The sequence below is a fragment of the Tetrao urogallus genome, assembly GCF_951394365.1.
Source record: "Tetrao urogallus genome assembly, chromosome: 2".
Classification (NCBI taxonomy): domain Eukaryota; kingdom Metazoa; phylum Chordata; class Aves; order Galliformes; family Phasianidae; genus Tetrao; species Tetrao urogallus.
In genome coordinates this window covers 87,337,406-87,624,193 of record NC_136814.1, presented here as the reverse complement: position 1 = coordinate 87,624,193, position 286,788 = coordinate 87,337,406, and the positions used below count along the sequence as shown (strand labels likewise).

At 38.2% G+C, this 286,788-nt stretch overlaps 3 protein-coding genes across 5 annotated transcripts; 2 read left to right on the top strand and 1 right to left on the bottom strand.

The window, feature by feature from the left end:
* Positions 1-70,671: 70,671 nt before the first annotated feature.
* Positions 70,672-189,490, top strand: MCPH1 (microcephalin 1; the record flags this gene model as incomplete). The annotated part of the gene is made up of 13 exons (XM_079550864.1): positions 70,672-70,758; positions 73,180-73,298; positions 77,059-77,134; positions 77,672-77,792; positions 78,084-78,224; positions 79,785-79,877; positions 82,505-82,708; positions 89,462-89,574; positions 99,350-99,387; positions 102,471-102,633; positions 108,555-108,632; positions 188,053-188,290; positions 189,435-189,490. The coding sequence occupies exons 1-13, from the start codon at positions 70,747-70,749 to the stop codon at positions 189,488-189,490; spliced, it is 1,452 nt and encodes a 483-aa protein (XP_079406990.1). The 5' UTR covers positions 70,672-70,746.
* On the bottom strand, positions 113,408-154,988 carry ANGPT2 (angiopoietin 2; the record flags this gene model as incomplete). Of its 3 annotated transcripts, none has more annotated exons than XM_079550861.1 (9): positions 113,408-113,568; positions 114,976-115,106; positions 118,336-118,502; positions 118,948-119,049; positions 125,529-125,659; positions 127,660-127,892; positions 129,450-129,571; positions 132,500-132,655; positions 154,710-154,988. In XM_079550861.1, 9 exons carry the CDS (start codon positions 154,986-154,988, stop codon positions 113,408-113,410), a joined length of 1,482 nt encoding a protein of 493 aa, XP_079406987.1. The 3 variants fall into 3 exon arrangements, with proteins under 3 accessions (XP_079406987.1, XP_079406989.1, XP_079406988.1); XM_079550863.1 differs by lacking the exon at positions 154,710-154,988 and adding an exon at positions 133,538-133,558; XM_079550862.1 differs by lacking the exon at positions 132,500-132,655.
* Positions 189,491-218,820: 29,330 nt separating the features above from the next.
* On the top strand, positions 218,821-272,703 carry AGPAT5 (1-acylglycerol-3-phosphate O-acyltransferase 5; the record flags this gene model as incomplete). The annotated part of the gene is made up of 8 exons (XM_079532622.1): positions 218,821-219,039; positions 233,547-233,616; positions 233,820-233,935; positions 239,182-239,271; positions 247,523-247,613; positions 257,647-257,808; positions 270,793-270,916; positions 272,478-272,703. 8 exons carry the CDS (start codon positions 218,821-218,823, stop codon positions 272,701-272,703), a joined length of 1,098 nt encoding a protein of 365 aa, XP_079388748.1.
* Positions 272,704-286,788: the final 14,085 nt, after the last annotated feature.

Below are 286,788 nucleotides of genomic sequence, written 5' to 3'. Positions count from 1 at the left end.
GTAAATGGTAACTTGCAAAAGGTAGCCTGAAACCATAACAGCCAGATAAGCACAGCTTGCTTAATTTTCTTTTCAAAAGACTGAAGTATAAAATAGAAAAACATATATCACATTCTAACTAAGCAACAGATGACAAAGTGCATGGAAGGTGCTTCTTAAACTCAAGTTGCCTGCAGTCAAATATACATAGAAAATGCATTTTCTGGAACCTGATCACAAAGGAAAATTATTTCCATTAGGTCAGGCTGATGTGACGCTTCTGTTGACTTACAGGTTATAATTTAATCACATCTGCTATATTCTGAATTACTTTTAGGCTCTTGGATGCAAGCACACAGTGGGAGCTAGCATGAGGACATTGTCTGTAGGACACAGGAACTTATTCCAGAAAGTCACTTTCTAGTAATAATGCATAGGACCCAAGCAAGATGTGGTCAGTGTAGATCGAGTATTTGATCCCGGACTGGCCATGAATGCAGATGTAGCACACTTAAGTATGCATTGTATGGCTTTCATGTATGATGTTAGTATTGTTGAAACTAATGGAGTTATTAATGAACCTAATCACTTGATCGTACCAGACACAGAGAAATCCTTCTTTTTTTTTTCCCCCAATAGTGTGCACTCTCCTGCTATTTTCAGTGGGCCACATGCAATACATTTAGAAATACGCAGAGTTCTGCCAGTGGGCTTGTTTAACAGTTTGCATTAGTCTACCTCTTGTATATGTCACTCGTTACAAATTTCATTAGCAAGCATGAGAAGTATTGTACCATTAAACTTCCTCATGTCATATTCTCCTTTTCTATAAATGTCCAGAAGAATCCTGTTGGTTTTTGTTAGGTTTAGACAAGCAAGCCTCAGGACACCCTGTTTCCCTTGCATAGCCCCACACAGTTACAGCTAGCTTTTGAGTGGGCATTGCTAAGCATGTTTTTTACTGAAGGAGATGAGCCCTTTGCTTCAAGCTCTGTAGCATGTAATAGCTGCTCTCAGTGACAAACTGCTCTGCAAGTTTCTGCCTCCCTGACTTGCTCTTTTCCCTTTTCCCACTCCTAGGAGTTTGTGTTTCCATGCTCTCTGCATGATATTCAATGTTCTCTACTCAGAGCCCTAGGTCAGCTGCTGAATGATTGGAAATGTGGATGGACAGATATCCTCTTGGGCAAGGCTGCAGAGCAGATTTGGCAGATTATTAAGGAAGCTTTTCTCAGGAAGCAAGAGCTCTTCTCTCTGTTCATCACACAGCCCACCAATGTTTTGTTTGGTAGGAGAGGATTAGAGAAGCAAAATTTCTCTCACTGCAAGCAAAAATTGGGTTCATGAACACCTGAGGAACCTGAACATTCACAAGTCTATGAATCCCAATCAGATGCATCCTAGAGTCCTGAGGTAATTGATGTAGCTGCCAAGCCACTCTCAATGATATTTGAAAAGTCATGGCAATAATGTGAAGTTCCCCGTGACTTGAAAAAAGGCAACATCACATCCATTTTTAAGAAGGGTAAAAAGGTCAGTGTCACCTCTGTCCTGGTAAAGATCATGGAGCAGGTCGTCCTGTAAGCTACCCTAAGGCTCATGGATGGCATGGAGGTGATAGAGAACCAGCATGGCTTCACTAATGGCAAATCCTCCTTGACCAACTTAGTGGCCATTTATGATGTGACACTGCATCAATGAACAATGGAAGAGCCACTAATGTCATCTATCTGGACTTCAGAAAGGCTTTTGACGTGGTACCCCACAACATCATTGTCTTCAGATTGGAAATATATGAATTTGATGGGTGGACTGTTCAATGGATGAAGAACTGACTGCAGGATCAATCCAGAGAGTGATGAGGAATGGCTCAATGTCTGGATGGAGATCAGTGATAACTGGTGTTCCACAGGAATCAGTGCTTGGCCAGTACTCTTTAACATCCTCATCAGTGACATTGACAGTGGGGTCAAGTGCACCCTCAGCAAGTTTGCTGATGACACCAAGCTGTGGGATGTGGTTGACACACCAGAGGAATGGATGCCATCCAGAGGGATCTAGGCAGGCTTGAGCAGTGGGCCCAGGTGAAACTCATGAGTTTCAACAAATCCAAATGCAAGGTCTTACAAGGTCCAACACCTGTTGGAGCACATCCAGAGGAAGGCCAAAAATTGCATAACATTCCTTTTTACACAATTAATTGGACACAGATGCTTAAGTCAGGGATGCAGATTCCCTTCAGGAAGTCACAGACATCAGATGTCTGATGTACTTTGATCCTTTACTTGATCAAGTCCTTAATCTGTATACTGAAAAATACCATTTTTATCTTACATAATTGTATCTTAATGAATTTGAACCTGAAATTGTAGCTTTAAGCAGGCATTTTATGTGTCCTGTATACTGGACACAACACTTTAAAATGTCTTTCAAGCTAATAAAAAATAATGTCAATACCATCACAATACTCCTCACAATTTGAATTCATTTAAGCTTTGACAATAAAAGAAGGAAATGAATGAGATGGAAGCAATTACAACAACAGGCAAGCAAACAGCAAACTCTGCTCAGGAGGAGCTGCCAGGCTGCTTTCTATCACTTTCCACACTCAACTTTCTTCAAGGACTACTGACTTATTAAGTAGATAGTTTCCATCATAGCTTCAACAGCCTTGCTTAGATTCCCAGAACTCTCTTCAGCAAAACAATATCATTTTTCACTTACTGAATATTCAAGGACTAATAATTTAAACACAGGGTTTTTTTTTTAAACAACAGAAACTGCTTGATCTATCATAACAGAAAGCAGGTTACTAACTTTTTCAAAATCTGACTAATAAAAAACTCACCTATCAAACACAAAGGTTGTTTGACCAATAGGGAATAGATGAAAGTGGGAAGAATCTAAGCTTAAAGTACATGAAAGGAAGAGAAAAGATGGAAGAAGAAGAGAGAGGTGAGAGAAATAAACTTCGTAAATATTCTGGGCTCTTTCCAAGGCAAACACTGAATGCATTTTGGCTCCATCAGTTTGAATAATACTATGGTGATCAACATGATTCCTCACAAGAATTTAGGCAGATGCACATAGAAATTTTGCAGCATGAGAGCTTTTTTATAAAAAACAGGATGATGGAAAGCACTAGCCAGGATCAAGCAAAATACATCTTCAGCAACTGTTACATTTTTGTTTGCTTGTTTTTAAGTAAAATCTGTAGTGTGGTAACTAGTGGAGAATCACTGTTCCTCACTGAGTCTTTTGCAATTTGCGTAAGTGTTATATCACCAATATCACATTTTAGCACAATGGTGCATAATTTCAAATCTAATTTTAATGTCATCGACTCTGTCATAAGTGGAAAACAGAGGTGAAAGACTAGTTCATAAAAAATTAATGAACTTACAACAAAAATCGTTATGACAAACATTAAAAGCTGACAAAATCCATGAGGAAAAAATGTAATACTCTATTCTGAAGATAATAAGAATAACTGAAATGTCAAGGCCAATAAAACTGTCTCTAGTTTAAGTTTTCAACAACTTTTAAATTTCATATTAAATTAGGAATAAAAATGCAGAAGGATCTAGATAAAAGCAGTACTGTTGCTTGGTAATTAATGAATTGACGTGAAGAAGCACTTGGACTAAATACACTCCTAACATCACCATAAGCACATTCTTCATTTAGTCTGAGATTAACATTGTCACTGACTAAAACATCACCACCTTGGCAATGGAATATAGATAGTTTTTTTTTTCCATCAGGACTCTTCATGATAAACCTATCTCTCATCTGCCTATATATATTATTTATTTTTTAAATAAAGACATTGATCCAAAAATAATCCTGAGATCTTTAAGTGCACAAAGAACATAGCACTATCAAATTACTGGTTTGGAGAAGGTATCATTGAAAGCTTGTGCCATGAGATGATTAGTTTTGCTTCCATCTTGTTCAAATTCACTTTAAAATTAAGGTGTTTGGTTTTGAATTTATGCCAAACACTGTGACAAAGCATAGGCTGCAGCTGAAGCATCAGGAAAGAGAAAGAGAACTGGGAGCCATTAACAAAGCAAAATTGTAATGGTGAAAAATTGAAGTAGAAGGCAACATATTAAAAGAATCAACTATAATGGTTGTTATGCAGAGCCTTGTGATGGTGCCATTCTACATCAAGTAATAGAGAAGGGAAGAATTTTCTCAACAGTTTTGGAGAATGGAAACAATTTGGACATGAGTACTTTAACATAGCTTCTCTTCTTTCTGTAAACTATTGCAAAAAAGGCAGCAAAATATGGTTTAATAACACAGAGTATTAATTACAGTTTTGATGTGAAGATCTATATAAAATAGAGATGAGTATGTCATATGAAATAAGTAAATGCAACGAGAAAGAATTAGGACTTCCAAATGGCTATAAATCATATCTCAGAAATTATCTGAAAGTAATACAAATCGTGGTGTCCTATTTCCTTAATGTCATTGAGGTGATCTGTTCCATTTAGATATACAGAACCAAAAAAAAAAAACAAATCAGAAAAGACAGACAGCATGTAACAGCACAAATGCACAAATGTTGGCCAAAGGTGGCACTAAGTAAAGGTTCTTCCCTCTCAGTACACAATGATATATTTTTATCAGATATAAATTGATATATTGACGCAAACAACTTCCTAACAATCATGAGAAAACAACCTAGATTGAAAGCAGGAATTTGTACCAACTAGTTCTTTATCCCTGCAGTTAGGATTTTTTTTTTTAAAAGAAGACTAAATAGAAATTGAAAATTGAGTTGCCCTTTCACTCTCGCAGCTGTCATATCCTAACACAGGATATAACAAATGGACAAAAGCAGTAAGAGGAATCTTGTACTCTTGTTGATTACAAAACTCTCACTTGTGCAAAATGAAGAATGTTTGTTGGGCAAACACTCTGCAGATACGCATTTTTATTCTGTTTTACAAATTCATTCCTGAAGAGATGTAAATTATGTGATTATAAAGGACTTGTTACAAGATTAACAAAAAACAGCAACCAAAAACAAAATAATCTCATCAGTAAGCAACTGGAGGTTAAGTGTCATTCTTGCTGAATTAAGATTCTCTCAAGTAGGTAGAGAGCTGTGAGATCCTTCGAGGATATTTTGTTTGAATCCATCAAGATACTTAGAGGAAGTCCAGTTCATTTGCATCAGTTGATGGGTCTACATTTCACATCAGATAACCATCCAAAACCTGAGGTGCTCAACTACACAGGAAGCCCTGGATTTGATGTTGTCCTCATCTGGCTGTCCCAATGTCTTATTGCATTGTGTGGTACAGCCTGTGGGTACAGCCACATCCAAAAGAAAGAGAAAGGAAGGAAAGCACTGTTCAGCAGAGAATGGGAAGAGGGAAAGAGACTGTAATTTAGGATATGAGATAGGAAACGTGGGCTCTTCTTTTCACTTAGAAGGATTTTTGCTTTTGATTTTTAAGTAGTTCTTAGAGTTGTTCATTTCTTATTGCTGCTGTTTGGTTGTTTTTTGTTTTTTTTGTTTTTTTGCTGTTGTTGTTGTTTTGAGGAGGAGCGTGTCTTTTGTCCAACAACATTTTATATACCCAGGATAGAAGATGTGGAGCTGGTATTCTCTCCAAAGCAAAAAACAATTTAGAATCAGGTTAATGGAAAAACTCTCCAATTGTGAAGCTACCATATGAAGCAGGCACTGCTACACATGTGCTGATAGTACATGGTATAAAGTTTTTACACATGCCTGGCAAGCCAGATCCTTTCAGGACTTTGCAATCTGTTCAACCAGCTCAAAGGTAAATGCTTAGCACAGTGTAGTTCTACACATGCTCAGAAGATGAACTGTCAGATGAACTGTCTAAAGAGCTACAGGTTCAAGGAGCTAACAAAGCAGGACGGAATGCATGGTGCATATAAAACTCAATGGGGACTAAATCTTACTGCATGAACATACTGCAAAAGCATATTAGTATAGCCTGGATTACTGCAGAATTAAAGAAGTCTTCAGGTAATTTTTCTTTTTCCTTCTCTTTCTCTCTCACTGTATTTTGTCATTGTTGTTATTAATTGCCTATAAAACTTTAGCATCCCCATTTAAAAAAAAAAGTAACAACATAAAGCAAATTTCGAATGTGCATTAAAGGTAAATCATCAAGGAAAATTGTGTCTTCTCTAATAGGAACTAGAAAAAAAAATATTAAAAAAAATAGAAATATAGATAAAACAAAGCTAATACCAAATGTCTAGAGTGACACCTGCTTTTATAAGCAATAAATTGTAAGGCACACCAACCAAGACGGCATTCAAAGGGAATGTGTTCCCCAATTCAGTTTGAGAAACATAGTGAAAGCTATTTTACCTTTGTCAAATAATGTCTGCACTTCAGCATCCACAGCAACAAGTATCGGAACTCAAATGGAATCAGTTCGCTCTTGAAATAAATTACTTGCATGTTCCTGCATCTATGATTACTATTAACAGAAGAAAGTTTAGGATCTCATGAGCTGTCAAATATATGTATACACAAAAGATCTTGAAAGTGACATTGCCAAATTTTATTTTGTGCTTTTCAGCACACGTAATTGAGAACGGATTTCAGACTTATGTCTTTAGACACAGAATAAAATTTTTTTTTAAGTATTAGCCTAGTCAATATTTTACAGCACTAATCTTTATTTTATATTACTATTTTCAGTCTGTTATCATTAGCAATATTCTCATTATTATTGTTCTTGGTTTTGTTCCTATCACTTATTCTGAAAAACTACTGGATAACTTCGTCTCAAAATATTTAAGCTCATCTGCCCTAAATTATCACTTCAAGAATAAGAAGTAACAAACTTGTATGTTGATAACATACAAAACATGAGCAATGCAAATTCTACAGGTAGGGGGTTCAATCTGACTAAAGCAATAATCCTAAAAAAAAAAAAGGATAATTTAGAATTAGGGAAGGAATTATGATGAAAATATTATCTTATTGCACTCACGGGCACAAAACAAGATGAATTTTTATTTAAATTGTATTAAAATGTCTTTTGTGAAAACAGACTAAAAGAAATTAGGTAGCTGATTTTTAGAATGGAATTTATTCTTCATAAGTTTAAATATCCACATTTTCATATGAGCTTCTCAACTTGTCATTCCCTAGTATTCGATACTGAGCAACTGATATATTCAGGGAGTCATTCATCTGATCTATTTCTGATGTGTACTGTAGGATAACACACATCACACCCTGGGGAGATCTATTTCTCTAGAATGACCATAAAGAGAGTTTCAGGTGACTAATTCAGGAAGTACTATAATTATATACATTTGTTCAGATGAATCCCACCCTGTCTTCATGTGTTCTTGAAGAGGGATGTGATCTAGCTTAATGCTAGGAAACTTATAAGAACATACTGAGCAAGTAGTTTAGAAGAAGAATTTAAATTTCCAGGATCAGCTGGTAAGAAATTACCATAGTCAAATCTCCCCTAAGTTCTGAAAAATGTTTCATTATATCATAAAATTAATTTTTAAAATGAGCTTATTAGCATAGAGTGGCAGGCATCAGCTTGTAAAATGCATGAAGACAACCTGAAATGGTAAACTAGAATCTATAAAGAGCACTTGGACTAATCATTGTATATTCAGCTATGAGAAATTAAAAACATCCACCAGAAAGTGCAGTGACACTTGCTTCTTGGTCAGTATTTGAAGACCACGTAGAGAAGAAAGGCTTTTATATCACTGAATTTGTCAAATGCATTCCTTTGACTTTCCCTGAAGGTGTTAGGCCATCATAAACAAATCCTGAATCTTTCCAGAATATAAATGTAAATTCAGAGAAATCCTTCAGGAAAGTACAAATGACTGGATTTGCAAATATGCAAAAAACTCTAAAATCAAATGGTACGGCATATACTTAGTATAAGACTGTCAGTGTATGAGTTCCTACTAGTTAGGGCCTATTCATCTGCTGCAGGGGATATCCACTCATCTACTATGGAGTAGACATGAGTATCAACAAGCAGAGGAGGAAGTTGCCCAGACAGATGCCTAGAGAGGTTGTGGAGCCTCCTTCTATGGAAATACTCAAGACCCATCTGGATGCCCACCTGTGTGACCTGTCGTAGGGTACCTGCTCTAGCAGAGGGGTTGGACTTGACAATCTCTTGAAATCCCTTCCAACCCCTGTAATTCTGTGATTCTGTGAATTGTACTCTCTGATTTGGGAGGGTTCAAGGCCACATTAGACTAAATTAACTTCCATGTTACTTCCCAAATATATGATTAAATGATTTTTATGTGCATGTATGCGTATGTACAAAACTATTCTGATTTACAAATTATGCCAGTTAATTTCCGATTTTCAAGGAACAATGCATAATGAAAATGTCCTAAATGAACTAGGAACAAAATGCAAATAGCTATGGCTAAATGAATGTAAAAAGTATCTTTGACTCTGCAACTTTCCTCTTGTCTAACAGCAAAAATGGTATTACAAGAAGGGACTAAAATAAATCATACCACTTTGTTTCTGATGTATCTCCACACACAAAGTCAGATATAGGAAGTAATTCAACTGCTTATAAATACTGAGCTATCTCCATTTCCATTCTTCATACAAAGACATAGTTCTCAAGTCAGCATTTCGTGTCTAGATACTTCTATCAGAACTACCAAAATTTTAAATAATTGACTTGATTATACTTATTTCTCTTTTTCTCTACATACTTCATTTAGGCATTCCTTCTTGCCATCACTTCCAAAGGGATAGATCAAAAAAATGAAAAGAAAAATCTGTATTCATCTTATATCAGAATTCCTTTATACAAATGATACATACTGAAAAGGCAGGATCTTGAGCTCAGGCTAATTAGACATCTCAAGATTTAAAAAAGTGTAAAACCCAGGTCATCCAAATGCACTGAAAAATATGCTAGTAATTTTATGCTGGGAGAGCAATATTTTGTTTCACAAAGTTTGAAGATAATACATAGAAAATCTCTAACATGCTTGTGTGTATTTAATTTGGAAATACAGGAGTAATTAAACATGTAATACTTTTCTCAATTTGAAAACTTGGTATTATAGTATAAATAACAATATAGAATGACAGCAATGAAATAAAAATACATTTTTAAACATTCTTGATCAATTATTTTTTATGAGAACAGTAATAACACTGTTGTGTTTGGAGGTTTTTTACTTAATATAATTTCATGGACCATTGCTCTGTACTAACAAATAGGAATTCTTAAACTCCTGTTAAACCATAGAAACAAATTTGTACTTATCATGAGAATTATATTTTCTGTGAGACCTGTTTATGACTTAATAGCAGCTTCTACCACCATAGTCAAACTGATTTCAGCAGTATTGCACTTAATATTTTTTAGTGTGTGACCAAAATCACTATTTAGTTGTGGTTCATCAGATAAATCTGGGAGACAAAACAGAGCACCCTATGAAATACGATGAATAAAATGATCTCAGCCAAAACCAGTCCAAACAGCTAGGTTTAGACAACATAATTCCACTTGGGAAAAATTATTTATTAGCATTAGTATTAACATGAATAGTAGTAGTATTTATGTCTGAACTAGTTTTATTAGGGTCATTTCTAGTCAGTAGGGAATAGTAAACTCTTTGGGATATAATTTTTATGAATTATCTTTCATACCTACACCTAGTTCAAACGACACATTACAACCAGTCTTTTCCTTGCACTGGCTATAGAGGAAACCCTAGAAACCACCTGCACCCTGTGCTTTCAGTGACTTTTACACCTACAGAACATATAATGACTTAAAGCATTATATTATCATACAATTCAAGTAACTCGCTTCAATCTGTCTATTCTAAATGTTTTGTCAGTACAGCACTGCATGTGGAACTTTTTTGGAGGAAAAGAGTAGAGGGGTAGTTAAGAGAGATTTGCTTTCCACTGATAACACATTTGAAGAGACAGTGAAGACTCATAACGAGGATGAAGGATGTTACTTATTCTGCTTCACCATGTATTACACAAGAACGTAATTGCAATGATGCTACAAAAATAAAATATGCCAAAAAATGTGCAGTATCTCCAGGTGCAGAGTAAATGTATGAGTGATACATGAGACAAGTGTCAGTCTTGAATGTACCTCTCAGAAGTGGTTACAAGGATATGCTCTTAAATGTGCCATTTGTGATCACATGCTTATTTGTAAATGAGGATTTGAAAGATTTGTAGATAAGTATTTTAATATAATACTCTCTTTCCATCAACGTCTTTTGTTCAAATCTTTGTTTAAAGACATGCAGTGTGTCAGCCTAACCCCCCACAGATACTGACTACATCACATATCCCAGACAATTGCCACCACTAGCAATCCAGCCAGGGAAGTCAAGCTCTGCTGATGAGTCAGGGGTGAGGTTTGGTGAAACAAAGTGAGCAGTGCAGGCTCAGCTGAGGACACTAATTCCATTCTCCTATCAGATGTACATTATTGATCTCAGCAGTCTGAAACAAGAGTGTGTATTTGATGCAGCTGACAGCAGCCTTCCAGTTAAATTGCTTTTCAGCTGGCAAACTATTCTGTGAGCTTTGTTACAAAGAACATCAGTAAATGCATGCTTTCTTTTGTACTTTTAACCATGGTTAAGACAGTGAGTAATCTGAACAACTATTTAAATACTATTAGTCACTGCCTTAAATAGAGGCTGTCTTTGGTAACAGCTGGTAAGGAAGAATGCACCATGCTGAGCGTGGCCTGCTGTTCCCCCAGCAGGATGTGTCCAACTGCACATGATAGAGAAAAATCAGCAAGGTCCATCGTAAGTATAGGCATAAATTGTTTGAGGAAAAATTATTCAGGAACAGTGTATTGAGATGTGCAATACGCTGGTCCAGGTGATTCACAAATTTCAACTAGTCTTACAAGCTCATTCCTTTCTGTTCATTGTCTTTCAAATAAGTAGAAGAAAGGAAAGAAGACAGACAAGAAATCTCTTCTTAAAAATGTAGAAAAGTGAAATATCTCCAGTGAAATATTATGAAAGAGGGAGATCTAGAATTTGAGAATATTTAATTCATCCGTATATACCCACTCCTTATAAAACCACTCATGCTGCATATCTTTTTAACACAGTATGCAGAAAGAAACTGGGCATGTATGAATTTATCCCATCCTGAAAGAATTCTTAGATAGTGGTATGAAGAATGGGATCACAAACAGGCAAAAAGTGAGAGAAACCTGAAAGAAGAGAGGTATAAGAACTACACAGGAGTTCAAGGGGAAATAGTGAGGGTGAAGTAAGAGGGTCTGAGGAAACACAGCAATTAGGAGCAGCCTTTGAAAGGAAAAGCCCAGAAGACAAAAGTAGACCTCGTAAAAGGGAATGCGAGGCCTGTCAAAAGCAAGAATAGCACTTTTATATACTCTCCAATGAGAAGATATTTCATGCATCTGTGAGTTTCTTGCAGGAAGTCTTTAAAAGATAAAGAAATATCCCATTGATGGAGACAATTATGGGTGTTACTATTGAAACTACTGGGCACAACACTAACAGCCTTACAAAGAACTCAATATATTTGTTTACACAGCCTATGTGTTTACCTGAGCAGAGGCCATGCTTTTATTTTGTATATACACAACAGGGGCCTCATTCCTTAACTAGACACTGTCAGTGGTGACATACCAATGATAACCAGCAGCATCAAATACTGCCAGCAATTGAATGTCAAAACTTAACTACTCCACTGTTCCATTATTGGTTGTCTAACTGTGGCTTTGTGTCTACCCACTTCATCTGATGGGAAGGAACTAGCACAGAGATATGCTCAATGCTCCTAAGGTGGTTATAAATACAAGGAAGAAAACAGCAAGAATACATACTGCAAATTGTTACTGTAAGTTGGGGAAGAAAAAAAAGGAAGATGAACTAAGATAAATTAAGAGCCAATTTTCAGGTATTCTTATCACTGTAAGTACATTGTACAGTGATACTCTGCAGAGGGCTGAAACATTCACAAGCAAGGTCTAAAAGTTTAGGCTATTCTATCATTTCCAAATTTGTTGTGTGGCCACTGCTGTTAAATGGTTGACATGATGCATGACCCCAGCAGAGGATAATAGCTCAACATGCTGTATGAAGCCCACTTGAACTGCTCTGGCAAGAACAAGTGAGTTATTAATTATCCCACAGCTGAATCTATTGAAGACTTATTAACGCTAATTCAGAAGAAAGAGACTTGTTTTATTCCCAGCAGTGATGGAAAAGCTAAATTAGACTGTTATTAAAATGCACCTAATATTAAGGCCAAGCCTCTCAAAGTAATGCAATTTTAAAGTGATATTAGTAAGATTATCTGAAATATCCTTGACTCCTCTAGAAATATTACCGTAGTATTACTATGCAATTATTATTCATTGCCAAATCAAACTTTCTTTTACTATGACATTTAGAATAACCTTTAGAGCACCAAAACTTATCTGAACTTATACCAGCTATTCATGGCCAAAACCTAAGTCTGCTGGTTAGGATTTCTTTAATGTTTCTTTTAGATATTCAGACTGATTACCATATAAAAATCTGTCATGAATTAATTCATAAGGAATTAAAGAACACTTGCAAAGTAATTCATGAAATACTTTAAAAAAATTACTATCACCAGCAATTTAAAAATCGCTATCAGAGGAAACCAGAAAGCAGAACTGGCATTAATTATATTAATATTAAAGACTTTTTCTGGGTTACAAAAACCAAGAGTAAACAAGAGCTTTAGGCTGGAATTGGAAACAAAAGCTGGAAATATGCTCTGTATTCCTTCAAGAAGTTTGAAAATCCAACAAAATGCTACAAGGTTAGGTTTATTTGTATATTTGCATTTAAATAACAGCTTCCATTTTAATTGTGCCTTTTTCATCTGAGCAGGCATTATTTTGGGATAAAAGCATCTTTTAATGTCTTTTAATTAATAAAAGCAAATCAGCAAGGACGATATAGCAGCTTGGAAGTCTGTAACAAACTACATTTTTTCAATTTACTGGAAATGTAAGCATTTAAATTTGTGAATATATATATTTAATTTAAAATCTATTTTACATATCTAATAATAAAAAAGATTAATTTTACTTTAAGGGTTGTCCAGTCCAACCTCCATCCCATGGACGAGATATCTCATGATCAGGTTTCCCAAGGCCCATCCAACCTGTCCCAACTTAGTCATCGTTTAAACAAACTTTACACCTTTAATTTAAATGTGCCCTTGCACGATTCATTAATCCAGCCTAGCGCTAAAACGTCTAAAACAGAATTAGCTGAAAGTTGCTGTCTTGAAAACTGTGCAGATGATGCACAATATTGAAACTGTCAGTGAACCTTGTTTTTTAATTGAAGTTTCCCAAATTATTTTTCCTGTCTGATACAGCTCTCACTGAATCATAGAATGACTTGGATTGGAAGGGACCCTAAGGATCATCAAGTTCCAGCCCCCCTGCCACAAACAGGGTCACCAACCTCCAAAATCAACCCCCAGTTCAGGGGTCCCCTTCAGTAAGGCCCTTCCATGACTCCTTTCTTATTCATTTTTAAGAGAGATCTTTTGCCTGACAGAAGAGAAAATGTTCATTTCAAAATGAAATAACTTTGACATTTCTATCATGGCTTTCTTGCATCCAGATTGAAAATGTTTAATAAGGATAATGATCACATGAGAACCATGGGCAAAATCTGCTGTTGCTGGCTGGACTGACATAATACTGTATTATGGTATGTGGAGTCAATCATTTGTAACACTCAAAGCACTATTTCTACAGTGGTTCTTTAAGTAAGACAGAACAATCACTTTTTAAATGTGAATAAATGTTTTGAGAAAAACAAAGCTTTTCCTGAGCTCTTAGGAGAGCTACATAATGAAGTGATTATGTCTGGTTGTCTATTAAAAAAAGTTCCTGGTACTGAATAACTTTGAATATCCAAAACTGAAGCAGCAAACTCATCATCTGCAGGCATTTCCAAAAGTGGCCGTGAATTTTCAAACTGATTATAGCAATCTGACAGAAACACTTTAAAAAGCTTGACACAGCAAACTGCTGAGCGATTTTCCTAAGGTGTTGCACAGACTCAAACCAATTGTTTTCAGGGAGAATATGGCTACTCACTGGATTTTAGGAATACTCAGCATTTTGCAAGATTTAACTCTGAACATCTAATTGAAAGTCAATGTGAGTTAGTTTCCAAAATACAGCATCTCTAAGATATTTCAGGGCTTGAAATCAATGGAGTCAGCTAAATGCCTTTGAAGCTAAGAGTTTTCACTTTGCAGAGTTCAGTGCCACAATGCCTCCTACACAAATGTCCACAAAAATGGTAGGATATACTGATGTATTTACATGCCTGCCAACTTCTGCAAAAGTTTTGTAACTGTCAAAGAAACAGTGAACTGGGGGGGAGGGTGGGACGTTCTTAGAAATAAGAGTATCATTTATGTGTGTCATTTGTAGAGCAAGTATCACAATTTTTCATTGTTAAAGAAAAACTAGATTGGAGAGAATGATATTAAGTTGATATTCAGAAATGACAAAAGAAATGTGGTTTAGCCATCCAAGTGTGTTTGAAAAGTAAAACAGATGCTTTTTGGCTATTTCATCTGGAAACAGTATACTATTACTAAAATCTTTGGTTTCACTTTGATAAAGAATGCATCACTACAGTATTTTTCATAGACCTTAACAGAAGAGCAGATGTTACTCTGTTTCCCAAGAGCAGTCATTATATGAAAGTCACTGAATGCCTTCTTTGTTTCAGTTTTTACTGCTAAGACTGTCCCTCAGAAATCCCAGACCCTGAAGGCAAGAGTGAGGAAAGGAAGACCTCCCCTTGGTCAAGGAAGATCTGGCCAGAGGTCATCTACACAAACTTGATGCACACAGATCCACAAGCCTCAATGGGATGCATCCACAAGTGCCAAGGAAGCTGGTTGAAGTGATTGCCAAACTGCTCTCATCATCTTTGAGAGGTGCCTGAAGACTGGAGGAAAGCCAATGTCATTCCAGTCTTCAGGAAGGAGCAAGGAAAAGGAGCTGGAAAACTATAGGCCAATCAGCCTCACCTTTGTCCTTGGGAAGGTGATGGAGCAGCTTATTCTGGATGTCATCTCCAAGCAAGTGGAAAAGAAGGTGAAAGGAGTCATCAACATGTATTCACTGAGGGAAAAATCATGCTTGACCAACAGGATAGCCTTCTATGATGTCGTAAGTGGCAGAGTAGACGAGGAGAAAGCAGGAGAGTAGTGGATGTTGTCTACTTTGATTTTAGCAAAGCTTTTAACACAGCCTCCCTTAACATCCTCATAGGTAAGATCAGGAAGCATGAGATTGATAAGCAGACAATGAAGTGGACTGAGAACTGTCTGACTGGCAAAGCTCAGAAGGTTGTGATTAGCAGCACAGAGTCTGGTTTGAGGCCTGTAGCTATCAGTGTTCCCCAGGGGTCTATACTTGGTCCAGTCTTGTTCAACATGTTCATCAGTGACCTGGATGAATAGGCAGATTACACCCTCAGCAAGTTCACTAACGATATGAAGCTGGGAAGAGTAGCTGATATCAGAAGTCTGTCTTGCCGTTCACCAAGACTTGCACAGGCTCACCTGGATTTGGGTGGAGAGGAGTGTGATGCCCTTCAACAAGGGCATAGCAAGTACAGAGTTCTACATGTGGGGAGGAATAACTGCATGCATCAGTACAAGTTAGAGGCTGACCTGCTGGAAAGAATCTATGCAGAGAAGGACCTGGACATCCTGGTAGGCAACAGTCTGGCCATGAGCCAGTGGTGGGCCCTTAAAGCCAAGAATCATAGACTCATAGAATGGTCTAGGTTGAAAAGGACCACAATGATCATCTAGTTTCGACGCCCCAGGTCACCAACAGGGTCACCAACCACCAGAACAGGCTGCCCAGAGCCACATCCAGCTTGGCCTTGTATGCCTCCAGGGATGGAGCATCCACAACCTCCTTTGGGAGTCTGTTCCAGTGCTTCACCACCCTTTGAGTGAAAGATTTCCTCCTGTCTAACCTAAACATCCCCTGTCTCAGTTTAAACCCATTCTCCCTTGTCCTATCACTACCCACCCTTGTAAACAGTCATTCCCCCTCCTGTTTAAATGCTTCCTTCAAGTACTGAAAGGCCACAATGAGGTCACCCCGGAGTCTTCTCTTTTCCAAGCTAAACAAGCCCAGTTCCCTCAACCTTTCTTCATAGGAGAGACTCCAGCCCTTGAACCATCTTAGTGGTCCTCCTCTGGACAAATTCCAAGAGCTCCACATCCTTCCCGTACAGAGCATGACCATCAGGTCAAGGGGACTCATCCCCCCTTTCTTTTCCCTGGTGAGGCCACATCTGGAGTACTGTGTCCACTTCACTGAAGGTCTATAAAAAATGATTAAGCACCTAGAGTATCTTCCTTATGAGGGAACGCTGAGACCTGGAACTGTTCAGCTTAGAAAAGAGAGGAAATCTTATCAATGCCTTTAAATATCTAATGTGCAGAAGTCAAGAGGGTAAGGCCAGGCTCTTTTTTATGGTGTACAGTGTAAAAAAACAAGGGGCAAAAGGCACAAAATGGAACACAGGAAGTTCCATGTGAAAATGAGGAAGAATGTTTTTTCTGTAAGGGTGACAGAGCACTGAAAAAGGCTGCCCAGAGAGGCTGTGGAGTTTCCTTCTGTGGAGATATTCAAAACCTTCCTGGATACTTTCCTGTGTAAACTACACTTTGGAACCTGCTTTAGCATCAGGATAGGACTAGACTATAGTCAGAGGTCCATTCCAACCCATACAACTCTCTGCTTCTGTGAAATTTGTGTACCATCTGGCGGAAGACAATAAAAAAAACCCATAGCAGTGCAATATCAAAAGAGCCTGATAAGACATTCACTAACGGCCCCAGCTAAATCCCTCACCCTCCATGACTTCCACCTTGAGTCCTTTCTAAAGGAAGTCAGAGGTGAGGAGTCATTCATAACCACACATGAAGAAATTAGAAGTGATTCTGCCTCTAAAAGTCTACCTGGTGGATGTACCAAAGTTTTCCCCAGAATATCCCTCAGGAACTCTCTCCTCCACTTCTACTTCTGATAGCACAGCCTCTGCCTCATGTCTGTTGGGCAGGAGAAAAGGAAAGATCACAATCCAAGGGCTGATAATTAGAAAGCTGCAACACTCTCCTACAAAGAAGGGCTGGGGGAGCTGGGTTTGTTCAACCTGGAGAAGAGAAAGCTCTGGAGACACCTGACTGCTGCTTTTCAGAGAGCTTATAAACAGAAGTGAGACTGACTTTTTACACAGTCTGATATTGATAGGACAAGGGGGAATATTATTAAACTAAAAGATGTGAAAAGGAAATTCTTCATAAAGAAGGTTGTGAGGCAACAAAACATGTAGCCAAGAGAAGGTGTAGATGCCACATCCTTGGTATTCAAGACCAGGTTATCAGATAACAGGAGAGCTGGAACTAGATGACCTTTGAGGCCCCTTTCAACACAAGCCATTCTGTGATTCTGTGATTAATCTAGCAGGCAACTCAGCACCACAGTTGTTTGTTAAGTTCACCCAAGTGGGATGAAGCAGAGCACTAGGAACAAAATAGAATTTGTGAGTTAAGATAAAAGCTATTTAATAACAGGGAAAATGAAAATGCAAACAAACAAAAAAATGCACTGATAACTATATTCATACAGTACAAATACTCACCACCTGCCAAACAGTGCCCAGCCAACCCCCTCAACTGGTAACCAGCACTCAGCCAACTCCCCCCACCTTTCTTGTCTTCCACGTGATGTCAAATGGTAAGGAATAACCCTTGGCCTAATTCAGGTCACTCATCCTGGTTCCACCCCATCCTGTGCTGCTGCACCGTAAGGGCAATGACTCTTCCACCTAAGTCATTTGGCTTAGTTCTTTTCCCCAGGTGTGCTTCCATGACAGAGCAATCACCAAAACATCAGCATGCTAGTAATACTGTTTTGGCTGAAAACAGTGTACTATGGTTCTATGACTGGTAACTCAAAAGGTATTGACCTTCAAGGTGATTGCTCAGTAATCTATGCTGTGCATGTGCTAGGTCTTTGCGAAATACTTTGGGCATTTGATGGCTCTGTTAGTCTTCTGACTAACAGAAGTGCTCTGCACTAAAGCACCATTAGCACAGTCAGGCCTTGCTAGAGCCAGGGTTGCCCTCCCCTCCCGAGCCCTGGTTGAAAACCTGCTCAGGGCCACGAAGCCCATAGAGTCCATTCACAGTTAGGAGTTCACAATATTTATTCTTTTTACAAAAGAGCATCTTAATGCTACAGTTGAATTAATCTGGGGGAGGTGTTTTCTCATATAATCCGAATTCAAATTAGACCACCTTTCTCATTTTTATTTAAAACCTGCTGCTTAAGTCAAATGATTTTAATGTGATCTTTCTTGACTCGATCTGAATACTACTTTTTATTGCAAAGTATATTTTAGGAGACTTTTAATCTGACTTTAAAAGGAAAAGAAAAAGTGAATGAAATACATGTAAACATATAAAAGTAGACATTAATCATTTATGCAATAAAATGAATTAAGGTACAATAGGATTATCTCAATAACTATATTAGGATCATAGCAAATTTTGTTAACAAGATCCTACATGGTTACATGTGGTTTGGTTTTGTCCAAGTTTCAGCACCTGACAAAAATGAGCAGAGCTGTTGCTCTCAGCAAATAGAAACTGGAGCACTCAAAAGTAGCAGCAGTGCTGGGACACATCAAGCCTAGCTCTGGTTCTACCTGCTCTACCTCATCAGCCTGCAGAGCGTGGTGCTCACTGTGAGGGGTTGTGGCAGCTGTCACTGCTCTGTTCTTTCCTTCAGGGACATTGCATTTGATTTCAGATAATGCTCCCATCAGCTGCCACTAGAGCTTCTCTTCACACATGCATAGCATCCCAGCAAAGTTGTAAAGTCACAGTTTAGCGCTACATGTTTGTGAGCTTAGGTCTCAACTGAGAACAGTAAGTCAGATGAACCCTAATGGGTGAATCTCATCACAGTAAATCATGCCTAATACTGCTGATGGCTGGGCCTGCTACATATGTTTGGGACTCACCACACAAGCTCACCTTGCAGTCTTGTCTGGTCAGAAACTATGACAGGAGAGAACTCAAAACTTCAGTTTAATTGTCTGAAAACTGACTTCAGCGAGCTCCCGTGTGCAAAAATACTTATCATGGCCCAAACAGGTGACTAGCCTGTAAGAAAGGGCTCATGCTATCTTGGGAACACGACTAAACTGCCTTTAGCTTTCTGTATGTAGCTAGAAGTAATGTGTTTGCGAGAAACTGTTCCGTACGTGTAAACCAGTCTCCTTGCTTTCTGTGAATGATAGAATGTTTTGGGTTGGGAGGGATCTTTAGATCACCTAGTTCCAGCCCCCTGGCATAGGCACCTCCCTCTAGACCAGGTTGCTCAAAGCCCCATCCAGCCAGGCCTTGAATGTTTTCAAAAAGAGAACATCCACATCCTTTTAAGTGTCTCACCACCCTCACAGCAAAAAATTTCTTCCTAATATCTAGTCTAAATCTGCCCTATTCCAGTTTAAAGCCATTTCCCCTTGACATTGCTTATTATGATAAGTGATGCTTTATTTTCTCCCTCTGTTATATATATATGACCACAGTACAGCCGCCACCAATATCTGCTGGGGGCAATCCCAGGGCAGATATTATACCTGTCAGCTGCCACTGGTACCAAGAGCTTGGCAGAGACTGACCAGCTAGCTGCTCCCGTTTACCCGAGTACCTCTCTATTAAACTGATGAATGTTAACTTGACTCTGTGTAGTTCCTTTGGGATCAGTAGTCCTCATGCAGAAGTGCTGGTGTTTTTGCATTACTGCTCCACTTTTCTTTCACCTTTTATAAATAAACAGGAACAAATTATTTCTAAGTGAAATAGAAATTCCATTGAGGATTTCTCACATAGTTGTGTACTGAAGTAGTATTTTTAATGGGTCCAGTTTCATTAATCCTATATATCCTATATATTTATACAGTAGAAAATATTTGAGGAATACAAAGACAATTTTAAAACAATCTAGCTGCATATATTTCCAATTTTCCTCAGTACAAGATAGTCCTTAAATAAGTACACATGCTTGTGAATGTATAACTGAAAAAAGTTAATTTGAAAAGCTTACCGGTTGGAGAAAAACACAGAATAACAATTTCTATTTGTGTCTTATTATTTGAACTGCATTTGAATGAAGCAGTTCTCTTGTCAGTATTTATTTATACTGTGCCCAAAGGTGTACTATCTGTTTTTCAATTGCTTGTCAATATGTTTATCTGTTAAAAAATCAATCTTTTCACCATTAAATCCACTGTTGATGATAGATTTTATACATTAAAGTGTTTCGCTTTACTGTTGCTTGTATATTTTTCAGAAGAAAAACAAAGCAGCCATCTTGTACTGCTGTAACCACCTGACTGTCTTCTTCTATATAAATGTAAAGTATTTTTAATAAAACATATTTTATAGGTGGTTTGAATCACAAGGGATCAGCAGGCAGTTCATTGTTATGCCCGTGAAGATGTAAATAGTACACATTGATTTTATCTTCTGCAGTAATAACAGCAGTAAAAATTCTTGATTGTTAAAAGCTAAGGTACTAAGAGAAAGAAGAAAAATAGGAAAAAATAAATAAAAAGGAAGAAAGAAAGAAAGGAGCAAAGAAAGAAAGACAGACGAAGAAAGAAAGGAAATGAAGTGTAAAAACAAGTTGTAGATTTTTTTTCCTTGCTTCTGGCATTAAACACATCTCACCATCCAAAGAAGTTTTGCTTCTACTTTACCTGTTCACAAAAATCATGTCTAATGGCTTCTACAGACTCAGATGACAAATGTAAGACTGCATTCCTAAACAAACTGTGCATTGCAAGAGGAAGTAGAGAACCTCGATCAAGCAGTGAATGAGGAAGAGGTAGGTGCAGAGAAACAAAAGAAAAAAAGCAGAAGCTGATGAACGGCAGTGAAATCTCAAGGAAGTAATGTGTGCATCTATCGGAGGGTGGAGTTTGTGTTGAAAGAAAGGAGAATATATTCAGAAATGCCCTTGATAAATGGATCCCCATGTTTTATCTAAAGCCGTAAAGTATATTCTGCAATGAAAAGTGTTGAGGAGGAGGCTGAAGCTGCAAAACATTCCCAGTCTTGCTCACGAAAAATATATTTTCAGAATCAAACACAGGAGGCTCAAAATGTTATATGCCTTTTCATATTAGCAAGTGGTATCTGCAATTAGATTTACCTCTAAACTACATAAAATAGTTTCACAGATTTTTGAAGGATTACCTGACAAAATCCAAATGGATAACAAAGCCAGCTTTTGCAGGGAGCTAGATGTCACATAGCTCTGCATTCAAGCAACTGATCTAATAGAAGTTATTCATCTCAGGCATTATATAAGCTGTGGAAGCTGATAATCACGCCACAGAATTAGATGCTAGGGTTACAGCTGCTGATCTTTAACTGTCAAAGTTTGCAAATATTGGTCTTTGTCTACAGTACCACCTAGTGTTAAAAACTCTTATCTTTGAGCTGAAAAGAGCTGTATTGAACTCCATCCATTTTCTTTCATCTCCTTCGTCCAAATCAACACCAAAATATGCAGGAAGGGTGCCAAGAAGGTCTTTTGTGATGGCAAGCCGAAGGCAGTGTGTCTTTCGTACTTCTGTTTACTTAACAGAAACAGAATTTGGGGTCTGAAAGGACTTTGCAGTTCTGGCACATCTGACATAAGTCCCCCCAGTGTTATGCATAACTGCAAGTACCATCACATAAAGCAGCAGAAATGCTGTCAGGCTTCTTCACATCAAGAAATTACTGCACAGTGAGCAAGGCTGCATTTGTGGGCAAGCACCAAAATGGGACTCCATAACCTGCAAAGAAGAGATGCTCTGTTTTTTTACACTAAGACAGTCCTTATGAAGAACAGAACAGAGTCAGCAGCATGCTGAAAATCCACTTTCCTGCTCCCCATGTGTTAATTAGTCCAAATATACGATAATTATTTTTTTCCAAAATATTCTTCCAGACTGCTGAGGGAGGTGGTCATGCAAAGAGCCTGCCTCCTGCCTATCCATCTGCCCAGGAAGCCTGAGTGAGATGGGCAGAAGACATGGGCAGCCCAGGAGACCAAGCAGCCATGTTCTTGCCTAGGCTGTTAAACAGCAGCCTCACAGCCCTGGGGCAGGAGGAGCATGACTTGCTGGCCCCTGTGCTGGTCATGCAGCTCCTGAGTCTGGCACCCTGGAGCCAGACAGGTGAGCAAGGTGCCAGGAGGCACTTAATCCAACTTAAGCATGGCATGCCCTTTTTGGACATGCCCCCACAAATCCTTTCTAGCAGAAAAAGGATTTGCCCCAGAATTTCTTACCAGCAATGTCTGGGGCTTTCCAAAATACAGTATCTAGAAGGGAAGTTCATAAAGTGATAGTAGGCACAGAAAGCTCACCACATGCATTCAAATTAAGCAAGAACAGATACAGCAAATGTGAAAGGATACACAGCAGGCACATTTAGTAAACCAGAATGGAGTGTGACTACTGTGAACTCCCTAGAGATTCAGCCAGCCTAAGCACATACGCCTCTTGTTAGAACTCCTGTGACTAATGAGTAACTGCCAAGGCAGCTCCATGTATATTTTATGGATTTACTTATAAATTTAATACAAGAGTGGGCCAGAGGAACGAGATAAAGATTAAATATACAGCAAAAATTTGTAGCAACATCAGCTAATTGCGTAGCTGAGGCAGGAGGTGTTAATTACAATTATAGATGAGGCAGCTAGTAATTCACATTAGTGAGCATTGAGCAATTATCAACCTGCTAGTTTTTCTTGCTACTCATAATATACGTGTTTTCACATTTCTGAAGGAACATAATAGCTGTATTGGACAATGTAACTGAACAGTAATGGATATAATGCCTATTTAGGTAACCTACAGCTGTGATGTTCAGTATTATCACAAAGATATTTTGTTTCATTTGGAATAAGTCACCATCCAGAGAGCTAACATTTCTGCTGCTAGACTTGAGTAGAAAAAAGACATTACGGACATTTCACAGATGGACAGAAACACTTCGTTTCTAACATTAAGATTTACAAACACAAATTAACCTTGGCTCTGGACCTGAGGCAAAAGTACTGTTTAAATTATGCACCAGTAAGAAATTAAATCTTAGAGTATCAGCATCAGTGCATCTCTTTTGAAGTGATAAATTGGAAGAATTTCACTGACGTTCAACTGAAGAAATACAGTCTCTGACCTTGGCAAATGTATTATTTCTGTAAGCTTCCATCTGGTTTAACATGGCTCGCCCAAGAGAGGCCATACCATCATTCTGGTGGCAGCCAAGACAAGGTGTCTTGAAAGAAGGTATTAAAGACAAGATGACCTTTTCAGGATTAGGACTCAAGAGGACTTTGTGCTTGCAAATCATACCTATGTTCTTCACCATGTATCAGATCCAGTGGCAAAGCAGAGGATAATGCGTCACTGCATGGCTTCTCAAGGGAAGGCAGAATGCTGGTTTAGCCCACAAAGCCGGTAGACAAGGGGTTGTTCAAAATTATGCTCCATTGACAGAAAGCAAGGTGTTTCCAGTTATCCTGATATTTTACTCTGCGAATGCTTGGTGCTTTGTACTATGCACACTATAATACAGAGAAAATCCCTTTCAGTCAAATGGGAGTTCCTCATCTGAAAATAGTCTTCTTTGGGATGAAATTTACATGTTTGTACTGACAGGATGCTCCACTGCAGTTCCTGGCTGAGCCTTGCTCTTGATCACTCAGGCCTCAAACAAATGTTAAGAAACACTATTAATTTCATACTGAAGCAGTATTTGGTCACATTTTGGGCACACTTTCCATATATTAGTTCAGTCATACTGAAATTTAATACAATATCAATTAAATATGCAATTATTGTCTCAAAAACAGCATCTTTCTGGACAGATGTTTACTTAATAATGGGTACAAATGGGATATTACAACAAAGCTACAGATTTTCTGCTTGTTTAAGTACAATTGAAATTTAATTCAGTTGTGGTAGGTGTATCAAAGGAAAAAAAAAAAAAAGGAAATCCCAGGTTAATGTACAAAACAAAATTTTGCTATATTAGGAATAGCATTTTCTCACTATTTATTGCCTTTAAATATTTGTAGACTTCAGTGGAAGGAATAATAGCAAGAACCAGGTAAATATTTTGAACAAATTCTACGACTGTTTACTCAAATTTTAAAAGAAATTTGTTTGAGTTGAATTTGCACCATTTCTGTGTTTCATTTCTGGATTACATTCAGCAAAACCACCTGCCCAATAGAAGATTTATGTATTACGTAAGTCAACATAGCTGCTATTTTGAGAGCTTAGCTGAGATATAAAGGGAGCGTGCACTTCACTCTTTCTATGCAGCAATAAATACACCTAAAAATATGATATATCTATGTGTGCTTCTTCCTGTAAGTACATATAGGCTATCACCCTGTCTTAATGTGGGATTTTTTGATCGGCATGATTGAAAGGAACTGATCAAATAGTATGAAAACATGTATCATCCTGGACATCCTAGGTCCTGAGAGTTCTGAGAGTAGAATGGGAGCCACATTAATGCCATAAACTGATAAATAAATTGTAATTGTGGAAAAGTGTTAAATATCCAGCAAGATTTTGATACCAAAATAATTTTCTAGACTGATTTGTCAGCTTGAGGAATGATACAGACACAGTGTGTGCTTTTCTCTCAATAAATTTCCAGACAAGACAGTTGCATTTTCGAGTCTAAATGCACATTTCCATCACCCTTGTGCTAAAAATCTCAGAACCACCATGATGGGATTGGGACTCAGCTGAAGTCAGAGCAGAGGACTGCAAATTGATTAAATACCATTTTGCTGGAAAATAACAAACACAGAGGAGTTGTCTCACTCTTAGATCATAGAATCATAGAATCATAGAATCACAAGGTTGAAAACGACCTATAAGATCATCTAGTCCAAATGTCTCCTCATCACCATTGCCACCACAAGCACTAAATGCACTAGATGCCCCAAGATAACTCAAGCAGTAAAGACAGTTCCTGTTTAGTTTAGAGAAACATGAGAAAGGTCTTGATTGGCCATAGGAAATTTCTCTCCCATTTCTTACTCCTTTTCCCAGATGGCGTTGCACAGTAGTTTTCATCCTTTCTCAAATCTGCTCCCCCAGAGCACACTCAGCATCACTCATGGCACAGCTCTGGTAGTGATGAGTCCTTCTGGGAGTCAACTTTGATCTGACATGGGGCAGCTGTTGAGCTTTGCTCACAGAGGCCAACCCTGTAACACCACTGCTACCAAAGTCTTGCTATTTAAACTTGTAAAATAGATTTTGAAGCGTATATACAGGAAAAGATAATAGAGATTACAGTCCTGAAGAAGAGTCACTTTTGTGCATAGCTGCACTGCAGTCACCAACCCATGCCACAACACGAGAGCCAGATATATTGTTCCTTCAGTGGAACGTAATTAATACTGATACTTCTCTTCAACAACCTTATTTAAATACATTTAAAGACTATAAACAATTTCAGTAATAACAGTTAAAAGCTAATGTATATGATTTTATCCACAGAAGCTCAATGAAATTTTTCAAACAAAATTATTTCTATCACATGAAAATTTACACAGACAGCAATACAGCACAACTATCTCTGTAAGCATAAGATCCTTAACACTTTTTGATATTAAGCATAGATTGAATTCTTAATTATTATGTGTTATGAATATCACAATTTAAATCTGATTTTAAAAATAGGTGCAAATATCTGAATATGTGTTGTATTTGTATTTTGTGAACTAATTGTCATCACTACTTCATTTAGCAAGATGTGCATTTCACCTATGCATGCCCAAAGCCTGTTTTAGAGGGGTTCATAGAGACTGAACATCAGTTTCCAGTAATATCTTTGTAAAACTACCTTTGCGTCCAAACCATATGCCTCTTTTCAGTTCAGGTTTGCTTCCTTGCTCCAGATGTTATTATCCACTAGTTAATGCCAATTCTTCCCAGCTGACGATGTGGCCCTAAATACAGCTTTTAAAACCACCGCACTCAGACAAAGCATGTACTTGGAAAGGAATAGCCCAAGTTTGATGCATAATTTTAATGCCATCCTGGGGCACTCTCTTTACTAGACATTCAAATAGCTACTAACTAGACCATTTAATGAGTTCTTTATTTGGCCATCTATCACAAACTCTTTGAGGAACTCCTAGAGCAAAAATGCAGTTAATTCACTTTTTTAATGGGGCCATCAAAGGAAAGCCAGTTCTCCAGTAATGCATTATGGACAAATACCTAAAATCTTTCAATTACATCTGATACTGTGATTCACTTGCAGAAATTCTAGACATAAATTCCAGAGGAAGTGTAGGTGTCATCAGAAGGGGACATGTGAGAGGCAAGAAAGTGTAGGGTCACTGGGGACTTTTCTCTAAGTCACACGGATATCTTTCACTTGTGAACATCACATAAAAAGTGGCAAAATTATCATTGCTTTTTTAAATCACTGTTGCTTTTTCTGGGAGCTTGGAACATTTCCATTATTAACAATAGCTCCAGTATAATTCTCACTCTATGACAGCACAGATGACTCCAATCTGCTGGAGATATTCATAATTTTCATTTTATTTATCTAGGCAGAGTTGCAATTGACTCGGCTTTGCCAGATGCTATAAAAAGAAGTAGCTCAACAGGAAAAAGCTATACCATACCTGAGGAGTGATATGGAGTAGCTGAAACACTGAGGACAGTCCACTTCCAGATGAGAGCTGCCTTGCTGTGCTAGGAAAACATGCCCTGAGGTGTTAAGTTCAACTCTAGATAGGTGTTGAGTAACCTCTTCTAATTCTGACTCCTTTTTCAATTTAGTTCATTTCTCATTTCATTTTGGTATGGCTCAGATTTTGCCATCACGGAGACATCTGTAGAAGACTGAAATCACGCTCTAAGTGAATATAAAGCAGGAAAACATACAAAAAATAGTCCATAAATCATTGCAGTTCACTGACTTCTAAAAAGATTAATCCTGTTCATTCAAATCACTCACTCAAATCAGAAGTTATATCATAGAAGATAAAAAGAAGAGACAAATTAATTTTGGCCAGAAAGCTATATAAATGTAGTAGGACCATAAGGAATATTTTTCCTATGTATTGCATAAAATCTTTTGACATTCTGAATCCCGGAAGCTTTCAAAGATGATAACATGAAAAAAAACCTAACCACAAGACAGCAATGGAGGTAATTTTAAGGTTTTTGTTTTTTTTTTAATCATGCTTATTTATATTTTCTAGATGCAAAATACAGCACATATTCTTACTAACTGACCTCTGGGATTCTCAGTGGCTGAACTTACAACTGTACCTCAGTATTAATCCTGTCCAGAAGATCACAGCACATTGATCACTGTTAGTGTTCCAAGTAGGAGTTAACCTGAGTGGTGTAGACCCATGCTGTGTGCTGCTATCATGCTGCACATCTCCACCAGCCATGGGATAAACTCAGCTAGCTTGTGGTATCAGAGAAGCCTGCAGGCAGCACCCCCTCAGTACCAGCTACTATACCACCTGCTTGACCTTGCCCTTACCTAAAAGTGCAGCAATAAATTCTCATATAAACAGCATTTTGGTCTGACTGTAGAAATCATGAATAGAATAGTTGCCCTTTAAGAAAACCCTATAAAATCTCAAAAGTTGAAGACAAGGGGAGATTTAGGTTGAATATAAGAACAAAATTTTCTATAATAAGGATTGTGAAGCACTGGAACAGGTTGCCCAGAAATGTGGTGGATGCCCCCTTTCTGGAGGCACTCAAGGCCAGGCTGGATGAAGCAACCTGGTCTTGAGGGAGGTGTTCCTTCCTATAGCAGGGAGTTTGGAGCATAAACTTAAAGGTCCCTTCCAACCCAAACCACTCTGTGATTCTATGGTTAGATTATCTGTGTAGGTTCACTCTGAAAGTAATTCCTCCTGGTTTTTTTCCATGGAAACTACCATGGATACAAGGAGCACAATAACACTGTTTGATAGAGCAAATTCTCAGCTACAAAACTACATAGTCACACCATTAGCTATGCATTTTGGTCAGTGATAAACATGTTACTGCATGCTGCACTCATAAAGATCTGCACCTGTGGTGGTGATCCACTGTCACTGCTGCCACTTCTGAAACGCAGCACCTACCGTCTCGCTGTGCTCACATCCACTGCTTGCTCTCCATAAACAATGAATGTCAGTGCCTGACATTTTTTCCACTTGGAGGAATTCCATGCACACCTTTGTTTCATATGCCTGTCCGTGTCAGACTCCTTTTTGTCAGGCTGCCCCTCTGCTGCTCTTTGTCACATGGCAACAAAATACTATGCTACCAACATCCACCTCTGATGTTGTGGGTCAACATAACAAAATAGGAGGCATTACTTCAAGACAGACCTCATATATGACCCTTTCTCTTTACAGTGTGAGCTCCAACAAATGACATTTAAGGGATACTTTAAAAACTCTGAATGCCTCTCTTTCCTGGACCATAATACATCAGCAACTCCTGGTACAAAAAAAAATACCGTATATTCTTTCTATAGCCTACTGTAGGAATTAGGATTTGATTGGTTTATTTTATTTTATTTTTCTATGTTTATGGGGTTTCATTTCACTTCATTTTTCAAACCTCTTAAATTTTAACATAAATAAGTTACCAGCATAAGTGAGGTGTTAAAGGATCCAGTGGTCATCATTGTTTTTTCTGAGCATCCAAACTTCAGTTTTGCCAGCAGTAGGAAATAGAAATGTCATTTTGCTTTAAATCCTTGGCACTTAGGATCGCAGCATGTCCAATTGCTGGCAGAAAGACAGGCAACTGAAAAGCCCTGACACACTGTAGTACAGGCATCCATCATTATGTCACCTTTTCCTTTCACCTTTTATTAAAAACTAAATTAGAAGACTGGCTTAAATGTTATCAAATTCAGACCAAAAAAAAAACCTCTGGGCACAGACCTTACATGCAAATTTTGAAGCAGAAAGAACAAATTCTAAGGATTTATTAGGATAAGACATGGAAGATGGCTTATAATGAAAAGCTACTACCTGTCTTCAGTAAGTGACAGTGGTGTGAAGCATTATTAACAGCTCTATTTTTACTAGGGGAAAAAATAGATGAAAAAGAAAAGGTGCACGAAGTTTAAAATTAAAGGTAATGTGAGAACTAAGAGAGCCTAAGAGAACTCTCTGAGAAATTTCACTCCAAAAGTTTAGAAGTTGTAGTTAAAAGTTGCTGCTAAAATAGGAATTATTTTCATATACGAGAGGCTAATTGGAAAGCTCTAAAGTAAAATAAACATTCCATTTTTTCTGGAGCTTACCTTTTTCACTATTATAATCATTCAGATGCAGAATGAGGCACTGCTGAAGATTTAAGCCCAACTGAGCATACAGAGGAGCACAAACACTGTGCCTCAGGTTCTTCTCTTTTCTTCTCTCCTAGTTCATGGGATAAAGAAAAATAGATCCAGTCTGGACCACATCCAGTAGTAGACTATTAGCCCTTGATGTACATGCTCAGTCATTTCAGGTAGGGATCTGCAGGCAGAAATAAGTCCATGATTACACAAGACAGACCTCCTATCCCTACCACTTGCTTATGATATCGACACAAAGCTTGTGACCATTCATGCAAGTCTAATAGTTTGATATGGGTATTTTTACAAAATGTCACTGAAAGCAATGAAACTTTATTTTCTGATTTTTTATATTTCCTTATAGAAAAGTCAGACTGCAACATAAAATATTCAGAGAAGTTCAGAAATTATTTCCATCCACCACTGGTGTTTGACTGGGGGGCATCTTTTTTTACAGAATTTTTGTTGTTAAAAAATAATTTTAAAAATTATCAATCAAAACACTTGTGCTCCTGACTTTTCTGAAGCCCCTCAAAAGCAGTGAGAGAGGAAATGACAGAACAGACAGCATCTCTGGGGTGTGTGATGTTTAACCAAGGCAAAAACAGTGACCTAAACCAGATTGTCTTTATCCTGGAAATGACAGCCATTACTCAATAGCAAAAAAATCACTTTAGCTTACTAGCAATAAAAGTTAATGATAAAAAACAGGAAAATTATCTATGGCTTGTTTTCAAGTAATTAAATAAGCCTTTTTGAAACAAAAAACCAAAATCCTTTCCAATAATATAAAGCCTACATTTATAGGCTCTTGTTAGTTTTTTTTTCAAACCCTGGAAACATACAAAGTTTAACATCCCATGAAATACTGGAGCACAGAAAAAACGAAAAGACAAAATCCATGTTGGTCCTCATAACTTCCATCTCCTCCAGTATAACTCATACAATTTGTATAGTAAAATAAATAGTGATTTCTTCTTCCAAAGGTAAAGATGACGGCAAGAGAAAAGGCTTTCTATTGTCTTATAGCAACGTGAAATCATATGTAACTGCTGCATCTATAAGTAACTCCAAAAGCAGTATGTTTAAAGGAACTGTTTCTAGCATGTAGTGGCATGTACTATGCACAGCTCCTGTCTCTGTCTGTGATGCTAGCAATCAAATATGAGGGGTTTTTTTCTAATGGGCTTTTTTTCTAAATTGAGCACATAAAGCAACTGAATTCACTGAAGATGATTTATATTATCCTAGCTCTATCACAGAGAGTACTCCTAAAATAACCAATTTAGAAAGCTAATGTGCCCTACAGAACAAAGCAGAGAAAATATAATGAATTTGAACTCTACAAAGCATTTTTCTAAAGATCTCAATATCTCTTTATTAGACTACCTCAGCAAGATTAATCTTATCAGAAATCTGACTGCTTTCAGAATTGGCTGGAATTGCCATTGCTTGACTACGAAGCAGTGAGATGCAGACTGTTATTTTAAGCATGGAATGATCATCAGCTCTTCTGTATTTACTACAAATATGACCTGAACTTTCTAAGAGGGCTTCAACCATTGTTTCGCTAAGAAAAGAGTGAACAGAAGATGGGTTCTCAGAAGGCTGATAACAGCTCAGAAGGATCTGCTTCATGGCTTGCTGTTTGACCTATTATGTACGGTGTATAGCCTATTACAGACACACATCCAGATGTTTCAGGATAGATTTTTCTTGTTGAGAGCTGGTCTCCTTTACAATCTCTGTGCCACTATAGCTGTATTGCCACAACGTTGGAAACCAGACCCTTTCCAAAGTAGTCAGAAAACTTATGTCCGCATATACTAAGTCTTGAAGAAAAACAGAAGATCTGTAGAGTCCAAAGGTGGTGCTGGGGACTGGATATCCATAGCTCTTTTTATATTGGACTTATCTTGCTCTGGTCTCATTGCCCCCACTGCTCGTTTATGCCTAGACTTGCTGTTTTTATTTCATGTAAATTTGCTTCCTCTCTAAGTGACATACAGTCCATTACATCCTTTCCTGCTCATACAAGAGCTCATACAAAGCTGACTTTGCAAGAGTGTGTCATAAATCTGGTATACAAGTAACATCAATAGTAAATAAATAAATATTATTTCTAAACAGGGGCAAAGATCGTTGCTTGTACACTGTTCTTGTAAAAATGATAGATTTATTCATCCTACTGTAGACAAGCAGAGTTGCTGACATTTAGTGCCATTTCTGTATTTTCTGAATTTATTAGCATTATATAAAATGCAGAATCAGCCACCCAATGCAGAAAAATTTTATTTGTTGGATGTTTGGGTTAAAAAATGAATAGATAACACAAAGGCTCCATATGTATGTGCATGTACATAAGACTTTAAGCTATGGTTTGCACAGAAACAGTCGTTAATTTTAGAAATCATCCAATTATATTCTTCCACAAAGCTTTGAGAGTGTAAGAGTAAGCTCACATGTATATGGGAAAGATAAGTGTATTCCTCTGCCTCACAGATATTATTTATATTCACTAGTACAGTTCCCATCATTTTTACGTAATTCAATGCATTGTAATGACTTCTAAGTAAATAAATACTTAAAAACTAAAATAATCAGAGAATTTCAGACAAGAGCTTGGGGAAAATTTTTGGTGAAACTTTTACTGTTAGGGAGAACCCATTTATCAAAGTCTTTCGTGGGAACAGCATGGATGACACTTACCGGGAAAGGCTTTTGATATCTAATATGGACATGATAGAAATACAGAAGGAAATGTAGGCAACAGAAGCACTTGAAACTGGAGTTTATTCTCTTAGCTATTGCTTTCTTTCTATGTATCAATGCCTTAAGAGCCCATCTTTCTCAGAATGTTTTTTCCTATGGGTGATGCTTTTCTTACTTCTGTAATTTATTATTTATTAGTCCACGGAGAAAGAAAGACTATTACACATAAAAAAGCATGAAAGCAGTGGTCTCCAAACTTTTTTGATTATGTACCTCTATCAGGAAAAGAATTTTGAGCATGCATACCCAATATCTGTATGTTTATTAAAAGCTATTTACATTTACTAACATGCATAAAACACACATAAAAATAAAACAAACTAAAAAGAAGGAGAAAATCACTATTTTAAATTGTATTGTATTTCATTTCTTGACAGTACAAACATATTTTCTTCCTGCACCCCAGGTATTCTCTTGCAAATCCCCTGAGGTGTGAGCATACCCTGATTTGGAGACCAGTGCACTGGAGTACTCCCTTCTAGATTAATAAGAATCTAGAATCATAGAATCTAAAAGAGTGGGGGTTTGAAGTTGGTTTCCCAAATAAACCTCTTCAAAAACAAGTCAAGGCTTTGTTATGATATTTAAGATGGTTGTACTACCAGCCTGTTTTTCAAATTCTGTCACATCCCTAGAAGGAATGCATGTTGTCCTTTCAGCCATCGTGATTCTTAGTTGCTTGCAAAACAACTTACTAGATTTTCAGTATGGAGAAATCGCAGTGACGTATCTATATTCAGTAAAATTACTCAGTAGAATGGCTTAAAAGGATTTATACTCCTGTACTTCAATAACAGCAATAGTTACCCTTGGACTGTTCTTATTTCCTGTCACATTTTATAAATACTCAAATTATTCATTGCATAGGTAATCACTTTCAAATTTGCACACATGAGAGTTTTAAGCTGAAAGATAAATGCTTAGTACTCTAAATCCTAAAAAGCAGATCAGTCTTTCTTCACTGGGTGCCTGTCTATCCCTGCCTGATTTCCTAGATGTTCCTTCTGAGTCAGTAAAATGTATGCAGATTGCCTGCTCCAGAAAGATAAGCACCTCCTTCTCTTTTTAACATGCTATTCCTAACCAAGTTTAACATGCACAAACTCAACCCCTACCCATCTTATGGGAAGACTTAAAAACCAGTTGTAATCAGCAATACGACTGATTTCACTTGTTATGATGGTAGGTTTTGTACCATTTCTGTAATGACAAGCTGTTAGAGAGCTCACCTAATAAATAGTTAGGAAATTGAGCAGCCTGAGCTCATCCCAAAAGATGTGGGATTAACCATCTGGCTTAATGTTATTGTGAAGTGGAATATATGCCATCTGCCCTCAAAACTAAGATGCTGAAAACAGAAAACAGTTAGGTGGGCCATGTAAGACCTGCTCTCTAGTGGGTAGGTGATTTGTGTCATAGAAATTTCTAGTTCCAAAAGTGGCCTGGAGCATGAACTGAAACTCTCTTTTTTCACAGTATGTATTCCCACCACTATAACCAGAACTATCTGTGCTCAGTTTTCATCCAGACCTTTGATACTCTTCACTGCATACGGGTTTGGATACAAGAGAAGGCACAGAAAGTTCATTTACCCATACTGGAAAAGAAAATAATGTTATTTCTGTTGAGTACATTTTAAATCATATAATACATACATATGAAAAGCTGCTAATCTCAAGAAAGTGTAACTATAAGCTACCATTTTAGTACATAGTTTTGAAATCCTAGAGATGTCACAAAGTCATATCAGTAACAGCTATCTTTGGTAATCAATTAACACTATGAATTTTATGCTGCTGATATTGTCTAGTCATTTTTCAGTTTATCAGCAAGTAGCTCATTTTGTTATAAAGTTATCCTACTGCACCAGGTAACAGAAAGCTCATTCCAGTGCTGTACTGATAATTTGGAGTTCTTGCTCCCCAGGGGAAGACTGCTTTCTGGCAGGTACTGAGTACTCTGCCTGGCATGCCTTTTAGATATGTAGAATCACAGTGCTGGCTCAAAATATAGAGAAATTGTGTTACTTAGAAATGAAATTCTGGTTCAGGTAAGTTCACATTGCTTCTGTTATTGCCTTCTCTGAACATTTGGGCTAGTATAGCCTCACCTATACAAAAGCCCAGAGAAAGCCATCTCTGAGTCAGTAAAATCCATGTATTTTTGTTCAGTTCTAAAATATGAATTGTCTTAATTAGAACTAGAAGTGGAGACAGGTTATCTTGTATTTCAGAGTTAATAAGAAAATGCTGGACTAGTGTTGGCTGACTGATTGTAGCCTCCATAAGAGATTGTAATCTCAATTGTAAGAAATTTACAAATTTCTTAAGGAAGAAAACATTCTAGTTCTACACAAACTGGAATCCAATCATGTGCTCTATGACCACTCTCTAATGTGAAGGATTGTGTTAACAACCATTGGCGGGTACAATGGATAAGTCATGAATACACCACCTGTGCTTTGTTTTGCCATCTCAATATTCGTAGCAGTAAATAACCCAGTAATTCACTTTGCTGCAGAATCTTGTCTATGATACTACCAGGTAAAAGAGAATTGCTTTTAGATGGATGGATTTATTCAAGGATGACAGGATACTTTTCTCCCATACCTGACTTCCTGAGTCCCCATGAAATTATGAGCAGAGATGTCTGATGGCCAGTATCACAGTTGTATCACACAGCTTTTCCTATCGAAAAGAGCTTCATAAACATGAATTAATCACTTCAGACACCATCAGAGTATAGCAGTATACAGTTTGGGGAAAACACGTTAGCACTTGTGTATTGTCTACCTACACTACAGCGATTAACCTCAGTATACTCTATGTGTGGACACTTACAGGAATTTGCATATTATATGAAGTCCTTGTTTATCTTGTTTGCATTCATTCTGTACATTCATTCAGTGTAACTCTTCCATCGACACTCAGTTCCAATACACAAAAGCTTTCAATTTTCACTTCCACTCTGTTCTGCACTGGTGTAGCCTCACCTCAAGAATTGTAGCAGTTTTGAGCATCGCACTACAAGACATAAAGCTATTAGAGAGCATCCAAAGGAGGGATATCCTGCATGAAGCCAGGAGGTGGACTCAGTGATCCTTGTGGGTCCCTTCCAAATCATGATATTCTAGGATTCTGTGATTCTAAACTGGCATATATATATGTATGTATGTATTCTTGCCACATCTGTCTTCACTTATCCGATGTACTCCACCTCTTCCATCCACACTTTCATAGAAGCCAGTCTCTGTCTCTGATCTTCCGCATGCCTGCCTCTGATCTTTCATAAATAAATACAACTATGATTCCTTCCTCCCCAGGGACTATGGAGCAGGGGAATTGCAAATGTTGGAAACAGAGATGAGCAGCAGGAAATAAATCAAAAACATGCAAAGGCTACGAAGATCATGGAAAAGAAGACAATATATTAGGTGAGCAGCAAAGGATTCAAGGATAATCAGGAGTCTATTTTATGAGTACAAGAATTCTTAGAAATAAAAATTGTTTTGTTTTCAGAGAACATCTCTCATTGACTATTGTTCAAAATACATATACATGTACGTATACATCATGCACATTTGCCTCATAAGCTGTGAAGCTCAAAGAAATATTTGATGCTGAGAAAAAGAAAGCATCTATTGACAGAACAATGTTGAGCCGATGACCAGAAATTATGGTGCTTTGTCTCACTGGCTGGAGTAGGAGCATTTACTGAAGAAATGTTAACATTTCTAAACATTAGACAAAGTCCTGATTTGTCAAAAGTGATTGTGGAGGAAATATGGGAAAATAAAGAAAGCACACACAAGTAACAGACCGCTGCTTTAGCACACCCTTGAGCACTCCAAAAGACAGCTAATGGCCTTTACAGTACGCCTCCAGATGAGACTTGAAGACATCTACGGCCTTGCATCATGTCAGCGCAGAAACTGGCGACAGTTTTTGAACCTATTCAGGGACACATCTCCTGATATGGCCTCCTCAAACTTCCATGGTTAAAATGTCTCATAATGCTAAATCCAGAATATGCTCCATGTTATTTCCATTTGTAATGTCAAAGTTATACAGTAAACTAAAACGACATTTTTCTGTTTTAAAACATTTTCCAGTAGTGAGCCACAGATCTTCTGTGACAGTAACTGGCACTGTGGGTTTTTTTCAGATCCATTTGCAGAAAATTAAATATGTGTTTTATATCCTCTTTTATGCTTAACATAATGGCAGCTACATCAAAAAGTTAGCACAGACTGATCCAAGATTTCCTATGTTATTCTCCAGTTGGCTAAACCATCAGTCCCAGAGAAATTATTTCAAATAAATATAAATGCATTTAAACTGCTTTCTCACTGAATAGATTTGTTTTATTTTTCTCCCAGAAATATTACCTGCAATCTCTTTCTAGAAGCAACATCTTTGCTTCAAGTGGCTTCTGTAGTATTTGCAAACACTTCAGACAAATGGGCTTTGAGAATACAACTGAAAGTACACCAGAGCAGTGCCATGCAAAAATAAAAGCTAGTTTGATTATGGCTTGAACCCCACCACTGTCATACTGATAACTAACTACCTTTCTTCATTCTTATATTTTTGTAACACCTCAAGTACAGGTCACGTTCCCTTTTCAAGCTCAAGTCCATTCCTGATTTCACAGCTTTCATTCAGTTTCAAAATGAAAGCAGATTCCACTGCCTAAGAAAATTTTCTCCTTGTCTAATGCCAAATTTGTGAAGATTTTTTGCTAAGTATCTGCAAAGACTTCAGTTCTTCCTCTTCAAGTCACTCACTGTATGCTTGCCCATTTCAAGCAGCCATTCTCCCATTTCCTGCATAGATTCTAAACTGCTTAGAGACTTTCTTTTTCTGGCTGGTACACAGCTTGAAACAGATAATGAATGATGTGCACAGAGGAAGCTAACATATAATATTAATATTTTTTCCAGGAATATCAAGAAAGGCACTCTTAGGAGGAGTACTTTATAATGTCCCACTGAGGCTTTTCATTAGGAAGCATGCCTTCCACTACACTGGTGCTAGAGATGAATCACCAAAAGCATCCAGGGATCTTCTTAAGGTCTTTCTAAGGGATCTTAAGTCAGGCAAAACTATGTGATAAGAGAAAAATAAGAGGCAAATACAGCAAAGCAGAAGAAATAAAATGATGAAAGGTGTTTGTTTTTTTTTTTTGTTTAAAAAAATAAAACAACTTTTGCTTATCATAGAGCTACTCCACAAGCATTTAAAATTTTCTATAACAATTATTTCATGTTCATGTAGAATGATTTGGGACATAAAGAGCTCATTTAATACACTCACTGATATAGTGTTTAAAAATTCATGAACTCACTGCATAAACCCCCATATTGAAATGTATGCTAAACATTCTTCCTTTCAAAAATCTATGCCACACCTCCATAAAAGACAATTGGGTAGAAATTGGAAAAAAAACAAAGTGCAAAGGATGAGGTACAGAATTGTTACAGTAGAATAATTACTGGTTTAAATTTGCACTGAAGAAAATAGTTAAATAATTACGGAGATTTGCAAGGTAATTTATTATATAACATTAATGCATACAACACAGTGGTACATAACAGGAGCAGGATGTGCACCGTGCTTACCATGTTTGCACATTATTGTTCTACAGAAGTAACAAAATAGATTTGCAATTTTGGTTATCTTTCTAGATGGAGTACTCTAAATATCAGACATTCTTTTTATATTTGAAGGCAGCACTAAAGAGAAGAGATCAAAAATTACAGTTTTCCTCTTTTATTTATTTTGCTAGCATTAGGAGACTCTAAACATGGACCAGAAAAATACTGTGCTTGTAATTGCACAGCAATTAAAAGAAGAGAGAGAAAGAGAAGAAAACATTACTGAATTTTTAATCTCATAACCTGAACTTTGAGACTTGATTTTGATTTCATAACGCATAGCTATATTGTGCTTTTTCACTCAGCTCAGACTGCAAAAGACAGATGCACTTTGTAGTCTCCTAGGACTACTCTTCTCCAGGCTGAATAAGCGGAGTTCTCTCAACCTTACTTCATAGAAGAGGTGTTCCAGCACTCTCATCATCTTCGTGGCCCTCCTCTGGACCTGCTCAAATAAGTTCACATCCTTCTTAGCTGGAAGCCTCAGAGCTGAATGCAGTACTGCAGGTGGAGTGTCATGAGAGTGGAGTACAGGAGAGAAACTCCTCCCACATGCTTCTGGCCACACTTCTTTTGATGTAGCCCAGGGTACAGTTGGGTTTCTGGGCTGAAAACATGCCTTGCTAGTTCACTTTGACGTTTTCATCAACCAACATCCCCAGGTCTTTCGCTCATGGCTGGACTCAGTCCATTCTCTGCCCAACCTATACTTGTGATTGGGATTGCCCCAGGAAATGTTATCCAGCAAGCTTGCATATTTGGTTCTATATGCAACCTCAGCAATTTTTCAACATTAAGTCTTGAAAATCCTGAAAAATTGTGGATATGTTCAACATATCACAGTGCATCAACAATATATTCAAGAAATTTTAGCTCTGATGGACCTTTAATGTGATGAGAGAAAAAAAAACAAAACACTGTAAAAGTAATTATATAGCAATAACTTAATATATTACTGCCTGCAGATGAACTTCTTAAATGCAACTATACCTGTGATTTGTATGACAGCACAAATATTTAAGAAAATAAAAATACAGATCCATGAGGTAAGATAGCCATTCTGTTAGTCTGAAAAAGTCCTTCAGAAGTTTCAATAGGAATACTGTTTGCTTAAACCTGCCAAAATGAGCGTTTTCATCCCCGTGGATCTTTGCCTACTGTGTGCCGAAATAACTCCATGAAAACAAAATTCTCAAAAAGCAGAAAGCATGGAAGAAAAAACGTTATTTTAATTACCACTCAATAGAAATTAATGTTCAATTTTATTGAGTCTTTCTTCATTCTCACCATACTCTTGTGGAAACTACTGTTCTACCTTATGTACCAAAGGTTTTCTTTTCTTTGTGTGTATACATACTATTTTCGGTCTAACCACAAAGAGACACTACCAACGAAATAGCGGGTTTCAGGAATTTTATAGAACAAAACACTGAAACTATCCAAATCAGAATAATCTCAATATAGGTATGCATTTCCACACAAAATCTGTGGTATGTTTATCATTTTATTCTCACATTCAGCATGGTAAACCATACACAGTTGTCCCTTCTTGTATGTCACAGAACAAAACTGCATATACCAAGGATGCACTGAGATTCTGGTCCAGTCTCACCTTTTCCACCTTTTCCCAAAAGGCATTTACACTGTCATGTATAAAATCTCTGTTGTGACCATTTGCACAAAAACTGCATTAACTATTGCTTTCATTTCCTTGTACTTCCTGGATTTACAAGGAATATAAGATATGTCAGGCAGCAGAGGAGAGCATATGTATAGCATATCTGTTTCTCTTTGACTCACGTTAGGAGTGGAAAGCCAGGAACTCAGTGAAAAACATTAGAAGTACTGAACATTGAACATTATTTTTGATAGCATAAAATTAAAAATTTCAAATGGAGATATGAAGCTTTTGCATAGATATGAGAAACATGACAACACCGCTCTCACTAGAGCTTTATTTTGCTTTTTCTGAATGTATGCTTCTCAATCTACTCTCCCATGCTCAGCTGCACTAAAAACTTATTCTAGTCTGATGATGGAGTATATCTCATGCCTAAAAAAAAGCAAAAATACACAGCTGTGAGCATGGGAAAAAACTACCTGCCAACTCAGTTGTAAAGGTACAGCAGGAGGGTTTTCTTCCTCCCTCTGAAAAAATGTGAATTGGGTTATGATTACTTCATGTGGAATTTTATCCTATAAAGTCATGCTGCACTGCCACATTTCATCAGGTTCTTATCAGTCTTTATTGGGTATCTAATGACACTTCAAAATTGCATGGTGACCTTCCCTTGAAATTCAGTAAAATTAGGAAGTCTGACACTGTGGTAGTAGTCTCCCCCTTTTTAAACAGAAAGCCTAGTTCTGCAAAAGTTTCAGGCAAAAAGCTGCTATCCAAAGAAAGTTTTGTAAAAAAAAAATAATACTGATTAACTGTTTGCTTTGTCTTTTGTTTTGTTTTGTATAGGCATCATCGTTTCAGCAACATATAGCGCAAACAGATTTTAATTTGAAAGAAAAATCTGATTCTGATACCTGATATTTAGTATCTATGCCTAGATAATCTGAAAGGCAATTTGGATGTTGGATTAAAAGTTACAAGATTTTAAGAAAATAGTGATGTGTTCATGGTAAGTTGAGATACTGATGTTTACAGGCTTGGGTCTGAAGAAAATCCAAATATGTGACAGAGATTGTGACAGTGAATATCTATAGCCCCTGGACTTACGAAGCCCACAAGTGTAACTTGACAGTATGCAGCTCAGAAACCTGCATGATGCAGATTAAGCAGGGATTCAGCATGTCAGCACTTACTGGTGTAAATTTGTCGGCACAAGGAAGCTCTGAGCAATGCCTAAAGCCAAACTTGTCAGTGTTTTTTTATTTCCAATAGCTACAGTAGAAGTTTGTAGATTGAGGAGGGCTTCCCAAGCTGCTGCTCTTTCCAAAAATCACTCGAAAAAAAATTACTCACAGTGCTAGAATGTGTATTGAGTCATTTGGTTGCACTGTTAGAACCTAGGCTCAGACTATAGACAGTGTGCTTTCTCAAGGTGGTGACAAGCTTCACAGAGCCCACAGATCCTATATCAAGACATTATTCTTCTCATAGTTTTCCTGCCTTGTCCTGTCTAGAACTACTTGATCAGTTTGGGAAGACTTTAGATGTTTTAGATGTTGATAAGCTCCAGAAAAACTGTTACTTTTAATATATAAAGTGGACTTTGTGTGAAAGCAATGTGGATTTTTTAAGAGCATTAGATTTTATCCTCACTCTACTCTCACTTAAGTCACAGTGACACCAGGGACAAAAGTCAAGCAACTGACAAGTATCTTTTATTACACCGTTTTAACTATTTACATATATATATGTGGTTAGTAACTACTAGTCATAACTGTGCAAGATTGTATATAAATACAAATAATGTGCTGGATATCATATAGCACAACTGTATATAAAAGCATGCATGGGCCTTGGAGAGTAATACCTATCCTTCAGTGAGGTACCACCTGGTAATAGTTACAAACAGGTTTCTTAGCCACAGGCAAACACAAGATAAAATAAAGGCTAATTTTACAAAGCTCAGAAAAACTTGAGCACAGATAGAGATGTTTAAAAGGATTCCAGATGATGGCCTCACCAATGCACTGCACGATGGCACTAATACTTACCCTTCTCTACTGTAAACAGTTTACTGGATACATCCTTGCTTTACCTGTCCTTTTCACAGATTTGTCCTATTGTAACACCCTACCTGATCCAGATCATTCTCCTTTCTTGTGATTTCCAACCCCTGAGGAAGCCCCAACTTTTGGAAAAAAATTACTGTCATTAGTCACTAAATAAAAGATTTGGCACTTTTCATTACTAAATATAATCCAGTTCTGAGCCTTGAGTCCTTCAGATCATCCAAGTTTTTCTTTGCGTTGATAGTACTTCCCAAATTTTGTCATCAGCAGGTTTCATTATCTCAGCATTGTGGTTTAATTTGGCAGGCAACTAAGCACCACAGAGTCATTTGCTCACCCCACGCCCCCCCTCTTCCCTTGGGATGAGCTGCCCAGAGAGGTTGTGGAGTGTCCTCTGGAGATATTCAAAACACATCTAAAAGCTTTCCTGTGTGACCTGCTGTAGGGAACCTGCTTCAGCTTCAGGATTGGGCTCACTTCCAACCCCTAGGCCTCTATGATTCTGTGAAATACAGTTAAACCAAGAACACAGTTAAGCCTACAAACATGCCAGTCTATATCCTGGAAAGCAATGACTAAAAAGCATACAAGAATCCTCGTAGATTAGCAGCTAAAGATAAACTCTGTTACATTGCTATCACAGTGCCATACGCAGTACTGTTGAGAGTAATCCAAGGAGACTGCATCAAGGTCTGCAAGTTATACCTAGAGAAAGGTGAAAATTCAGCAGTATAGAAAATAGCACAGGATAATTTGAGGGTTGAAAGCCTTTCAGTGAGAGACAAAATATGTCTATCTGGTTTTCTCAAAAAAAACCAACAAAGCTATGATCTGATTACAGAATATAAGTGCATTTGCAGGGAGAAAACACCAGGTGCTATAGGCTATTTCATCTCAGAGGAAAGCAAAGCAGGAACCGGTGTCTTGAAGTTGAATCCACACAAATTAATGAGAAAGTTGTGACACAAAATTTCAGTTATAAGAGTGTGTAAACATTGAATTTTCCTATTACTGCCAAAAATCTTCAGTTAATGATTGGATCCATTTCTTAAAGATTTGCTTTAGAAATGCAGTTTGAAATGCAATGATCTGTTTTGAACAACTAAGTGATCTAGCAAATTTGACCTTAAATTTATGCACTGCACACAAACTACAATATAACAACTCTATTATCCATCAGACATTCTCACTATTTCTAGACTTTACCAAAAGAGTTGATATAAATATTTTTTCTATTTAAAAATACTGTTAGTGTCACTTTAATCTTTCTCCAGCAGTAAAATAAATCCTCTAATATCAGCAGTATAACTGTGCAGACATCTAAAGAAGAGTGAAATGATCACTAACACATTTTTGAAATGTAATAATTACATATAAATTGCTTTTTCACACATTATACAAGTGCAAGGTCTGATATTTCAGAAATGCCGTGATTGATAGCAAGGACTTTACACATCCTATTTCCTTTCCAATAATATGCCCTACCAGTGGTATACAGCTCCCACTTCAACATTGATGGATCACAGAATATTGGATCTTCATCCTGTCACTGGTACATTACAGAATATTGCCTGCCCTGGTCTTCAGGCCATATTGACTGAAGTTAGCATTTCTGGTAGAAGCAGAACGATTGAAACATTTCTTTAGGAAGATGATCTTTCCCTGCTTTTCAAAAAAAGGGCATTTTGAAACTAATCAGTAGATTAGAATGTTAAAAGAAATCCCACCAAAAAATGTATGGATAAAATGGAGTAGCAGGAACATGTATCATATGGAATTCAGTCTTACAATCACATCATCATCTCTGCGATATGCCAGACTCAAGAAAGTATGTGTTTAGACCTTAAAGTCAATGGAAAAAACTGAACTGCAAGTATAGAACTATTAACTATAGCAATATTTATTATATAGTGTAAAAAATGACATAGTGATTTATGCCTGATGTGGGCAGATATTCATATAATTTGTTTAGAAAAAAAGCAACAGATTGTGACAGTTCTAGTTTGAGAACAAAAAATTACATGAATTTAAACATAAGACTGCAAACAATGACTGTTTCTCAATACAAAGACAATTTTTATTTGAGAAGGAAGTAGATTGTTTTGGAAAGACACCATAAGTTTATTAAAGTACTTACTTAAATAGTGCTAAAACAAAACAGTGGAAACATTGGTGGCGTTAAGAAATAGCTCAGGGTTGTTTTTTCCAAGGACTAAAAAATGGCTAAACTATATTCCATTCCAAACATACATTTCCAATTGTGTCCTACAAATGAGAATAAAACAAACATTAATATTTTCATTCTTATCCTCTGTCCAGCCACATCATATTGAATCACAGCAGTGTAGAGGAATCCCTGCATCTCACCAAGGAACCTAAATGCAGTTACTTCCTAAGGACTATACAAACAACCAGCATTCAGGCACACAGGTTTGTATGAGAAACAAGGACGAAGAAGGGGCCACTGCTGCAGAGTTCATGTCCAGAAATTTAAATATCCAAACCCACTCTCCCTTTTCAATCTCTTTTTTTTCCTTTTTTTTCAGTGAAAGAAAAGGAAACAAGGCTCTCACCCCTTTCTGAGAGAGTTCTGGTAATAATTCCACTATGGATGAGAACTCTTCCTAGTGAAATCATTTAGTCACAAAGACTAAGGGAAATAAGGGGTTATGTGATATCACAGATACTTGTCAAGAATGAATTACAGTGAAAAAAAAAATTGCAAGGAGCAACAGAATGTGGATTTGAGCAACAGTTCTTGGTTTTATCAATTAATTCAACAATACCAGACACTGGGGGGAAAATGTGTCTTTTCATTTGGCTTCTCAGATGCTGATCAATTCTTAATTATCTTTAACTGTATTGACCTACTCCCACTGTTTGTGCCATATGCACTAATGAATGACATTCTAAAGAGCACAAAAAAGCAAGGGATTCATTTATTATTCACTTCATATAAATATATACTGTTACCCCTCTTTTTACCTATGAGGTTTGCCAAACTTTGGGACTGGCAAACTATTTGAAGAGATGCTGATAAGGAAATAAGGAGTTTCTTTGATGCAGTCCTGTTTATTTACATCAAACTTTAAGAAAATATAAAATCCTTTAGTTATGGTAGCTCTTTGGTAGTTCCTCTCTTTTTTCCTCTCAGATTTCTGCTTTAGCAATACAATAGCCAGAAAAACCTCAATAGCCTTTCATCTGCTTTTCTTTCATACTCAGAAATACTTACCCGCATTTGGGACTAAGCCTGCAGTTTTGTTCATTGAAGAGCCTTAACTGCTGTTTTTCCCCCACGGTGGCTGTGATTCTCTCTCTTGATGCAGAAAACAGTATCTGGCGGAGGAGGTGAAAGCATTGAGAGGTCTAAGCACAAAACATGAGAGGGAAAGTTCTGTTATGCAAGCAAATAGACGACGTCACTGTACATAAACAGAGAGAAAACACAGGAAGCAAAGAAAATATACTTGAAGAGATGAAACAGAAAACGGAGATTCATTAGAGCACTTATCCCTGTTCACAGTGCATTTTCTCCCATGGTGCTCATTGCCGTGTGCAAAAAGTCCATGGAAGATAATTCCTCTTTATACTGGAAAAATTTAGAAATGAAATTTTTTAAAAAGATAATTTTTTTCCAATGCTGAGAAAAAAGGGAAAGGATAATCTGAATTTGTACTTTGTTCAGCTGAAGATAGACATGCTTTTCTGTTTTCTGCTCTCATTTTCCTAAACTAACCTAATTTCTCTTGATCAGAGATTGAGTGATTCATTCTAGCTTCTGCCAAATATCATGGCAGCCAAAAATCTGTCAGAGCCTATCTTTTCCATGCTCTGCTATTCCTATGAGAGCAACTGGGACAGGTGCTTGGAGAAGGCTTTTCTGACTTTATGGAAGGGAAAGTTGAGGTCCTTAGGTCATGTTTTTTTCTGCAACTTAATGGTTTCATACCAAACAGGAATCTGGCTTCAGAATTGTGATGGATGACTCCTTTGTCTGATTCGTTGATCTGGATGGAGCAAGATAAGTGAGAACTGGTCTAGCATTTCAAACTAAAGTCTGTCAAACAAAGAAGCCTTTTTTCTGTTGATGTAAATAAGAAAGAAGGTTACATGGAGTAACATCAAATACACAGACAACTCAACAGGGTACCTACAAGTGTTAAGAGAATGAAAACAAATCATGTTTTCAGAAGAAAAAAAACAATCAAACAAAAAACCTGCCTGATCATTTGGAGTCTGCTTTGATATACGACGTGTGATTTGAGTTGCTTGGGTGCTTAAACTATGTGCATACCCTTTCCTGGATTCTACTCTAAGAGTAAAGTAACTCTAGTTCTCCTGGGCAAATATAAATGCAATAATAGCTTTCAAAGACTGCCAGATAATAACAACGTGCCAGAAGACAAATCACAAACTGAACTGAAATAGCATTTGTAGTGTCTTGACAAAATCAAGAGTTGTTCCAAGTACTTTTCACAATCTAGGAGTTTAATCCTGAACTGTATATGTTTTCAGAATTTAGTGCTTTGAAAGGGATAAATTGCTCATCATCGATCATCTCATTCACAACTTTGGAATGTTCCAAGGATAAATGCAACTTTGTGTGTGGCAAGAAGAACAGTGATAGCACAGTTTACAGTTTCATCTCTGAAACAGAAATTCCATTTCCTACTATGGATTTCCAATGTTTTAAGTATATTTAAATATTCTGTACAATAGAATTAATCTCTTTGCAGGCATATGTCACTGCATCAAGGCCGATATGCTTGCTTTACCGCATGGGAGAAAGAATGTGCTATTTTAATTTTCTCTTTATTGCTTTCATCTAAAAAACATTTTCCCCTTCTGGTCCATAGCTACATACATAACTAGGGTTAATGTAACCTGAAGAGAACATGAAGGCTGGGGGAAAGTGAGGATGTATCCACATGAAAACACAGTGGCAGAGGTTCTTGCACTTCACCACTAAATGCAGAGTGAGTGGTAGCTTGTATCAAGTGCCTGCGCACAGATGGATGCAGTGCAGAACGTGATCAAGCAGAATTAGAAGTTCTTGTATATCTGCAGAGAAGTGATCTCACTGGGATACAGAAATGTGGTGGGATGGCTCATGTGACTCAAGCATTACGATGGCTTTCCACACAGATTTTTTTCATTCACCCACACTTTTCAGGAAAGTCTGACTGAAAACGCAAAGAGGAACAGTTGAGCTCCGTGTAAAAGAGTGGTTCAAATACACAGAGCTGTGCCCTGAAAAGAGTCATTAACAAGTCAGCTGGAGAAGGATGGCATCCATGGGAAGGGCCCCACATAGAGCAGGTGCAAAGAGTGACCATGAAGGAGCATCAAAGATGAATCATTATGGACTGACTGCAGCCTCCCATTCTCCTATACAGCCTCAGGGGATGAAGTATAAGAGATGGGTGGGTGGAAGGTGGCTTTAGTTTGCTCTTGGTTCTCTCTGCTCTGGTCTGTTAGTAATAAACAATAAATTATATTAACCTCCCTATCCAAACTCTCTTTCACTCATGGCAGTTAATTGGTGAGTGATCTCCCCATGCTTATATCATTCCTTGAGCCCTTTTTCACATTATATTCTCTTTTCTTTTGAGAGAGAGTGAGCAAATAGTGTGGTGGAGTCCAGCTGCCTGTCAGGATGAAACCACATGGCACTTGAGGGGTTTTGAATCACTTTGATACATCTGGGTGAAAGCAATCCAGCAGGTTTCTGGACTGTTGGCAATTTTCTGGTACAGGGGATCAACAAACTGACTAGGTAAATGCTCTAATGGACCTTTTACTGACACTGAAGTAGGAACTGGTATGAAGGTCAAGGGCAGCCTTGGCTGCAGTGAACTGGATATCATAGCACTGAAATTCCTGAGAAAAATGAGCACAACAAACAGAAAACCCTAGGCCTGAGAAGATCAAACTTCAGTTTGGTCACAAATCTGCGTGGCACAGGAGACAGTTTCAAACAAAAAGGTAAGACTTGGGGAAGAATCTATATACCTGTCAAAAAATATGGCAAAGGTATTGTACACAGAAGGAAAGGTTTTCTTAACTCTTAATTTTGAACTTCAGGAGATCATAAAATCAGAGACTTTTTCTATCTTCATTTCTCTCTCTTTGACCATCGGTTGAAATCCCAATCAAATGAGTAAAAAAATAATAATTTTATGTATTTAAATATTAACACTGACTTTACAAAAATAGTCCTTTTCCTTACTTTTATTTACCGATTAATCATTTAATTTTTCTAGGAAACATTTGGGCCCTTTTCTAAGATACTTAAGGCAAATAATATATATTTTAAATTTGCTTGGATACAAGTACAAAATCAAATCTTTTGTGAATCAGAACTGATAACAGAAAAAATAATTTTCTGCTATAGTGCAAATAAGTCAAATGTTTAATTAAACTTGTTTACACAACACTATATATGCAACCTAACCACATCATATTACTACTCTAAAATATTTTATATCACTCTCAAGGTCTTTTAGACAAGAGTTCAAAGATAATTTTTTGCTTACTAGGGATATTTTTTTCCTATTTATGTGCCTTGAATATGTACAAAGTTAACTTTGAAAGAGGTGATGCACTCCCTCTGTGCTTTCCATATTGGGAAAAGCATTTTGGATATGTATGTTTTATCTTTATTTAAAAGGATTTCGCAAATAAATTGTCTCACACTTTTCTTCATGATCAAACGAGAAAAGACCTTGGCAAGCCAGGATCAAAAGAAATTTAAAAATAATCCCATAATAATTCGTTTTAGCAAAAACAAATACATGAAGAAGTCAAATAAGACTGAACAGACAGATGGCAAATAAAAGTCATAAATAAATAACAACAAATTTCTGACTGTGCATAAGATGTTTCATACAGTACAAAGAACCTACTGAGAAAATCAGCTGCAAATATTGCTTCTATTCTTTTTATGTAAAACAAAGCTTTCTGCTTATGACTGAACAGTTCTTCAGTAAAGATATGTTATTTCTTGGGATTTGCATGGACATTTTTGCCTCGTTATAGCTAATATGCTGGATAGGAATGTCCTTGGATTCAAAAATTAAAAGGCAAACAATAGATGCCGAGATGCCAGCTTCCTTAGTGCAACATTTTTCATATGAGTGATGCTCCAAAAGTAACGCTTCCTATTTTATTATGTTGGTCTTCCACATCAGAGGCAGATGTTGGTGGTGTGATAGTAGAGGTTGAACCTTCCAACCAACATTATGTTAAATTTTGTTGCCATGTGACAAATGGCAGCAGAAGGGCACTCTGGCAAGTTGGTGTCTGAAAAGGGGTGGAATTGAATTCCTCCACTGACATTCATCGACACTTACTGAACAATTATGGAGACCAAACACTGGATGTGAGCACAGTGAGGCAATAGGTGGTGCATTCTAGCAATAGTGACAGCGACAGTGGGTCACCTCCGCTGGTGTAGATAGTTAGAAGTACAGCATGCAGGCTCTTGTTCATCACTCACAAAACTGAACAGCTAATGGGGGTGACTATCTTGAAAAATAGTGTTTAGTATCTGAGAATTTGCTCTATCAAATAGTGCTCCTGTGCACTTTGTATCTGTTATAGTTTCCATAGAAATAAATAGCAGACGTTACTTTCAGAATGATCTATGTCAAAACAGAGAAACTGATAAGTATTTAAGTTCAGCAATTGATTCAATATTGAATGTTTCAAAGGCTGTGCCCTTGTCCTTAGAAAGTGTGATAGCACAGTCATATTAGAACATCAAGCCTGCAAAGATTTAGGGATACTTTGTTTAGTGACTAATAGTACTGATTACCATGGAATTATCAGGATATAAAAGCTTATTTTGCTCATTATGCATGCTCTAAGGGAATAACAATGCTGTAAACATTCAGTAAACTCATCACTGTAGTGATTGTAGCCAATCAACTTGAAGTGACAAACTCATCACTGTAGTGATTGTAGCCAATCAACTTGAAGTGACAAACTCATTGCCAGATTTAACTTTCCATTTTAAATAATCTCTGATATACTCAAGACAATCACTATAACATTGCACAGAATTCAATCAACATCAAATAGGGGAAGAGTGACTTTTGTAGCAGATGAATTTTAAAGCTTTGTGAGAAAAATCTCTGTGGATTCTTGTGAAAATCAAAAGAGAGAAGAAAGTTCTCCAAGCAAAAAAAATGAGCAATTTAATTAGGGTCCAGCTCTGAAACAGGAGCCGTTCAATTAGCTATAAAGAAAGCCTAGGGAAAGATACGTTTTATGGACAATCTCCTCTGTCAGTATAAAATTGGAACCCTGGCTGCTGGAATAGTTATTAAGGCTTAAGGATCAAAATCTTAAATCAATTACCATTTGGCCTTAAATAGAGAGAAAAAGGAAAACGAAATGGATTAAAGTACACAGTGAATAGTTACAAACAACTTCTAATCCTAAACTTCAAAATAATGAGTCAGGAATGCATTTCACTGGATGTCCAAAATGATTTACAGTTTCATCATTCTTCTCCAATATTAATATTATTGCTGATCCCTGAGGCTGATGTCAGACTTTTCAACAGATACTGTTCATACGTCTTCTGCAGTTTAAAGTCTAGGACAACAAGTAACATCAGAGAAGATAGAAGCTTAAGATCATATACACATATGCTACATGTGTGCCATATTATTTACCCGTATCTGACAATTTCTGGCATTTTTATAGATAAGACTGGTGTGACAACTTGTTATTTAGGAAGCCGAACATCTCCCATTACAGTGTTCTGCATTTAGCTGCGTATAATCTTGGGGAGAAAAAAAAAAAAAAGCGCATTAGTTTCAATTGAAATTCTTTGTTATTCCATGGCGAAACTTCAGGTAAACCTTTGTCAGGCTGATTACACACCCTCACCCCCACCCCACCATGAGGATAACTATACAGTAATTTATATTATAACTCAAATGAAAGGTACTATGAAGGCTATTTTTTCTTTAAAAATTTAGTACTCAAGTGCTTTCACTTAAGGCTTCCAAGACATGCCTTATCTAACTTCATGCAACTATATCTAAAAGTATCCAGGCCGAAAAACTCAGTGTTGCCATTTTACACATGCTCTGTAGAAACTTCTGAACTCAACAGCTGTGGCCTGGAGTTGATGCTTGCTTTGTTTGGTGACCCTGTTTCAGATGATGCAGAGTAATGCTTCCTATGCAGCTACTAGTTTGGATGCCAGTGGACTGCAAGTAATTGAACAGCAAAATTATCTGTACATAGAGAGTGCTGTCCTCTGTGCCTGCTGAAAAACTGCAGACATTCAAAACAGGAAAGAAGCTGAGCCTAATTGGGTTGGCAAAGACATGGCAAGACAGAGAGAGAAAAGAGCCAGGGGACGCAAGCAAGTGCAAAGAAAGGATGAGAGGGGATAGGAGCAAAACTAGCTGGCAAGGGTTTGGGGCTGTGATTGGGTATATGGAACTGGAAAGGACGTGTGCAAAGCAATGGGACATATGCCAGGATGAGCTAGTGTGCTGGAGGGAGCTGCTGTAAGGCAAAGAAACTGGAGAAAAGATAGAGCATGACTGGACAGGAAGGGATGGGTAGAGATTATAGCCAATATCTGCACTGAGGGGAACTGTTGGATAATGCCCTGCTGTATCCTGCAAGGATGGAAAAGGGAGAGGAGAATTTCTGGACAAAGCCCATTTGTCCAAAACATTTGTCCTAAACAGTCTCCTAGTTATGCAGTAAATTACTTAATAAAGGATTGACAGACAATGCAGTCACATGGACAGGGAAGCAATTGCTGTTATTTACATGTTAATTTCAAAGCTCTTATCATAACCTCTCAGATTCTCAACTTGTAAGAAGATGCTGGAAAGGAACTCCTGTGACCTTAGCAGCATCTGAAAAATTCTGTATTTGTGTCTTCTGCTTTGAGTAAAATTATACAGAACTACATTTATCCTTCGGAAAATAACACACTTCTCAAGCACAGGTAGCAATACCATAGCAATTTCTCATTTTCCTATTGTGTACTGGAGCTGTATTTATCTTTCCATATGATCAATACCAAATTTTACAGACCTCTGCACTAATGTGCAGTGACGTAATAATGCAATAATGTACAGTGTCAGAAGTAAAAGTGTCAATGCTGCTTCACATTACAAGACTAACAGACAAACTGTTAGACACTTCGAAGTATTTTCAGCAACTTTAAATTTTATTTTTGATATGTAAACATGTGGTAAAACACGACAAAGAGAAGGCAGCTTTCAGTGCTATAAAGTTTACACAGACCAAATCATTTTCTGTCTTAGTTTCAGCTGGGATTGAATTGTTTTCTTCAGAGTGTATGGAATGATGCTACGTGTTGGTTCAAGGAAGAAAAAACAATGTTGATAACACACCAGTGTTCATAGTTGCTGCTATGCAGGACTGTACAGAGCCAGGGCTATTCTCACTGAAGGGCCAAGAAACTGGGAGGGGATGGAATTAGGAAACCCAAAGGGATATTCCATACTATTTAAAATACCATTATGCAGAGGAGTTTTGAAGGGGGTAGGAGTTCATTACTCTCTCTTCTGCTGCTCAGGAGGCTAGCTAGGCATCGGTAAAGGGATGGTGAGCAATTGCATGTGCATCACTTGTTATATACTTTTATACGTACGTATATATTTGTCATAATTATTATCTTTTCCTTTTCTTTGTCTCAGTTTTATCTCAACCCATGAGTTCTATTTATATATTTTTTCTGATTCTCTGCCCCATTCCTCTGATAAGGTGCTTAGCTACCTGCTGGGTTAAAGCACAACATTTTCACATACATGTGAGTGAGAGGAATAAAAGGCAATATATCTCACAGGTCAAACACATTGCCATGAAATACCCATACAGACACAGTAACTTTTATACATTTGTTCAAAACGTTTCAGCTTTCTGACAAAACAGTTGAGAAACAAATTCTAAATTCCTCTTTAAGATTTCCTTTCTAAACTTCCAAAAGAATTTTCCATTTTCTAAGTAAGAAAAGGTTTATGAGCATCACCAATACATCACCAATATCATGAAACACTGTCACTGTCTCACTGTCTACTCCATTGCATCAGTGTGTTTAAATACAACTGCTTAGGCTCAGCATGCCCATTAATGTTGTTGTGCAATATCACACCTAGCAAAATCTGAGAAAGTGAGCACAACCCTGAGCACTGTGAGAGGTGACAACACATAATCATGTTTCATGTAATGTACGATCTTGAGTACATTGTATATTGAGTACATTATATATTGTATATATATATAGACACATTATATACATATTATATATTGTATATATACATATTATATATATGTATATATACATATTACTATATACATATATATATATTGTATTATATATATATATTGAGTACATTGAGTACATAGTAAATTATCAGAAAAGAGAAAAATCTATTCACTCGTCTTAAAATAGTCTTGCATTTTAGGAGTTACTTGTACTTAGAGAATTTTACATTGCAATTGTGACTGTAAAGCTAATAATGGTGTAGTACTGAATTCTCTGTTATGCTTAAAGACTTTTTTTAGCTTTGGTCTCCATTCAAATATTGTTCCTGTTGCAAGTTTGTTTTTTTTTCCAGTTTGTATCTGGCACTGCATTTTTAAAAAGTCACATTGGTTAATTTTCTAAAACCTCAGAGTAAATTCTTACAAAATGTCTTCAATGAATTTTTAAAAGGCATGCTACTTAAGTTACGATACATAAATGTGGGGATAATTACCATGCTAAGCATCCAATTTACGATATGAGATGGCTATAAAGTTTTGCAAAGCAATTGTTCTATCTTTGCTAAATTATAACCTTAATTGTAACTCACAAATGTTTCTAGGCATCTGTAGCAAACATTATGAACAGGATGGTTCAGAATGCACATTTTTTTCTTTCTTATGTAGTTTACCTGTCTTGCAGCTCTTACAAATTTCAAAGCAGATGAGCACCATCTAGTTGTTTCTACACCAAAGCTGCTGCCCTTTTATTTAACTGGATCTACTGCTTTTGACAATATTCGTTTTGGGGATTATAAGTAAAGAGAAGATGTTAAAGACTGTATATTTGTATATTTTAAGGCATGAACCCCCTTTGTATTAATACCTCTTTCTATATGAATACAAGAAGATATTCAAGCAAGGAAGAACTCAGTCTATCAGAATTTGTTTGGTTCTATTGCTTGTGTGGCAAGCAGGATTTGATGGCTAGTCAGAGCCTCATGAATCTGTAGGTGTGACCTCAGGAATTCCTTTTACTGTTCTTAGTGATGTGAGTGAGAGCTGCTGGCACATTCTGCCTCTGTCAGATTCCTCAGAAAAGAGGAAAGTAGCAGAGGAGTAAGATACAGATTGCTAATGTGGGATAAATCTCCATTATGGCTTGTGAAGATTTTTCTTGTTGTGGGTCAACACAATCAGGATTTTTAGAGTTGATGTTAGCAGCACTCTCTTATTGAATGCTGCATAGGTGCAGACTGCAGAGAAATGCGGAGTCAGGATCTTTGCTGTAATCAGCTCAACTGCAAACTAATACTGCAGATTATCCATACAAAATTAAAAATAATAATTTTACCTCTGAATTCTACAGTTTGCTCCATCTTCTGTGACAAGCCCTGTGGTTACTCCAGCTCCTGCAATGAACAAGCCCTGCAGCTGCTCCAATCCTCACAGCAGCCTCTGTGGCTGCTCCAACTCCTGTGATGAGTCCTGCAGTTGCTCTGACCTTTTTGACAGACCCTGCAATTACTTTAGCCCTTCTGATGGGCCCTGCAGGTGCCGTGATCCTCATAACGACACGTGTGGTCACTCCAATCCCTGTTACAAGCCCCACACTGGGCACCAAAATGACTGCTGTAGTTTAACCCAGCAGATGGCTTAGCACCACACAGTCGTTCACTCATTCCTCAACTGCCAAGTGGGGTGAGGGAGAGAATTGAAAAAACAAAAAACAAACAACAAAGTAGAGTTTATGGGTTGAGATAAAACTATTTACTAAGATAAAGAAAAGGAAAGGGATAATAATTATGACAAATTTATACATATAAATGTATATAACAAGTGATGCACATGCAATTGCTCACCATCCCTTTACCAATGCCTAGCTAGCCTTCTGAGCAGCAGAAGAGAGAGTAATGAACTCCTACCCCCCTTCAAAACTCCTCTGCATAATGGTATTCCATATCATATGTTATATCCCTTTGGGCAGTTTAAGTCAGCTGTCCTAATTCCATCCCCTCCCAGTTTCCTGGCCTGGCTCTGTACAGTCCTGCATAGCAGCAACTATAAACACTGGTGTGTAATCAACATTGTTTTTTCCTCTAGAACCAAAGCATAGCATGATTCCATACACTCTGAAGAAAACAATTCCATCCTAGCTGAAACTAAGACAGAACTATATAGCTCTGCCTATAAAAGAATCTGTCAGGAGAACAAAGAAGGTCATTGCATCATTTTTACAGTTTCCCAAATGAAAATTATCTTCATTCTGAAAGACTTCCTAAGGCTGCATATCAGAAGGCACCTGGAGACCTACATTATACACTGGACATTAATTTAAGAAATTCAAAAAGGCTGTAACACACAGAATAAAAACTATCTCTTTGCAGGCATATTTCTTTGCCCTTGGCTGCTAAAATAAAATAAAATAAAATAAAATAAAATAAAATAAAATAAAATAATCCAAGTTTCAAATTAAACAGGCTCGATCATTGGACTGAAATGAATAAAATCAGCTATGTATTGACTTTTTCTCAGAGACAACAGAATGCAAGAAAACCAATGTGGAGAAATATTCATAAACCTATGGACTTAATGATGAAGTTGCGATGGGAAAACAAGGAAAAGCACAAAGCCCATCACCGTATGTTTTCTTATTAAAGTAGAGCCTGTAAGTATTATTGGTTGAATTAAGCTTGAGACACAATGCTCCAAGCCATTCAAGCTAGAAGCTTGCCTTAACCAGTTACATATCTCATTTCACAAAAGTTGGTAGCCCAGGAAACAGACAGATGCTACAAATTCAATTCTTTGAAAGACTTGCTAGGAGCAGATTTTCATGACTCCTAATGAGGTCATGGTTTAATATAAATTGAGCTGAAGCTTTATAGCATTGGAAAAGAACATTTGAAGTTAAAATCACCAAAATGTATTTTCATGAACCAATGCTATCAGTAGGAATGTTCTTCTTCAGGTTTGTTTCTCTAGGAACCACTAAATTAGAGAGATTTCATTTAAAACCGTGGATGTCATTTTTTGTCAGCAACTTAGAACTCTGCTGAACTTTCATAATCTGCATCCTGGAAATTATACTGACCAGCCAGACAAATAAAAATACAAATAAACAAACTCAGTAATAATAAACAAAAATACGAAAGACCGGATAATTCCATCTTTAGTAAATACACTCAATACATTTTACAGAACTTTATTAAGACCACTGTGCCAACACTCACCGCACTTCTTAAATCAAAGCCTGGTAAGGCTGAATTAGTTAAAAAGAGGAGAAAAATGAAGAGAGGAAATAATTCCATATGGACATCAGTCAGCAACCCCACTGGAAGTAGAACAGTGTGTCAGAATATCAAAACAAAGTCACTGGCAAGTCTCCAGGACAACAGCTGTACCACACGTAGCAAAGTCATACATCACAACAAACAGTCTCTGTAGGAACACAGACTATCTAAATAAAACCCCAAATGTTCCCGACTCTTTGCTTCTTGGGAAAATCTATAATGTCAGCCAACACTCCACTGGGTTGTTTTTCAGCCCGTGGTGTCCCAGATCTCTATGCGCTTTCTGCATCCACACAAGTCCTCCAAGAATCTTTCTGAAATCCCAAGCAACGGGATACTCTTGTGCAAGCCCACAGATCTTAGCAAGATGCAGATAGGCTTTCCTATTGCTTTATCAATGCATTTGTCTGTACTACACAAATTAGTTGTTTATCTTCACTGTCACTGATCTTGTCGGTTTTCCATCCATTCTGACCACATTGTATTATAAAGCTAAAAAAAAGGTCACAGGACTGGGGAAAGTCAAGGAGTACGAGCCCTGCCAGTGCTTTAGCTACAGAGAAGAGAAATCCAGCATGGAAATATGTCTATTTAATCTAATTTAATCTATTTAATTTAAGAGAATACAGTGTAGATGTCTCAAGAATTCAGAAACACCACAGATACATGAAAAAAAAGTAAAAATTAGTCCACTGGGGGCAGCAAGTTTACACTGTAGCAGCTGGATTTTATTTATTTTGGGGAAGGAGAGCTGTCAGTCCGGAAGAACCATCAGGGAACAAGTAAAAGCCTAGTGTTAAGCTGTGTGTAGGGCTTCAGTTCTCTACCTGAGCTATGGGTAAACATACCACAGGTGCCTCACTTTCTGTTCAGATGACATGGACTGCTGCAAGCTGCTGTTTATTCTTGAGCCTGGAAAAGGAATGCCATAGAGCTGACATCTTTCCCACACCTTCTTCTTCCAGTGCTTCATTGAGCTGCTGGCTGAGGACTAAGGGGTAGGAATCTGCAAAGGAACTGAAGTTGCTGCAGCTGCTGTTCCTTGTCCAAAAAGAAGTTCCTGGGCTTTTTTGTTTATTTTCAAGAAGGAAAAGGCAGGACAACAGCAAGGTCAAAGAGTGTTTAAGGAGGTGTTATGACAGTGTGTATAAGGAAAGTGCATTCAGCATTATGCCAAAGGAGGACAGACAGACCTAATCTATTGGGAAGTAACACTGATTTTTAATTATTTTTTCAGTGGTATTCAAAATTCTTAGTTAGCTCAGCTTACTGTTACAGTATTTGTTTAAATAAAGATTTGGTTTAGACACTACGTAGCCACTACAGTGACCAGAGAGAGACATGTCTCTCAGGTGATGTAGAGAAGTGAAGGTGCTGACAGGCAGAAAGCAGCAAGGACATTATGGATGGTGCCATGCAATGGCAACACATGAAATTTTACACTTTGCGTTTCTGCTACTGAGGAAAGGGCTTTCTTCTTTCCTTGTGTGCTTAAAAGAGAAGTCACACATTCACTAATTAGTGCTTTTGCTTCGTAAGTGCAGTTGGCCCATTTAGTAAGTATATTACACAGCTGATCATTCCCTCTATAATTGTGAGATCTTTTTTTTCCCCGTGAAGATTTTTTACTAATGTTTCTGAACAAGCATGGCAGAGAACAGTCACTGCCAAAGTCTTGTCCCTTACTAACAATCTTACCTGGACCTCAGCCACATTTCTTCTCTGCTACTGTCCCATTTTTGTGAACCCCTCTTGTTCTCTCTGCGTCCTCTTTCTGTATTGTGAAAACTGTTCATGGGAGAGGAAAGCTCTCTCTCCTTAAAGAATATGTACTACTCCATCCTGTTTACTTCACATTCAGACTGACCTCCTGGTCAAAACAGAAGAGCTGCACCACTTTATCACAGTAAATTACAGCCTCTTGAAACAATGAAACTTGATATAAAATATTCCTGCTAAGCATAACAGGACATAAGGGCACCCAGAGAAAAAGTAATGAATGAACATTAGCTAATTAATTCTTGTAACATTCCTAAGGAAGTGGGAATGATTAAATCAGACTGATAAAGCAGATGTATCTCATAACATATTGAAAATACATTATTACATGTTTCTCACATTAAAAAGTAGAAGTGTTTACATTAACTCCCCTCAGCAGCACCTTGCTGGTACCTGTTCACATTTAGCAGTGAAGCAGTGAAATCTTCGGTCATTATCTATGAATCACTTTGGTTACCCCTGAATTTAGCAAATAAGGTTTTTATCTCTGTTGGTCAGATAGCCCACTTTCAGAGTAGAACTGCAACACTCCTAAACTATTGCAAAAATTGCTAGCTGTGTTTCCTTCTTAGTTTCTAGGAGACTTCTGAAGCTCAGTTAAGACTGCAAAGTTATATAAGAATAGTTTTTAAAAATGAAGAAAGTGCTTTCCCTGAAGCATTTCAGACTGATGATTCTTCTGGTTTTCTCTCTGTAACCAGAAGCATTGTTCAGCTTTGATTCATGTAAAGACCAACTTATGGTGTGCCTCTTCCTTGTGATGTGGTGGATATAACTTAATTTTCTAAAACTCAATATGCTTGTTTTAGTACCAAATTTTTTTTTCTTTATTATTGCTTCTTTTTTCCTTCCAGATTATGTATGTTTCTTATCTTCAACAATCAAGCATAACTTTCACTTTGATATATGTCATACTCTGACTTCATAGTACAGATGAAATGCTTCTGATGTAATGATCACAGACAGGTCTGGGATAAGGACATGATTTTTCTTTTTCTCTCTGAGGCCAGATATGAATAAAGCCCTGATTTTTTTACTTTTTTTTTTTCTTACAATCTGGAAAAACACTGATCATCACTAAATAATGCAAAGACCAGAGGCCTTGTTTAACACTGCTATCAAAAAATGAGACTGTAGATGGTAATATGCTGTCTTTGTCAGTGAAGCGCAGTTAAGATTCTTCTCATTTGCAAGATCTCCTTCTGACCCTTCCACCTTTCTCTAGATCAGATCATTAAGATAACACTCAAAAATAAGTCTTGGAGAAGACAGTACCTTTAACCTCAATACAGACAACAGTGTATCATTAATGTCTAACAACTTACTGCCAGTAAGCAATGGCTCCAAACAACAGTGGAATTCACATGGGTGAATGGAAGATGTAATTTCTTAAGCCTTTTTCACCTTCAAAGATATTTTACCATGGATGTACTTCCTTGAAATTATACACCCAAATATTTCAGGTCTTTGCATTTGAAACAAGAGGAACCAAATGCTACCCTTGCTGTTGTCATGAAGTTCAAAAATGCCCCTGATATTTATCATTCTTAGAACTATAATGAATAGTAGAGTTTTTGAACTTCTGGAAAGAATACATCATCCTAGTATTATTTTCCCTGTGCTTCTGAAAAGACATGCTGGATCTAAAGTCCTTCCCTTGCTGGGGCTTTCTTTATTGTTACATTCACCAAAAAGACACAGATCTCACTCATGCCATTGTTTCTCCTGAGCTTTGCTGCTTCTAGAATTCCTCTCTGTAAAAACACTTTATCTTTTCCTCAGCCTCAAGAGACATTCAAATCCTTTATATAACCCAATACATTGTCAATAAGAACTTTTTGTTCCAACAGGAAGGCAAAGAAGATGAATTCTACACCTTTGAGTATCTCTCTAGAGCATGAATCCTTTTACAACCCCATTTGAGGCTTTATATACTACTTTTTATGCAAGTATAGTAAGTATAGCAATGTATGCAGTTGCTTTTTGTCTCATACAATTTTTCTGCTGTCTGCAGGTGCTACATGAGAATGAGAATAAACTATTTATCTGCTCCAACATTCTGCCTTCCTTGAAAATGTCATGTTCAGCACTGATTTTTCCAAACCAATTAACAGCTTTAGTCGCTCAATCCCAATGTCTCAAAATATCTTGTTTCAGAAGTAAATGGACAATGTTTTCTAACACCATCTGCAACTTAGAAAGATAAAAGAAGATAACAAAGAGCATGAACAAACAATGAATTTGTCATTTGTACATACTTTGCCTCTTGTAAACAACTTTATCTCTCTAGTCAGTGAGAAAGGATAATCAATCATTCATTTGCTTCTAGGTAAGAGCATTTACTTTTTGGCAATCACTAGACAAGCTGTTGTGCTGTAAATTAACACTGCACTTCCATACTGACTTCTCTAAAGGCCTGTATCTTAACTGCAAAATGTTCAATACAATTACCAAAACATAGGTGCCCAAAATTATTTTTAAAAGTTCAATCACAAGTCTGGAATCTGCTCTTCATGCCTAAGCTTTTAATGTGAGACAAGATGTCTTCAATATCTGCGTTTCAGACCTCAATTTTTAACTTACCAAAACCAAGGTGAAAACCTTATCTGGATGAAAACAAAACAAAACAAAACAAAATTCAGAAAAATTCAAAAAATTCAAAATTCAAAAATCAGAAATCAGAAATTCAGCATTTTGTGCTGGGCTGCACGAAAGAAAAACTAACTATTCCAGCTGACATTTCTTTACATATGGTAATGTAACATATATGAATTAACATGACAGAGCAAGAACAAAATAATCTTCTCAGTGTTTAGCTTTGTGTTATACAATATATCAGAACCACATTATGTAAAAGAATACAGGAAATGAAGTTGCTAGATAGTCAAAAAAATGTCAGTCTTGGACTTCATCCAAAATACTCTTTGCTGTAGACCCTTGGTTACCTTATAAAAGCCAAACAGCAGTCTATCAGTGGCTATCAGTGGCTTTCAATACTTTCCAATCCATGGATTTCTAAAGTTTTCCAGTAGATATATATATTGTTTTAAATTTTCACATCCATGGATTACTGTATAAATAATACTGTTCCTATTGCAAATCCCTAAGAAATTATGTATGTACCTACAGCTCAACAGAGTAAAAACACTGTCATAATAAATTTGTGTAAGCATTCTGCAAGCATTGCATCTGATCACTCTTAACGGGTGAGCACTCTTCTATCTTGCTTCATATGTTCTGAATAGACTGACAAATTTGCTTATTTTTGTGATAGGTTTTGTTGTATTGTGATGATCTAAATATATTCTCTCTGTGCCTTAACTGCGAGAGGAATTTGAATCCAACTTCAAAAAGCTGAAAAGCAAATAAATTAATCTTTATCGCTCCCAAGTCTCCCATCCACCATTTCCTTCTTCCTTATAATCCATTTCTGAATTTCTTTCATTTAATATTAGATGGGTTATATTCATTTCTGGCTTCACTAGAATTACATAAGGATTACTTTGACCTTTGATGACTAAAGACATGTGATGAGCAATGGAAACAATCAAGACAGTAAATGGTAGTTCATCTAATATTTGTCATATGTTCTGGAACAGTAGCTGCTGGCCCATAATCTGCTTGCATATGTAACTGTACTGTGAGTTACACTTAGTTCTGTTGTGCTTCTTCCATCTACTTACTTTGATAACACGTAAAAATAACTAAACATAGCTAGAGGCATGCAAAAACATTTTGCACCTCTTATTCTAAACACTGTTCAGATGTATTTGAATAGGAGGGTGAAATGAACAAGCAGAACGAAAAAGAAAAAAAAAATAAATGTTTCCAGACTAACCATTTTATTAAATGCACAAAAAGGCAATAGGTAATGGGAACTCCAGTTGACTCTATTTATACTGTTCATAAATACTACACTAAAAACTAAGTGCTTCATAATGTTCTGGAAAACAGCAGTCTCTGTTCAGTTCTTCTCTAAAAGACCAGGTTGTTAGGAGTGAAGGGTAGAAAATAGTTTTTATTCCATCTTTAGAACATCATCCTGGTCTACAGCATAAGGTGAAAGATGTCATGGAATGTTATGGGGGTGCAGTTCCACACTGCCTTAAACTGGTCTTTGTCTGATGTCTTTCAGTCCCTTCTCAATCATGTCACCCTGTACCTCAGCTCACATGGGCACTGTTGCTGAGAAGTCATGTGATGATCTCTTTCAGGGAGGTGATCTAGCTGAAAATTCATAGATTTAAAGAATAAGTTTTCTTGGAAGGGATTTGTGAGTTTGTCTAGTCAGAAATAACACTGACAGGAAAACATTTTTCTTTGGTTCCTGGAAACCTCTGAGAACTGTTATTCCATAACACTCCAGGGCAACCTGGTGCACAGCTCCCTCAGCTTTTCCTCACAGGACAAGTTTTCCAGCCATCTTGATGGCTTTTCACTGAACCTGCTTCAGTTTACCCATGTTTTTCTTGTACAGTGAGACCCCAAACCAGATTGCATTATTGCCAGAGATTGTTCCTGCCCAGGTTTAGGACTTTGGATATATTCCTGTTGAATTTAACAAGGGTCCCACTGGCCCATTCAGGTCTCTCAAATGACAGTCTTACCCTCCCCAGCTGGGGTCATTCTAAGATTTAATGGATTCCTTTCCTACAACATTAAGACTCTCACAAATTTGAACTTAAGAAACATAGGAGTATGTATTCTGGGTCAGAGTTTACCCATTCAGTGTCCTTTCTCAGGAAGACTCTCAACCTATTTATGGCTTCAGGATTTTCTAAACTAATCCTACTTGTGATATATTTAGTAGGCCCCATATGCTTTTCTTCCAGCTTCCATTTGAATTCTGTGTCCACTTTCGGAACTCAAAGCATCTGTCTGCAAGATCTTCATTCTAAGTTCCTCTTTCGCAGGAAAAAAAAAAGAAAAAAAAAATAGCACTTTCTGTTGTTTGTTCTGCATCTGCCTTCCACTACTTTCTTTTGATGCCACTGCTTCTTTATTGGGAAGAGAGAGCCACTCTTTTCAGTTGTACTCTCCAGGCAACTCATCATTCTGTAGGCACAAACTGTATCTTCTCTCGCTTGGCTGTTTTCCAGTCCATTTCCAGGTCCATTTAATCATATGGAATCTATTCCATGCTTTTAAGTATGCCAGTCACACTTTTCTGAACTTGAACTTAAACCTTATTTAACTTGGGAAACAAGATCTGCTGACAGGATGTGGGCAAACTATACTTACACATATAATAGTGTTCCTAGTCTGTTTCTGAAGTAACAGTAGCTGTCTATGTCTTTCTATGTCTACTTCATCCACAAGACATGCCTGAAGCTCTACACTAGAGAAGTAAAACACTTTAGATGCCTTCAAATGAGCTTCGATGATTCATGTCAGGAAGATATAAGAAATGTACACCTCCTACTGTACTCTTTATGTACTTCTTCAGGAGCTGAGTCAGCTTCTTTCCTGCCTCAATTCACAACCTGAACTCCAATCTTACCCTACCATCACTTTTCCTGAGACTCACATAAACTGTGGAGCTCACAGAGGAGGTGGAAATTTTTTAAATTGCTCTCACATGTACCACCAAGATGAGCCTGAACATACCCAAAAGGACAGTATTTTTAAATAGTATCTTTGGTACTGATTTACCAAATAAGAATAGAATCATTAAGTATTTTGGATACACTTCCTTAATGCTATCTTCCATAGTGTACATCTGCATCTCCACAAAAACTGGATGAAAAGCATGGGGTCTTTGGTCAGTAGTCCAGTACTTCATTTCTTGAGAATATCATAAACCTTCAACAGAGAATTTTATACTGAGGTCAGATAAACTAGCTTTTCCACCCCTTTACAGCTGCTATCATAGCCTGAACCACAGGCAGTAAAAGCTGTCTGGAGGGCAGATACATTAGCTTTCCACAACAGCATGAACAACAGAGACATCTGCTTATTAGCATGTTGTCAAGTCATGCTCTCAGTTATATGATGGACTGTTATTTTTCAGCATGGTGCTGTGTTTTTCTTCTGTGATAGGCCTTTAGGATCACAGTATGTCAAAGACATTGTCTCACTGGGTGAGTTAAAATTTACAAGGGTATGTCTCTATCCTATTATCAGCATTTTGCAGACTCAAACTAAAGCTAGTGCTGTGTCAGCAGATTTGTTATGGATCTAAAAGGGGCGATTTCTTAAATTACAGGATAGAAAGAGAAAATAAAATTAGTGTCTCTGCCTCAGCTGAAAGAAAAAATAATAACTGTTTTCTCTTTCCTTGAAAAAGTTCTCACACTAAACACGTCATTTTCTCGATCATGAACATCAGCATTAGAAAATGAACAGCCATCTCGATGATGAGAACATTTAACAATTTTGTGAGACTACATAATCCATAATATTAGCCTTCCTTTAGGACAAGAAATAAATGTCCCTCGTAATTTTGTCCACATACAGTCAAAGATAAATAAGAACTACCAGTAAAGGTTTTTGCCAATGATAAATGCTCATCTATCTGACAAGCTCATGCAACATTCTTTTTCTAATATTGTTCACAAAGTTACTTTGGCTATTAAAATTTTTGTTTGTCTGTTTGTTTGAATGCTTTACCGCTACGTACTAGCACTCCACAAAACATATACTAAAATAAACAGAAAAAATATGAGACAAGAAATTCCCCTTCTGTTTAGACTGAACTACTACACAAAACAGAAAAGCTCTCATTATTCTGTGGAATAGAATCATAAAGCCAATGTTGGCAATCTCAGGAAGCACTCTGCTTGTGGAGAAGCAATGAGACTAGAATTCTTCTGAGACTATTGAGGCATGACTCCTCTATCTTATCTACAACTGTTCTGCACAAACTATTGCCAGCATGAGTGTCAGATAACAGTTCAGTTTGAAAAATGTCAGAGTATCCTTTCACCTGTATAGCCCCAATTTTGAGCTATATTAGCACCATTCCGGTTAGTTTCCTGGCCTGTAATTCCACTGTGCGCCCTCAAAATTCAGTTCTAACCAGTCAGAGGTGGCTACTCCTGTACCCAAAGATATCTTTCTGCTGCAAACTTGTCAACCATGATTTTCCAAACTTTTATCTCAACTAAGACAAGAGAAAGGAGAAAGTATTTGGGGGGCAATAAATGGCCCGCAATGGAAGAGAGAAACAAAAATTGTCAATGACATAACTTAGGATTCCTGTGATCACACAACCATAGTATCTGGTTTTGCTAAGGAATTTTTTTTCTGGACAAAGGTAAAAGAGATTGAATCTGCACTGCTGAAATATGTAGTATTATGTAGAGTTTGATATGTGGTACATTGTTACCTCACATGAAAAAGAAATGGAGTTGTTCAAGAAGTTAAGCTGGAAAAGTGTGTGGGGTAAAATAGTTCATACCAGAGGGAGAGCCAAAGACAATATTCTAAAGGAGATCCTGAATGATCCAGTCTTAATTCCACTAAAGTTTTAGATCCAGCTATGATTCAGTCTACTAACATTGTTACTTTCATTATGAGCTTGGAACTAAAGTGTGTGTTAATGAAATTTTCAGATGGTTTAAACAGAGGCTTTATTAAAAGAGATGCAGACTGGAATATAGAAACAATTGGATGAGCTCGCATATTGGAATGCAATGAAATTACAAACTAATAAACAAGCAGCTGCAATGACAGAGCTCACTAGCTGGAAATATTAGTCTATCGGAGTACAATCAAGTGGCCATGAGACAACATACATAAGATTCTAGTATAGATTATGTAAAGTTCTAGAAGTTCAGTACTAACATAACAGTACATAGCAACTGACACACTACAGCTTTGTATGCTATTTAAGAAAGCCACCTTCAAACAGCAAAAAGAACTCACAAGAACAGTTAGCTTTACTGATAAACTGAGAAGCCCATACTGACAGAAGAGATCATAATGGTTTAAATGGACAAGCGTAACTGCTTTCTAGAGCTTTGTCCATGAAGGCAGGGTGCACATTTTGCAGCCCCTCTAACCATTCATTCATATCTCTGCACCTATAATAGCCAAGAAGCATTGCAGCGAAGACCTTTTCAAGTACATTCTGGTTTAAAAACACCCAGGTGCTGTATATATAGATTGTCTCACCAAGATTTGCTACTATGGGGTACTGCTACACACCCCAGCCTTTTCAGTTTATCTGAGATTCATGGTTGACACTTGGAAATTTAAGAATGGACAAAAATAAAAAAGGATCAAAATGTTGTTTGTCGTAGTTGAAAATCAGCCCACAAAACAAACCAGTCAACCAAAGTACACCTACTGATAATAAACAAATCTAGACTATACTTAATATGTACAAACTGTCTTAATTGGTCTAGATATTTTGCATATGATTCAGTGTGAGTCTTAAGAAGTAGCCCACCATATGAACCGTGTTTCAGAGGAATGAGTCTTGTCCTTGTGTTACAGCCTTACAGTAACCTTCTTAAAGATCCCTTCCAATTGTAATCAATCAAGGAGAGGGAATATTCAGAATTATCAAATAAGTACTTGAGAATACTGCTCCTCTTCATTAAATTTAGTATAACTGCTCCATTGTTGCTTTGTTTTTCCAATTATTTTTTCAAGACTATTTGGATGTTTAGGAAATATTTAGAATTTCGTAGGACTATAAGCTCTTAGGAACGTGATCTACTCCTTCATTTAGGAAGTCAAGTGAAATGCTACTTTAACTGGTCTTCCCTTTTTAGGTGTAACAGACCTTTCTACACTTTGCAGTATTCTGTAATTTTCATGTTGTACTGGCTGTACAGAAATCACTCCAGCTTATGCTACAACCCCTGTTTATGTACACCATGAAATTGTGCATCAACAAGTCTAGCAAGTCTGTTAAGTGGGCACTTACATTAAGTTTATTCCTCTGCCTTTCATTGCCATTTGCAGGAGTTCATAGCCTCACAAGAGCTAAAACATCCTCATGTATTCAAACTGATAAAATAGTAACTGCAAAAATGTATTCCTACTTTCTGCAAATACTATGGAACAATGAATGCTAAGGAAGAATTGAAAGATAATATTTGCATAAGGACTACCAACTGCTCATGAAAATGTGAATTTTTGCCATTAACAGAAAATGAAGTTCTCACAATGCCTGAAGCAACTGTGAGGTCAAAATTTCAACCATTTAAGACAAAACACCATACATTCATCGGATACTTTTGGTATTGTACGTATTTGTCTCCATCACAAAAAGGTGAGTAACCCAAATGCAGTGTTCTTTGATGTCTGTTCTGGTAATGAGCTGCACCAGATTCCTATAGTCACTAACCTTCACTGTCTTCACCAACTAGGGAATAAGAGCATACCACTCTAATTGTACATTTCAGCATATTACCCTCCAAAATCTATTTAGAGACAGAATTTTCTCTGCTCACTAATTTCCTAACATCCCAGCTTCGTTACATGCTTTCAAAGTCCATTAAAAACAGACAGATGTTTTCTTATTCTACCCATAGTTTAGGAACGGTTCTGAAGGAAGTACTAGTGTAGCACCTTTATTTTGCATCTCTATTGCCACAGAGCACATCCAGTCTAGCCTCGAATGCCTCCAGGGATGAGGCGTCCACAACCTCCTTGGGCAGCCTGTTCCAGTGTGTCACCGTCCTCTGTTCGTAACACCTCTTCACACGCTTCCGCCCGCAGCCACTTTCCCATCACCCCTCCCGCCACAACTCTCGCTCCAGCCGTAGGCGGTGACCCGGAAACACCGCGCAGGCGCGGCAGAGCCCGGCAGCACCGCGCAGGCGCCGCGGAGCCGCGCGGAGGAAGTTTGAACGGTGGCGGGTACCGGAGCCGCTGATGGAGTCTGTGCTGAAAGGTAGCGGCCGGGCTCCGCGGGGGCAGCCTCCGGGGCTGCAGCGGGCGCCTCCACGCGGCCTTCCCTTTAGGGCTGCCGGCCCTGGGGCTGCGGTGAGGGCCCGGATGGCGGCGGTCTTCTCGTTCCTGCGTGGCCTTCTCTGGCGTGGCTCGCCCCGCAGCCGCAGGAAGGAAAGGGACGGGACGGGGCGGGCAGTGCCGTGCTGCCTCGCGGCCGCTCCGGGGTCCGTGTGCCCGGGCGGGCGGCTCTCGGTGCCGGCGGCCCTCGGTGCCGGCGGCCGTCTCTTCCTGCCCTGCTGCTGCTGCCGCCGTCCTCGTGACGCCTTGGGCCTCGGCTCGGCGAGCCTTGCGTCTTGCGAAATTTCTCCCTCATTGGGTGACCCTGTTGGTTGTCGCTTTCCCACTAGATGCCACCTTTCAGGCCTGTTAACCTACCTCTTTCAAAGCCCTTCTAGCTCAAAAAAGTTCTGGACTTTCTGGCTTTCCCTTATATCTGCAATACAAAAGCTACAAAGTGTTTTCTTTGTTGTTTCCTAAATGGAGCAGTTACTGTAAAGCATCCCTTTGGTCCTACGGCAGTTCGTGCTGCTTTGAAGAGAACTTTCTGAGTTCCCAGCATGGCATTCACTGGTAGGTGTGGACTGCAGCTGTGAAGGTTTTAAAGCGTTTGATGAAGAAGAAGGAGAAGAAAACCTTGGTTGTTTTGGATGTGGGCACAATATTTTTCACAAAAGAACAGCCAGCAAAAAGCTGTCCTGGTCAAGTGCTAAAATGAACTTGGGTGAAATGAGGGAATTGGTTAGGCTTATGGTCCCATCAGCATCTGAAGTTAGAGCACTGATAGTCATTTATTTCCATCTGATTTGGCTAAGGAGGTGTCCTAGGTTTCCTATTTCTTTTATGGATTTAAAACTTAAGCACTAGGATAGGCTCCCCAGGGAGGTGGTTGAGTCACCATCCCTGGACGTGTTTAAAAACCATTTGGATGTGGTGCTCAGGGACATGATTTAGCAGAGGGTTGTTAGAGTTAGGGTAGTATGTTAGGTTGTGGTTGGACTCGATGATCTTTAAGGTCTTTGCCAACCTGAGTGATTCTATGATTCTAATTTGTAGCAATTAAAAAAATATTAATCTTTATGAAAGTACTGCAGTTAGAATGTAATTGTCTTTTACGTTTAAGAACATGGATGACATGTATGAACTTCCAATTCATTAGGTAATGTATGTAACTCCTAAAGAAATGCCACCTACAGCTACAACAGATACAATTACGCTATTCAAAAGAGCAAGTTCTTAAGTACAAAATATCAAAATATTGTACTGCAACATAGTTACCACATTAGCTATACATTTTGACAGTGATGAACAAGAATCTGCATGCTGCAAATTGGAGGTGACCCACTGTCACCGCTACTGAAACGTGCCACTCATAGTGCCCGCATCCACTGTTTGGTCTCTATAAATGTTCAGCAAGCATCAGTGAATGCCAGTGGGTGCTTTTTTTTTTTTTTTTTTTTTTTTTTTTTTTTTTTTGCATGGAGGAATTTAAACCTTTGCTTCATACACGCTCCCCATCAGAGGAGACAGTTAAACAGTTTTTGCTGAGGATGAACCTTTTAAATTTAAATCAAAGCTTTAAATGTTATTCCTGAGCTCTGAGTGTCACCTGGCCTGCAGTTTGCTTTAAGTTGGTTTTGGTGAGCTGGCATTCTTCCAGTTTTCTGGAATTTTCCTGATCTGCTATTCAAAAGGGGAAATTGGTATGGTGTATGGGAACTGCTGAGTCATGGCCTGAACCTCTGATTAATCACCTGAGGCGAGCCATGAGCCAGCCAGAGGAGCACAGGTGAAGGCAATTCACCTGTGCTGCCGGAAGGGGTGGAGCCAGGCTCCACCCCTCCTAGACCTATTTAAGAGCTGGCTACCAGAGGGGAAGGATCTCTTCTGGAGATCCCCTCTCTTGGTGTCTTCTGGTGAGCTCAGCCGAAGGGTAAGCTCTTCCGCTTATTCTCTTTGTGATCATTGTCTACCTTGCTTGATTCTCTCGATTATATTGTGATTACAACATCTTGATATCTGTTGATTAAACAACTATATTGCGATTATAGCATCTTGATTATACAGTATGGCCAATGCAACTATAGGTCATCTGAAGTCACACTAACAAAGGGATTATTGAAAGTTTCATTTGCTTATCCTTCTGTGTCAGTACATCTGGGATTGTGGGGTTTTGGTGGTGGTGGTGGTTTGTTTTTGTTTTGTTTTAATTTTTTAAGACTTACTGAGCCAAGACTAATTTATTCCTTAGAGAGATTCTTAATCTGATTGATGAAGTAAGCTGCTCATGTGCAATATATCTAAACTTCTGTAAAGCAGGTGACGTGAAAATTTGTTAGCCTTTGTGATAGATACTTAATTTCAAGGTGATTTTATGTGTAAAGGTGGAATTTTAAGTCAGTTGGAAATGGTTATTTCTACATATTTTTATTGAGATTTGCTGAAAGGGTAATTCCATATTTATTTCTACATCTTCTGTAGCTTGTGTTATGACAACTTATCTTAATGTTTTTTATTTACTTGAAGATTAGCAATGATTAAAACCAGCCATGGAAAGATACTGCTTTGCCTACTGAGTTTGTAATGTGTTCTAAAAAGTGAGAAATTGTTTAATGAGTGCCAATCTTACTAGTTCATTGCAAGTAATTTAATGGGCAGAAATACTCAAAAAAATTTCTATTGGTAATACCTGATATATTGTTCAAAGCTATTCTTGCTATTGAGTGTGTATGAAGGGAGTATTAAAGTAAATTATTTTCTGAGGGACAATTTAGATATTTAAGTGCACTGTGGTAAAACTAGTTATTGTTTTTCCTCTTCTGATTCCAGGTATATGTGCATTTGTAGAGGTTTGGTCATCTAGCAGAACAGAAAATTACTCGAAAGCCTTTGAGCAGCAACTTCTTGATATGGGAGCAAAAGTAAGGAAACTATTTTGAAATTAATAGAATAGGAAAAATCTTAATTACAAACTTAGCTTGTTCTGCTTGTGTATTACTTTGTAGTAGGAGTTTTTAAAGGGTGGGAAGGAAAAATAATCATAAACTTGAGAATATATGATTATGCTTTAAGATTCTTATTAGTGGCAGACAAAAATACATATAAAGCCTTCTTAGGGATACATAAACTTCTGTGTCTGTTAATATGCTATGAAGTATTGGTCTTGCTCCATACTGGGGACAAACCAAATCTAAAGGTCAAAAACCTAAGTCATTTACATGTTGCTTTCTTTTCTATAACTTGTAGGCTGCTGGTCCGTTGTTACTGCAGTGTTTTCTAACCTATGTACTGTGACATTCTTCTTTTCAGTCTCCAAGAAATGTAGTTCATTTGTAGGAAGTGCTTGTAAAAATACATCTAAGAGTCTTTGCATATGTCTTGGTGACTTTTCCACATAAAATATATTTGGGTTGTAGATGCAAAATTTAAACTAAAAACCAGCCAAACAGGCATCTTGCCTTCCTGCACATTATTACTGTTTAGTGGAGATTTTTTTAAAGCGCACACTATGCTCTAAATAACACTTACGTGAACTCCCAGTGCCTTATAAGTGGGCATATGTAGATGTATTTCATGTATCTCATGTCATCTACATATGTAGATGTAATTTAGGAAGTTTTGCTAATGTCCCCAAAGCCTCACTTCTTATATGAATTTAGCTGAGGTAGCATGACAGAACAGCAGAACAACTCTTTTTATTGTAAAAGCAAATACAACTCACAATAAATAATTTCACTAATAAATTCTTTTGATGTTGTTATTTTTGGGGTTTTTTTTTTGTTTGTTTCTTGTTGTTTTTTTTTTTGGCTGTGCTGTGAAGTCTATTAAATTATGTTCTGATGGCATTACATTTTACTCATGAAAAATGTGATAAGGCTTCACAGTTGTATTTTGTTGATCTGAAAGTAGCTTGTTAAGATAAAAGGTATATAGGAGACTGTGGAGCTAGGTGAGACTATTGAGACTATTCACCAGGACCAAAAAGGAATGATCCTGTCCCTTCAATATTTAGCTCCTGGCTGGACACTACCTTACCTTTTGTTGGGCTGAGCATATGGTAGTGTACTGGCTTGGCTTATTCTGTCAGGAAAGAAAATTTTGAATTTTTGTGTGTTTCCCACTGATGGTTGGTTCAGATGTACCAAATTGAGGCCAAGTGATCAATGAATGACCTCCAGGGTCAGAGATGAGATGAAAGAGAGGACTTCTGCATGTAACTGTACCTTGACTGATGGCTTCATTGTGAGAGGGAGGCCTAAGGTAGTGATGCTCCATAATTTGGTGACAAAGCCTTATCAAACATCAAGTCTCCTTAGCCTGTGGGCTAAAGCATGAGCCTGGTAGCTAGAAATGACAATACATTTGTATCTGGGAGTCATACATTTTTCTGAAAAAGACTTGTTTTTCCTAGATACTTACATCTCATGGGTGTTGTCTTTTGAAAAGCAGTAAATCAACTTGCTATCAGAAATGTTTGGAGAAGCTGAATAGTTTTATTAAAGCCAAATATAGTGAGGCAATTGAGCTAAACATCAGAGAGCTACACAACTCCTTATGTCTGACTGTTGAGGAGATGTTGCTGTAAAATGTGAATTATTAACTTGATGATTTTGGTATATTCACAACAACTGATTGAACAGTTTTATATTTAGAAATGTTGTTTGTAAAAAATGGAACATCTGGGACTGAAAGCATTATCATTTAGTTGCTATTACAAGTTTGTAACTGAAGATTTAATCAGTTTTGCATCACAGTGAAAATGTCAGTTGTGATGTTAGCTATGTTAACCTGAGTTTCCTGTATTTCTCACCCTTGTTTTTAAAGTGTTCTCTCACAGTTGTTTTTTGGTAGCAACAGCCTTCCCTCAAAACTGGAAGTGATTACTATTATTGAGAATTAGTTTAAAAGATGATGTTACCTGTATTCTAAGTTTGTGAATTCTTTACTAAATGAAAGATGCAACTGGCATTTCTTTGGATAGTGGCAACTAACTTCTGTACTGATGGTTTCATAACAGTTTCTGGCTACTTAAACAATAATGCTGTAAGATTAGTGATACAGAAAGAGTAGGGAAATGGAAATGGTAGCACAGAGAAAAGAAATTATGAAAATAAAAGGCTACTGTAGCCCTCCAGCTTGTTTTGCATTGACAATCAGACTTGGGCTTTGATTGCTTCGGGCTTTTTGAAAATACAGAAAAGATCAAAGCTATCCTTGACATACTGTTTAGAATAAGTTCTTATGCTAGTGTTTCAGGCAAGAGAAACAGACCACTCCATCTAGTTTCATTAATATTTTCTGATTTTCAGACTCAAAGATGAGCTCTCTGTTTACTTCTGCAGGTTTCAAAAACTTTCAACAAGCGTGTGACACATGTAGTCTTCAAAGATGGACATTCAACTACATGGAGAAAAGCACAGAACGCTGGTGTAAAGATTGTTTCTGTACTCTGGGTGGAGAAGTGAGTACTATTGAGCATAATGAATGTGACCTATTCCACAAAATTCCACAAAAACGACCTGTTTTTTATGTACCTGAAACATTGTTAAGTCTATGAGTAAATGATAACTTTCTTATGACATTTTTTCTATTGTAAAATGTGTTACTTCTACAGACAGATGGTGTATTATCTATTGAAAATGAGTGTGTTGAATTAGCTGCATGGTATATTTGTTTAGTGTTCCACTCCTTTGCTCTCAGATGGCATGCATTGTCAATGAAGACAAGATATTTATGCTGAATTGAGTTATTCCATTTCCATACGAAAAAGTACATTTCATCAGGGACAAAAATGAAGGAAGTATTTGTACTGTTTCTCAGTCTCTAAACAGAATATCTGGTAGCAAGAAAGAAAAAGATCTCTATGTAGTCTGTCTCTTAAGACATTTGTTAGGTTCAGCATGGCACTGCTTGAAGATTCTTGACTACCATAAGGAAAAAGTTATATTAAAAAAAACAAAACAGCCAAAAATTTGAACATCACTGCCATTTTGTCTGTAGTCCGTAGCATCTCCTCTGTGTTTAAGAAGTTGCTGAAGCTTAACTTAAATTTCTGATAAAGTTTAAAAACATACTACTGGTTTTTAAGAATACACATATGTTATATTCAAACACTCCGATTCTTAAATTGCTGTGATGATGGAAATTAGAATATAAGTGAAGTAAAAGGGCCTTTTCTTATCAAGTAAGTATCATGTGCTTAGAGAAATAGCAGTCTGAATAAGATAAAACAGCACAGCGCTCTGCAGCTTTGAGATCAAGCTTTTATGCCTCAAGAAACTAACTCTGTCAGGATGCCAGTACCAAATGAAAAGTTGTGACAGTGTCTAGAAGGAAAATGTAAGCTGTTCAATAGGAAACAAAAAGCTAGTATCTTCCTGACATTCTTAAAAGTATTCCTAGCATCAGAGCAAGGTTTTGGTGTATGTCTTCTTGTAACTGGAGAAATCATCTGATGTAGAAGATATAGAGATGTGCTTTATTGAGGTGGGGGCAATGATAATAATGATGAGTGAATAAACTTCTCTGTAATCTTTCTCCTGCCATACATCCCTGCTTTTGCTGCCTGTGCATCTCCTTCTTATCCCTCAGCTTGACCAGCAAGCCCTTGCTCAGCCATGCTGGTTTCCTGCTTCCTTAGACTGGTTTCTGAAACATGGAAATGGTGAGCTTGTTTGATCTCAGAACGGTGTCCTTAAAGAGCTGCCAGCTCTGTTTTTGTCCATAAAGAGAGCTTTTCAGGGGATTCCATCCAATAATTCTTTAAACAGCTGGAAGTTCGCTTTTCTAAGGTTCAGGGTTCTGACTCTGCTCTTTGCCAGGCCTGTAACTTTCAAGATCACAGACTCAACCAGGGCATGTCACTACAGCCCAGAATGCCTCCAGTCTTAACCCTTTAATGATGTCCTTTGCACTGGTGAGCACCATTTCCAGTAATGCTTCCCCTCTGGTCAGTTTGTCTTATACCTGGTCCAGGAAGTTATCTTCAGTGCACTCCAGGAGTCTCTTGGATTGCTTGCAGCCCACAAGTGTTGCCTTCCTAGTAGACATCAAGATGATTGAAAACTTCAATGAAAAAAAGAGCTGGTGAGTGTGATGCTTCTGGTAGCTGAAGTGAGAAGGCCGTGGATGTGTTCAGAATGATGGCAGAAAATGACATCGAGAATGACTGAAAGTATAAGATTATTTTCTCACAAGATGTGATTTGAAGAAACAAGAATTATTCATCCTGGAAAAGAGGCAAGAATGGCGAGTCAGAGATCCCTCTTTCATATGAAAACAGAGGTTAATATAAAAATGCTGAACAGGGAATGAATGTATATTATTCCTTCTCCAGTAGAAGAACTGGGGAATTCACATGAATTTGACTGGAGACAAATACTGAGAAAATAGTAGATGGTTTTTAGCAAGATGTAGTTAGGCTGTAACTCCTTGTAGAATCAATATAGACTGCAAAGGTTTATGTGGATTTATAAAAAATCCTGAAGCAATTAAGCAGTTTTATCAAAAAAACCAAACAAACAAATACAATGTTGCCTCAGACCATCCTTATACTATGAATATGTAGCAAAGCAAAATGGGAAAGTTTGACTGTTTTCTTATATGCTCTTGGGTATTGTGATATTGATACTATGTGGTATTTAATCCAGGCTCTACTCTTTGATATTTGAGCCCTAAAAACACCAGACAAGGAAGCAACTCATCAACAATTACTCCAGCATTTCCTGATTATTCTGCTTTATGCCAAGTATGTTCCCACTTGACAGCTGTTGAACCACTACTTATGAACCGTTCTGCATGTATTCCACTGTTATGTTCCCCTGAGTAGTACATAAGCCTTTCATAGGAACATGCCCTTTGGCTTGAAAAACTGTAGTATTTGCTTTTCTTTTAAAAAAAACTAGCACAAATTATTAGTGTCAGGGCCTGTGTGAATGTTGCCTCTTACTTAAGAGTGCTCTTGCCAATGATCTGCCTGAGATAAAGCTTCTGCTCCATGAGCATGCTTGAGCATAAACTGAATAGATGTGGTTCCATTGTTTAACAGGAAGTAATATTATCTGGAAGAAAATTTGATGACCCCTGAAATTTCAAAAAATTAATAAATCCAGAATACATTTCTTTAAAAAATGAAACCAAACAGGTTTAAAATCATAAACTAGATTTTAATAATAGCCACAGAAGTTTAGCAGGCTGATTATCATTTTTAATTGGTACTCCAGACAACTCTTAAACTCTGTGTTAGCATTTACAAACATGATCATTAAAGCGATTTGACACTAGGTGTCACTAGAATCACAGTCTTCTAAAGGAATTCCAGTAGTCTGCAAAGGTTTTGGCTCCTTTCCGTAACCAGTTTTATTACAGAAAGCATGGTTCAAGAATGAAACCTTACCAGTTCTGACTAAAATATATCTTCCATTAACATGCTGATAATCAAGTTCTTGTCTCAACATCATGCATAATGTGCAGGTATATGATAGATATGTATGATATTCCAAGATAGCACGAGTCCCGCTAATCTCAATTCAGACTTAAAATTATTTAAAAAGAAATCTAGGGGTGGAATATCAGTTTGCTTATTTTTATTTTTTTTAATTAAAAAAAATATAGAGATAGCTTTACTTCACTGCAAGGGGCTGATTGTAACATTGTATATACAAAGAGAAGACAGAAAATGAAACTAATTGGTAAGAATTGAAAGCCAGGATCAGATGAAACTCGTGATCTTGTTTACTAGGAGCTTTATCCTTTCTTATTTTTCCTGACATACTGTAGTTTGTAGCTGAGTCTTTACTGCCATCAGGATGACAAATAACAATTAAGTATCTCATTAGCTACTGCAGAATGAAAACCTAGAATCCCCAGAAAATAAATAAGAGGCTAAATCTTACACTCACTTGGTGAGTGACTTGGTCCAGATTGACTTCATTCAGTGATTTTTGAATGTGTGAGGGAATAGTATAAGTGTATTATCTTTAAGCTTTAGGGCACCGATACAGCAATTTAGAGAACATTGTAAGGACAACAAATTGTCATGTCCTTTATTTGATTTGTAGTTGGAAAGTTGTTGGGGTTTGGGTTTTTAGCATTGCAGTAGTTATGCTAAGAATTCTTGGAAAGGGTTTAATGAATGCTGAACTCAAGTAGTTGTTTTTTTTTTTCCAGCAAAAGTTCTCATTCTTAAAAACTAAATATGACAGCTCTATTTTATTACACAGATGTCGAGAGACTGGAGTACGTGTTGATGAATCTTTGTTTCCTGCAGTATACAATAATGAGGGCTTACCACTAAAAGTGAGTAAAACTCTAATAGCCTGACCTTGAGCATTTGAACAGTTGATTTTCAGAGCTTCCTGTAAACTCTGAGTAGGTTTTGAAAGATAATAATTGAGTGTTTATATTGGTGTATAAAGAGGTGAAGATTTAAACAACGACAAAATGATCTGCTAATCCAGATCAGCTAACTGCAGTGTACCTTGTGTTTTATTGAGTTGTGACAAGTACTAAAATCCTCGTTTTGAGGAGGAAAAGGCACAACTTTTGAGCAGTAACTTTGCTACAAACAAACAAGAAAAAAAAGAAAAAAAAGTTGATAGCTTCATCTCCCTTTTATTAAAATCTGATTAAAAATATCTATTAATCCTTTGTCATTTTATATTACAATTTGTTTTGGAAAATGTTAACTTTGCAATTATGTAGAACTGTTAAAGAAGTGATTATAAACCAGTGTTAAACACTGATCATAAATACTGTGTTAAAATGGTAGGGAGAAAGGAAGTCTAGTTAGGAGAGGTTTTAACCATATACTTGATAGTTTTACATGTCTTCTAGCACAAATGTATGCAGCCAAAGGACTTTGTTGAGAAAACTCCAGAAAATGATAGAAAACTGCAGAGAAGACTGGACCAGATGGCTAAGGAATTAGCTCAACAAAGGATAGGAATTAATGCAGGTAAGAATTTCTTTGGACTAGTATTCAAATATCTTAGTTATTTCTTGGAAGCCCTTAAAGTTAATGAATTTTTGAGGATTTGTTTCTTTCTTTCTTTTTATGTTTTTGTGCACATCACTGTAACGGATAAAGTTGATTTACATTTTACAGAATTGTTTGCAAATTTGTGTTTTGTTGGAGTTGTTTTTTTTTTTTTTAAACAAAGCAGTACTCAATCTGCAGCTGTTGTAGTACAAATTGTTATTAGAAATTATTATAAGTAATTAATAATGTACAATATTTTTTGCATAGAAACTGATATACCGGTTTTACTGTTTGAAGATGATGGTTCACTTGTGTATAGCCCCGTTTCTAAAATAAGAAATCAATGCAGTGAAATGGAAAGAAGAATAAATGAGATGAAGGAGAAAAGAGAAAATCTGTCTCCTACAGGTAAGAAGTTAAACTTTATTTATTCATGAGCATACACAAATGGACACCATTTTTATTGCTGCACTTTTTGCCATGCTTTTTCTGCTGTCTCTCGGATTTACTCTTACTGTACTTTTCTTGAAATATTTAATTACCTAGACTCAGAATGGAAATATCTGAATAGAATTGTGTAAGATAAAGCCACTGAAATCAGTTAGCATTAATCATTATGTCGGTAGCATTTTGCGAGACAATAGCCCATAACTCATGTGAAATGAATGCTGACTGTTCAGAGCTTTGAATCCCACTAAAATGCAAAGGGATACTGATCTAAATGATGCATGCAGAACGGGTGCTGCTTCTTTCTTTTACAGTCTGGAATTAGAGCTGTCACTATGCCTATTTTGTACCTGATGCTTTGTTTTATGATTTGACCTGAATGCCTCTTAAATATGATGATTGAACCTAAAATTTAAGTATATTTTTTCTTTCTAAGTCATTTGGATTTGAACTGATCCTAGAATCTGTAAGTTCTTAAAACTCATCTCTTGTGTATATTCTGTGCCTCTGACCACCATAGCTGCAGGGTCACTGCACAGTACTCCCTTCTTCTCAAGTTTTGCATTTCTGTATTGAAAGTGACATAAGATGACAAGGAAGACAACTTTAACAAAATGGAATTTCTTAATCGTAATACAAATAAGGAATAATAATGACTAAAATAGACTTTTAGGTTTGTAATTTGCTATTATAACTTGGTTGAACTTTATAGCAAGATTCTAAATCTTATTTCCTATTAAATTCTAATGCAAATCCCATAGTTAACAAAGATTGTAATGTTATTACTTCCACACCAACAGTTTGAAAAGGAGTTCCAAAATGCTAAGGCACCTGTTCACATGCTGAAGAATGGGATTTAAGTAACAAAAAAAGACCTAAGTGAATAAAAACCAGTTGACTTGAAAATGCAGATCTTGGTGACTTAAATCTAGACTCCAGTTTTCAAATAATTTATCAGTGCTTGTGTTGTCTCACCGTAGGGAAAAATCTGTAGCATTTGAAGTTTCAAGAAATCTGTCAAACAAACTGTCATTTTATGCCTCCAAATAAAATTTTGAAAGGAAATTATAGAAGCAGTTATACACTGATGAAAAATTAAATCTTATTTATTTTAGCATGGCTTGTATTTGTTTTTTCTTGCATTTTTAAGGTAATACTTCCAAGGGTTTTGAAAAGCATTTCTGCTGTATGGAGACATCTCTACTAGCTGTGGAAGTTACCAGATTCTTTGGTTAAAACATCTCAACTGACTTAGAAGCACCCATAATGTTTCATCAGTAGTATTCTTTCATTTCAGAAAAATATGGTGCTGAGTTTTCTAGAAGAAATTTGATTCATTTGAAAAACATAATAAATTTTTTGTGAGTAAATAAGTTTGAGATACTGTTAAGCAGTCTATAATTAGTTGTTGAAGCACCCACATCTCTTAAGATTGAACTGTTTTTGAGATATGAATAGATGGTGTAGAAACTTGTATGTCTGCACGTAGAGCTGACTGATTTATCATTTGCAAATTCCTAGCTTCCCAAAAGTTTCAAGCACCTCTATGTTGCTCACAAGGAGACTGCCCATTGTCTACCTCTGTAACTAACTCAGAAGACCCATTATTGCAAGGTAACTATCTCAACTTTACTTACATGTTAGAGAATTTAAACATGATACATGATCTGTATATCTTATTTTAGTATACTAATCTATCACCATTCAAAATAGGACTTTTTATGTTTGTTCTGTTACTTATATTTAAAGTTGAATTATTTTAGTTTTCTGCTAATTGGCAGAATATGCAGGAGTAATTCAAGGAACTGGAGCAAGAGAAGTCACGCTGCGTAAATGTTGTGCCTTACTGCTGCATTGCCTGTGTCACTTTCTTGTGTGACAAGTAATTCTACTCCTTGTTAGTGCCTTCTTGTTCTGGCATGCTGTCAGTTTACTGATATAGGAATTTTGCAGCACTGCATTAAGCTCCCCAGGGAGCCACCATCACTGGATGTGTTTAAAAACCGTTTGGATGTGGTGCTCAGGGATGTGATTTAGTGGAGGGTGATTTAGAGTTAGGGTAGTATGATTAGGTTATGGTTGGACTTGATGATCTGTAAGGTCTTTTCCACCCTGAGCAACTCCATAATTCTGTGTATGGAACAAAGAGTTTAGTGATGTGATGTGAAAACAAAGTGAACTGAATAAAAAATAAAACTCACAAAACTGATCTGTCTTATAAATTTTCAAATGAAAAATCTGAAAACCTAATGCATTCTCCAGCTTAAGTATTCAGAAAGTGACATATATTAAGGTTCTTGTACTCAGTGCTTTAGATTTTAGTGTCTGTGTTTTGAGGTAGTAGCAGGACGTAAGACAGAGAATGATTGTGAAAGTTGTTAAGCTACATCTGTGGGTTTCTTAACAACATTAAGAAATAATGTCCACAATGTGTGGTGTACTTCATACTGCATGTCTACTGTCAGAACAAAAAGATAAAGATGGATTTTAGTAGAAAAGTAAGAAGTCAGCTTTTGGAATTCATAATGAAGACCATTTGATTGGACTGCCTTCTTCATTCTCCTCCACCAGAAAAGTGTATATCTTTTTTTTTTTAAATGTTGTACTGACATCATACAGAAAATCTGTCATGCTGTCTTATATGAGAACAGAGGCAAAATCATACACAGTGGTATCCTGACACAGCTAGATATGTCTTCATGCAATTTCAGAAAGAAGTAGTAACTTGATACTGGAAGTAGCATAATTATATCACTGAACTCTTTTATCTCAGTAAATTGGTTGTGTGCTGATAAGGTTAAACATCGATTTGAGCACTTTACCTTGAATATGCCCCTGTAGCATTACAGCTGCACTATAGATTTTTATATTACAAGGGATGCTTTGAAAGTAATGCGCTCTATTTTATTATGTTGGACCACGATGTGAGAGGTTGAACCTTCTCACTAGTACTCCATTACATTTTGTTGCCATGTGACAGATGGCAGCAGAGGGGCAGTCTGACAAAATGATGTCTGACATGAAGTGTGTATGCAGCATACATGTGTCACTGAATTCCTCCAAGTGGAGGAAGTGGCACCTACTGACATTCATCAGTGCTTGCTGAACAGTTATGGAGACCAAACAGTGGATGTGAGCACAGCAAGGTGGTATGTTTCAATAATGATGCTGTCATAGCAGCTGTGAAATACTGGGTCACTCCTGCTAGTGCAGATTACTATGAGTGGAGTACGCAGGCTCTTGTTTGTCGCTGGCAATAATGCACAGTTAATGGTGGTGACTATGCTGAAAAATAATGTGTTGTAGCTAAGAATTTGTTCTATGAAATAGTGTCCTTATGCTCTTTGTATCTGTTGTAGTTCCCATGGAAATAAATAGGAGCCTTTACTTTTGGAGCTATCCTCTATATCCCTGATAATAGTCAGTGTAGTTTCCATCTCTGATAGTCAGTCATGGTGACCCTTTGTTTGTAAGGCTTATGAGAGTGCGTTGGTTGACATTTCAATTGCAGCTTAATTCAGAATGTACCAAAATATACCATATGTTTAATTCATTATTAATATTTAGTGAGGAAATAAGATTGCTGTTTTCCCTGAAACCTACAGCAGCACTAACAAAGGGAGTACTGCTGAAACTTTGCACTCAACATACATTTGTTGTAAAAATAGAGTATAGAAAATTGTATGGAACATCTGGATTCTTAAAACTGTATTTTCAATAATCAAAGATGCAAGCCTATTTCAGAGGAATTTACTGTGAAGAGTTATGAATGGTTTCTTTTTATTATCTCCCAAAATAATTTCTTTAGAATAACTGAAATATGTTATCTTTTTCCACATTGTTTTCTTTTATTACAGTACGTAGATTGTGATATTATTGTGTATTTAATTTCTTCATAACTCTGGGAAAACTACAAGAAGATGAGCAAAAATGATTATATAGATTCCAGCTAACTCTATCAATATAAAATCATGCTGCTTTTCTCACACATTAGAGATTTTCTCTGCTTTGTTTTAAGATAGGGTTTGTAAATAACACATAGGAATACATGATAGTAAAACCTATTGCAGCTTCTCATCAATATACCTTGTTTCTGTTTAATGACTTGGTCACTGAACAGTCAGGTAAGTGGCTATATCTTTGCTTTCTCCTTTCAATAATTTCATATGTGTTTCACTTAGAAATTTTGTTCTGTTTCTGTTTTCTCAACTGTTTATTTTGCTACTTTTCATATTTTACAGGAGAAAAAAAGAAAGACTGCTTAAACTCAAGCTGTGATGACTTTTTCGGAACTATTACATCAAAGAGACAGAAAAAAGACGTAGAAAACATCTGCGATACTCAGACTCATACTCACGTTTCTATGAGTGCTTCAGTGAATTCTCCCTCATGTGGCTGTGACCAGAAGAGCTTAATCCAGAAGCAATCTAGCAGAAGAACCTTAGGTAAAAAGCAGATTTTGCAGAATACTTTGCATGATAATTTGTATTTAGAAATAAAAGATCTAGAAAAGTTTTCAGAACAAAACCATAAGGATGGAAGTACAATGACTACTTTAGTTGCAAACAAAACTTATCTTCTGCAGATCAAGGACTTGGTTCGTACTGCTCCTTCCCAAAAAACTGCTGAGTTAATTACTGTTAATAGTGCTTTGAATGACAGTCTCTCTAATTCACTTTTGAGCAGTGAAGAATTAAATACACATTCATTTGATAGAAGGCTTCCTTTTGGCAGAATTGATAGTCTTACAGAACACAGAAAAAGAAATCAACTACAAACACTGTCTAGTTTTAAACTGAGTGCATCAGGGTCTAAAAAGGTGTTCTTGCACTGGGTTACTATGGATAGCAAGGATCTGTGTACTGTCGATGCTTCTTATGAGGACTTCTTTTTCTCATCTGATTTGAATAAAGTCCAGCTACAAGGTCTAAATTAGCCCCGGAATCCTCCTGAAGTTTCTTGCAAAGAATCTTTTAGAGGCATGGGCTCAACTGATAGGTGTTTCTGAAAGCTACATACAATTTTGAGAGAGGTAGAAAAAAGTCTTTTAAAGCAAATTATGCTTTAATAAAGTAGTTTAAACTAGCTGAACATACAGAAATAGTGCCATTAAATTGTATGTCTGATGGTGAAAAAGCTGAAATTGCAGGTCTAGATTAAATTTTGAGAACTATCTGCCTCAGTATGTCCATGCCCATCCTACAGAATCAGCATGAATTGTCATACTCACACTCCTGGTAAGTCTGTACATAGAGACAGAAAACAAAACAGTACCATACTGCATTAGAAGTACTTGTACAACTAAATGCAAAATGTCATTCTCAATGGAAAAATGCTTGAGAATTACACTAAAAGAAAAATATGCTGCAGTCCAGACTTTTACTTAAATGAGTGTGTAGGAGCCAAAAGAACACACATTTGTATTCTCATATACTGCAAGCATAAAGTCATCAGGAGAGAGGGAAATTGGCTTATGAAATGCAACCAAACTGTGAGCTGCCTTCTTCCTTTTACAGAATGCTTGGCATTCTGTAAGCTTTATGCTGCTATTCAGGCTGAAAGAGCTGGGTCTGTTTAGCCCAGAGAGGGGAAGGCTTTTGGGAAGCTTGTTCACTGCCTTTCAATATATAAAGGAATTTATAAGAAGTAAGGTGACACACTCTTTAACGTGTTCTACCCTGGAGACATTTGAAGTCAGACTGGACCAAGCTCTGAGCAGTTTGATCTAGCTGTAGATGTCCCTGTTCATTGCAGGGGAGTTGGACTGCATAACCTTTAAAGGTCCCTTCCAACTCAATTAATTCTGTCATTCTGCTCAAGTCTTGTTTAAGGTAGCAAGTTCTTCATCCTTTTAATGTTATGATACTTGTGTAAACTGTCTACAAGTAACTATTAAGCATAGCATTCCCTGTTAAAATTATTCTTATTTCACCATTTAAAATTACTGTTAAAGGCACAAAATCTCTAATGGGAAATAAACCCAACAATTTCTAACTTTTGCTATAATGAAGAGTGATTTTGACATCTGAAGGCACACAGAATCATATAATACTGAGTTGGAATGGTCCCTAGAAGATTGAGTCTATATCCTTCACCTGGGGCAGCTGAACAATGTGTGAAGTAAGCATCTCTTTCAGTTATGGCTTTGTTTATATGGAGCTGATCTTTGCTTTTAATAACAATTTTAAGATTATTATTTATACTTGAGCATTCTTAATTTAGTTTAGCATAAATTCTTCCAATGCAAATATATACTAGAATGTTAAGTCTTGGCAACTCAGGAAAATTCTATAATGGTACTGTGAAAATGCTCAGTTGCGATAATTTTCCGTTAGGCGAAGATCTCGGGAAAGCAACAACGTTTTTATTTGTTATTGCAATAGTGGGCACGTACACCCCTGTGGCAAAGGAGAAAACAGGCGCTTGATCAGCGACACACTTCTCATTATACACTTTTTCTTTTTCCTCCCATCACGGGTAGTTACTTTCATGTTGCCCTATTGGCTAGGTACTCCAGGTTTACAGTCTAAGCAATACATCCACTTTTCCATATGAAGTCTATCACCAATCTATTGTTTTTAGGATCATTCCATACATTTCTATGGATACAGGAGGATAATATTCCTTGAAGCTGTTATACCTGTTTTATTCTGTACCAGGCTTCCTTAGTCTGCTCTCCACTTTTGCTTCTCTTACTACTTATGAAAGCCATGTTTAATTTTACATTTATTTAACAGTCCTCCCTTGTGTATTCCTTCACAAAAGCTCAACATTATTCATGTTTTGATCACACTGGGTATTGCTAAAGCCTTCTGGAATTTATTTCTTACCCTGGCCAGGATGTCCTAGTCTCCGCTCTATTCCACTGCTCAACATCTTTCTTGCAAACAACCACCTGTGCATTCATTGTAACCTACACAGCCATTTTGTAAGAGTGTTAGAAGTTCAGTTGGGGCCTATACTTTGCTGTTGGATGTATCTATTGCAAAAACAAAAAACTTTCACGAAGCATCAATGCATTATATAAAATTTATTATTTAAAGGGCAGAACAATTTTGGTTTCACGCTTATGAAATCCATTCACTGGAAATATTACAGGGTAACTGTGTATTTATCAGTGGGAATTGAGCTGACTTGCTCTTTTGGGTTCTTTACATCTGTGTACATTGCTATATGATATTTAACAAACAATAAAATAGATGCAGGTTTACATTATATAAGTGTACCCACAAATGTATGAACCCAATTAGAGTTAATTCTAAATCATGAATTCTAGTGATGAAATTGAGACCAGTATTCTAGCCTGTTACACTTTTATTGGACAACTTGTTTAAGCTCACAGATTTTGGAGGAGAGGATTAAGGAATGGTATTCAGCAAACAAAAGTTACCAGACACTTTTCTTTTCAATCCTTTCTGGTTACAAGCTCATATGAAAATAGAAGAGATCAGTAATAAAAACTGAATTGTATTTTCACTGTTAATGGAAATTTTGTGGAAGAAAATTAAAATCGTGTTTTAAACTTCTAACTGTGACACTGTAAAATGTAATCATGAATATTGATTAAATATGGTTTTAATACGTTCTGATGTTTATTTTCTAATATTTATTTTCCTTATTTCACGTCCATGTTAATTAGTAAATAAATAGTAGATTGCTTTGTTTATATGTTTTACATGGTTTGAAAATGGGTAAATAGTATATTATTACTTACCCCTTACATATGTATGGTTAGGAGTGATAAAATGTTCATTGTAAGATTGACTCAATGTCTGTATATGTTTAAATATCTAGCATTTTTCTTGCCCAGTTTTTAAGTTAGTGGCACTCCTACACGTCTTTAATGACAAGATGTAACATTTGATAAGCATTCTCTTTACAGACTAGTTTTACTCTTTGATTTTAAAGTAGAAATTTAACTGCTGGGTTTGCATGCCTAGATTTCTAGCAGTTGCAGGATGAGCAAAATGGTGGCTTTGAGTTTAAGCTTATGGATATACAATGTTGCTGTTGTGAAGGTTGACAATCTGTGTCATTAGCAGATTTCCTTGTCATTCATGTTTTAAATCACGCCCAGCCTGCAGGTCACATGACAGCTAGAAATGCGGCCCCACAAGACTGTAAATTGTTACCATTATCATGTGATTTGAGCAATACTTTTCATGAATATAATGTGCATAGCTTGAGTACAGGCTGCATAGGCAGCAACAGAATGCTATGAGGGGAGGGCACAATGCACTGTTAACTCAGCCTGTCACACTCACCACTGCACTTAATTGAGTCAAAACCAGCATGCCTTACATATGACACGCATGCCACTTGGTGGGTAAAACACCGTGATTGCACACAACTGCCTTTGTGTGTGCCTGTGAAGATACCAATTTTTGTCATTAAGCAGACATGTAAATTTTCTTTCTTAGTTAATAAGCTTCAGCTTGTCTTATTGTGTATAACAATTTCATAAGTTAGTAAGTTAACATGTTTATTAGTTTCCCTAAAACAAGGTCAAGTATCCCTCTAATTTTATGTTTTTGTTGCCCTTTTTTATGCTTTAATACGGATATTTTTTTTTTAAATATGGCCCAGGCAGGCCGTTGGACACCCATGTTATACATCAATTTACCTTGAAATCAGTTCCGTCTGCTTACAGACCTTTGAGTAGGGTTGATGATAAGATAAGCTGGCACATGAACTACACCATTTAGAACGCTAATACTTAAATTCAATGAATTCCCATGACTTAATGTCAAAGCTGTAACAATAAATAATATTAGTTAAAGAGTACAAGACTATTATTATTATGTTTTTAATCATCCTAAAATCACTTAAAGTTGAACTGGATCTAGCATTGTTTCCAGTCTTGACAGTATATTTAAGGCTTAACTGAGTCAATTTAGATATTTATAGTAAATATGGAGAGCAAGATTATCTTAGTTGGCCGAAGGACATGAAGTAAGATCAATTATAGTTTAGTAGGTGTTGTTTAAGACTGAAATAAGGAATTGGAAATATCATTATGTTATTTAGTACAAAAATGATCAAGTTTGATTTAGATGGGTGTGTTTTACCTGAGGTTCTAGGTCTAGAATGTTGAGATAGGTGCTTAATTCATCTAAAATACTGTGCATATCTTTAAAATTAAATTTAATTAATTAATATCATTTTACTTGTCCTTTAAAAACAGTGAGGAATGAAGAAAAGTTATGCTTGGTTCCTTGTTTTTTATCTTCACAAAAACTTAATTGTAATGTATTAAAACAAGAAGGACAACTATTTCAAAATAGAGTTAAAGGTTATTTTGATGTTGAATTTATAAAGTCTGATGACACTTGCCATAAAAGTATAGAATAGTAGATGTGACGTAACTTAATTGCAGTGACACTTTAAGATATTCATAAAGGAGAACACTACAGATAAAGCTTATAATAAAAGTTTATGATTTTACTGAACAAAAACTAGCACATAGTATCTAACCGTTACTTGCTTTTTAACTCAAAATATCAAAGGGATTTTTGAAGATAATATTCTGTTTCTAAACTTCTCACTGGTGATAAATGATCGTGAATGATGAGAAACTTAAATTGTAAATTAAAGCCATTCTGTTGTTGTAATTTGTTGTAATAATCGAGAGACATCTCAGTTATGAAGATGTTAATACCAACCACTGAGCAATGTTTTAGGATTTAGAAGACCTAATCACACAGTGCCATGAGTTTGCTGATTAAATTTATGGATAATAGTGAGTACAGTTGCTTCAAACAATTCTCTCAACCTTATCAGAAATGCCCTAGGAAAAGCTACTGAAGGTGAAAACCTTACTTTTGACTGAGCAACTGTTTCTTAAAAATAATAAGAATAATAATAGTGAGCAGAAACATGGGCAGGGGAAGTAGGAACTGGATGGCCACGAATAACCCTTACTTATGTAGTATGCAGGGTCCTTGAGTTGATAATTTAGAAGATGGACTTTTCCTGCTGTCTTGTAAATGCAGAGAACAAACGAGAATGAAGCCAAACTAGAAAGAGGTCCAACCATCACTGGAACTTTAATCCAAGTCTTTGGATTTAAATCTAAGTGGGGCAAGAATCCCCAAGAATTTTATCATTTAGAAACAAAGTCGACAAATTAAATTTAGTTAATTTAAAAAATAAGTAATGAGAAATACTGCTTTTCGTCGTATATTAGAGTACCTTCTCATGGATGGTGCCTTTTTCTAAATAACAGGATCTATACGCTTGCATGTGCTGTCAATCCTTGCCTGCTAACAGCTTGCTTGATTTGTTTACAAACTGTTGTTTGAAAACACATTTTGGACCCTCAGGATATTTTGGATAAAAACAGTGTGTTCTAAAAGCTCTCATGTTTCAGTAAGGAATATAAAAATATAGCACCAGTGCTTCCAAAATATTTCTTTGTGTATTCACAGAAATGACAAATTTTAAACAAAAAGCTGAGTTGCTCATTCTCTATTTGTGATTAATATGCAGTACTCAAAATATCAGAAATTACAATTAGTTTTATAATTAGTTTATTTAGAAGATGAGAAACTGAAGGATAAAGTCAAGTGCTCGTGTGTCATTTTTCTTTCCATAACTGCAACAATGGAAAAATAACTGGGCTCCCCAGTACAAAAAAGACAGGGATCTGTTGGAAAGAGTCCAGCGGAGGGCCACGAAGATGGTGAAGGGCCTGGAGCATCTCTCCTATGAAGAAAGGCTGAGTGAACTGGGTCTGTTTAGCCTTGACTTTTCAAGACTGAGAGGAGACCTGATCCAGGTCTATAAATATCTAAGGTGTGGGGGGCAGAATGGCGAGGCAGGACTCTTTCAGTGGTGAGTGGAGACAGGACAAGGGGAAACAGCTGGAAACTGCAGCAAAGGAAGTTCCGCACAAACTTCTTTACAGTGAGGTGACGGAGCTCTGGAACAGGCTGCCCAGGGAGGTGGTGGAGTCTCCTTCTGTGGAGATGTTCAAGACCTGCCTGGATGCCTACCTGTGCGACCTGGTGTAGGGAACCTGCTTTGGCAGGGGGGTTGGATTCGATGATCTCTGGAGGTCCCTTCCAACCCCTACAATTCTTTGATTCTGTGAACTGATGCAATTTTTTAAGTTAGATTTTTTTAAAATTGTTCTGAGCTCTATAGAGTGTGGCAGTTTCATTTCATGTTTCTAAATTTGTATTATGCTTGCTTTCTAGGTGATGAAAATTGCGTGTCAGAGTATGATGTTACTTATGGCTCTTGCAAAGTTTTTAATGAACAAAAAAATAAGCACAAAGGGATGGTAAGAAAAAACAGAAGACTCCAAAAGGTCAGTTTAACATATTGTTAAGTTCTTTTTGAAGAATCACTGAGTGCCTTTTTACCTACAAACAGAATATGCATGGTGTATGTATGTTTAAAAGAAAAAACAAAAACATTTCCAAACCTTACTTTCTTTGAAATGTTATGTGAAAGTTGCTCAAAAGCAATTTATATAGCCACTTAACTCAGCTTTCTGAAAACATGTGGTGGCAGTCATGTCACTGCATTTTTTTTTCATATATGTATAGTAGATCATTCACTATGGCTGTCTCTGAAGAACATTCCATATTTCTTCTTATATTCTTATAAGCTCTTATACTCTTATAAGCTCTTATATTCTTATCGCTCAGTCTGGATAGGAATAAACAAAGTGAGATGACTGGGTCAGCACTGGATCTTAAGTTTAATTTGTCTTCTGAAAGTTATGTTAGAATTAAATGCAAAACTGATAAGCAGGAAAATAAATAGAGTTTTTTTCATCAGTACTATAGTAGCAAGGTGTACAATTAAAATGAATGCTGAATTGTTTAAAAAATGGGTAGTCCTAAGGCACTGAAAGATGTAATGACGTGAAACAAATTGACAGATGTTTCATTGTTCTGTTGGTGGAGTTTTGAAGAGTTTGATCTTTTTTTTTTTTTTAATCCTTTTACTCTGAAGTTGTGAGCAGATGCCATTACCAGGCTGTTCAGCCTTTCAAGCATCTTGAAGATAGAATATTATTTTTCATGGCCCAGTCATCTGCTCCTGTTCAAAATTACAATTTGACTTCCTGCCTGTGTCTTATTGCTTGTTGTTTTTTAAACTGAGCTGTGGATATGTCCCTGTTCATTGCAGGGGAGTTCTACTAGATGGCCTTTAATGGTCCCTTCCAACTCAAACAATTGATTCTATCATTCTGTGAAAGTGTTCACCTTCTTCTTCTAAATACATACAGTCATATCAGTTGTAAAACTAATAAGAATTATATAGAACATATAAATCAACTTCACTCTTCATCTGTGTCCTACGATAAACATTTCAAGAATGTTTCCTCATTAAGCTGGAACACCTGTCCAGAAAAGTTTCATTTCCTGTAACAGAAATCTTATGAAAGCTGCTAAATATGTATCCATAAACAGTCAGTGGCCGTAAGGCTGTCTGTGAGAACGACGCTTGGAGATTTGTTACATTTATTGGCACTCATTCCCTCTTCTGAGTGTTTACACTACGAGAGCATCGCATTGTAGTACTAGTTTTTTGTTTTTTTTAATGAAGGATCCCAACATAACTATCACACAATGAAAAAGAAGAAAAAGCAATAAGAAGTTAATTTTTAGTTGTTACCCTTTTTCAAAGAAGAGTTAAAACTTTGGCTTTACAGAAAGTGGGATGTTTTAATGTTTTTCCTTGCTTTGCTTGTTGCAAAGCCTGCTTTGTGAGGTGTTTGCTGGTAACAAACACTAAGCAGTAACTGAAGAAAATTCATTTCAGTGTTTTCAGATAGCTTCTTTCATATCCATCCATTTCACCGGGTGATTTGATTTGAATGTCTGTGACACAGTAACAAATGCTTTATTTCTTTTTATAAGTGTGCTATTATAATTTTAAAGATTTCCAGTTGCAGTTTGTGCAAATTAATATTGAGACAGTGTTCCTTTTTTCCTGGTTGAAACGCGAGAAGAACTTTACAAAGTGTGTTACATTTAATACACCACTTGACTGCACTGAAAAACAGCACTTGCTATTTTCTCTCCTTCCAGCAATTGTCTGTTAATCTGTATTACACAGTTATTAATGTTCAAGATCTCTTACTCATAATTTATATGCATACGTACATACAAAATTTATAAAGCCAGTATAGGAAATCCCTAGGAAATTCTTATTGAAGAAATTTTAACAGGATAATGTCTTGGAGTGAACTATGCTAGGTATCTACATTTTTATAAGTAACTAAATTACAAAGCTTCTCTGGTACCAGTCAAACTTCTTTCAGGAAGCTTCCTAAAAACAAACCAAACATGATGTGAATTTTTAATAAATATAATCACATTTTTGCAATGGCTGCAGCTTAAACATTATAACACTTTGCCTAGTGTTTGATGAAGTGACAGTGAAGTTAAGTTAGAAAATATTTCCTTTCTGAAGTAAAAATTATGAAATTCTTCTGTTTTGTCTTTTGACAGAAGTCAAAATCAAGAATATCTTTGTTTAGCTGGTTCTTTGTCACAATTTAGATTGCATTCAAATTTCCTTTTCTATCTATACTATTTATATAGACTTGCTTATTTCGCTCTTTAACACTGAAGACTTCTAATCATAGCTACTGAAATTACATAAATTGTAAACTAAGAAAAGCTCTGAAGACAAAGCAGTTTTAATGACAATCCCAGACATGTTAGGGGAAGATAATAAATACTTTTAGGAATCTTTAATGGAACAAGTGTTTTGTTTAAAAAGAAGGAAAAAAAAAGATAACTAACAGTAACAAGAGTTTCTGTGTGTTGTTAACATTGAAGTCTCTAAAGGCGGATTAAAAAACATGTTTTAAAAAATGGTCTGTATGTAGTTCCTCTAAAACTTCCTAGTTTTTAGATCAGTCATTGAGCACAGTTCCAAAACTGACACGCTCAGTCGATCAAGATATATACTCTGATTTAATGCCTGTGAATGTCAGCAGGTGGCTTCCCTGATCCAGAAATGTCAGTGTGTAATACTGGGTTGCAGGGATAGAAGCAGTCCTTTACATACTGTGGTACAGTTTTCGAAGTTTTCATGAAATGAAATGCATAATCGAGGGATAATTATTAAGTATCTTGATGGATAATTAAAATCGCATTTTGTCAGAGAAGGCAGTATGGACTTCATAGAATCTATCTGCAAAAAAAAATAAGAGTTCTTCCATGATAGTCAGGAAACATTGATGGTATGGACCAAATATCTGTCGCTGTAATTTTAGGTGTAACTGTTTTGATCCCAGAATGTTTGATGTTCACAAACTGCCATATATGTCATATATGAAGTAATCCTGAAAGTGCCTGACTAACATTAGCTGATGACAACTGAATAGTTGATTACTGTTTAAATCTAGTTGTCTGCTTGGTGCAGCATAATATTGAAAATAGGAAATAAGATTTTGAGCAATCTGCATTGTGAGACAATACAAAAATAAGAGGATTTAATGTTATGAGTCACATTATCTTTATTGGACTGCCTGAAATAGGCCACTGAATGGAACATTGAAATCCAACAGGAAAGTTTATTTTTACTGATGAGACACAACTTATGATGTTGCTATAACCAAAATGTTGCTATGTTCATTAGTTTGTTTCAAACATTCAGAATTTATAGTAATATTGACATTCAAGAGCAGAATATAAATGAGAAATGTTAGTTATTGTTTCATACAAATGGAATTTGCAGATACTCATTTGGTAAGATTCAAGAGATACAGCTTCCTCTCAACTCAAGTTCAGAGTGTTTCCTGCTTCCTCAGGTACACTTACAGCTACTGTTCACACTTAAAAATTTGCTGTTTAGAAAACTGCAAATGTACCAAGACAATGATATAGGTCATTGTTAACATTGCAATTTGGTAACTGGGAAATTGTTCCACAGTCTTCCATACAAAAAAAAAAAAAAAAAAAAAAAGTGGATATGAGTACGAAAGAGAGCAGAAAATCCTAGAATCACAATTTCTGTGATGTACATCTATGCCATCTCCATACTTTTCCTTAGAAGTCTATGGCATTCTTGAATCTGATGGTGGAAGATGGATTGAAGATGGATAGCTTAGGATGGCTTGACTATCTGAAACAAGTGGGTTACAGTCTTGTCAGCAGAGTATTTACTGAATTTTGCATTCTTAGATCACAACACAAAGCTAAAATTAATCCAGCCTTGATTTTTTTAGGGACTTCACACTGCTGTTCAGGAGTATATTCACCAAAAATCCCAGTCTCCTCGCTGTATGCTTGGCAATCTTCAGAACATAAATCAACCTCACTACGTCAATGATTGCAACGAGTGCAAACTCATTATCTAACAGTTGGATTAAGCAAGATGATTGTTTAATTCTTAAAATATTTCCATCTCTAGAGTCACTACAATGGAACTGTCTCTCTTTGTGCCTAAGTTACTTCTGTCCAGTGTGTGCATGTAGTAAATTGTACATCAAACCACTGGGTTTTTTTCAGTGAAGTAGCCTGTGCAGATACCTCTTCTTCTGATCCATCCATGATGTGTGTCCATTGACCAAAATGGAATAGATGAATGATGAGGGATTAAAATCAGGCCGTTATTTTCTCTGAAGCTACTCTATTGTTGCAGATTGTCTTTGTAACTTGGTTTTTAATCTTGCAGTGAGGGCCCAAAGTATCCCAGCTCAAGATTTTTGTAGTTCTTTTAGTCTGACATATTCAGATATCTGAAGAAATTATTCACTTCATCAGATTTGGTAATGAAAGCTTAAATGACTTTAATGTCTGAACAGACAAAACAGATTTACCCCTGTACTGTACTCCTGTACTTAAATTTTTGTTGAAATTGTTCAGACGGGCACAAAGTATTTTTGTTAAATTTAATGGCAAGGAGCTGCATGAAAGGTTCGTGCTAATTGACTTTGAGATTTCTGGTTGCAGACAAAGGTGTGGGAAGGAGAATCTTTGTTACTCTGCCTTCCCCCTTTGTCTGTCCCTGGAAAGCCTAAATCTCTGGCTTTACCAGATAACCCTATGAAACTGCAAAATGCTGTGAAATCCATCCTTTGTTGAAGAAATGAATACAACGTGGATTTTTTTTGTTTGTTTTGTTTAAAACATGTTAGCTATTACAGATGCATGTAGAAAACAGAAAATATCAGTTAGTTGTAAAGTGTGTCAGCATTAGGGTGAAATCAGTCTGAAGCTGTTGATCAACCTTAATCTTGCCATCAGTATTTCCAGGGTTCTTTGGCATTGAGGGAAACGTAATTCTCAGATATATAATTTCATTTTAATGTTTTCTTGTTATAGTTTACATTGTGTGTGTTGTTTTTTGTGTGGTGGGTTTTTTTTGTTTGTTTGTTTTTGTTTTTGTTTTTTTTTCAACCTTCCTCATAGTAGTTCTGATTTGGTTAATGCTGGTACATTTTTCACATCTCATTAGCACCAAAGCAGAAAGCAGAGGTCTTGCTTTTTAGTCAGGAAATTACAACTGTAACTCAATTTGCAGACAGAGAAAACTGGAAAAATGTCGTTATCAAGAATTGATGATAACTGGAGTAAGGCCAACCAGAAAGTAAATTATAACTTTGAATATTCAATGTTTAAAACTGCCGAATAGAAATAATTCACTATAATTACCAATTATTCTCAGCTGTGAGCCACTATTATATGAATAGAATAAATTAACATAATTTATAGATTGTTTCTAAAAACAGCTTTAAAGTTTTGTATCCTCTCCTTCAAACTTTCCTAGTAAAACAAAAAAAGAATAAGTGAAAATTAACCCAATCCTTGATAATTCACATGCTGCATCTGGCTCTTCTTTGGCTCCTGTACTAGTCAGAGGGAAGAATGTGACTCCTAGAATACAGCTGTTAAGATCAACAGAATGCATAGGAGTTCTGAATCTATTTCAGAACCACCTGATGGAGCTACAATAGCCAAAAAGTAAAAGGCTAGGATGACTACAAAATGCTTGTCATAATGCTCTTGTACTCTCCCTTGCATTATATTTGCATATGAATGCACTTCTTCCCTTTCCCTCACATTCCAAAAGAAGTCGTTTGTCCCTAGCATACTGGCCAAACTATGCATCTTGTTGAGTTCTGAAGTTGAAAGTCTTTTTTTTTCACCCATCACGGTATACATTTGATCTTATTAGAGTATTTCAAGGCCCATTTCTTTCAGAACTTGTCAAAGGTGTAAGAGATTCAGTCTAAGGAATACACGATTCAGAAGTTGTATTTATTCCTTGATGTCCATCCTTGGAAGAAACCAGAGGTCTATGTTCTTGACCCAAACAACTCATGACAGTTTTTGAAAAGCAGGTTGTACAAAACAAGGCTTTTCTCTTATTTTCCTTCGGCTCCAAGAAGCACCTGCTTAAAGTTAGAAAAAGAAAGGAATACATTTTGAGGTTGGATGCTTCTTTTGTGATGTGGGGCAGTTCAGATACAGGATGTATCACGCTGTGTTTCAAGAATTGAAAAAAATAACAAACACTGCTTTCTTTGAGGTATTGAAATGCATGTTATGTATTTAATAGGATGTGGAGAAATCTTGTTGACAGATTCTAAAAAGAAATATTTAATGCAACTGTAGTCTTAAGAAACATATAAAGGAAAGCGGAGGCATGTAAATGTTCTATAGGAGTCTTAATACAGCCTTCATTACAGATCTAAAACACAATCCAGAAATAAATGTGCTCTCATTTAGAAAACAGATGTGCAACTCCTCTTGATTGAGAGAAAAAATGATAAATTTTAAAAGGTCTTATTCATTTAATACCATTTTTTCAGAGTTGTATTAATAATAATCCTGCTTCAAATGTGCATTAGAATACATAGCAATGCTCACCAGATGTCTTTTTGCTAATCAGAAAAGAAAATGCTAACTCAAAACATATTTTGCAATAAAAGAAAAATGTAAAATAAAAACAGGCGCAAGTAGCATTGAAGAAAAATTGCATAGCAAGAGAGGGAAGAAAGCAATTAACTTGAAAAATGTACTACTGAAAATTAAAACAATTTTGCTAAGTTTTCTGTTTGGTAACTGCATACAAGTGTATTAAAGAGAACCGCTTGTCTAATTGAAGCAATAAAACAAAATGTAGAAAATGACCTCCCCTTACTTGCAAAAATACGCAGTTTTGAATGAAGATGAAAAAGTAGTTTGGAAGAAATTAAACTTATCCCAATTTCTACCTCCTGTATGCATGTTTCTGCATTCTTGAATCTTTGAATGGCGCTGATGACACTGACAAAACATCACGCAGAACATTCAGTATACCATCTTGTTTGTTGTGTGATGTAGCATAAAGGCTGCAGTTAAAAAGCAGTGTTTTCAGGGTCATGTCAGGCTGCAGGTTTTCCAAGTTGTGTGGGTACAGTATTTTCACTTCCCTGAAGATAGGTACTAAGGAACTTCTAATGAACATTTGCTCTCTGAAGCTGAAGAAACAGCTGTAGGATCTCAAATTGCTCTGGCCTTGGTTAATGTAGTAAGTCTTTTAACAAGACTTTGTTGCTTTGGCAAAATCAGTAGTCTGATTAATAATCTTTTCATTGTGTTTATTTATTAAACATGAGAAATTTTTCTGCACGTTCTGAACAGGCACATCAGGATCTTGCTGTAGAGCTAATATTACACAAGGACCCCAAGAAACTAGTGCAATTATTTTGTGTGGATTTAATTCCAGACATGAAATCAAAGGAGAACATTGTGGTCATGCTGAAGCATACGTGTTCAGTATTGATTGGGTTTCAACCCAGAAAGAGTGGACAGAGAATACATTGCTTCAAAGCCATGTTCTGTGCCTTTCCAGGATCCCTTACAATTACTGATTCCAGGATCCCTTGAAGTTGTGTAGATCTAACAAAATGTGTTTTGACACTATGAGGTACATCCTCACTACTGTATAGCATAGCTCCACTTGCAGTGCTCCATCCCTGGAGGTGTTCAAGGCCAGACTGGATGGAGTCCTGGGCAGCCTGGTGTAGTATTAAATGGGGAGGTTGGTGGCCTTGCATGTGGCACGGGGTTGGAGATTCATGATCCTTCAGGTCCCTTCCAACCCTGGCCATTCTGTGATTTCAAGCTTTTCAGGCTAGCAGTATGTTAATAATCAGCATTCCAAAAGTACTGAGTAAAATTTATCCCAAATAAGTATTTAAATTTAAAATTTTCATCCTTTCATCATTTGAAGTTTTATTCTGTTCTATAATTGGTTATTTTTGCCTTTTCATAATCAATTTGTCAAATGAACATTTCAGTTCGGAAGTACTGTAGAGCTTACTGTTGAGCCTTTACACTTATTTCTTTACATTTATGTAATACTGTCTGAGCAGTTTTTTTTTATCATGAGTTTTAAAAATATTGAATATGCTGCATAATTTGTTTCTCAATAATTTGTAGTTTCTCAATATTTTATGGGATTTATGGTATTTATCCACTTCACCTACAGGATGATATTAGCATCTATACATTGTATTTGTCATCTTTTTAAGTCATCTTGACCATGTAATGTTTCTGAATAATGTTTTTTGGAATGAAGCAATAGTGCAGAAGTAGAAGAATAGCAGGAAGTTTTTCATCCAGAGGGTGGTGATACACAGGAACAGGTTGCCCAAGGAGGCTATGGATGCCCCATCCTTGGAGGCATTCAAAGCCAGGGCAGCCTGGGCAGCCTGGTCTGGTGGTCGGTGACCCTGCTCATAGCAGGGGGGTTGAAACTAGATGGTCTTTATGGTCCTTTTCAACCCAGGCCATTCTATGATTCTGTAATTCTGTGATATTAGTCTTCAAATGTAATTCCAAAGAATCCATTTGTAAATAAGACAAATTGCTTGAACACTTAAGTGGACAACGACTCTGCACTGATAAGAGAGGATAGATGGTGTTGCATCATAATATCTTCCTCCTTCTGTTCTATGATTCATTGCTGAATTTTTCTCAAGTCATTTTTGAACTGTGCTATCAAATGTAATCTCAATACGTTACAGGAAGCCAGATTTTAGTATATTGGAGTGAGGTTAGAAATGAAAATGAATATTTGTTATGGAGTGGTACCTAGACAAGAAACTTGAAATTCATGGCTTGATTTTTAAGATTAGGAAGAGTTGTTTTGAAATTATTGTAGAAGTCAATTGATATACTTTTTCTACAAAACTAAAATGCTAACATATACATTCTTGTACACATTTATGTAGTTACAGGTAATTCTTAGGCTTTTCTTACAGGATTATGTCATGTTGATCATTTTATGTTTGTCTGATCGTTGTGCTCAGTTTATGTTTCTCTGATACTGGTAAATAATATTCTGTCCTACTTTTGTGCTTGGTGGAGGCCTTATGTTTATTACTGATGATGGAAGGATACCTCTTCTTCTGTTTTCTATAGTACTAACTCATGAAACAATGATTTAAAATCTGTGTGAGACACTCTTTGCACATAAGCTAGGGGATTCTGCTGGGACTATGCTTTCTAAGGTGACTCAGTTTTGCTCTTGTATGCATTTTTGTAATCTTTGCGTGTACCTTGTTAATTATTACTCAGTCAACTTTTATTCGTTAGGCATGATTTAAGAGTGAAATACTGTATATTCTTTAAAATAAGCAAACTCTTATTTCTTCAGTATCTCAGACGGATTTTGTCTTTCTTTCGTAAGAAATGGAAATTATTTTAAATTACAGGGTTTCTTTGTTGTAGTTAAGCTGCCTTTTCATCTCAATCTGATCAAGAAAAGAAGAAAGCAGAAGACAGAAAATACTATTTTGTGTGTGTGTGTGTGTGTGTGTGTGCTGTGCTTGCTGTGCTACTCTTGAAATCTGTCACTTTGTTTTAACTGATGAAAAACTCCATTTTTGCTTTCTCCTACTGGATGCTCTGATACCAGACATTATGAAGGGGTTTCTTTCCTTCCACATCCTTAATGTTTAATATTTCTAGTATATATGTCAGTTAGTACTGCCTCTTCCCAGAATGATACTGTAATTATCAAGTAGTTCAATCCTTTTAGTAGTACAGTTAATCAATTAAGTTTTTTCAAAGTAGAAATGTTTTCAGGCTTTTGATGTTTTCTTGTTTGCTTCATTTTTTTAGCCAACAAGGACACTAGTCATGACGAGCATGTCTTCTGAGTAAGTATTAAAAAGTATTAAGTATTAAAAAGTATTTTTACTTTCTCATTAAGTTTAACTTAAGTTTTTATAATCTTTTCATCTCTATACAAAAAGGAATTTGTCTTTGGGCCATACAATGAAGTACTTCATTCTGTCATGCTGGCTAGAAGTACCTGTGTATATCATTACTGACTACACTTTGTAAGAATGTGTGCGTATCTGTGCTGTTATGGTGCAGACTGGAATAATGTTTCCATTGGCCTGTAGGTGAACTCAGCAGGGCTTCAGAGCAATAAAACCAAAGTCAATCAAATTTTGATTTTTTTTCTCAAAGAACTGTAAGAGTTTTTTGTAGTAAATAGTCTAAGGATGGAGTTCTGAACCTGGCTTTTTCCCCATATGTTGTAACTGCTTAAAAAGACAAAAGAACAAGAAGTCTTAACGATCTGAAACACCAATTTAAAATATTGTCATTCATATCTTCTTTTTTGCTGCTGAAGAAATACCAGTTCTAGGCTTTTCAGCCATTTTGTTTCAAAACATTAGAAGCAACTGCAGCTGTGTGTTTGTGGAAGAGTTAATATTTTTCTGGCAGGCTCTTATCATTCTCTTAAAATTTTTACATCATAAAGACTTCCAAGAAAAACAAAATTATGTATTTTCTACTGTATTTTCCTACAGTTTTTTGAATTATTTTTCAAAAATTAAGGTCTTATTTCTACTACCCACAAATCTCTTTCAGTGCTGAAGTAATTAAGTCATGACAGTTACATAGTAAGCAATCTGAAACAGTACTTAGTGGCTGTCCTCTTAGAAATACTTTGTAAATGGTAGCAATTAACCAGTATGCTACTATAAATGTCAGAAATGTAAAACAGTAATAGTATTTTTCTTGTATTTAATATGAGTTGTTTCTATTAATGCCAAGACTACAAATGCATTTTGCTAATCATGTCATAGAGGATCATTGTGAGGGAGGGAAAGATAATAGCTACAGTCCTGATAAGGATAGTGGAAAACAGGCTGTGATGTACCTTAAAGGAGACCGCAGATCTTGGCAGCTAGGGAAAAAATGTTCTTCTGTTGAAAGAGGTCGTTAATAAGTTACTTCTTTTATGTTGATACATGCTGACTCTTCCTAGAAACAGTGTACTATTTCATAAAATAAAAATGTCTGTTGATTAAAAATTTGCTTTTCTTCAGAACTTTTTCATCAATATTTTGCTTCTGACTGTCCGCAGTTAAAGGGATTAATCATGCTATAGTGAAGGTGAAGGTAAAGGAACTGCTTCTGAAAGAACTAAAAAGCATAAAATAGTCCTCAACAGGACTTGAACTGGCTCAAATCCAGTTCTAATATCCAGTAGCTACAATTACAGAAGTAGTTCATTAGAAATTTTAAGATGCATGAGTTCAGTGGTTTCATGGTATCGGGTTTTGAGAATATTTTCAGTGCTGCTCATTGATACGCAGCCAGTAGCTACCTATTTTTTTGAGTCACAAATTTAGTGAAATTTTGCTGTAATTTTTTCAGCTGACTGAAATACAAGCTGCTGAGTTTTCAGTGCAGTTGATTAAAATACCTTAGATTTGAATAATGTAGAAGAGGATTCTCTCCTCTCACCTAAGAAATTTCATATGGACAAGAAAGAACTGTAGTTTCAGATATTATATGGAGTTGCCTCTGCTGAGCATTTAGCTTAGGCAGAGTTAGCCTCTGTGAGTAGCAGTGTTGCAAAAACTTCACTTGTAGGCACTGTCTAGTTAAAAGTCTTGTAATAGTAAATATTAAACATATAGTCAAGACCAAAATTCACACTTATCAGTGGCAGAAGTTAGGCAGTTAAGTCAGTGGTTCAGTTTTTAACTGTGTCCACATATGCTATCACCATTTCACTTCTGTGAAGTTAATTTTTGACACTCTTTGTTTTTACTGTTCCTTTACTTGCTTAAATTATTCATTCATTTATTTATTTTAAAGAGATTGCTACACTGAAGATGTTTTATTAGAAAAATAAAACCACTGAAGAGGTTTTATTAGAGTTCCTCTAAGTAGCTAGGATATTTGGGGATCTATAACTGAGCTCTTTTTGATAGAGTAAAATGTAGTGAGAATCAAGTAACCCCAGAGGCTTCAGAAGATGTTCTGACTGTTCTCATTATACCTGTTTTTAACCTCAGTGTTTTACCTGTGACTTTGTTCAAGGTTGAGCTAAATTGTTTTATTTTATGTAGTAAGTTATAGACAATTTCAGTAAGTCAAAGGGGGGAAAAGGGAGGGCACTGGCATTGGGCTTTCCTGTATTATTTATAACAACAATCTTTAGTTAAATTGTTCTGATTAAATTGTTCCTATGCAACAGCTTTTTTCTGGGGATACCAAGAGCTCATTGTTTTCATGATGAGGTATTATGTGCCTCAGTGTAACCTACATGTTAGAGAACTCAACCTAGCATTCCAGTTTTAGGTGGCCATTCTCTATTTTTTTATATGGCAGTCCATGTGGAGGTAAATTTATTTAAAGATAAGTGATTTTTACAATTGAAACACTGACTCAGACATAAAGATATTAAGCCAGAACTTTAAGACTTCTCTCTAAAGTTAACATACAACTTTATTTGAATAATGAAAATATGGTACTTCCAAATGACATCCTTTGAAGAGTGCTGCATCCAACTGTTTACATTTCTTAGGAATACTTCTTTTTTTTTTTTTTCTTTAAAGTACAACAGAAACAATCAAGAATGAGCCTCTGTTGTACTAGGCATTATACACAAACAGTATGTTAGATAATTCCTGACTCAAAAAAGCTTCTATTTAAACAAGCAAGATAGATATGGGGTATAAAAGAGCTTTGATATGCAAGTAGATATGATTGTGTGCTGACAGAAAAGGGTCTGTTTGGACTCTGTGGAAGGGCTAACAAATTTTTGTCTAGCAAATGGGTCAAGTCTGAGTGAGGGAAGGATAAGAAGGGATTAGTGAAAAAAGACAAGGTACAAATGTAAGAAAATCTGGGATAATTTGTATGTGAATGTTTGCTTCCACAATCCTACCTATCCACTCAACATTGTATCTTTTTGTCTTTGTGCTCTTTTTAGGAAACAAAGTGTAGTAATTCAGGTGGTGAATAAACTGGGAGACTTCATGTTCTCAGACGATGTATGTGAAACAACAAGTCACGTAGTTACAGGGAGTCCTCGTCGTACCTTGAATGTTATGCTGGGAATTGCTCGTGGGTGTTGGATTGTTTCTTATGAATGGGTAAGAAATACATTCGAATTTTACTGCAAAATAAATTATGCTTATTTTGTATAGCTGGAATGTCAACCATATTTTTGTCCATGCTGTGCACAATGTTGCAATGTTCAGATACTCAGGCTTGGAGTTAGCTGAATTTGGGAAAATTTGGTTTTTTTTAAAGCTCTGTGTTACTATGGATGTTGTCTTTCAGTATTCAATCTGACCAGAATATTCCTGTGTTGTACCTCAATGTTTATTTTAGAAATGCTTGAAATCTCTCCATCCAATGGTACATGCATTATTTTTGGACTGATTAAAGGCTAAACAAAGCATTTTGACTCAATGTTAGCCAAGTCACATTATTCAGTTGGAACTTTTTATATGCTGATTTAATATGATTCTGTTTTGTTCTTAAATGTGTATTGTGTTCAACATTGGTAAACATGAAGAAGAATTTTTAGGTATTTTCCTGCATGATGAAAACCATTTAATAATAAGGAAAGCTTGTATATGAGTAATTTGGAGGCTGTATAGTTTACAAAAATGATTCCCAGATATCCACATCAAAGAATCACCGCATAACCTCAAATTTTTTTCTGGACTGCCATGTCTTTACGTGTTACTGGTAACTGTTTCTGTAAATAGAAGATAACTGTGAATTTCCGTGCTGCTTTGGCAGAGATACAGTTACATACACTTTTTTCATAGCAGCCCATATGTTGCCATGTTTTAGGCTGATGATCAAAATAGTGTTGATTACACATCACTGTTTTAGCTGTTCCTTAACAATACTTGCACAGCATCAAGACCTTCTCTTTTTCTGTCATTACCACCAACAAGTAGATTGGGAGAGGACACAGCCAGGATAGCTGATCCAACCTGACCAAAGGGATAGTCTTATATTATAGTCATATAATGTCATACTCAGCTATAAAATAAAGAGGAAGCTTTCCTAAAGCATCCATTGCTTGAAGACTGACTGGGTATCAATTATCTGGTGGGAATGATTACATCATATTTGCATATTTTTTGTTTATTTTTTAAATTTTATTTTATTTTATTTTTAATTATTTGCATATTTGCATATGGGGGTTGTACTTGGGTTTTTTTTTGTCTTTTTTTTTTTCTTTTCTTTTTCTTGCTTTTGCCCTTCTAACTCTCTCTCCCATCCTGTTTTTGGGTTGGAGAGAGTTGAACAGCATCTAGGTGGGAGCTTTGATCCAGGATCAAACCACCTCAGAGATCAACTGCAAGATAATTAATTTGACATCACAGATGACAGACTTTCACTTTTCCTCATATTTTCAGAGCTTCAAAATATAACTGTTGGAAATAGATATTCATCTACAGTAAGGGATTGTAGAATAACTAATTTCTTTGTTCCTTTTTTTTCAATAAATACTTTAAAATCATAATATGTATGTAGTTATTTAAAGAAGCTGTTGTGATATCCTTTGTAGTTTTCAGAAGTTCTTGGTGATTGACTTTCCTTAGAATAAAGGATATTGCATGTTTGATCACTCTAGTTAGCTAGTAATGTGCCTTTATGTCTGAAAAAGACCAGTAGCATCTTTGTCTGCTTCATCGTATCTGTGCAAAGGGGTTCAGTTAGACAATCTGGTAAATAAATGTCGTATGACATATGAGCACTTTTATTTCTGATTATGTTGCCTTCCAGGGAGCTTACTACTTGAAGGGAGCTTACAAGCAGAAGGAGGACTGACTTTTTACATGGTTTGATGGGTATAGGACAAGGGAGACTAGCTTAATGGTTTTAAACTAGAAGGAAGTAGGTATAGGTTAGATGTTAGGAGGAAATTTTTTACTCACAGGTTGCCCAGAAGGGTTGTAGCTGCCCCATTTCTGGAGGCATTCCAAGCCAGGTTGGATAGGATCCTGGTAGCAGCCTTTCAATATCTAAAGGGGAGCTACAGGAAAGAAGGGGACAAACTCTTTAGCAGGGCCTGTGGTGACAGAACAAGGGGAAACAGCTTCAAGGTAAGGGAGGGTAGATTCAGGTTGGATATAATGAAAAAATCTTTTACAATGAGGGTGCTGAGGTACTGGAACAGATTGCCTAGAGTTGTGGTTGATGCTCCATCCCTAGAGACATTCAAGGCAAGGCTGGATAACGCCCTGTGCAACCTGACCTAGCTGTGGTGTCCCTGTTCATTGCAGAGGAGTTGACCCTCAGAGGTCCCTTCCAACTCTAAGAAATCTATGATTCTATAATTCTAAGTCAGAAGCAAACTTTCAGTGACTTAAAATGGAGAATTATTGCTTTTGTATTCCTGAAAACTGAATGTTACTGTTAGTGCTGACCTAATTATTTACTGCAGAGTCTGTTCATGAATCTGTATCTGTATCTGATTTACTTTTTTATCTAGGAAAGTAGATATGATGCCTTTGTACTCAATTCCAGAGCCACGATAGACGAGCATTAATCCCTATTCTGTTGAGATAAACAAAATTGATCTCTAAACAAAATTCTGTAAATACTACAAGGATTGATGGAGGTTATTACTGCAAAATTGGCCTGGAAAATAAAATGGGATTACTTAATCATAATTAATCTTTTGGGGTTGTTTACTCTATTTTTGTTTTCTGTCAGTTACTCATAGTATAAACATCATTTCAGTACTATACAGACATGATGTACACATTATAGAGCTTGGTACATCTGTTGCAACTTGAGATTACTTATGAAGAAATTGTTTTCATGCAGGCATGTCTCAAAGAATTGTGTTAAAATTTCCAGTTCTCTTGGTTCAGTTCAAGTTGATCATGAAACGAAATGGCTTAGATTAACCAGTCTGTTTGCAATAAGTATATACAGCTCTAAGTATAAAGCTAACAGATTTCAATATTCTCATTGTAAATTATGAGTATTAGTTGTGAAAAAGTATACGTAAGTGCAACTTAAATTTTATATCTTATAATGTTACAGTCTTAACTGAATGTTTTTAAATAAATGTACTTTTCTTGGCTAAATAGAATAATGCATTATTATATTTCAAATTACTTTATAAATCCTTGACTTGCTGATCTACTCAACTCATTTTTAGGTTTGGGATGCTATAATGGCGATAGAAATTATTTTCACCTTTTGCAGCTGTTGCATTTTCAAATATTTGGTTGTGAGTTTTCTGAAAGTAAACATAATATCATTTTGATTTTTGTAATAGTGAAGTTTAACAGTGAGAATAAATGAAGATGCACACTTTATTCCACGGTTGTCTGCAAAATTGAACACCTCTGCTCCCCACACAAGTAAAACACTTTTCCATATCACACAAAGACTAGCTTTTGTAGCAGTTTTTTTAAGAGGTTGCGGGTTCCCCTGTGTAGTGGAAATGCTAAGTCATGTCCTGAACCAGTGTTGATTCCCACCTGGTGGGAAGGCAGGGCCAACCCAGGGGAATTCAGGTGTATATAACACACCTGACTGACCGGAAGGGGTGAAACTAGGATCCACACCTTCCCAGACCTCACTTTAGAGTTGGCTTTGGAGGTATAGGTATCTTCCTGGGATCCTTGCAAACTTGAGGCCTTCTGATAGTAAGCAGATTCTTTCCTTTGTTCTTTCCTGTGTTCATACAGCTGTTGCATTTGAGCAAGTCCTCTCTTGCTGCAGTGTAGGACCTTGCTGTTCTTCTGTCATTGCTGCTTTTCCATCATGAGATGTCCTGAAAGTTGTCAAGCATAAACTACTTTAGACTGCAAACTACACAATTTGTTTCTGAAAGCATTAAGATCACTTTCTAAATTCAGTTTGCAACTTGCCTCTAGTAGTACCACAATTTGGGTAAAATAGCTCTTTACAAGAAAGTCACAAGCCTAATTATATGTTGGGAAACAAAATTTGCATTACTACCTAACAATCAGTCTGCTTAGCTTAAAGTCTCATTTTGTGAGCTGTAATACTCTAAAGTATAACATGTATCATGCCAACTTTTGTCCAAGTGGAACATCTCATAGCACATATTTTTTTGAAATAAAATGTTATATTTTCATTGGAAACAAATAATATATGGATTTGCATGGCATTTTATTCCAAAAGAATTTTTTTTAAAAAAAAAAGGGGGGGGGGGGGGGCAGGGGAAGTTACAGTTATTTGTGAATCAAGCATAGGAGAAATTCCACCTATTGATGAAATTAGATTTGTTCTAAGATGAATAATGGCAACAATTTGATGATGCGTGGCTGTGCTAACAGTAAGAAATAGACTTAATCTGTTTGAAATGACTGGAGAATTATTATGCAAATGGGAAATGATCCCAAGCACATGGATTTACTTTCTCATGAAAATCCATGTACCCTATTTTTTCGGTATTTATATATTTCTTGTTAACATAATGCTACTTGTTGCTGTAGGAGCAGTAGGTATTAAGTAGTTACATTTTTAAAGTTGAATGTATAGATTGTCATTGGTGGATCGTAATTTTTTTTTACTTGTAATTAAGGCTTGCCAAATGGTAACTACAGAAATGGTATTGGGAAATAAGAGTATCTGTAAAAGGGTAAGGTTCTTGAATCGTGTGATAGGGAACAATTTCGCAAAGAATTTAGTGGTCTTTTACACATATGGGAAGCTCTGTGGCATCAGTTCTTGCTGAAAAAGCCACTGAGGAAAATAAAATTTTCCACCAGCGTGCCCTCTAGAATTTAGGTAATCCAGAAATCAGTAGGAAAACACCATTGATATGACATCAAGGCAAACCCATGGTAGGAACCTCTATCTTTTCCTGTAAGGATAGTCCTCTTAACAATGGAAGGGTAGTCACTGAACACTCCTTGCAAGATTTTTGAAATTAAAATCTGCAACCCAAAATTATATATTTTTTAAAAAAATCACTGAAAAAAAAATCAACGTAAAAAAAAGCTTTTACAAAAAAAAAAAAAAAATTATTTCAGTGATTGAAAACAACCATTTTAAGCAGCTGGTAAAAGATACCTAGAATGAGATCACAGTTCAACTACTATATTCACTTGCTCATCATCTCAGTAGAGAAACTTTCTACACAAGCAAGAAGGAGTCCCAAGGTAGATAAAAAAAAATGTCCCTGCATAGATTAAGTATTCATTAAGTATTAAGTATTTTTTAAGTTATCCATCTTGTGATGGCCCTGATTAAGAACAGAAGTCTGAAACTTGTCCAAAGAGTTAGGATCACAAATCTTTCAGGGTCACATTCACCCAGCATTTCAGAGCTCAGAGTCAAATGCAAACGATTGTGTATTTTCCAGACAGTCAGTACTCTGTGATGGTAGGAACCTTTTTATTTGCAGTCTATAATGTACAGCTGGCAAAGGAAGTTAGCAAAGAGAAAGTCAGCTTTTCTTCTTTTCAGGCTGAAAAGAATGTTGTGTAATCCTGGTCAGTAGTAGGAGTTGATATTGGACATCTTCAGTTATGATCTAGATGATGGATGGAGGGAAGCCTCAGTAAACTTGCAGATAATACAAAGCAAGGAAGAGTGTTTGATATACTCTAAGAGTGTGCCCATTCAGAACAACCATGACAGGCTGGAGAAATGAAGCAACAGGGAGGCCCCATGATGTTCAGTAATCAATTGAATCAAGAGAACATAACTCATATTATATGGGAAATGTTGACATTCTTCCCTTTTGACTTCCTGTTTCAAATCTTTATTCTGATGTGATATATAATAATGCAAAAAGTTGACTCTTCTAATAAATATCCTTGCAAGGTATTGAAGTGTAATGTGGCTATACATAGAAATATGACAGGTATTTTCATCATTTGATTTATTCATACTTTGAGATTGCTTGATTTTACAGAGAATCATTTTATTTTAATAAAAAAAAAAAATCAAGCTATCTATTGTAACTGCATTATTAGTTTTAATTTCTTTAATAAACTCAAATGGTTTGCTTTTTTAGAAATTATAGATTTTCTACTTATTATTTGATTTATGTTAGGTTCTGAGTTCTTTGGAATTTGGGCACTGGATCTCGGAGGAACCATATGAACTTTCTTCCAACTTCCCAGCTGCTCCTGTAAGTTTAATTGCCCTTTAAGCTTGTTAACATTCTTTTGTTTCTCTGAGAAATGATTTGCCCTGTACACAGGTTTTGTGAGTGAAAATGGCATATAGAAAAAAAAAAAACCAAACTGTTAAAGAAAATGCCGTAAGGAGTTATTTTCTACATTGTCTTGTACTTTTTGAAGTGTGTACAACCACTAACTTCTAGAGAATTCTGCAAAACCTTTGGTATGCATAGAAAATATAAAAGATTGATTCACCAATTAAAAATTGAATCAATTTGCTTCTTTCTTAAGTACAAATGCACTTTAATTTGTGGCTTATTTGATTACTATCTTCACTTGAATGAGATACTGGAGAGAGATGTTATTGCCTTATGAGATGTCTCAGGTCATGGTGTCAATGTTTTCAGTCCGGAAATGACTTTGAGGATCTAAAATTACTGTAGGCTTCTAAAACTTTTTTTTCCTGTCTTTAATTCTCACAATACTGTGTTACAAACTAATGCAAAAGTGTTTTTGTTGAAGTGTGGTGTATCTGTGCAGCTCTAAGTGTATCTGCACATGTTGTAGTGGATTAGCCACTACTTTAATTTTGGATATAAAATATTCTAGCAGGTTAGTAGTTGATTGCTGTAAGTTTGTCAAAAAGTTTTCACATTTTCTATTACACTGTTGCAGCTAGATAAATATTTTCTTATCTGCTACTTGTTTCTCAAAGTTTCTAACAGTCTTTGAAGAAAGAACATTTAATTGAGGTTGAATTTTATTACTACCATAGTTGTATTGACTGCTAAGGAGTTATTTTAAATGTTCTTTCTAAATCTGTATATTTTTGTAAACTTATGTGTTCAAGGTGAAGTCTTTATTTCATGATTTTAAGCTCTAAGTTCTCAAAGTGTAGGGAATATGTAATAGTTTTCCTGAAATAAGCCCAAAGAAATTAATCATCGATTACAATTTTGTGTATTTTTCTGAAGAATTCAGTTTTTATATAGCAAATACATGAATGGCAGTGTTTAATGTGAAGAATATATTAGCATGTTCTTTTCCTTTTTTTTCTGCATTTGTACAAAAAAAAAACCCAACACTATTTCAGGCCAAGCTGCTTTGAGTTTTCTGTTTCTTCTCAGACCACCTTGTCTCCTAAGTATGTTATCAGTAACAACTTGCACGGCATTCTTTGGAAGTGATTCCAGCTGGTGTCAGTTTCTAGATTCTGTTTACAGTTTTTATTCCCAATGCAGAACTTCAGAAGGGTGGAGAGATGGTGAGGAGATAAAATTGAAGGAGGTATGCATTGCTTTTTTGCAGGGTGCTTTTGTTGAGGAACAAAGTTGGTGTTGAAAGTCATACTTCCATCACCTTCCCAGTCATTCCTTTCTTGAGTCATTCTGGAGTCCAACTGTAATAGATACCTTATATTTAAAGATAAGATCATAATATGAGCTTGGATGGAGTTTACACGTCCTTTCTTATTATTTCTTCTTAAGAAGCAATATGGAAAATGAAAGGGTATTCTACTTTTATGTACTGTTTATTTGATTAAAAGCAGGAAGTAAAGAATGGGTTATATTACTGTTGTATTCTGATTGTTTGCACCGAATCCAAAGAAATTGTTGCAGTCATCTTCCTATAGTATTCTTTCTAAAATATCCTCTTCTTTCTTTACTTTGATATTTCTAAGCAATGCAATCTCATTTAGATAATGTGATGATATCACTGTAAAACTTATTTACTCTAAAATTTTACATTCATGTTAATGAATAACTGCTCTAGTCTAATGGTTGGCAACTTCGCCCATGGCAGGCAGGTTAAAACTAGATGACCTTGAGGTTCTTTTCAATCCTGGCCATTCTATAATTATATTTTAAAAATTAATTAAAAGTCTTGTTAAACAATTGATCTGCTAAAGATCTATCTCAGCATCTTTGATGAACTGTCGTCAGAAGGAACCTTTTGCTTCATGTTTTTCCCCAGCAAATTGAAACTAACTATGCAGTGTATAGTTTTGTACCTTTGTTTTCTTACTAAAACAATGATGTTTAATAATCAGAAGTTGGCATCTTTTTTCTTGGCCAGGTTAAGCATGCGTACTGTGCCAGACTCCACTACATTTCGTTAGAAGATTTTTTTAGATTATTGGGCTGAGTGTGTATGTTTACTGTCACAAATATTGGGAGTATTTTCTTTAGTCGTCTGATGAAATGCAGTGAGGGAGGAAGCATGTTCTTTCCATCCCAATTTTATGGAATCATAAAATATCCTAGATTAGGTAGTTCAATGCCCTGTTCTAAGCAGATCTAATTAGATGAAGATACTCACGGACTTTTCTGGTCCACCCTCATGGTATTAAACAAATAAATAGAAGTCCTGCTAAGTAGAATTTCCCAAATTCCAACTTACATTCACTGTTCCACTACAGTACTCCTCCAAGAAGGGATCTGGCTCTGTCTTCTCTGTATCAGATAGCTGTAGACAGCAGTAAGGTCTCCCCTTCCCCTTCTCTGGTCCAGGTAGAAAAATGCCGTCTCTTTTTTGTATGTCATATGCTGTAGCTCCCCTACTAGATTGGTCTTTACTTTCATGAATTTCTAAGAAATTAATTTTGTGAAGTGTTTTTTAGACTGACATCTGTATATCCTTAAAAGTTTCCAGGAGAAATAATAAATTACTTGAACCGTAATCTTAGATACATTGAGATTATTGTGTACAACTCTTCAGATGACGATCACAGAATCACAGAATCACAGAATTGTAGGGGTTGGAAGGGACCTCCAGGGATCATCGTGTCCAACCCCCCTGCCAAAGCAGGTTCCTTACAGCGGGTCGCACAGGTAGGCATCCAGGCAGGTCTTGAACATCTCCACAGAAGGAGACTCCACCACCTCCCTGGGCAGCCTGTTCCAGTGCTCCGTCACCCTCACTGTAAAGAAGTTCCTGCGCATATTTGTGTGGAACTTCCTATGCTGCAGTTTCCGGCTGTTTCCCCTTGTTCTGTCTCCACTCACCACTGAAAACAGTCTGGCCTCGCAATTCTGCCCCCCACACCTTAGATATTTATAGACCTGGATCAGGTCCCCTCTCAGTCTTCTTTTCTCAAGGCTGAACAGACCCAGTTCACTCAGCCTTTCTTCATAGGAGAGATGCTCCAGGCCCTTCACCATCTTTGTGGCCCTCCGCTGGACTCTTTCCAACAGATCCCTGTCTTTTTTGTACTGGGGAGCCCAGAACTGGACACAGTACTCCAGATGAGGCCTCACCAGGGCAGAGTAGAGGGGGAGGATCACCTCCCTCGACCTGCTGGCCACGCTCTTTTTAATGCACCCCAGTATGCCATTGGCCCTCTTGGCCACAAGGGCACACTGCTGGCTCATGGCCAACCTGTCATCCACCAGGACACCCAGGTCCCTCTCCGCAGAGCTCCCCTCCAGCAGGTCATCCCCCAACCTGTACTAAAATGAAAATGTAAATGAACGATTGTTCATTTACATTTATTAAATTTATTTAGAATCAGTTCATGAGGTAATATTGGGAGTATTTTTTATCTGTGATACTCCTTAGTAGTGGAGATATACATTTTTGGTGAAGAACAAAGGTGGTGTTGCAAGTGGTAGAGTACTCTGATAGCAGTTTTAACGACTTCCAGTATGAAATGTAATAAATAAAAAAAAAAAAAAGTAAATGTTACCCAGTAGATGAATTTATTCACATTGTGTCATACACAGAGGGCCTACTTCTTCATGGAGAATTTTGAGGAGGGGGAAAAAAAAAGCAAACCAACATTATGTTCTTAGGTAACCTTCATATTTTTTTCCTGTTTTTTCAAATGTACTAATTTGTTTCTTAAGACACAAGCATAAATTGAATTGCATCAAAGAACATCCACATAGTTTTTAGATTGTTTTTACAAAATGTTTAGATGGACCATGGTACCATGTGATAACTGATTGTGATAGGCAATCAGGCATCTGGTGTTACTGTTATTGTCTCCCTTTATAAAATACTGGTCAGTTATTTTGTGGATACTTGACAAGGAAATAAAAAAGTGCAACCATCAGAACAATGTAAAGAAACTCATACTATATTATAACTTGCAGGGATTTTTCTAAATTAAAGATAGTGATCAATAAAACTGGAAAAAAATAGTGATTTTGTACATGGCATTTTCCAAGAATAAATGCAAAGTCCTCTGTTAAATAAAGTAATACAAACTATTGGAAAAAATCCCTGAACAAGTGTAAGAGGTTAAGAGGCTATGGGGGAGAGAATGTATTAAGTACTATATTAAGCTAATTACAGAACGATATATTTTTATGTACATAAACAGCAAACATACTCAGAGAGATAAATAGTTCTAGATCTAGGTAAGTTTTATATTAGAGTAATGTTTGAAGTTCAGTGACGAGGCAAAATGCGTATTTCTAAAACTATTTTAGATATTTTTCACAGTTCCAGTTATTCACTAACACATACATAATATAAATGATCAGTAAACCACAGTCCTTCAGTTGTCTGACAGTTTCTTGGATATTCTTTTTATACAGTCATTTGGCCAAATCACTGTTATATCAGTTTGGTGCCTTAGGCTTTGTGTCTAGTTGAATAATATGCGCTTTAACTGATCAAGACTATTGCAATTCAAGGATTGGAATGAGCTGATCTCTTCAGAATGCTAGTGCATGTTTTCTGGGCTTGAAAATGAGAGTTGCAGATGTGTTTATATGCTTGGCAAGTAAAGTCTTTGAAGACTATACAATACAAAATTCACATAAGAATGCAAAAGCATTTAGAAATCTGCTGGTCGAATCATCATAGTCGTGGCTTTGAGAGAGTATCCTGAGCCTTTCCAGTAGTACCACTTAATACCATTGAACTTGTTGTTGTTCTGTCGTAGTGGATAATACATTCCATTGAGGTTAGAAGGACCACATGCATCAAACCACCACCCTGCAAGACCAGAACACAAAGATAAATACCAGCAAATGAAAATGTCAGCACAGATAGTTTTTAAAATAGCATACATGAAGCTTTTAACACTTTATTGTCCCAACATGAGAAACAAATCCAAATCCAGCATTTCGTTCTCACGATTTTGAAGTGTTAATATAAAAGATTTACCCCCAGCCCAGTATGGAAAGGTATTAATTACATATTCTTAAAGCTTAATGTAATTCCTAGGAGTTTAAAGTTGAAAAGGGAAGGTATTCAATCTACCTTACTGATGTCAGCTTTTATTGACAATTGGAGGGTAGAACTTTACTCAAACTGTAATGATATTGCATTTTCTTTGCTTTTCATCTGCCCTTTTGTAAATTCTTGTCCTTCACAGATGTTAATTCCTTTCTTAATTGTTTTTAGAGGATTGATTCAGTTATTTGTTTTAGTTCTATGTGCAGATCAGTTCAAAACAACTGTGTTGAAACTTGGTAAGGAGGAAAAAGCAGCCCAAACTTATTTTGCATCTTTATGGTCCTGACCTGTTAGTTGGTCATAGGGAAAATTTATTTTTATTAATAAGATAATATTTTTATACTTCTGTTATGAAGGCGATAATGTGCGTGTTCTGTTTTACAGGGCAGCAGTCCAATTATCTTTTTGGATCAACTGAAAGTCTTTTTGTGCTATAGGGAAACAAAGCATTTCTTAAGAGATAACAGGAAGAGAAGTCAAACTTACAAAAGCAGTTGTTTGCACTACAGAATGTGGAAGGCCAGATTGACAAATTATAGAGTGACTTGTGTAGCTTAAGGTAAAAACTTCATTGAAAACTCCAATAGCTTATGAACAATCACTACAGAAGCGTAGATGCCTCTCACGTGTTTTACCTTTAATGCATGTATTGACATTTCATAATTGTATTGAAATACATAATTAGATACTTGTACCCTTCTGCAGCACATTCTGTGTATTCATCAAGTCTGGGAGTTTTCTGCTCCTTTGAATAGCTAGAGAATAGTTAGATTTGTGCCTAGACAATCAAGAGCCATTTCAGAGACTATCTCTAAAACAAATTTTGAAGTGCTTTAGGTGTTTTGATGTTTGGGACTCTGTTATCATTCCTTGGAAGAAGAATATGCTGCTGGTCTTCTTAGTTTCACAATCAGTCTTTCTTGTACTCTAGCTTGAGAGGCTGCTTACTTTTTTCTCCCCAGATTTTAACTTTCCATTTTACTTTAACCACTGTCAAATATTTGTCAGAATATTTCATTTGGAGTCACCACACTAGTGTTTCCATCAGTTCTGGACTTCTTCAATAATCAGAATTTACTAAGTTGAAATTATCACTATTTATCTCATAGACAATTCCAGTGCCAATAAAAATAGGAAGACTGAGAAACAAAAAAACATTCCTACCTCCTGTTAGCATTTGTGAACATTTGCAAATACATTTGTCATTGTCTGCATCCTTTGTGCTAAAATCATTTCCTGGTTGGCTTATACTACTTATTTTGCCTGCTGTCCCAGTAAGCCCTTTAAGGTGGATCCTGTAGAAGTGAGGAAGAGAAAGACAAATATTACATTAAAGTTGAGCATTCACTGTTATGAATGGTATCACAGCATTTTTTCATGAATAGAAATGGTCATCATAATACCTTGATGAACAGCCTCCATTTGTAGAAATGAACATTTTGTTCACGTCATATTAGAAGTAAACAAGAGCAGATAGATTATAAATTGTTTTGTATATTATTTCTTAATGTTTCTTAATATTTTAAGTGCATTGTTTGCATCTTTTAATCAAGTTTGAGAGCTTAACAAAAACTTCTTTTGTTTCTATTTTGCTTTTAACACAATATGGCAATCTAGCATTACAACTTTGCAGCTACGAGAGATAGGAACATCTCCTTGACTTTCAAATACAAACTAGTACTGATGCTTTAGGATCTTCTAAATGTTTCACTTTCCACTTCCCAAATTATCCTTTATTTTCACAACTTCCATAGGTTTCACTAGGTTGGATCTTCACAAGTATTTCACAGAATCCCAGAATTGTAGGGGTTGGAAGGGACCTCCAGAGATCATTGAGTCCAACCCCCCTGACAAAGCAGGTTCCCTACAGCAGGTTAATAGTTTCACTTACCTGGCAAGTTAAGCTCATATCTGCTCATATCTAATTGTATCTTGTCTGTATCTGCTTGTATCTACTACTTGTATCTGCTTATGCACCCTGATCTCTCACAGGGGTAGAGAGATTGGGATGCTGAACATAGGAGGCAGTTACACAGCTCTGACCATGTTATGCAGTTGTGGGTGTGTTGAACTGAGTGGACTTGAACCCTCTGCCCCCATATTAATTCTTTGCTGATTGCATTTCTGCATCAAAAAGCTTACCCTTCTCACAGTTATTCTACCATATGTATGAGAACCAGCTTCTCCCCAAATAGGCCTTGATTTTGTATGTCATTCTCTGCTTATGATAGATACTGGTTTTGGTAGTTTAACAGATTGTTTTAACCCGTTTTATATTCTTTTTGTGAAAACATTAGGAACAAATGAATTTCCAAAGATGTGCTCATTACAATTTTTCTCTAAAATGTCGAAGTTAAATATCCTGTTTTTCCTAAAGGCAAGTTTAAAGCTTTATATTCAAACACTGATCCCGGTAAGCCAGTTTCAAAAGTATTGCTAAATGTTCTGAGCAGAAAGCATGAACCCAGACCTGAATTGCAAATATCATTTGAAGCCTAATGCGGGCAAAGATTTATTCATCTCAGTGGTTTTAAAAATATGGCTTAGAAAAACAGGAGATTATAGTCAATTGATGTAAATTGAAATGAGGGATTCGGACTAGATGTTTTCACCCTGAGGACAGGTGAGCAATGGAGCAGTCTATAAGGTTATGAAGGCCCATATCAATAAAGCCTTGAGCAACCTAGTCTGATATCAAGTAGTTGGCCTCAAAACAAGTTTGTTCAGAATTCAATTCTTCTATGGTTCTATGAAATTTTAATTTTATGAACCAACTCATGATCTTCCAGCATTCAGTTGTTTTAATATTTTAATGTAATGAAAGTTGCCTTTAAACGCTTTCTTCCTTTTTTTTTTAATTCATGTTAATCTGTTCTTTAAACCGCTGCATCGATGATACATTCCATGTTTGGTTGCATTTTAAAACAAAGAATCTGTTTACTGACAATCATCTTAGTTTTCAGTGATTGTTTTTTAGTAATGTAACTGGACAAGGGCAATGACCTATTTCACAAAAGTTGTCTTTGTAAGTATTTTAATGCGTTACTTAAAAAAAAAAGTCTCTGCTGTTGATTCTAACTGTTCCCAGATGAAAAAAACATTTGCTTTGGAGATGAGACAGCTGTGTACTGCTAAGGCATTAAGACCTTACATTCAGAGTGATGGAAATTCCGATAGTTTTAGATTGCTTTGCATAGAAGACTTGAGTTGAAGTAACAGCTTCAGTTCTTTTGGGTGTCAGATTGACTTTGTTTACATCAACTAGATGTTAAGAGATCTCGGAAAAATGTAGCTAACATAGCTATTTTTCTCTATCCAGCTTTGTGAATCTGCAAGATTCTTATGAAGAAACATTTCCTGGGCCACGCAGTAGGAAATTATCAGTTATTCTGTACACTGTATTTCTCCTGCGTCTAATCATACTGTATGTACTGCTTTGACATAGAGCCTGCAGAATGAAATATGAACTGCCCATATATTTCAATTGTGACTGATACTATTTTATGTTTCATTTCTAACCAAACAGGAAAAAAAATGTGAAGCTTTACATTTTGAAGCGAAATAGGAGCATTAAAAAAATGTGCAATAAAAATTGCTTTTTAAAATGATAGTTTTATAGGGAATGAGGCTGGACATTCAGCATTAACTTTATTTTCATATGTAGGAGCATTATTTTTAGAGAATCAGGACAGTGGATTGTGGAACAATAAGGTAACATTACTGTGCTCAGAAAGCTGCTATTACCAAATGACTGAAGTAGAAAATCTCCTTCAAGTTTTTGTCTGTTTTACTCAACCACCTTCCAGAAATCTATTTATCCCTTGGAATCATGATTTTATATTCTCTTGCATTCTTAAAGCCATCTGCAACATTAATCTGGCAAATTGTTTCCCTTTTTGATTTATTTTTTATGCAAATAACAATGATAGACATTAATTCTACAGAGTAGAGTTGGCTTCAGATTCTCTTTAAAAACTCAGGAATTGTTTAATTTTATTCTGTCAAAGAGATATCTAACTAATAGTCTAAGCCATACCATTTAAAGACAATGTAATTCAGGAATAGTATTTAGGATATATTTCTTTAAATATAGGAGTTAACTAGCTGCATGAAGCAAAATTCTGTTCAGATGAGAGGAAAAGCAAATCTAGAAGTTAAATTTATCTAAAAGTTCTCTTTGAAAAACTATCCTATGCTGTGTTTTAAAAAAAGAAAAAACCTATCAGGGAAAACCAGCCCATCCCCCCCACCCTATCTACTGCTGAGCTTTAAGTGTTATCATGTGCATACGTAAATGCATTAATCACTGTAGATAGCTGTTATTATTCTCTGTTAAGAATATACTTGGATGGATCTTCATGCCCAGTGTGTGCTAGTACGCATACATTGTTTCCCTTGAAATAAAATATTCTTTTTAATGTTGTATGGAACAGGTTAAAATAGAACAAGCATGTAACTCATGTACACAGTTTAAAATAATCACCAGTTCATTTTTTTATATTCAGTTCAAATTTTTCTGCTTACCTGTATTTTTGTTCTTCACTTGCTAGGTAGAATTGGTCATACAAAGTATACGCTTCATTTCCTTCCCAGTCTTTCAGGATTATTTTAAGAACATAGCGCTTCTGATTAGTTAGTTGAGAAACAAACTCATTTCCTAGCCAGTACTCCCCAGCAGGATCACCAAACCCCTGTAATTCAACACATGAAACAGGGTTACTTTCTTCCTTTGAGTTTGAAGAGATCCCTTGATCAGTTTTTAACTTCAGTCGGCTAACTCATAATTTTACTGGATCTGTGAAGGTTAAAGATCTTTATCTGAAATAATGTATCAGAGTTACTTAATAGACTTGGGGCAAGTTGCCAGATGAAACAACATAAGTAACTTAAAAATATAGACGTATCAGAGAAGAGTTGATGAAAGGAAAATGAAGTTTCTCTTTAAAAACAAACATCACACTTGTATAAATAGTTTGTCAAAGCAGACTTACTACTCTGACACTTTAAAAATGAACATCTAAGGATAAAGACAGTTTTCAAAACCTGCTTATGTTCTAAGGATGCTATTTGTATTACTTTATCAGCAAATTTCAGATTATAATATCCAATATTAATGCCTCCAAAAACATTGCTTACTATCTTGTACTCTTTCCATGTCCGGTGAAAATCCACACTGCCATCTTCACGTCTCTGAAGAACTGTCCAACCTCCTCCATTGCTTTCCATGTCACAGTAGGCCTACCAAAGTAATTACGTAACAGTGTAAGTTCCTGCACTCAAGTGAAAATGATAACAGAGAGTATATGCTTTATGCAGTTCTCCATGCTGGCAAGTTTTAAAGCGTGTAATGTGTATTAACCTGAAAGTGTTGGTTTTCATAATTTTCATACAAATCGTTTGTGATATCCAAAATGACCTTTTGGTGGTATTCTTTCTAAACAAAATCATTGTCACAGTGTACCTCTACATGCCCTAAAATCATGACCGATTTGCGCTGAAGCTATATATGTCTTTCTCATCCTCCTCCACTAGAGGTGTTCTTATTAGCGCTAGCAGTGAGACTCTGGAACAGACTGTGCATACCCCCTCCCTGTAAGCATTCAAGGGCAGGCTGAATGGGGCTCTGAGCAACCTGGTTTAGTTGGAGGTGTCCCTGCATATAGCAGGAGATTGGAACTAAATGATCTTAAAAGGTCCCTTCCAACTCAAACCATTCTATGATTTTAGTTCTTTGAACTGATAGGTGTGCCAGAAATGTTTTTGAAGGGAAAGTAAGCCTCAGAGCCACTAATATTAAGCATTTTAGTTTTTCATCAAGTTGTAACATATAGGAAATCCAAAGCAGGTACTGTTTTTTAAGGTTATATGTAGCCTTTGTTCAACATCAGAGAATTGTGCAAATTCTCATGAAGGTAAAAAAGGGAAGAAAGTGAGCTGGATCAAGAATTAGCAGTTAAAGTATGTCATGTTAATTAAATTTGACTGAAAGCAGCAAACTTAATTTGTACCGCTGCATGTAATTTCTTATATATGAACTTTTTTACTAATGTCTGTATTTAATGACTGGTAATGGTTTGGTAATAACATAGAAATTGAACATAGTAAAAATAAAAATTGCCTTTGAAAAATTTCTTTGAGCATGTTATCTAAATTTCAATTAATCTGCAATTATTACTTTAAAGATATAATGCCTTAAAATAACAAAATATTTTAGTTCTAAAAAAACTGCAATATTCTCAAACTGGATGTCTTAAATCGGGTACTGGCTCTGAAGTGAATATTTTGTATGTGGATGGCAAGATGATTGACTTCTATAGCACTACGTACTCTTTGGGATAAACACTGTGGTAGTGGTGGTAGTGAACATTTTTTTCTAAAAGTTGAAAGCAATTTTAGTAGGAACTGCAATACAATATAGAAAATTTGAGAGGAGTGGACTCTTCTTATCAACAACGATGGCATAAATTGTATGTAAACATTATCGTATATTTCTTCCACACACAAAAAAATTTGTCAGTAAGTGCTTCCAAAAGATGCCAGTTAGATGTTCAAAATGGAAATTCTTTTCTTTATTGGGTGGAAAATATGGCATAGGAAAAGGGAATTTAACAGTTTACATTGATGCTGTTTAGAGTCGTAATAGATGTTGTGAAAGGTAAATTGGTGAAAGATGATTACTGTTGTTTGAGATTTCAGTGCGTGGTTTCCTGCTGTTGTACTTTACAGTTGTACACTTGCCCCCTTGCAATAGCTAAAAAGTTGATATTATTTTTACCATCTGTAAGTAAAATAATATGAAACATTTTGCTTACAGGCTTGGCTGGTATTCTATAATTTTATATATTCATAAGTATTTTTAAGGATGGAGATAGCCTATTTGGTACAATAAAGATTAAGGAAAAGATTTGCTTAGTTTAAAATAAAAACAATAAAATGCTGTTTTAGCCAGTAGGTGGAATAGATTCTTAATGATCTCTCTATGTGAGAGATTTAGGGAGAGGAAGTATTTATTTGTACTAAAAAAAAAAATCATTTTTCAGTAAAATGATACACATTGGAGGCTTTCTCTAACTGTCATTTTTAAAATACAGTTCTTCTGACCTTTCCTTCTACCCTAGGTTTTATATTCTAAAGGAAGAAATGTAACATTTCATAGAACTAGTAAAAATAGATATCAAGATTAGACAGGCAGCAGGAGTCTTCAAACAGTTGCCAAAATGAATAAAGAGATTAGCATCTCAAATTACAACCAATTGGCAGGGGACAAACATGATTTATCCTGTGTACTGCTTCGGTACTTGCAGTTCTAGCAGTTGAAGCACTGTGAAAGTTGTCCTTCTGTGATGAATTGACAGCATAAGTAGAAAAAAGGTAATGATGTAACCTATCTGGACTTCTGCAAGGCCTTTGACATGAGCCCACACCGCATCCTTATCACTAAATTGGAGAAAGATGGATTTTAAGGTGAATACAAAATTGGCTGAATGCTCTCAGCCAGAGAGTTGTTGTTAATGGCTCTGTGTCCGCGTGAAGGCCAGTGATGGGTGCTATCCCCAGGTGTCCATCTTGGGACCAGTGCTCTTCCACAACTTTATCAGTTCCACAGAAAGTGAGAGTGAGAGTACTCTCAGCAAGCTTGCTGATGACACCAAGCTGAGCAGTACAGTTGGCACAACAGAAGGGAGGGATGTCATCCAGAAGGATCTGGACACACTGAAAATTGGGCACATGATAATCTAATGAGGTTTAACAAGACCAACTGCAAGGTGTTGCACTTGAGTTGGGGCACTCCTAGATAATTGTACAGACTAGGGGAAAAACTATTTTAGAGCAGCTCTGCCAGAAGGTCTTAGGACCTTAGGAGTGTGGGAGATGAAAAACTTAACGTGAATCAGTAGTGTGGGCTTGAAGCCCAGAAGGCAAACTGCATTCCGAGGTGCATCAAAAGAGAGGTGGTCAGCAGGGTGAGACAGATGACTGTCCCCCTCTGCTCTGCCATTGTGAGGCCCCATCTGGAGTACTGCATGAAGGTGGGGGCCCCCAGCTCAAGAAAGATTGGAGCTTTTGGAACATGTCCAAAAGCAGATCACAGAAATGATCAGAGGACCGTAGTAACCTTCCTATGAAGAGAAGCTGGGGCAGTTAGGCTTGTTCAGCCTTGACAAGGCTCAGGGGAGACCTGATATCAGCCTTCCAGTACTTAAAGAGAGCTTGTAAGCAGGAGATAAATCAAATTTCTACACAGGTAGACAGTGATAGGACAAAGGGGGAACGATTTTGAATAAAAGAGGTGTGATTTAAACTAGATGTTGGGAAACTTTTTCCCTGAAAGAGTGGTGAGGTGCTGGAACAGGCTGCCCTGAGAGGCTATGGTTGCCCCATCCCTGGACATATTCAAGCCAGGTTGGATGCAGCCCTGTACAACCTGATCTAGTGACTGATTTAGTGGTTAGCAACCCTACTTGCAACACACAGGTTATAACTAGAGGATCTTTGAGGTCTTTTTTGACCCCAGCCAGTCTATGATTCTGAGAGAGCTAAAGACAACTGTTTTTCACCTTCAGCTGAGGATCAGTGCTATATTTTTTTTAAATACTGTAAGATGCATATAACTAAAAGTAGTCCTTACTCCAAAGATATAAGTGTTTTCAGATCCAGTCTCTGAATGGTGAGACCACCTGGGTTATCAGGATGAATAACCAATACAGTTTTCATACCACTGCAGCTGTGGATGTTTCACTTTGCATCACTTTGCATCCCTTCTGGCTGTTTTCAGAGTGTTTTGGAGTTGTGTTGCTCTTAAATTGCTTTTTAGTCATGATGCTCAATGATTTTGTATCCTGCTTTATTTCCTAGAGATATGACTAGATAAAAATTGCAGCCTTATTTTCATTGTAGTGGAAAAAAATAGCTGCATGTCTGGTTTATTGTGTAATTTATCCTAATACCAAGTTACCAGCTGAAAAGTGAGGTGACCAGACTTCCAAAACTCAGAAAAAAAAACCCTTATCAAACCACCACCTACTGTCGTATTAAAGAAGCTGCACACACACCCGTTTTAGTGCTCATGTCGTATGTGTGTTTTAGTTCTAACTCCCATGGAATGGGCTCCTTCTGGAGATAACTAATCTAGTGATCTATGTGATCACTTATTAGAAAAAATTATGCGAAAATATGTTTGCTGATAAATTCAGGCTTGCCTATATCATTTTCTGCAATGAAGTTTTGTTTAAAGAAAATGGCTTATTTGAAATGTATGAGTTCTGCAATGAAAGCCCTGCTCAGTGGTGGTGGGAAGGGAGAACAACTCTGACACTGTTTTAAAGATTTGGTACACTATTTGGTAATGGTTGTGGTGGTGGTTAAGCCTAACGTAATGGAGTCATCCAGGCTCAACTGTTCTAACTATAATCAGGAGGTTGAGTGGTTCAAGTTACTGCTGTAAACATGAAGCCATTGACTTTTCATGGGTTTGCTTCTGCTGTTTTTCCTTATGTCAGCAGTCTCTTGCTGTTTTTCCTGTGTTTTTAAAAGGACTTAGCTTTTGTCCTGATGCAGAACAGGAAAGTTTGAAAGTATTAACGGAATGAAATAATTGTCTTCCTCTCAGCTCATATGCAATACTTTAGTTTTATATTATGATGGGAGACAAATTAGTAGAGTGAGATCAGTTACACAGCTTACACAGAAGTTGTTTATAAGCTTGTTGAGAGGTCAGAAGGTGTTACAAGAGGAAAGGATGAAAACATAAACAGCAGTGCAGCACTTTTGGCAAATGAAAAAGGTCATTTTGTTTCCTAGTTAGTGTGGCTATAAACAGTTGAAAATGGTATAGCATGTTGATTATCCCTAAACCTTCTCTTCCCTTTGACAACTCCTCTTATGAATTTCTATTTATAGTAAAGCAAACAAAAAGTCTCTATCAGATTAGAACTTTTTAGGTTTTTTTTTTCAAAAAAGTCAAGCTTTTTTGTCATTTTTATTTTATTGGAAGTAGGCAGAATAAGATTAAAATTCTTTTAACACTTAATTAAATTTAATTAAATTACTGTGTTGAACCTGTTTTTTCAGCCTAGTGAATCACTGCTGTGAAAATGTTGCAGGGTTTTTTTTTGTGGGGTTTTTTTTTTTTTTTTTTTTTTCTGTTTCTGGCCTTCATGTTCAAAGGTAAACCATTCAATGCTTTACAGTCTAGGAAACTGTTTCAAGAATACAGTATTTTAAGTTTCAGTTTGGTAGAAATCTGAGTTGCTTTAAGTTCTCAGATCATATAAACTGACTAAAAGTTTGACTTTGCAAACACAGCGTTTCAGACACTCAGAAATTACCATTCTGCAATATGGCATGCACTTGTGTCTGCTTTTAGAAAATACTGATGCTCTTTGTACTTGAGAATAAAATTAGAACCAAAGGTGAACTCTTGAGGCAAGTCGTATTAGGAGATTCAAGGAATGTACCTTGTACTGAGATGTCTAGGAAAGACCACTGCAATCTTTTCCTATAGAGATGCAGTAATTTGCACTTAGAGTCGTCATTGTAGACATCTATGATATCTAAATACCCTTTTGCTTCATGCATAATACTACACTCTATTTCATCTTACATAACTAATTTTCTTGTGAAACAAATGCGTCAAATATAGATGAGGTTATTCCAAAGGAAAAGCAGTCTATTTTCTAGAGACACCAACTTGCAGATACCATTATTTCACTAGATGTTATCTGCAGAAATTGTAGTTTTTGTGTTTTGTGGATCTTACCCAAACGAATGGCTTATTTCCTTTAGTTGAGAACTTCTAAGGGTAAAGATCACAACGTCTGGCTTGGGCTAGATGAAATCTTTTTAACCAGTTATTTACTACTACAGTTTTACCATTTGCTTTTCCAAATGTTTCTTCACTTTTTTTACACTTTGTGCTGTTTTTCCTTTTTCTGGGCTTTCAAAGATATTGAACTACACCCATTTATGAACTACCACTTATCTTACCTTTTATTTAAGGCAGTCATTTCAAGGGGATTTCTTAATCACCTTTTATTATTTGTGCTGATCTAAACTGAATCTCACACATGGGTTCAGTACTAATAGATTGCTTACATGACTACATGCCCCTGAAAACTCTTCCATGTCCCTTTTTTCTGAAGTCTGATATTAACTCTTTTTACTACGTGAAGGGCACTGAACATGTGAAGAACTTAGAGGAAACGGGAGAATGTTGGCCCACCTGGCTGCCTTAAATGCTAGTTTTGACTTTCTTTTTTTGAGGTTGTTGTGATCTTCAGCTTGAGAAGCTGCAGAGGAAGTTCTAGTTCAGTGTGATATCTCATGGAATGCTGCGTTCTTCTAACGTCCAACAATAAACTAGCTGTTAAAGTATAGTCAGTGGTCATCATGTCTGTAAAATACTAATAGGTGATATACATTGGTTTGTCCTGATCATGGGACAGGAATATCTTCCAAGAAAAGGACTATTTTATTTGAGGGCTTTCATGTGTTTTAGGCTGTCGTTATCTGTGCCATTCAGCGTGTAGGGCAATTGTATTGGAGTTGGAGATTTGATAACCTTAAGTGCTTTCATCTTCCTTTCAGATACTCGCATCCACATCAATGACTGCCTACATGAAAAAATGCTAAAGTAGCTATTAACGAACCCTTAAACTAGCATGTTTACTAGATCAAATAACTTTTCGACACATACCATGTATTTATAGGCATCCTACCTTCTTTTCCTGTGCAGTGTTAGGAAATGTTAAGGTGTAGATCCCACTTGTTGTGAGTCCAGACTTGAAAGCTTCAGCACAGTCTTTGAAGCTGATTTGCTCCTCTTTAGCTATGAAGTTGTTCTTAGCTGCTAAAAATTCAATAAAGAGAGATAATTAAAATTTACTAACAGTCAGTTATGTAGTCAGTTTATAGCTTTGCAGTTCCAAGCATATGCCTGGTTCTGAAAGAAATGACAGATTAAGTTACTAATTATGCTTTACATTATATTTCTAAGACATTTTATTCCAAAACAAGCATGGTTGCTTGACAGGTAGAAAAGTGTTGATGCTGAGCAGAAACAACTTTGTAAGTACCGAACTAAAGCTTGGCACTTCAGGCCAACCGAGTCCTGAAACATCCCTTCTGGAATTCGTTTGTGTAAAAGATACACAATGTGTAAAAGATTTTAATATCACTAAGCCTTCTTGTTTTACAGAACATCTTTTTGTTCAGTTCTTTATTAACTATAAAGGTTGGAATTTCCTGACATTTAGCCTGCTGACTGATATTTCATATTTGACCCTTCGGAGGTTGGTTTTGTGTATTTTCCATTTTAATCTAACAAACACAGCCAGTTAGTACAAAGCTCTAGTTGCTATATAAGTATGTGCATGTATTATAGTTGTTTAATATTCTGCTCTCTTTGGCTCACTTATTCATTATTTACCTGTTTTCATGTTTTGCCTTAAATACAAAAATAACACGTTCAGTGTTTTAATTGCTTTTCCACACTCCATTGTTTGTAAACTGTCTTAGAAGCTTTCCCTGCTAATTTTGTCTTTTTGGCAAACGTTCATTATTTTTTCCACTCTGGCTTTAATGGTGGCCTAGCCAACATGACTTTGACTTGTTTACTTATTTGTGCAGTAGCACAGCAGATAACATCAGCAGATAACATGTACAGCTTTGCTAATTGTATTTAAGGGAATTGTGCCAGTTATTAACACACACATACAGAAAAAAAAAAGGAAAAAAAAAACAAAAAAACCTTGGGATTTCACTTTGTTTAGAAAACCTGCAACATCATAATACTGAGGACTTTTTAAAGTGAGGACTTAAAGGACTTTATTTTTTAAAATGAGTACTTTCAAACACCCTTTTCCTTTTCTGATCCAGCTAGAGTAATGCAATACAGTCCATTAATACTGCTTTTTAAGTTGTAATAACTATTTAAGAAATTTCCTAGTATTTAATTTTAAATTCCTTTTTTTTAGAGGTGGCTTGTGGATTTCTGGCTCAGATAGCTTTAAAGGCAAGGCTCTTTTATATAGCACATCTCTAACTTCTAAATTTGTCAGAGTTCCATATCGGACATGAAGACACATTGGACATTTCAAGATAAGAAATTTGTTCATATGTTTAACGTTTATCTATAACTTTCAGAAACCTTTTGTGGTTTTAATGGAGGATGTGAAACTGCGTAAATGTGGAATCTATGCTTTCCTTCAGGACTGCCAAGCATATAAGGAGTGTGATTATTGCCTGTAAAATTTGTTACGCTGAGTGATTTTTAGATAAGTAGGGAAGATTTGCTTTAAGCCTGGAGGTTTACTACTCAGGTCTGGTTCTTTCTGTAGTCTGGGGCATATGTAGGTGCTACCACCAGTGCCATTATTTTGCCTTTAATAGCCATTATAAATTGTCCTTTCTTTGATCAATTCTATGTACATTGAACAGTGAGAGGTGGCAAAACCAGTATTCGTGAGCCAGGAATAAAGGCTTTCAAGCCTGTATCATGCGTTCTAACCTAAGTATGTTGTCAAGAGAAAATGCACTGCCAGATGAATGAATGCTAGGTGAGATGAATGATATATGGCGTTGCTGTAGTTTGCTGAACTACTGGAGAGCTGAGTAGGTGTAAGGATATAAATCACAGAAGATGAGCAAGATTATGAAAACAAACCATGTAAATGTTTGTTGTTGTTGTTTTTTCCCCAGAAAAACAAGTCAGTTAACTCAGATGCAGAATTTAAGGCAAAAAAAATACAGTTTTTGGGAAACAGAAGTATGAAAAAGTGGTAATTAAACTGAGTTTCTATTGTACACAAGCTAGGGAAGGTCACTCTTATGATATATGTGTTGACTTACAGTTTGGTGTAGATATCATAGTAAGTAAGTTATGAACAGTCTCCATCAAATCATGTTGCTGTTTTTGCAGAACAGAGTTGTTTACTGTAGCTGTAACTAACTGCTTTTCTAGTTCTTCTATAATGGAATTCTGTCTGGCTACTAGGACTTGAAGCTGATCTTTTTCGTCTTTTATTGACTTCAGCTGAAGTGTGTGCTTGTCTTCCATCTCAAGAACTCTTTTTTCTAGAAAGCTAAATAAAAGATTACAGTTAGGACCTCAGGAAACAATTCTGAGCTGATGTGAAGAGCATTAAGCCTATTGCAGGTATACTTCAATTTATTATAGAACTAATTAGAATCATAGAATTGTAGAATCACGAGGTTGGAAACGGCCTGTAAGATCATCTAGTCCAACCATCTCCTCATTACCATTGCCACCACAAACTAAACCATGATTAGTTCATAAATAAGCAATATTATCTAGTACAGTTGTATCGTAAGTTTTTGAAGTGCATCAGCTGGGTCTTAATTCAACATTAGGAAATGAAAGATATTGTTTAGTCCTGAAAAAAGGATAGTAGTTGTAGTAGTACATGAAGAATCAGTATAAAATGATTGTAGATCCAAAGTAACTGTTGGTTGGGAGTACAAAGTGTCTTGTCTAATCTCTGTGAGAATGGTATTCATAGTAGTGAAGGACTGCATGTTTTTATCTTATTAAAAGTCAAAAATAAGTTAAAAATAAACCTTTAAACTTTTCAAATATCACGTATTACAGTCATTGTTATATTTATATAAAAATACATTAAAATATGTAATTATAAAAATATATTTAAACTGTCTGTTAGACAATGTTCTTTATAATATGCAACATATATAATATGTATTATAGTGTTAAGACCTGGAAGAATGCAAATATTCTTTATTCGTCTCCAGCATGGGAGGTGGCCTGAATGGGTGATTAGGTGGAAAGTTACTGCATCGAATCTGGTGCAGACAGAGCTAACACTAAAAGATGCACAGCCAGCCGTGTGAAATTTGCCCAATGGACAATATAGTGTCTAATTAGGTTGTCTAATGGACACTCAGGACAACATGGAAAACGTGTATCATGGGGCAAACCTTTAAAAAGTATTTCTCTGGTAATAAACTAATGAAATAGGTTATAATTAGGGCTTCTACAATCTGTTTTTCTCTTCATTCCTCTTTGCACAGCAGAGGTGTTTGAGGACAAGAAGTAAACTGACTCAGGGAGTTAACATGATTGAAAATTCATCTGCTTGTCTAGGTGAGGATAACCACCAGTACTCTTGTCTTAGTAAAAGCATTTCTGATTCTTAGATCAGCTTCAGTTGTCACAAAATTAGGCTTTCAATTCTAAGGACAATTCTTGAATTGTGATACAATTGTCATTTAATGAAACATGCATTTTTTTTCCCCTCTGGAACATAATCACAAATTTTCTCTTCAAGTACTGTGTATGAAAGTAGAATTGTAACTCAAACAAGTAAATTTACTAAAGTTAATGTTCCTCCCATAACAGAAAGCTGATGCAGTTGCATAGAAGAGTGGTATAAAAATAAGTATTTAACTGAGAAATGAGAATTGACAAATTTAATCAGCATTTTGCAATTTCTAAAAACAAAATTTGAAAAATGTCACAATTTTAGTAAAAAATTAAAATTTGTACATTGAAGTTTAAAAAAAAAATCAACACAATAAATATAGTTCTAAAACCAGTAAAAACACACAAGCACTTCTAAAAGTACATGAAGAATAGCATTTTATCAAATTGATAGGCTGCTTACCTGTTTTTTTCTTGTAATTTAGTTATCTCGTTGGTCTGAACAGAAATCTGTCTTTCTAATTTATTTGTTGAAAGGGAATGTTCCAAGAGCTGAAGTTCAAGTCTGGTTGTCTGGTTTAGTACCTAAATAAAATACATAAAAGTATTTGAAAATCAAGATACATCTTTTAAACCAATTGTAATTTTTTTATATTGTGAAGTTGTATGTAAACTTATACTGCAAAAGTCATTTTCTGAAAATTAAATTTAGGCACAAATGCTCTCAGAATTAGAATGAAGAAGAATACATGGGTTTCCATAATTCTGTTGTTCCACTACCAGTTATCAATAGTGTTTCAGTAATATGCTGCATTTCTGACCAATGATTTAGAGTTACTGTTTACATTAGTTTTACTGTTATACCTTCCCTTCTGTTATAATGCTCTTGTTTCATTACTGGAACTATTATGGTTGTTAATAAAAAAATAATGAGTTGTTTTCTTCACCTACTGTAGAAAGAAAGCACTTTGCGTATCTCTCACTAGTGGAAATCTACTAGTTCTCTAAAACCATTAGTTCACCCTTAGCTATTTTCCTCAATCCCAAATTATATTTTAAAGTGTTTAGCACGTGGCTACATTTGTCAACAAATTCCTTGCATTTTAATATCACCTTTTGTATATGGATTATTTACTGCCTATGTTTATTTGTCTCCAAATGAAGAAATTAGGAAACATGGAAAGTGCTTCTGTTTTGTACTGGACTGCACTACTTTGAGGCATGTTTTCTAGAAATACTTTCTCATTGTTTTAAAACGGCTTTTTTAATTTAGTAGAATTTGGCTTTCATTGGCAGGAAGAATTGATTAGTCATGTCCTTCATGTTAAAGTGTCATTCAGGACATGATTTCACAATTAACTGTAACTGAAAATTATTGCCAAAAAAGTGTCCTTGAGAGAGCAATTGTTCGGTTAATTTCCTTATGTTGTTAATTAAGACCTTCACCCAGCCACCAGTAATTCCAAGCAGAAAAGGAAAGTCTGTGATGATTTTCTTCCTCTAAGCAGAAAATAACTGAATAATTTCCATCAAGTCATTACTGTGAATAAATACATTCTCTCAATGTGTGCAAAATACTGGGCTGCCTAGTACAGTTAGAAAGTTGAATCCACATCTGTGAACTATGAACTGTCCATTTATCAAAGAATTCACAAATGCTCATGTTAGGCTTAATAGTATATTTGTATTCACGGGATGAACTCTACAGACAGTAAATTGCCTGGCAAGGATTTTAGGTTTTATGCATTAGTAATGTAATATAGTATGTGCACACATTATGGTCACTTGCCTGGGGATTACACACACTTAATTTTCCTACCATGTTAGCAAAATTACAAATACATACCATCCTACATTGATTAGATTTGTCCTTATCTTAAAAAGTAGAACATATTAAAAACTTGCATTCTATTTCACGCAATGTCTTATTGTAGTTAATACTTCTCAGTTAAAGATAAATCTTTCAATTTTTTTGTTGTTTGAAATTGTTTCGAGATTAACATACTGTAGGCAAGTTTACTTGAATATAGTTTTCCAGTAGCCGCCACCTAATTATTTTTTTTTCTTAATTCGTCTCTGGTTGGTTGGTTCATCACTCTGTTAAACAAGAGCACTAAAGTGCATTGTGCTGGGAATGATCTGGAAATGATCTGTTCCTTCATTCATAGCATCTGTGAAAACTCTCTTTAAAAAATTACATTTTCATTGATAAGAATTTTTTTAAACACAAACAAAAATTCAAACAAAACAGTTTAGTAAATAGAACAAAGGCAAAATGGGAGGGAACCCTGTTTGCTAAGATCTGGCGGGGAGAGGTGAAAACTGAAGAGCTATACAAGAGTAGTATAAAAGCATACTGTTACCAAAGTGTATGCTTGAACCTACTGTAGTATTTTAAAAAACATTTTCTTTGAAGATGGACCAATGTAACAATTGTCTTCTTAGACAATCTTCAAATCCTCCCATAATAGAAGTCTTTCATGTTACCAAATATTTATGTTTTCTTCAGATGAGTAGAGGTGTTGATAATCATAGAAAATCCCATGTTGAATGGGACCCACAAGGATTGTTGTGTCCAACTCCTGGCATGTGAATGAGCAGATGAAATATTTTCCAAGTTTAATGAAAAGAGATGCCACGAGGTTTAAGGTTAGAGCATTTTTGGAAAAAAGAAAAAAAGAAGTATGGCTACATGAATGGGTTGCTGTTATAGAACAAATACACAAAAAATCAGTTTTATCACCAGCAAATTTAAGGAAGATGCATTTCTTACAGATTTCCCTCCAGCTCCCTGCTCGTGTCAGTGCTGACTCTGCAACTGCACAAAAGTTTCCTGGAACAGGTTTCCCAAGGAGGCTGTGGATGCCCCATCCCTGGTGGCATTCAAGGCCAGGCTGGATGTGGCTCTGGGCAGCCTGGTCTGGTGGTTGGTGACACTGCACATAGCAGGGGGATTGAAACTCGATGATCACTGTGGTCCTTTTCAACCCAGCCCATTCTATGGTTTTGTGATTCCTGAGCCATGGGCTTTTTCCAGCTACCTGGACAACAACATCACCAACTCCACATGTATCTCTCTCAGAGATGAATATATTCTTCCTAATTGCTGTTAGCATACAGGAAAAGAAGTAGCTGATGTACAGGGGCTTGCACTGGGAAAAGAAGGACCTTTTATTGGAGAGTGATTGTGATTTTCAAAGTATCAGAAAAGAATGTTAGAATGGTGCTGAGACTCCTTAGGCACAGTCGCAAGCCCAGAGTTTGGCAATAACCAAAAATACCCAGTAACAATTACCTGTTAGTCCAGACAATTTAACTGCAGTGGTAGTGCTCAAACACAACACAGCATTTCCACATGTACAGACAAACAGGTATCCACACAGGATACTTTCATTTTTACATAATGATTGACTTTTAATTGATGAACTGCATGATGTAACACTAACCTGCGTTAAGTTTGGTTACAGGCGTTTGGGAAGCAGAAGCATTTTTAGGTTGAAATTCTTTACTTACTTGTGCTTCAACATCTGTTAATTTGCGGGTCTGTTCAGCTGTTTGATTTAGTAAGTTTGTGCCTATTTCAATCATTACTGCAGTCTGGTTCTGCACTGCAGTTTGCTGGATCTCTACCATTTCTTTCTTCATACTGTCTTGGATGTAATTCTCAAGCTACATGGGAAAGGAAAAAAAGAAGATAGTTGCATTCTTTAAATGTTGGAAGGGGGGTGGGTAGTACAGTAAGCCTGCTGTCTGCCTTGCTAAACAAATTTGTTTTTTTGTCCTTGTCTGTTTTCCACTTCTGCAAAGCTTCCCAACATTATGCTCTGTCAGAGGAAGGGCAAAGATGACAAGGAATGTGTGGCCATCTATTTTCTAAAGGCAGGAACACAGATTTGCTGGAGGTAGATAGAACTCAGCGGTGAGAATGCTTGCAGACACTGGGAACTTCTTCTATGGTAGTGCTCCCACCATTGTAACCACCAGAGTGGCTTCACCAGCTTTGGCAGCGATGGGAATTTTTTAGAATACAAAAGCTTAGCAGTTTAGTCATCTTCCTGTATCCAGACTCAAATATTTTCAAGAGCATTTTTCATCACACGACTTGATGTCAGAGAAGGGGTCGAATGTCATTTAACACTGATGAGCGTATTTTTATCAGAGAAACTTTCAAATAAAGACATGAAACAGTAGGAAAACCCATAAATACTTTAAATACTTATTATTTTGGAATGCAAAAACTGTTTAAGATACTTGATTCCAAAGTTATTTCAATGACTAAACTAATGAGGCTTTTTTGGTAGTCACTTTATAGAGGAATATGCTGCTTTCAAAGAAAGCAAGGAGAAAATTCAGTTAGCATTTCATGAATTTTTTCTTTCCATACATCCTGGATTATCCAAAGCAGTATGATTTTTCTCCATGCTTCTTTAAAATCATATTCTTGATAACTCTGCAAATACTTCATAATACATTCATGAGTCAGTTGCTTATCTTTAAACTCTGTTAAAAATCATTACTGTTGACAGGAAATTTCTAGAACTAAGCTTCTACCTGAAATATCAGTGATGCCATATTTCTACTGCTACCACGTTCAGAATTATGAGCCTAAATTACTTCTCTTTCTAAGGAGTTAGGTTACAGCACTAAGAAATAGATTCTTTTTCACTGTCCTTCTAGTTAGCTTTTCCAAATTATAGGTTAAAACTGTTTCATATCTAGTGCTTCAGTGATGTATTTTCAGAATCTAGTGAATGTTTTTTTTTAAAGCGTTGGGAAATCTGAATCTACATGCATATGCCTATATTTGAAGTCAAGTCTTTCAAAAGAAAAAACAAAAGAAATGAAACCTCGCTGGTAAAAATGAGTAATTTTTAACAGACAAATTCACCAAAAATGGATGTTTCCGTGGCTGCTGCAGAAATCACAAAATATCCTTTCAAAACGTGAGAATTGTAAATCTGTGCAAGAGAAATTAAAAAATAATAATTTCTGACAAGATATGGGATATGTAAAAAAGCTTAAAAAAATAGTTGAACTTAACAGTAGTTTAAGCAAGCAGAAGTATTTCAAAACAGTAATTTTAAAAATCCTGTTTGCTGAAGGGTCTTTATTTATTTTTTTTTTACCTATTCTTTAGTGCTTCTGGGGGAAAGTCAATATAATACAACTAGTAGACAAGTTGCAAAGTGATCCTTGCATGCACTGCTGTGAACCATAATTGCTTAATACAAGACTGAATAATGAATTCAGCTTTCTAGTGTCCTGGTATGGATTTTGTTGTCTGTGCATTTCGTTGAAAGAGTTCTTTGAGGAGGGAAGGTGATAGGGAAGATTGATTTGAGTTTGGGGGAACTGAGAGAAATGGACTCCATTTTGAATTCCTTTCTCTGTGCTCTCCTTAAAATGAGCCAGCTTGATAGCTTTCCTGTATCCATTATTTATTAAATAAATACTGCTCTTGTTGATTATTTCTTGGAGCTATACAAATACTAGATCTTAAAGCAAACCTTTTGATAGTATAGTTAGTGAATACTGAGTTCTTTCCTTTGCATTTTAATACAACTAAAAATTTTACTTTGGATGCTATTGTACTGACAAAAATAAGTACCTAAAGACTGAGAGTTTGCAGCTTTTGCTCCTCAGGGAAGACACATAAGTAAGATCGCTCCAACACAACAAGAGAACGTGCTAAACTACAAAGAGGATGCTAGTAAATAATAAATAGCTAGCATGTATGCTTTGTTTAAAATCAACATTATTTTGTTTTTGTCTAATGTGACCAGATGTTTAAAACACTATTTGTTTGTTCACTCCATTCTTTGAACTCTGGTGATCTGGAACGCACAACAGAAATTTCTGACTTGGCACAAGCTTTGACCCATATCTGTTAAAATGCTGCTGTATTTACCACTCAGCTATACTTCAAGAATTAAGTAGCTAGCATTTTAAAAATAGCTTTTAGGAAACAGTAGGTGTTCTTTTTATGACAAGATTTTTGAAGGCTAGAAGTCAGCATACAGTCAGTTGATTTGGAGCATGATAATTTGATGAGGGGATCTTCAGTTTTCATCATATTATGGCAATTCAAATTCTTCCCTATTCTCCTGTTACTCCTAGATATTCCTCATTTTCAAAAGCTTCCCTGCCAGGGATGCATCTAGTTTGATCAAACATGGTAGAATTTTAAACTTTACTACAGTTGATTATAGTGATAATTTCAATAGTAAAGCAAAACAATATTTAGTGCAACGTAGTCCAAGGAGATGTGCAAGAATATGAAGGCTTTTAGATAAAAATATATAATTCTTCACCAAAGTTAGATAGTGCTTCATAAAGACTGAGAACAATTAATGTGTCTTCTCTGAAGGGGCTGCAGACATGGGGATTAAACAGTCTGAGTCATGATTAACTTTAGAAACGGAAACTGCAAAGTTGAACATCATTATGGGCATCTTGGAAAAGACTTTTTACTCTAAATGCACTTCTGTTAAAAGAAAATGAAGGAAAATCTCCAAAATCAGAATGCATTTGATTTGCTTCAATACAACATGCATTTCCACTATTAAAAAGTATTGAAAATATAGTTTTTCATTTAGGAAAAAAAAAAGCCCACAATAGAAATAAAGGAAACAATAAATAGTTCAACAGAGTTATCAAGAGCTTTGATTCTTTTCCACTTCAGTAAAAGGAATATATTATTTCAATAGGTAATTGTGAATATTAAACCTTGTTCTTGAAGGTTGGTTTCCTGTTCACTACAGGCAGAGATCAAAATGAGAATCTGAGCAAGGTCATATCTTCAAATAGGGTTACAGAATTGCAAGACTTCTTTGAAAATGTTATCACTGAGTTATTCCAAAACCTACGAGAAAATGAGTTAATTCTGGGCTTAAAGGTAAGGTAAACAAGTTAAGGTAGGCTTAGGCAATTCCCTAGCTAAAGCTCAGAGCCGTAAGGTTGTTCTGATTACAGTACACAAAACCTGTGATTACAGTTTTAGGCATCTGGCAGTTCTGGTTGCAAGATTTTAAAGCCTTTGTCAGTGTGCTTGCATCTTTACAAAGCTGTCTTGTTTAGGTACACAGATCTGCATCTTTGTATTTGCCACGTATCTAAACACTGCCATCTGCTTTTTCCAAATATTGTATCTTGAATGTGATGCATTCTAAACCATTGAAGTATCATTCTCATGGCTAAAGCTTAGCAGTTTGTCTTCAAACCTGTTTTCAAACTGAAAAATATTAAATAGACAACTTAGGGAATATGGTATCAGGGCTTACTTGAAAGTATGAAGTATCTGTATGTATAATTGTATGAACATCAAAAGAGATTTATTTTAAAATTGGTGGCCAGGTTCATTATCCGGCTCATTTATTCTAATTTAAAGCAACATGAAACATCAAAGTTATATGGATTAACTAATTGTTTTTTTCCCCTAAAAGTCCTACAAGGCATAACTTCATAAACCCCTTCTGTTCTTTCCTTTGTATTCCCTCCTTTCTTAATTTTATGCATCTCTGAATATACACATCATGGAAGTCTCTTCTCTTGACCCTGAATGGGTGTATGCACCCATCTCTATTGATTTATAATCCATTCCTCTTCTTCATACAATGTTGAAATGCAGAAATAGAAAATGTTTACACTCACACTTCTTTTTGGTTTTGTTAGGGGCTGTTTTTATTTATTTGTTTTGGTGGCAGGTGCTTACTTTCATCTTCCAATACGAATACAGTAATTACCGGGGGGATCATGTCCCATTGATCTGAGCAAGAGCAGTACATATTCTGGTTGCATACTCTCAGAATGGGAGGCCGTTGTATTTTCTTGCAAGTGGAAGAATATTGCAATATATGCTCTAGCTAAGGCAGCTGTGGCTGAATTTCACCACTAACACTGAGGAATTGCAGATATTTTGAAAGACAGCAGTTCTTTGTGACAAACGTCTTTGTAGAGTGCTCTTTATCAGCTCCTGTCAAGGAGTCTGCTTCCTTTATGAGCAGTAGTGTGGTCAGAATTCCTGAATGAGAGAGAATGGCTTGGGTCATTGACAAGAAGGAAGGGGATAAGAATATGAAATGTTTCAGCTCCTATCCAACAGTTTAGGAGCATGGCAGTTTGGTTTGCACCATATGTCTGTCTTCTACAGTATTTTCCTTCAATTTGGAAGGTGCACTAGGAATTATTTGCCAGAATTCTCCTTTGCTGCGTGACTCTTTATGAAAAGATAATTGTTAATCTCTTCTTAATTCAGTGAAGTCTAAGGCTTTAAAGTTAATATATGTTAACCTTCATTGCACGATGGTTACTTTGTAGTAAATGTCAAAACCTAACAGCTGACTTTTAATGATGTATCTTGCTTCAGAAAATCCATAAATACTGCCAAAAAAAAAAAGAAAAAAAAAAAAAAAAGAAAGAGGAGAGAGGGAGAGGAATATTAATCAGTATCTAATCTGAAAGAAAAATTGCTTGTTTGTTGAGATTCAAAGTGTAGTCATTGCAGAGAATGTGCTGTTGTCACGTGGTGAAGTGACCAAGGGATGGAGCCCATGTAAATCGTCCATATTTGTTGGTGGTGTGGTGACACTTGTTAATTTGGTGTGGGGAATTATTTTTGCTCATGCAAGTGAAACTTGTGAAAATTATGTAACAAATATATATTTCAGTGATAATTCTTAGCTTTTCAGCAGTTCTTCAGTGGATTTGGTTTAATGAAACGTTTTAAATGCTTTGTTAAGACTTTGGCACGTATTCTTGAAAAAAGTAAATACAAAAAATGAAAGCACAGCGGGAGAAAAAGCATGTCTTTAAAAATATGCTTTAAGTGGAAAAGGAGCTGGGAAATAAAAAAATGTATTTAAGGTTTGAAATATGGCTACATATTTTTAGAGAGACAAAATTCTCTAAGGATATCAGTTTGGGGTTGTTATGCTTCAGGACTTCAGATCATATGAAATCTTAAAATTTGCTTAAAATACTTCACTAACCTGCCAAAAGATGTATTGGAGCACATTCCAAAAAATTATTTTAATAGTCAAGATTGTCTGTCTTAATTTTTTTATAAGCTTTAAATTGTCAGGAAAGAAAAGACAAAATGTGGAGTATGTGTTAGCAAAAATTTGTGTTTGAACTATTAGGAGAGGTAATACTTGTTTGTAAAGGAGATGAGTTTGCCAATTCTCATTTAAATGAAAAGCCTTCCTGATTGCTATTATGTAGTTTGTGTCTACATTACAGAATGATTTTCCAAAGAATCAGTAAATTATTTGTACATTTTGTAGACACTTAATCTTTTTTTCATTTAAATTTATAAATGAGGTCTTGGTTTTACTCTTTGCTGCCAAATGATTAGTCTATACAAATAAAATTTTTATGTTCTTGGCAGAAATTACAGCTATATTCCTTTTCTATAAGTATATATTCCTTTTCTAAACGTTACTCCATATTTATGGAAGAAATAGTACTGGCTGCTTCCTTTACATTATGGAATTTGTCTGTTACTGGCACAAATGGTCTTTCCATATAACGTTTGTTGATTTCTTTTTAATGTTTATAATCCAATTCTGCCAACTATAGAATTTATTCTCAGAAAGACTGATAGTATTAATCATGGCTTTCTACCCCGTGCTGTGTCCACTGGGAGGAGTAGGTAGAAGGCTGGAGCAGCACGATCATTTGCATAACGTTCATTAGAATCTATCAAGATCTTTTTTCCTTGTATAAAATGTGGTTTACTAAATCAAGTAATTTACTAATTTGAGAGACATCATCTGTAAATTTGAGAAAGTTCCAAAAGCATGTGTATGGGAACTGCTGAGTCACCTCAGGTGATCAACCAGAGGTTCAAGCTGTGACTCAGCAGTTCCCATACAGCATGTTTTTAGATTTTCTCGCAACCTGTCTACTGAAATCTGAAGATCATCTTGATTTTTTTGTAATGTATTCTTTCTAATACCATACCTGCTATTAGAAATATCAAAGAGGTCAAAATTTATCTGAAGTCATACCTCAATAGCTTTGTATTTAAATCAGCAAAATCTTGCCTGAAAAATACCTTTAGTCACATAAACCCAGCGACCGCTATGTGTGATATATGAAGCTCAGCTGCATTTGATGGAGTTCATTCTGTCTAAGGGGTGATTGCTGGCCAAAGCCTCCATGCTCCAAACACATATTCCTTGCTTTTCCTTGAAGTGGCTCTCATTTACGTCACTGGACTATTTGACTAAGCCTGCATACACTAACCTAAGGAAAAAATGGGAGGATAAGGGGACAATGAGCAATTATAGGAGACCATTTTTTAAGTTTGCATTGAGGCTACAATGTTTGACATATATTCAGGTGTCAAAAGCTTTCGTTATTTGTGTTGCATCCCTACTAAAAATGTCCCGTTCTTTCACAACTGATCGTGTGAATTTAGACCAACTTAAATCTTAACTAAATTAGCTCTTTGATTACCTGTAGACATCATGTGGAGATTTGGTACCCTATGATATTGCATTTATATACAAAACTGAGCAGGATGGAAAATAAACTTAAAGCAACCATAAGTTTTGCTTGGTTCTAATGCCAAGGCACAATAAGGAAAACATTGATAAATCTCATCAATTCTTTTTTGAATACTTTTTCAAAATATGGACGAGACTTTCCTACTTCTCATATTCCAAATGCCATGAGTATCCGTAACCCAGCTGTGCTTGGTCTTGGCTGCCTGTCCTTTTTTCAGAGTAGTTTGGATTCTGGTTGTGTCTGACTTCTTCATAAGGGATCTGAAACAGAATCTAGCCCATAATTTGAAACCTTTGTTTTTTTTCTAACTTTGTAAATATGCAACTGACATTTTGTAGAAGCTCATCCATGTATCCTTAAATTTCTGATTCACATCACATATTTACATATATAAAGACCTAAAATGCAATTTTCTTGAAGATGTTTTAACAGACTTTGCTTTCAATTAAATAAAATATCAAGTAGATAAATTGTTTATCTGTAGTATAGTTGAAGTCTGCATTTGGAAAGGTTTTCTGGGGAAAGACATTCTAGATTGTATTGAAAATAGGTAACAGTAAAATGTAAAGTACTTTTCTAAAAATAAATTAGTATCATTAATTATGCAAACACAGCAGTTTCATCATAGCAGCTCACAGAGGCAATATGAAGCCACACATTCTGCTTAACGTGGATATATGTAATTAACGCAGCACAATATTGCCAGGTTCTTCACCTATGCTTATATTTATCTTTTGCACATGACTGCAATGTATTATAAAAATTCCAGTTTTGCAGACAATTTTAATCTCTTTAAACTAGCTTTCATACTTGTTTTCAAAATCCATCAGTGCTGCTACTGCTTAAAGGTAGGAAGAGAGGGAAAAAAAAAGAGGAACCACTATGCCTTTTAACACTCATCTTGATAGACTTAAGAAAAAATATTTTAAAAGGCATTGCATCAATCCCCATCGATCAGACCTTCAGCCATTTTAAATTAGCTTTTATTAAATAAAATGACACATTTTTCTAAGTTTTCTAAGTCAGTTCTCAATTTCAGTAGCCTCTCACTTTTGAGAAAAACGGTACGCTACAGAAGAAAAAAAGTGACCGTGTCTGGAAAATGGACATTTCTTTTCCTTCTCTAGAGCAGGAAGTCCCTAAGGACTATTTGCTGTTTCTCAGGGGAGGGAAAACAAAAATCTTTTGGGAATGTATATGGGAATGCTTGAGATGTCTCTTTGGTATTAGCTTTTTACATGCTCCATTGAGCATGTCAGCCTCTCCAGACCTCCAGCTAAGATTTTTCTCTTATCTCATTTTCCTGTCAGCAGACAGAAGGTGAAAGTAACATCATAAATGAATACTAGCTGAAAGTGAGCTGTGATTTATTAGGAAAAAAAAAAACCTAAAACTGTGTAAATAAAATACAAAAGATTTAAATGCTAACTGTTAGAAAAGAAAGTACATTATATGCAGAGATGATTCTGTTAATGCCATTTGTGGACTAAGTTTATTAACTTAATCAGATGCAAGAGTATGTCTTATATAGGGTAAGATGTTTATTAAGCATTTATATTTTCTATCAAAGGGAAAAAATTCAAACTTTCATTGGGAATAATTACTTGAATAAGAAATAAATATTACATTAATATAGCATGAAACTGAATGCATGAAGTGCCTCTATTGTCTGCACAAATATTGATAAAGAATTACTTTCACTATGAATTCTTGACTGAAAGTATTTTGTACCTAACAGTGAAGGGTATTACAGCATCATCATACTTTCTACTACATATTTTGAACTAACTACAACAGTCACAATTAAAATCGTGACCCGGAAAAAGAAAAATAGTAACTAGGGAAAGGGAACAGGCATTGAGATCTCAAGCTATCCCGACTGTAAACTTAGAATCATAGAATATCCTGAGTTGAAAGGGATGCATAAGGGTCATTGAGTCCAACTTTTTTGAAGTTGAGCTCCCAGGACTCCACACCCTGGCCTTGCTTTGCACAAGTGATGTCTCACTACTGCTCTCCCAGCTGTACATTTGTTTTCAGGTTTGTCGGTTGGAGGATGACATTATGTGCTTTGTACTACCAGTGAAGCATACATGTTCTATGGCACCTAGATAAGCATTTTGTACGAGACGTAAATAAAATCTCAAACATTGCAAATTCAAAAAATGCTGCTAATATGTATTCATCTTGACAAATCTTTAAATAATCTTTCTGTACAGACAAAGAAATAATTTTGAAGTGAAATTTAACAACAGTGTCTTCAGACCTGACCTCCACTATTTGGTGATTAACCACTCTCGTTAAGAGTAACAGATTAAGGCAGTAATCTAAGATTCTGAATCACTGTTTTTCAAGATCACAGCTAAATGATATTTCTTTTAGAAATCAGGGAAGGAATTCATAAAGTTCCCATTAGTCTAAAAATAAAGAAGAAATAAATAAATAGTCTGAGTCATGAATGGCATTTTGCCGAAGTTCAGTAGCACTGAAGCCAGGAAGGCATGAAGCCAGTGATGCTTCTGCCATTCACTGAAATGAGTATAAATATTCCTTATTATGTGTAACAAGCCACAACAATTCAGGAACAAGATTCCTTATTTACTAACCACTTAAGAAATACTGCCAACCCATACTAAATTTTTAAGTACTGAGTTATAGCACTGAACTATAATTTCACAAATGGAATAGTCAAACTTTTGAGAGAAAACCATGCAAGTTTTCAGCTGCATGTTGTACTTGCATGGTGCTGTCAGTGAAATAAGACTTTCCAGACTGGTGTAAAGATGTGATTCTAGATTAGAAAATACACATTTGGGTAAACACAGGTGCTATCCCAGACCTAAAGTAATGCTTTCTTATTTTTGTATTTTTTTCCATTCCATCAAGCTACAGGCAGCAGAAAATACTTTCTGTACGATATGCTGAAGAGAGTACTTAGGATATATTTGTTTTATGAAAGGCAACAGCTATGTAGCTTTAAGTGTTTTAGAAGTTTTGTATCTGGTGCAGAGTTTCCTTAATAAGAAACTACTTTTTCTCTCAATTTACAATATCAAGTGAAGCTTATTAAGAATTCCACTTTCAACAAAACAGCTTATTTTACAGAAGAGCTCATGGTGTGATACAGCAGTTTTCTGAGGAAACATGAAACAAATTCCTCTTCTTCAAACTATGCTACTGGGGAAGTGAAAGAGAGCTAGGCATTCACAGCTCATTCTCAGTGTTGCTTTCTAGGGAAGCAGTCATCTTGCATTCCACTTCCAACCAGGAGGAAGAATGATTCGGAGTTCAAGGATCAAACTAGTTAGGAAGCTATGGAATACAATGAGTCCCTTTTGTAAGCTATAAAACTGGGTGTCTCCTTTTCCAAACAGAACACCTTTCAGCATGAAAAATCATTAGATTTTTTTTTTAATTGCAGAGATAGAGGAAACTGAAAGCACTTTGAGAAGCTTTTAGACTTTGTGGTATTTTGAATGCCAAATAAAGTTTAAGGAGGTTTTAGAAGGTTTTCTGAAGAAGCTTTGATAATGCTAGTAAGAGAAAATCATTCGAGCTGAAGACAAGCCAGTTTTTGAATGTTCCAGACTTCAAGATCAGCTGCTAACTTCAGTTTTGAAGAACTCAATTTCCCTACAAAGAATTCACAGACTGATTTTCCTGTACATTTCCAAAAAGAGAAAACCTTTATCTCACATGGTTCCTTTTGTAAGCCATTATGCATCTCTGAGACAGGACAAAGAAACAAAAAAGTCTCCCTTTCCATTGCTTCTATTGCTAATATGCTACGTGGTCAGGGAATGGTGCTGTATCTGAAAAGTTACTAAAATTTCATCCCAAGCCTGCAAATTCCTTGTTTGCCAGACCAGAGCTATCAGAGAACTTCCCTGATGTTGCTGAGTTACTGGGTCAGGGAAGCAGGACTCCAGAACCAAAACGGACTTGACTGACTATAGTAGCACAGTTCTGCCTGAGGGGAAGCTCAGGTGCTCAGCTCTGCTTAGTTCAAAATCTGAACATTTTGGTATATTCTACTCAAATGGTACTTATTTATTTGCCATTGTTGTTCTGTTAGCACAGTTAAGAGTCTTAAAAGCAAAAGCTTCTGAGGAATTCCATGCTTGAAAGATAAAACAGGAAGCTACTGTGTAAAGAGTGGTCAAACACAAATATTTGGAAAAAAGATCAGTGCTTATAGGCAGTATATTGCAGAAGCAAAATGTAGTGGGTGACACACACACACAAAAAAATTTAAATGATGTAATCCCAATAAAAAGAAATTTATTTTTGCCTCAAAAGCTGGGTTTATCTATCTGAAAGTAAGCAGTTTCGTTTATTGGAACAGAACCAAGAAGAAAACTTCTTTGTCCCTGGTGCCCTGCAGAGTGCTCAATTAGTGATGAAAAGTCACCTCTTGAGCAGAGTTCCAGTCAGTGCTCTTGAAAGCCTAGAGCCAGACAGCAGCCTCTTGGAGCCTTTCAATGAAGACCAGAAACAGGAGCCAGATCCTAGCTAAACAAACAGCTCTATTGCTATTGATTATAACTAAAGGGGAGCAGCTCTCACCAAAAATGGTGAGAACCGAAGTATGCACTTTAGGATGGATGGGTATTACATGAGAGGAAAGCTCTCTGTCTACAATAGCCCACTGAAGAGAGAGACTTTTAATGGTACTTTCAGAAGATTTTCTTGGATCAAGACTGCTCTGAGGACGACTAACCAGATATAACAGTGGAAAAAGTACAAGACCATTAATGCTACATGCAGCCTCTTAACCAGAGGAGTACACGTGTAGGTGTAGGAGTTGAAAATAAATTTAACAGTGAGGGCAGAACAATCCAGATTTTAAAATCCTCAATGACAAGAGTCATAATGAAAAGGGAATTGAGACTGGACAGTCAGGAAGATGAATTGCTTTAAAGAGACAAAAGGGAAGAAAAAAAAAGAAAAAAGGATTCAGATCTGCATAAGTGCAAAATGTTTTGTGTCAAGGATTTGTGAAAGGCAACTAGGAATTCATAAAGACAGTGAGTTACAAAAGAGAGCTGGAAAGTGGAATTGTCTAATTGACTCCAAACAACGTGGTGAAGTTGGAGGGAAACCCACTGGGGAAAATGAAGAACTTGACTGGATTAGCCTCTTGGGAAGCATTACTCCCACAGTGATTTCAGAGGGCCAAGAAAATGGAAATGTGCATTTCCTCGTCATTAAAATCATCACTGTTGCATTCCTGCTGGTATCCTTACTAGTTAGTCTATGTGAAAGAAAGCCTTAGAGACTGTGTTTGATTTGCTGTTTTATTCCATTAGTAACTTTAAGTTGTTTAAAAAATAAGAATATTTTGCCTTTTAAGACAAATATTTAGATACATAAGATGAAATCTCAGTTTCACTAATAAATCAGTGGGAACTTTTCTACATGCCTGGGATTTTGTATGCTGTCATCAGAGTCTTCTTAAAATAATCAAGTTTACCCTAACGAAGAAGATGTCAAGACACGGATAAGTTTCCTCTGCAAGTAAATCAAATAAACGTGAAAGTGTCAGGAAAAAAATATAAGGATATTACTAAACTATATTTAAACATTCTCCTGTTGCTGGTAAACTGTAGTTTAACTGTTTGTCCTATTCTCTGCTGTCAGAGTCCTTGTTTGTATTTGGTAAGTCTTCAGCAGGGGTCAGACTGTTTATACTTGTTTCAGTTTATAGCTCTCCTAAGGGTTAGGTTATTAGTGTTGAGGTTTACCCTCTCATTACTTGGACTCCATTTCATCACGTCAGGGTACTTTTCACAAAACATTCCCATTAAGGCTCCAGTAACAGTCACATGAAGTTGGTTGATTTTCTTGTTGATTTTGTGTTGCGTTGCTGTTGTTTTTATTACTGTTACTTCACAGGTAATCATTATACGAGACAGAAAATGTGGCATCAGGATGGAAGTTTGGCATAAGTAAAGAACACATAAGTAAAGAACTGTTAAGGAACAGTTAATATGAGGTCAAAGTTTGAACCTCCTCCTAGGAGACTTAGACTTTTTTTAAATTAAAAAAAAATCATTTCCTTAAAACGATAAAAAAAATCTAAGATTGTGTTTGTTTTAACTCACTCACTTAAGCTGTCTTTTTCCTACTGGATCAATTTATTTAAAGTTGTATTTAAAAAAATGTAGGTTGGTGTTGCCCTTGAATAGCTGAATTACCCTCTTTATAACCAGTTTGGGTTTCTTTTTTCTGAAAAAAGCAAAACTATGGAATTTTTTTTCCGTAAGTGTTCAGCGGGGAATTTTATTGAATATTAATTGTTTGAAATGGATAGGCTCTCTGTTAATGCAACAGGAAGGTATGGTAAGCACCTCTACCATTGTTACGTGTATTTCACATATAATCTGGAGTGTTTGTGACATACTGACTTCTGCGCAACTGTTGGTCGGTTGGTGGCTGGTGAAGTGTAAAAGTAGGCTGCTGCTCATGAATGAGTGGCACATCCTCTTAAGAGAGCTGCCTTGTATTTCACATTGAAACTGTTGATTTGAACTATGATCGTGCAAGTGTTTACATCTTGTGAATGGGAAATGGGGAGGGAAACTGTTTCAAAGAAAAGCACACAACACAACATTGTTGTAGTTCGAAGGACCTGAGGGAAGTACACAAAGTATCTCAGTATGATCCATACAAGTTCTTCAGAGGAAGACAAAAAAAAGATGCTTTTTAGGTGACAGCTAACAAAATTGAACCTCTCAGCTCACTCAAATGCCTCAGGACAAGACTACACATCAGGTCATGGGATGAAAGGCTTCCATCTGGTACACTGATGTCAGGTAGCACCTGTGGGGGCTGGGGAGCTGCTGGGGGTAAGGGCTGTGGTTACTGCCCAGGAAACACCCTTTCCACTCAGCTGGGTGTCTCCGCATTCCAACACCCTGACAGAATGGAACAAGGGGGATTTTTTCTTTCCAGGACCACACATGGCAGGTGCAGGCCTGAAAGCATAGCAGTGAAGCTGATCCATGAGATGAATTATTCCTTAATGCTTGCATTGTGAAAATGAACAGGTCTGAAGACTGTTGTTTGGATTAATTTTATTAAACTGTTCAGTCAGGTTATTATTTTTTCACTAGAGATTTAAAGAATTTCCTACTATTTTTAAGCAAGGACAGTTTTAATTTATCCAAAGATAAGAACTTCAGTTTTTCTCTCTATCAAAAAGTCCTATTAGGTGGAGTGATAATTAAAGATCAAATATTTGCCTAGGCGTGTATCATGTGGTTTTGGCAATTTATTCAAAAAACATAAAAAATATTGCCTCTGAAGTAGCTTGAATGACACCAATTGTATCATTGATTATGCTGTCCCACAAAAGCATTCTCTAACACACTAGTTTTAACTATACTAAATTATTCCAGTCATCACATATGCTTTCAGGACACTTTTGAAATGCTACCAGTAGAACTGTAGAATCATAGAATCCTTAGAGTTGGAAGGGACCTTTAAAGGTCATGTTGTCCACTGCAATGAGCAGGGACACCACAGCTAGATCGGGTTGCTCAGGGACTGATCCAGCCTTTCCTTGGAGTCCCTAGGGATGGGGCATCAACCACAGCTCTGGGCAACCTGTTCCAGTGCCTCACCACCCTCACTGTAAAAGCCTTTTTCCTTATATCCAACCGAAATCTGCCCTCTCTGTGCTTGAAGCCATTTCCCCTTGTTCTCTTGCCACACACCCTGCTAAAGAGTCTGTCCCTGTCTTTCTTGTAGCTCCCCTGTAGATACTGAAAGGCCTCTATCAGGTCACCTCATAGCCTTCTCCAGGCTGAACGGCCCCAGCTCTTTCAACCAGTCCTGGTAGGATAAGTGTTCCAGTATCTCAAATAGTTACATTAATAAAAAGCACTGCAAAGTGTAAAATAGAATGCCTTCTCAAGAATTTAACTTGCTAACATTGAGGTAGTTGTGATGTATCCAGCAAAGCTTTTTAATTTCCTCCTGTAATACTTAGATCATGCAGCAAGCTGTTCAACAGAACACTCTGTTATGCTCTCAGCCACATTACTATTAAAACATTACCACAAAAAGCTGATTTTAATCTGACCAGAATTGATGACAGAAAGTTGAAATGTTATTCCCCAGATGGTACCCTAGATAGGTGTTGTTGCTCAAGTCCTGAATGCAAATACAAAACTGAGAAAAGCACTGTTTTTGTGTGAAGTTAAAATGCTAGATGACTGGGGTTAACAGGAATCTCTGAAGACAACTGAACTGTAGAGAAAGTTGATGGCACCCAAGAACTGTGGAGTATTCACTCATTAAGAGATGGAAATGGTTCTCTCCTTACAGCTTCTGTGAATAACGTTATTCTCTGAAGGATGCTAGATTTCCATGTTTTTACTAACAGGAGTTAATGGAGAGCAGGTTGTGTATTCCGTCAGTTTCTCATTTTTTACCAGCAAGACCTTCTTATGACCTCAAAAGGCCTTTGGAAGATTATTAGAGAAAGTAATTAAGATTGGTATGGGCAGTATAAAAACAATATGAAAGTTCCTGTAGCTCCCTTCTCTCTTTCCAGGCTAAGCCATAACGCGCTGGAAGTTGAAATGAGGACAGCCAGCCTCTTCATCACGCAAATAGCAGGATGCATTTCCTGAGCTTGTAACCAACATCTTAACTTTAGGGTTAACCTGTTGTGCTAACAGATGAAAACTAACATGGTTTTCAGTAATTATTTGGCCTGGAAAACTTAGTGAGCATTTTTTTAAAAAAGGTACTTAAGGATAGAACTGTATTTTTCTAGGCAACTTGAAAACCAACACTCTGAGTGTTTGCAGGTGTGGGATTTTTTTTTTCCCCACAAAGTATGGATCTGGATTTTGTAACTTGAAGAATTCTTTAACATTTCCCCTAAGTTTCGAATAGACTTTAGATTCACAAAACAGTAGTTGAATTGTAGAGAAAAAAAAAAACACGAGTCTTTTTCCTCTGCCCCATTTCCTAGAGATATATCTGCTAAAGGAAATGAAATGATCACAGAATTTCCAGTAGTAAAGTGCTCTTTCACGTTTTTGGTATGTGTGAGGTTGTTTGGTATAATTTGTTCCACTGTGGAATGCGCCATATCTCTGAGGCATTTCTGAGTATTAAATTACAGTGCTATACCTCTGTTTTTTTCCAGATACTTAATCCTGCAGAATTATCTGATCCTCCTATTATTTTTTCACCTGTAATTTATGTTTTGTTACTTTGAGAAATTCAAATACTAAAATGGCAGGTAAAAATGTGCGTGCTTATCCTAAAGCTTCTCGCTCGGTCCCACAGAAATTCCCTTTTTCCTGAAGGTTACACTGATATTTATAGTGCACTGACAAATTGTTTTCTCAGTGGTTTAGCTGTTATTACCAGTGAGAGAATTACTTGGGTGCGTTTCAACTTCCAACGTATTTTCTCAGTGTGATATCCTTGTTTCACATACTAGTACATGCACCATGTATTTTTTTCATTCAAGAGCAGTCTTTGTCCCATTTTCCCTGAGTGCTTAAGAAAATCTGCAGTTTTTCCTGGTATCTATAAGACTCCCATCCGTAAGCCTCTTATTATTAACTGGCTGCCAGAACCCTTTTTCCCTGAAGTGCAACTTGCATCTTCTGTTTCATTCTGTCAGGATGTGGGAATGGGAGCACCAAACTTGAAGGAAAGGCCATCAGTCCTGATTCAATTATCGCTCCTGAGCTCTTTTAAGAAATGGGATGTGTAATGTTTACTGGTATATTTTGCATCATCTCTGTAGCATGTTCCATGCTTCTACCATCCACTTATGTCCCTGGATTCTGAGGTTTATAAAATTTATTCCAAAGCTGCATGCCAGGATAAGAGCTGTGCAGCACGCTAGCTTTTGCAACTTCTTCAGCTGTACTGATAAATCTGCCTCTTTAAGGGGAATTTCTTTCCGCTTTTCCATTCCTCTTGCTTTTCTTCCAGGCTCAAAAGACAGACTGAACTTACTCTAGGGAGCTAATTAAGATAGTCTGAGTCATCTGACAAAATTCTGGGTTTGCTAAAATCCACAGAAGGATCAGAGAGTGGCACCTCTCTGCCGGAGGCCCTCATCTAAGCTCGGAGAGCATATCTTCTAAATCAGCTGGCAGTGTTTTGCGTGTCTGTCCCTGTAATGGACGTATTGGTGCAGAAAGACAAACTTACTCTGTCCTGCTCCTGCCTTTCATCCATTAACGATAGGTGCAACAGGAGTTTCTTACATTAAATTATATAAAAAGATAGGAAATAATTAGAGATTTACTGAATTACCTTGGTTTACAGTCAAAAGTTTTGTGAATTGAATAATGTATAATGTATAATTTTCAAAAACACAAGCGCTGTAGTGTGAAAATGAGAATAAAATACAGTCACAGGAGGAACTGATATTCCCGTTTTAAAAGTTAGAAATGGAAATAGTCAGCTGTGTCTTTTAGGCAAAATTCAGTTCTAGGCAATCCCTTTGTCACAGTTTACTTCTTCTGGTCAGGAAGAAATCAAGAAAAAAGTTATCAGTTGTTTCTCTCAGTAGACTTAGAGGGGGTGCATATTACTGAATTAATTCATGATGAACAACAAAGAAGGAGCACTAATACGTTAACTGTCTGTAAAATAAATACCAGTGTGGAATTCAATCTCTCAGCAGGAGGTTTTAAAACATTCTAGAGATTGTGCTGTTGAGTTTTGCAGTGTATTTATTGGTTAAGCCTGTCAACTCAGGCATCTCCAGGCTTATTTCCTGTATGTGCACTTGAAGGAGCAGAAAACAAAGCCACACTTATTGTCAACAACTGATGAAGTCTTCCAATTTGCTATTTGGACCGGCCAAAGGTGATTAATTTGTGATCATACTGATAACAAACAGAGCACTTGAGAATCTACTTTGAATGCTAATAAGAGACTGGTTCAGTAAAACAAGCATCTGTCTACCATATTTTCTTCTAATCACATCTTGAACATGATGAGCTCTCAAGTTCCATTTTTTCTTGTAGAACTACACAAGAAAATCTCTGCTCCTTTTCATTGGTTCTGTACAGTCTCATACCTGTTTCATCAATTTGGTACTCGTGGAATGACACAGAAACAGTCTTTACATCAGTTTTTAAACACACGCAAGAATAATTTCAAATATCTTCACAAGAATTTACCTACAGGAGATGCAGCAGTAGACTGCAGTCAGATCATCTGAAGTAGCTCGGAAACTTTATCTGATAACTTGTACTATTCTCAAACTAAAACGGTATTTTGTTTTTCGGTCATGCCAGTATTCTTTGCTTAGCAAATACATAGTTGATATACAGAAACAAGCACTTTTCACATGTAAGTGAAAACAGATGCATCACTTAAGAAAGGAATGCAGCCCTTGATTCAGTCAGAAACATCTCTTGCGTATTTCAAAATCCAGTGCTTTACATGTATTTGTCCTTATCTATTGCATGCAGATGTTACTGGATGATGCATGTCAGAATATCTTTTTTATATTTGAGATATGCACTTCTGTATAAGTATTGCAATAATTATAACCATTCATTGGTACTTATTCATAAAATATTATACATATCTATTCCCATACATCTTAAAATGTCAGAATATGTTTTCCCTAGAGAAGAAATATGTTTCAAAATGACAAAGTTTCTAGCTTCCAGGGTAAGAAAAAGCAAAGATAACTTCAGAGTACGCAAAGAGACTGAATCTCTGTCAGCAAAGTATTCCCCTTCTAGGATGGTTCACAGTAAACTTCTAGTTTTATGTTTAATGTTGACTCCTGGCACAGATCTGAGTCTTCTAGTCTTTTGACTTGCTGATATACTAAAAAATAAATTACCTACATCCCATGTGCTATTATCAGTTTCATCATAAATTGTTTTCAACTGTTTCTAAAAGGAAAGAAAAGATATGACCCACTTCTTTTATGCTATTGCTTTGGACAGAGTCCAACATCCTCCTGATCTAGTTTATGTACTGAGAAGTAAATTCGAGTAAGCCTTAGGTTATTTCTGTGCCCTAATACCTGAAAAATCACAGTCCCTTCAGTAGAATTGTCATGTTCCAAATGATTAAACTGCCATTATTTTGGATAGAGATTTGTTTAATTGTGGACCTTATGGGAATCGCCCGTCTTCTGGGAATATTTGAAAACCCAGTGTTATATAAAGAAGTTCTCAAGGATGATGCCCAGTGTAAGTGACTACGCTTAAAACTTTCAGCCTTGTACCTCATCTATATCTGTATCTCAAACTCCTACCCCCTCAAATTGAAAATCTTACACTTGTAGTACATAAATTGATCCCCAAGTAGGAAAGGTCATAGAAGAAAGTTCATTTCAGGTATGTTATTGCACAGTTGATCTAGGGTTTTGCCCTTTGCTCTACAGCATCGCTTACTGGATTACTGCTAAACACTGGATTAGGGGGAATAGTGGTTTGTCCTGGTATGTCATCTGAACCCTTAAGCATAATCTACTTTTGAAAAGACATTCCACTTATATGTGTGGTATGTACAGTGGTGGCATAAGGCATTAAAGCAGTATGGACAGTAAAAAAAGGAAGGGTTTTCATGAAGCAGCAGCCAATTTAACTGGTAGCAAAGGCAGAACAAAGTCTTCTGCTCTGTATGCAGGACTAGAGCAGGAAAGAACCTGGCCCTACATAACAAATTTTCTTCCCATTGTGTTTGTCCATTAACCAGATAAAGCGCACACTTCCCATGCTGTTCCATTCATACAGCCTACTGTTCATTCAGAAACATAATGTTTCCTTTAGTTGATGGATTAAAGGCAGGACGGGGGAGGGAGGAGTGTAAAAATGTTTTGGGATGTGCAGAACTTCAGGAACAGCTTTGAAAAGTTGATCCGCACTAAAAATGTGGCGTGTATTTTTCTTGACTTCAAAACAGGTGGTGCTGCCTCTTCAGTGAGCAAAACTAACTTTTTTTTTTAAGTACAGCCTAGAGCAGCTTTCATGCAATTGCTAAGGCATTAATATCAGGTTATTTTAAAATTAATCTTATATTTTTAACACATTAGAAAAGCTAGGTGAGCATATATTTTTTTACAAGCCTTGAAAAATCTGGTGTTACATTTTGGTAACTCGAAATACAAACCTGGGAATGTTTATTGGTGATCTTAAAAACAAAAGCACTAAGACATCAAGTGAACCCAGTAAGCAACTTTAAAGGTTATTGTTTGCTTTTCGTCTTCACTTGGCAGACCAGGTGTCACCAGCAAAGCAAATCTGAGGAAAGGCAACTTTTGTTGGAGTCTCTTTGTGAACAAAACAGATGACATAGAGAGCAGGTGTTAAAATAGTGAAAAAGGCAAACAGTGCTGATTTTACAGGATGTTTAGCTGTGGAACAGCTAGGAAAAAAAAAAAATATCAGTCTGTTGTACAGCATCTTACTTGGAAATCTGTGCTCCACTAAAAGAAACGCTTCTCTGCCTTGTAAAACAGAATCTCTCTTTTGATCCCCTAAAGAATTGGTTGGAGGCACTTATCCTATTCCTCTTGTAGCTGACTTCCCAGAGGGTGACAGGAAAAGCGCAGTTTTTACTAAATAAGGATGCTGGAATTTGCTGGCTGCTTTCTGTTTACCTGATGTCACTTATGATACTGTTTTCCTACTTAAGTGGCATTTAGCAGAGGAGCACCGTGTGTGATTTTGCTGTTTATGCTGGGAAGCTGCTTACCAGCTGGGTAGACGAGGCTGTATTACTTTGTGTGGTTTTCATCTGCACTGCACATCTGGTAATGTCGGTCTAACATTACAATAGCGAGTGTTGTAAATTAATAAGTAGAAAGATAAGTCCATATGTGGAGGGAAGTAAGTTTGCCTGTGACATTAAAAGAAAAATAAGGCTACTGACATTGCTAGCTTTCCCAAATATATGGGCTTACGCATCCTGAGCCCATGAAGACAGACTTAGATGCACACTCTGAGTGTGTGCGTTTTGGATTTAAGCTTTTGTGCTCATTTTCAGGTAGATGAACACAATGCACTTTCTGCTTTGAAGAGGCTTCTGCTTCTGAAACACACACGCTCACTAGCAGGTTTCTTTGATTCTGCCATGCTAGTACTGTAATGCTGTAACTAATGAGTTAAGGCAACCCCAATGCAAAATTATGTTATAATGATGTGATTTTAGAATGAAAAAGGGACTGCTTACTACAGAGTTCTGAATTCTCTCCATTTGCAACATTTCTTCAATAAACTCGTAGGGCATTGTCCTGCAATTACTGTGTCAAATTCTCAGTTAAGTCCTTGGCGTGTTTACTGCTTGGCAGATGGGTATAAGCATGGAATTGCACATTTATGGTGCAATTAAACTGTACTGTCACTCTCTTCCAGGTGGCAGTGAGATACATTGAGCTGTCACGTCTAGAATCAAGTTCCTGTAGAAATGTGGCATGGTGGTGAGGTTTACTCTCCAGTCACATTAAGAATGGATGCAGTATAATGTTTTCCAGCTGTTTCAGGTATAATTTTACAAATGTTGCCATTTGGGCAACAAATCTTGTAGTTCCAATGGAGTGGCACTAAAGGAAGCTATGTGGCACCTGAAACACCTTGGGGCGAGTGTGTTTTTCCTTGAATATTTGCATGTCTGAGTGGAAATGTTACAGGATGTGAAGGATATCCGCCAGTGAACTTTCTTGCAATCCCATCACTTCAGCAGGCTAACCTCAAGGCAAGCCAGGCTGGCATTCCTCACGTGGAGCTACACTTATCCCTGTGGCTTTACCTACTCTCTTTTCTGCCTACAAATTCTGAGATCACGTTTCAGTTTATTTTTTTTATCATGCCTCAGACAAATGGCACGTTCTATATTGTTTAAACAGAGATAGAACAGCTCGTGCTGGTTAATTATGCACTCCGAGCTGCTGCTCTCATTTCAGAGCTTTCAGACATGCTTGCTGCCCACCCGTGCCATGACTGGTTGTCCAAAAGGCACAAATGTAACAGCAAACCCTGCAGAACTCCAGCATAATGGCAGACTCTGCAGCGATCTGTTCCTTGCTGAGCTGGAAAGTTAACTTCTCAGACTCGAGACAACTCGTGGATAGAAAAGCAGGTCAGAAACCTAGCACAGAGCACACGCTGTGTGAAATTAGGGATGTTAGAAGGGAAGAAGCCCATCACGACATAGCTAGGGAGATACCGCAAGCCCGATTCGTAGGACAGAAACGTTATCCCACCTTCAGGAGCCACTGGGTGTTGTTCTCCATGATGTTCTCCAGCAGCTGCAGCCTCTGCACGGAGTCGTCGTAGTCAAGCGGCGCGTCGCGCTGCACGGCGTTGGGCACGTAGGGCGGCCGGCAGCTGTCGGCCTCGGGCAGCAGGAAGGTGTAGCTGCACGGCCCGTGCTGGACCTGGTACTGTTTCTTGCCCGCCGGCTCCGCGCCCTTCCCGAAGGCGTTGTATCCCGCGGCGAGGACGATGCTGCAGCCCCACGTGAAGTAGACGCTCAGCCGCATCTTCCTGCCCGCGGAGGTCCCGGCCCGGAGCTCGGAGCTCAGCGCCCCGCGGCCATGCGCTGCGGGCGGCCCGCCCGGTGCCCACGGAGAGCCGGCCCGAGCTCCGCCGCCTTCCCACCCCCTGAACGCCTCTTCCCGCTCCGCCGCGTCCCGAGCTGCCGCCGGTGCTCGGCTCCCCCCGTTCCTTATATGATAAGTTGGTAGGGGAAGGCAGACATGCGGAGGGGCCGCCCCTCCCTCCCTCCCTCCGCGGGGGGGTCCCTCGCCTCCGGGAGGACGCGCGGACGCGGGACCGCGGGGAGAGCCCCGGGGGGAGCGGGACCCCGGCGGATCCGAGGGACTTCCTGGGCGCGGGCGGCCCCGCTGCCGCTCACCGGGAGCTGCTCCGAGCGGGCAGCGCTCCTCAGTGCGGTCGCGGTGATGGGAAACGGTTCGCGCGCCCGTTTGTGCTTCTGGAAGGAACTTGAGGGGTTGTTTTTATGAACTCCCCGAGCGAAGGTGTGATTTAGCTTGTGCTTAAGGCATGGTGTAACTCGGCACTGTCCAGAGCGTCCGGCAGCAAGCGGGAGCACGTCCTTGCACAGGAAACAAGAGGGGGTGAATTAAAAGTTTTCAGCCCGACGCAGACTCCATATGTCAGAGGATCTCTGACCCGAGTATCATTTATGTGCGTGGCTTTCAGGAGCTAGATGTTTTTAAGCTCATCCTTCTTTTTAATTGGTTTTTATCGATATGAATTGGCTGTGTCTCATAGCGATAACATCGACGTGAGCTGCAAATCCAGCCTCACACAGCCACCAGCACCAAGGCACTGCCTGCAATGAGGGGAGGCTCCTGCCCTCCCAAGTGGGAAACACCTGGAAAAGGTGAGGGGACATCTCAGAGAGGAGATGGAAGCTTGGCTGTACAAAAGAGTTGTAAAAAGGAGCTTTGCTCTTCTCCACACTCCCATGATCTCTGCAATGAGAAATGTCCCCACAAAAGCAGAACGCTACCTCACCAGCCCCTGGGAAAGAGCTGCGTGCACTGAAATGTCAGAGGAGTTTCCTTTCCCTCTTGTTGGCTTCTAGAAACCAGCACTACAGGGCTCTGATCCTGGAGAGAAACCACCCCGCTGCTCTGCTTGGCTGGGGACCACGAGCTGTAGGTTTCTCACAGTTAAAATAAGGGGAATGCCATGCTCGTCCAACCAGCGTGGATCAGATGCCAAAGTTTCAGTGGTAGATGGAAGATCCCACTGTGCCTCACCACCATCTCTTGGGGCAGACCATCTTACCCAGCTTGCTGTGTCTAACATAGCACATTAATGTAATTTTACTCTTTATATCATGAGAACTGTGTTCAGGGGTTAACGAAAATGGTTGTAACAGCTAACTGCATTTGCTTACCTTATCGAAAGCAGTTGGGATTTCTTTACATAATGCTTTGGTACTTCTGAAAAGGGCAGTCTCTGGAATTCCATTTTGGAGACTCCCAGGAAGGTTGGAGTTCTGGTAGGACTGTGACCTGTGCAATGTTCATCTGCCAACCTTCATCCTTTCAGGCAGAGGACATGGAAGAAAATGTTCGGGGTTTGAGATACAGTCCAGAATACTTTGTACAAAATATACGTATTTGTAGAGTTTGGTGTGAAAATGATATATTTCCCATCCGTTCAAGGTTCTGTGGTGATAGCAAAGTATATTAATGCGACAGCTACCTGCATTGCTCAGAAGTTTTGGTACCTTTCTGCACAGTGCAGATATATTTTGTTTTCTTTGCAGTAATTGAAAGTTTTGAAAGAATGTTTATTGTCATGTGCATAGTAGTTTATTGCAATGTAATTGAGAAACCTGCTATTATGCCACATGGATTAGACTTATACACTAGATTCTGTGTGGGATTTCTGAATATCTAACCAGACATTCAAATTCATTATTTGATTTGAATGCTTTTTTTGTCTGAAGTTAAAGAGAGTTTCCTGTTGGCTTGTGTATAACTGTTCTTAAATTGTCTGTTCCCTCTTCTGTTCTTCTCAACGCTAGCCTACGGAATATGGGACTCCCACAAGAGCAGTGCTGAAAATCAGCATGCTGCAGCCCTGAAAGCATCTTCTTGATGAGGAGAACTGGAAGATGGTCCTAATTGTTCTGCTTATATTTTTGTGGGCTCTTTAGTCCCTTCATGAAATAGAAAAGGAAAGGATGAGGATGACCAGAATAGTCTGTTAGATGATTTAATTATTATGTTTCTACTCAAGGGACTGTACACATATCAAAGATGAGATTTAAGGGATACTGAGAAATTGTCAGAGAGGCTTGATTACAGCAGCAGTTCTGGGATCTCAATATCACCCATATGTCACACTGTCAGTCACATCGCCAGCCTGATCCTGCAGCTCAGGTTTGCTGGATTTTTGAGGAGAGACTGGAGAGACTCTAAAGGTTTGATGTGGGACCTACTTACCTTTAGGAAAACCAATGACTCTGGGAGGCCCCTGACCAGCATCAAGTGGGGAACAAAGCAGAGGTTGGAGGCTGCCTGGCCACACTGCTGTATCTCAGACCTCCACTAGGGAGAACTGTGGTTGTATGAATACTGGGAGGAGGAATCAGTTCACCTTTTTACAGTTGTTTTTTCTTGCTGTTGTTGTTTTAAATGAATGAATTGGTGGCCAATCGCTGTGGCAGCTATCTGCAGCTCAGGGAAAAGGTACGGAAAGTGCAGGTATCCTTGTGCAGGAGGCAACAAATGCTGGGTGGCAGACCCATACCAGCAGAGCAGGAACCACCAGTTCTCCGCACTTCTCACCCCCTTCTTCAGTAGCACCCTGGGGGTCACCCTGCTCACATTTCCCTGACCTTTCCTTGGTAATTCCTGGCTATGGTGGCAGTAACTGAAGGGAAAGGGAGAGTTTTGCTATTTCCCCATCTGGGTCTGATGGACTCATCATATTACTCTAATGAAGAATTCTTTCCCACCACCCAGGAACATTAGTGAGCATTCACCTTGCCAACGGGATAAATATACATCCCTTTAACCCGTCACTACGGGAGAGTGCTGCATTTGGGGCATCTTTTGGAGCATTTGTTTGTGATCCTTCACCCTTTCCATCCCCTCGGGAGCAGCTTTCCCAGCTGTGAAGGAGGAAGTGGTCTTCTCTGCCTCTCCGGGGAATGGAAGCCAGGCAGAGTTCAGGGGGAAAGAAAGTAGTAACAGCTAAATTTGGAAATCTGGTGTGAAAAGTAAGGCCAGTTAAATACATTTGCGTCCTTGAAAACTGGAGAGGAGGAAGGAAGATGCCTGAATGCAGCCTTTCTACTGAGCCTCAGAGGCATAACAAGTATTCTGCAGGGCAGGGCTTGTTCCAGAAAAGCTGAATGACAGAGATCTGACTCCTTCCAGTTATGAGGTGTCGCAGTTCATTCTTAGCCACACTGAAGTAGGAAGGAACATAGATAATTTGGCATGGAATTTTATATATGCCAGTATGAGATTCAGTAGAAACTTACAATTTGGGCCAGTTGCTACTTCTCAGTATCATGTTCATTGTTCTCATCTTTAACTGTACTGAGGGTATGGAGCAAAGCGTTTGCATTCATCATACATTCATCCTACAAAATGAAAGACTGATGCTTAGGCTGGGATTTCCTGCTTGTGTTATAGCTGAGTGTATATAATATTTGACATAAAATAGCAAATAAGTGCTCAGTATATTTAAAGTACAAATTAGAGCTTTCCCTTTTTAGAAAGACGATACTCGCTCTACAGAACTCACCTTATAAGAAGAGCTGAAATGTATATTTTGTCAAAACTAAACATGTAGAACGTTTGGCCAGATGTGCTTTAGGCAATTTCCTTTCCTGGGAAACAGCAAATTCCCTTACTCAGCCAATCCTGGTTTTATTCCATGCAGCGCACGACCAAGCTGCTTGGAGAGAGATGCTTGGATACCACTAACATTGTCTTTCCAATTATCATTTACTTACAGCTGCACAGCTTCTGTTTGACAGGCAAATGCAGAGATCTTGTGAGACCTCCGATAGCTAAGGAAGTATTAGATTTTTCTGAGGAAATATCAGAAAATGTTTACTTTAGTCTATATCTGTAGACTTTGCCACCTAAAACACCAGAAGTGTTGATTTAGTAGATAAGCAAGTTCTCATATCAGCGATTTTCATGTTTTAACAAGGGAAAAATAGTAACAAAATAATGACAAAATAAAGGGACAACAACAACAACAAGTAGTTTTTGGTGTCACATACTCATAGGGATGCTTTATCTACACATGAAGCCAAAAGCTAAAGTGTGTAAAAGTGGACCTGCAAAATCAAGTCTGAGGTGAAACATTTTCTGCAGCTTGGAATAAATCAATAAAGTATTTTATATATTCCTGTTTTTTACATTCCTCACATTTTGACACTTAATATTAAATCCTCACCTTTGGTTCCTGGTACTTTCATGTTAGTTTATGGTAGTTCCATTTGCTGGCTTCAAAATATTTTCTTTCGCTGGGAGTATTTTAACATATTTCTCAGGAACAAATGTCAACAAGGATAAGACTTTTGAACTCATAACTTAAAAAACAGGGAACAGGATCTTGAACCCTAGTAGAATTTTAGTCTGCTTAAAATCTTATCTGTTTTGAGATCTCAAACTCTTTGAAAGAGAGAAGTGCCAGATTATTATGTTTTCCATGAAGCCAAAACAAATTGCTTTCATCAAGACCCATAATTCAGTTCTTTAATGCTTCTAAAATTAATGGCCGTATCTTACCAATCTTTCCTCCTCTCCCCTATTTTCCTTTCTATTCCATCAGAACTTCTGCACTGCTCTCTCATTACATCTTTAGCAAACTCTCAGGATTCCACTCACTTTTGCAGCTGCTGTTTATTTCTATTCATACCCAACATCCCTCGTAACATCTTGTGAACTCACAGTCATCTCTATGTTCTGTCTCCAGTGTTTCTTCACGTCTCTTCTGAGTGCCTGTCCTTATGAAGGGAGGTCATTTATGCACTAATTCTCACATTGTACTATTACTGAAGGGACAGAAGGTCAGTAGTCTTACCACTGAAAAGTTCAGTTGTCACCCTGTCTCAGTGACTCAGTCTCCTTGTTCTCATCTTGCCTTGTAACATCCAATCCATCATTTCAGTACACAGTATTTTTCCTAGATGACACATCACTAGTTGAAGCATAAAGTGGCCAAAAGTAGAGACTTTGTTTTTTCCCTTGGAAATGCTTGTTTGCAAGCCACGTGTTCTCTTTTGCAGCCGATGCTGCCAACATCCTTTCTTTAAATCTACAACTTGCAAGTTATCTTGGTATCCCTTTCTTACTTGGTATTTTATTCTCTCCATTTTTTGATGCTATGCTTTCAGTAGTGTCTCTGAAATTCTTATGCTGACCTTCGTCATCAATGCATTGAATTTTATAACATATTCTGTCTGGCTCCTCAACAACATTTGAAATGCAGCTGTTTATGAAGTTTATTATATTAGTTGTGCTTCTTTTACTAAATTTCACTGAATATTATTATTATTTTCATAATAGTTATTAGACAACTGTCAGAGCTTCACACAAGTGGACTTCTTGCCTCAAATTTGTTTTCATTTTTGGAATCTCCAAATGCAGCATCTCTTCAGCACAATAGATCAGTTTCATTGCTTACTCTGCAGGCACTCGAGCAACTGCCTTGGACTGCCTTGGTTACACCTGCAATGTCTTTTCTCAGATAATCTGACATTCAATGTTTTCCACCTGAATCTTTATTTTGATACTATGCTTTTGTTATGTAACATCCGCTCAGAACTTTTTAACTAGGATCACATTAACATTAAAAGAAATTGAAATTGTCCTTAAATTTAGACCTGTGTGTACATCTGTGCTTAGGATGCTGCAGATGCCACCATACCTATAATACGTCTGGTGTTAGATTGGAACTTTGTGATATCACCTCTTGAGCAGCAACAATAACATGGAAATATGTTTTGTTTTGTTTTTTTTTAATTCCTGCTTCCACGTTACAAAGCTGCTTATAAATACTAATTAATTATTAATAATTATTAATTAATAAATACTTATTAATTTTCACTTTTTAATTAGTTTCATCCTGATTTTCTTAATCAATCCAAATGCAAAATTTCAAGAAACATCTGACGTAGAACATGCAGATATCTGCGCAACTGTGATCTGTGCACAAACAGTCTGTGCAGATATCAAAGAAGATTTTCACAGCGCTACAGAAGTTCCTATTCATAGCACAGATGGCAGTTTTTCATACTGTGAGCATTTTTTAATAATGACTGTTATTTTAATCTTTAAAAGATGAATCACTCACATAGAGGAGTAGGAAGTGAGTCCCATGATTATGACAAATAGTTGCTATACGTCCTTCCTCCTTAACATTTTTATATTGTTTGGCTACAGTGCCCTAAAGGCTTTGTTAGTTCTCTTCAGAGTTACGTGATGACAGCAAATTGTGGCTGGTAACAAGTGTAATTACATCTTGAAGTCGAACAGCACGAGTACAAAATGAGCGTGGAATTCCGTTAGCGTTAAGGATCTCACAGTTGGGCTGCTGAGTATCTCTGACAGCTGTAAGTGCTGTACCTCGTCTCTCCCCCATGCTGGGGGAAGTGTAATACAGCACTTGTTTAAACAGGTTGCCACCCGTTTGAAAACGAACGAAACAACTTGCATGCCAATGTGTAGAAAGTGCTCCTAGTGAGCCCTTTAAAACCAGTAAGCGCTTCTGCAGCACCACGTGTATTTGCTCTGCATTATGAAATTATACCTGGAAAAGATGAACAGAGATGTTCTCACCCTCTTTGCTCAGATGTTGTCTACATGCTGCTTTGAAGACAGACTTACAGTTTTTGTATTTGGACCATTTAAAGCTAGAATCATTATGCAAAGCTTTCACTTCTGTTGTGCTATGCGAGTGTTGGATAATGCTGATATGAAAAAGCTCTGAAAGAATCCAGGAGGCTTTTGGAAAATGAGAAATCTGCCTCACCGACGTCTCAAAGAAAAATGTATATGCAGTTTGTTTAAAGAAAGGCACTCTAAAAGTGTCCATGCAGCTGATGGTAATCTGGCCTTCCAAATACCCCCAGTCCTTGTGATTTAAACCTTTCCCCTGCAAAGAATCCTTCGGGTTAGCGGAAGGTTCCCACCTCTGCTAGCAGCACACTCCATTGATAATAACAGCAGGTCATGCTTCCAGAGAGCACATCCAAGTTCAGATTCTGAATTCAAAGATAAACTGATGTCAAAGAGAGAACGAAAAGGAAGTGAGAAACCGTATAAGAGGAATAAACAAAGTTTTCACAGACAGAGGGGACATTTATGGCAACAGTAAGGTACCTAGTTCCTGACATCTGTTTCCCTCAAGAAAAAAATACAGTACATATGCTAACCTTTTTATGGAGAGTGCAAGAAAAATATTTGCAGCATATTTTCATATATTCATATTTGTTGAACTGTATTGTGGATATGTAACGTGAAGAGGATAGAGGAACTGAAAACTGTTTTTGCACTCTGTAAAGATAAATCTTTGCTTTTTTCAATGCTAATAAATGTAGTCCAGTAATAGTTCTCATAAGCAGTGCCTCTTGCTGGTTCTACAGCACAAACTGGGAGTTCTTTTCATCATCCATCTCTCTCTTGTACAAGGAGAGGAAGAAACTCAGAGCATGCTGTTGATTTATTTTTTATTTTTGCCCTGGTTACTGAGGCACCAGAACTTGTGATGGGACAGAAAAAAGACTACTGCACACTGATACCAAGAGTAAGTCCCCTTTGAGATTAGGCAGCTTCCTCCTTATGGCCACTTAGTGAAACTCCTCCTGCTGGTATTAACAGACCTACCTCACTGGCTGGGTAACAGTCTGCACTTTATCTCTGCAAATAAATCATATGCTGGAAAGATAATCCTCCATCTCCAGTGGAATGTGTACAGAAGATCAAATCTCTTTTGAGTATTCTATTTTATTGCAATATAAACTAATTAGGAAGTCCTTTTACTTCACTTTATCTAAATCCAAATTATTAATGAGTATTTTCACTGCACAGAGAAAATTCAGAACTCTGAGAAATCTTAATTTTGTCCCATTAGAGATACATGTAAATGGAATCCAGTGGCAGTCACTGGTGATGTCTGTATTGTCTGAATGTGAGTCCCCACTCAGGCTAGCTACACCCAAACTCCAACAGATATATTTGCAAATATTGTCAATTCATTCTACATTCAGTTTCTAACTTCAGGTAAAACATGAACATGGAAAGTTTTGCTTGTAGCTTTATCTTCTCACTTGATTCTTAAGTCAATGTCTTCAGTCATATCCGTGATCGCATTCTACTTCAAATAACCAGCATGCCTTCATCTTTAGGGTAACATTAATGGTTTTTACTACTTCAGATGTAGTGTGGGAGATGTTATCAATAGCGATAGCCAGTGAATAGCATTTTTCTTAAATATAAATAGCTTTAAATCTGATCCATCAAATTAATAATCAGCTGATGTTGTTCTAATAATTTCTGCATTCCTTTGCCTGTTTCCTACTCAATTTTCATTTCTAAGAATAGAAGTGCTTAAATTACATTTAAAATAATTACTAGATGACAATTAGAATATCTCTTCTATCAGTCACCTTAGGACATTTTCTATCAGTGAAGATTATGTTCTTGAGGAAGATGTCAAGGTGGGATTCTTTGATTAAATATAAAATATAAACATCAGATCACCCAAGGCTTCCTTGCAGTCAAAGGGATTGCTCTTTTCTGATTATAAGGGGACTTTTGAATAGCAAGTTCAGATGGAAGCACCTGAGCTTAGTTGGAATTAATGACATGCAGTTCACTAGACATTACAAGAGCTGGCATCGTGCTTATTATAAAAACCTCATTGCTGCAGACTGTGTGGGGAAGACAAGAGGCTTTTGCAAAACATTTTTCTACAAACAATGATGAGAAATGAGTTTTACATTACCCGATTTCTTGTATTTTGCTAAAATTTCCACTTTCATTTATTGACGAAGTGATGGTTGCTTCAGTTTTGAGATGTGTCCCCATTTTCTTACAATTTTCAGACTATTATATCCCAACTTTCTTCCATTGATTCTCATTTCTTTCATAGTAAATTCACTTGGACTATGAAGTGATTAAAAACCAGACCAACAAGAAGTTCAATCTGAATTGGAACAGGCTGCCCAGGGAGGTGGTGCAGTCACCATCCCTGGAGAGGTTCAAGAAATACGGCACTGAGGGACATGGCGAGTGGTCATGGCGGTGATGGGTTGACAGTTGAAATAGATAATCCTAGTGGTCTGTCCAACCTCAATTTTTCTGTGATTCTATGATTCTAACTACATTGTTCACCCTGAAGAGATCATTCTTTCACATTTTTCCAGGTTAAGAGCATCATGTCAGCTGCAATGTTTAAACAGTGCCTGTTCTGGAACCCCCTTGCAAGGATGAAGGACGGCTAGCAAAGGACAGAGTTTTCAGCCAGCTGTGCATTATTCCAGGCAGGACTGCAGTAGGCAGGGAAAAACTTAGGAGTTATGGCTTACGCTTTATTTTAATTTCATAGGGAGTACAAATAAATATTTTCAAAGGCAAAGATCTATTAGTCTGCAGAAAAGCCTCTCGTGAGAAGCAGTGGAATCCCCGTTGTGTGAGTAATTTAATATAGATGGGCAAAACATTGAAATATGTAAAGGAAAATCCTGTGCTGGCAGCAATAAGAATTAGGTGACCTAATAAGCTTTTTCATCTCTAATTTTTCTCACTAAACCCCATCACTTGCCTGAAAGAAAGAAAAATATTTATGTTGGAACTCTATGTGAAAAGTGCTTATAGAAAAAAAAAATATCCCTCTCCAGATGACGAAAGTGTAATTAATATATTTGAAATAATTCTTGCATTTTCTCAGAGTTGTGAAATTAAAATCATCAGGCACAAGTTAATATTAATGCCTGCAAACTGATAAGCACAGTTACTGCACTATTGCCAGCAGTGGGTTTAATACTGGAAATCACAGTAGTTTTAAATTTCATTGCAATAGTGGAACAATTGCATTTTATATTATTAATTGTAGTGCTGAAATTTAAAAGAATACAGTTAATCCTATTACCAAAATCATGAGAGTGAGACTGTTTCAAAGATTGTTTTTGCCCAAACAGAAGCTCTTGGCTAATAGAAATTTACAACCAGATTATTCTCAGATATGTATTGCTTTGTTGCTACTTTTGTTTTCTCGTTTTACAAAAAGTGCTTTTTAAAATGCTTACAGTAAATGGTGTAAAAAATGTACTCCATAGAGCTTATCAACATAACAATCTAGAAAGTTAGGATCAGACTGCTGATAGCTTTTAACTAATTTAAAATAGATTCTTTTCTGGCTTTTAAAACCTCTATCTTGTTCTGTTTGAAGCTGGCTGCCTCGTATTCAGATATTTACCTCATCACTCCTGCAGTACAATGGAGAAAAACTGCAGTCACCCGCATCTTACCTGAGCTTGCTGATGCACAATTTTAGTTTGTTGTACATCCAATAAACAGAAATAGCACATGCTTGTGAGACAGAGGTTTCAATAAACAGAGAGCCTGAGGACTGCGAAAAAGGTGCTGCTTCGAGGGCAAATTGTGGGCCTCCAATTTAGAAGGCTTTTCTAGTATCAGTCAGAAGCTTTTCCTGGGGTGTGTAGTGTGCACTGTGGTCAGGAGCTGCTGAAGTAGGCAGAGTGTGGGTCTGGTCTCCATTACTGTAATTTGCAGATACCCTTGTGTCTGCAGACAGAGGATGGCCCAAGGCTCTCAAAGCTGTTAATGACATGAACCGTGGCCAGGAACTCTGTTCATTTGAAACAGAATTGCATTTTAAAAGTAAGCCAGAATGTGTGAATCCTCAGCCATTTGTGTGAAAATTTTTTTTTAAAGACACAGATTTCTCCCCATACACTCACTGGACTAGTTAAACAACCATCATTATGTCCAGGGAGTGTCACCTCTACCACTAGCTGAGATATTGGCTTTCATGGCTGGTCCAAATGAGAACCAGACTTTATAGTAAATGGCACTTGATTCACTCATTATTTTCTCAATATTAATGAATTCATTAGTAGTTCATTCAATAAATCTCATATCTTTGCTGGATTTTCCATGTCAGAATGAGACATCTGTTTCCAGGAAATTAGATAGTAGATGGTATAGTAAGCATTGAGCCATATTACAGCTGGAGGATTGAAACTACTGAAATAAATGGAAGACGAGCAGAAATGAAGATATTCAGGATCAGAAATAAAGGAAGATTGCTTTCTTATCTTAGAATTATAGAATTGTTTGAGTCGGAAGGGACCATGAAAGGTCCTGTAGTCCAACCCCCCTGTAATAAGCAGGGACACCACAGTTAGATGAGGTTGCTCAGAGCCCTGTCCAACCCGACCTAGATTGTCTCCAGGGACGGGGCTTCCACCACCTCTCTGGGCAACCTGTTCCAGTGCCTTGCCACCCTTATTGCAAAAAGCCTTTATTATATCCAGTCTAAATCTTCCCTCTTTTAGTTTGAAACCATTTTCCCTTGTCCTGTCATAACAGACCCTGTTAAAGAGTCTGTCCTCTTCTTTCTTACAGCCCTCCCTCAGATATTGAGAGGCTGCTATCAGGTCTCCCTTGACTCAGTCTCAGATATTTCTCTCCCCAAACTCCAGACTTCTCCAGGCTGAACAGCCCCAGCTCTCTCAGCCTGTACTCATAGGAGAGGTGTTTCATTCCTTGGATCACTTTTGTGAGCCTCGTCAGGATGAGTTTGCAAGGGCCATGTCTCTCTTGTACTGAGGGCTCCACATCTGGACTCAGTACTCCAGGCTTTATTGTGTAACAGAGATCCAGACCAGAGAACAGAAGCAGAGCAATACGTGAAATGTAAATCTCACTGAAATTCTCACTGAAACAGATGTAAATTTAAAATTGATGATGGAAAAGCCGACAATATTTTATATATCTAGTTTTGAGTGTTTTTCTTTGTGTCTATTCATACGTATAGTGCATATTCAGCCCCTCTTTATTGGCATTTATTGTACCTAGTGAGAAGTAAGTCCTCTGTCAGCTAACTCCAAAGACAACTGAGTATCTCTGAAACTTCAGATTAAACCAAAATTGGTTGCCCTGCCTACGTGAGTACAAAATGAACTACACTTACATTTATTGTAGTTACTGGTTTAACAAGAAAGCTTAGGTGAATAACACTTGGTCAAACTCCCTGTAGTGGCTGTCAGTAGAAATGTTATAATGTGCAAGCTGGTGCACAGGCAGTTTTTTCCAAGCAGTTCAATTCACAATCGGCAGGAATCCTGAAAACCATTTACCTTCATTTTTTGTATTTTCGTTAAGATGAGTTACTACATCTGCCATGGTCTCACTTTAAATACTAATTCAAGGAGCATTTTATCAGGCCATTGCCTTCCACAAGTCATATGCTGCTTCTCTGTCTAATATCGTGTTATTCTGCCTGCACCGTATCCAGAATAACTCAGAATAATCCCTACATACATTTGTTTCACTGCTATAGACAAGAAAGAAAAGAACTTTCATATACTCAGGATGAGAATGCAAATTACTATTTTTATTTAATAAAGACAGATTGTTGAGCCTGGCACTAATTTTATCCTTTATTACCAATGAAGACATGAGAACTTGAAGTACATCCTGCTTCCATACTAGGGAAGTTGGCTCGAACTGGAAGGAGGAAGACATATCAGTTTTTTGTGGACCATGTTCTTTAAATGTTAGTTTACAAAGGCATTCTGAGTCAAAAGGCCAATTTTATCCAAGCAATGTTTTTTAAGACATGTAGCCTATTCACAAAAAGCAGTTTGGATAAAGCAGGTTCAGAAACTTGTTATGCATCTGACGACTGCTCAGGAACCCACTTTGGGAATGCTGCCCACCTACCAGTGTGGCTTTCCTGGCTGCTCTACCTGTATGTGAGCACATGATCGTGTCCTGCAGCAACTTGCTTGTGACACACCAGCTAGGTGCTACAAAGAGCTAGCTCTGTTTTGGCTACATACCTAAACTTCTGTGATAAAAATCAGTGCCTGTAATTTCTTTTGGCCATATTCCAGTCCTTGCTTGTGGCACCATGAACTTGCAGATCTCAGTAATAGAATCCTGATGTTCTGCTGCACTTTGGTCACAGAAACTCTTACTGGTTATTTTACTTGCAGTGTTAGTACATGCCACCAGTTTCCTCTCTGTGTTTGACTGATTTGAACTAATGTGGAAATGAAAAATGATTAATGTGAAAGTTTTGCTAAACAAAGGCCCTAAGTGTTGACAGGATGGCTGATTCCAAAACAGATTTTCTCTGCATATAAACATAGTATACATTTCATAAATGAAAACTGCAGGTTTTCTATGCTTGCTTGTTCTAAGTGAGATGATGTGATCCTTAAAGGAGAAGAAATACAAGGATGTGTTTCCATAAACTTGTTTGAGAAATAAGTATGATAACAGTGCATCAGAAAAGTGAGCAAAATCTGAGCTGAGGAAGCTGGAATTGATGTATTAGAAAGAGGAGAGTTCAACCCAGTGTTCTCTGTAGCCAGTGTTCCCTGCCACAAAGAAATTGAGGTTTATCTTGCTCAATTGATACAGTTTGAATAGATTTCTGCCGTGCTGTAATTGATCATATTCTACTTCTGTGTTATTTTCTGATCAATGACCTTGCGCCTCTAGAAAATCGAGATTGGAGAAGTAGTGTTTTATTGCTTAAAAACAAAAGTTTTATTTTGGTCTTTTTTCCATGGTAGCAAAAGCCTGGTTAAGGTTATGTGCCTTTGTCTATTTGTTCTCTTCTAGTGATGTTACAGTGTGATTGTGTTTGCCTGCATGATTCATTATAGGCTTGCTGGCGGATGGTCACGTACACTTTGCAGTAATGCTTGATACTAATAATAATCAGCTTTTAGCTTTTATATTTTTTCTACAGTAAACTGATAGTAATGCATATTATCCTAAAGCCTAGGATATGGTTGTTTTCAATCACAGCTGTCTAAATATATCATCCTTCAGTGAAGAGCATATTTATTTATGCTCAACATTTCATGAATAGAAGCTATATTAGATGTATAGGTGACAGTTATAGAAGAAGTGGTGTTCCATCTTTCTCATAAGAGCAAGGTGAAAGAGTAACTTTCTGGGGGAGAGTGTATGCTAGAAAACTTCTGGGCTCCTTCGTATGAATAATCTTCTGTTGTTTAAACCACTGGAGCCCCACAGGGGCTATAGAGATAAAGCTGCAGAAATCCTGCTTTGTCTCACTTGATCCCCACACTTGTTATGGTAGATGAAATTGTTTATGTATGTTTTATTGCATAACAACAAATCAGGCTTATATGCATTGTTTATGTGTAATGATCAAAATGATCAGTCCAAAATACTTTCCATTTACTTAAACTGTGAAATTAGAAAGCACTACTTCTACATAGAGCAGTTAAATGTGTATAGCAAGTAACGTTTTATGAGAGGAAAAATGTGTTGAATTATGTGCTCTTATCACTGAAATCTGACGCAGAGGCATTTAATCACTCTTGTAATACTGACAGTAACGTATTTAATCATAGCTCTAAGTAGAAGTGCTGCAGAGGCCGCAGTATGGTGGAACATGGAGGGGACTATTTATAGCTGTCTTTGTGTTTGAAAAGGAAAATCTCTCATCTAGCAGTTTTAGTGGAGACAGCTGCTGAGATGCTCTTGGTGGTTTTTGTTTATCATAATGGTAGTACACTATATCCAGGCAGTAAAAGTAGTTATAAATCTGACTCACTTAAAGCACCATGTCATGTGGTGGTGCCAGCAAAAAAGAATCCTAGTAGTTTAGTTAAATTTCCCTTATTTTTAACAAACTCCTTGCTCTGTTTCTTCATTTAGTCCTAAGTAAAAAGATGTATTACGGTTGAAGGAAGGGATGCCATGCAGAGGGACCTCGAGAGGCTAGAAAGGTGGGCCCGGGTGAACCTGATGAGGTTCAACACGGCAAAGTGCAAAGTTCTGCACTTGGGCTAGAGGAATCCCAGGCATCCATACAGGCTGGAAGGAGTGGTCCTTGAAAGCAGCCCTGTGGAGAAGGACCTGGGGGTCCTGATAGATGAAAAACTTAATATGAGCCAACAGTGTGCCCTTGCGGCTCGGAGGGCAAATGGTATCCTGGGCTCCATCAAAAGAGGGGTGGCCAGCAGGGACAGGGAGGTGATTGTCCCCCTCTACTCTGCTCTTGTGAAGCCCCATCTGGAATACTGCGTCCAAGTGTGGAGCCCGCAGTACAAAAAAGACAGGGAGCTGTTGGAGAGGGTCCAGAGGAGGGCCACTGGGATGATCAGGGGACTGGAGCACCTCTCCTATGAGGACAGGCTGAGGGAGCTGGGCTTGTTCAGCATGGAGAAAAGAAGGTTGCGGGGTGACCTCACTGCAGCCTTTCAGTACCTATAGGGAGCCTACAGAGGGGAGGGGAATCAACTCTTTGAAAGGGTTGATGTGTGCAGGACGAGGGGAAATGGTTTTAAGTTGAGGGAGGGGAGATTTAGGTCGGACATCAGGGGAAAATTCTTTACCCAGAGAGTGATGAGGTACTGGAACAGGCTGCCCAGAGAGGTTGTAGATGCCCCATCATTGGAGGTGTTCAAGGCCAGGTTGGATGGGGCCCTGAGCAGCCTGGTCTAGCATTAAACGTGGAGGTTGGTGGCCCTGCCTATGGCAGGGGGGTTGGAGATTCGTGATCCTTGAGGTCCCTTCCAACCCTGGCCATTCTGTGATTCTGTGATTCTGAGATTATCATGAGCTCCACTCATGTTCAAAAGTCTATGGTAATGAAGCACATGACAGTCTCTGCAGTGTAGGATCATGGCCTACAGACCTGAAAAGCTATTTTTTTCTGAACGAAATTCAGCAATAACATGGCAAAGAAAGTCTTCTTCATCTCCTGGGAACAGTAGAAAAATTAGCTGATACTGCTTGTCTTTTCAGACTCATACAAACGTATCTAAGGTGTGATCTTAAATGCTGTCCTCCAAAAACTGACGTTAAAATAATTCCCAGCTAATATGAAGAAAATACTTTATGAATCCAATATATATGAATGGCCATATATGCGAGTCCTGTTAGTCTTAGTTTCAAAGATATAAAAGTCATAATAGATTCTTTTGATTCCTAACTTTCCTACCTTTGCTTCAACCACATGAAAAAAAAATTATATCTGCTATAAAATTTAATCATAAGATAGTTGCAAAAATAAATTCTATCCTCAGAAGATTTATTTTGCATTGTTTTTGATTTACTAGGGTTATGGGTACATGTATGTATATATAGACATACTTCTGTTCTTACTGTTCAGTGATTTATTACATGTTGATGAAATTCTGTTATAGGCCTTGGAGGCTTTTCCAAAGACAAGAAGTTCTACTGTTGTGTTTTTCTTACAGTGATTTATGTCTTGTATATTGAAGTTATTTCCTATTTATCAGAACTATTTAAAAGATCATCTAAATTCATTTTTTCAAATACTATTACTAAATAATTGCCTGAAGAAGTTCCCAGAGGCTGTAACAAATTAAAAAAAAAGGGCCTCACAATTAGAAAGGTAGAATTTCTTCTTTGTTTTTTACTGTACATAAAACAGGACTCTGGATCCCAATGCGTTGTACAAATCCAAAACAAAAGATAGCATCTGACCCAAGAACCTTTTGATCTAAGGAAGATTATTTCCATCCTTTTTTTTCTGAGCTGTCTGGAAGGTCACACTTTTTCCATGTTCCGTTCTACCAAATTTATCTGTGGCCCCTGAAGCATTATTAACTTCATTTCGAGTGGAAGACTGGCAATAGTTGACACAAGGGACTTCTACCTGTGGAACTGATTCCAGGCTGACCTTATTCCAGGCACTGCTACACGGCATGAGTATTTTTAAAGCTACTGTAAAAAGAGACATTTAAGGGGAGTGTGCCTGCCTGAGGGAGGGGATTTTTATGGGTAGTCTGAAAGAGGCTGAATTTTGTTGGCTGTTTTAAGAGTATCTGTTAATTAGTACCTTTTAAAGTAAGATGTTTTGGAGAATCCAGGGGAAACATGTAAAATTTTTAGTTAATACCAGCTTCCTGTAGTCAAAGGAAATAAACATTTAAGAGTCAATTTAAGAGGTACCTTGCAAGCGTGTTAAATCTGAAAAACTTTAGATGTCTTCCAAATAGTTTTGCCTAACCTCAGACATTCCTATGTGATGGGAGATCATTTTCAAGTGCCCAAAAGAGCTGCAGTTTCAACACAAAGCAAGGTCAAGCACTTCATGTTTTATTGAGGAGTAGTCTTGAATTTTGGGTTTAGTCCAACATGAAGGAGGTAAACAACCATCTGTATGTTGATGAAAAAAAGTTTTGTGCTAAACTTTGTAATTTGAAATTATATGGCTGGGTCAGCTGTGGTTTAGAAGAAAAAATAAAAGAACAGCAAAAACTAAAGTGCTGTTTGTCCCATTCCACTGAGTTTTCAGTGTGACTCAGCATAAGCTTATAAAACAAAATATGTGCTTTCTGAAAGCACTGTAGTTCTGCTATGTTCTATTTGATATGTAGATTGGACAAGTTGCTGCTTACTCATGTAGGAGATACCTGGAAAAGATTAATTGGCTTGTATTCAGACAAAGCAGGAGAAGCATTCTGTCTTTTCTGGAGGTTGATGAAATCGTTTGTCAAATTTAGGATTTTTTTTCAGGATTAACTGGACTATTTCTAGCCTCGTGCTGTCTTTGAAGATATTTGAGATGTAGTGTGGGCTAATTCTCTTATTAGAAGTCTTTATCACCTTCTCCTGGGTTCAACCATTTACAGGGCATGCTCTTTCTACAGCACTCCAGATTTGTCTGTCACACAACTCCACAGGGTGATTGTTGCTCCTACTGCATCTGCCTGGCAATTTACCTGCTTTATTACTAAAAGAGGCAGTGCTCTTCATGAAGATGCACATGAACACATTTTAGGAACAGTGAATTTATTTGTCCAAAATGGAATGAGTCTAATTTTATATCTCCTGGTATAATGTCATTTTTAAAATTTGAACTTCTGTTTTGGTGAGTCAGCACTTCCAGTTCCAAGGTTAAATCAATTTAGAATAGAAAATACGCATGTTGTATTATGTAGGCTATATTGTACTTAGCCAGACAATTTGTTGTGTTTGCAGGTATGCTCTTTAACTTTTCCTGTGGAAGTTGTCTTTCTCATGGCAATTGCAAATCAAGAAAGAGACCTTTGATCTGTAATCTAAACATTAGCAAAAACTGGTAATTGAGGAAAGAGAGCATTGTAAAGGATTTTTATAGCTCTGATCCTACAGATCATGCTGAGGTAAACACAGGATTTTTTCTCTTTGGAAAAAAAAAAATCAAAGTATGTGCTAAATGATCTATCAGGCTGTGATGATAGGAGAGATTGGCCATACAGAAAGGCATATTTCAAGTTTTTTCTAGCGTTCTAAAAATGTTTTTCAGTCACTTCACATAGATGGTGTTACGTTTGTATGGCATTAGGGGAATTGGCTATTACCTTGGATAGCTTTGATAGCACACTATTAGTAAAAAACCTGTTAACTGGGTTTCATCTCACACAACTGCATGCTGTAATTAAGTGTATTTCAGAAGCCAAATTAAATTGAATGAAAGAAGTAACCAGTAAGGATGTTCTCTTGAACATTCATTCTTACCATGATGAATGTTGCTTGTTTTTCTCTTCTCTTTAATTAGAATGTTTCTACATTTGCCAAAGAAAATGTTGGAATGCAGACAAAAACTGAAATTATAGGAACAGGGCTTGATGTAATAGCTTATTTGTAAAGGAAACACAACTTGTTTGGTATTTTATTGAAACAGGAAGTTCAAAACCTCAGTACACACAAGTACAACAAATTCTCAGGTGCTAGTTGAGTCATCTGTTGTTGGAAGTAGTCTCATAGAAGGCTTCCCCTTGATTTAGTTTTAATCTTCAATTAACAAAAGGAAGGAAATTACATACAGATTTAGTTTTAGATTATGTGCAAAGCTCTGTGACTTTTTAGCTGTCACTCTGATGTGCACGCTTTGTGAGCATAACACTGACACAAATAGAGTGTCTGAGGGAATACATTCAGCTTTAATGTGCATAAGAAACCCAATGTATTTCATTTATGAAAAAATATAGAGATGTAAAATGTAAATGAAAATGAAAAAATGCAAAATCAGAATACTCTGATTTTTCTCCTTGTCATCTCGTACTTGATTTCAGCTTTGCAGCAAGTTGTACAAGTAATCATTAGCTGTAAGATAATAATTGATAAAACTACTGTTTGAAATTTAGTATGGGATTTTTAATTTTAATTGCCATGTTTGTTTATAATAAGTCTAGTATCACAGAATCACAGGGCTTGGAAGGGACCTCTGGAGACTGTTTAGTCCAACCCCCTACAGTAGGTTTCACAGGAAAGTGTCCAGGTAGATTTTGAATATCTTCAGAGAAGGAGTTTTCACACACAACCCCCCCTGGGCAAAATTCTCCAGGGCTCTGTAACCCTCAAAGTAAAGAAGTTTGTCCCCTTGTTTTTATGGAACTTCCAGTTTGTGCCCATTGCCCCCTGTCCTGTTACTGGGCACCACTAAAAAGAACCCAGCCCACTTGACGCTCACCCCTTAGATTTTTATAAGCATTCACAAGGTCATCTCTCAGTCTTCTCTTCTACAGGCTGAAGAGTCCCAGGTCCCTCAGACTTTCCTCATAATGGAGATGTTCCAGGGCCCCTAGTCATCTTTGTAGCTCTCTGCTGGGCTCTTTCTAGGAGATCTTTTTTCTTTCTTGAACTGAGGAGCCCAGAACTGGACACAGTGCTCCAGGTGTGGCCTCACCAGAGCAGAGAAAGGGGGAAGGGGGGGGAGTGTGCACTCTATCCATTCATCCAGATCAGACTGAAGATGCAGTACTGACTGCTGAGGAGCACCACTAGTCACAGGCCTTTAACTAGACTCTGTGCAGCTGATTGCAACCCTCTGAGCTTTGCCAGTCAGACAGTTCTCAGTCAACCTTGTTGTCCACTCATCTATCTCACACTTCCTAAGCTTAACTGCAAGGTTGTTATGGGAGACAGTGTCAAAAGCTTTGCCAAAGTCAACAGCTTCTGCTCTGCTGCTTTCCCCTCACCTACCCAGCCAGTCATGACACCATAGAAGGTTGCCAGGTTGGTCAAGTATGATTTCTCATTGGTAAATCTATGTTGACTATTCCTGATAAGCTCCTCTTCCATTAGATAAGATCATGCTGATACCATGTAGTTTTGTTTAGCTGCAAAATCTTTAAAAGGTGCTTTGGAATTTGTGTATGTTTTATGCAGAAAATGTGTCTTTCTCCCTCCTTCAGAAGACTGTATGTCACTGGTCTTCTTTGAATGAGAAAGATTTTATTGAATTCCTTCTAAACCCCAAGAATGCTCCAATGTGAATTCTTCTTTCCTCTATCAGTGACTTAAGCAATGATATCTTTGTAGATCCCTCTGTACTGGTCCAAAAGATTAGGATGAGTGCATTAGTGCTTTCATAGAATCATAGAATCACAAGGTTGGAAACGACCTACAAGATCATCTAGTCCAACCGTCTCCTCATCACCATTGCCGCCATCATCAATAATATTGTTTTCATGAAAAAATCCATGGGTAGCATTAAAGCTATCATGTCAACTCCTAAAACACAATTTTAGAATAAAAGTAGACACATGATTCAGAGAGTTTACAGGGTTTTTATAAGCCTTCTACCATCATAGCAGTTTGTGATAGGACTAAGCTGCATATGCATTATGCCCACCTTATTCTGTTTTCACTGGGAGTTCTGGACTGGGATGCAGCTGCTCAGTTTATATACAGTACTTGTTTGGTATTCTTTTGTCTTTGAATTACAACTGCTTGGTTGTGCAGTGAAAACCTCTCGAAAAGGCTTTTTGCCTTTAACACCTCAGATAAAATCTAGATAAGCTAAAAAGTAGTAGTCTGTCTGTTCTGCCTTGTTCTGAGACAAAGAACAGTAAGAATATAGGAAAGGAACTCAGAAAGAACAGGGTCAGCAGTCTGACCTTAGATACTTTGCCCAGCTACTTTAAAAGTCACTGTAAGTCCAAGACTATAATAAGTCTGGCTCATTCTCTGTTTTTAACCATGTCATTGCTGGCAATCTCAAATATAAAACAACAAGAAATTGAGTAAGGAAGTTATAAAAACATCTCTGAAAGAATTAATAATGATTACATCTGCAGTAAACAGAAGCAGATCTCTGTGTACAAAGAAAATAATCTTAGTGCTTGGTAGCGTGCCTATACCCTAGTAACTTCCATGGCATAAAAATTACTCTGTGTTCACAGCACAGGTCATTATCCCTCAGCTGCAGAAAAGACCATCACAGCTTGCTGCCAAAACATATTTACAAGTCCTTTCTTTGTTAATCATATGTTTATTGCCATGCTAAAATGTAACACGTTTTCATGAAAAGAATCTTCAAACAGAACATGTTGAGTGTCCTTTCTTCAGTAACTATGAAGAAATTGGTGCAAAGAAGTTCTTTTCTTGAGTAATTGCCTTCTGAAATGCACCTAGATAAATATTTAAGCACTTTTTAATGGGTTGTGTGTGCTGGTAGCTCCATTTTTACTCAGTGCCGGAGGGTAAATTGTCTTTGCTTTCCACACTTCCTGTGGGATCTTCCAACTTGTGATTTAATTAGGTGAAGAAGAGACTGTATTACACACAAGCAATTATTGCTGCCATGGAGGAGCAATTACTGCTACTTATCAGGGAAGCTGTAGCCCAGTAGTGGAGCTCACTGTGGTTCTCAGGAGCTTCTGAGAGCTGCCCAAATTTTTTTTTTTTTTGTAACTGCCAGGATTCCATTGCAGTTGCATCCATTTGTGTGATGCCAAGTGATGTCTTTGACATTACTTTGGGTTTATTTCAGTAGTTCTCAGACAATTTTAAGGGTTTTTCTCTGTTGAATATGGATGTAATTTCAATTAAGCTTTCAGTTATAGCTTTAGTTATAGTATAAGCTTTTTATTTTAAAAACCAACCATTCCCTACTACTAATTGTTGTAATGCACGAGTTTCACTCTATATACAGAGAATTAAACACAACATTTAAGTGTTAATGCTATGCTCATCAGCAAGCATCTTTGTCAAACAATTCAAGAAAAAAAATGTAGCTTTTTCATTATGTCTGCTATGTAATGGATTATTATTATTGTTATAGATTGAGTGCTGAACACAACCATTTCATATTTCTGTTAATGAGAGAATACTTCAGGCTGCCCTACTTAGGTGGTACCGTTCTTCTCTGTTGGCATTAAAAAATTCAAGAAAAAATAAATAAAAAGCAAGAAAAAAACTTAACATGTAATTTGCTGATGCCTGTCTTTTTAAAGCCAAGTCTGTATTATTTGTCTCATTGAACCGTATGAAGAAAAAGATTGAGAAAAGTCAGTCCTAAGAAATTTGAACAAAGATGATCTGACTGTGTTCAAGCTTTGATATATTTCATAAAGCTGTTGAAAAGCAAACCATGAAAGCCAGATTTATGAGCTTTTTTAAAGTTATTTGTAGATTCCCAAGACGATTGTGTTCCCATCACTTACTGTAGCCTTTAAAACACAAATGACGCTTAAAAATATTCATGTTTGGCACACGCTGAGTTACTGCCGAGCGTTGCAGTGGCATTCAGCTAAAACTGAGTAGAGAGAAGAACGTACTCTGCTTCAGCCGTTGTCTGTTGAGGAGAACAAAAGGGCTCACGTATTCACACCTGAAAGATAATACAAGAGGGGTTGGTTGTTGTTGTTGTTGTTTGCTTCAAGTTAAGAGTAATTTTATTGTGGGTTTAAACAACTGTTTGGGGAACAAGCCTTTTGGGAGCATCTGCATAACCCTTCACATTTGCCAGGCTTTTCCTTTCAGCAAGATCACTGATTGTGTTATTATTGGAATATAAATCCTTTTGTTTATCATACCATTATTCATCTGAACTTTGCCAGGTATAGCAAATCTACTGACGGCACTGGATGTGTCATTTACTGTTGAAGGCAAAAGGCAGGATGCCTCACATCCCTAAGTCAGCAAAACAAATGTAATCTTTGGAGATGATGCTGCGCAGTATCCTGTGTTGATCAAAAAGAAAGTTAGATTGTCTAAAATGTTTCAATATCTGAAAAGTCTAAGGTAGTTAAAGTGAGCTTATCATTTTTAGTGTATTTTATGCAAATAGTAGTCTTCCATGACTAATATTTTAATTATACCTAGCATTTGACTACAAGGAGTAACAAGTTGATTGCAGTGAAAACATGTTGTCTTAGGGAATTTCTGTTTCAGTACACCTGTTTTGAACACTGAAGTACACTTAGCTTCAAATGTATTATTTCAACCTGTGTAATTGCAGATTTTTTTCTCTCCCATGTGATTAAACTTGCTGTTTATTTCATTATACTGAATTCCTTGAGTTTCTTCACTGAAATTAATGGTATATTAATAAGATAAGTATTGGTCTCATGCGATAGGTGCTAATATATAAAAAATACATATAATATATATGGGATAGATATTGCATGGTTCTGCAAAGCGGATGTGCAGAGTAGTGCTGAGAGCACCCTGCACACCATATTGAAGGGTCTGGACTAGGTCCAGTCTGGACCCCTGAACCAAGCACATATTTGTGCACGCATTCTGTTTCAATAGAAAGGAATTCAATCTGTGCGCAATAGCTGCTCCCCAACAGGAACCAGAGGTAAAGTCAATAGGAATGACCAAGAGCTGTGTTTCAAAAATGCTCTTCCAGCTTGATTTGAACCATGAGGAATGTTGGTATCTTTCCTGATGAAGATCTCGTGAGAATAAATCCAGCAAAAATAGTTCTTTGTCAATTGTGAGGAAAAACAGGCCCATCCAGGTATTGCCTGCTTTTTAAAGTTGCCAATACTTGTCTAAATCAAACTATTTAGAGGCTGAGATCTTCTCCGTTTGTTTATTGGCCCAACTGCATTTGTTCACTTGACAGCTGTCTGAGTTAAGAGAAGTTTTTCATTTACTTCTTTTCCATTTCGAGATGTATGAATTTGCAGTGAGTTATTGGAGTCATGCCAGTAATGCCAGATGAAAAATGGTAGATTCAACATGACTCACTGCAGGTCTCCACACAGGTGATGTGTATGCTCCAGTCAGGTCTTTGTCATGCAAGAGATGAGGCCACCACACCAGCACACTTGTCAGTTATGGTATTAAATTAACCGCTGTCCTATCCTTCGTTTGTTTTCTAGGATTTTTCTAAATTACCAGGCAGGAAAATCTGATTAATGATGACCTAGAGTAGTAAAACTGTAGATTCTGTTAAGTTGTGATCCCCAATTTATCAGAAAGAGCTTTGTTCATGTCAGTATTGCAAATTAAAATATGTATTTGAGGGAAAAATTTCAAGTTGCTATGAAACTGTTGCTATTTACCCTACAATTCCAATTGCAGTCTAGTAGAACTTTTACCACTTGCCAATTTGAATGTTAAGGTGATCTTCAGTTAGTCATTCATGTTGATTTTCCAGAGCAAGTAAGTAGTGCAGAAAATCCCTTTTTGTTATATTGTTTGTATATTGAATCATAGACTCATAGAATGGCCTGGATTGAAAAGGACCACAATGATTATTTAGTTTCAACCCCCTGCTATGTGCAGGGTCACCAACCACCAGACCAGGCTGCCCAGAGCCACATCCAGCCTGGCCTTGAATGCCTCCAGGGATGGGGAATCCACAACCTCCTGGAGCAACCTGTTCCAGTGCGTCACCACCTCTGTGTGAAAATCTTCCTCCTAATATCTACCCTAAATCTCCCCTGTCTCAGTTTAAGACCATTCTTCCCTGTTCTATCACTATCCACCCTCTTAAACAGCAACTGAAGTTCCCAGGCATGCACAGACTTCTACTGATTCCTAATTCCGCACAGACAATAGTATCATTGAGGTCATGGGCATTAATCATGTTCATAAGGATAAGATTGGAATTAAAATAACCTAAAGAGATATAAGAAATGATCAGAAATAGGCATGATGGAGTTCAGCAAGGACATGTGCAAAGCAGGAGGAAAAACAGAATGAGATTGAAAATGGAATATTGCTGCCAAATGAGCAAATAAGTGAGAGGATCTGAAACAGATGTCACCTATGTCATACCCCAATCAAAGGAGCAGGCTTACTAGGATGTGTTAGCAGGGATGCGCTATGCAAAACACACGTATAGCCTGCACTGCACTCAGCAGTGTGGAGCCTGCACTGGAGCCTGGTGTCCAACTTTGGGCACAGCACTTCAAGAAGGGTGTGGAGAGCATCCAGGGGAGCATAACAAAGTGATCACAGGTCTAGAAAATATGACCTGTGAGCAAAGACTGAAATAACTGTGTTTGTTTAGTCTAGGGAAGAGAAGACTGAAGGGAGACACGATAGCAGTCTTCAAATATTTAAAAGGTTGTTGCAAATAGGAAGACAATAAATTGTTCTCCATGTCCGCTGGCATTAGGACAAGAAGTAACGGGCTCAAAATGCAGCAAAGGCAATTTAGGTTGCATTGTTAGGAAAACTTTTCTGCCTGTAAGAGAAGATAAGCATTGGACTGTATGGTGCACAGAGGCTGAGAATTTCTGTCTTTAATTTTAATGTGATTCCTGGGGCTTGTCACTGCAGTAGATGTCACTTAGTGGTATGCCAATGGTGCATGGCATGGGGTCACCGCCGGGAAACTCCTTTTCTGATGGACACATGGCACAGTGTTTGAGTGAGGAAAAAAGAACCCAATTATAATTGGCAATTATTTGCAGAATTTTGAAATAAGCTGTGACTGTTTTATGATCCAGAAAAATCCCACTTTCTCAAGCAAATTGGTAATGAAAGTATTCTTAAATTTCACAAAGTTTCTTTGTGTTGAAACTGAGTGCAAATGTATTTAGTTCAGAAAAGTTACAGACGCAGCAAAATGGGCAAATATTGCAATCATACAAAGCTGTTTTTAAGTGATTTGTATTGGAAATACAGCTCCTTCATTTGAAGTCATCCTCAGAAGGGGAAAAACTTATTGTTTCAACCTAATTTGTTTTTACTAATCTATAGCTGATAGTGTTGATATTACCTGGTATTTAAAAATAGTCCTAGCTTTGGAAAACAAGGAAATTAAACTAAAAATAAGTGAATTTGTTATCTTTTTTCCTGCAAAAATTTTCTCTGCCGGAAAAAATGGTTCAAAACATCTTCCAGTATAATTTTGAATGTCCGCCAAACAGTAGAGTTATTTGCCAAACGTTTTTATGCAGCATTCCCGCTGAGACTCTGTCTCTCAGAAAACAAATTGGTGAAATTAACTTTTCTTATCAGTCTATGGGATTCGAGAGAAGCAAGGTTGTCTGCCAACACATAGTGGAAAGAAACACTATTAGCTAAGTTGTCTGGTTTCGAGCTTTCTTCCCTCCACCCTCGTCTTGGCCAGGAAACACTTACGTGAAGGACTGTGCAGAGGAGGGGAAGAAACTGTGTTTTGAAGAAGTTTCCAGATAATGTGGGTCTTTACAGTATGTCATTTATCTTTCTTTTACTTTCCTTTTTATTTTTTAAGAGCTGACATAGAAAGTTTCATTTTTTTCCTGGAGCAATTTTTCCACCCTATCTTTCATAACTTTCTCCCTCTGTTCCTGGCTCTGGGCACAGTGCACGGGTCTCTACTGAGCAAGAATGCACCAACAGCTTGCTGTGCACCGCTGTCAGGCTGCGTGTGTGCGTCGGGGTGCTTCTGTCTGTGCGAAGGACTGCGTTCTCTTATTTGTCAGAAAGAGATCTTCTGTTTTAGCCAAAAGATACCGAAAAGATATCCAGTGGGAAAGGGGTATTTCAATAAAGGTTGAAAAATAAGCATGCAGTGTTTGTAAATGATTTGCATGAATATTGCAAGTTGAGCTTGAAAAGCATCTGTATCAACAATAAATGTGTTTTGTGCCCATTTGTGGAATGAGGTTATTGGTGCTGTTGAGGTAGAGAGGTGATGGTGTGGCTTGGTCCAGCCAGGGTCTGGCATCCATGCAGTGTTCAATAAGTATAGATATAAAATCCACAATTCTTCAGAGCCTACAAGGGCAATTTCTGTGTGAAGCAGCTTGCTGAATGAAGTTGTTTCCAGCTCTGAACATGCTTTTATACTGAAGAGCACCAACTTATTTATCTCATACAGCATTTCAATGCACTTTTTAATTAGAGATTGTAATGAATATTATTTTAATTTTAAATCTGTCAGTGTGTTGGGGAAAAAAAAAAAAAAAAGAAAAAAGAAAAAGCAGCAGACTGCTAAAATAAACCACAAAGAAATCAAACTAAAATGCTCAGCTCTGAAGTAGACACTGTATGCCACCCGTTCTTCCTAGAAAAACACAGTTGCTGTTTGGATAGTGACTTCTATTCTTCCAATCCTGATATTTAGAAAGATGAAACAGAGCATTTCTTCTTCGTCCTGCAGGAGAGCTCATGCGTTGTTAACACAAACTTCCTCGCTCCTGGTGAGGTCCTGCAGATTCTGCACATTCCTCCCTGCAGGATAAGCGGACTTTCAGAAATCTGTGCACAGCGACGCGCTGCCCTTTATCAGAAGCAGGCTGATGCTTCACTTTGGTGGATGTGTGTGAGCCCTTGATCTTTACATGTACATGGGAGTTCCACATATGTTTTTCTTTGAATGTTTTACAAAATGTCTGAAATGACTGTCTGAAAATGCACGTAACCGTGCAAGAGTAAATTTTCCTAGCAGACTGGTAGCTGCGAGTGTGTCCTTCCCAGGAGCTTGGCACAGAACGACAGTAACTGGAATTATGAACGTTACTCAGCTGCATATTTCCCTGTACCAAAATAATATGAATACTAAGATATTTGAGCTCGAGATTTCCCTGGCAATATCTACCAACTGTATGAAGCAGGCATACCAATTTCAGTACCTCTTTTATTAAATCTGTAGATTATCAAGCTGTAAAGGCTGGGGGTTTTATCAGTTTTATGTTTTTAGGGCATTTAATAGTTGTGGAGTTGTGTGACCGGCGGTCAGATCATTTCATTTGTGGGAATGTGTCATTTATCAGCTCCCAATGAAATCATACTTGCTCCTCAGCTGCAAGTTATAAAATCTACAGTCTTCATGTCCACAACTTTGTCCTCTGCTGCTTGCATTTGATAAAACCTATTTATTATTTTTGTAAGTCACATTAGCCAGTACGTATTTATTTATTTATTGTAGATTTATTCATCTCTGTTGAATAGCAGAAATTAAGAATAAGGATTTACCACAACACTTAGGTTTATTGTGTAATGCATGCACAAGTATAATTCTATATATTTTTGAAGCTGGAACTTCACATTTTGGATTCTAACCTACAGATGCAATTTCTACTAATTGCAATAATTCAGAAGGATACACTCCATTTAGCTTTTGTGAAGTATTGTTATTCTGATGGCATTTTAGACTGGAAATTTATCCACGTGCTGTGCTCTGAAAGTACACCACAAATTGTGTGCTGTTCATAGGACATTAGCAGTTTAATTGCTGAAAAATGTCCAAGTACATCCAGGAAAATTCATTTTCTTGCATTTTCTATTGCAGTCATTCAGGAATCCATTCAGAGATGTAGCTTAGGAGAGTGACATACATGGCTCAGGAAGTAAAAATAATTGCTGAAAATCAATTATTATTTTTACCTTTCTTATATGTATCCTAAATCAACATGTGAACATGTTGTTTGGTTTTTCTTTTAACTCTCATCCAATTGAATATTTTCTTAAAACCTTGAAGTTATGACACGATTCACTTGATGAACTCTGTGCCATCCATTCTTGTTCTTAGGCTGAAATTTTTCACATAAAATTAAAAGAAAAATAAGAGATTGGATGGATGAGAAACAGATTGTTGTCTTGCAAAAACACAAATCAGATGTAACTCCATTTGTTTCAGCATTTCACACAGGGAAAGCAAGCATGCAATCAGATATTTCCGCCCTCTTGCTCTCCTCTGCTCTTCTCCTCTTGCTGCTGTGATTCAGGTCCTCATTTAACAAACAGGTAATGGCTGCATGGCTGTGAGGCCGGTTCCTGAGCCTCACACAAAGATCACATCCTTGGACTTTTATGGGGGTTGGTGGTTCTGCATCCCATGTAGCAAATTCTAGGCAACGTTACAAAGGTGATACATATATTAATGCGTGCTCTTTTAGTCTGTGGGGATTGAAAACCAGCCACAAGAAGGAGGATAGCTGATGAAATGCATTTCTTTTTTAGTGCAAGGAGTTCTATTTATTTATCATATTTTCTCGGTGAATTTTGTTTCTGTCAAGATTGATTTTTCCTTTCAAACTGTAAGTTCAACAAGCATGCATTAATGGTACATTTTTGAGAAGTGCATACAGTATAACAGGCATCATCGTGTTGTGAGACAGAATGAAGTTAACGCTTGGGATCATTGCAAAAAGAGTAAATAGATGCTTTCAAGAGATTTATTTTTTTTTAACCCTCTGCTAATAAATCTAATTGAAAGGGAAAATGGATGTCACTGTGAGATATAGCAGGCAGCGGAGCTCCCTGACTGACACAACTGTAACTACCAACCAGTACACCCACGATTTATGGAAATAATCACTTTGGAGAGCCTAAAGTTTTCCCAGACTCGGTCTCAGCTGAAGAATTATTTATTTTTTTTTCCCACAACTTACCCAGAATCTGTATGGTTTCAAAGAACAGGGAACACTCCTGGAGTGCTGTGAACCCTTTGATGTTGCAGAGGCAGCTGAGTCAATTCAGCGCTGATTGGGCCATTTAACCCCACAGCCCAGCCTGGTATGGCCAGCTCTGCCTCCGCCGTGTTTCTTTCAGGTTCGTGGGGCAGAATGCAAAGCAAAACTTTCAATATAGCCCAAAAGCACTGAACATGATGCTGCTGCATTTCCCCTGACGGAAAACGTGTGTGAGGAAACAGTGTGCTTGAGCACATCCAAAGTGGGGATTCAGACAAAGGAAAAATAAATGTCAAGTTCTATGCCAAAGCTTCGTTTAGCTACTTCAGAGCTGTGTGTTCCTAGCTCATCCTCTTACAAAGCGGTTTGGTAACACACAGCTGGAACTGTAGTGGGAGTTCAAGAAAATCATCTTTATATCGTGTCAGCATCTCACCGTCCAGGGTTCCTTAGCGTCCAGTAACCGCACTGTGAGCGTGTGGTGAGACAAGTGTTACCGGGGGTGCAAAATTTGGATTTCCTGATTTGATGATTTGCTGTGTATTTACTTTTATTATTAATTTAATCCAGAAGTTCTCCCTGTGTGAAGACCTACCATACGTGTTAGTTTTCGCTGTGGTGGCAGCAAATAAATGCTTTCAGGGAAAACGTTTGTGGAAGTGGGAATACAATTAGCCCTTTTAAATCATACTCCATTAAGTATGGGAAATAGCAGGACTGCAAGTTATATTTTGACTTCTGTCTAAAACAAGACCTGTTGCATTTTCAAGATAACAGCTTATCATAACTAACCATTTTCAGCTTTAAAACCGTAGCGTTCCAGACTGACAAAAATAGTGTAACATCTGTCTCCATGAATTAAATCTGATTTGCGTTGGGTAAACAAACATTGAAGACTCTTGGCAGTTGTCTTTCTTCTATCCCTTGCTGCTGGTTTGTCCAAATAAACAACTTCAGAGATCTTCTGTGTGTCTTACCAGCTAAAATGGCATTGTACCCATCATGAGGCTCTTCTGAGATTGATGTGCAGGGGCTGCTGTTTTTCACTAGATGATAGTTCATTCTTTAATTCTACGACCATGCTTGCCACAAGCGGTTTGCTAATTTCAGGACTGCATGGGTTTTTCTTTATTGACAAAATTGAGTAATTGCAGTCCCAGTAATATCAGTCATGACACACTGCCCTGTGGGCACTGCTCAGAGATTGCAAGGTGTTTTACATCTCTGAGAAGTCTCATTTCAAGACACAGATTGTGGCCCCAGACTCACAAACTTGATAGCATATGCTACAAGTGTATAGTGCCTGACTTTTGTATTTCATGACTTCAAGATGCAGGTAGATGTTTTCTGCTCAGAAGGAGATAAGTGGTACATGCAAAGTTCAAAATCAGATCTTCTGCACATGTGTGAAGTATTACATGCCAACATATGTACAGGAATTGCAATCAGACCTGCTCACTATTCGAGTGATGAAGAGCTCTCTGCCCCACGTATCATTTATCTGGCCAAGAGTCAACTCTGAACTGAGCGTGGGTCTTCCAAACAATGGAACTCTGCTTTGATGCTGAGCTCAACAAAATTATTTAGAGGCTGTTCTGACTTCCATGAGACAAAATTATGTGCCATGTCACTCGTAAATCTAAGTTCACAAAAGAGAAGAAAATAAAGGCTATTTTTTTGATCTCAAGGGTTGGGCTTTTTTGGCCTGGTTTGTCAATAGCAGTTGCTGTCTTTATAACTTGCTGAATTCAGAAAGCAAAGAATCAGCTTAGTTTTATTCTGAAGAGAGCAGCCAAGGAATTAACAATAACGGAAAATCTAGATTCTGTACTGATGGAGGAGAGCTCAGAATTAAGACTTGGACTGACTTGTCCAAGAACAGCACAGAGGACAGTGGCGTGGAAATGTGAGCTGAAAACTCGTGTGCTGGCGTGGGCTTCATGCTTCTCTAATGCTTCACCTGCATAGTTGGTCGTAAGTGCTAAAGCAATGCATCTTGACCTTGTTCTAAGGCTCAGTGAAGACTCCATGGAACTATTCAGCTTTAATGCCTTTGCTAACCACGTGAAGACTCTTATTTGGCTGCACATCCGTGAAGCACATGTACTGCTGCATTAAAATCTCAAGTGCCTGTGGTTTCACAGCATATTCATGCCAGGGCTGGAGAAAGGAATCCTCTCAACAAGTAATTCTTTCAGCTACCAGTTACACCTCTTCACTGACTACAGTTTCGTATTCAGCCATCTAATGTAAGCCAAATATATACACAGTGTCCTTATTGCTATGTAAGATGCTCACATTGATCATCTGTATGAAAATATTCCAAGCATCACACGACCTGAAACCTTTACTTTTGTTCTCATCTTACTTGTGGATCATTGTAAATTTTCAGAATATTGACATGAGATGCACACTCATAAATGTCAGATTCATTCATTTGGCAGGGCAATGGCAATCTCACTTTCAGTATTTCAAGCTTGATTTTTCATTTATTTTAGCATGAAGATTTTGTATTGATTGCCATGGGTTGTACACTTGTTCTGCGCACAGCTTTTCTTTCCTGCACGATGTCACTAAAGGAAATCATTTAACTGCTGAGCCATTGTTCTATCTGATAGGTAAAAGTGAGAAAATTTACTCCAAATAGATAGAGGTTTTCATTGGATGGTGTCAGTGGCTGTACTGCATTCACAGAGGACTTTCTTTTTTGCTATTGCAGAGACAGAAGCGTTTACATGAAACTGGTGATTTGCTTTGAGTTCTGTTTTGTTTGCGTCACTTCATTTATCTGAGATAAAATACAGTTAATACAGGAACACAGAAAGGGAAAAGAGATTATAATCTCTGAATTGTATAGGTTAGTAAAGCAGCACAGTGTTATAAAGGCTCCATGGTTTGTATGTGTGGTGGAAGACAATAATTATTTAGAATATACTTTACTATGCCTGTGTGGTGCCCAGCATTGTAAATGTAAGATTCTGGTGAAAGGTAATTTTGCCAAGTCCTTTAAGAACTCTTACAGGTAATCATCTGAGCTGTAAGTAAGGAGTCTCAGCTCTGGTTTTGGAATTATGTCAATCAAGTGTACCATATATGGTCATTTTAGCTCATTGCATAGTTTAAGCAAAAGTTTCTGATATGGCAGAAAAGTTCATATTCGTATACCATAATTCTTATTTCTTGAATTTAAGACAAGGATTGTTTTTATTCTGAGTAACACGGTTTTTATTGATTTGTTTCCTCAAATACAGATCTGCAGGCTGCAGCGTCACCTATCAGCAGGAAATTATCAGCTGAGTCTGTTCTCAAACCAGCCTGTGATGTTTGTATCTCCCACCAGCCAGCCACCCTGCAAAAAGCTGATGGAGCTTATAGAGCTGTCAGGAGGAAAAATATGTAAGGCCCTACGTCAGGCAAAAATCTGCATAGGAAAATACCCAGGAAAGAAGTACCAGGAAATAAAATGTTTATCAGAAAAATGGATTTTAGGTAAGATGGAATCACAGAATCGCAGAATGGCCCAGGTTGGAAGGGACCTCAAGGATCATGTATCTCCAACTCCCCTCCACAGGCAGGGCCACCAACCTCCTCATTTAATGCTAGACCAGGCTGCACTATCCTTCATATACGCTATACTTCAACACATATAAAACATTCAGGAATATGTATTCAAAAATTGGCTGTAAAGAGTTTACTAAACGGAGGTTTTGGAGAGAAGGAAGTGAAAGCACTGTTACCAGTAGGCTCCCAGGAAGACTGTCTCCGTGGTGAGGACTTTCTGTTAAAACTAACACTACTTTATGATGATCCTGCTAAACACCATTGTAATTTTACCGAGAAACAATTTAATCCAAAGATTTTCAAATTTATCTTGTATGTGACTGCTTCATTTAGAACAAACTAGAAATGGGAAAGCTCCGTGGCAGAATTACTTTAAAAGGCACATATGCCGATGAGCTGCGTGGAGCTGGATGGGCCAAGCTGAGCCCATCAGGGGAGCTGAAAAACTGTGTATGCCTGTGTATGCAGGGAGTCTCACGCATCAGATAAAGGACTGAATTCTTTGTGCCTTTCACAGATTTCTCAGATTTCTGTTGCATTCTGACATGTGCTTTGTATAATTGCTGTATTCTGCCCACGCAGACGGATTTGACACGATGAATCTGCGGAACTTGTAAAACATAAGTGTTTCTATATAATACCTTACCAGGTACAGGTCCTTGAAACCTAGCCCCTTTCTCAGTAACATAATCATAGAATAATAAAAGCAATGACAGCCTGTCCCTACAAATTGTCATCTTAATCAAATAAATCAAGCCAAATCTGAAGTTTTGTCTTATCTCTGACACCTCAGTGTTACAATCCAGTACGTTTGTGGTTTTGTGCTGCGAGCACCAACTGCCAGTAAATTCACTCAAAGGTGACCACAACAAAAAGCCGATAGGTAAATAATGCTGCACCTTTGTTAAACTTAAGCAAATTGTGTTTGCACTATTATCATCTGACTGCATTTACTTTTATCGTCTTTCTCTGTCTGTTTTAGATCAGAAATTGCTCTGAAATACATTACTGCTTTACAATCTGTTTCTTGTGCACTTGATCTCAAACAATCCTGCCTTTTTATTTCTTCTAGATTCAATCACTCAGCATACAGTATGTCCTATGGAAAACTACATTTTTCAGCTGTGAGCTAACTCAAGAGCTTCCATATGGCTGTAAGGAAACAAGCCCACTTTGGCCTCAACAACTAAGCTGTGAATAAAATTTCTAAGAGAATGCTAATTTCGTATTTATAAAAATGTTTTTATATTTTTATTATTTCTGAAAATGATGATTTTTGTTTCCTTTTAATAAAGTTCTTTGATAAAAGTCATCATGCTTCCATTTATTTGTTGAAGAACCTTTGGACCTGAATGTTGAGTGAGTCGTTACTCACTGGGAGGAAGTGGAAAGATGCTTCCCAATCCCTAAGTGGATTTGATCCCGTTAAGGTGCAGGTAACTGTTTGTGCTGTATGTGCACTGAGCGTGTGCTGGAGCTAGCTTTGGTGTAGTCAGCAGGAGCTGTGCTGCCAGAGAATGGATTCCATAGGGTCCCACTTGGACAGTTGGAGTCCCATGCTGCTGTGTTTTTATGAATCACAGAATGGCCAGGGTTGACAAGGGCCACAGTGATCATCTAGTTTCATCCCCCTGCTATGTGCAGGGTCACCAACCGCCACAGTGGCTGCCCAGAGCCACATCCAGCCTTGAATTCCTCCAGGGATGGGGCATCCACAACCTCCTTGGGCAGACTCACACCTCCCATTGTAAAGTTCTAAATTATATTTTCAAAAAATAATTGAAACTCAGTAAATATGCTGAGGTGCCTTTAAATGCCTCGCATCCAGGCTGAAACTGTGAACAGCTACTGATTCTGAGTCAAATGAATTGAGGCAGCACATACATCATGCATACACTATTGAAAATCACTTATCACTAAATACTTCGGGGATGTTTGAAAAATGTATACAAGTGTCCTAACAGTTAAAATTCTCTTCAATCTGTATATTTGTTTTCAATAGGTGTAAAGATTTGGATATAAATTACGTTGTGATGCGTGTTTAGCTATAAAGGCACAACTTTCTTTAAATATTTACATGATCCATCACAATAATGTATCATCGTTGCAGAGAATAATGTGTTATCCGGTAAGTTAATGGCAGCTCATAACTCATACCTTCCAAACTCCATGCTCCCCAGAGTACTGTCAAACAATGGAAAACGTGCAGTGAAGATAATGATTTCAAATGAATATTATGGAACTACCAAAGTACGATTTATAAATATTGCCGTTCTACTGCGTTGCTACAGCTTCTTGGACCTGGAATGGAACTGCAATGCACCTTTCTTTTAAACTTGAGGGCTATCCAGGTTTTTTTCTTCAGAGGTTCAGCAGTGTCTGGGTGACAGGCTGTTCAGTCCCAGATTAGCACAGATGCTCTGTAAATACGTTATACGTTACCCATTTTACACATCATAAACGTATAACAAAAGTTTCCCATAATAATGGGAAAACTGCGAGTTAAGATTATATTAGGGAGAATTAAACTGACTTTATTTTCAGAAATACCGAGCAGCTGCAATTCAAAAAGATGAGATCTTGTTTTCAAATATCCAAGTAATGCAGAGCTTGTTTTAGATACAAACTGGGAAATATAAGTAATTTGGGTCTTTTACTTGCTTGGTGTTCTGACACGCACATTCTTAACAGTGTCTTACCTCAGAAAAAAATATGTTTGATACCAGAATGAATAATCAGGTTCCTTTGCAAATCCGACTGCTTAAAATTGAAACTATTTACCTAAAGACTGCAGAGCACTGGCAACACGGTGTCACTCTTCACCCTTGACCTTATGAGCCCCTTTATTAAGAAATCTGTTGCCAAGGCCTGTAGACCAAAATAGAAATACTTAAATAAGTTGTGACATGTGAACATACGGTTCCCAGTAAGTAACAGAACCATTTGTTTGAATTATATTGCTTAACTTTGAGTATTACGACCTCCTAGTTTATTTTGCAGTCATTTCCTAAGTGTACTACACATAGAAATCTGTCACTATTAATTTATACAATGTAACATTCCAAATTGGTTTTCTCATAAATCTTCTTAAGATGAATCTCAACTATTTAAATTGTAAATTCTTGGATCAACATGTTGATCTTTATTAGTCACACGTGTAACAGACTTGACTGTAAAAAGTCTAATATACTTTTGTTTTAACTAAAATGTTTCAATCTGTCAATTGAGATAATTTCCACTTACATTACATGATTTGCTAGATATCCCTGTGTCTGTTGACTGCTCTTGCAATGTCTGTTTAGGCACATGTAGCCAGCAGGAAATTAAATGCCTAATTTTGGTCTTGTGGTTGGTGAGAGAAGAGCTGTGCAGCCATATTGTGTGTTGGTTGGTAATAGGACATAACAAATGTAGGAGTGATTAGAATTTCAAAGACAAGCATGTTGTACAAGCAGCAAAATGAATTATAGACTCATAGAATGGCCTGGGTTGAAAAGGACCACAATGATCATGTAGTTTCAACCCCCCTTCCATGGGCACAGCCACCAACCACCAGACCAGGCTGCCCAGAGCCACATCCAGCCTGGCCTCGAATGCCTCCAGGGATGGGGCATCCACAGCCTCCTTGGGCAACCTGTTCCAGTGCGTCACCACCCTCTGTGTGAAAAACTTCCTCCTAACATCTAACCTAAACCTCCCCTGTCTCAGTTTAAGCGTTCATTTTCTATAGCCCGGAGCCTTTCACACAAGCAGCTTCTGATCTATTTACCTCAATGTGCATTCTTGAACACCTCAGCTCCGAAAGGGAGACGCGCTTCTACTCCAGACCTCAGCAGAAGAGGCCAGTGCTGACTGTTCCTTACGTCAGCAAACTCCAGAGGGAGAATGATGAAAACTTGCCCAATGTTTCATTTGCCAGAAGAAATCAGCCAACCAAAATAAACTTGCACTTGATACCAAGCTCAATAAGTACAACAGTAAGCCAGAAAAAAAAAAAAAAAAAAAAAAGAAAAAAAAAAAAAAAAAAAAAAAAGGCACAAAACCCATCAGCATGGAATGGATTCACAGATAGTTCTGAGCTGATTGGCTTTAAGATCTTCCCAAAGCGCCGTACTTCGCTGATGTTCTGCCACAGCTCAGCCCTGCTGCACACTGCAGCACTGAACTCCATCAGGCTTGCCTTAGAAGCAAGCTGCTTTTTTGTTTTCAGTCAGGCTTTTCTGTGGGGGAAAGGTTTTCTCAACCTCAGCCTTTTTTTTTTTACCCTGCATGAGCATCTTTGCCATTCACTTGTGAAAATGGCTTAGCTGCTATCTGTGCTTCTCAGGGCTTCCACACCCGGCCTATGCAACATCTCCAACCAAATCACATTGCCACGATTAAAGAATCATCTTAGCTTATTTTGATGAGGAATCTGTTCAAACCAAAAATAAACAGAAAAAGCCAAAATAAGTATTATTCCTTCCTGAGATTTACGTTGGCTGAGTTTTTCTCCTTTCTCTGTTTTTGTAATCAGTTTTAGATTGCAACTGCATTTAGGATGCATACATCGAGTGAGTAAAAACGGTACATTCACAGCGATCCTGGCTTATGAACCATCTGGTGTTGGTCATTAAAATACACCTTGCTGAGCTAGTTTTATGCTTCTGGAAGATTTCCTGATTCATCCATGGGCAGCATTTTTGGGGTTGTTACTTTTTCAGTAATAATAGCCAGCAAAAATTATTGCATCACTTGAATTTCAGTTTGCAGTTCCACCATAAGAAGCTTCTGTTCTATTAATTGATCTGTATAAAAGATAGCTTAGGCACAAATGCATTATGTAGGAAAGTGTTAACAGTACATTTAGTCCTAGCATATGCATTGCTCTTTTTTTCCCTTTTTTTTTTTTTTTTAACTTTTTTTATGTTTTTTTTTTTTTTACTGATTTTTAATCATTCATTGTTATTACTATTACTATTATTATTGGTGTAGCGTCTAATCAACATAGAAGCTTTAGAGTTCCTGAAACTGTATTTCTGTCATTTGTAGAGCATAAGATAAAAGTATCCAAGAACCAATATCTAGAAAACTGATTAAACCATTTTTTTCCTCAAGAGCAACTCACAGCCCCAAGGAAAATATATATATATATATATTCACTCTGACTGGAAACTGGAAAGCATGAAAACTGTGTCTGTGCCAGCGGTCTGACTTCTTTAATGACAGATCTAATAAGAGAAAGCCAAATGACCGCAGTTCTAGTGCATTAGATTTTTATTCCCGATCTCCTTTTATTGCTGTTTTTCAGAATCAGCTCTTTGCATGACACGACCAAATGGAGGACTGTGGAAGAGCATCGCCCCCACTGCAGCATGGAGCAGCAGCTCAGGGCACGATGGTTTCAAACTGCCAGTGCTAATAGATAACAGCTGCTGCTGGGCTTCTCAGCACTGGTGCCTGCTTTTGCTCTGAGTTAGCAAAGCAATGTTTCTCTTCTGCTGACACAGGTATGGAACAAACCTCCAGGCACCACAGAGCAGCTCAGGCTCCTGTGCAGAGCTGAGGTATTGATGGGCAGCTGCCAGATATAAGGTAAGGTAGGACTGCAGGTTTCTTTGAGCTAAACAAATCAACATCTCTCAGAGGGGCCCTCAGCGGCTGGGGCCCACTGCTGGGGATGGAGCCCTCCTAGCTTATGAGACCTGAACCTTCACACGACTTCTTCCATCCCAGCCCATCTTGTTTGCCTTGTAGCTTCTGTTCCTAAAGCACCTAATCTACCACCAGAGACAGAGCTGTCCCTTGGAGGTCATTTCCCGAGGAGATTTATCAATGACCAGAGTGCTTTCCATGTTGTTCTCCAATCTATAGGAATTCTGCAGTTACAGGTGTTGGTGCAGATGTTGGTGCAGATGTTGGTACTGCTGGTCCAGACAGGGTTGGAGTTTGTTTCTTTCTTTTTCATGGCAGATTTAATGGAGCTACACAGCTATGACTTATCAGAGAGAAAAAAACCTAGGTCTTTGGGGAGGAGTGTGCAGAGGGAGCTGGTTTCAAAATACTGTCGCTTGACCTGATCTTTTAATATCAGCCCCAGCAACTGGAGCTGAAACTTGGAAACTCGTCAGTAAGGAGATACTTTCTGCCATACATGGGTGTCTTTTACGACTGTGCTTTCTCAAAACCGTGGATAATTAAAGATATATGCTTTCAAAGTTGCAGGAGATAGCTTTTCACTGAGAGTTGTTACAAAGATGACCTCGCATGTAAGTTACAATGCAGGATATTTAAACACAAAAATCAAAATAATGCAGAATAGAGCACGGAGTGAATGAAGAAGAAATAGCCTTATCAAAATGGAAAAACAGAGCTCACCTCTAGGCAGAGCTTTTGCATTATAGAGTGACTGGGCTTCATCTTTCCTACTTCCACGTTGTTCCAAAAGAACTATTTCATACATAGCGCCTACAGATTCCAGAGCGTTGTGTCAGTCAAGTTCATAAAGTACATTCTGTTTGACTTGATGCTCTTATCCAAAGCATAAAAGTTTTCCTCAGCCAGGCTCCTGCATTTTAATGGAAACAAGGTTTTATCCTTTCTTCTCTGTCAGAACTCTGGCCAGGCCCAGAATTAGTTTTCATCTTACCCACTGTTATCTTTCCCTCAAACAGCACCTGCAGTATCAGCTCTCAGCTACCAAACTCCTATTCCACATATAATTTGTGCTGTTCTCTGTTCTGTGCTGTCTTCCCTATTTTAGTCTCTGCTTGTTTCATTCTAGTTCATCAAAAAACCTTGCTCTTTTCCAAATTCCACCCCGTTAGTCCCACACTTCCTCCCAGCTCTGACATCTATTTTTTGATTCCCATTTTTGATTCACTAGAATTTACCATTCTTGAGCACTGAATCTTCTGTGTATTAATAACTACTTTCATACTTCTGTTTCCTTTTTCTTGTTACCATAGGAATACATTCTGCAGTCCTTCATCCTCTCCGTGTCTTGCTTCAAAGTACACTGTCTCTTTACTTCAGGTAGTACACTGCAAGCACATGATCATGGCTGGCCAGGTAAAAAGCTGTACCCTGAGCTTCTAACAGGCTAAGAACTCTATGTGAAGCATTCAGATGTTATTATTCTATTCCATCCCTCTTGTTCATCTGCCTCCTTTACACATTCCCAGATGAAGCTCTCAACCTAACTTATTTGTCTGGTAGTGGACAAGTGGCTGGGACCATCAGACTTTACTTTGCCATGAAGATGGAAGAAGAATCATGATAGAGGAGATTCTTACTGTCTCGAGGTAGGACACAGGATATGTAGTTTGCAAAGCCCTTTGCCTACTTTCAACAAACAGCAAATACTGAAACATTATTTCAGAAAGGCTGTGTAGACATCGACCATGTGCAACATATAATATGCTTAAATCTTAGATTAATTTTCAGGCTTTTTTAGACTTAGGTAAGGCTGTTTTTTCCGTCACTAATTATTAGTTGTTGACTTGGTTACAGGGGTGGGGAGAGGTAAAGGAAAGAGCACTGTCTAGATGTTCTGCTCTGGAGGGACTCGTGCCAGCTCACCCACTCCAGAACCAGAACTCAGTACGGGAGTTCAATAGTCCTTGGGATTCAGAGAGGAGCCAAAGGTCGAGGTGAACTGTATCTACGCAGCATGGAAGATGGCATGACTAAATGTTCTGTGCAGTAGGTGTAATTCCATCAACACGGCTAATCAAAGCAACATCCAGAATTCTGCACTGTACTGTTTATATGTTGAGGGAACTCAGGGTTTTCAGTTAAAGGTTTCAGTTTAAGAAATGTATAAATATGGACCTACTCTGATTATAGCCAAACAGGCCAATTCAAGTGAAAATCAAGACACTTGGAAACTGTGTTAAAAGCTTGCAGATACTTGACCTCTGTGAAGAGCCTGACTGACCATTTTGCCACTAGTAACATGCACTTAAAGAAATCTGGTGCTCCTCCTCCCTCCACTAATGACTGAATATTTCTGAATAACTTGAAATTCACACCCACTTGAAATGCTGACTTGGGAATACACTTTTTTGGATGCATACTTCATCCTATTTCAGGCCGTACACAAAGATAAGCGTTTTAGAAGTTTGAAAGCAGAGCATTTCCTCCTACAGAAGGGAATTTATATTTTCCCTGACATTGCCCAGGCAACACAGGCTTGAATCAAAAATTGACACTAAAAGCAGAGTTCTCTAGTCTGGGAATCAACTCTGTTATTTTATTCCCAGCTACGTTCAGTATTCTACTTGACGAAGAGAAGAATGTCCTTTCTAGCAGCAGGGATGTTGAACATATTTGGATGACCTAAATAAAAGCTATTAGAGGGCATGAAGATACAAGTAAAAGAATCTGGAGTTACAGAATGATCCAAATTCAGATTCACTTTTCCCCTACATTATTTGGCCTTTTCTCCTTCAACACCTTCTCTTCCTTCTTCCCCTCTCCCTGCTCCTATGTTTGTGAGTTGTTTTTTTTTTTAATATTCTGATACGAGTAGTGGCATTTTGTCTACTATATGTAAGAAAAAACATCGTATGAGAGACTGAAACCTACGGTCTCTAAACAGTGCTCCCCTAAATAATATCAGAGCCACTGAGCTATAGAATCAGATTTCCTCTTTTGTTGTCCCAGAAAACTTTTGTATATCTACAACAGCAGTGATGAGCCACAGACAAACCTGGAAGACAGAAAAATCTGATGAGAGATATGAGCTTGAATCTGCCCAGGTTAACAAGGGCTTTAGGCCCATGTCTCCAGTTCTTTATGTCCTTATGAACGTTACTCATGCCTGACATGCAATTGAGAGAATCTAAGATAAAAGCCTAGATGAGCAAGAAGTCAGCAGAAGCTGGAATATTCCTCGTAAAGGTTGTCTGAATATCCAGTGAGACTTCTCCAAGAGATTATCTTGAAGTTTTTCAGGAAATTACATCACCAATGAAGAGCTGTATGTTTCTCTGAAAGCTTTCTCTCATGCTTAAGTTAGATATTTAAAGTACCAGTAATCCAAAAGTTGTCTGCTAGAATAGTAGCATCTTCCTTTGCACTTCCAAGCAAGCATGCATGTAGTTTTATCTCTATCAAAAAGGATGCAATATGTTTTCAAAAGTTTTTGAAAGGGGCACCAAAATTAAACCTACCAAGTGATCTCTGTATGAGAAATGATTACATAGGTAGGGATCCTTTTAACTGGAAAAGAGAATGCTGAGAGGAAGATGTTGTTCTTCACTTAGCATATAATTGGTCTATTATACTGGAATTTAATGAATGCTAAAAAACTCTGCACGGATTTAAAAGGAGCAGGACACATTCAAATTGAAACAACCTGCCTCAGGAAGCTCTTGAGGTAAGAATTGTTGGAGGCTGAACAAGTCTGCTGAATGGCACAGTGGATGTCTCAGATTTGATGGGACTGATTCCAGGTGCGTGCTGGTCTTTTTGTATAAGATAAGCCAGGTAGCAGTTATATGAGATATCACACACCTTGCAAACTAGTTGGAAGTAATGACTTTGATGATCTACAACGTTGCAGAAATGCAACATCCTTCCTGACGATGAACCACCGCATCTAGTCAGGTCAGCAGACAAGATGTATGCTGCATGGGCAGCTACAGCACAGTCTGAGGAATCCTGTGACAGCTGTCTGTGGTGGTTTCCTCTGTAACTGTCACCCTGAGATAATGTAGGCTGAGTCTTACAAATAGTGCTTTGCCTAACCATCATCTCACTAATCCTGGAGGTGGAAGTCAGCATCCAAACAGTCTGGGCAATGTTACATTTGCAGTTCCATCATTTCTGCATCAAATAAGAGGTGCTTTCTCTTTTCTGGAACTCCTCGTACACTGTTAAGAAACCATGTCTTCCCATAAGGGCAGCACTCTTCGTGGACCAGAGACTATGAAATGTGTATATAACCTCCGGAAAGCAGTCAGGTCTTCTTACTCCCTCTTTGCACGGATGCCATCAGCCATTCTTTGTGACATACAGTGCCCAGCAAAGCTTTCTTAATGAGGATTTTCAGAACAGTTGCAAACCATCGGAAACAGTCCACACTGCTGCTGCAGCTACAGCTGTCCTGGGGAGAGCTGAACACAGCACATTGCTCTCACTGCATAGAGCTGCCAGCTGCAGAGCAGCAGTGGGCTGGGTAAAGTGCAACCCTGCAATACAGCTAACAAGTATCTGGCTGTGAAATCACTACAGGGGGCTTCTTCATTTTGCTGTTGTTCACTGGAACTGTGTTCCTTATAGCTGAGTTTCTACTGCTACACACTCATTGATTCAGTGCTCAAAATCAAGAAATCAGACTGAATGAACCAGTACTGGAAAGAATAGTATTTCCATCCACACTGTTTCTTAGTTATTTATGCATGAACCTTTCCAGTAATGGCTAGGAATCATTCAGTACTTGTAGTTGTACTTTGTTGTTCTTTCTGATGGCTTTCTAAGCCATTATCTTAGTAGCTAATGATAGCTATTGACTGATGCTGCCCCTTATGACTGAAATAATACTAAGATTCAAGGCAATTAATCAAAAGCAGTGTTTCAAATGTCTTTGGGAAACAAGCGAAGCCACACTTGATTTCAACTTGATAACTTCTTGGCAGAATTAGCTTCAATTATCGAGGTAAGAAATCTCTGCCTTTTGCAGGTCAGTGCTCTGCGCTGTCATAGTAAATGTAATTTGCTCACATCAGTCGCCTTATCTTTTCCCCAACTGTTATCTTAGCTGCTGGATTCTGTAAAACCAGTGATTCTCAATGATGATCGCCACTTTACTTTGTAGTAAAAAAAGCATAAGCATTCCTAAGCCACCATCTAAATGCAGACTTCAAACTTTTAGCACAGAGAAAAAATGGTTATATGAATGTACAGTCTCAAGTACAGGGGTCTCCCAGGAAAACTGGATGGTACAAATTGAGTGTGGGAAAATGCCAAGAGCTTCAGGTCATGGCTGACATTTAAACTCAACACCTCTGCTTCTGCATTGCTATTACTGGTAGTCAGTGACGTAAAACACTGCTTTGCTGTGGTTTTGATGCTGAGATAATTTCTACAATGAGGTACAGAATACAGCTATATTTGCGGACTTAATAAACTCTGCAGAATATCGATATGGGCACCAAGTAATACCCACATTAGAAGTCCTCTTTTGAAGCAAGTTCTGATAGCTGCCTCTTTAGTAATGTACTCCATCCCATTATTATTGTCAGCTTCCAAAAGAAACAAGTGAAGTGATTTTCCTCTCTTCACATTTAATTTCTGCTGCACCAGAGAGGCTCAGAGTGCTTCCTCTTTGGCCATTGCCTGTGGTCCTTTTAATAAACGTTCAGGCCAACATCTGAGCTGGCTCAGCACAGGCTCTGCCAGTGGGTTGATCCTGAAAAACAGACTGGTGGTCTGGACTTCAACCTATTTTCCCTACTGTTTTTAACTACACTGACGTACACTTTTTTCTATTTTATCGAGAAAAGAAATCAGCTCAGTTCCTGATGAATTTGAGGATTGGAAAAAAGGAGAACATTGCAACAGGAGAAATAAATTTGAAAAATCCTTTTAAGAACACCCAGCACTGTCTTAGGTAATGCTTAAGAAATATGCATATGGCTGCTAATAAGGCTGTAAATGGCTGCATTACTGTCAATAAAAGAAACCATCTGGTAGGTCTGCCTATTAAATCATAGATTTGTCCGCAGCCTCTTAGTCCTGTGTTTTCTTGCTGCAGGAGGTTGCTTAATCACTAAGGTAATGATGGCAGTGTTAATAAGATGATTTATGAAGTAATCAAAATGCCAGTCGTGATACGTTAGATCCTAAACTCGAATCATGCTCAATTTGGGCTTTAACGGTGCCAAACCAACTTTGGCCAAACTCTGACATGCAGTAACAGCATGGTACATCCAATCAAGGCATTATAGTTTTCTTCTTTCAACAGTGAAAGCCAAGTTCTGATCTGGGGAGGTTATTCTGCATGTAATTACAACATAATTGCGAAGCCTGTTATATCTGAAGGAGGGGTAGATAAAAAAAGGATGCCTTCCTTCAAAAGGCATTTTTTGCCCCAGGAAACCTCTTTGTCCACCCCACTGTGGGTCCTTACAGAAATGCAGCCGAGTTAGGGTAATGAGGGTAAGATAAAAGAATAACATGCAGGCAGTTTGTACCTGCATGTATCCACACATGTTTTTATTTACAGATACTGTAGGCACAGACTAAGGCAATATAGACACCCAAAGCAAATATGCTTGTCCCAGGGGCTGGAAAGATCAGAGACAGCACTAGCAAGGGGGAAAAAAATAAAAATTAAAATTAAGAGTTTGTCACCTACTTGATTATCAGAATGGTCATGCCACTAATGCAGCAGCAATTTGCTGATCCTAAAAACGTGGCAAATTGCAAACAGTACAAGGTTAAAGACACATGCAAAGATCTCAGCATTAAGCTTTCACTGCAGGACATTTTGGCTTAGAGTAAAAATAGTGATCCAGTTTGTAAAGTAGCAATAATAATGCCATAGGGCAATTTTTTCACTATAGTTGTTGAAACGTTTAGTAAAACCCTTTAGAAGACAACTCCCTGAAAGAGAAAATTTCACAGCAAACACTACCAAGTGTGACTGTCCCCTGCTAAGGGTGGGTGGCACTGAATTAATTCACAGCCGTGAATTAAGATTTGGGGACAGTGCAGGACACTGTGAGCATCCTACCCCTGGAGGTGTTCAAGGCCACGTTGAGCAGCCTGACCTAGTGAGTGGCAGCCCTGTCCAAGGCAGGGGATTGGAACTGGGTAGGCTTTAAGGTCTTCTCCAACCCCATTCTGTGATTCTACGATTATGTATCTCAACTTCAGTTGCTCTTGGTTTCCATAAGCCTCACCCAGTTCTGACCCAGTGTCCAAACCACCATTTGATACAACCAGTGGGTAAAAAGCATATGCGACTTCTTCAATCAGATTTCTGGCTTCACCCTTTAAACCCAAGAATAGCTATAAATAGTTTGTAAATGTCTGGGATTTCCACAGCCTAAGTGCGGCTATAAATAGTTCTAAACATTTTCCCACTTCATGCTTTTGAAAAGAACATTCTCCACTTCCTTTCTTGGAGGGCCCCAGGGAATAGCGCTAGATCACAGCTCAGAAAATAATGTATATGGGGAGAGCTGAGCAAAACAGAGCTGATGAAACTGCTGCTAACAGCAGCTCTCCGATTAATTGTGCTCAAGGAAAGGGTCAACATTCTCTTCCTGTTCTTGTTGCAACCCGGGATGCTCAAGGAGGCCATTTGTGGTGCGTCTCAGTCCGCAGAGCCTGTGAGGGCATTGCGGGCTGTTTGTTTATGCAGGAATCCGTCGTTTTCCAGCCTCACGAGCGATGGCAAGATTTATTCGTTTTACTTGAAGTACGTGTGTGTTCAGCGCTGGGTAATTTAAACACTGAGGCAGAACGCGACCCTTCGGCTTATTTTTACGCACGACTTCGGCTGCCTCACGGAGACGCCGGTCTGATTGGAAGCCCTCAGGGCGAGGCGGGAACGCCGCGGCGAGACCCGGCTCCGCGGGCCGCTCCCTGAGGGCTGCACCGCACGGCGCCTCCGCGCCCCTCCCGCGCCGCCTGCACTGCACTGCGGCGCCCCCTGCTGGCGGGTCCTCGCCTCCCGGAGCGAGCGCCTTCGGGGAGGCGGAAAAAGGAGAAGTTTGACTTCACGGCTGAGGTCTTCATTTAAATAATTGCCTTTCATTTACTGCCTGTTGCCTCCTTGATGTGAAGAGATTTGAAGTTAGTGCTACAAAGGGTGATAAGAAATTATTTGCTCAGGGACCGCGGATCACATGATGGACAAATATTGGCAAGATGCAGCCACAGGGAATGGCTTCCACACAGAGTTCAGGAAGTTCAGACTGGTAGAACAGCTCACCCAGAGGCATGGACCATTTCCTTTGCGTGGCCAGGAAAAAAATGTTCGAATCACAGAATCAATCATTTGAGTTGGGAAGGACCCTTAAAGATCATCTAGTCCAACTCCCCTGCAATGAACACAGACACCTACAGCTCTTTTAGGTTGCTCACAGCCCTGTCCAGCCTAACCTTGAGTATCTCCAAGGATGGAGCTTCCACTACCTCTCTGGGCAAGCTGTTCTAGTGCCTCACCACCCCTATTGTAAAAAACTTCTTCCTTATATCCAGTCCAAATCTTCCCTCTTTCAGGTGAAAATCATTTTCCCTTGTCCTGTCACAACAGACTCTGCTAAAAAGTCTATCCCCTTCTTTCTTATAGCCTCGCTTTAGACGCTGAAAGGCCTGAACAGCCTCAGCTCTTCCAGCCCAACTTTGTATCTTTCCAAAACACAGTGTGCCTTCATGAGAGCATTTTATGCCTGACTTACATGTGTACAAATCTAGATGAGCAGTAATGAAAGACCAGATTCAAAACAAACATTTTTAAATTGAGCCTAGGAACTGGCAGGGATGCTGAGTTCCTAATATTAGATGGCAATGGCTTTTGTAAACAAAGAGCATGAGAAGAGAAAGTCCTAACCCCACAGGACCCGGGCAGCTCAGAGAACCTCCACAGTGTAAGGTGCAAGTGTGTGATGACAAAGACTGAGCGCACAATGAAATGGTTTTCAGGACAGATAAGGTCAAGCTGAGATGCCTCCAGGCATCTGAACTTGTTTTCTTTTGATGCTTTAGTTTTATATGTGTATCTGTGCTGTGGCAACAGTGAAGGCTCACTTCAGAAATGTCTCTTTTTTTTCATTGACTCAGTTGTAGTTGGTCCAGATAAAAAGCTGTTGAAATAATGGAAAATTCCTCGTAACAGAGAGGATCTGACTGCTCATGGAGTCAGAGAGCTCTCGGCGCAGCCACCCCTCAAAACACTGTTGAAGGCTGTGGAAGTTCCCTGTCACAGAGGTGACTGCAGTTTTTTCTTGGACCCTTTGCAGCCAAAATGTGGAAATACTAACAAACCTTTTTATCACAGTTGATCCACCAAAAAGCAACAACTGGACCAGTGCACCGTGGTCCCCTTACAACACTCCGTTCATCACAGATTATCTCTATGTTAAGCTTAACTGTAAGAGAAAAATAAGCAGTGGCTCCATAGCTAACAATACAATGTGAGCCTGATCTGTTGGTCAGGGAGAATAGACAGTGGTCAGCTCATACTCTCATTCACAGTGTTCTGTTTCAGAATCGAGAGGCCTGCAAGACCACTGAAACAATTCTGCTATTTTTGATAACAGGAACATTAACCACAATTTTTGGAATGCAGCATTCCTCCCTCCTTGGAAACACCATTGAGAATGCAACAAGGATTACAGCTACTTGGGATAATCCCAGATATTTGTGTGAACTCAAAAAAAAAAAAAAAAAAAAAAAAAGCATTTATGTTTCTCAGCCTATTTTTTTTCCTTACAGTCTTAGTTTTCAATTGGGACTCCTTTGTTAGTAAGTATTCATTTTAAGAGCCATAATATGAGGAGCCTGGTCCCTGAAGCAGCAATTTCATTCATCTTCTTTTCATGCAGGGTTTTACCTTTGCCTGTCCCTATCTCTGTAGAGTATAATGCAATTCACTCTAATGTATTCAACCCAAAAATCTGCTCCTATTTGGTATGGAGCAAGGTCGCACAGAACCCCAAAGCCAAGCATGTGATTTACAAGCCAAATTAATATGCTGGGAGGGGTTGGTTCAAGGAGAACACTCAGCACTATTCTAGGTAACCTCTAATCTGCAGCTGAATGTGGAAATAAGCTGAGCTAGGAAGGAGTTAAATGATCAAGCTAAAATGTTATTTAAATATAATGAATTAAAAGCTCCAGCCTAGCTGCAAAGAATAAAAAAAAAGGGCACAAGCTTGGCAATGTTCCTAAGGCAGTAAAAGCAGTGTTCAGAGAGAAGGAAATCTTTGTCTGAATGCAAAAAAGGAAACTCAAATTGGCAAAATGGAGCAAGGAAAATGTATCTGGGTGATAGCAAGCTGAGAGAATACAAATTTCCCTCAACACAAGGAGAATCTCCACAAACATTTTAGTATGGCCACTGTCAAAGCTCTCATAGTGCAGTCAAGGTGAAACCCCAGAAATTTCATAGCCTGTTTTTAAACCATCATTGAATTTTTAATTCTTTCTGTCACATCTCACTCTCTTGTTTTCCATTCTGAAGGAGAAAGGTCATTTACTTCTTCCTCATTTCTCTGTGTTATGAGAAATGCTGCCTTACAACTGAAATACACTTCCATGGGTGCCAATGGGGCTTTTGATGATTATTTCAGTAAAACAGGTACATGGTCACCAGCCTTCCTGGGAAATCTGCAGGAAGTGGAAAGGAACCTTAATCTCTTTCCTCTTCAAATGAATGTATTATATCTCTACATCCAGGTGGAAGCTGGTCCATCTTGGGTCCAGTACTCTTCAACATTTTCTTCAATGACCTGGACAGCAGGATTGAATGCACCCTCAAAAAGTCTGCTGGTAACACTAAGTTCAATGGCACAATTGATACAACAGAAGGAAGGGATACCATCCTAAGGGACCTGGACAAGTGTGAAAGTGAGCCCATGGGAACCTAAAGAGTTTCAAATGCAAGGTTTTGTACTTGGGCTGGAGCAATCCCAGATATGTGTACAGACTGGGAGAAGAACTCGATGAGAGAAGCCCTGTGGAGAACAACTGGGGGGTTCTGGTGGACAAAAAGCTTGATGTGACCCAACAGTGTGTTCTCACAGCCCAGAAGATAACTGTATCTGGGCTGCATCAAAATAGGGGTGGCCAGCTCTACTCTGCCCTACTTGAGGCCCCATCTGGAGTACTGTGTTCAAGCCTGGGGCCCCCAGCACAATGGGGGATGCAGAGGTGTTGGAGCAGTTCCAGAGGAGGGCCACAAAGATGATCAGAGTGCTGGAGCACCTCTCCTATGAAGACAGGATGAGGGAGCTGGGCTTGATCTGTCTGGAGGAGAGAAGACTCTGGGGAGACCTCATTACAGCCTCCCAGAACTTAAGGGGAGATTATAAACAGGAGGAAGTCTGTCTTTTTACACAGTCTTATAGTGATAGGATAAAGGGGGATGACCTTAACTAAAAGGGGAGATTTAGATTAGGTATTAGAAGAAAATTCTTTTCTTAGAGGGTGATGAGGCACAGGTTGCCCAGACAAGTTGTGTTTGCCCTGTTCATGGAGGCATTCAGGGCCAGCTTAGATGGGCCCTGAGCAGCCTGATCTAGTAGGTGGCAGCTCTGCCCATTACAGTGGGTTGGAACTAGATGACTTTTAAGATGTTTTCTAACCCAAGTCATTCTATGATTACGTGATTAGCTAGAGGTGTGAGAATACACCGAGGTGGTATGAGTGCCATGGTATGTGGTGTGAGTGCCATGGTATGAGGAGTGATCCCACCTCCTTCTCACAACAAACATAACATAATACCGTATGGCATGATTACCCTTTTTATCTTTTTGATGGGTTAGTTTTCTGTGGAACTGGGTTCAGCTTGTGGTCACACAACATCTGAATCCTCCATCAGGAAACGGTGTGTGAACACACGGCTGAGTGCAGTGTACTCATTCCATCCAGCTGCATCAAATGAGATATAAAGTGTAAACGCCTTATGAGAAAGATATGTTCAGAGGCTTCAACACTAGTCCTTGAAGGACTCCAGTGAGTTTTTATGGGATGCAATTAATTAGATTGTTCAGCACCCCTTTTCTTAAACTGTAAGCCTGCCTTTGAAAATCAAGTGGGGAAAATTAATTCGATTTCCTGGAGGCCTGTATTGCTTCAGAATGCATTCTTCCTCCCACCTTGCCTTACAGTGAGAAAGTCTCAGCTGAAGACTGGAGGAGGATGTGTGCTACTCTGGAGCTACAAAGTCCTCTAAAGCCACTAGACTGAGTAGGCTGGATGGAGAGCCCTATCAGTCAGCATGGTAGCTGACAGGACAACCCACCCCACTCCACAGACCCTGTGGAATGGTTTTTCTGTGATTTCACTTTGCCTTACATGGCCTTGCCACCCAGTTCACAGCATGGCTGGCACAGAATTGCAGAATGAAAAAGACGGAAGTATCTTTGGACGTCATGGGTCCAACATCTGCTCAAGCTCAATAATAATTGAGCTACAGCAAAACTAATCACTTCCTGTAGTTCTCTTCTCTCTGAGAAGAAAATTAAAGCTTCATCCCAGCTGGGAGTAAAGGGACATTCCTCCCCCACTGTGAATACAATAAAAACGTGTCATGGTACTTCTAAGGAAACTCCATTTAAAATGATTGTCTCTGTTGAACTGCCTGTAAGGAAAGACCCCAAAATAACCCAGTGAACATCCAGTTCAATTCATCATTGTTGTTTGTGACCAATGCCAAACACATCCGAGAAAAGGCCGTTACTTGCATAAATTCCTGCAATCGTATGAACAAGGAGAAATGTCTTCCTGGCCTGGTCTTTGGCCAACGATACATTAATAGCCTTTGTAATTTTCTTTTTGGTACTGTAACCACAGAGCTCTACATTGAAATAACTAGGACATTGGAGATTCCCTAAATGTGTTCCCATGAGAGAGGAGCTTGTAGTTAAGTTTTCAGATCTCTGGTAAATTGCTCAGGCAGGAATTTAATGCCATTATTCTTTGCAGTGGCAGGAAGAAAGAAATCACCAGATAATACTGGGAATTGATTCCTCCAATTGGTAATGTGATATTACATGACCTGCTGATATTTCTTTCTGCCTTTCTATTTTCAAAGAAAAGTGGATGAGTGATTCCTATCTACTGCTCTGATAGTGATGGAGGAAACAATTTGGAAATTATCAGCTTTTATATGTGTATGCTTATTTCTCCTGTAATGCAAGGATGGGAGTTTAACTGTGTTCAGCACTTTTACAGCAAGTTTTTCTTATGAATCTAACTTTAGTTTTACAGGACTGAGTTCTGTGTAACTAAGGAGTATGCTTGAGCTGCATGGGAAATGTCTTGTTTTTAATGAGTTGCCAACTTAATGACCTGTGGGATTTCAAAGTTCCTTTTTGGTTTTAAAGGAAATGATTAATATATATTCTGTCTTTAATTATGGTGCTATAATTCCATTCCAAAAGGAATTCCATTCATTCTTTTCTTTGTTTAAGTGTTTTACATTTATGAATGTTAGATAATATATTCTTATAAAAGGTATGTCTCTAAAAGAGATGTATAATATTATCCACTTTCAAAATGAAGATTGATGACAATAATGGTGTTCCTCACTTTTGAGGCAGAATATTTGGATTCTTACTTTAAAAAGTATATACACGTTGTTTAAAAGATTGCTTGATTAAAATAATGTAGATTTATATGGAACTAAATGACATGGCTTCAAATATCTATTGATGTAATACCATCCCATACTTTTTACGATAACAACAGAAAATTATAAAACAGGAACTCTCATGTGGATATTTTTGTTGATATTTAATAGACTATTTTAGCCCACAAGTACATGCCCTTTGTTAAATTTGGGTAAGTGGTATTTATAATATACTTCAGAAAGCAAGTCTTAATTCTGCTGCTCCACCTGCATAATCTAAAGATTTTCTAGTTCTGAAAATTGAAATTATTGACTTCTTTTTTTTTCTGTTTTTGCCCCCAGTAACCAGGAGAATATCTTTCTGGTTTATTTAACATTTTCTATACTCACCACATACAGAACTCATCCCTGCGACTCAGCCATTTTGATCCCTTGCTTATCAGCCAGATATTTATCAATGATCTGTGAATCTCTGGAAATTAAACTCTTTTCCTTAGCTATCCTTTGTACCTAAGGAGAGCTTGATTTTTCAAAAACTTGATATAGAAAAACTCTTTTTTAAAAAGTGCGTGAAAAGAGAAAAACAAACAAAAACGTGGAGATGTAGAGTACCTTTCTCCCACAGCTTACTGAGCTTCTGTAGCCAGAACCAGCCGCCTTCAGCTGTGCATCACCAATGACATCTAATTTGCTTTCCCAGATGGTTTGGCCTATGGATCAAGATCCACACCAAAACATGGGTCTAACTTAGCGCTAACTTAGCTTCCATGACCACAAATCTTTCTTTCACGCACCTCCCAGATCTTTGTTTCTTTAGGGTTTTGAACAGAAAAAAAGATGTGGAAAAGATGTGAAACTTGCATTCGTTAATGCAATTCACAGCTTCTCATAGGCTCTTCTCATTCCTGACAGAGAAAACTGGCACTTGCCCCAACAGCAGCATTGCTGTGAAAAGAACACAGACAAGGAAAGACAGTCCCTATCATCAAATCCCAGTTGTCTGCTGTCTATCTCAGGACCATGTCACGTAATCCATTTATAAATGTATCAACATCCGTCTTAAAACTACCAGGAATTGTTGCTTTTCCATTACCCAGAGACAAGCTTCCATTATCTAATAGGAACACCTAGTATTAATCCGTAAGTTTATAGACTTGAATTTTGCATGATTACATTTAATTCCACTGCCACTTCCTCATTTATCCAGTTAACTGTAGGTATTTTGCCTTTATAGAACTGTATCAGGAAGGGTATAGTTTAATACGCTGATCTGCTACTCAAGAACTGCATTACTGTTCTGTTAATAAACAGAAACTACTCTTCTACCCTAGGAAAGTTACAGTGACCTTCCTATTACTTCAGGCAGGAAACTATGCCTGCTATCTCTGCTAAATCAGTGTGCCCGAGTCTTCTGCTAGAAGGGATGAGCAAAGTACAATTGCAATAACGCATTACCACGTGGTTATGAAAAGAAGCATTGAGGTAATTTTCACAAATGTAATTGTGCAGCCAAGAAAAAATTCTGCTATGCTAACCAACATGGTTATAACCTAATATATCAACTCAAGAGCCTGAATGGTTAGAGATATTTGGAAAAATAGACAAAAACATAAGTAAGGCTGATTTTCTGAAGCTTTTCCTCAGCCATGCTTCAAGAAACTCTGCCTCTGGTTTAACTGTTAGCTATATAAAAAATAAACAAGACAAGTAATTCAGTAAAAAAGAAATGATATTTTAATTTCTCTTTAAGTAAGTCTGTGGTTATCATAATGATTTCATTGTGAAGCTAGCAAAGGGAAACCAGTACAGTGACACACCACTGTGAATGGCCATGCCATTACAGCTTCCTCTGCCCTCATCCAGCTGCTCAGCTTTGCACCACTAGGAAATAACCTACTTTTGTGGCAAGGTCATTACAGAAAGCATTTAACAGCATCAGCCTCAAGACAAATCTTTGAGGAACTCTGCTTTCACGTTAGTTCTCTTTTCTCTTTTGAGTTTCTCATCTTGCCTGAAGCTTTAACACTAATTTTCAGGTTCACCACATTTAATAATTTTCGATCTAGCACTGCATTGGCTCCTTTATAGAACCTGATGGCTCTATTGCATTTTATCAGTGACCTTACAAAAGAAAGACAACACGTTTGTCTGGCATGAAATACTGTCACTAAATGCATTTTGAATTTGAACCTTTTTTACAAACTTTCCAGAATCACAGAATGGCTGAGGTGGGAAGGGACCTCTGGAGGTTTTCTGCTCCAACCATCCTTCAGCTTTAGCAGCTAATTGCCCATTTAGCCTCTTTAATCCTTTTTTCCACCAAAAATAGATTTTAAAGCCCTGTGAAGTCAGACTGACAGACTATCCAAAATTCTTTTCCTAAATATAGTACCATGTATTGATATAATTGAGACCTTGCAAGCTGTGGATTCAGTGTTATCTGTTTTCTTCATGCACGCAGCACATTCTGCCTACCCTCAGCAGACTATGAAAGCACTCTTGATAGAAGAGCAGTAATTAAAAAGTCAATAAATTCCTCTGTCAGGCATTTCAAATAGATTAATAAGAAATGAATAAATTCTATATTACTCAAAGTAGAATTGGATGACTTCACTTAGTTGCATTTACTCTGGAATATATTACCAATCGCTGCTGTACCAATGCTGCAGTTCCCTGAAGGTCTCTGGGGAGCAAGACTATAATTTCTGCAGTTTGCAGCACTGATTCCCAGCTAAGTTTCTGAATTCTCTTTTCCAACAGATAATTCAAATGATTGTGTCTCAGAAGAGGAGTTAGGCAGATGTCAAAAAGTGTAGAGCTGTGGCATATCACGTCCTCAGTTTTACAGACCACGGTATATGTTGAAGATTATCCTTCCCTATTACACTGCAGCCACTCTTGAGAGAACAACACTGCTTTATCTTTTCTTCTCTCTTCTCACATACTGTTTCTTTCAGAATGTCTTCTCAGACATTATGCCACTGGTCCAGTGGTGTTAACACATGATTCATCACTTTGCTTCTCCCTTTCTGGCTGCCTCATTAATTGTTCTGCTCTGGACAGGGGAAGATTTCAAGCCTGGACTTTCAGAACTTGTTGACAAAATGGGGATAATGAAGAAAAAAGCAATTAACATGTGAAGGATTTAGAAAATGTAGTCTATAAATAGAATATTGAAGAAATTATATTTGTTTGCTCCACAGTAAGGAAGACTGCAGAGAGTTCAGGGCAGATGTCTAGTAACAGCCCTCATAAAAGATGTAGAAGACTAACTGGGTATGTTTGAGATTTTCTTAATGTACTGCGTCTGAAATAGATCTGTCAGTTTTGCACTTCTATGCTTTAGTCTGAAGACAGAAAGTCATTACCATTGCCATCTGACAGACATGTTGGGCCTGGGGATTTCAGTATTATAGCCTTCGAGCACTGAAATGGTTATTTTCATGTATGTATCTGAATAATTTTATTTTTCTTGAGTACTTCCCTGAAGGATATGGAGCTAAAGGTGGTCTATAGCAAAAGCAGGGGCAATTCTCCCTGTTACATCTATTCAGTCACAAATTATGCATGAGCATACACAGAGTTATGACTTTGCCTGAGTGTACCTTTCCTGGATCTTTTGTTGTAGGTCTCCAAAGAATGGAGATGAACAGAGATTACATTTGCTGATGTTAGGTGTATTATTAAAATATTACTTATCTTTTTTCTTCACTGTTGCAATGTCAGACAAGGACATCACCTTCCCTCTAACGGGAAAGAGAGAAGACAGAGTGAAGTTCAGCCAACTACTTCCATGTCTGTTCTTGCACTAGGGTCCCATCATTAGGCAAATTGTTTGAGAAATGCATCAAGTGTTTTGAAACTGGAAACTGTGATGAAAGCATTGTCTGAGGCAGCGCGAAGACTAACTAACTGCTGTGTCTGTCTTCCTTCTGCATGGTTTATTGCTTCCTAAGCAGATCGTTATACCTCTTGTCTTCTGCAGCACACCAGCATTAAAGCAAGACAGTCCTGCTCTAAAAAGCTGAACAGAGAAGAGCAGCTTTGTTCTGCAGAAGACTGTGATATTTCAGAATGTGGTTTCTTTCTGTCTGGAACAAACCTCTTTTTAGAAAAAGGGCATGACTCTGCAGCTCCTAAGATCTGCATGAGGTGGACTGCCCTAGAATCATGAGCCACGAGAGTCCCCACCCAGCAGGCTGCCCCATAGGTGAGGACACAGAGATCCCCAGCCATCAAGGGAAGAATGCTTTTGGACACCCTGAGAGCCACAGCTTGCAGCACTTCCCAGGTCTCTGCCAAGGAACCAGGTCAGCAAACTGTCAGGAAGCTGGGTACAGTTCTCATTAAAACACTAAGTTTTGATGACTCAGCAAATGCTCAATTAAAAACATGTCAGAAATTTTCCTATCAGCTATACTTGTAATCTAAACAAATAAAGGGTATGGGGAGGAAATAATGTCCTTACTTTACAGCAGAGGGACTGAGGCACAAAGATATACCAGGTGCTATAGAAAGTCCACACTTGGGAGGCAAACTTAGATTCCATGCAGTCCCTTAACTGCAAGGGTATCCTTCCTCTAAACTTAATTAATTTGCCATTACAGTGACCATGTGATATAAGTATTACTTTCATTTTATAAATGGAAACCAAAATAACTTGCACAACAGCAAATAGGAAGCCTGTTTCTGAGCCAGGACCACGTTTCTAATGCTGCTAAGCTTTAGTAGCAAGCCTACCTCTTTCTTCCATGGACAACATAAGCAGACAAGATATGGTCAGTCCTGGTGGATGACCTTACTTACATAATCATGCTAACTGTACCAGTGGTGTATATTCCTATGACAAAACTATTCTGCACTGTGATTATCGTAAAACTATGTTGCCTATACAAAAAAAGTTGTTTTGTTATGAAAAAAAGCCCTTGTATGTAGTTGTGGGTAGGACAGAACTAAAATTTGAACTAGAAGGAGGTAACCAATGCTTCCCTAAAATCTCATACATATAATTCACCCGGCTTTTCTGGCCCTGCTAAGCACCAGGTACAGTACATAACCTCTTTTCCCAAATTGTTTATTATCCCAAGACTTTTAGACAACTGTAAGCAAAGATTAACTTTGTCCTTCAACTGGGTTTCCACTCTGAGCACAAGCACAAGCCTATCTGCAGTCCCTGTAACATCACCTGATATTATAGTCAGTGCACGTTTTACTAATGTTCTTTGATTTCAAACGTTTGGCCCTTTCTTTTCTCTTTTATCTTTGCTTATCTAAAACTTGGGGTTGAAGTTTCCTGAAGTGAGTTCTAGGGAATGCAGTTAGCAAAAATATGTTATTCTGCTGGTATTAGAATCCTGGCAGCCTTTTCCTCTTCTACCACTTCTGTTCTTTAAACAGGAATTTGAAAAGTGATAGTGTAGCGGGAAGCATTGGAAGCAACTTTTGTTACTATTGTGAAAATCTGCTCAAATTTGGCTAAACTGGAGGCAGGTAAACAGGCTGAGCCATGGCACTTAATTTCTTCTGTTCTCCCAGTGTTCTCCACGTCCACCTCAAAGAAAGAGGCCACTCACGTTAGGTTCAAAGAGTGGAAGATTGATCAAAGGAATAGGAAAAGACATAACTAGATCTGTTGGTTGAGGATGAAACTGTATTGAGAATTGTTAGAGAAGGGCTGGTCTGTGACCAAGAAGGCAGGAAGTAAAAATTAGAAATGCTTGAACAAGACTTTGGCATAGAGAGGAGGGGATAACAGGATTAGGCTCCCAAGGGAAATTAAGAGCTAACTAGAATTCACCAGGAAAAAAAAGAGGCTGACATTGTGTAAGAAATGTGACTGGGATGCACAAGAGTCATGGGAGTGGAAGTACCTAGGTTTGCCTGGGAAGGAAATTGGAAAGCAGCATGTAGAAACAGAGCAGCACTGAGAACAAAGGATGCAGTTTGGAAGTGAGACTGAGAGTCTGAAGGGTGAAGGCTGGAAACGGTAAGGATTCCTTCTCTGTGAAAGGACAAAATTGGAGGCTGATGAAAGGTGCTATGGATCCAAATGATGTGGAAAAGACTGTGTTCATAAAACATTCCTTTGCAATCTCTCTTAAGAATCTGGAGAATCACAGTTTCTCAGGGTCATCAAATATGTTTTAGAATCATTGGCAAAGTGTGTTTCTCCTCTTTTACTAGTTTGGTTTAATTACGGATAAATCCTATGATAGTGAACAAAATATCTCATGAATTTTCAGTAGATATTTTTCGTAAAAGAAGAACAACTTGCAAAAAGTGAAACCTTAGAAGTAAGCAAATGCCATGACTAAAGCTGGCTATTCCTTCATGATAGAGAATAGAGTACATATGGAACAAAGCTCAGTGAAATTAAATATGGAAAATAGTCTAGAGGGAATATTATAGAAATGACAAAAAATCATGAGTGGCACAGATAAGAGAGCAGAAAGGGATTTTCCATCTTTTTCAATACAAGCTCTAAGGTAAATAAAATATAACTGCAATGAACAAATTTAAGAACAAAGGTGATTTTGCTGTTTGCTACAGGATATTGTGCAGGCTAAAAGGCTATACGAACAAAGAGAAGAATGGACAGGTATGTGTAAGATAAATCTGCGGGTGATTACTGATGTGTATGTAGAAGTGAAACCTGAAATACAAATGGGATGGACATGGAGAAGGCTAGAAGAGCATGGGAGAGGTTTACCCTCTCCTTATTCCATCTGCATGTATATGCAGTTCTTATTCAATTGTAGGTGGGAAAAGTATAGCCAAGAAGAGGTTTTACAGGAGACAGAGAAGGACTGAAACCTGCCTCAATTAATGTACATCTCAAGCCAAGCTTCCCTTTCAGTAGTAAAGGTACGATGCAGAAGAATGTGTAAATCACACTTTGAACGCAACCATACCCACTGCCATCCAGGGGCATAAGACAGCAAATCTTGCTGTAGGACGTACAGTTAGCTAAAGACATGTTTGCTCTCCTGGGCTCCTCATAATTTTCTAGTGGTAAGGGACATAGTCTCTGGGCAGCTCATGGGAGTGAGGAATGGAACAAACAGAACACAGGCATGTAGATGTGTTTCTGTTGTGCAGCCTCCTTGTGTTCTCCCTGAGGGGCAGCCCAGGAGTCACATGGTGCAGGAGACCTGCAAGGTAATGTTACAGCAGTAATGAAAGATGATCATTACTATTACCCTGCACTACTAATACCCTCCTCAGTGATGGGAGGTACAAGTTTGATAGCCTCAACAAACTGAATCCATGTCTAAACTAGTTGTATACCCATGCAGGTTGATAAAATAGGTGATATTGGCTTCTTTCTTGGCCACGCTTAGAAAAGCAAGAGTATTACCAAGAGAGATATCTTTGGGTTGTGGAGCTCAAGCTGACAGACATACGTCTGAAATTCAGAATGAGATCCTGAGAGGCAGTTGTTGAGACACAGTGCTGTCCTCAGCCTTTTCTTTATTTTTATCTGACTTTATACAAATACATATTGAACCCACTCATTTTAATCAACTTCCTGCTCAGACTGCTGATTGCTGTGGATTTTATTTTTAATTTGTATGTAGCTCCCTGCGTGACATGCACTTCATAGAAAACCTAAGTATGTCTTGGATTCCAGGAACTGAATTAAGATGTTTAAAACTTTATTTTGATCAAAGGCCTACTTTGGCCATAATATCTGTCTTATTTCTCAATATAAATAGAAGTAAAACCAACAGCTCATCTCACAGGATATTGTGGAAGATAATACCATCTACATAGGATAAATTATAAACCTCAAGGCAGTTTGATGTGTATCTAATGCTATCTGGCTTTGCTCAGTCTAATTGATAATTAGAATGAGTAGGTGACAGAATTGTGAAACACCATCATGGGATTAGCAGCATGAGAAAATCCCTTAGCATTCTGAGTCAGTACTTAGAGGCACAGTTTATGGCTCCTTCTCAAGGCACAGTTTCAGGCATTTTTTACTATAAAATGAAATTCTGTTATTTTTCCAGAGTTTTGTGAGTTTGGACAGTTTAGAGGTAGCAACCACTGGCAGAAGAACCTATTGTTAGTACACACAAAACTAAATTCACAGCGAACAGGTTCGGATCCTTGGGTATGGCAGATGCATACCTGTTTCCAAAATTACAGTCTTGTTTATTCATATTTCAATATTGTGGTAGAGAAGAAAATGAAATACCTTAACAGAAAAGGAGCCCTATTATGCTGAAAGCAAAATGCCTAGGAATTAAGTCACCTGGTAGATTGTCATTACAGTTAAGGAAGGTGTAATTAGGGCCTATGCTTTCAGAGGAGTAAAAATTGAAAACTGTAGAGAGGGTCAGAGCATTTTTCAGATTTTGTTCCCATAGTCCAGAATGTTCAATAGACCCATATTCAAATTCCCATGGTTCAATTCAGAATGATCTAGGATAAAAAGTGCCTATGAATTAAGAGAAGCAAGGAAGAAGGCAGCATTTCACATCTAATTATTGTGGCATATCAGTTTCTTGAACTGAAAAGTTAGGGTTTCATTCAGTTATAGACATTTCAACACCATATTATGGTATCATATTGATATAACTACACTAGGAAATGAAAAGAAGTGCTAAGCCTTAGTGCAAGGGACTGTATATCTTCCATGTGACTAAAAAGTTAAAACAGTTCCCTTTACCTACACATTTGATAATATAGACTTAAAAATGAAACTGCATTAAAATAACCTCTTAAAAATAACAAATGACCAAAAGCAGAAATAAATTGTGCATGTGCTTGTGCATGTCTGCTTGGTGTGGGATGATGGCAGATTAAGAAAACGAAGAAGTGTCACATGAAAAAATAAATCAAAAAAAAAAAGAAAAAAAGAAAGAGGAGGCATGATATAAACATGCAGAATGCAAAATGCAGCAAAGAAAAATCAGGCAGTCTTATCTGCTCACTGGTAATACAGAAGAAACAACACTCCAAGGAACCAAGGGGCAACCACTCTAAACCTGTAAAGAATGTCTTTTAATATATAATGAATTCAATGGGTATTGATGCTCAGTTTTATCACTGGACTAAGTCAGACTCAAGATAAGAATACAGAATAGCCACGTATATAAACACACATACAAGAGGGCCTCTAGAATCCTAAATTGAAAGAATATTATTAAGGTTGCAAAGTAATGCACTTAACTATATCAGCAAATGACATTAAAACTGCTTGTTTGAGTTCTATGGAATCTGGTACCACGTTCCCACTAGACTTCTAATGCGTTCAGTGCACAGAATGTGCATTACTGCTTGCTGAGCTGGGTATTTTATCTCCCATTTTGATCAATGCGTGCCTTCAGTTCTTATCTTATCTTACATGATAGTCAAACCATCCCCCAGTGACAGGATTGTTCATTTCTGCAGATTTTTTTTAATAATATCCAAGTTTTTCAGAAGTATGAGTGAACTTATCTCCACAGTAGTTCTATAAGGAAATATACGATTCTACATATACAGAATCAGATGTCACAAGTTTATTCCTTCATACAAATGCTTTTATTCCTTTCACAGTCTCTTCACTATAACACAGATTTTCAGTCTGTTCACTTGAGACTTCAATCTCATCTTACAAGCTCACACTCTGCCTTTAAGTTCAGCCAGCTGAATTTCTCCACATTTTCTCAATCCTCTGCCATTTCCCAATTCTAGCTCACATTCTATTTAACAGACTGCTGATCTACATTTTCTACTTTTAACTGCAGTGTAATTAGCCAAGCACACCTAGCTGCCCTGAAACCTAGCCTCTCTGAAGTCTCCTTTGTGAAGCAGCATGTCTGGATCCTCCCAAGCCTGTCCCACCACTCCAGTTGCACAAGAGTGCTTCCTCATGTATACCTCATTGCATCTTCCTGGCCTTAGCTTTACCTGCTCTGGACTGATTTGGACTACTCTCTCCATCCTACATTGTCGTGAATTGCTTTCTCTTCCATGTGGCCATGCTGTAGGCAGCACAAAACAGGCTCCTTACTCAATTTTCCATCTAGCCAGTCTAGAATTGCCTGGACTATAGCTGATAAGTGCCTGTCAAAAGAGGCCATGGTGGGCAAAGTGCCTCTCCTGGTAGTCCTGAGCCAGGGTGGTGTGTTCACTCACTCAGTGGGGACAGAAATGTAAACGCTGATGGGGACTGGCAGAACGTCTGTCATCACCTCCTTCTGGAGCAGGGAAAAAAGTGCTTTGTTAGAAATACAAAAACTATGGAGCATGGAAAATGAGAGATCTCACTGCAGAGAACTTTGAATAAAAAACATCACAAGGTAAACAGCAGCTAAGGACAGCAGCGGCCCACCCGAGTTACAGTCTGGCAAAGGGAACAGAATCTTTACACAAGGCACTGAGCACACACTTCTTTTTAAAACGATATCTTTGCAAGCTTCAGGGGAGGGTTTTTGTACAAAACAAGGAATAAGTACTTCTCCATGTACTCAGATTTCATACTAAACTTCCTCTTAGAGAAGACACAGCAGCTTTCTACAGGACCTATCGCATTTTTGCATTTTCAGGGCTGCTGCTACAGGGTTACCGTGCGGCACGAGCTACAACGTGAGGGCAGAGGAGATGCATAAGGGCTGTCCGTGTGCTCGGAGCTGGTGGAAGCGACACAACTCCTGTTCTTAGTGCTGCACCAGCAGAAACCGACAGGGTGAAAAAACCAAGCTGGCTTCAATTACACCATGCCGCGTTTAAATGTGCGCTCCTTGCAGGTGACGGAGCGCCTCGCTGCACCACCGGACACGCTTCCAGCACGGCTCCCGCGGCGCGGGGCTGCCGCAATCACCTCAGAGATCCACGCTCGCGGCTGCCAGACGCCCTCAGCACCCGCTCAGAACCGCCCCGCGCCCGCCCGGCCCGGAAGTTCCCCACAGGCGGCGAGGGGCCGCCTTCCTGCCGGCGCGGCTCCTCCCCCGCCCGGGCAATATGGTGGCGGAGGCGGCGTTCGGGGAGCCGTGAGCCGGTGCCCGCTCCGCGCCTCCCTGCTGGGGGCGGCCGCTACTGCTGCTCTCCCCCTCCGCCCACCGGCTCTGCTCTGCCCTGCCCAGCGCGTTGGCGATGGGGCCGGCGGGCCCGGCGGGCCGTGTCTGAGCGCGCTGCCCATGTGGGTGTCCCGGTGAGGCCGGGAGCGAGCGGGAAGATGCTGCTGTCGTTGGTGCTGCATACATACTCCATGCGTTACTTCCTGCCCGCCGCCGTCATGATGGGCACGGCGCCCACCTACGTGCTGGCCTGGGGCGCCTGGCGCCTGCTCTCCGCCGTCCTCCCCTCCCGCTTCTACCGCGAGGTGGACGACCGTCTGTACACCATCTACCAGAGCATGGTGCTCTTCTTCTTCGAGAACTACGCGGGCGTGCAGGTGAGCCGGTGGCGCGGCGCGGGGCTTCCCCACGGCGGCCGGTGGGGAGCGGCGGGAGACAGCGCTGAGCCCGCCCCGTTCCCCGGGTGTCCCGGGCTGCCCCCGCCCCCGGAGCTGCGCCCGGCGTGGGGAGGAAGCGGGCTGCTGCTGTGTGCAGGTGCGGGCTTCGGCCCTTCCCTGCCCACGTTAACGCTCGGAGGGCAGAGGCTCTGGGTGCGCCAAGAAGAGTCGTGCCCGTGTCCCGCCTCTCCCCGAGCGATGCTTTTCGCCGAGTCTCGGTGATGTGTTCCTTTTGCAGGTTGGAAGCTGAAGGAACGTGACACCAGTCATGCGCTGTCAGTGCTCGGCTGGCAGCCTTGTTGCACGCTTGAACCATGCGGCCTGCTTTGCGCATCCACGGCGCTACCTTGGTAGTGGATAAAAATGTAACTGACTGCAATTGCACTTCGTCCATCTACATTACATTACTACACTGTCCCACTTCTGTCATAGTTTACCTGCTGTCGGGTTTAGGCCTTTGTTTTTGGCTCAGCCACGGGCTGTGGTTATTCAGTACCTCAGCAGAGCAAGAAGGTTGAGGTCTAGAAGGCAGAGCTGGCAGTCTGTCCTGCCTTACCAGAGAGTTTGGGTGCAAGTAATAATGCTGCACTTCACCATTTTCTCATCACATGTTAAATGGTTGTAAGAACTATATATTTGTTTGAAATTTGTAAAGCAAATAAAGAGATTTCTAATTCAGCATTCAAAGAACGGTTTTAAGCAAATGATGGGTGTTTCCTGAGCCTCAGTCTGGCTGAGTATATTGAAATCTATATTAGTGTCAGCTTCTTGGAAGTCAAGAATAACAAGCATTTCCATGTTGATTGGCAAGTTACAGAGCTAGTGTAAATAGGTCCCTGATATTTGCAGCTTAATTATTCATCTCCTGTTTTATTATATGTTTATTTCAAAATCAGGCTCAGCCTCTGCTAATTTCTGCTCCTGAGCTGCAGCTGTAGGCCTGTTTAATAACAGCTCTCATGGAAACCCACAAAGGCAGCTGGAGAGAGAGCACAGAATGGCACACTTTGACATCAGATTGAATGGAAAGAGTACAAAAGGAAATGAAGTCTTCTCTTAGCCTTCATTAGTTACTGATTGACTCAGCTTGTAGCTCGTGATACCTCACTCTTTCATCTTGTCCAAATCAGTTAACTTGTGATTTAAAAAAAAAAAAAAAAAAAAAAAAAAAACCACAACAGTAATTCGCAGGTGAAGTACTTGGTGTTTTATCTCCCTTATTTTCTATCTTTATTGCAGGCATTTTGGTGTATAGTAATGCACATCAGTAATTAGCTGCTGAAAGTCGCAGTACAGTAGTCTAATTCAACCTCTTGAAAGATGAGGGAGCAGAAAATGAAGATATAAACTGTAACAGGAAAATTATTCAGGTTTTCTACAAAGAATGTGCACACAGTAGCAGCCACTTAGAACTTCTGATAAAAGATGCCTGTCATGTTAAAGTATAGAAAGGACATTGACAGCCAAAATAGACAAAAAGGCCTCCGTTGTCTGCCTGTCTTTGGTTACATGAATAAAACTTGGTTCATGAAAAAGAAAGGGGGGGTCTAGTACAGGTGATCAGTTAGAACAGCGTGAAAGTAGAGGTGCTTTGTCAGTGAATGGTGGATGATCTTGGGAAAGATAAAATGGTACAGGCAGTGCTGAAAACAGAGCAGGGCCCACAAAACCAGCTCAGCATATGTCATCCGTTAAGATAGTAACTGAGACTCAGAGCTAAATAAAAACATGAAAAGCGCGATATGTTTACGGAGAGGTAAGAGGGAGAATCCTTAAGAGTTGTTTCATTTAATTGGGAGTATCGCCCATTTGCTTAAGGAGGAGAAAGAGAGTGTCCTTCCAGACTTGCTCATGCAAAAGCTGAACTTCTTTAACTTGAAACTCACAGTGGAAAGTTAAGTGTGTGACTGAGTATTTGAGGTTGGGATAGTAACCCAAGAGCTGCTTCAAGGCATTTAATTGGATGCAGAAGTGTAGCATCATTAAATGCAATCTCCCCTTCAGAACATAAGAATATTATGTCATGTACCTTCGTAAAAACTGTTGTAATGTGTTACCAGGATTAAGACATCATAGTCTTAATAGAAAGCTTAGCATTCTTTGGCTTGTTATGTTTAATCCATTTGTAATTTTTCAGTGCTGTAGCACTCCAGGGCTGTTATGAATATTTGAGATGTCTTGTCTTCAAATAATTGCTAAATAAGTTGCAAATAAGTGCTAATAGGCCAAAAGTTGGTTTGAATCTTGAACATGGATTACTTTTATACTGAATGAAATAGCTGCATATCTTGATTTATTTTTTTTTAATCTTATTTATTAGGGAACAAAGTTTCTGTGCACCAATAGCTTTTAGCCCATAAAGTCTTTCCCTCACAACCGTATGCACGAGGACTTTGTTCTTCTTTTGTTCTCCTTGACTTGGGTGCTTTTAGCTAAGTTTATTAAACCAGAAATTCCAGTTGGTGTTAGGAAGACTTCTTATCTTCATAGCAAACACTTCAGTTTGAAATGTAGCTAGATAAGATGATGCTTTGAACTGCAGGACAGGAAGCCTTGAAAGAGTAACGATTTCCCTTTCTCTTAAGTATTTGACCTGAGATCTAAAATAAATACAGAGCTATAATTGTGGACTAGTACTGAGTATTTACATTGTAAAGAATGGCACATGAAATAAGTAAAAGTTGTGAGGTCTGTGTTTTTGTTTGTATTTTTAAAATTTTCTTATCCTATAAATACTTTCCTGTCTTAAGTTTTTAGTCAGCTCTGCTAATTTGTTTCCACCAAAAGGATTTGTTTTTCAAAACCTAAGTAGAACTTGAGCTGAGAGGGGGTTGGTATAGGTTTTCCAGTAATATTAGAATTCTGTAAGTGCGTTAATGAAAACAATCATATTGCAAGGACATTATGCAAGATTTGGCTTTAGAGAGTTGAAGAACCAGTATTTAGAGTACAAAAAAAAAAAAAAAAAAAAGAGTAAGCCAGGACCTGCCAGTCCTATAAATTAGATAAACTGGACAAAAAAAAGTTACGACTATAAAATGAGAAATCCTACTCTGTTCTGTAGATTTGTTGGTGCAATTGCAGCTTGGCAAATATCCATGAATTTTATTAAGGAGCTATAAATACATAAAATTCATCTACGTGTGGCACTGTGACAGTACTCTTCAAACAGTCTCCAGGATTATAAAGTCATAGCAAAGCAAAACTGTAAAGATGGTCTATTGAAAAGTGGAGCAGGGAGCAGTTATGTTGAATCTCACCTGTCCTGCTGGAAGCTGCAGAAGGTGCTACTATACACTTTTCTGGGAAGGATATATATGAAATGCCTGAACTCAGTGTGAAGTGAGTAGAAGTTAGAGTTAGAGTGAAGAGTGTTGATTTGATCAGCAATGTGGCAAAGCAGTCATTGATGCAAACAGGTGCAGTTCCTGTGCTCTGGAGAACTTGCATTTGCTTGTGGTAGCTGTAGGTTTGGCCCCAAGTTTCCAAGTCATCCTGTAGCATGTGAACAGTGTGATTGACTGCTTTTGTCTTTGCTGCTTTAGGGGAGTTCAGATTCCTGCATTCAGACAGCGCAGACAATAAACAATCACATCTTAGCATGGAATGTGGAAACTGAAATAACTGAGAATGTGCCTTTGGTTAGGATGTTTGAAGGGCTGAAAGGACGAGTAATTCAGCATGATGAATGGTGTCATCTCCCTACCACTCTTAGCATCTTATCCCAGTCAGGCAACAACCTGACAACAGTCAGGGTGATGAAATTAATGCCTATTGTGTTTGTGCGCATGTTTCAGGTCAGCTGAGGACTAAATGTTCTTCAGTTTTTTTTGTTGTAATTGTGTTTGATATTTTGTATGGAGTGACGGTGAAGAAATAATGAAGAAATCATCATTTGGTCCTGCTTCCTAAAGGATCATTTTCCATCTGAAAGATTTGACAATTGAACAAAATCCATGACTGAATTAACGCGTGTGGATTTTGTTCAGTGCTTGTGTCAGCTCTCTTGCCCTACCCCCACTTCCTTCTGAACAGGAATTTTTGGAAGTGGTGCTTTCATTAAACGCGTCATGAAATTCTGTTTTTCTTCGTCAGCACAGGACTCTGGAAGGGCTGTTGGAATCAAATACAACCTCAGTGTTGTTTTGCAGAGCTGTGATGTTTCTAACAATGATTTAAAAAAAAAAAAAACAAACATGTGAGATCCCAGGTAAGCAACGAAACACACTTCCTAGGTTCATATTGAAGCTTGTACTGCCATGTTTCAGCAAGATTGGAAACTACTTAGGATTTGAGCCATACTAAAACTTCGCAGAGACACTGTACTACTGAACTGTACTACTGAACTGTTGACTGTGCTATCCTGCAAAGTAGAGCCTGGGCTCTGTGCTTGGCTTCCTGAGAGGTCTGTGAGGAGAGCTCAGTGCAAAAGGTGAGGATAGAGATGCTCACTATTACAGCCTTCTGTTTAGAAGTGAGAGTTAGGAGGCCTGTGTTGGTCTTTATTCCCAGGGCAGCATCTTTGCTGGTGAGACAGCTTTGTTGAGGAGGGAAAAAGTTCCTTTTCTAATTGCTTTCTGTCGAGAGATGTGACAGGGGCTGAGTGCCCTCAGGATGAACACCTGGGCAAATGCTTCAACCAGAAAGTTAGAAGGAAATGCTGCTTCTCATCCTTCCATGATTGTGTTTGCAAAGAAGGTGCCTGTAGCTGCGCTTCATTGTTCTTTAGCCTTATTCTGTAGATGTGTGTGTGAGGTCTGAGCTCTCCCCCCTGGAGCTGGCCTGACAGCTTGGAGGAAGGGGGAGTGAGTAGTGAGAGGTGCTGGAGCTGGGAGGCACATTGCTGCAGGTAAGGCAAGCCCCAAGGGCAGGAGGAGCAGCTTAGGGGGACTTGCATCTTCTCTTTTAGTCCTGCTCTGTGCTTGGCTTATGGGCAGCAGCAGCTCTTGTAGGTGATGCAGGCACGATGTGAAGCTCTTAGCTCTTGGGGGAGGCGTGTTGAGGGGTAAGGGTAATTGTAAGCTATTGTTTGTCTAAGGGTAGAAGTAATGAAATAAATCTAGGGAATGTGATGAACGCTTGGGGATTGGTGCTGTGCTAAGAGAGAAACTAAAAATGTAATCAATCATTTTTGTGTGGTAAACTTCAGAAAGAAGCCCTGCTCTTTGCAATGAAATTTTCTTGCTGTGGTGCTGGCTCTGTGAAGACAGCTTGCTCTGGTTCATCTCATTAGAGATTTCAGACAGCAGCTCTCACCAGGTGTGCATGTCTTTTATAGTATTACAACAAAGTCCTGTGTGCTGTAGTAGAAGAAATTAAATGATACCTGCTAAGCCTAAGGGATTCTGCCTTCACACTGAAATGGATATCTAATTTTAGACTCTTACATTCAGCTGTGGTGTGAGGCAACAAAAATAGATACATGAGGTACGTAAGCTTTGCGCTCGTTCTTTTTTAGATTTCAATGAAGATATATTTGCGTATATCTTAATTTTTGTTCTGACTGCCTTTGGTTACTGCCGTGAAGGTGAAAATCCATCGTGACACCGGTTCTTTTGGACATCATCTGGGATTGTCATATGCTGCAGCTTCTGGCACAGGGACAATCTGGAGAGAATGTAATGTGGGGATATAGCATGGTCATTGCAGCTTCTGCTCTCCATCCCACCCTCTGATATTTGAATAGCAGTTTTTGTTTACTCTTTCATTAGCTGCTTTAGAAACAAGTTGTCAGTTACCTGCACCAAAACTACTGCTGTCTGGGTTCGTAATTCAGAAGTTTTATGTGGAGGTTTGCCTGACATTTGTTTTCTAACTGACAAATCACAACTGAACCTGAATTTTATGTCAGCCTTACCTAATACTGTCTTTGATTTAAAACTAATATCATAAAATCATAGAATTGTTTGGGTTGGAAGGGACCTTGAAAACATCTAGCTCCAATCCTTTGCTATAGGCAGGGACACCTCCCATAGACCAGGTTGCTCACAGCTTCATCCAGCCTGGCCTTGAGTGCTTCCAGGGAGGGGGCATCTACATCTTCTCTGGGCAACTTGTTCCAGTGTCTCACTTCCCTCACACTACAGAATTTTGTACTGATATCTAGTCTAAATCTATCCTCTTCCAGTTTAAAGCTGCTTCCCCTCATTCTGCTGTGTATATTTACATTTTAAAAACAGTGGTGTATACCTCAGAAAATCCTAAAAATAATAATAATTAAAAAAAAGTCAGTGCTTGTCAAGTATGAAGAGGAGTCAAAGGATAGGGGTTAAAAGCACTTACAAAGTTCAAATTCCAAGTATTTAGCCACTGAGTTTTACAACCTCGTAATTTGACTTCTAAATTTTCTGTTAAGATATTCAAATTAAAATGTGTTTAGCCTTATAGTGTATTCAGTTCTTAATGTAAGTTGTGCAAGTCTTGCCTGATTTGTTACCTCTGCAAGTACAGTTGTTATTTATCACATTAAAAAAAGAAAAAGCATTTTTAAACTTATACATATAACTCACACATTTTTCTCTCTTTGTGCTTAATGATGTTTTGGTGGTCCACGGAGTTCTTGATGTACATTTTTCTTTTCTTTGTTCCATGTTCTTTCCTTCTTCTTGCATAACATATCCAGATATTTTACGTAAGGGTGATTGTTAATTGAGAAGTTTTTCTCCTGCTGCTGTACCATCAGACTCTTGCAAAGAGAAGGTTCTATTCCTAGTTAAATGTTTGACTCCAGTTATTGCAATCTATTTACCTCAGGCTTACAGAATGTCTCTTTTTTTTTCCTCAGTTTTAGTTATATTAGATACGGTAGGCTCAGATGTCAAAGATTTTGATGTTACAGTTACGAGGAAGCATAACTACTCTGGGGAAATGTATTCTTTAATCTTTGTTCTGTCAGTTTGAATTTATGCTCTGAAGAGATTTGGGATGAAAAACGGAAATTATTTTCTTCTTTTCTTCATTTCATATCTGTCACTTGCTACTTGTCATCTGCCCTGTTGCAGTTAGCTCCTCAGTGTGAGACTAGAAAACTGTATGCTTCGTGCTAGTTTGATGTCTTTCTTTTTTTGCTTCGGTTGTGAAACTCCCTATGATTTTGTTGAGCTCCTGTATTTAAGCAGGTACCTAAACGTGAAGAAAAACAATATGACTTCCAACTGTATTGTGGTAGTTAGAGTCTTGTTTTCCTCTTGAGTTTGAAGACTTGGTCCCATTTTCTGAAGCTACTTGACAATCTGGAGGGCATGCACATTCCTCTTGCATAAGCAAACATGATGCACACTGCTGAGCGAGGTGCAGGTGAACTTGCTCATTTCTGTGCTGTGGTGGTGCAGGAAGGTACGACAGGGATGTTAACTTCAGGTTTTCTTGAAGCTGACCCAAGTTTGCTGTATTTGAGTTTGGAGCCAAATTAGAGCCAGCTCAGATGCCTTCCTTGGTATCTTCTGCTCTGTAAAGGTGGGTTTGCCTCTTCTTAGAAGCCCATTGTGCTTAAATTCTAAATACCTACTGAAAAAAATGTATGGAAGGGGTTATTCCAGTGAAAGTGGAGATTTCTTCATCTTCCCCTTCCCTGTGCATGCGGACTTGCTGATAATGTTGTACCAGTTCTGTCTGTACTTGGTGTGCTCACTTATACAAATCTTACAGGTAAGGATTTAATGAACTCTTCCTTGGAGTCCTTCACGGTTAAAAGCCATTTTGGAACTCATTATTAAGAGCTCTAGCTGGAGGAACACTGAATAACATCACAACACAAGGTTTCTTGCTTCTTGCTGGTGCGAGATGCCAAAGGATTAAGTTTTCAGAATATGTGCTGTAAATTTTTTAATTGTGGAGGCGAAGACATTACGTGTTTTCTACTACAGAAGAGTAGCAACATGAACAATAGTTACATTGAATGTGGGTCATTTTTTCCTTTCTTTTAAGGAAATGACAAAAATCTGAGGAAAAAATCTTCAGAGATGCCTAAGGATTGTATGGGAATGTCATTCTCTTATAATGAAACACATGAAACTTCTTTCCACTCTTGTGCTGGAAGGCATGTGCAGGCTTTGCATCATACTGAGGTGCCAGATGTTAAAAAAAAACCCTTCTGTGAAAATCTCAGTTTATAAATAATCTCTTTTCACATCACATATGTTATATGTATCTGAAATATGTGCAGTACTTGTTTAAAGAAACAAGAGCACTTTCAAATGGTATTGAATGTATGCTCGAAAACAGTTTGAGCTCTTTTTTTTTCTATTTAAAAAAATAAAAAGGAAGAAATGATGGTGCTCTCTTCAGCTTAATGAGTTTATGAGCACAGGCTGTACCGATGCACTGTAGCAGCTCAGTTCTTTCTACGTACACTTCTTTGAAAAGCTGCATTTAGCAGTGTGTTTTTAGAAAAGAGAATCCCCCGTCCTCAGATGAACCTTTTGAAAGCACTGAGCGCTGTGTTAGGGCAGGATGGGATTTAAGATCTGCATCTGTTTTCAGTGGCCTATATCCTGGCAATTCAAAGCTGGCAGGCTCAGTAGTGCGGTGTTGTGAATCCCATTCTGCAGCACTGAGCTACGCCAGAAGCCAAGAGCTTCCACTTCTGGGTTATGTTCCATATCTGAATCTATGTAGCTGAGAATCGTTGTTTAACTAAATACAAACTGAAATTGCCCCGACACATTTTGTGTTGTGACAACTTGTTCCCTCCAAAATTAGTCTTTTGATCAGATTGGAAATAAATCTGTGAATAAAATTGTCGTGTTCTGTTGTAAATCACTGTAGGAGGATTTGAGAAGGGCTATAAAAACAGGCAGGTAATGCTTCTCCAGAGGTCTTTAATGTCTTGGTCCTCTGTGTAGCATCTGTAAAAGATCCAGGCAAGCAGGAATTACTAACAAAACTAGTCCAGTTAAATGAATGATAGTGCTCATCTATAATAAATGCCTCTTTCATCTTGCAGAACAGTGGGGTTTTTTTCCTATGTTGGAATGAGTGTGTTAGTTATTGTTGCATGATTTACTATGGTGCAGTGGTGGCAGTGAAACTACCAACTACTGACTGACTACAGTGAAAGTTAAGTAACTTACTGTATAACTAACTAGAAAATTAGAGGACTTACTTCTTATAACCTAATTATTTGAAAGTCTTTTTTTCTGTCCGAATACGAAGTAGTAGAATGCACACGATTATGAAGTTTTACTTCTTGATTACTAATTTATTAAAAATATTAAATGTTTTCATGGTTTGAATTGTGCAATCATCAAGATTGGAAAAGAGGTCATCTAGTCCAGCTGTCCACCTACCACCAATATTTCCCCGCCTGGTTTGGTGCTGAGCCTGAACAGTTGACCTTGGACTTGTGCAATTTTATGTTAAGATAGTCTCTTTGACTAAAGAGCTTATGAGGTGTAGCAATAATATAATTCCTGAAAAACTGTATGTGATCTAAAAGGATTTTTAAGAAAAATATTATTTAAAAGTAATTTTGCAGTATTATGAGGCTGTAAAATGCTGGAACCATCCTGTTTGCTGCTTGGGGGAAGTTCTGTATCTTTCTGGTATAGAAAAGTGAGATGTGGATTTGTTAAATGAAAATAAAAGTGCTTACCTGTTTCCTGTGAAGAAAGATAACCATTTTTAAGTACTTGCAGTAAAGCATCTGGAAACTTGTGAAATCTGTGGCATCAAGCAGGGGCCCCTAGTTGTGTCCTGCCTTGAGCCTGCTCCTTGTCAGGCAGGACAAATAGATTCTGTGCTTTGAGATACTTTGTTGAGAAGCTCAGAACAACTGGTTGTGTCACCAGACAGCATTTTAGGAGAACTGGGAATTTAAACAACTTCCCATGTGATACCTGTAGTATTGGAATTCACGTACTGTTACAGTAGCTCTCTTACCACAGCAGCAATGCTGCAGAAGTCAGCTTGCCCAGCGTTGTGCATTGACTTCAGGGCCATATCTAGCGGTTCCTTAGGAGGTTTGTTGATTCAAACTCCTCCCTTTCACCACAAAATTATTTCCAGTCTCTTTGCCAAAAAGATGCAAAATGCATCCTAGGATACCAATTATTTTAATAAGCACTCCAGTTGTAGCAGTGCACAGCTAACAAAGAAGCTCTTGTTCTGAAGAGCTTGCAGTCCAAGTTATAAAAGTAGTCTGGCAGAAACAGGGAAGTGGAGAGAAGTGCATGTTTTAAGGAGAGCAAAGCTGAATGCATAAAGTGTATATGATTGTTTTAAAGGAAGTGTTGGATTTATTTCTGCAGTCTTCTGTTTCTCTTGTCTTCCTCCAGGAAAGGGAAAGAATGTTTTGTTACTGTATCTCTGCTTTTATTCATCTCTCCAGTTGCTGTTGCCTTTGCACTTGAAGCTAACTTTTCTCCTGTTCTGAACACTCCACCTTTTTTGCTGCCATGTTCTCCAGTGCACATCCCTTCTGTTACTGAAAAAATAGTGAAGAAGTGAGCGTTATTCCACAGTTCATACCTGGTTTCTGTGAACAGGGAGAAAGGGAGGGTGGAGGGGAGCTGATGGGACATCACAGGAGATGGCTTGTGCTTTTACCACCAATAGCCAGCTGTGTTGCCTTCCTGCCACTGAAGCAGAGGTGCCAGGTCTGTGTGTAGGTCAGCTCCTGAGCTGCTCACATGACTGACCACATCCAGTTATCATATTAAGGTAATCTCTCTGCTAGGAGTTTCTTGTGGTCACCAGTTGGCCTGCATGCAGGACTTTTGATAGTGTGATTACTTTTCTCTCTTGAATTAGTTTGGTGTGGCCCAGTTGAGCCAATGTAGCAGCTAGGATGTGATTAAATGATTATTTAATTTTCTTTAATGTGTGCAGGCTTCCTAAGCAAGAAATAGAAACCTTATTCAGAGGTGTCTGCCTTGCTGCTGTGAAGCCTTTTGCAAATTACAGTGTGTTTAAGTGTGGCTTCCATGTAGGGCTGCTTTGCATAGCTCTGCAAGCTACCACACTTCTACAGCCTTGGCAGAATAAGTTGCGCTGGAAGAAGCAGAAGCTTCCGTGGACGCAGAAGCTGGGTTACCAGATCACCCAGGAGCCCCAATTTGCATGCCTGGATTGGTCTGTCACTGAGTTAGTAAGTTTACTCTGTGGGAGAACTTGTGGCTTTCTCTGCCTTGACACCTCCAAGGTATGCTTTGTGCCTGCTGAACTTGTGGACAGTAGGGTCCTGGCCCTTCTGGAGAAGGGAACCCATTAACATTCACTTGCCTTTATCTGAGCCCAGTCTGTGTTAAGTTTGATGGCACTGCTATATAAATGAATGAGAAAGACCCATACCACAGTAATCATAGACTACAAATCTGCATTTTAACTATTTTCCCTCAAATCTCTGTTCAATTTGGCTTGCTGTGTTGCTCTTCCTTTCAACTTTTTTTCTCTGCTGGACTTCATTGTGCTTTTTTTCCTGTTTTTTTTTTTTTTTTTCCTGCTTTTTTTTTTAATGAAACAAGAAAGAACCTATTCAAATGAATGGGTGCCTCTCTTGCTTCATTGTGACAGACAGCACGTTTACCTTCTCAGTCTTTCAAACTGATACATATGTGAAATGTGTATGTATTTATGCTGTTGGCATTTGGAGATCTTGCGTAAAATATCTGAAATGCAGTGTGTTAGCTTCTCCTGAAACTGGAAGCTGCCTCCCAGCTACATCCTGTACCTTCTGCCTGATGCTGGCCAGACAGTGTCTGCAAATGTTCCTACTTCCTGCACTTCTTGGAAGACCACTATTATGAAGTCTTGAGGTTGTTTCAAAAGGGACATGTGCATAACCTGGCACTGTGAACACTTGTTTTTCCATTTGATAAAGTTCTCAAATGCTTGCCTTCACTGTGTTCCCCAGATACCTTCTGCACTAGCAGTCTGAAAAGGAATTGCTTACTATTGCACGGTCTGTGGCAGCAGGGAATTCTATGGAGATGTTGCTGCAAGGAGTAGCACAAAGTCAGCTTTTTTTTGTAGACCATGAAGAAGAATATTGTGTTGCATCCTTCAGCTATAATTTTTCTAGGTACTCCGATTTATTTGGATTCACAGAAGTTGAAGGCTTGCTCAGAAGGGACTTTTCCCCTGCATGTCTCCAAGCAGATGAATTCTGTGGGCATCATCTGAGAGGGAGAAGGACAACTGTTGTGCAGGATGCAAGACTCTTCATGATTTATTATGGAAACGTTGAGAAAAGCAGCAGCTTCTTAGAAGGAATGTTGTATGGCTGCCTGCAGAGCGGGAGTGTCCTGTGAGAGCTGAAGAAACCTTGAAGCAATAAGGCTGGATGGTGCCACTCCTATCTGGTTGTAATATATGTCATGTAGTTTGTAGCCCTCATTTCCTGACCACGAACATCAAATCTGTGAATAGCTGTTTGCTGGCTTTTAGTGAACTGCGGAAACCTTTTCTTGAGATTGCTGAAATGAGTGATGGAGCGGTTAAAGCTATTGCATTCTCCTAGGCTGAGCCAGTAGGGCAGGCACAATAGATTTTTCAGATTTTCTCACTCCTTCCTTCACTCTGAAGTAAAATATCCTTTCTTGTCTTTCATGAGAACTAATTGTAAATAGAGCTTTTCAGTTCTGTAGTCATATGGCTGTATGTTTTGTCGCAGTTACAAAGTGTTGGTTCATTACATGCAAACATATTTTGGCTAACCGTTACGGTAGGCTGTATGTTGTACACAGAAATCTACTCACAGTAACAATGAGAGGGTGTTCCTCTGGGATTAAAAAGTGAACTGCATCCAATCCTATTGAAATAGAAAGTAATACAGATTAACTGTTATATTTGGCAGACGCAATCCATTATATTTCTTTTTACTTATGCAGTAGTCACAAGTGAGTGCTTTGAATTGTGGTTCTGATTACAGTGGAATTTGACATTGTACACTAAAAGTAGAAAATTTTAGAAGTTAAGATAATAAATTATGCATTTCAAATCCTGTTTTGTTTTGTTTTCTTCTGTGGAATAGGTCTTAGAGCATCAAGGGCAGATTTTGTTTTCCTCTTGTTCGTATTTTCTTACCTTTTATAAAGCACAGATAGCATTCAGGACCTTTGGTTGTAGTGATCTCTTGTATCAAACCTTTTCCCTTCCTCCAAATTCAAATAAGTCATGTTCTCTTTACTGTACACTGGACAACCTCTTGTTCACATATTTACTGAATGTCTCAATTTGCCAAGATATTGTTTCTTGTCCTAAAAACAAATTTGGTTAACAGTGCAGCTGTATTTGCAGATAAGTAACACTGTGAATGTAAACACAGATTTTTGTGGGATGTTTGTATAGTGTTACAATACAAAAAGTTATCTATTTAGTGTAACAGATTAACTGAGATGCAGGCAGATTTTTCAGAGATGCTGTAAGGATGAATATGAGATCTAGCGCGCTAAGTGATTTTGATCAAGTTCTGAATATTAGGTTCATCTTCTTGCTAAAATATCCAGACAGTCCATGCTGTGGAACTGGTGGTGATATGTGGGTAAAGTTTCCAAGTAGTGCTTTTGTTTTGGTGAGTGCTGTCCCATCAAAGAAGAATTTGTCTTTAATACAGCTGATTTCTAGAAACGAAGAATATAGCCTATTAGTATTGGGGGAGTGGGGTGGAAATCTACCTGAAGTGTTACTGATTAGAAAAGTCAGCTGAGTTAGATAATGAAAGTATCTGTTTTATTGCTATAGACATTCCTCACTTGAAAACTGAAATGGTTTCATTCATTTTATATGTGAAATAAACCTGAGTTTATCCTTTTTATAAGCTGTTTGGATTACTAATTCTTGCTTTTAATCACACTCTCAGGAGGTTGTCCCACTAATAGACTTGGGAGAAAAACTGCAAGGTCGAAAAGTGAATCTTAAAGTAATGGAGAAAAACATTATAAAATTATAATAAAACCTGAAGCCCAACTTAAAGATATTCCTATTCTCCTTCCCCCTCCCATCTTGTGATTTTTTTAAAAAAATTTTTTTTTTTTTTGCTTGTTCTTGATGGTTAAAATTGTGGCAAATGGTTGAGATTTTTTTTTATTTATCTAATTCAGGAGAACTTACAGCTTTAAATTGAACTGAACTCATAACCATGTGTCTGGATGAAGCATATGCTGTATGTTAGATTTATGAACTTAAACAATGTTTTAATGCATGTCTGAAGGTTGCTTTTACTTTAATTGCATTAGGTATCTTGTGAATGTAAGTTGTCTTCCATGGATCCCATTCTGGGGCTGAATCATAATTACAGAATAAACTTTTTGTGCCCTAATTAATTAGTATTAACTTCCTTGTTGATAAATAGATTGTATGCATGATGGATTCTGATAAATTAATGGGATTAATGATGCTAGCTCTCTGGCAGTTTTCTTAGAAAATAGGTAATTACCTCATTCACTCTTATCACTGACTAATACAATGACTATAAACAATAACATAATGCTTCATTTTTTATTTTTTAGGTAATAATCTATGGGGATTTGCCAAAAAATAAAGAAAATATAATATATTTATCAAATCATCAGTGTACAGGTTTGTATTTTTTTATAACGCTTTTATAAATCTGCTCATCTGTTTGCTGTGTCTCTTTCCAGCCTTGCTTTAGTGAGCTTTCCATCAGAACTTCTAGCACATAAGCCTGTAATTATATTTTTTTGTACCAAATGTGCTTTTTCTTTCATCAGTGGCAGGTATAAACTAGTTTAACTAAATGTTCTTGGCTTTTGTCTTTGCAGTTGATTGGATTATTGCGGACATGTTGGCAATTAGGCAGAATGCACTTGGGCATGTCCGATATGTTTTGAAAGATGGATTAAAGTGGCTTCCGTTGTACGGGTGGTATTTTTCACAGGTAAGCCCATTCACTTCTTCCTTGCTCAGTGTGGGTCAAATATGTATGATGTGTTTATTTTGTGTTGGGAAGATGGAGTTCTGAGCTAACGTTATTTGAATGTGAAAATAGCTCATTTCACTCTGTGTGATTAAATGCGCAGCTGAGTTGAGAGAGTTGTTAAAGAATGAGTTTACTTATAAATAAATAGTTGCTCTGGGCAGCGTTAGTAGCTACAGATATTGCTGTAGAATCTGTTAGTAGCTGTTTCAAAATATTCTAATACTTTGTTCTTTGTTCTTTTTACTATGCTGTTCACTTAGCAGTAAGTGAAAACAGACTTTCTTGGGGTTTTTTTTTGGTTGGTTGGTTGTTTTGTTATGCCACAAACTGGGATTTTTAGTGAGCTATTTGTTTTTCAATTGTTTGGTTTTAATACAATGTAAAAGGGGATCTTAATATAGCTAATGTTGGTGACTGAAAAACCGTTTTGTAGCTGAGAATTTGCTGTGTCAAGTAATGTTGTTGTACATCTGTTGTAGTTTTTGTGGAAATAAATAGAAGGCCTTACTTTCAGAGCGACCAACTTATTAGTCTGTAAAGAAAAATGTGAAGAATAGGCAACTTACCCCTCCCTGTTACTGAGGAATGTATTGTTGGTAGTGTTTGACATTTTTAGTCTAAATTCAAAATAGAACAATTTTCCCTTGTAAACTGTATATCAAATATGAAATGCCCAATGTTGGTGTTGTATGCTAGAACAGAGCCAAGCTTGTGCAAATTGGAAGCTATGGTCCCTTTGTTTTTGGCTGTGTGTTCCTGTCTGTCTCAGCACCTTCACTCTTGCATCCATAAGTTGAGCATACAACCACTGGTGGGAAGAGGAAAGGAGGCAGAACAGCCCTTTGCTGGCATCAACTACAGCTGTTATTGATTGACTCATATTTTGCCTCCAATAAACCAGTGCAATTTGGATTGGGTTTAAAGGCTGTTGGAGAGGGGAGGCTCAGATCCACGAACTGCTTAATTTAGTGTGTGTGAAGTAGAAAGTGCCTTAAACAGTTCCTTTCCCAGTAATCAGATGTTGCTTTCATTTGGTGTAGGTGCCTACAGAGGTACATAGACTTGGATCATGTCACCGAAAATGCCCATCTCTAGGGAGTGAACTATCTCACTTTTATTTTAGAGCACAGATACCATTGAGGTTCCTGCTTTCTGTTCAGTGTGTAAGCAGTTCAAGTGTTCCCCAAGGCACCTGTAGATCAGGTTCAATCAATGTTGTTTTCAGCCTGAAAATTGAATGTCTTTGTTGTCCTCTGGATGAGTGCCCTAGGCAATGAGTGAGCTGTAAAGCTAGGCTGAAGCATGCGTGCTTGCTATCCTTTCTTCTAAAATGGTACTGTTTAGAAAAAAAATATGCTGCAGAAAAAAAATAAAACCATTTGTGATTTATTTTTATTGGTACACAGGTTGCTCTCCCAGTCCCCTAAATAAATACAAAACTTCACACCCTGTTGCCACATCCACCACCTCAATATATTCACATCCACTGTTTGATCTCTATCAATGCTCAGCAAGTGTCAGAGAATGTCAGTGGGTGCCATTGTTTCCACATGGAGGAACTCAGTAACACACCTTTGCTTACGCACTTCCATGTCAGACGCCGTTTTGTCAGACTGCCCCTCTGCTGCCATCTGTCACTCGGAAACAAAATGTAATGGAATATTGGTGGGAAGGTTCAGCCTCTGCTGCCATGCCTCCAACATCTGCCTCTGACATCATAATTCTGCCAACAGAATAAGATAGAAGGCATTACTTTCTGAGTAGCCCTCATTCTTGTCCCCACCAAGACTCCAGATCTCTGCATTTTGATTCCACTAAAGAGGCAGCGACCAGTCTGCTACGTGCTGTTTCAGTTTGCCTGTAATCATTACGTTGGTGATGATTTAAGTCTGATTAATTAAACTACAGACAGGATATCTATTCCATCTGCTTTCACTAGGTGTCCAAACTTTTTTTTTTCCAAAATTTTGGAAAATGACTATTGCTTTGTGGAACATCCGGTGTTCAGTTTCCTGTCTGCTATACTGACTGTTAAAAGAAGGTTCCTGTGGAAATTAATCCATACACGAGCTACGCTTTAATTAAAAAATAATAAGTAAACCTGTTCAGCTTCATATTCCTCAAAACATACAACTTCTATGAGACGTAGTGATGGATATACTTTTATCTGTATAGATAGGTAGTTAAAACTATATATATAAATGTAATTCATTGGCATAAATGGAAGGCTGCTTACTGACAATGGTGATGCATGTGTTTAGGTTACAGATACGGGATGCAGCAGGACTGCAGCACACGCTAATAGGTATTTTTATTGTTTTTATCACACCAAACAGTGCAAAAACATAAAACACTTCCTGCCCTTCCTGTTGATGTTCTGTCAGTGATGTCACTTACACTCCACTAAAAGTTTCCAGAGCCGCGTAATTACGACATGCTCACAGAATTCATATTCCCTGCCTCAGGTAAACATCCTGTTTGGAAATAAACGTGGTCTGGATGTCCAGGAGAGCGAAATTCAGGCACAAAGGAAGTATATTTGTAAACATAATCCATTGTTGACCTAGAGAGGGGCTTTTAAAGTACAGCGGAAAAAAAATTAAAAACTTAAAAACAATACTTCCAGAAACGTGTTTTGAAAAGCATTCGTATATTTGATCTCTTACTGAAAAGGAAATGCAATACAAATCGGGGAATTTGAGCTGTATACAGTCGCATAACTGACATTCTTCTTTGAAGGCAGATATCTCATAGCAACAAAAAGAAAGGAACTACTTAATTAACCTGTTATGTTCCGAGTTTGATTTATTAGGTAGTGAGATTTCATAAAACTAACTTTATTATTTTTGGATGGACGTAAAATTTGTTTTGCCCTATCTCTCCTCCAAAATGCAGCCAGCTCCTATTCATCTTATGCCACCTGGTGAAGCTGGGACATAACTTTGATAAATATTTTTGATCTCTGAAAGTTTGCTTGACTCTTTGACAGAGGAAGTAGGTCCTTTCTGTTGTTCAGCATCAGCTCACGTACACTTCTGGTTGTTTCTGTATTTTAGCCAATTATTTAGCTAGTGTGACATGTTGCCTCTTTGGCTTTGTACCTCTGTGTGTAGGGAAAGCAACACTTTTCTAGTTGGGTTATATGCAGTGAGGGTGACCTTACAGTGGGTTATTTGTCTGTTCATATGTCCAGTGTCTGTATACTTGCATGTACATGGGAAATACAGGTCTATTTCTGAGCAAGAAAGTAGTCCGAGGTGGAGACACTGGGTTTGTCATTGGCGTGGTGTCGCTAAGAAACTGTGCAGCAGTAACTTGGCTTCTGCATGTTCACTGATCTTAAAATAAGGAGAAGGGGGTTCAGCTGGTTAGTGATTTGCTAAGTAAGGGAAGACTTTGATGAATGAGAGATGACTGTTGTCAGTGCTCGAGATAACTGAGCTGAGTTCACTCAGAGTGGTGACTTGCAGATTATATGGAACTCTTGTACAGTAGATGCTTCATTTCTCATACCACACTGAGTTTGCCCTTCATCAGAGCAGTTGTCATGCTGTCACTTTCTAAAATAAGACTTCTGTTTCCCTTTACTACTGTCAGATATTAAAAACAGCCTTACTTGTGAAGTGTGGAGATAGCACGTGGCTGTGTTTGCTGCACAGCTGATGGAAGGTTTTTCTGTTCACGCTGTAAATCTGTCTGATACTGGTAAATTGCTCATGTGCTGGGGCTGCTGTTGTGCACCATCCTGCTTAAGCCCAGCCTTGGCAGACTGGGCATTCCGTTCCCTCCATAGTTCTGATCCCCTGCCAACCAGAGCTACACAACAAAGCATTGCAGCTGACCACTGCACCATGGAGGGAGGCACAGACACTAATACAGATTATTAATATTGGAGTTAATGCACCGTTGAATTGTTCCTTTTCACTGCAGCTTCTGGAGGGCAATATGTCTCATCAAGTATCATTAGCTGAATAGTTGCACAGCCATCACTCCACACCATGAAAAAGACCTTCACATAGCCTTCTCTTCTGGCTGTCTCCTCCTAACCCTCCAGCTTTAGTCCTGCCTATTCTGCACAAATTAGATGATATCTCAACCCAATACCTTCACCCACCACAACACTGTAGTTTCTACAACATACTGTATCTTCTGAAATATTTGATTGAGGTTCAGCTCTTAGAATTTTTATTGTCACCTTTCAATTAGTGGTATATAAAACCACAAATAAGCAAGCAGAAATTATCTGACAAATCCTAGTGCCAACAGTCAGGGCAGGCAGAGAAGGGTATGTCTGAGTTAGGGAATGAGGTAGAGAATCCATTAAGAAGATAGCATTTAAAGATGAAATTGTTATTTTGGAAGATTTTTTTTCTTGAATTTTTTTTTTTTAATTAATTACATCAGTTGTTAATTTTGAAGCATGTTTGTTTACTATGTGATGTGGCTAGGCTGTATGTAAAGCAAAGGTATGGAAGAGGGGGATATGATGAAGCAGATTTAATTTCTTTATAATACTTGTGTGTGTTTCCGTGGTTTTGTCATCATCCCTTTTCTAAAGTTTTTGTGATAAACTGTGTGGAACAAGTTATAAAATGAATCTTTTCCAAGAAATGGTCCAACTTCTTGTAGTGGTTGTAAGTTATAATACTTCAATAGAATCTTTTCCCTTATTCTGTTTTTATTATTAAAGGTTCAGTTCTCTAGTAAAGTACATGAAGACATTTTCATGAGCCATGATAGTTACTTGAGTGCTAATTTTTGGATGTATAGGTGTAATACATGTAACTCCAATATTGGTATTAGTCACTGCTTAAGAGGAGGCACATAACATTGAATTAGTTAGCTTGAAACTACTTGTGAGTGAATTCTGCTGTGTGATTTCCCACGATCTACAAGTTAAGGTGCTTGTCTGTGAACGATTCCATTGCTGTCTTCCAATCAATTATTTAGCACCTCTAAACAAGACACTTCAAACATCTTACAATATTCTTTGTAGAGCTGATCTTTATATAAACAGATTCTGTGAACTTGCTTGCATGCAAATAGAGTTTCAAGTGCTTTCATCCTAGCAGAAATTGTCTTGTGGGCAATTTATAGTGTGAGTCATAAGGGTGAATGTTGCTGTCATCTTATTTGCTCTTTTATCAAATATTCTACGTTAAACTATTTAAATATTTAATCCTTTTCATTTCTTTCTCTGCTAGCATGGAGGAGTCTATGTAAAAAGAAGTGCCAAATTCAATGAAAAAGAAATGAGAGGGAAGTTGCGGGCCCAGATGAAAGCTGATACTCCGGTAAGATAATACTTTGCTTTCCCCTCCTCTCATCATTTCATTGACCTTTTTAGTGTCATTGGAGAAATGAGCTCATGCTTCATATCCCCCACCTACAAGAGAACAGTCATGGATTTGTTTTTTTTTCTGTATCTCTACAGTTATTTTTTCTGATTAGAGTCAACTCCCTAGTGAAACTGCTGGAAATCAGACTAGTCCTTTTATGAATGATACGAACTTTTTGATTGTGTCTGTAGAGGGCAGGGAGGATTTAGATGAATATTAGAACACTTATTAACTGCTGATGTAACTTCTTTGGCAACCATATCCAATGTTCCCCATTTTTCAAAAGGTAGCATTTTTCTACTGCATTGTTCCTTGTCAGAAACGGGTATTTATGTAGACTACCAGTTGTTTATCCTTCTGAAAGTCAAGAAGTATTCTTCCTAAATCTTTAATTAGTCATCCCCATGATCAATCCACTGTTGGTGACTATGACATCTTAGAACTGAGCAATTTTGTCTGCTGCACTTGCAGGAAGAAAAAAGTTATCAAAATTGACAAAAACAGTTTGCAATAATTTTCTATTTGAAGAACGATTGCTAGTGCCAAGTGACTTTTCTCATGACTCCTTTCTTGGTTTGTGGCTCAGTGATTAGAATCAGTGTGTTTCGTTTCCATTACTTGCTGTGCATTAAAATGTTTCTCGCCTTTTTGGCTAGACTTATGAAAACCAACTCAGGCAAGTCTTGATATGGAACAGTTACATTTTCATTTTATATAGAACAATGTGATTAGGACTTTCCACTCCAAATACTAAACCTCTTAAAGCAGAAACCTGGGTAAAAGGAACATATTGATTGTTGTGAGCTTTATACTCCTTTTTTTTTTGGAGATAATGTGTTTGAGTGTGGATGTGTCTGTGTTGAAAAAGTAAACTGTTTTTACACTTACTGACTGCTTTAAATGAGTAAAGCATCCCTGTTGAAGATAGAATGAGTTTGAGTCCTGTCTTGAACTAAGATTTAGCATGAATGTAGGTTTTTCTCTTGTTTGTTTTTAATTAAGTAAATCTATTTCCCATTTTGAGAAGATAAGTTACGGTGGTCGGACATACATTACCACAGCTGAGTTTTTGGCTGACATGAAATTACATCATTTCTGTAGAATTCCACGTGTTCCACGTGCTCCTCTCAAGGGGAGCAAGTCTTGCCAGCGCACCAGCAAACAATGTGCATCTTCCACAGCACAGTGTAACGTGGACAAATAGACTTTTTGTCTTTCTCTAAGCATCTTGCTGTAAAGATGCTGTAATTCTGTACTGGAGCATTTTGTGTTGATAAGGTCCAAATTCTGGTTTCAATCACATTCATAAAATGTTTTCTTTATTAGATTATACCTTTGTTATATTGTACTCTGTAGCTAATAAATTCTTTGTATTTGTTAGTGTCTTTAAAATGTTTTTGCTAGTGGAAAATAGAAATTTAGGTTAGAAAGTAGCTTAAACATATATTTTAGCATTACTGTAAGGATGAATGTAGTACTTGCTATTCATTGCGTCTTCATGAAACACTCCTTAGGAGCGTGTAATTTCTTTTATTAGTATGTTTGTTCTTCCTGTTAGCATGCCTCAGTGTATCATCTGGGACTATGTTAGCTTAGGAATCTCTTCCTGAGAATGCATTTTCTATTCTGGAGCTCATTGGCAGTTGCTTAGCTGGTATGAAGCATAGGCATATTTAGATCTGTCTATCTAATAATGTCTGTAGAGAGAAGATGGCCGTATTCAATAGCAGTAAATTGTGCCTCCATTACCCAGAAGAGTTCTGAGATGTTGAAAATATTGCATTACATTGTTATTTTCTGTATGTAAGTGGCAAAGATTCTGCTTTCTGTAAAACTTGCAGTGTAATTGGATAAACAAAGACAAACGAAGATCTGTGAAATGTATTTGAAGTCATCCCCCTAAGCAAAGCACTGGCTCAGTTTGCTTTCGTTGGTCCGGGTGGAATCTCCTGGCAGGGTGTTTTCCCACAAAGACCCACTAATTTCTTGCTCAGCTTTTAGTTGAGTCTGGTTTTCTGGCTTTGCTCTGTGTTTACTGAAATACAGGAGGTTGTTGTAATTATAACGTTTTCGTTATGGTAAGCCTTGATTTGAAGTCTGCATTAAATCACTCTGCTTTATAGAAGTATTTGGATTTTTTATTTTTTAATGCAGTCTTAGGAATGCATGTCTAGAAACTCACCTAATTCTGCATGTCTTTTGGAAACCTGTAAGTAGCATTCAGATTCAGTAAGTGGCTCCAGTGCTATACATTGACTTGAGTAATGCATTAGCTGAAGTGCAAAGGGTGATTGAAGCAAAAAGCTTCTTTTTAAAGCTGCTTCCACTGTGGGTTCTGCTTTTCGTGGTGGTTGATATTTACATGTGATTAATAAATAAAGTAAGTCCAGAAGGCTTCTTTTCCTGGAATCTTCTTTCTTTCTACTCATTGATTGTGGTTTGGACTGAAAAACTAGCTTGTCTCAGCTACTGCTTAGTAAATGTGGGACCACTTGATGTGTTTGATTTTTGGTGAAATTTGGCTGTCTAGAAGTTCCTTGGAGTTGGAAATAAGGCACAAAAACTGGGTGTGCTTACCAAGCAGCTGTTGCCGTTGTCCTCCCATTATACAGGGTAGCAGTACAGCAGAATAATGTTTAACCGGTATAAAAACGTGAACTGTTTTAAATCACTTTCAGTCAAGCCATATAAAAAGGGACTCTCATACTTTACAAAACTGACATTGTCAAAAGCCTTTTTATGGAGAGGAATGATTGCATACGCTGGGGTAAAAAACAGACCACTGAACTGTCATATGAGGGAAGACTGAACTTTCTATAATCCACTTTATCTGAGAATTTAGATGTAGATGCCGTAAATGCTCTTTAACCTGCAATTACTACTGAGAGAAGACGTGATAACCTGTGTCCTTAGTGCATTATTCATGAATAAACTTTTTGGCTCTGACTTAGTGTGGTGTTCACATCAACTGTAATGCTTTTAAATGAAGACATTTTAATAAGTAAAACAAGTATGCCCTGAACTCGTCAGCACAAGAACAAATTGCTGCAGGCTTCATGTGAAAATAATGAGTGTACTACTCTACATTTCTGTTAAAATTTATGCACTGGATGCTGCAGTTCAGAGTATGCTTTTGCTCTGCTTAGTGAGCTGCTGTGACCGCTTGATTGTTGCAGGCTTGCATGGTGGAGGTTTTCTCCTTTAATGTAGTGCTGGAGAAAATCTTGCCTCAGCCACTACGGGAAGAATTATTGCCAATAGAGAGAGATGGAAGGGAATCCGTGTTAAGGGTCATTTACAGTTATTTACTGTTTCTGGTTATGGTTATTTACAGTTTCTCTCCACATAAAGTTTAAACAAAAGAATCCAAATGATTAATGTTCGGTCTGTCCAGAGACATCTCTGTTCCCATTAAGAAACATAAGACGCGTAGGAATATGGACCCAGCCTCCTGCTCTAGTTAGATTAGCAAACCCTTTTGTTGTTTTACTGCCTCCTTTCACTTGATTTCTTTTAGGCTTTTCTATAATGAAAAGTAAATTAGAGATGGAAAGCAAGCAGAAAATTAAAGCAGCCTCTTGGCCTCTCACGTTCACGGTAGGCTTGGGCTAGCAGTCCGGTGTGGCCAATCTCATGTTGGGGCAGGGGGCTGCGTGGCACTATTTCCTCATTTAGGACTCCACCTGCCTTCAGCATCTCCTTCTGTCCTGTTGTTCCACCTTGCTTCCCAAAAGCACTGGAGCTTTAGCTTGGATGTACACTAAGCTCTGATGGTAGCCTAAAGCACTGCTCCTCCTGTATGTTTTCATAGTAGAGATCTTCAACTGCTAAATTTTCTTATTTCTTCCTTGAAGCTATTTTCCATCTCAACTCATCACATAACTAATGTAACTATACATACGTCTCATTATTGGACCTTTCATTGGGAAAGCTCACTCAAAACTGTGGCTTTGTTCACAGGACATAAAATCTGGCTGATGGCTAACAAATAGCAGCGTAACACCTTGTGAGACTATGGCACAGTTTGAAGGGCACTTTTGTGTTGATGTTGTTTTCAGATAAGTTGTAACAAGATAAAAGCAGTTCTCAGTGCAATGATCTATCCAGCAAGTACTTTATATACTATATATGATAGTATACACACTATACTCAGTCTGCTTGTTTATAGAGAAAGTTGACTCTTCTGAACAGCAAGTTTCAGTTTGAAAATGTGACTTGTGTTTCAGCCTGTCATGCCTAGAGAGAAGGAAACTTGCCTTGTGAGGTGCTGCATCTGGTTGCCCAGAGGAGGTAGATACCCCATCTCTGAAAGTATTTAAGTCCAGGCTGGATGAGGCCCTGGGCAACTTGATCTAGTACTTGATCTAGTGGCTGGTAACCCTGCCTGTGGCAGAGGGGTTGGAACTTCATTATCCTTGAGGTCCCTTCCACCCCAAGCAATTCTATGATTCTGTGATTTAGCCCAGTACAGCCAGTATTTAGCTAGTTACTATGTCTTGGTTTTGTCATTCATGTGACAACTGTGTAAATCTTTGTCATCTGAAGCAGTGCCAACCAAACAGCAGGAGCCTGAGAACAGATACATTAATTCAGCTGTTATAAGGCTTAATGTAATCATTTTGTCATATACTTCCTATTTTGTAAATCCCTGGCAATTTCTTTACAAATCCTGGATATCTTTGCTTGCTTTCCTTGTATTGATTTTTGTATTTCGTTCAAATTATGCCAGATATGCTTTCTCATACCATATCTTTCTCAGTTATTGATCTGGGTGTTAATGTTTCTCATTTGGTTCATCAGAAGCATATCTTTCAGGCAAGAGTCTAAATCAATTCAGATACAAATCTGTCTAGTTGCCAGGATGCAATAATGAAAATACTAAAATTAAGGAAATGCATGCTTTAATATGATTTTGAAGTTTGTAAAATTCAATTGTTCTCTCATGTCACGCTCCCAGGAACAGCACCATAAATGCAGGATATCTTCAGTCAGTAGCACCACTTTCTTGTTGCCGTATGTTCTTCTGCAGAGTGGCAGCTGCTGTCTGTAGGGACACCTTTCAAATCCTTGTGCATGGACAAGTTTTCTCTTTAGCTCCTCCTCTCCTTGTATGCTTACAGGGCTGCCTTTGTTCTGTGTTCTGGAGACTTGTGTCTTGCTTCATGCCCCCTTCAGCTGCAGCTACACCAAGTCCTTTTCTGACACTGTTCTGTCTCGAGGACTTCCTCAGCTGCTTCTTCCTGTCTATAAGCACTGCTTTGCCCCCCTCTGTGCCATTGCTAGCAATCTTTAGCAACGCTGAGAAAATTAACAGAGTTGCTGTACACGTGAAAGCACTTGTTATCACCCATTCATTCCTTTAACTTGTAGAATAAAGGACAAGTTTACAGACTTCACACTGGGAGCTCCTCAGATAACCTGTGCCTCTTCTGGTTTTCTGGCTTGAACCAAAGTCAGTAAAATTCTACTAGCTGAATCCTAATCCACTCTTTGAAACTTGAATTGATCAGAGATAGTATCCTGACATTTGTCTGTTATACAGAAAGAGTTATGAAGAGTGCGAATTCCCTCTGAACAGAGGGATCTATTTAGCTTATGTTAAAATTGATTTGTCAAAGAACTGGGGACTGTGGTAATGCAAAGGTTGGCTTGTCTTTTTCAAAGGTAGCTTTTATGTAGCTAATGGCTCTAAATGAAACATCTTGTAACAAAAAAAAAAAAAGGCTTTAGCTGCATCTAGTGTTTCTAGGCAATTAAAGTGCTCCTGCAATTCAGCAGTTCTTAATCCAAGTTCAGGGGAGCTTATTTAGTTATTAAAATCTTTAGAGATTTGTAATTCTTATAATCTCTGGATATAGTGCTTAAGGTTTTAACTTCCGCTGCCCATGTTGGGAGAAGATAAGATCCAGTAGTGCATGTAGCTTTGGTAGGCTGGGTGCACCAGCAGAGTGTCATGAGCAACACTGCCCGTGAATACAACAGGGCTTCTGTTTGCTTTCCTGAGTTTTACCCAGGTAAAGCAGTCCTAATGGCATGCACGTTAGGCTTGTACATGTTGAATTTCGAGCATAAAACACTTCTTTGTATTGTATGCTTTTAATTCAGAGATTTCAGATTCTGGTCAGCAAACTTGTTCAGCTGCTTGTGTTTTAAAGGCTTAGAAGAGTAATTAAAAAATAATTTCTCCCCTGCTTTGTATTACGCATCTAGCACCAGGATAAGTAGATTCTGTGCTCCATTGTGTAATCAGATTTGCTGCTTTGAAGGCTGTTAGTGGTGCTATGTGTTTTTAAGAGCTGATCTCGATACCAGGGAAGGTTTTCCTCTCCTGCATACTTCACTTTCACATTATAACCATTATACTACACTTGGGAACTGAGCAGTCAAGCTGTAATGAGGGAGGAAGTGTCTTCATCTTGACATGCTATTTTAAGGATCCATATTACATGGTTTGAATATAAGTGTCTTTATGAAAAGAGAAATGCATCTTAGTTTGAATATTATGCCCTTTCCAGCTAATTCTGGAAAGTTCTCATTTGCCAGCTAAATATTTTCAACATGCATGCATACATGTTGACTTGAGGAAGGTGCGAATTTTAACTGATCTGAGAATTCCTGTGTTCATCCCTGTGGTTATGCTGCTGTCACGTTAGGATAAAATGCAAAACTCCGTGCCTCTTAAACCCATTTTCATTTGCTGTTTCTTTTTCATTTAGTTAGTGCTGCTTTTTGTATTTGGATTTCCCCCCCCCCCCCATAATATCTGTATACATCTTGGCTTTCTGCTGATCTTTGAAAATTCTTGGACTTTACCAGTCTCTGCAGTCTGTCAGTTCTCCTTCTCTGCAAACATGCTGCTGTGAGTACAGCCTTTCCTCTAGCTCCATTCAGCTCCATTCAGAAAGTCTTGCAGCTCATCTCTTTACTGTGCTCTGCTGACACTGGTTTTGCCATTTTAATTTTTTTTTCCTTTGCTAGATTCTCAGCTACATACTACACTTTCCTCTTTCTTGATCTTGTACTGACCTCTCCAGTCAGCTCATTTCCTAGATTTCTTTCCTTCTCTGCATTTCAGTACATTTCCACCTTCCTCTCTGCAGTAATTCTGGAGAATTCACTTGCTAGGTCCTTTCTTTCTGCATTCATTCTTTTCTTTTACTGTTCTGCCATCATCAAGTGCAAAATACCAACACACTGATATTTTGTGGGCCAGAAGCACATTATAGTCCTGTTTATCTCTTCTGAGGTTTTATTTTACCATGCATCATTTTGTGATGCGTTCTCCCACCAAGGTCTTCATGTGCTCTAGTAATCTTTCTTGTACTGTTTTATAAATCCATTATCTCGTTTCTTGAGACTCATTTCTGCAAAAATAACAAAGAAACTAAATAGCCTAGGCAGAGTAGGCATGATTTTGCTATGCATGTGTTAGTTTATGTTCAGTTCCATCATAGTTACTGTTGGTGGCAGTAGCCTTTTCTTCTGTAGATGAGTATGAAATTTTCACAATTAAGTGTTGTTTTCTTCTACTTTTGTATGCAGGAGATGATGCAGGGCAGGGGAGTGTATTGGAAAATCACTGTTGTGTTTCAAAAGCAAATTGAAAATTCATCAAATTATGCTAAACTATCACTTTAAGTTCATAATATATTTGATAACTCCTACGTGAGTGAGATCCATAAAGGTACATATCAGAGCCATTGTAATTTCAATTAATGGTATTCCTAATTATGAATGGCACAAAATTTAGATAGTATAAAGAAAGGTTAGATGCAAGATCTGTATTAAAGCAAAACACTTCTTATTTAGATCCATTGTGATGTGTCAAAGGACAGATGTTATATTTCAAGTTGAATGTTACTTTGGTACTTCTGAATATCTCGTCTTAATCCACTTAGAAAAACAATACTGTTATTGATGTCAGCTGTTCCTGATTTCCTTGCTTTTGTTAATGCATGTTATCTTCCTTCCTAAATCACCTGGATACCTGTGGTGTACATTCTAAGAAAATTATTTTGAAGTCCAAACAATGAGCTAAGAAATTTTTAGCTCAAATATTCTGATTTTTTCTTTCTATAGCTAGGGTAATAGATGGTGTGAACTAAATGCAGTGTGGACTTGTCAAGTGTTGGTAATTTCTATAAAAGGAATCAGCTTGAATTCTTTATAAGAACTTTCTGTTTTGTTTTGCTTTTTCATCCCATAGATGTTTTTAGTGATCTTTCCAGAGGGGACTCGTTACAATCCAGAGATACCAAAAGTCATTGCAGACAGTCAATCATTTGCTGAAAAAGAAGGTAAGCAGAAAGATTTTGATATCATTCTTTTATTATGGGGTTAACATATGTTATATAAAATGTTACGTAAGATGAAGATGATCTCACCTTAACTGGACTGTTAAGTCTGCCTGCTTGATACTTAAGGGTTAGACTCAAAAAAAAAAAAAAAAAAAAAAAAAAAAAAAAAAAAAAAAAAAAAAAAAAAAAAAAAAAGCCAATGTGTTTCATACCAGAGTAAGATGAATATACTTTGTGTACAGACGTTTCATGCACTTCAGATTATAAAGGAGTGTTCATTCGCAAGGAAGTTCTCTCTAGCTTTTATTTCTATGTATTTACGAACACTCCTTTTCCTACTCTTGAAGGACGTAGGAAAACCTACGTAGCACCAAGTCACTGATTGGTCTAACTTGACGTTATAATTCCATTTACGGTTGTTACTGACATAAAGAATATTTGGCACAGGGAATGCTGCACCTTAAAGGAAAGTCTTCTATTTCTTTCTCTTGAATTACTGTTAATACTACAATTACTTCCTCCAAGAGGGTTTGTTCCACTTTCACCTTCCAGTCTTACCTCTCCTTGGTTGAAATTTATCCGCAGTTGCGTCGGTGAGCATTGGCATATTCTCCATAACCACAGATAGAATTATTTCATCTTAGGAATGTTTTGCAAAGGCTCCCAGGCGTTTTCATTTTTCTCACAGCAATGCACAATACACATAAACTTTTAACTCCAGCAGTTCCGTCAACATGTTTCCTGGCTTTGTTTTTTCCTGTTGACGAAAAGTGAAATAATTCATTCAGAAGGTAAACAAAGACTAACAAATAGGTCTGGTAAATTCATTTCTGTGACATGCTGAAATGAATTCAGAAGTCTGTGAATCAGCCTGTTGATATCATCAAGCTATTAAGCATTGTTAGTTCTTGTCCAAAAGGATATATGCTTTTCTTCGCATCCTTGGGAAGAATGGAATTTGTTTGCGCGTATGTGCAAGAGAGCTGAAGTCATAACATATTTATTCATCACTTCAGCTTCCTGTCGGAAATGAAAGTCAAATGTTTCATTTAGTTGGCGGTTCTTTGAGAGTTCAGAAGGGGTGTTGGATATGAGGTGTTTCTTTCCTCTCCTTTTTCAGAGAAGAGAAAGGGCTCTCATTGTCATTACTTTAATAAACCTCTGAATTACATATCTGCAGTTTGAAAAACAGTAAATATAATAATAATATTAACCTGTTTTGTGCTTTCAGAGCACCTGTTTGTTTCTTCTAGTGCTTGTCTCTAGGTTTGGTCTGTTTTTATTTTGTAAGGGTTACTCCTTTAAAAACACTAAATACGTGTACTTACTAAACAGGAAGCACCTTCTAGTTTAGAGTAGAATCCTCTTGATCTGCTTTTCCCCGTTGCTGAATTCTTTTGTTGCTATTGTTCACAAAAATTTAGACTCTCCTCAATTTTTTATACGGAGAGGGTGGGAACTGTCCCTGCAATTCAGTGGGAAGATTGATACTCACTTGAACTAGAGCATCCCTGGCCAGGATGGCCAGCCTGCCTGACGCTAAAAGCTGCATACCAAGATATCCTTATGGCTGGGAGCCACAAGGCACAGACCACATATGTCGGGGGCCTCCAAGCTCCAAGGGAACTCTGAGTGACCACCAGCAGGAGACGACAGCTACTGCCGAGAGCCCTGCCATGCAGCAGTGCCAGCCATGGCTTGCACCTTCTGCTTGGCAGTCCCTTTGCCACCAAAGTTCTAGCTGCTGGCTGCAAGCAGGACTCCAGCACAAGAGCTGCAGCTGAACACCTCCCCAGTCATCTACTTTGCTATGGTTTTTAGAAAGTCACAGTGTCCAGTAGCTATTCCAGTCAGAGAATGAGGGCATTCTTTAACTTAAATTTTGCCCTTCGATCATTATGGAGAAATAAAATGTCTGATGATTTTACCTGGTCTTTAATGCAGAGCTTGGTGCTGCGGTGTTGGTTTTACTGACATGCAGGGGAAATTTTGTTGTTTTGTAAAATACGTCTTGAAATGTGAGTAAGCTTTATAATGGTATTTTTTCCTACACTTTTGCACAGTTTACGTACTGAGGAAATAATGCAAATGTAGTATAGAAAAAAGTTGTTTAATTTGCAAGAATTAAACATTGATTTGGTGTTATTTTCTCTGCCAGATGGAACCAGAGATATTGTACCCAAAGATAACACAGCTATTCCTAGAGCACAAACATAACTCATGTTTATTGTCATGCTGTCTGAAACACTGTTTTTGACTTAACTGTGTGTATATGTTTTATTAGTTTTTCAGAGAGGAAGTATGAAAAGGTTTTGTGGATTTGATGTTTATTTTTATTTTCCATGGGCTGGATTTTCTTCTAGAGAAGATTTATTGGCTTAAGCAGAATTATTGGGCTGAACTTAATTACCTGGTCTTAATATGACCTATTGAGTTGCATCTCATAGCTTGATATTCTTTTAAAGAAAGTATAAATGATGGACACAGTCTCTGTCTCTTACAGATGGCCAGAGACCAATTAAAAAATGTTTAAAACCCAATCCAGAAACAGATGCAGAGGTTCACATCCCAAAAGCTTTTTTTCAGATTGCTGGCAGCAACTATTATGTCTTTACCATCGATACAAATATTTAAATAAATCTTATCTGTCTATGAATAGGATGAAAAGATGCAAAAGAATTTAAAGGTGATTGAGGCTCCCCCTTGAAAGGTAACTTTTTAAAAATACAGATTGTACTCTATATTGCAGCTTATTCTTAGACTTCTTAGACTTGGGTTCTGTACAAAATACCAATTTTTTTCCACTTCAGTTGTTTACATTGAGATGCAAAAAGTTGCTTACTTCCAGGGATCCTAGTTGTGTGGTGATAAATTGAGAATGTTGTCATCTAAAGGCAATGTGACTACCATCAAAAACTGAAGATTATTTATTCTGCACATTTTACAAGTGCCAAACAATTCCAGCCCAGTCAGATTTTTACCCATTGTGGAACAGGCAGCATTTCAAACTAAAAATATATTAATTTGATTGTACTGCGGAAGGAAAAATGTGCTGACTGAATTTTGAAAGCAAAAGTTACCTCTTACAACTAAGTAGTTTGGGATTGGTGTAGAAGCTATTTGTGGAAAAGAAGACCACAGAATTTAAATTGTTCTAGTATTTAACTTTGTGCTTCCAAACTGTAGTACTTGTTGGAGTTTCACAGTCAGGAAACAACATAAGTGATGTTGTCAGAATTTCAGGTGAAAATATCTGTCAGGTTTTCACATTTCTGTCAAATAAATGATGCCCCCCACTTCCAAGCCATTAGCATCAATGCCATCTATGTAAGTGGATTTGAACATCAGGAGAGGATAGCAAGGATCATCACAAGAAGTAAGTGATCACGTGAGATGCTTCCAGCAATTGCTATCAGAATGCTCTTTCCCCCCCCCCCCCCTGTATTTCAGCATGGATGGTTACTCATGTGTTTCCAACAGGTTATCTCCTAAGAGCCCTAAGGAAATATTTGCAAGATCTAAGCATGTGAAGGCGAGTTTTGTCTCTTTTCCTGGGCTTTTCCTTCCAGCTTTCACTATTTAAGTATATAGTCAGTAATCTTAAAATTTGCTTTAGTTTTTCCACTTTGATGGAATGATTGCCATCTTCAAAATCTGGTGTGGTCATTCTGTTGATATAAAGCCTCTGATCAACTGTTCTAGGCATCTTAAAAATGCTTTTGTTCTCCCATGCTAGTCAATTGGCTTGAGTTTTTGAGTCTAGGAAATAAATTATAATGTGTAGATAGCAGTCTTATTTTCATAGGGATGTAACTCAAATATTGTAATGTTAGAAGTGGTATTTTTTATTGTATGTATTTGTTTTGAACTGTGAATTTTTTGACACATATTACTGATACTGGACTGTAGAACAGACTTTCAGTAGAACCCACTAAATACTGGACTTCTTTTGTTTTGTACCAATTTCTGGCATAAAGTATGTTTCATCTGTATGTTTCCACAATATATGTGTATGGATTTTTAATAATTTTCTGTGAGTTAGACCTCTGTAATGTTCCAAACAATCCCAAATTTCTTAGGCTTAGTAGAATGTGAATTTTATCCAAATGTTAAGAAATGATATTTTTAAGATATGAAAACAAATGCGAATAACCCAAAGTCCTCCTGCTCTTAATGTTACTGTTAACTTCTGGCAAGTCAAAGAGAACATGATAAGCTTGATAAACTTAGGTTAGTTCACTGTGCTGATTGAAGACAAAACAATTTTCTGAGTGAGAAGCATTTATGGAATTTTGTATTAATGTTTGATTTCTAACAGAGGTCATTTGACCAAGGAAACATTTCAGGTATTCATATATTATCTCCCTTGTTTTTGTGTGGAAAAGTTGCAAATGTAAATGTTCTTTTAATGCTAAGTTTATCTTGACCAGTATTGTGCTTTCTCCTAAGATGTTTTTACGTGCAGGATATGCTTATCTCAAAATTGCTTTTACAGGTCATGTGAAAAAGAGGTGTTTCTACCAAGCTAATTAAAAACGTTTCCCTTCTAGATCTTGGCATTGGTTATAGATTGTATTTTAAAGCAATTTGAAGTATTTAATTCCCAGAAATATTACTTGAAATTGTCTTTTAAAACTGTCTTTTGGTGATATTTTTTTCACACGCTGATGTGTAAGCATGCTTGTTGTAAGAGGGTGAATCTTGGAAAGGAGAGTAACGTTTTTTTAAGTGCTGTGTTGTGAGTGCATCTTAAGTAGCATTTGAGAGATATACCCTTAGGATGAAGAAAGGATTTCTGTTATCAATAGTTGTCCTTAGAAAATCAAGTTTAGGAAAGTAAGAAGCTATCTTATATTCTTAACTTATTTCTGGATTTACCCATTATGGAAAACAGTGTACCAAAGTGCGATGCCTCCTGTGGTTTGGTGTGGGATTGCTGTTCTCTTTCTGAGAGGATTTCTTACTTCTCTTGTACTGTTGTTCATAAGAAAACTCACTTTTTTTCAAGTGCATGCAAGTTTTTAATACTATCAGCTAAGACTTTTGTATACAAGCCTATGGAATGCTACCATACAAACAGATTTCTAAATATTTTCTCTAGTTTTTTTTCAGTGGCAAATGCTAAGGAAAGTGTTTCACGAAGTTATTAAATGAAATTTAAAATGGCAAAGATCCCCATTTCTACATAGATTACCTGTTGATTTGTTTTTTGTTTTTTGTTTTTTTTTTTTCCAGAGAGATGGGAAAGAATTGCTTTTCACTTCACGTTAGCAATAACCAAATGTTATTCCAAATTGTTGTTCCAAATGGATGATTCTTAGTTACCACAGTCTCATATTTGTCTCAGTGTGTTATTAAATTCACTGAGGCAAAAAACATTTTGTAGTAAAACAGTAGGTGACTTGGCAGACTTTGCATAGAAAAATTACAACTATAGCTTTTAAGAATCTTACTATTTAAGAACTTTTTAAGTGCACACAAGCAAATGACTTTATACCTTATATCTGTCATTTTTTAAAAACTCCTCTCACCTGCTGTTCTTTTTTTAATATTTTTATTTTCAATGAGGATTTTTTTTTTTTTAATGCCTCTTTCATGTGTCTCAGTGTTCATAGGGACTTAAGGCCAGTTACCGTGCTGTCTACTGGTTAGGTAGCAAACTGCTGGAGAATGATGGAATTATGGCTGAAACTTGCTGCTGTACACCTAAATTTTCACTGTGGGGATGGAAAGATACAGTGTATTATAACTGCTTTTTTATATAAGCACATTTCTTTTACAACTTCCTTGGCAGAATTTCATAAAATCTGTTACATGAGAGAGTGTATAGGAAGTTGGAGATACTTGCAAGCTGGGAGGGGAAGCTCTGTTATGAATGTTGAGCACTCCTACCATATGTAATTTTGTATGTCTGTCTAGACATCGGTTTCAGTAACCAAACCTTCAATACTGAGGGTGTTCCAGTAGGTTGGGATGAACATAGTGTTAAGTGTGTTCATAGGACACTAAAAAGCTGCGTATTTCATCAGATATTACTGCTGCAGGAACATGTACGCACACACACACACACACACAAAGAGGAAAGAAAGACCTAGTTGGTATTAAACTTTACTCATTGTTTTTTTTCCCTCATTTTCAATTTCTGTTTTAGCATTGATTAACATAGTTTTATAGCAGAAGGAAATACTACTCAGACAAATTTGACATCCACTTCAGTGAGAGTATAACTTTTGTTGATCAAATGTGCTACTGCTCATGTAATACACAGGTTTTCATCATTTAGAATAGTTTTTTTTTTTTTCTTTAATTGGTTTTGTTTCAAAATAAAGTGTGTGCACATGTCAGAAGTAAAATTATGACTAATGCAGGATTCTGAAAATGTTGGTAGATGGCCTGCCTGCATTGGAAGCTCTGTGAGCTTTTGGCTCAGATTAAAGGAAAAGCAAGGGAGATCTTCTCTGTAGTAATCACTGGAAGTGGCCTCAGAGATCATCTAATTCCAATCCCCTGCCATGTGTAGGGTTGCCACCCACCAGATCAGGCTATCCAGGGCCCCATCCAACTTGGCCTTGAACACCTTCAGGGATGGGGCATCATGTTTGAATGCCTCACCGCCCCCTGAGTGAAGAATTTGTGAGGAACATCTGACCTAAATTTCTCCTTCTTTTAGTTTAAAGTCATTCCACCTTGGCTTATCACTATCAGGCTGTGTAAAAAAGTCTGTCCCCCTCCTGCTTATAAGCTCCCTTCAAGCACTGGAAGGTCACAATGAAGTCTCTCAGTTCTCAGTTTTTATATCTAACTTCATCCTGAGAAATTAGATAAACAGTGCCTTTGGTTTTTTTTTGTCACTGTTTCTTTTCTGTTATCATGAAAAAATAAAAATTCTGGAGATGCTAATGTTTCCTAACTAAAACTTTTGTTTCTTTCAGAAAGTCTGCAACAAAATTTGCATCTTGTATAATCTAGTTAACAGTTGCTGGTTGAGGTACCATTAATCAACCTACTTATTCAGATTTTCACATGGTTATAGTGATTTCAGAAGCCCTTGATATGGTTCTCTTGTATGCCTGCATCAAGACATCACATTTTTTGTATTTTATGCTTGTTAATCATTTAAATATCAGCTAACATAAAAGAGCAAAACTGTAGCATTTTAAGGTAGAGTATTACATTATTGGACATCTAGTTTGTTTTCTTTGGCATTTAAAATGAAATCTCATGACCTCAAATACTTTGAGAGTTCTAGCTTAGTATTGCACAACATTAAAAACAATTTAAGCACAGTGTATTTTGTGAATTAGATGAAGGCAACTTGCCAAGGTAACTATATTGTGGCTACTTAGGTTTAAATTCTGTTATGTTGATTTTAGCTAAGATCATCAAGTAATTGCAAGATTCTTTAAAAGGATGTGTTGAACTCCTATTGCTGATGCTTGTTTATCATGCACTGGAGCTATATTTAATAACAGACTGTAGCTTTTATTGGTCTTAGATGAATACTCATTTTGAATCTGAACCTTCAAGGGTTTGCAGATAGCACATGGCATAACAGAGACTTATTCTGCAGTTGGATTTCTCAGGTTGTCACTGACCGTTTTCACCACCAGAAATGTGCGTGAATTAATTAAAAAGAAAAAACTTAATTTAAAAAAAAAGAAAAAACTGATTAGTCTTAGATACGTGTATTATTTTGTCTAGAGGAGTTCTTCTTGTAGCCTGATTTCTCCTTTCCTTCCCCACAGTGCTAGTTTGGGTAATGGGAAGATGAAGTAGAGAGGAAAGGAATGACAGTGCTTTTAGGGCAAAATGAGTGTGTTGGAGAATTTGTACCAACAAGTTATTTTGAGTGCGGCATCCACGCTAATACCACTGCTGTTGCAACACTAGAATATTCAGTGCTTCATTTAGTGAGTAAACATTTAGAAACATAACATAATTAGCTGTTTGATGTAACAGTTCACAAGCTAAAAAAACATTGCCACCATATTATCCTTCAAAATATTTACCCAATCTGTATAACATTTTGCATAGACAGTTATCGCTACTGCCGGTAAGGCTTGGAACAATGACTTCAGAAAGAGTGCTAGTAAATAACCTTTTATCTCCTTGTTTGATCAAAAAGGTTCTTAGCAAATAGTAAGAAATCAAGATAATGATTTATGCTGAAGTTTTCAATTTCTATATATATAAATCTTAGAGAAGTTTAGATGCTAGATATGTGCATAATTTTAGATTAGAGTATGTTTTAACCCAACAGAAGAGGGACAGAAGTTCAGTACAAAATCAGGACATACTATATTATCTTTTGTGTTGATTTTCCAAGTGGAAATCTACCCAAAGCAGTACCACAGTATTTTGGCTTAGAAAAAATATCCTCTACTAGTGTCAGGAGTGAATACCACTGATTGGGGGTGCAATTTAAAAAAAATAAATAAATACAATTTTGAAAAGTAAACTTGTGATAAGGCTAGAAAGCAATAGTCACAATCATATCCTGATATTTCTCTTTGAGAAAAATACAGATCATACAGCAAAACAGTGATTTTTTTTTTTATTTTTATTTTTTTCATAAAATTCAGGCCTGTTTTGTAGAAGCATTTTCAATTGAGTGTAGAAGAGCTGTGTTCAGATCACAAAAAGATTTGGTGTATTTTTCATTTTGCAATTCTTTGTATATTAAAACTTTGGAAATAGAATAGAGGTTATACTTTCAAGCTCAACGTGCTTGTGTGCTATTCAGTATGCTTTGGGTAGAAGTGGTAAGCTGAAACAAACACTGATATGAAATGCTGTTGTTAGGACCTGCAGATTGCTGTTAAATTTGACCTTCTTATGTCCACGATGTACCAATCTCTACATCTTAGCCTGGATGGTTAAAGGTATCTGCAGATTTCTATGACTATGGCTTTGTTAATGGCTAAGCCATTCTAATAGCTTGTTGGCAGGGAAACTGAGAAGATTTCATCTGTGCTGTCGACTCTGTGCTGTTTTCCCTCTCCACTGCTTAGTTTCTGCTGGGACAGTGCCTTGATTTGGCTGGTGGGAGGCTAGTGCCAGAGCAATACAGTCAGTAACAGGTGCAAGCCTGCAGAAAACAGTAGTGGAGGCGTGGCTGCAAGGATAAAGTGGAATTGCCCATTTCTCTCAGCAGCAAATCATTGCATTTGGCTAAAGCTGTCTTGAGTCTAACTGCTTTCTGTCTTCCTTCCTCAAAATGAAGACAATCAGCATAGCCATTATCCCTGTGTGTGGGCATGGTGATGATGGGTTGCTGGTTGGATTAGATGATCTTAGAGGTCTTTTCCAACCTTAATGATTCTATGAAAAACAGAGAAAAAGAGAGCCAAAAGTAGAAAATATCAGATATTTAAATACGTTTGCTAACGCTATTGCTTTAGAGAAATCTTTCAAATTGTTTAAGCATGCGTAGTCTAAAACAACTGCTGTTTAATTACTGTGGGATAGTATTAGGATTCAGTATGTTGATGGAATGGGTTTGCCCATCGGAAGTAAAATACTGGATAAGCATTGTACGTGCTTAAATTTATCTGTGTGTATGCTTCATCTACTAAATCTGTTTCTGAGGTAGGGTCTCAGGCGGTGATATTCTCTGTGTCTTGTATTTCTCAGTTAATTATTTTTTAACCTATATTGGACAAACATAAGCAGTAAGGAGAAGTGCTTCTTTATCATCCTTAGATACCATCCTTAGAACATACATCTTTAGAACCATCTCTACTTCTAGAGCAGCAGCTGTAACGAGGATCTTTTGTTGAGCAGCCTGTTTGTCATTAATATCCTGTAATAATTCTGTTCTGTCTTCTACATAGAATCATAGAATGGCTTGGGTTGGAAGGGACCTGTAGAGCAAATGCAGCGTGAACATGTGCTCTCTCTCAGCTGAGAAATGAGATTAAAAACAATCCTTTTGTGATTTTGAGTGGGGGTGCTGAAGTTTGCTGGCATGATGTTCATTTTGGAAATATCACTCAGATTACCTTCAAACACTTCAATTTTCTTTTCTCCCTAGGTCTTGCTGTATTGAAACATGTGCTAACACCACGTGTGAAGGCAACTCATGTAGCAATCGACACAATGAAAGACTATCTGGATGCAGTGTATGATGTGACTGTGGCATATGAAGGTACTGTGGACCACAAAGGACAAAGGAAACTGGCACCATCTATGACAGGTGAGTTGATGCGTGCTAGACATGCTGCAGCCACGTGTATGTTAACATGCAAAGACAACTTATGGTGCTTTTCAGTGCTCTGGAGATGATCTCCACAGTGCTCCAGCCATCTTACCACTCCTTGATGGGGCATCAATGACTTGGCTCAATAATGCTTACCCACAGCATTCCTGTCCTCTCCTTCCCTTCACTGCTTGCACATGGAATATTTCTTTGGTCAGATTCTGTGCACCACCAGTTCTCTTTGGAGTTGAAATGAACTTGAGGCCGCAAGCAATGGGTGCCCTTCACTTTCATGTTTCTTCTAACACTGGCATTTGATGTGATTGTAAATTATCTTTCTTCCTGCTTTTTTTATATGTAGTAATATATTTTATTTGTAATTTTTCATATTGCTAAACATACCCAGCAACCTTATAAACACTTCAAGCATTTGGTACAAGCAGGCTTTACTTACTACATGTAGTATTTTAACCGTTTTTAGCACCTTAAGAAACTAGGGTAAACTAGTCAGACATTCTGTTGGTTAATAAAAAGTAAGTTCCAAGGTATCTGCCAGGGAAAACTTAGACAGAAAGCTCTGAAATTTGGTGAGTGGTGAGTTGTTTCTTTTCTTAAAAAATTCATTTATCTATACCGTCGCTGGAGGGTTGGATGGCATCTTTCATTCCATTTGCAGTTGGTAGGTCTCTCAGATGTATATGAGCATGTCTGTTGTTAGTTGGCTCACAGTAGTACTCTCCAGTCTGTTGCAATTTGGATATTAAGGGCAAAATATGCCACATTAGTTCAGCTTTGCGTTTTCTGAGGGGCTTGCAGGTAAATTCTTAGCTAACTCAGCACTCCTCAGGTCCAATGTCAGTGAGGGGCTAGTACTTGGTTCCTTCTGCTAAAAATAGTTGCCAGTACAGCCTTTTCCATCTCACTTTGTTAATGGGTGCAGCTTCTTGATGGCAACGTAAAGCTCATCCTTCCAGATACTGGTTTTTAGAAGTTCTGGAATTGTCTGTTTTTAAGTTTTCAGAAAAATTTTAAATTTAGTGAATAGGTAGCAAACATAACTACTAACGCTGCGTATTAACTCTTGTAAATTCTTAGGATAGTTTTGTGGTAAAATATTGAAAGTGGTTTATATGATTTAATGTATTTTACTTAGGACATAATCTTCTTTTAAACTTCGTTTTGGAGATTTTTATTATTTAGAGTTTGGTGTTTTTTCTTTTTAAATACAGACCTCCTTGAAGATTGACAGCCTCCCTCTTACCCTGTCACTCAAGATTCCATTTAAAACAAATGGAACTGTTTCCCCTTCCCTGTAGCATATCTTGTTTCATGGCCAGATTATTAGATTCTCACACTGGACTTTTCACTGCCCGATTGTTAATTAAGCTATTAAAATATTATTACCTAATGATAAAATGGCAAATGTTCAAATTCCTTACAAACCCTCTTCACCTATTGAGCTTTCAAGTTTCTATGAAATATAATTACGTAAACAAAGCTAGCAAACTGAATTTCCCTGTTGGCCATTTCTTGTGCCTGGTGTCAAATGGTAATTGGTTTGGGGTGACCACTGCACATCCAGCCCTCTCAGGACTCCAGGGCAGGGAGCCCAGCCTTCATGGCAGGGCTACATACACATCACTCAGGGATGTATCAGACTTAGTGGTGAGGCTGGAATAATTACTGTCTCAGGAAAAATAAAGCGAGTAACACAGAATGAAGTGAAGCCAACCAGTTGTTATCCATTACAGAGTAGATAAAGGGAATATCCATCCAGAACATTCCAAGTTATTGTGGCAGTCACATATATTCCATATAATACAAATTATGTAGATTAAGGAGGCTTTATAAATTACAGAGGGAAACATTCCTTTAGACCCTCCAGACACAACATGGAAGAAAAAAAATAATAATAATTTCTGATGTAGAAGGTCAAGATCATCTCACTGTTCCGCAACAGTCCAACAACTGGTCTGCTCAGTAATGTAATACAATAAAAAGATTTGAATTAGTATATTATTATTTGAATTGTGTTATTTTTATAATCTCCTTGTTTAAAAAGACTTTCTAAGGAAAAAAAGATTTTTTTTCACCTTAGAAAACTGAAATACCATCGTGTTTACTTATTAAGAGGATTAAAACCAAGCACAGTATACTAGCATCTGGAAAAATGACCTTCCCCATCCTTTCTGTGTTCGTGCTTAGAGTAGAGCCATGAATGCCAGGAAGGTCTGATAACATGCTGCCTTTTAAGAGCAGGCAAATTATTGTGGTATATCCTTTGAAATGAGTTGAATTTTTTTGTGGCTATCTATGCACTTAAATATTTTATTGTCAATTTCCAGCTGGAAGTCCTGTTTTCAAAGACATAGATTTAATTAGTAGTTGTATACAATGACACTCCTTGTTGTTAGTGCTTCACATCCAGTTGTAGCTAATGGTTGCAATTTGTATTTTGTACTTTTTCTACCATGTATTCATTATTCATTCCTTTTCATTTGAACAAGTTTGGATCTTGTTGTGTTTCCAGTGGGATTTTTCCCCACATGGTAACCTCTCCAAAGAGTAACAGTTTTTCACAGACCTCTTCCCTCTCCCAGTACTGAAGATGGTTTGTCCAGATCATTAAAGACAGACTGTGATGATTCCTTGCAGGAAAGACCATGCTGCTAGACTGTATTTATTTGTGATCATTAGAATTCTAAGATTCAAATAATCACATGGGCAGTTCAGCACAGCTAAGATGCAGTTCATGTTTAAATTCTTAAGCAACTTAGAAGCAAAAGAGGAAGGAGCTAAATGCTTGTGCTGGATTTGTTGATGTTTTACTATAGCAAAAGCATATATTATCATTCTTCTTAAAAGAACCTAATTTTCCTTCCCCCAAATGAATGTGCTGAGTGTTTGCATCCCACATTATCCTGCATTGCCTGGTGTTAAGGAGTAGCTCTCATGGGACTTGGGAACTGTTGTTGTTCTTGCACCTGAAAGAGCATTATGCACACATTTACATCTTTATTATTTTGCCTGCAGCCTGGAGGTTTTACCATAACCAGATGGTATTTATCTGGCCATTGTAGATGAAAGAGTGTGTGAAATAGCAGCATGTGACAATGGTAAACATTGAACAAAAATAGAAAGTACATGTAGACTCTGTCTTGAAGAAGTCAGAGGAATTCCTGAGAATTATTGACTCTGCACTATATCAATTCCAGAACAAACACTTTGAAAGCATGTGTGTGTGCACATTTCTGAAAATCAGTCCATACTTTGATCGGTATAATTTGAGGAGGTCAGACTAGCCAAACTTCCCTGGGGGAAATTACACTTTTCCAAATGTCTGTACTTTTATTTGGACCCAGTTAGGCTGCAAAGTACAGAACAATAGCAAAGAAACTGGAGCAGTGGGAAGCAGTCTTTGTCTGGACTTTAGCCTGAATTTGATCATATCTGCTGTCTTTTAATATCCAAAGAATGATAACAAGCACATAGTTATTGATGTGTTGAAAGAATTAAAAGCACAGTATAATGAGCTGATAAACAGTATTAGATATATAAGACATTCAAAAATGAGATTTATAATGATGAAGTGACTAATAATCTGAAGAGTTCAGATCTCTGCTAGTTGACCTTACGTGAAAAACATTGAAAATTAAATTGCAGTTACTTTAGAGCAATTGAAAGGATGTCAGTTAGAAGTGAGGCTGGACATCGGCATTGGTGACATCTCTGGAGGTCCCTTCCAGCCCTTACAATTCTGTGGTTCAGTGAGATTTGCAGCAAGTGTGGGATAGCTTTTATGGCTTTTTGACTTTTATGGTAAATCTAATGTCATGAATTTGTTGTACTGCATCTGTTCAAACAAAATTTAAGCAACTACTGTTCATGTTTCGTAATGTAAATTTTCCATTGAAATATTTGGAGCAATTTTGATAATAACATTGGTTGGCAGCAAAGTTCAAATGATATTTCATCTTAAAATCACACTTGAAAGGAAAACTCTGATTTTATTTAGTGTAAATTATTAAAATATGATACTTTTAAATGCAGTGATTTCACCACAGCATAAGTAATCATTCAGTTTTAAATGGAATGCCTTTTCACTTGTCCTCTGTAGGACTAGATTTGTCACTTTAGGACCACTGCATTTCCTATTAAAAGTAGTTTGAGGAGCACAAAAGCCTGTCTGTTAATTTCTGCATGACTCCTTTTAAGTGGCACTTCAGGCACAGATTTGTACTTGTGTCAGTGTTCTGCACATAAAGACTGTCTCGTAAATGGAAAGTATTTTAGTTCTGTAACAATTACACGTTGTGCTTCTGTTTGTAAATAACAGCATTCACCAAACAGTGGCATCAGTTCATGGGAATGTGTACAAGCTTTGCTGTAGTTCCTTATTGGACTCCAAAAACCAGACAAAACAAGTCTGCCAGAACGTGGTTGCCAGAAGGAGTGAGGACATCTGACTTTTTACCTATCTCAAAGTAAGAACAGAAAGGGACTCGGAGTTCCTTTAGCCCAGTTTCCTGCTCCCTGCAACAAGGAAACTCAGATGCCTGAGGGTAGTAAGAATAAGGCAAGCATCAGTGATACTTCCTCTTCCCAAACAACAGTCACTTGTGGATACTGTTTCTGTGTGTTACAAACATGCCCTTATGGGGATAATAACCGCTCCTATTTCTCCATGAGCCCAAGATGTATGGACAAGTGCCTGTCTGATCATAAACAAGAGCCTTGTGCATCTCTGTTATCTTAAGGCAGTTCCTACTGAATGTAGGCATCTGTGGCTTCCCTTTGGGAATCTGTAATCAGAAGACACAATGTTCATCAGCAAACCTTTGCTAAACAAATCGGATTTTCAAAATATTTACCCTGGAGGCTTATAAAATCACTCTGATCCATGTTCTTCGTGCATATGTGCAAGGAATGCCCACAAAGCAGTTATGTACAACAGCTTGAGGAACTCCTGATCCTTATGCAGAAGTGTATCTAAACCCTGAGGATAACAACAACTTTAACTTCTTCACACCATCAGGTTTGACCAGAAATACATTGCTGCACAGAGAGCCTATGTTTGTTTTTGGTTTTTGGGAGGTTTGGTTTTTTTGGGGACATCAGAGTCCCTTTTTTTTTTTTTCCTGCAGTGTTTGTGGTACTGTTCTCTGTTGATCAAAACAAACTGGCTGAAGAAAAGGGAAAAACAGAAATACTAACAGTACTGGCATAGCTCCTAACAGATCCTGTTTACTGCCTGGAGAGATTATTGTTTTGGATTGTTCCAATCCTTGCATTTCTTCTTTTTTTATGTGTATGTGTATTAATTTTTTTTTTCCCATTTCTGGAACTTGAAAAATGTGTCAGGGAAGACTGAAATATCTGTATGGGGAGTCTCATAAATCTGATCCTTTCCAGCCACCATCTGTGAAACCCTTTAAGTGTAATCCACAGATCCAACACTATCCAGGCTGTTGCTGGCAACCTATTGATCAAAACTTTTATACTTCTGTAGGAAACTACAGAATTTGGACAGCATATAGTATTCAGAAGTTGTTACAGAGCAGCACGAACGCCAGAGTGAGTCTGTTTAAAAAAAAAAAACAACAGATTAAAGCCATTCAAAGATTGCTTCAGTGATTCAGTGAACACTGATGTGCAAAGACTGTGGGTCTTCATCAAGCAACATCTTGTTCCAGCAACATAACTTACAGTGATGCTCTGCAGCTCTCTGGCACTGATACCAGTGCAGAAAACTATGCACCATTTTCTAATACAAGTTGTAAAAGGTCCTTTACATCTGAATGTCTTTAGAAAGGTATGGAAATATCGTTATCTACACTTGAAATCACAGGATTTGTTAAGATGCAGTTCTAATCTGACATCTTTGGGATCTTTAGTGTTTCTGTTAAGCTTTCACATCTTCCCCTCAGCTTTTGAGATGCTTGGGGACATGATTTAGCGAAGGGTTGACAGAGTTAGGGTAGTACAGTTAGGTTGCAGTTGGACTAGATCTTTAAGGTCTTTTCCAACCTGAGCCATTCAATGATTCCATGATTCCCTTCTCCAAACTGAAAATCCAGCCTTTTATGTATTTCTTTGTTTATAGTGATGGTGCTTTTCTACCTTAAATGTTTTAGTTGTTCCTTTCTACTGTATTATTTTTTAGTTCCATGTTCTCCTTGAGATACAGAGTTCAGAATTGCAAACTCTTTAAACTGTGGGCTCACAATCTTTTTATATAGCTGCGAAGTGACTCCTTTTGTCTTGTTCTCAATATCCTTGCTGGTGCTGCCCAGTATTCTGGTATGATTTGGGGCTGCTACTATCTGAGAGGGCAGTTTCAGAGAATCATCACTGAGCTCCCAAACTGTAGCCACCAATTCCAAACTAAGCATCATATTTCAGGTTTTTTTCCCCATACTTATTTGGGCTGAAGCTTGGCTGCCACATTTTTCTCTATTTGCTCAACTTTGAGGTCCTTTAGATGTTCCTCATCACCATCTGACATTTGATTTCCTAGAAGAGCTTATGATCTCCTGAAAAAGATCTGAAAAACTGGAGACTTCGTTGTCTGCTCATTGGTCACAATGAGGAATAAAAACAATCCTAGCATCACTCTCTGGAGAATCCCAGCTGCTGGGTTTTTTCCATCCTGAAAAGTGACCATTAAGTCCCTCCGTTTGTTTCCTCTCCTTTAAGCAGCTTTTGGTCTATAAAGCATCATTTCCTCTAATCCCGTAGCAGCTTAGTTTCTTTAATAGCCTCCAGTGTAGAACCCTGTCAAAGGCTTTATGAAAATTGAAATATATCATGGCCAGCGAATCTCCTTTATCCGCCTGCTCCTTGACACTGCTGTAGAAAGCCATCAAATTGGTGAGACAGGATTTCCCTTTATAGAATCCACGCCAATTCTTTTCCAGCCTACTGTGATTATCTCTGTGCTTAGCGACCTTACTATAGGCTCTGTTATCTTACCCAGGGATGTAAGACTCTTCGGTTTGTATTTCCCAGAATCATCTCTAAAGCCCTCATCTGAGGAAGGGAAACTCCTCATTTTTCTGGCACAGTGGCTGTTTGTGATTATGAGTTACACATTTTTGTTTTCAAATTCCACCTTTGAGAGCTTTGGGATGAATGCTGTCTGGTTTTGCTGACTTCCTGGCATCTAGCATGTTTATTTAGTCTCATACTTTCTGGCTGTTTACTTATTGATCGAGTTCCTTTGAGCAACGTGGTACAAAGAACTCAATAGGTGTAGGGGTGAGACAATTTCAGCCAGAAAGACTGGTGCAGGCAATTATTTGATCCCCTTTTATATGGTTTTACCATGCTCTACACACCTTTGTCATCCAGCAGTCCCACTAGTTCTTTAGCAGGTTTATTGCTTTTGATGTATTCAAAGAGTTTAATCATTAGTGCATCCTTTGCATTTCTATGTTCCTTTTCCACCCTCTTATTTTTATGTTTACTTTTGGCATGAGCTGATCCGTGTGTTTACTTTCTTTGGACAAACTTTCTATTTTTAAAAGAGAAGGAATATAATGGTAGCGTCCACAATTTTCCTGTTAAGCCATACAGATGAGTTGCACACTTTCAGTTTTCTAGTGTTGCAGAGGCTTTATTTGAGTTTCTAATACAAGTTTTACTAAGTTTTGGTATTTTGTTTTTTTTAACAGCCTGTAGGCTGCCTTTTTTTCTGCTGTTTCTTCTTGTGTTCAAGAAACATGTAGATGTTGTACTAAGGGACATGGTTTACTGGGAAATATTGGTGATAGATGGATGATTGGACTGGATGATCTTTGAGGTCTTTTCCAACTTTGGTGATTCTACAATTCTGTAGTATTTTGACACTTTATCTTCTCCTTCTCTATGCCTTCTCCAGTTATAGAGTTCCTTTAATTGCATATGATGGTTCTGTATTTATTTTACTGTTGTTACAGACCACTTTTCACTAATGCTGTGTACTACATTAGGCCCCATTAGGAATGGCATCTTTCCTTGTGGGTTCTGCAAATAGTTGTTCCAGGAAGCCATTTGCTCTTTCCTCCTCTGCACCTCATCTTGATGAAGCACTGGTGTGGCTCAGTAAAGGAATAACTGGAATCTCAGGCTCCTGTAATTGCAGCTCTCAGTCTGGCTTAACACTCTCACCACTGTCATCAGGCTTATAATCTTGTTAATAAGGCAATCTTGACACCATCTAATTTATCTATCTAGGATGTATTTTTTAGAGGATACACCAGGAAATTTTTTTTTTTTTGCTTCTGTCTCCTTGTACTATCTCTATGCTACTGTGCTGTATAAAATCCTTTGCATATGCTGCCATGCTCTCACCTGTATTTCCCATTCAGTCAAATTCTTGTTCTCTTGTCTTCATGTTAAGGTTTCCTATTTGATGTGGAGGTTTTTGAGTTTTGTCCTCACATTAAATTTTAGCCATGTTCACCTCCTAAGTTTGGTCAACCTGAATGGTTGCTTTTCCTGGCCTTTTCCTTTTCCCAACTCCTAGCTGAAGTACTCCCTAAGGCCTTTTCACTGCCAGCACCCTGGCTTAGTTAGGATTCAGGGGAATCCCATTTTTCTTGTATCTAAAGGTCCTCCAGCTCCTGACACACTTACTGCACTGTGTCTCTCATAGGTTAACCTGGAGAAACAGATCTCTCTCTGCCCTTGATTTGCTTTCCCTTCCAGTGCTGTTCCACTCCAGCACGACTTTATTTTTCAGAGCAAGCAGTGAAATAGTTTCCTGGCAGCTCAACTTGAGGTGATGGAAAGCACAGAGCTGAGAAACAATGCATTGCTTAAATCCGTGTTTATTTTGCCAATTGGTGGTTAATTTGGTGTACAAAAATAAATGAAAGCAGAGAGATAGGATTTCATTCTTTTGAGGAGGAGATCATTTCCAAACTGCTTTGATAGCTCAATTTAAGTCCACTCTAATAGAAATTTAAGAAGTAAAGGAAGCATCCACAGTTCAGAGAGGAATATACATTTGCTGACGTGAGATTGCCTGTCAAACTGTACACAGGACAACACGTAGTGTTTTGTTACTGAAGGGGATGCATTGTTGTGTCTTCTAAATACTAGTTCTTTTGAATAAAAATACATTATTCAGATCTCAGTTTCCTGTGATACCACTCTCACCCTATTGCAAACATTACCGAAGTCCATTAAAATAGGAAACAACTGGGGGTTGTTGAAGTGCATTTGACTATATCAGGCTTCCAGTTCCCCTTTCTTAATTGTGAAGGACTTTGGCAGAAATGATGAAGCACTTAAAGAGCCAACGTAGGAGGCTGGAATCTGAGCTACCCTATTGCTGTCATATTGCAAGTGCATATAAAACCAGACCTCATTAGTAATTGAAGACTGGAATATCTGTTTAAGTACAGTGTCACTGCCACAACTTCCTTAAGGGGCAAGCCAAAGAATTTGGAGTGCTGAGATAAACTTCCATGCTATCATTAGGGGAAAAGTGTTCTAAAACCATTTATATATCCCTACTCAATATCAGGCACGTGTAAGTTTTGGAGCTTCTCTCCTTCCCTCACTTTCCCTGGTAGTGCTGCTAACTTAAATAGAATTAATTGACTTTTGAATGTGAGGAGCTGAACACTGACAGAACTTTGCCAAAGATTTTGGACTGCGTGCAAAATCTTTGGTTGCAATTAAAGACTCTGGGAAATTGGTCCCTATCCTGGAAGTAATTGCATCCCTTTCATTAATTCTAATTCTGCATTGAATCCTTCATTCCTTGGTTAGCATGTATTCTGTCCCATAGGGAGAGGGTTGGCAATTCACAGTATAAGAGAACTGTAAGGTCCCACTTATTCTTTTCAATTCTTTCCTTCTGCTGTGATTGGTCATTTAAGGCATTATAAACATCCTGCACTTGTATCTATTATTTAACCAGATAGAAATCAGAATCAGTCCTCTTGGCCCCCACACAAGTTGTTGATGGTCATTTAAGCCAAATCACGCTTGATCCTTGATTGACTAACACTGTCTCTGGTATGCTTGATTATAATGCATGATGTGCACTTATATTTTGTCTTTTGAAGGAGAGCTCAGGCTTGCCTGTTCCTGCTGTTAATTACAACAAATTCTGGCAAATTTAGGGATCTGAAAAGCCTGTCAGGCCTTAAGGGCTAATGTCCCAGAAGTTGGATGTAATTTGCACATAATAAATTGCTTCAATAAGATTTTGTTTCTTAGCTTAATTACATAAGTCTTTCGGGAGTTGAGCTAAATGTGAAATTAAGGGTCATGGGACCACCACAAACCTTTAGAGGCTGTGCTGATAAAACCCAGCTGTTTCTTCTCAAAAACAACCTGTCAGCAAACCGTTCTTATCCATTGGTGTTCTTAAGTGATTGCAGTGATATTATGCACCTTAAAAACAGAAAAAGAAAGAAAAAAAAAGCAACATTAGTTGCATTAGACCATTAAATGAATTGGATAGTTAAAGACTAATCAGGTTCCCTGATTAGCTTGATTGCACGTGTTACAAGGTCATCTGCAGATGTACTGGATGTCCAGGCTTTGGATAAAATGGCTTTGAGTCAATGGGTGGGAATATTGATCCTCCTGAGGGAAGCCCTTATAGATGCAGATCACACAGCCTTCAGTGAGGCTGTACTTAATTGCAAGGCTGTGGAGAAGAGCATTGGGATTTACATAGGTGGGAAGAGGAAGTTTTAGGTTCTTCACATCTGTGGACAAAATGTAGACTGACTGAAGAAGACAATGCAGGGAGTAGAAAGAAGCAGCTTGGTTTGGAACTGTAGTGTAGAAGAGATAGCAGCAAGGCTTAAGTATTTTTGGAGGGGGGGTTATTTCAAAGCAGATTAATGGTGTTGCTACATTTCAGACTTCAGTGGGGAAATTATTCCTTTTGAAATATCAATATTTTACTCCATTTTTGTTAACTTGAGTTTGATAATGCGCTCTGCCGCTATCTTTAAATAATCAAACACCAGTCCTTTTTAAGAAGTATAACGTTAGTTTTAAAATTATCACATGGCTATTAACAATCCTTTCATCTAACTTAGAATTTCACTTTTGTAATTTTCTTTAATCATTCATGACTGAGATTATAAATAACATCAGGAAGGAGCCATTAGTTCCTATACAGAACAACCTGTGTGCTATAAATAAAAAGAAATGTTCACCATACAACACGTAGAACATCTGAAATATATTTTAAACCTAGACCTTCAGCCAGAGCTGAATATGCATGACAGAGATGCTTTTTATAGTAGTGCAAAAAACAACATACCATTTGGCTTCTAGGCTCTTGTTTTCTATAATGCAGATCTGCATATTTTTAGAATGTCCCACGTAATAGGTAATGTCCTTCCAAAAGAGGATTTAGACATCAGGGGACATTATAAGCAGTTAAGATACAGACAATATGTCCATCCTTTTAAAATACTGACAATATACTTCGAGGTGCTGGTACAGTGAATGACCTTCATATGGTGTCTTGGACAGTATCCCCAGAGAATCGGATCTGGAAAATCCTTTCTGACCATTAAAAGCAGGCAGGAAAACCTCTTCTCGGATACATGAACCTTGTTTGCGTCGTGGCTAGGAAAAACATTATGTGTGAACCTGAATAATAGTTGTGTGTACATATCATCATTCTGGACCTCCAAATCCTTCACTTGCTGCCATCTAATAGCTGTAGCTAAAAGATGGCTTTGCTAAATCTACATTTAGTGTTGGTTGTGTTTGCCACAGCTAGGAGCTGGATCTGTTTCTGGTTGGAGCCCTTGGTCAACCCTTGAGCTGGTGGCAGACTGTGTTGCTCTCCGTGTGCTGAGGTCTGTACAGTGAAGGACTCTCCCTGCATGAGGACTAGACACAGTCTGCATCAACATGCCATAAGACTTTACTGATCCCTTTATCTCTCTTCCTTCCATCCCCCTTTGCAAAAGCACAAATGCATTTGTATGAACAGGCTTTTAAAATTCCTTAAGGCAATTTCTAGTATATGATAAGGATTATAATGTCCTTAAAAACAGAATAATCTTGCCAACGAGGAAAGCAAATGTGGGGAATATCTGCTTTGACAGACAATAATAAAGATGTACATGCAGTGACAATTATTTTGCACAGGCATTCTTTGAGATACCCCTAACAATTATGGGTCAGAGTCTTCTGTACATGACTGTCAAAAAGAATGTCAACAACCTGCAGGGACCACCCAGTCTGTGTTAGATTTGTTGCCCATTTTTATAGTAGAAAGGCACTTCTCCCTTTTCAGAATATGAAAATTATCCAAAATTCTAAGTACTTCCATGCACACATAATTAATCTTTTTGTATGGGGATGCTGTCATTCCTGCAATCCCTGTTGCTTCTGATATATGCATATTAATAGACAAATGCTGATGGATTTTTCATGCCAAATGCAGTATTCAACCTTTTATTACTTGTAAGATATTCCACGAAGCCATTTGGATAATAGAGTTTTATCAGTAACTGGCTTAATGCTTGCTTGCGACATTTTTCCAGGGAAAAATTGAAGAAATGGGGAAGGGAAATTGCAGTAGGGCTATTTTTCATCATCCAGGAGCAAACAAGACTTAGATTTTACTAAAAGAAGAAAACTTTTGCTAACTTTGATCCAAATTGCAGGCTGGATAACTTTCCTGCAGAGAAGCAACGGCATCAAACAATACAGAGTGAGCAGATTGCTGCTGAGGTACAAGTGCGATGTTTTCCTGCTGTGCTTTTTAGAACAGTTCTTCTGTGCCACACCTGACAGCCAGCCCTTCACAACAGCGTGTGGTCAGACGGCTGCTAAGTTCAGTGAGGCACTCAGAATTCAAACATAAATAGGGAAGGCCTTTGAAAACCAAAGTTAACCAACCTTTCGAGGCGTTTAACAGCTGTGAGGTCAGACTTTCAGCATATTTTAGGTGAATAAATGCTGTACAGTGTTTCTGTAACTCAGTCCTGTTATCTTGTTCTCTTTCAGAGTTTCTTTGCAAGGAATGCCCAAGAGTTCATATTTTCATTGATCGAATTGAACTGAAGGACATTCCAGAAGAGCAGATGTATATGAGAAGGTGGCTTCATGAACGTTTTGAAATAAAGGATAAGTGAGTAGCACTGAGCTGAACTTTCTGTTTCAACAGGCTTGCTTTCTTTTTTGATATTTATAGATATGCCTGTGATCTCTGTGTTAGCAGCAGCGCAAGCTGTAGGACTCTCTGAGGACAAGTAGTTTGATACTCCTGTGCATATTACTCGCAATACCTCTGTGATTAAAGCTGAAATCAGTAGGTTTTAGGCCTTTCTTAGAGCTTCAGAAGCATGTTCCAGGCCAGACTCATACTCAGAGTTATATATAATTTGTGTTCTTGAGGCTGAGTTGTGTGCATCCAGATTCTCAAGGCAAACAAGCAAAGAAAAAGGAGATTTGCTCTGGCTTAGTAATTAGCATTATGGCTGGACCTTCCTAACCTTGTTAGGTCTTGGTCCAATCTCCTTTGCCAAAATTGTGTATGCATCTTTTATCAAGTAGTGATTGGATAAGAACAGAAGTAATCCACAGACACCTACCATCTATTCCCATTGCCTACCACGGGAGATTAGGTAAATTTTTATCTGTCCCAACCACCTTTGAATCATGGTACAAGTGCCTGGATCTCTTCAGCACCTCCAGATAAGGCCTCTAATGAGCATCGTGTGCCAAAATAAAGATGTGCCTAGATGTGGGATTTAAGTATTGTCAGATGTCGATTTACCATGTTTGAAGTCCAACCTAAGGAAGCTGAATCTTTTTACCTTCTAAATCACTGAATATGGTATGTGAGTCAGAAATTTGCCAGGTACTTCAGGTGTGCTTGCTTTAAAATTATTCTGGCATTCCATGGCACAGTAAGCAAATGGCTGAGTTTGACCTGTAATTTTTGAAAAATTAACACGCTTATCTGTAAGCATGGCACTGTTACTAAAGTGACCGATAAGATGAGGATCTGTAGGTAATTTCATTTCCTAGACAAGGAACTGGTACGTAGCATAGAAGGTTGTTCAGTGTCCCACAAGCAGTCTTCTAGTGAAGACCAGCAAAATCAAACAGTGATCATATTCATCTGTGGACTCCTGTTGACTGGAATCCTCCCTGGTACCAAAATAATCTGTCATGCACATTTAGAGCTGCAGAAACCTCGAATTTTCAAATCTGTTCATTAATGTTTATGAAAGATACAGAAAAAAATTACTACTACTACTAGTGTCACCTTTTACTCATATGTGTTTGACTTCCAAAATACTTTGTCCTGTGAGCCCTTGTTATTTATTAGTTTATTTCACAAAGATACTTTACCTCTCACTTCAATTTCTAATGACTGTGTGATATTTTATCTTAAGATATTGTCCAGTACTCTTGGCTTATTTGCTGAATTCTGAATGAAGAGGGTTATTTTTCAGCCTTTATATCCAATACTGAAATTGTTCCCTAAGGAAAATATGCTTTTACTGACGACAGGGCTTCAGATTGAGTGCTCTGATGCTTGATGTTACTTTTACATCGTACTCTTAAAGCACACCAGTTGTTTGAACGTGCTGCAGATGAGCTGCTACCTACTGTTAAATTGTTAGATAAGCAACATGTCATCAGTAGCATAAATGTGACCATCTACTTCTCTCTGCTTATAGGTTACTAATAGAGTTTTATGATGCAAAGGATTCTAAAAGAAGAAACAAGTTCCCTGGAAAAAGCGTTCATTCCAAATTAAGCCTCAAGAAAACTTTGCCATCTTTGCTGTTTCTAGGTGGCCTGACTGCTAGTATGCTTCTGACAGAATCTGGAAGGAAACTTTACGTAAAAACATGGATATATGGGACTTTAATTGGCTGCCTGTGGGTTAGCATTAAACCATAAGCAGATGTTAGTCTCCAGTCAGTGGGATGTGCTGTCTTTTCTTGCACATTGCACCAAACTTTTTCCCAAATTTATAGTAAAAACGTGTAAATAAAGCCTTATCGACTGAACATTGGAAATAATAGAATTTGTGACCTAAGCCTCTGTGTGGTTGGTCTGGGGAAAATAAATGTAGTTTTTTCAAATTTGCTATTCATTTTTGCTGGAATAAAGGCAGATAAACTGGGTCGTATGATAAATGGCTTTCCCTATGAACTAACACCCATCTCTATCTGCAGATGAAGTATGAGTTATGCGTAAGGGTGTCTTAAGTGGACCTGTGAATGTATTTACAGAGATTAATTTAGGTTATATATTTATTCTTCTGATATTCATGTTGAATTTTTGTTACTCCTCGGTGCATTGCAGCAGCTCAGTTGCATCTGACCCAGCTGTATCGCAAGTAAAATCAAAACCTCTTTTTCTCTGGAATGTTGTTTTTCAGTTTTAACTAAATACTGTGTTCTCAGAACAGGCCTGGAAAGCTGGCAAATCGTGAGACGCTCCCTAAAGCAGAAAGAAACGTTCATGGGGAAGGAGCTCTGTTTATCTAGTGCATGATTTTTGATTCTATTGCAGTATTAGCCCATTATTTTACATATGCAAAACATTAAACCTTACTGAGCAAACAGCTTATTTTGCGCACCCTGTGTCTGTGCATAAGAGGAATGTGTGCAGCATAATGATGTGGTTCTTTATCTTGTGGCCTGGCCGGGCTGTAGCCTCCCTTGTGTCTGCGTTGCCCGCAGTGCTCCGGGCCTTCAGCTGGGCTCACAGAACCGCCGTGTCCACGTGCCATAAGCAGCAGTGAGCGCTCACAGCTCCCTGTTACCTCACCAGCGCTGGGTGTGAGCTGTGCCCTCTGGGTAACACAGCTGGCAGACCCACGCTAGCTTCAGGAGCGTGGGTTATGGTAGCAAGCAACCTTCAGGTGTCCCTGTGAAACACGAAGCACGTGCCTTTTCCCGCTAGTCTGACTTAGCCTGATGTCTCATAAGCTGGCACCCACCTCACTGTCGTAGCATCACGTTAGATTTCCAAGCCATCCCAGGCGATGCACATTTCAGGGGGACTGAAGTTACGGGGTTGATGAATACGACTTGCACAGCAGTCTAGGAGTGAAAGAAATGGGCATCCTTTTACCTGCCTGAAAATGTACTTCTAAAAGCAGAATCACCAAACCCTCGCTACCAGAAAGCCTGTGATTGCCACGGCTGGGATTTTGGTTGGGGAAATGCCATTTCCTGGTATCAAGGGAATTGCCCATATGTACAGCAGCGGGGTAGGAAAGAGGATGTATTTTAGCTTATTCCACTAAGGCGTCAGACTCCCTGTGTGAAAATGATGAAAGAACTAGAGAATATTTTTGTATCACACTTGCAAGCTTTAAACGTGCACCTCTTTTTCGCTTTGGTATGATTTGTATTGCATTAAAGCCCACCATGAATTAAAATATCTCTCTTAAGATTATAACTCCATTTTTCAGATTCCACTGTTGCCAGTTAATTGGAGATACTGCTTCTACTGTGGATTCTGTTTCTTGTTGGCGTTTCGTTTTGTTTGATAGAATGATGACAGTTCCACCTTAAAATCATTCGGTACAGCTTTCAGGTTGCAGCTCTGTGTCCTCCCATAATGGATTTTGTCACTGGAGTTATTTATATCGGTGATTGATTCAGGATATGTTGATGAACCGTGTTAAAAACAATGACTGGGAACAATGTTGAAAAACAGTATTGTTATGAGGCTGTGAAACCAGAAGAAAAAAAAAAAGCCATTTTATGTAACAGCCAAATGTGCTCACATGTAGCTCTTCCTATGCTCCGCTGATCATTGCCAGTGAGTGTAACCTGAAGGCAGTGTTATCCAGTTAGTTTGATTTTGAATCGTGGAATGAAATTCTACTCTGTCATGATTAAATTTCTTTGTAGCAGCTAAGAATAACATTTAATTACACATCAGAAGTATGCGCAGACAGCTTAACTCATTTGTAGAAAAATAAATGCTGTTCTGGAGAGACTAATTACCACAAAATACTGGACTTCTCTTACTGTTTACTTGTCAGGAATATAATTGATACAGTGCAACAAGCAGGATGTTTATTTTGAATGTTACTTTCTATGTTACTCTTAGTTGTTGGTTTTTTTTCTTCCTTGCAATTAATTTATGAAGTTTTGAAACTGTAATTTGCTGATGTATTTGGCACTGGGAGTATCACATGCTATTTCTAAATATGCACTGATATTAACTTGAAATATTTCTTCATTAAAATAAGAAGAGCTGATGCTCAGTCAACTTTTCTGTCGTGTCTGCTTGCTCCATTTTTTCTATGTTCTTATGTTTGCTATTTGGGTTAATGGGAACAGCTCACAGAATAAGGCCATGTGTGTGGTTTTGAGTCCTTGGTGGAAGCATTTGTGTAAGAAGGAGTCAGTGAAAAGAAAACATCCTTGCCCTTTTCTTCTTTTCTTTGCAGCTAAAATGTGTCACAACTACTTTGTGCTTTGGGTCCCAACTCAGTACAAGAAGGGATGTGGAGCTCTTGGAATGACTCCAGGAGGGCCACTAAGATGATCAGAGGGCTGGAGCACCTTTCCTAAGAGGAAAGGTTGAGGGAACTGGGCTTGTTTAGCTTGGAAAAGAGAAGGCTGAGGGGAGACCTCATTGTGGCCTTCCAGTGCTTGAAGGGAGCGTATAAACAGGAGGGTGAACAGCTGTTTATGAGGGTGGATTGTGACAGGACAAGGGGGAATGGTCTTAAACTGAGATAGGGGAGATTGAGGGTAGATATTAGGAGGAAGTTTTTCACACAAAGGGTGGTGACACGCTGGAACAGATTGCCCAAGGAGGCTGTGGATGCCCCATCCCTGGAGGCATTCAAGGCCAGGCTGGATGTGGCTCTGGGCAGCCTGGTCTGGTGGTTGGCGACCCTGCACATAGCAGGGGGTTGAAACTAGATGATCATAGTTGTTCTTTTCAACGCAGGCCACTCTATGATCCTATGAACTCAGCCAACACATAGCAGCTGGGCTGTAATAGCTTTTTCATCTGCACCAGTTGCTGCATATTAATAACGTTCATTCAGGTGCAGAACCACCACAAGCACAAAAAGGGCTCTGCTGCAATGGGTCTTGTACAGCCAACTCTGGGCAGAAGCAGAGATGGGAAGAGGTACTGCAAACACACAAAGCGTATATCAGTAGTAAATGTCATGTAAGCTTTGGTGATGTGTTATATCTGAGGAGCAGCCTGCATTCTCAACACCACCTCTTATTTTTTCAGTTGTATCTGCGCCCCTATAAAAAGAGATTTCCCTCCACACAAATGTTGTTCTTCTGTGTCAAATGTATGTAAACCTTTTGTATTCAGCGGCACTCAGCAGCTGTTAGTTCCAGAATTTTACACTTGTGCTTACTTCTGTGGAAGGAAATGGGCTAATAAGGAAACATTAACTGAAATAATGGAGAACATAAAAAGTGAAGATATAAAACTAAAGCAGCAAGTGATGCTGTGATAAAGAAATGACTGAGCAGAACAGCAGGGGAAGATGGATTGGGAAAGAAGAGAAAGACGAGTCCAAATCAGACATTTCTCCAAAGCTCTGTGCTTGGACTCAGCACTCTGGCTGCTCCAACCTACTGCAGCCTTCTGCTGTCTCCTCCAAAGCATTATTCTTTGATTTCTCTCCCTTCAGTATACCACTCTTCCCCCTGCAGCAAACCACTACAACTGTTGGCAGGAGCATATTTTTAGTACTTAAAAATTGGCACCTGACTATTTTGGCATTTGGGAGTGCATAGACTATATACTCACCTTGAGGGATGGAAAGGTAACTATTTTAGGAGTGGATAATGAAGGAGCCAGGAGGAGGTTTGGGGATTAGCATTGCTAAAAATGATGAAAGGCTTCTCCCCTCCCCGACCTCCAAATAAAAACCCTTCTAATGGCACAAATTTCAGGTCAGCCATGCCTGAGAAGGCAATGGAAAAAACAGCTAATGGGTTTGAGATCTTGTCACCGTCTTTATAAAGGCTTTTCCATTGTAAATATGGATAGCAGTGGTTAGCTGTAGGTCAGCTTGGCTCTGATGACAAGGCTTGGAACACGATGGGGTTTCTCTTGTCCTCATTCTTTTCACATCCTTGTCTGTCTCATCAGCTTGGAGCTCTGTGGTTCAGCAAAGGAGATCTTACAGAATTTGCTAAGCATGCAGTAACAGCAAAAAAGAAAGAAAAAAAAAAGTTATTTTAAGTTTGGATAATGATAAAAGTCGTACAACTGAAACAAAATACATAATAATCCAATGAAGGAAAAGCAGCAGTAACCTAGTGCAGGAAGATTAGAAACATGAGCTCCAATTAGGCATAAATCACATGTGATTGATTCCAGGGAAGATCTGTTTTCCATGTGGAGACAAATTTCCCTGTCACCGTGGTGAATATTTCTCCTACCAGTCCTCTTTCAGTCCCAGATCTGTACCTCCACACTTGCTTGACGGGTCTGGTGTTCTCCTAACAAAGAGTTCCTCATCACCAGAGTGTGATTTTTCAGACACTGCTGTGAATCTCAGGTTTCCTCCATTCTCCTCTCTGACCCCCACGTACTTTTATACTTATATTCAGCTAGATAAACTGCTAATGGGTCATTGATGCTTACCTCCTTCAAGCTACATTCTCCTTTTAAGGACTGTACTGGGTGAGGAAAGCCTCTGGCTCCTTGTGAAGAGGCTGAGACATGTTGCTGGTGTCTGAGACACGGATTTTGCTGTTTAGAGAGGTTATTTGTAGGTCTGTACTGGACGTGTTGGATGGGTTTCCCCTTCATTTCCATTGGAATGTGCTCTTCCATTGACAGGCAGTTTGCACAGCTGTAAGTAAATACACAGGCTAGAAGCTACCCTTAAAAATGATGTTCCTGGCACATATTTGTAATATGAAAACTTTGTTAGTTACGCTTGTACAAACTGTGTTTCACAGCCATTCTGTTTCCCTTTTATCTTGTGTGGGAACTCAGCTTTCGAATGGCATTTTGATGCCTCGTGTTTGTCTTCCCTGCGTGACTAATTCAAACCAGAATTGCTTTAACCTGTTTGCCTCCTTAGGAGACCAGCCCAAAGATAACACAGAGGAGACAGATGTCCAGAGGCAGAAGTTGCAGTCTGGCTGTGTGGTGCCATCCCTAACTCCTGCCCCCGGGTAGAGGAGAGAGGAATGTCCAAATCCTCTGCCCTCTGCTCAGCCGCTGGTCTAGGGTGTTTCTGCACCTGAAAATGAAGAGCCTAAGGACAAAGTAGAGCCAGAGATTGTCCCTGTGCGTGCTGGCTGTTGTAGCCTGGAGGCTGTGGTTACAAAATGAGGAAAAGGGAGAAGGATTATGTTGTGAAGTGGTGTTCATATCTGAACTTGAGCCAACAATGCACTCAGGTGGCCAGGAAGGCCATTGGCATCCTGGCTTGTATGAGAAGTGATGCAGCCAGCAGGAGCAGGGAAGGGATTGTCCCCTTGTATGCAGTACTGATAGGGCTGCAGCTCGAATATTGTGTTCCATTTTGGGTCCTCCACTGCAAGAAGGTTATTGAGTTGCTTGAGCAGTGAAGCTGGTGAAGGGACTAGAAAACAAGTGTTATGAGGAGAGGCTGGGGAACTGGGATGGTTTAGTCTGGAGGAGAGGAGCCTGAGGTGGAGACTACATTATATTCTACAGCTACTGAAAGGAGTTTGCGGCAAGGAGGGTGTTGATCTCTTTTCCCCGGTGACAAGTGATAGGACCTGGAGAAGGGTCTCAAGCTGTCCTAGAGGAGGTTCAAAGAGGATATTGAGGAGAATTTCTTCACGGAGAGAGTGGTCAAGCTTTGGAACAGGCTGCCCAGGGCAGTGGTGGAGCCCCCCTCCCTGAAGGTGTTTAAGGAAAGTGTGGACAGGACTCAGGTCAGGTTGATGGTAGGACCTGGTGACTTTGAAGGTCTTTTCCAACCCAAGTGATTCTCTGTTTCCGTGATTTTTAGAGTGGGTTTGTTTAGAACAAACCTGGCACCTCAAGGGCTCCAGCAGATGTGAGCCTTGTCACTGCTACACCAGCTTTGGTCCTAGAGTTGCTGCATCAAGACCCTCCTTCCCCCATCTTTGTGAGGCCCTCCCTCCCATGAAAGTTGAAATTGCCAAAGCGATTTTGCACCTCTGGATGCAGCAAGCCTCTGGCCATGCATCACTGTGCAGCTGTTTCATCCAATTGGGACCACAGGGGAAATAGAGAGGCAAAAGTTCATTTGCATTTGGCAAGATGTGAGAGTTAACACTTCAGTGATCTCAGAAAGTATCGAATGCAATTCAACATCATTAGGCATAAATAAGAGAATATGCAGAGTTCTCATTCCTGAAATTTGAACTTAAGGTATTAAGTTAAATTACTTTTCATTCTGTATGCATAATACTCCCTGGTTAAGATTTTTCACTTATGTTTTAACAAGCATTGACATCCATATTCTAGGAGACACATTATTGGCATTGCCCTTATATTAGTTTGCTCTCTTGTCTTTCTAAATCCAATTTGATAAAAAGAGTATTAAAATGTACTTCTAGTCTGTATAATGTATAATCATTTTTTGTTTCCATAGACTAAGGCATCTTCACTTCTTGTCACATGAAGAATATAAAAAGTTGGTTCTACGTCAGGGTGCTTTAATAAATTCCTCTTGATCACAAAGCGTTCGGTTGCTACGGTCAGGTACTGATAACAGGTGGAAAGATATTTAAAAAACACTTTGTTAGTAGGGAGGAAGGATAAATTAAAATGAAGAATTACTTCCTCTTGAAACCACACAATTGTACATAGGACAAAGTTGCTGTCGTAGGCTCGTCTGCTCTTCTAATAGCAGAGGAATAAATACAGGTGAAAAACATGATCTACGTTGCTTTTTAAAAAGACAAAAAAAAAAAAAAAAAAAAAAAAAGCTGAAGAAATGGTGCTTTTGTTGTCCAAAAAATGACCAGAAAATATTCCAAACACCTGACAAGTAATTTTGCATAGCAAATAGTCCTAGTGCCAGTACAGGATATGGTATTGTCCTCTGTGTTTAAACAGTAATAAGAGATTGTGTCTATGTATCCTGATACTGTCAGTTGTATTCCTGTGCTGTGACAAGATAACAACTGATGCAAGGAGTTGCAATATCTAAAAAACATCCCATTCTGCATCACCGTGTTGGGGATTCCAAGTGGCTGCTGTCGCTCACTTGGCAGCATCTTCTGTAGAAGGCAATAGGAACATGTACAGCACATCTACAGCCTGGATAGAGGGACTTCTGGTAGAGCAAATGTACTTCATGAATCAAACATCTTCATTGCATTGCATGGTTGTCCAGTGAGCACTTCTGTTGTGCTTTGTTTTGCAAAGTTTTGGAGCTTTTTAATACATTCACTGTGATAACATCAGGAGATGTGTAATTCTGCCTTCATAACCAGGCATATTTAATGCACGTTCAGTAAGGTCAGAAGGCCATCTAAGTGAGAACAGGGAGGAAGAAATGAGGCCTCTTGCATCCTTCCCTGCACGTGGTCTCACAGCTGCCTTGCAGCCTTCGCCTTCCCTTCTCACTCTGATTTCCCCCAGCCTCCTCACATTCCTGCCTTTCCCAGCACTCTGCCAGGGCTCACATTGTCCACTCCTCCAAGTTCAGTTCAGCTGATGTCTTCCCATAGCCCAAATACAAGCAGGTTAAAAGTCAGAAAAGACTCCGAATGTTGGGATTTTGTAAGAGCAGCCCTTTTCCTTCAGCCCCCAATCCTGGAGTGTGTCCCACAGCAAGGATCTCACTGGAGAATGAACTCAGCAAGCTCTTGCAGGCTCTGCTGAGCATGTCTAAGTGACAGCTGCTCTGGTTTTCTTCCAAAGCTTTACAGAATTGGCCAAAGTGGGACAGACTTTCCACTGAAATTGCAGAAAGTCCATCCCAGCTGTAACGTTGCTACTCTGTCCCATTCCAAGTCTCCCTTCCAACGGAAGGACTTCCAAGAAAGTACTACAGCTTTTCAGGACAGATTGCCAGAATACTGGGAGGGGGACATGGGCTCTCCTTTGTGTTAAACCTGCCTATGATTAGGCAAAAGAAAAAGGATGCTCTCAGACACATTGAATTTGTTTGGATGAGAGCTCTGAAGAAAAGTCAGCAAACATATACCTAAGGTAAGGAAAGTTTGGGCATAAATACTTTCCTATTGGGCAAACGAATGTGCAAGGCACTTCTACATCCTATATACTTCTGGGCTGTCTTTACTGTAGGCTGCAAATGTAACCTGGATTGCTCCTTGCTTCAGCTTTGAGCTTCTGGATAATTTGGACAGAAGGACTCACATGGAGTCAGCTGTGGTTGGGCCAGGTTTGGGTTCAGGATTGGTTTTGATCAAGTCTCTTCAGTGAGTCCCTTTTGTTGCTGGACAGAGCTGAGATCTCCCATCTGCGTTGGGAAGTTTGGTCATGGGAGACAGACTTGGTAACACCAACATATGCTGGTTACTTAAATCAGGTTATAAAGATTTATGTAGACCAAAGGATTGAAGCAGAGAGCAGCTAAGCCATGTACAGAGCACTTCAGTGTGTGTTTCTCTCCTTTGTGTAAAGTAAATACTGCATTTTCTCCGCTGGGCATTAATTTCTAGCAGCTCTTCCTGAGCACACCTACATCACCAGAAGCACCAATGTGTTTCTAAAGTGATGCTCATGTCCTCCTGCCATCCAGGTGAGGTCAGCGCTGCTAGAACTGAGTTCTGTTACTGACGTATGCCTGGAAAATGTGATAGTCTGGTTATAAAATGCCTCAGAAACATGAGGCATGATGAAGAGGGGAAGAATGCATCCTTTAACTAAAATGATTCAGCTGTCTCTGCAGCATGCAGGTTCTCAGCTATGCAGTGGGCACACAGTGGTACCCCCAGGCTCATGGGGCTCTTTTTGGGGGTCTCCATACCTTCCCCAGCTCCTCAGGCAGGCAGCCACAGCTGGAATCTGCATCTGCGCGCTGTGCAAGCTGGTGATGAGAGGCAGAGCTGCGAGGCCCCAGCGCTCCACCATGTCTCACGTCCCTCTGCCCTGGCTCAGAGGGTCCCTGGCACCACCTGAGTTCAGAGAGGAGCCAAGGAACAGCTCCCTGCAGTCAGAAAGGAGCAGTCTGTACAGGCTGAGAGGCTTGTCTGGTGTTTTTTAGGGCTGAATTCATTCGCAACAGCAGGAGCTCAGCCAACCCCAGGGTTTGGGCCCAGTTGACCCCTGCAGTTCTTCCATGGGTAAAGCTGCTGTGCAGAAGGACTGGCAGCACTATTCCCACTTACCAGCCGGGTGCAGGGCTGTGAGGAGGCCGCTGTTACCCTGCAGAACCCACATCAGGGGACTGAGCGTGCTCACGGCCACCGCACCTCACCTCATATGGGATCTGCATGTATGCGTGGGGAATGCACACATTTCCAAGCACATGAAGACTTGTGGCTTCCCGCACTTTTCTGCATGCGGGTGGAACACACAGGCTTTCCCTGTGGTGAAAGGCCAGCTCAAGCTCTGCCTGTGAGGTTCCCATCGAGGCTTCACGCTGTGCTGCTTCCCACCACAACAAGGCACTGCCGCGAGCAGCGGCCCCTGTGCTCCTGCTGCTGCATCAGATGGCACATATGGAAGATTTGGACACAAGGATTTCTGTGGCATCAGCAGTGGTTTGAGCCAGGGTTGTGTTTTAACCGAGTCTCTGCAGCATGTCCATACTGTTGCTGGACAGAGCTGAGAGTTTGCAAAGGCCTGAACCGGCAGCACCACACACGGAGAGTGGGAGGGCTGGCAGGGAACGGCCGTGACAGCCCAGGAACCGCAAGGTAGGAACGAGAAAGGAGTCAGAAAAGAGGGCTGCGATGAACATCGTGTGCGCTCGAGAAGCTTTGATGCCCGGCGCTGCGGTGTGATTCTGCGAGCGCGGCACACGCTAGCATCTACCACCACCTCGTGGTGAGCGGCCGGACATCGGCTTCCGTGCTGATGCTGCCGGGCCGGGGAAGGGGCAGCGAGAGATTCTGCTGGCACCGGGGGCTGCTGGGCACCACCGAGCACCGCTAACCGGCGGCGGTGGGCAGCACCTGGCGCTCCTGGCCTGGCCGCCCCGATAGCAGAGGCAGTGTGAGCCCAGGGGTGCTCCCCGAATGTCCGACTCAGCACTCACTGCGTGAACAGGGCGGTTTGTGCCTCCTTCACCCACATGGAGGGTGGTGACGCACTGGAACAGGTTGCCCAAGGAGGCTGTGGATGCCCCATCCCTGGAGGCATTCGAGGCCAGGCTGGATGTGGCTCTGGGCAGCCCCTGGTCTGAAGGTTGGCTACCCTGCACATAGCAGAGGGGTTGAAACTATATGATCGTTGTGATCCTTTTCAACCCAGGCCATTCTAACATTCTATGATTGGGTTCAAAGTACAGACCCACCTAGGGTCTGTAGGAGTAAACTCCGCTTTCCCTAAGTTTCCTGCCTTTCAGCAATGCCAAGGAGAGGAGAAGAGGAGGAGAGGTCCCCATACTTTGCCTTTCATCTCCCCTGTTACTTTGAGCGCTCACCAGCATGGGCTGTTCTGCCTCTGGAGGCAGTGCCAAGCTTCCTGCATTCTTCCTCTCCCTTCTTGGCTGTCCAGCCAAGGGAGAGGGTGTCTGAAATCTGTGGGCAGCTATTAGCAGGCCTTGAGCTACAGGCCAGCAGACAAAGCACTTGGCATCACACAGGTCTCAGATAACTTGAGACAGCCCCGATACTCACAGCTACAGCTGGCCTGGGCTCCTTCATCTCCTCCTAAGCAGTCTCTGCTCCTCCCTCTGGGGGTTGCTAAAAGCAATAGCAGAGCTGCCAAAGCACTTCACCCAAGCAACTGCAGCATGTGCGTGGTTTGTATTTGGTGTTTCAGCATCCTCACACAGAGTATTCTGCCCTCCTCCCTTTGAGCCACAAGTTTGGAGAGAGATCTGCCCTTCTGTAAGGTCGACTTTCTCCACCTCTGTTCTCTTGATATACAGCAGATAGGGAGCTGAGGAGAGCAACGGAAGCTGTTATATTTAGCAATGTTCCCACAGAAAAGATTGGTCATGCTAGGCAACGTCTGATGCACTTTGTCTAAATGTTATGCTGTGATCCAGGAATTTCCATTGCCCAAGCGAACAAGAAGCCAGGAAGAGTAATTATGAGCCTCCTTTTAGAAGGAAAAACCTACACCGTGGTTAGGCTAAGCACGCTGGAAGCTCTGTTCCTATCTTACTTTGGAAAGTCCTAAAATTCATCATGTGCATACACCTCAAAATTCCCTGCCAATGCCAAAGCTGCAGGTTCTGCACAGGACATGGCAACGGCCTGAGGTTCTCCCAGGGCTGAGATGTGGCACATTACTCCCTTTGTGTTCAGAGACAATTGCTCTTCTCCAGTTTTCAACAAACTTGCACTAAATCTTGGAGTCAATGCACTGCTGCAAGCTTTGTTTCTCCTCTCAGTTCATTCTCTGTGGTGTTAATGACCTCCTCAGCATTCCTAGTGCTTAAGTTCCCGTGTAGAGCGATGCGTGATGAGACCAGGGCTGGATTATGTTATGATGTAACAGCATTTCTCAAACTGATAAAAGGAAATACCTACAGCAGGGCCAGAACATCCACGGCATCCTGGGGTGTGTTCAGCGCACAGCAGCACACAGCTTTGCACATTTCTGTCTGTGTGGCCATGCTCAAAGGAAGAGCAATGAAGGGAGACATTTGTTTCTTCTCATGGTGGAGGACCAGGTGTTACAGCAGAGGCAGGTTTGATGTTGCAGTGAGGGTCCTGAGTTCTCAGTGAGAGACAAACAAATGGGGAAAATGTAATCACCTTCCAAAAACCAGACATTATTTATAACTTCTGTGCTGGCTGGCACGCCTACTGCACCCTATAATCTGCTTTGCCTCCACACAGTATCCTTATCTTCAGGATCTTCCACATGCATTACTGTGTGTAGAGAACGTAACTCGCATTGCCAACAGCAACCAATAGCTGGTTGCTATTAAAAGCTGGGGGAAGCCAATAAAAGACACCAGTGGCTCTGAGAAGCTCTCTGCTCTGCAGGCAGTCGGATGGGATGACCTTGAGAGCTCCATTACTGGTTGCTGCAGTAATCACCGCTGCTGAGAAAATGAGCCTGAACAAAATGAATTCAGCACACAGTTCTGTTGCATTTTTCTGTACTTGTTTTTTCTGACAGCCTCCCACGCTCTCAGCTTTCAAGTTTGTTTCTCTGCCATTCAGTTGTCCTAGAGGTTTCCAGTCTCCCCACTCCATGCTGCCTCCCCTCTTTCTGCTCCTTTCCCTCTTCGAGGTCTCTGGATTGCTGTTCTCTGGGCCAGACACCTGATGTATCTCCGTATGCTATTTCCTGGTACCCTGATCTTCCTCGCTACACATCTTGCTTTTACCCTGACCCTGCCCTCATGTACTGTTTTATTTCCCTCCATTCTGGGCTGCTCTTCTCCCCACCTGTTTTTGCCCTGTGCTTTTGTATTCTGGCTTAGATACCATTAGATACCTGGTTCTTTGTTCTTGCATTTAAGAACAACTGCATTTCTTTGACCTTCTCTCATCATCACTTACACTCCATCGATTTCATTGATTTCAGCAGCACCAGAAAGACTAAGATGTTGTGCTACTGGAAATAGATCAGGACCCACATGATGCAAAGTGGCAAAACAAGGAAGGGAAAACCTAAGGTAATCATGTTCCTGTGCTGCACAGGGCAAGCTCTGCCAGCAGTGTGGATCTGCAGGAGCCAGGAGCAGCAGGGGATGTGCAGGCACCTGAAAGAGTCACCTCAGCTTTCGAGAGCCAAGCAAACCAGGTATTAGCTCACATGCACAACTTCCCAGCATCCTTGCTGCAGGACCACATTCTCCTTCGCTAGCCACCATCATCATTGGTACCACGAGTGAATTTAGGGCTGCAGATGTTGAGGGAAGCTCCTGCTGTAGAACCTGCATTCTCTTTCCTTTTTCCCCAATGGCCAATGACAAACAGTGCTTCTTTTTCCCACATTATTGATCTCTAGGCTATGAAACCCAGTGAACATCTGTCCCTTCATTCAGCCAATCTGCTGATGTTTTTTTTTTTGTTTGTTTGTTGTTTGTTTGTTTGTTTACAACAGAGATGTATGTGAACTAGGGACACAATTTCTATTGATGAAAGCAATACAATCAGTCTGACCCCTAATGCTAGGACCTAGTGCTAGTGCAACACAGCAGCACTTGTATTGGCTTTGTTTGTTCCCCAGTTTGTACTTGGGTCAGCAGGACAATATCTTAATTGCTATATCATGAAAAAGAAAATGTGAGAGCAAAATTAAAGGACCACACCTGACAGAAATGAGTTTTTGAGTCAGGCTACTTCAGCCACCTTCCTGATGGCTGAGCTCACAGGGCTGTAGTGCTGCAAGCAGTAGTACAACAGCAAAGAGGGAAGATTTCCAAACAGCATTTCATTATTATGCAATCATAAAAAGTTGCATTTAATCCATGGTTGTTTAGTCACAATGATTTGACACCTGCAACAAGTTCATTCTGTGTAATTCCCGTTAGCTGTGTTCAGAACTCATTATGTCATTCCAAACCCTTTCAAAGTCCCCAGTTGCCACAACAAATGCATCCCCACACTGCTTCTTCAGTTTGTGTTTACAGAAGTTCATTCTTTCTCACCTCTGGTTGAAGGACAGTATTCAAGTGATCAAACGCTCTTTCACAGATACTAATTTAAAAATCAACACAAACCAAAAAGCAAATGAACAGCATAACAACAAGAAGGAAGGACCTGCTGAACCACCTGGGGTGTCCCATCTCAGCAGCAGGGATGCAGACCCTGGGGAAGGCAGCATGGCTACGCACTGCATCTCAGACAGCCTCTGGATGCTGGAGAAGTGCAGAGCACAGCTGTCCCCAGTGGTATGCAAGCTAAGAGGACCTCACTGTGCACTTCACTTTGCTTTTAATTACTGTAAACATTTAAATTGCTTTAAAAAAAAAAAATC